The sequence below is a fragment of the Lates calcarifer genome, linkage group LG12 (assembly GCF_001640805.2).
Source record: "Lates calcarifer isolate ASB-BC8 linkage group LG12, TLL_Latcal_v3, whole genome shotgun sequence".
In the NCBI taxonomy this organism is placed as follows: domain Eukaryota; kingdom Metazoa; phylum Chordata; class Actinopteri; family Centropomidae; genus Lates; species Lates calcarifer.
This window is the reverse complement of record NC_066844.1, coordinates 9,920,936-10,195,537: the sequence shown is the minus strand read 5'-3', so window position 1 is coordinate 10,195,537 and position 274,602 is coordinate 9,920,936. Positions and strand designations below refer to the sequence as shown.

General features: G+C 39.9%; 10 protein-coding genes across 27 annotated transcripts in view; 6 read left to right on the top strand and 4 right to left on the bottom strand.

Annotated features, from left to right (window-relative positions):
* phactr3b (phosphatase and actin regulator 3b) overlaps positions 1-23,667 on the bottom strand; it is a 93,107-nt gene extending 69,440 nt beyond the window's left edge. For 3 of the 10 annotated variants that reach the window (XM_051074584.1, XM_051074583.1, XM_051074593.1), the window contains exon 1: positions 23,388-23,667. In XM_051074584.1, coding sequence (XP_050930541.1) covers positions 23,388-23,496 — 109 coding nt within the window. In that variant the 5' untranslated portion in view covers positions 23,497-23,667. Of the gene's footprint in view, positions 1-4,312; positions 4,454-4,589; positions 4,665-4,827; positions 4,987-9,985; positions 10,286-23,387 lie in introns of those variants that run through there. The other 7 variants (XM_051074582.1, XM_051074581.1, XM_051074580.1 and 4 more) reach the window with 5 other exon arrangements.
* A 1,848-nt stretch (positions 23,668-25,515) lies between these two features.
* LOC108877492 (pancreatic secretory granule membrane major glycoprotein GP2) lies at positions 25,516-29,526 on the bottom strand. Its single transcript, XM_018667562.2, has 6 exons — positions 29,334-29,526; positions 27,059-27,207; positions 26,701-26,943; positions 26,439-26,598; positions 26,252-26,339; positions 25,516-26,163 (listed from the first exon to the last, which is right to left on the bottom strand). The coding sequence occupies exons 2-6, from the start codon at positions 27,142-27,144 to the stop codon at positions 26,153-26,155; spliced, it is 588 nt and encodes a 195-aa protein (XP_018523078.1). The 5' UTR covers positions 27,145-27,207; positions 29,334-29,526; the 3' UTR covers positions 25,516-26,152.
* Positions 29,527-29,760: 234 nt separating this feature from the next.
* Positions 29,761-37,265, bottom strand: LOC108877461 (deleted in malignant brain tumors 1 protein). Its single transcript, XM_051074607.1, has 10 exons — positions 37,173-37,265; positions 36,823-37,054; positions 34,081-34,395; positions 33,505-33,819; positions 32,927-33,241; positions 32,302-32,661; positions 31,677-32,036; positions 31,054-31,413; positions 30,429-30,788; positions 29,761-30,163 (listed from the first exon to the last, which is right to left on the bottom strand). The coding sequence occupies exons 1-10, from the start codon at positions 37,263-37,265 to the stop codon at positions 29,781-29,783; spliced, it is 3,093 nt and encodes a 1,030-aa protein (XP_050930564.1). The 3' UTR covers positions 29,761-29,780.
* A 10,457-nt stretch (positions 37,266-47,722) lies between these two features.
* On the bottom strand, positions 47,723-51,066 carry LOC108877465 (transcriptional repressor scratch 2-like). The gene is made up of 2 exons (XM_018667508.2): positions 50,601-51,066; positions 47,723-48,948 (listed from the first exon to the last, which is right to left on the bottom strand). The coding sequence occupies exons 1-2, from the start codon at positions 50,761-50,763 to the stop codon at positions 48,140-48,142; spliced, it is 972 nt and encodes a 323-aa protein (XP_018523024.1). The 5' UTR covers positions 50,764-51,066; the 3' UTR covers positions 47,723-48,139.
* Positions 51,067-67,979: 16,913 nt separating this feature from the next.
* plxnb1b (plexin b1b) lies at positions 67,980-152,519 on the top strand. 4 transcript variants are annotated; one of them, XM_018667511.2, is made up of 39 exons: positions 67,980-68,495; positions 85,116-85,186; positions 107,633-107,719; positions 109,420-110,590; positions 111,800-111,982; positions 115,750-115,878; positions 116,197-116,297; positions 118,341-118,473; positions 120,468-120,624; positions 126,916-127,024; positions 129,304-129,412; positions 130,300-131,247; positions 133,440-133,574; positions 133,733-133,855; positions 133,969-134,062; positions 134,257-134,423; positions 134,601-134,752; positions 134,950-135,055; positions 136,941-137,077; positions 137,303-137,479; positions 137,557-137,794; positions 137,898-138,140; positions 138,439-138,618; positions 138,766-138,914; positions 140,585-140,685; positions 140,957-141,174; positions 141,276-141,454; positions 141,535-141,601; positions 141,884-142,030; positions 142,115-142,280; positions 142,725-142,828; positions 142,948-143,032; positions 143,379-143,545; positions 144,131-144,291; positions 145,367-145,514; positions 146,664-146,728; positions 146,953-147,028; positions 147,113-147,187; positions 148,711-152,519. In XM_018667511.2, the coding sequence occupies exons 4-39, from the start codon at positions 109,430-109,432 to the stop codon at positions 148,813-148,815; spliced, it is 6,795 nt and encodes a 2,264-aa protein (XP_018523027.1). In that variant the 5' UTR covers positions 67,980-68,495; positions 85,116-85,186; positions 107,633-107,719; positions 109,420-109,429; the 3' UTR covers positions 148,816-152,519. The 4 variants fall into 4 exon arrangements, with proteins under 4 accessions (XP_018523027.1, XP_018523028.1, XP_018523029.1 ...); XM_018667513.2 differs by lacking the exon at positions 67,980-68,495 and adding an exon at positions 75,378-75,550; XM_018667512.2 differs by lacking the exon at positions 107,633-107,719.
* A 1,861-nt stretch (positions 152,520-154,380) lies between these two features.
* On the top strand, positions 154,381-163,265 carry si:dkey-19e4.5 (UBA_like_SF and PTH2 domain-containing protein). Its single transcript, XM_018667519.2, has 7 exons — positions 154,381-154,627; positions 156,304-156,414; positions 158,973-159,044; positions 159,154-159,225; positions 159,693-159,790; positions 160,926-161,040; positions 161,855-163,265. Exons 2-7 carry the CDS (start codon positions 156,310-156,312, stop codon positions 161,939-161,941), a joined length of 549 nt encoding a protein of 182 aa, XP_018523035.1. The 5' UTR covers positions 154,381-154,627; positions 156,304-156,309; the 3' UTR covers positions 161,942-163,265.
* Positions 163,266-165,181: 1,916 nt separating this feature from the next.
* setd5 (SET domain containing 5) lies at positions 165,182-201,767 on the top strand. 5 transcript variants are annotated; one of them, XM_018667516.2, is made up of 26 exons: positions 165,183-165,615; positions 181,943-182,213; positions 183,777-183,879; positions 184,308-184,540; positions 184,801-184,859; positions 184,994-185,181; positions 185,413-185,451; positions 185,579-185,869; positions 186,176-186,324; positions 187,219-187,336; positions 187,460-187,569; positions 188,133-188,382; positions 188,584-188,667; positions 188,811-188,972; positions 189,079-189,456; positions 189,562-189,822; positions 190,355-190,472; positions 192,599-192,828; positions 193,183-193,239; positions 193,527-194,012; positions 194,416-194,508; positions 197,392-197,669; positions 197,823-197,944; positions 198,089-198,177; positions 199,051-199,593; positions 199,904-201,767. In XM_018667516.2, the coding sequence occupies exons 2-26, from the start codon at positions 182,143-182,145 to the stop codon at positions 199,940-199,942; spliced, it is 4,551 nt and encodes a 1,516-aa protein (XP_018523032.1). In that variant the 5' UTR covers positions 165,183-165,615; positions 181,943-182,142; the 3' UTR covers positions 199,943-201,767. The 5 variants fall into 5 exon arrangements, with proteins under 5 accessions (XP_050930601.1, XP_018523032.1, XP_018523031.1 ...); XM_018667515.2 differs by having other exon boundaries at positions 184,278-184,540; XM_051074644.1 differs by lacking the exons at positions 199,051-199,593; positions 199,904-201,767 and adding an exon at positions 198,893-199,037 and having other exon boundaries at positions 165,182-165,615; positions 184,278-184,540.
* A 1,448-nt stretch (positions 201,768-203,215) lies between these two features.
* Positions 203,216-229,441, top strand: mtmr14 (myotubularin related protein 14). Its single transcript, XM_018667549.2, has 19 exons — positions 203,216-204,035; positions 205,448-205,596; positions 206,612-206,720; positions 209,772-209,847; positions 212,498-212,558; positions 212,905-213,027; positions 217,345-217,418; positions 218,694-218,764; positions 220,864-220,938; positions 221,626-221,692; positions 222,220-222,305; positions 222,500-222,576; positions 223,637-223,673; positions 224,837-224,907; positions 225,065-225,123; positions 225,922-226,054; positions 226,669-226,845; positions 227,366-227,572; positions 228,941-229,441. The coding sequence occupies exons 1-19, from the start codon at positions 203,898-203,900 to the stop codon at positions 229,119-229,121; spliced, it is 1,971 nt and encodes a 656-aa protein (XP_018523065.1). The 5' UTR covers positions 203,216-203,897; the 3' UTR covers positions 229,122-229,441.
* Positions 229,442-234,077: 4,636 nt separating this feature from the next.
* LOC108877486 (zinc finger protein ZXDC) lies at positions 234,078-243,271 on the top strand. Its single transcript, XM_018667556.2, has 10 exons — positions 234,078-236,262; positions 236,626-236,778; positions 237,288-237,366; positions 238,322-238,452; positions 238,704-238,874; positions 239,474-240,258; positions 241,118-241,205; positions 241,329-241,501; positions 241,676-241,777; positions 242,520-243,271. The coding sequence occupies exons 1-10, from the start codon at positions 234,102-234,104 to the stop codon at positions 242,604-242,606; spliced, it is 3,930 nt and encodes a 1,309-aa protein (XP_018523072.1). The 5' UTR covers positions 234,078-234,101; the 3' UTR covers positions 242,607-243,271.
* Positions 243,272-252,034: 8,763 nt separating this feature from the next.
* Positions 252,035-264,559, top strand: klf15 (Kruppel-like factor 15). Of its 2 annotated transcripts, XM_018667526.2 has the most exons (4): positions 252,035-252,546; positions 253,167-253,350; positions 255,119-256,595; positions 264,103-264,559. In XM_018667526.2, the coding sequence occupies exons 3-4, from the start codon at positions 255,361-255,363 to the stop codon at positions 264,269-264,271; spliced, it is 1,404 nt and encodes a 467-aa protein (XP_018523042.1). In that variant the 5' UTR covers positions 252,035-252,546; positions 253,167-253,350; positions 255,119-255,360; the 3' UTR covers positions 264,272-264,559. The 2 variants fall into 2 exon arrangements, with proteins under 2 accessions (XP_018523042.1, XP_018523043.1); XM_018667527.2 differs by lacking the exon at positions 253,167-253,350.
* The last annotated feature ends 10,043 nt before the right edge of the window (positions 264,560-274,602 follow it).

Below are 274,602 nucleotides of genomic sequence, written 5' to 3'. Positions count from 1 at the left end.
TTTACTAGAGGCACATTTGTATCTATATGTCTGACCACTACACACACATTTCCCCATTCTTCTTAGCAAAACTCTTCAAGCTCTGTCAAGTTGCATGAGGACCATGAAGGAACAACTACTTACAAGTCAAGCCACAAATTTCGGATTGGACTGAGGCCGCTAGTCCTACAGGGTATTAACATTGCTGTAAAATACTGCAAGTCTTCACCTATACTGCAGATCTCTTGCAGCAAGTTCTAATCTAGGATGTCTTTGGAATTTTTTCTGCATTCATGTTACCCTCAACCTTCACCAGAGTTCAAGGGCCTGCTGTAAAGAAGCATCTTCACCGCATGATCGCTGCTGCCATCACCACCACACTTCCAAAAGCTCTGACTAAGCAGACCATAGTGTGTTCCTCCATTTAAGACTAGCCAATATTTCATGTGAGTTTTGAGATGTCAACATTTGTGTCTTCCATCTGAGCAATGAAACCATGTAGCTCATTTATAGAGTTGTGAAGTGGGGGGAGTATTTGTTCCACTAGTAAAATTCCTATTCAGTTTTCCCACAGACAATGTTACAATGTTGCAATGAGCTCCTCTACAGTTTGGATCAGTATAAAGCTCTCCTGATTCAATCATCAGTCAACGAGATCAACAACTGTGTTAGAAAATATCTGGTTCTTCAGAAAAAAAAAAAAAAAAAAAAAGTACAAGCTTGTGTACATTAACAAAAATCATGGGTTAACTTGGACTCCCATGGTACTTTTTGGCAGGACACAGCCAGTTACAGAGCTCTAAATTCTGATTCATGCCTCTGACTGGCTTCTTCTCCATAGCATTGGTGCCTGAGGCACATGAGTATTGTAGTATTTTGACTCATTTGCCATGCCAAAATGACCAACACTTAAGTACTAAATATGTTAGGATAATTACTGTTCCTAAAACATGTTTTTAATGTTAATGTGATGAAACAAACAGTGTGAGTGCATGATTTTTCTTATTATATAGGAGTTTCACATCAAGTTTACATTAAGTACTTGTCTCATAATGTATTGTTTTGTGTGCGTCCTCAAAGCCATACAAACATGTGAAATGCATTTCCTACTTCATACACTTGCAAAGGCATTTGAACCCGTCATTGATCACACTGGGTAACAATATGCTTCTTCTCTTCCTTTACTTGTGCACTAGTGCATTTTATGGCTCATTAATGCCACCAACTCCCAATATGGGGAGTATGCTTCAAACTGAGTGACATCCTACAGTTTGATTCATTTTATCAACATGATCAGACTTAAGAGGTAAAAAGCAAGGTCTGGTTACACATCACACGACGAATGATTTGTGTTGCAGGGCCTGGCCAGCAAATAATAAGAGATTTGAAAGTCTGAGTAAAATTAAATTAGCCTAATTAGCTTCATTTTTACATATTTTTGGTTCAAAGCAAGTAAATGTTTTTTTTTTCTGCTACACTGACATATAATAGAAACATTGTACAGATTCTAATTACATTGTAAATCTATTTTGTCATTCTGTTGCTACATCATCCCTTACATATTTTTATGACTGTCTCCTCAGTCAGCAGATATTTGTATTACGTCATTCTAGTGCTGATACCATGTGTGTCACGTTCCATCTTAGCCTTTTTTTTTTCACAGACATGTTGATGGCAGGCGGCTGTGCACCAATGACCCACATGAATGGCCAAGAATTAGGCCACCAGAGCAGATGTTGACGGGCCACTGAAATTTAACACCAGTAAGTCTGCTATTCGTCATTGCTGCAAATCTCCCTGTCATGGCGCTCACTGTAAACAAATATCAGCAGATTATGCTGCTTCATTATCCACTGACAGGTTGCCCAGATTTTGCTGGCTTTGTACATTAAGAGGCAGATAATAGTAAAGCAAATATTCCAGTACATGTCTGCTGTCAGCAGAGACCTACCAGAGATCACAGACTCGTTCCAGCTGTCCTGGTCGCTCAAGTACTCGTCCAGACGCCAGTTTCTCCTTGTTCTCATCAGACTCCTTCTTGCTCTCAGACTCCCCGGCAGGCTCCCTCTCTGTGCTAGACGTGCGGGAAAGACGGCCATCCAGCCGGCGTTTTGGAGATGAGCGTGCTTCCTTTGTCTGGAAACTGAGGTCACACATCACAAGACAAATCTGTCAATTACAACTTTAGCTTTGTGTGATGACTGGTTGACTACCACAACATTTTTTTACAAGCAGTTAAAAAGACTGAGTGATTAAATCCAGGGAAATGCTTGCTGACTTTAGAAGAGTCAGGCATCCCCACAAAGAATGATTAAAGGCCAACCAGTTTAGTTTATAATTAAAAGGAAGAAGAGGACAATACTGGTACTTTATGTGTTTTTAACACAGCTCGCAGTTCATTCAAGCAACAGTTTCTACTCTGTGACTCTGTCTTTAATGAACTTAGTAGAACATTATATATTGTGTCAACAACAAAAAATGGATCTCACTAGGTAGGAAATGCCAGAGAGGGCTGGCAGAAGGGCTGAAACAATGTATCAGTTAATCACTTAATCATTTAGTCAGTCAATCGAAATTAATCATTGGATTATTATTTTTCGTGAACAGGTTTTTTTAATAGTCTAACAGAACTGATACAATATCTTTCATTAACGGAAGCTCCATTTCATTTGTTTTTCATTTTGTAAAAAATAATAACTATATTCTGCATTTATCACTATATATATCATGTGGAAACATTTACAGAATAGAAAGTATACAAACAAAGGCAATATATGTTTAGAAATGCTGCACATGTTGCTCCAGAGTCTGACCTGTCCTGTCTATGTTTGGTGGCTAGGGCGCGGTGTAGTTTCCTCAATGATACAGCTGGGGGGCAGCTGTGGGTGTAGTGCCCCAAGGTGGGGGACCCAGTAGGTGTGGAGATCCTGCCTCTCAACAGTGAGCCATGAGGGTCTTTGGGAAGTGTGAAGTTCCTGGGTAAGGTGGCTGGGGACTTCTTCACTGGCACTGGAGGGGCAGCTGAGGAAGGTAATCATCAACATGAGACACCACTGCAAACCGGCAAGGCTTGACATCAGCGTTATCATGGTAAACTCACCATCGAGGCTTGCCCAGTCTGGTGAGCAGTTTCACTGGCATGTTGGGTGGAGGAGGGGTGCTGGCTCGTCTCTGAGGTTGGGTCACTGTCACCTCCTGTTTCCCTTCAACAGTCTCCACCTTCCCCATCGACTGCTCTTCACCAGGGTCGCTTAGTGACGTGCTTTCGTCTTCCCCATCCGTCACTCTGACTGGGGTCGCCCGCTGCCTTAAATCTTCAGTCACATCTTGAACTGGGATGGGAGCATCAGGCAACGATAATGTAAATGTCTGGTTTGTTTGGAAAGTCTCTGTCTCCACTTAGTGGACAGTCAGAGACATGGTACTCCAAACTGCAGCTGGTGCCAATAAAACCGCACCAGGAAAGATATAGCCATTTTAACCAACAAGAATCACCAATTTTATTACTAATTATTTATTATTACTAATAATAAATTATTTTGTCAGCTTAAATCACAAACAGGAACTATAGTAAAGACTGACACTAGATTTGGTCCTAGGTTTGAATCTACCACCTGCTTGTGTATCAAGTCTGCAAATCCCCTACCTCTGCTGGTGTTTCCTATCACTGTCCACAGACACACAGTTTAGGTTAATGTGTAACTCTAAATTATCCATGGGTGTGAAAGTGCCTTTAAATGGTGATACTTACTTTAGAAATTATGATAGAGATGTATCAGCCGATTACAACTTTTCATACAAAAAGCACATAACGGCAGGCCCACAATCTAAATTATTTTCGACCTGCATCATTGTTTGGCCACTAAAGGGCACTGCAGCAAGCTGTAAGCACAACACTGACACACAGTGTTATCACCGTTATAAATTTAGGATGACAATAGCAAAAAGGTTGCCTGTTTACATATCCAGCAGCATTAGCATTCTTTGGAGTTGTGTTTCTGGCCACCTGTAGAATGTAAGCCTAACATTTACCCTCTTTTAGCTCTGTTGTGGTCTCCACCAACTCCTGAGGGAAATATCTGACTCTTTAGCAGCTAAATCACCAGCTAGTTGCTAACTGTATGTGTCTGCTGTTTGATGCTAAGTAGTGTAGAGTGGACTTGGATTTTTTTTCCAATTATAAACAGCTGCTGCTGGAAAAATCACAATGAGGGTGGAGAGATGACCACAATGCTTGTGGGCCATAAAACCAAAACAATGAGCTATACAAAGTGCTTTGTATATCTCTTTATTTGTTGAATGTTTTCTATCAAGCCCCAGTATTGTACTCTACCTGTTGAGGCTTCTAAATCGCTGCCTAGATCTTCATTGGTGCTAGCCAGAGGTGCCACAGGCTCCTCATCTCTGTCCTCACCGTCAGAGTGAGTCGGGGTGTCTGGATCTTCACTGTTACCCCCACAAGCAAGATCTGACTCTGCAAACAGTGCACAGAGAACGAGTTGGGCATCATGTGGTTAAACAAATGAAGTGTGATGAGCCTGGAGTCACATGTGTTCATGTGTGTGTGTGTGTGTATGTGTTTGTGTATGTATTCATCTCTCATTTTGCACCTGTCTCCATCTCCCCAGGGTTCCTCTTGACGAGGTCATCTCTTTTCTGTCGTACAGCTGTCTTCTTCTCCACCGCTAAACAACACAAACATTTATAAAAACCAGTCCACTGACTGCATAGCAAATGAAAACATGTGGAACGCTTTGTAAATACAGCCGTCTTGTTCCTATTTCCTGAGCGATTCCCTAACCATCCAGTGCTTTTCCCAGCACTGATGGAAGCACGAGTCACACTCACTTGCCGAGGGCTTCAGCTTCTCATTTTTCTTTTTCCTCCATTTCCAGGGCTTGAAGATGCGTCCCAGGCTGGCCAGCTTGCTGTTGCGGCGGACGGGAGGCGTGCGAACCCCTGAGACCAGGCAACCTGAGTGCAGTGCCCTCTGCTGGTCCATTCCATCTACAACATAAAGCAAACAAAGCTGCTTCAAAATGGGCTGCAGACAAAAAAATCCATCCCTGAAAACAGAAAGGCAGCAGTGACATCAACTAAAGAAATTTCTTAAATCACTTCACACAATTGACTGGATACTACTGACATCCCATCATCATGTGAGAGTAGCAAATGTGGGTCACTGGCTGTCAATGCCTTATTGATTCCAGTCTAATTCTGAGGAGAAGTGAGCAGTGGAGAGAAGACAGAGAATCACATTGTTTGTGAGTGACTCACATGGTTTCAGGGCAGCCAGACCTCCCTGGCCCCAAAATACGCAGACAATGGAACGCTGTCTTGAAAGACACACAGAGGATAAATAAAATCAGCTTCAGCACAACTGCCTTTTCTAAGGTCAATGCAGACATCTGCAGCCTGCAATCCCCACTGATTTTACACTATTTCAGGCCATGTACTTATGTTCGTGAGCTACACAGGAATCTGCTGCACAATTTGACAGCACATGACAGAACTGTACAAATGTTACATGCTGCTCCTGACAGACGGGTAGTTTTTAGAGCATCCTGCTGCATCTCCATGTCCCAACTGTTTATTTTTGTGTTCTTTTTTGCTCTGTACTATTTTTAGGTACTGACAAAAAATTATTCCAGTGTTTTTATAAACCCATTTATGGGGGAAATGTGTCTTATAGTTAAGGGTTTAGTGTTTTCACATAATGTTTGACAACTGTCTTTTGTTTTGTAATTGTTATTTTGTAATTGTTTTAATTATTTAGACATACAAACAAGAGTTTTATACTATCTACACTGTGTCTGTGCAAGTTTAGAATAATCAAAATACCTTTTGTCTGACTAACTCATTAAACCTAAATATCTGCAATTTACTATCATAGAGGACTGACAAACCCAGTCAATATTCACATTGTACAAACAGGAACTAACACATTTTCTTATTTTTTTAATGTCAAATGTCAAATTTATCAACTAATCGTCTCAGCACTATATTAATTAATTAGTCAACTGACATACAATTAATCAGCATTCATTTTTAGAACCAATTAACTGTTAATAATGCAATAACTTATTTTAGCCACTTGGGGGCAACAGAACCAATAGAAGCTGTGAATACAAAATTGACGTAACACCAGTTGATAGCACTTACTTGAGAGCAAACAGTTGTTTATTTTACACATGCAGTTGACAATAGAGCAACATCATCCATTATTTGGAGTCATGTCTCTGGTCATCCAATGAATGTGAGTCCAATATTCACTTTCTTTTAGCTCTAATTTTGCTCTCTACCAATTTCTGAGGAAAACATATGGCTATTTAGCTGCTAAATGCTCCATTATGTTAAGAATTCTTTTCTCAAAAATAAATATCAGATTTATAAATATCAGGTCTATATGACCAAGAGCTTCAACAATAAATTACAGTAGGTGTTTGCAATTAGAGCTTTTACTGCTCTGCCAATCATTTTCTTAATTAAGCGATAAACCATTTTGTCAGTAAAATGTCAGAGAAGTGGCAAATGCCCAATGATACATGATTTTTAAGGCTGATGCACAATAGAATGGTGCAGGAATGAGTCCTAAAACCCAGAAATAAGTTAGCAGTTTAGTACTTCCAATCCCCCTCATCTCAAAGTCAATGGGTTTTTTGAATGGGGTTTTGGTTAAATGCCTGAAATAAGGTCTGTAGTTAATGTTCACTGTTCAAATTACATGTTAGAAGCTTTTCTTTCTGGCAATTGTATTTAGGCTTCAAAACAGTGGTGTTCATTTGTTAAGATTATTTTGCTAAACAAACGCTTAAGTATCATACACTTTTGTTGATCACAGAGCTCATGTTCTATAGCAAAGACCAATGGAAAAATGTCTATTGGCTTTTTGTCGAGGGAACCAAGGTAATACTAACTTCCGGGTTGGCCTACAAAATACGTCATCCCTATAGACTAATAAATGTAAAATTAAGCTTGTCAACAGGCTATAGTAAGGTTGCCTAAGGTTAAAGCACAAAATTTCAGAAAACATGACATTTCACAAAACATAACATTTCAGAAAACACTACAACATTTCACAAAACACAAAATTTCTGTCCAATCACAATCAAGAGCTGTTGTCCCTCCCTTTCTGTTTTGTGAAATGTCGCTGCGTTGTGTAAAATGTTGTTGTGCTTCGTGAAATGTTGTGTTTTGTGAAATGTTTGGTTTTCAGTAATGTTGTCTTTTCTGAAATGTTGTTGTGTTTTCTGAAATGTTGTCTTGTTTTGACCTTCAGGGCCACCATACTATAGCCTATACCACCCCAATTAACACAGGGCTGTAGTGGCTTACTGCAGCAAAACCAGGCATGACTCACATGACTGCTGTAGATCTGTACCTTATTTTGGTTACACAGAGGGAGAAATGAGGGGGCATAGAATATTATCATTCAAATAATGCATAACATGTAAAAATGAGCGCCTCACCATGAAGACACAGATTCATTAATGCCATCTCCATTCAGCTGTACTGTGATGCATTCAATGAACCAACAGGGATTAGTGTTTTGCCAATAGCAGAGTGGCAGCGTTCTGGTGGACAAACATCATAATAGCAACACTTGGCAAAAAATACCTTCAGCAACTATCGTTGGCTTCCCATTGCTTTAATTTCTTGTTACCTGTAATAAATACTGATACTGACTTATCTGCAATTAGTGTAAATCGGATGATAAAATCTACCTGCTGATTTATCAGTCGGGCTTTAACTCAAATTACTTATTTTGCCCAAAACTGAAAGACATTCAGCGTAGTAATGTACAAGACAAAGAAATGCAAAAAATGTTCACATTAGAGAAGCTGGAACCATTAAATATTTGACATTTTTTCAGTAGAAAATGACTCCAACAATTACTTGATGCTGATAAACTAATCAATTAATCATGAGCAGATGCTCTGATTTCTCTCCATAGGCAAAGATAGACAATCAATGGCTATTCCTCTTAGCTGCTACTCTGACTTCTTGAAGTCCTCTTAAGTCTGCAGGCTAAGCTGTAGAAGAGAGATCACAATGATAGACAGACAGGCACAGAACCAGAGGGTGACTGAGCTGACTTCAGTTATGCTGCAGCAAGTGGTGGAGGGAGGGAGGGAGGGAGAGAGAGAGAGAGAGAGGAAGAGAGAGAGAGAGAGAGGTTCCTTGGAGAAAGGACAGAAATAGGCACTCCTACACAGTCTGGCTCCGCCAACAAGCTGACACCTCGGGGAGCCTACAGCTGAGCTGTGGGCTGTGCAAGGATCGCTCCATGAACACTTTCATTTTCTGTCAGCAGCATCTAAATCCACAACATCTGCTCATTTCTCCCTTAAGAAATGAATTACATACACTTACATTACTGGCCCCAGTTGCATAATAGAAAGATAAATGGAAGGGTATTGTGAGTTATACTAAGATATTCCACAGGTGAGGATGGGTTCGATGGCAATGCTGTTGCCATGTGGCAACCAAGGCAGCAACCAAGCAAAAGTGCAACAGATTCACAATGTGAAAATCCTCCACCTTTACAAAATAGTGCAGTTAGCAGCCTGAAATGTCATCTAAACTTTCAAGTTGGTGTTATATTGTATTTACACAGATGTTCAGCACAGATATAAGGCATCGTGTCAGCAGCCATTCAATATTAAAATGTTCACTACGAGGATTTTCCTTAGGACTGCAGTGATTATTTTCATTATTAATTAATCTGCTTATCATTTCCTTGATTAAAGGTCTATGAAACGCCAGAAAATAGTCAAATCATTATTCCCTAAAGCCCAAAGTGATGTCTTCACATATCCTTTTTATCCAACCAATAGGCCAAAACCAAAAGATATTCAATTTACTAGCTCTATTATTTACTACAATTTACTACAATCTCTGCTTGAAAACCTAATTTTTTCACAGAAGTCACAGCTAGAGACTCCAGCTGATCCTCATACGTTAACATTTTCTTAAGAATGATAACATTACAGACTCTCCTTGCAACACAAAGCCAATCACAGCTGAGTTTATTGATCCATGAACACTGTTTTGGTGCCTCGGCTTTGACTGACAACCTCAGCTGCTTCACAACCAACAATGAGAAGCAGGTCAGCTGCCCAAGTCATGTATGCCTGCCTGGGATGCAGCAAGGAATTCAGGTCAAGCCTGTAGTAACAGCAGCAGCACACCCAGGGTCAGGCTGCCGTTGCCATGGTTACTACACTGGATGCTGCAGAAAAGGCCCTCGGAGGCAGAAAATCACCATGGCATGAGGAATAGGGAGTTGCTGGGCGGATGGGAAGGCTTGTTGCCACACAGAGAGACCGAGAGCTGCAGCCAATCGTGGCCCAGCATGCAACGATGCATAATGTAAGTCAGGGAGCAATTTGCAACTTATGTTGAAATATTAATCAAAGTGGTTAGGTGTTAGGGGTTTGAGTGAACATAAACATGTTTTTTCTGCAAAGGCAGGGGAAAGAATCATCTTTTCAAGCAGGAAAAAGAAAGTTAATTGTTCAAGTCAGATATTGTACAGTGTACTGTAGCCTAAAGCAAAGGGCTGCTTCTGCAGATAATGAGCCTGCTGAGAAAGACAACACAGAGCACTGGGAAATGTCACAACATCCTCCTCACTCACATTATGAACAACTTAATGTCATGAGTTTGAAGCTTATGAGTTTTTTTTATTTAAAAAGCATTCCTAGTATCAATAGGGAAAAGTGATTAAAGTCCTCTAAGGAATATTATAGATTTATCACAGTGCTATCACTACTAAAAAAGGAAATGTTATTCAAGTAGGCTATTCCTCACTACAAACTCGCAGCTGAAAGCCACAAGTCAGTATGGGAATAATGTGGAATCTGTGGAAATAGCACCACTAAGAACGATATGGCACTACTAGTCCCAGTAGACACATTACGTGAACAATATTATATTTAGATTAAATAATCTAACAAACAGTGTAACAATGAGTCAAGAGTAGATGTTTCCGAACAACACTTACATATTTTTTAAGATACTCAGTTATCCAGTCCTACTTCAGTGCTCGGTATTCACATCATATGTTCCCGAGGAGCCGACGAGCTCAAACTGACCGGAGACTGATGATTTCGCAGCCGCGGTGGATTTCAGGATGGAATGGAAACAGACGAATGAAAATGTAACATATGTAACAGTGCCTCGTTCGAAAATGCGTATGATAATAGTTTAACGACGACGGAAAAGTCCGGAGTGAACAGAAACTTAAGTGTGAGCGACCGGGTTACATCTGCAGCTAGCTGCTAGTGTTGATGTACCATGTGAACCCCGCCCCTCCGTACGGAAGGAGGAGGGCAAATAAACTGGCACACGCTCATCCTCTTCTGCAAAACATTCTGTAGTACAGTAGCCTACAGTGGGTTACAGTTCGTACACATACACACACACACACACACACACACACACACGGTTAACGACTGCAATAACACAGTTTCACTCAGACATCTTCTGCACAAAGCAATTCTACTTATGTCTACTTAGTTAAAATGAATGGATTCTGAGATAAATAAATAAATAAAAAATAAAAGTAAAAAACAGCCCTGTGTTATATAGTCTATCCTAAAAACTCTCTCTCAATTCAATACAGTTTAGGATTACAGCTAGTTTATTTGCATTATGCCCATTATTTTGTCATTTTTTCAATCAATTATTTGCTCTATAAAATGGTGAAAAATTATCATCATCATAATGGCAGCATATTTTGGTAGGCTGTTGTATTAGACTGCATTAATTTTAGCTACAATGTCCCTGTCAACGGGGTATACTTTTAAGAGTCTTAATAGGTTAAAGTTTTAGCAATAAATAAATAAATAATACAATTTAAACTCTCATATAGTATCAAGGTGGCTATGAGGAGCATTTCTGTAAATAAACCCACATTGTGTCTTGCCAATGTTAAAATTCACAAACATGCTAAAGGCTCTGTAAGGCTGTACATTGGGAAACATGCTGATGTTAAGAACATACAATGTTTAAACCAAGGTATCAATCATGTTAAAATGTTGACCTGATACTGGTGCTAGATGAAAAATAAGGCAATTAAGAAAGCTGTTAAGATTTGTCCCACGGGGGAGGTTAGTGGATGTATCAAATTCATACTCAGCTCACTGCAAACCACATATTCAGTAATACAAGCATTTACAGTACCACAAATCCCCTTGCAATAATACAGAAATATTGTTTCAGTTTTTTGTTAGGTACAGTGCTACTGTTTTTGTCTCTGTGTTTGTGTGTGTTGTTTGTTTTGTTTTGTTTTTTGACAAAAATACTGCTTTTTAAAACCTATTTTTAAATATACTTTTTTCATCTACTTGCATTCAGTTAATCAACACAGACGACTAATCATTGAGACAACATCACTTGGTGTGTAAGCAAAAGCTTTGTGGTTTCAGATCGATTTTCTAGACAGGCATTCATACATTAAAAGCAGGAAGGGCTGAGTTACCTCAGAGATGATAAAAGCCAATGGCTGGATTCCTCCTCGGGGACGCACAAGCAGTAAACAAGGAATAAAACCAGTGGTGTAGGCTACTCAGAGAACATGAATCTCATTCAATATTTACAGGACTTCATTTAATATGGCCAAGCATGGAAGGCACGCCAAAAGGTTGTGCTCACAAATTGTTATCAGTTAATAAAAAAGTGACACATGACCTCAAGTTTGCCAAATTGAAGATGAAGGAATCTCAGGTGACTGCAGTGATGCAGTAATGTAAGCATGTGGGAAATATTTGTCAAAAGCCAAGCTTTAAAGGGTGAAGCCAAAGGGCCATAGTTTTTTAGCATTCACATTAACTAGACAGACCATTTTCTTTGCAAACACGTCTTCTCACAGAAAGAAAAACACTGGAATAATTAATAACATTGAGAATGGCTGCCTACCTCTTAAATGTATTAGTCCCAGAGATAAGTTTTGTGCATACTGGCTCACAGGCATGGAATACTGGGGCACTAAATGAAACAGAGTCATTAATGTTCACACTGTACTACTGAGTCGGACACATCATCAATTTCGGACAGACTGAATCTATGAGATATCTTAAATATGAGGTCATTGAAGGTGTGACAGTGGGGAAACAGAGCACATGATGGGTGGTGGCTCCAAGTGTGTACGCGCATGTTGTGCGCGTGAGTTAAGTGGGGAGTGTATGTAAGTGTTGTGCAGTCACAAGGGGGACGGAGGAAAATGGAGAAATATGCTGTACATCAGCAGTGTAACTGCTCAAACCTGCAGTTATGGAGTGTCCATTTGTGGAGCAATTTGCACCAAAGCACTTTACAATTGATTACAAACCTCAACCACAAAGTAGTCACATTCTCAGTAATGGAAGAGCTTCTGTGTTTCACAGATTAACCAGTAACTGAATCAGAGGTTAGTTATTGATAGACTGATACAATGTCCAGGGTTGACAATAAAACTATCATTAATGATTAAACATTTAGTCTAGAATTCATTTGCAGATTGATTGTCAAGATCTGACTCCGTAGATCAGCATTGGCGGTCATGTACTCTCTTTTCTATGGCAAGAACCTATATGTCAGATACAGCAAATATTGTATCATGAAATACAGTATGTGCAAATAAGTTCAATGTGTTTCACATGTTGACATTTAACTCCTTAAGAGGTTTTGCACTCTGGCAGTGCTTCTAGTTTAAAAACATAAAACATAAATTTAATGTTCACCCCAGCACTGCTCCCCTTTAAATCTGCTGAATCATTCATCAGGTACAGCCACAGCCTGAGCAGCCTCCGAGCCAATGCAGTGTCACAGTGACAAATAGAAGACTGTAGCAGTGGGGAAGACACAGCCTCGACTTCGTGGTGTGTGTGAGCTGCAAACAAAATAGTCTCTGGGATTCCTCTAAAGGGGATGTTTCAAGGTTGAGAGGAGGCCAGGTTTCTGTTGATGCTGCCTGGGCTGAGCAGGAAGGTGCTTTGTTGATTTATCAATTCATCATTTAGGGCAGTACAGTGGCACAGTGGTTAGCACTGTCACCTCACAGTAAGAAGGTTCTGGGTTTGGGCCCCATTTTGCCCAGAGCTTCTCTGTGTGGCGTTTGCATGTTCTCCCTGTGCCTGCATGGGTTCTCTCCAGGTACTCCAGCTTTCCCGTAGGTGTGACTGTGAGTGTGATTGGTTGTTTGTCTATATATGTCGGCCCTCCAATGGACTGGTGATCCATAGAGGGTGTACCCCGCCTCTCACCCAATGTCCCCAACACCACCCCCTCCCAACCACCACCCCCCCGCCCACACACACACACACACACACACACACACACACACACACAACCCTTAACGGATAGTTGGTATAGATAATGAATTAATTAATTAATTTATCATTTTGTTCATAGAGGGTCAGATCAAATTATGAAGAACACCATCACAACATCCCTAAGGTGACACCTTCAGATTGTTGTTTGGTTTGTCCAACCAACAATCCAAAACCCAAAGACATTCAGTTTACAATCCAAAACATAGAAAGCCAGCTAAACCTGACATTTGAAAGGCTTGAACCAGTAAATGTATATTTTGCCTAATAAATGATTAATTGATTATCATAATCGTAAACAGTCCACAAGAATACTGCTGAATCTGTTGCTTCTCATTGCCTTCCAAAATGTTACATGATAGCGTTTTCTGATGTCGCGCTCCAGTAGAAAGCCATTGCTCATCATCATCTTTCAAAACTGTTACATGACTGCTAATCAAAACATGTAGCCACAAAGTCATGGCACTTTATGATGAAGACCGTTAGAAAAATTATTAATATAACCTTTTTTTCAGCCAATGCAATGTTTAAGATTTGGCAAAGTTTAGGAATTGGTAAGGTAGACCAAAGGTGGACCAAAGTGGTGGATTGAACATCCGACAGGCCAACAAAGCCAACCCCAACATCCTCTCTACCAAGCTCAACAATCATGATTCACACGGCAGCTAGAGATCCTGGTTGGAAGGAAGTCTATTTATAACAGATAAATGGCCCATGTCTGGTGTTCTAGCAGGGATTTTTGACTTCATCTAAACATGCTTTTTAATTACATGGATTTCATGGGGTTAGCTCAAGTCATATCAGAACAGCAGTTCGGTGTTTATTTGTAACTTTCATGTTTACTTGTTAGGGTTGAATTGTTCAGGGAGATGCACATATTCAAATCCAGCACCCAGTTTCAGCAGACTGATTTTTGCAGCTGTCCCCTGCCCCAAAATGCCCCTACCCCGCCCTCTTTAACACTGCTGACAGATTCACATCAGCCAGAGCGATCAGTCTCTCCATTCCTACTCTTTAGCATTTGTTTTAATTACATCTGCCACAGTGAGCAAAGTATCTCTTTTTGTAATAAAGCCTTCACTAGGCTGCTTCCATTCCCTGTCTCTGTGGGATGCAGTGTAGATTTTGTAAAAACAAATGGCTGAAAATAACTCTGCTGGGGTGGTCTAGATCCTCTGTTGTTGCCTTTCCAGGGCATCCAAGTGATCATATCACAGCTCGGTTTCCATTTGTCCGAACCCTTCCTATTCCCTTGTTGTGGGATGAGGATGTCAGAGGGATCAGCTGGATGCTGTGGTGTGTTCTCGTGTGCAACATATTGCTTTTACTCTGCTCTGAAAGGAATTAGGTCAGCACATGAAACATTCATAAAAGATACATTATGTGTAAATGGCTGACAGCTTAAGTCAAGTAGCTCCCCCCAACATGCCTGATCCAGTCACTGAGTAGATCTCAGCCTATATATCATATAGTAAATGGTCTTTCTTTCTTAAAATAAAGCCATCAAGCAATATCCATCCTCAGGAGCATGCACTGTGTTACAAAGATGTGAATGTAATTCCAGTATATTAAACTCTGTAGGAACACAAAACAACAGAGTACACATGCAGAAGAACATCCATTTAAATTCATAAAGGCAGGGTTGCTCAAGTACATATCATGGACATAGAGAGCACAATGGAGCATGAAAGCAAAGCTCTGCTGGAAGTATGCATGCAGAGCAGTAAACACAAGCCACAAGCTATTCATCTCTTTGGGCATGGCTTCACCACTATTCTGTCTGTATTTTGTCTGTACTGTTGAGAACTTCAATACAGAAAAGCACCAATTTTTAAGTCCTACTATATGTGTGATGTCCTTGTTTTTTAGAGATCCCAGATTGTTTAGTTGTTGGGGGAGGGTAGACAGTATGTGTGTGTGTGTGTGTGTGTGTGTGTGTGTGTGTGTGTGTGTGTGTGTGTGTGTGTGTTTGTGTGTTGCAGCAGTGGGGGTAGCATAGCCTCACCATTTCTGTTTGTGCTGTTCAATCAAGCCTGTACATGGAGGCAAAGAATATCTTTTTTTCTCTGCTCTCGTAAAGAGAAAATCAGCCTTGAAATAGAATTTGCGCATTAAATGCTTTTCCTTTGATGGTAATTACAACCTGTGATATCAGACAAAATGCTCTTGATTCATGCAGATGGTCAAATCATTCAAGCTCAAAAAATGCATAATTTTGAAGACACTTAGGCAGCAGCCCAGCAGCCAGCTGGCATCATCTGAAAATTTCCACTGTCTCTCAGATTTCAATTTCAAGCTCAAAATCATAACCATTCCTGTATTTCTGTTTTCAGCACTCTTTTCTTTAAAGCTGCTGACAACTCGGTTTGAAATCTTGAGAAGAAATACAAAGTTCTCTTAATGTAAAATATCTAAAAATCTTCTAACTATAGCAACTAACAGTGTTCTCGTTTGATCCCCCTGTTCATTTCAAGAAGCCAAATAAGAAGATACATTTTCTGGGCCTTTAAGCTCCAAAGGTTAAAAACTGAGACACATTTCAATAGTCCCCACTTTTAAGGAGCCATAACCAATATTTATACATCAACAATGGATCATGTGTAATATCAGTGTTCCTCAAAGTGACGACGCAAGAAAAAATTATCATCCCACTCTGCTGTCCCTCTCAGCTATTGTGGAGCATTTTAACATCTTTTAGCTTGTTTTTACAGCCTACTTCTTTAGCATTTCGGTTCATTCTCACCACTTAATATCAACCTGCCACCGAAGGAAGCTTAAAGATACACATGGTACACTACTTTCCTACCACCAAACATTAGACAAAGTTAGCAACTAGATAACAAATATTCAGCAACTACAGAGCCAGATATTGCCCTTAGTTGGTGGGGACCATAAACAGAGCTAAAAGGAGTTAATATTAAACTTATAATGATCAGGCTGTTTCTCTGTAACTGCTGGATGTCTAAATAAGCAACTGATTGCCAAAAATCAAATAATACACTTTACCTTTATTAAAATTCAGGAAATGTCTCTTCATGGTACACTAGCTGCCCCTTCTGTGTGTGCTGAAAAGAGATCTGGTGTTTCTGCACAGCCATGGCTTAGGAATTGGGATATAAATTATGTGGATTGGTGCAGTCCATTCCAGCCAATCATGGTGTTTGTGCTCATGCACAGGAGGCAGCATAAGAGGGTGTAAAGGGGACAGTGGGGGCAAGAAAGATGAGAATTCTGGTGCACAGTAACATTACAGAATGAAGATGAGGTAAGAAGAAAGACAGGAATATAATTTTTAAAGAAAAGCTATGACTGAGCCAGTAGGGCAGGATTGTTTTATCCTGTTTGTTCTTGGTATACTGTTAGTTAGACTTGGAGGAGAGAGGTCTGAGACACTGTCTCGTCCACTCTGCTTGTTAGCTTAGCTCCTTCTTTGTTGTTTGCTCTGTATTGGGAGATTTGTCCTTACAACAATTACAACGGTGGCTTTTATAAACACGTCACCTAAAAACAGGTTTGCAAGCAAGGTAGGATTGATGCATAATATGAAATGTTGACATTCCTAAAAACAATCAAAATCACTAACTCTTTCAAGTTTTTACTCTTTTACTTTACTTTATGCTGTGGAAGCTGTGTGTGTGTGTGTGCATGTTGTTTCTTTAGTAGTGTTTTATATTACATTTTTTGCTTCAGCCATGAAAAAACAGAAGCACTCAATTCCACTATAGTCTGGGGGGCGGGGCTTTAGAAGAAGCACTAAAGCAAGGGGTGTGTTTCTTTTGCTGCTAAGTTTGAATATCAGTATTTATCCAGGATGCCTTAAAGGACTAGCAACACTGAGCAACAGTCCACCGCCCTTCTTCTTGCCATCTTGTGTATACACTGGACCATGGTTACCTATGAACATTGATGTCATGTCCTGTGTATTATTTCTATTTAAGTATTATAAAGAGGAGTTATAAAGAGGAGTTTACCTCAAACTTGCAGTGTTCAGCCAAAACTGATGCTGACATTCCTTGAGGCAATTTGATGTGTAAAATCTGTGGTGTTCCCCTTTAAATGCATAAATAAGATGTAAAATTTTGTGACCTTGGTTGAGGGCTGTGCATCTACAGTGTAAGTGGTGTTTATGTCCTTCCAATACATTGGTGGAGGGTGACGTCATGTTTTGTCCTGCCTGCTGTGCTGCTCCCCAAGGCCCTCTAGTCAGAGGGACCCAGGGACGTCTCTGCATAGTGCATAATGGTATGAGATGAGTTGGCACAAAAAAGAGGTACTTCTGAATTAGCCACTGTACCACTGAGTCTTGGCCGGCTACTAAAAAAGAATCAATGCTGCACCAAGTAAAACTCAGTGATGGAACAACCTATTACCATGTCAGCAAAATCACATTTTCATTTATAGCCCTAGATTACAGTCACATCACTTCTGCAATGCTCGACATTAATCATGACCATGCTTCCCATACTAAATCCTTCATCACTGCTTTCAGATGCTCCACTTTTGAAATAGACATGAGATCCAAAAAACTCTGAGGAGTTGCATCAGCTCTAAAAATACCCACAGAGGGGCATGAAGTTACGCAAATTTGAGTTTTCTATGTGGGATTTTTTTAACCTCCTCTGATTAAATTTCAAAAGATTTCAAAGCTTATTCTAATGTTGTGTGCACAGTGTTCATTCCTGTCTCACAGTCTGAAGGGCGAACTGACATAAAGTGAATGTTCATTTAAAGTGCATCCCACTTAAAGTCAAATTCCATCTCATCTTTAACCTTGCAGTATAGTGCTGAGTAATCCTGAGAAAGTGTCCATTCTCACTCTATATGCAGTGCGACCTTGGACAAACCATTTGTCCCTATTCAGTCTTGTGAGAGGTCAGGTGACTGCAGTGCTGGACTCATCCTGACAGTGACTGCTTACCTCATTTATGCAACACCACGCCATCTGCCAAGTAGAGCCCTCTTGTGGCAGTTTCACCCACTGTTTGACCTTTCAACTGCTTTTGACCCCACTTAGCAGCATTTTTGGACCTCTACTAACACAAAGGTGTTTATGGTGCCTTTCAACATTTCACGGGTGACCACTGCTAACCCGACATGTGGGGATGCCAGGTCTGTGAACCAATGGGAAGAGAGCAGGATCCCCAGGTGTGAGGTGCGTCTTTGTCACATTAACTGTTTGATTTTAGTTATGTGTTCCCAATGCACATTACAATAAAGATAGATAGATATTTGACTTTGGTGATTGCCTGACTCAGTGCACACATTTGGTTTGATAGAGACGTTTCTTCAAAATAATTATAGTCCTGGCAACCTCAGCTGCACTTTATGTTTTGTACTGAGGGAATTATCCCTAAAAGTAGACCAATTTGCTTTCTTACTTTTGTGGCAGAAAAGGAGGTGACACATTTATAGGAAGTGACTCATTTCATGCCCAGAGACCCCACTCTCTTCACACTTGCTCACAAACCTGCGGTCTACAAATGTTAGGTCTGCAGTTGGACCTTTCTCTGTATTTAGGTGATATCTCGTATTTAAATTTCTAGACCCTAAGCCTCATGCCAATGCTGTCAGTGTTTTTAGAGAACACAAGAATACATCTTCAGTGAGCTCCCACACCATGCTGTAGATTTCAGAAGCAACACTGCAACTTTGTGATATGGCACATAGCCAAATACTTTACAGCTGACATTTCCATAGAGACAACTGTGTACAATGGAAAAGACAGTGCTTTATTGTTTTTCTATTACCAGCTATGCATACTTTTATGCCATCTCATCTTTTACTGCAGTTGCTGTGAAATGACTCGTGGCAGTGAAGAGATTTAGCATATGTCTCTTGCAGATCTGAGCATGCATGTACGAGTGAGCTGCCAGGTGCAGGTTTTCTGTTCTATCTGTTCAATAACAGCTCTGAATATGGAATGAGACACAATGTCTTATGTATAGGCCTCCTGGTTAATAAAACATGAGGCACCCTGATTCGAATAAAAGGAATCCTAATCTCCTCATCAGAGCCCCCCGCACCACCCCACCTCCTCTGATTGAATGTGAGGACTAAGCTGAGGCCTATCAGTCGCTGAGATGTGTGGGTGGGGCGGTGGGGCAGTGGTTGGAGGATGGCAGAGGAGTCTGGGGAGAAAGCCTTTGATGTTAGAGCAGCATGTCAGATTAGCACAACGGCACAAGCTCAAATAGGGAGATGAGGAGAGCAAGAGAAGAGACTCCTGCAGGCTAGAGGCAATGCCAAGGACTGACAGGGCACCACCATCGTTTCTATAAATGTACATTACAAAAAGATGCCTGCAGTTTGATGCTGAGGCTACAACACTACAACTTCATCACAACGTCGGTCAGATTCACTACTGTAGAAGCCTTCTTGTTGCTAAAGTACTTTTGATATGCTCATTGGGGGAAATAAAAACAAATCTATTTACTATGTACTATTAATATTTATGTTTTTTTGTGTTGTTGTTTTTTTTACAATGAACAAGTGTTGTTTGTATTGTTTTGGCCATCATTCCTACTGATTATGATAACATGGTACCAAGTTATTTGCGAAGATTCAGAACATGGTGACATGTTGAAAAAAAAAAACGGCAGTCAGATGATCAGGTTAAGAACCTGACAGCAAGTCACTATGGAAGTACTGTAGGTTTTAAGTTGAACCTGGACACCTGGCTAATCATTTCACTTTTCGCATTTGTCTTCTCTTCCAAAGAAGCTTGACTAACTTGGATGTTTAATTACAACCCGTCTGACTACCAGATCCTGTCCTATCCTTTACACCTCAATTACTTAAAGGACTATTGTGTAACATCTGCAGGGTTCTGCTGGCAGAAGTAGAATATAATATGCATAAGTATATTTTTATTAGTGTATAACCACCTAAAATTAATAATTGTTTAATATGTTTAATATATTTGTTTGTTCGCTCAGAATGAGCCATTTGGGTCTACACAGGGGAGCGGTCCTCTTCCATGGAGTCCCCCACGTTGCACTGCCATGTTTCTACAATAGCCCAGAACGGTCAAACTAAACTGAACTAAACAGTTGCTCTATATGGGGTGGGGGTGGGGTGGGGAGGTGCGTAGGGGTGATATTACTGATAGTAATGAATAATATTAGCAATATTTAGCTAACTGCTCTACCGTGTTCACCAGGTAATCACTTACGATGTCTGTTACCATGGTTGGTTTATAAGCTCTTTTTCACGCAAAATATCTGCTTGTTCTCACAAGTTGAAGGCACAAAAACCAAAGCAATGAGCTCAAAGAAGGCCTATAGAGCTGAGGGAAACTGCAGTTCATAACTTAAAGTGACTACTTTTGCAAGACATAATTTTATTCATTGTTAATATAAAAATATTGATTGGTGAGGATCAAAGTTCATTTCCAAGCAGATCCAAGATTGTATTTGTACAATACTTTATTGATTACTATCGGTGTGGTATGAGCAGAACATAATGTGGATACACCCATTTTGCTTCAATTTTCAAAATCACACTTGTCCTCTCTGCCAGCAGACTGTAAAAGTCAGAAAAAATTGGAGCCATTCTGCCAAGTTCTGTCTGCAGGCACGATAAGTGTTACATTGTACCCGCACAGTCTTTCTCCTGATGAAAGTAATGAATATCCGGTTTGCCGGCTACTGTATATGCCAAAATTTGAATGCAGCATGAATTCCGCCTTTGGGCTACAATATTTTGGCTGCACTTATTGTTCTGTATCATCTCTAACAGAGCTGGTGATGTAACGTGTACGTGCTTATCAAGGTGGCTGCTTGTCACTGGCTTAAAATAAAAAAAAACATCTACAAAACTCCATGTAAAGAGGTTCTAATCCATAGTGCAGTGTTTTGCTTTCAGTCTGCTGTCTCTAGCTGGTAGAGCAAAGGACTGTTAACCAGGCTGTCATGGGGTAAGTTATGTGAAACATGTATTCAGGTTAAATCCGACTCCCCAGTGCTCTGTGTGCTTTTTATGGCATCAAAATGAGCAGCATGAGAATCTGATTTGAGAGCATTAAGTGAGTGCTTATTCTCAGCACAAAATGACAAGTTATTTGTGTTTTGGTTGTGCCATGGAGAAAATGCTTAATTTTCTTCCTGCATCATTATCAAAGCATCACAGTGGAAGAAGAAGTAATTTATACATTAAGCACAGTTTGCTCTACAGCTGATTCACTGTGACATTGCCCAGCTGGGTGCTATGATAATGCCACCATCAGAGATCTGTTACTCCCCCTTTTCTCCCCTTTAGTGGAGATGGTTCTTCAAGTACCAGGATCAAAGCCGCAGTAGGGGTGCCAGGGCTAGGAAAGGGTTAGCATTGAGCAGAGGGGATGGAGAGATGGGGGAAGGCAGGCAGGGTTTTTTTCTGCTGCATTGCCCGAGCCATGTCTGCCTGACGCTGCTCGGGAAACATCAGTTTTGGATGAAATCTGCTACAGCACTTTTTAGGGGGATCTGGGTGAATTTGACGTTAAGTTTAAAATGGTAATGAACCATATACCACAGGACAATCCTGCCAGCGTTGTCTCCGAGTTGCACATACACCAACGCTGTTACGTAACCATAACAACCACGACAACGTGACACACACTGGAAACTGAGGGCATGAACACAACAATATCTGCCGTTGGCAAGAGAACTTGAAGATCCTTTCCGCAGTGTTGCTGTGGCCCTCATATCTAAAGATAGCTGGCCCTGTGAAACAGTCTGACATTCAGACTGTAACATACATACTCACACACACACACAAACATACACAAGTGAAAACAAAAGTATACAGTATGTATGTACTGTCTTATATATTATACTGCAACCCCAAACCCCCACCCACACGCACACACATCAGACTATTAGTCAGTAACTGAGCCTCTTATTTGTGCAGATAGAGCTGTGCTGTATCAACTTCTCTGTTCAACTCACTTTCTCTGCCGCCACTCTTAGTTAACAAGTTGAATCTGCAGTACGTGGGTGATGATGGATGTTAAACAGCGACATCACGGGCCTGCAAGTTAGAATGAGTGATTTATCATGTTTTCATATCGATCCACTGTTCAATACCTTTCTAAACAGTATATCCTATGACTGCTGCTTGGTAGCTACTGAGCAGCGGTGAACGCCAGCCCAGCAATTCCCAGTGGAAATGTGAATCCCATCTCACAAATAAACACGATTCACAGACTAAGTGGCATTTCACTTTGAATGGCTGGCTGCTGTACATCACCAAGTATAATGAAAAAAAAGAAAAAAAGAAAAAAGAAAACAACCAGTAAGTGCAGCAGACAAACACCATGTCGGCTCACAGTTGGAGAGCCAAGTGCTGCCTTCTGCCATTTGGATCACCATGGAAACAGCCAAATACACAACCAGGACTCTCATCAGCTTCAGCTCAACATACTGCAGTCTATGTGTGATGGCAAGTTGTATATTCTATCTTCACCATGCTACAAAACCCAATTTTACTGATGTAAGAAATTACAAAGAGGGCTATCAGTTTTTACGTACTGGTTTTCTTAATGGAATCATCTGCAAGAACTGGGAAACAATTTTGTTTGTTTAGGGCTATCAATCACAGCCTAATCATATGGAGAGGGACTGGGACAGCTTGGTGAGGAAAACAGTATAGCTTTTAAGCATATGGGTCTGCAAATAAGTAAAACAAATGCAAATCAACACCTGCTATTACTGAGATAAAAAAATGAATATACCGCTGAAAAGAACATACAGACTTAAGTGGTATGACACCAGTTGGTCAACATCACATTTTGTTGCATGACCCAATATTTCCCTGATTCGTTTTGTCATTGTAAGTGACACTGTTATTAAACACATACGGCCTAGAGCACAGCACAGCACAGCAATGAGCACATACAGGGGATAGTAAATGACGCACGTTTACAACACAACCTACGTTTATTGCATACAAATTCATTGGTATGACCGCGGATGTTATCGGTGTGACGGGCTGCAGGCGAGCCCCGACACTGCGATGTGTCTCGTATGCCAGCCACCTGCCAAAAGCGCAAAGTAATGAGCAGATGACAGATGTCCAACATGCGGTAAGGCCCCCCTTCTCCCCTTCTCCTCTTACCTGCTCTGTGTGCTTCACCCAAGCGGACCTCGGTGATGCTGCTCGGGTCACTCTGAGATCTTCCACGCTGCAGCATGCAATCCTCATCCAGCCCGTCCGATGATGCCATGGTGAAGAGAAAAACTCAGTGCAAGACTGAAAGGCGTAACCACCGTCAGCCAAGGTCACCAGCATCAAGTGGTGAAGCAGATTTAATGTGGTTGGACTGCTGCAGCTGCAGCTCCTGGTCCCCGATAAGCAGCAGTGCTGGGGAAATCCATTACGCGCGCAGCATCATGCCGCCTTCATGTACGGCTCGTAAATCCCTACTTTGAAGATCTAAATTCGACTTGGATTCCCTTTGGGTTTTAAAAGGTACAATTCCCCAAGCATTGCAAAGGCGCTTCACATTCATAACGCATACAATACAGAGCTACTTCAGACTAAATTACCATGAGTTACATATTGCACCAACTAATGAGATCAGTTTCATGTGATGCTACCATGGTAACAAACAGGCTAGTATCCGTACAGTGTGAGTCACTGAACGCTATGGATTTCTCAGGAAATTAGCTTAAATCAAAACTAACATTAAAACTGCTGGACAGCCTTAAAAATCTGTCCAAAGAAAAGGTGGACCCAACTGGTCCTTACACTATTTCCACATTGGCAAAAATCTACTGAATTTACAGCTTGCATTTCTCAATATAAACAAGACTTGCACTGCATGGTTGATTGTAACCACCAAGTACTGTGTGTGAGAACAAATTTGTGGTATTTGGACTTTGCTTGAGTAGTCCCATTTCATTATACTTCATCTCCTCTGAGGTACATTTCAGAGATGAGTATTGTACTTTACTGCACTACATTTACATGAGAGGTAGTTAGGCCCCCTAGATACTTTACAAATTAAGAATTTACATACAAAATATATGAAGACCTTTAAAATATGATGCATTATGAAAAATGAAATGTTTAGTCAATCAATCAGTTGGTTGATTTGTCTATTATCAAAGAAATAGTAATATGTTCTGATAACAGTTTACAAATTTTCCATACAAGAATGACAGTATTTCATGGTTTCAGCCCCTAAAATATGACACAAATATCCCACACTCCTTTCTGAGCGCTATTCTGCGTTTTAATGGCTCACATGCGAAGCCAACTTTGAAATGTAATATGTCCTACAACCCTTGAAAGCAGCCTTGGATTCGTGTCTGCCTAGGAATGGTAGAAAATGGGGACTCTGTTAAAGACATTTTCCCACTGGGCTGAGTCATCTACATTTATTGAATAAAGGACTGAATAAAGGATGAAGGCCTACAAGTAGATGTACTACAAATGGGTGACAAATTGTAGGGAAAACCACCATAGTGTCTTAGTAAGGTGTTGGGCCACCACAAGCCACGAGAACAGCTTCAATGTGTCATAACAATGATTCTACAAGTTTCTGCTGGGGGGATGAAACACCACTCTTCCAAAAGATATTCCCTCTGTTAATGTTTCAATGAGGGTGGTTCCGAGCACTGTCTCCCATAAATATTCAACTGGGTTGAGATGTGGTGACTGTGAAAGTCATAGCATATGATTTACTTTATTTTCATACTCATCAATTCATTCAGTCACTCCTTGTGGCCTTTGTTTGGGGACACTGTCATCCTGAAAAGACCATTCCCACCAGGATAGAAGTTTCATCAATGGATAAAGATGACACAAATGTAAGCATTCAGCTTTTTGCAGAAATTGCTTTGAAGATGTTCTGTTTTCATTCAATGTTTGTAAGGCCTCAACGATACACAAATTGTGTGAAAAAAAAACCAAAAGTGGTATAATAATGGGTATCAAAACCCTGTGTCAGCATGCAATACATCTGTCAGTCCACATGGGGGTAGGCTCTGCCAGTGTCATGCTTAGATGACGCTTTCGTGTGAGTAGGATATATCCATGATGGATGTATGGATGAATAACAGAATTATTATTCACATATTTAAATGAATATGTTAACAGTTTAATTTTGATACTATGCTTGCAACTACAAGCAAGTAACAAAACGTATACTTTTTATATACAGTCTATGATCATCAAAACCATAATCACCTTAATCACAGGTGTTTTTGTCACTGATTGATTATTTAGAAGAAGAGTCATATTTTTACATGCATTCTAATTCTTGTTTTTATTAATACATATTGAATACATATTTGAATACAGTTAGAATTTAGACATAAAAAAGTGTCCCTAGTAACAGGCTAAAACAGAGCCAGCACTAAGCATAGCCTACATACTATAGTGACAGGAATTATATCGTCACCCTCTTTTTTTTTTTACAAAAATTATTTTTTTGCCTAAATCATCTCCTCATGATGCTGGCCACCTCTGGTAAAATTGCCTACATCCTCAGTTAAACAGATCGTGCCATTCTACCCCTTTAGTATAATTGCCTATGTCAAGAGTGTGACTTTTTTAGTTTTAATTTGCCTAAGTCATTTAATTCTCTCATGTTCCATGTTTGCCTGACCTTGTTGTTTGTATGTCAATAGGCATCTGTTTTGATTAAAATTGTTAGTAAATATCATATATTCAACAAGTGGTTCAGTTTTTTGTGTTTCCCAAAAAATCTGAAAAAAATTACTTAGGTAATTATTTTAAGAGGGTGACGATATCAAAGGGTGACCATATGATATTATTGAATCACACAACACCTGAAATAAAAGTGTAATCAAAATTAGCTTCTTTTTTTCTTTTTTTTTTTCCCCCAATGTCAATCAGCTCACTCCATTAACATGTCACTTCTCCCCTAAGGATCAAGATGAAAGGAAAAGGACACATGGTTACAATTTCTAATCATCTCACACTGCTGATATCAAATTGTATTTAATACTCACAGGTGATTGGTCCAATGGTGAGGGGATCGAGCTGAGCAAAGTGGGGAACAAAGCGGGGAACAAAGCGACGTGCCCTCCCTCTGCAAAACTGTGAGGTGAGAGAGAGTAGAATGATTTGAGACCCTTATCCCAAAATATCGATTACTGATTGATTATTTCCAAGTCAGAGTATTAGTATATTACTCACTGGAACACAGTTGTTGCTCCTCTTGTTGCACAGGCTTAGTCTGCAGTGAAGGAAGCTGTATGGGTTGTCTCCCTGGAGAGGGTGGAGCATGGCAGAGAAAAGAGCACGGAGGGACAGGCCATTCTCAACCACTGACACACGTCGAGGGTCAATAGGACACCTAGCAAACATGTCAGACTGAGTCATTTGGACCATCACACATCACGTTAGAGTTATAATTTTCCATTCCAGTCTATCTATCTAAATTAGAAGAGACACATACCCGGAATGAATAAGAAGGTGTTGCATGGGGTCGTCAGGGTTTGAGGAGTGAGTGGTAAAGCAGTCTTCCAGAACAACTGCAAAGCTTTGATCACTCTCATCTACAAACACTCCCACATGCAGGGTAGAGCCCACAGGCAGGGTGACCTCACCTGCTGGGTAGATGCCTAGATAGCTAGAGTCACGGAACAGATACATGTGGGCTGTGGCTTTGTCACCTGACCCTGAAAGAGCATCTCTGTGGCTGTAAAGAAAGAGTGACAATTGGAGATGTATTTTATTCCTGCTATTCAATTTCCGTATAGTGATAATATCTTTAGGTGTTTTGTTATAGTCAAGGATGAAAATAGATGACTTACAACGGTGGTCTGATTACAGCATCCAGGCTGGTGTTAGTTTCCAAGGGATAGGCACAAGAGAATGTAATAACTTCAGGTACAACCATGGAATCATTGCTTAGAGGGTAGAAAATCAAAGAGTTGGAGTAGATGGCATGGGTATTGTTGGTCTGAAAGAAAAAGGACGAGTTAATATTCAATCAGCTGATTAATTAAGTCATCCTAAATTAAAATAAAAAGCAGCAGGTGAGTAAGAGATTAGAAAAAACGTCATTAATGCAGGTTTAACACCAGTCACAGCAATAATTCATTTGTATAGCTGAATTTAGTTTTTTACTTTATCCTTCACAAATTAAGGAATTGTCCCTGGTTAACTGAGATTTACAAGCAGGGACACTTCAATCACTCTTCTAATCTCATGTAGCCCTCCTATACCTGGTTCATCCATCCTCCCTATTTGTCATCCGTCATTTGACATCAGACCGTGCTTTGAAGTTTACTGCACTCTGGCATCAATAGACTAATGCTGTAGGTACAATTAAGTCTGATTTTTTTTTTCAACTTTATTCAAGTATCCACCAATACTCTAGCAGTAATGGTCACAATCTTTCCATGCCTCCAGCATCCTGCTAGGGCATACCACATCTAGGATCATCATAGATGATATCACTGTGCTTCTACCCACCCCAGGGGCCACGGCCAGTGTCTTCAACTGGCATCCTACTCACCCTAATGAAAGCCAAATCATATTTCTCTCTGTGCCTGCCCCCTCTATGTCTGATCTCTCAAATTTAAAGATTTCTTTCATTCTTTTGTTAACAGGTGTCACATAATCCTCATGCACACACATCCTTCTATTCCATCTGATCTTCCTTTATCATTCCTTCAGCTGTACAAAGCAATACAACTCTTCTTTCCTTTGATACTTTTCTAATAACCAACATCCCATTTGCATCAAATTAGTTTCCAGGATTCTCTGTATATACCTCCCATTCCCATGCTAATCAAAGGCTTGTGAAAACAGGAATTTGCTACTCACTTCAGACCTTTTCAGCCTTTGCATATAGTTTCTGGATTTCAGGATATTGTTGACTAATTGTAGAATCGATGTTCTTACTAGCTTTTGATAGCTATTTTGGGGGTCTTTCTGAGGTACTCCAAATTTGCCAGAACTTCAGCCACCTACAGTCTTGACATTACCATCCATACTTCTGACCTTCATACTCATGAGCAGTAAAACTAACCAGCTGGGAGATCCAAAATCCCATCTAGGTTCCTATCTGGGTCCATAAAGCCCTTGGCCTCATACATACATTCCAGGTATGCCAATAAGAGCTTACCTCATTACCTTTTTTTCCACACCAAAACAAGAGGAAAGGCTATTTCCACCAAGCTCTCTTCAGTCCCAGCATTTATTTGGAGAATGATACCAGCCATTCCTTATATAGCAGCATGGATTCCACAGCAGCCAGTCTTGGCATCTCAGATCAAGACATTCAAGTCTTTGGTCTTTGGTCATCTTAGTCATATTGCCCTTCTACAAAAAAAATCTTAATGATCTCTGCCAACCTCATGCTCACTTCAGCTCTATTTCAATCAGCTGACTCTTTTGGGGGCTCTTAGATTAGATGGCAACTGAGACACAGCTCACTGAAGACTGAATGTCCTCCTTTTTGGTCTCCATTATACTCTTTTTAGACCAGCCTAAACTGGTGACATTTGCCACTGATGTTTATCTCCTGCCCATTTCTTATATATATATATATAACTAGTTGACTCATGTTTAGGGGCAGGGTCATACATGAATCACAAACATATACACTGCTGAACAAAATCTAAAGACTGGGGAGGAAATTACAATTATTTGCATTTCACGCTGGTGGATCATAATCAGGTTATAAGTAGAGCTTCAAAATGCAAAAAGAAGAAACAGGAGCAAGAGACAAAAAACTCCCTTTTTTTGCATCCATCCATGCCCTCGCCCATCCCACATATAATGACTGATGATGATGATACTACTGATCATGACTGACACTTAGACATTTGTTGTTTACTTCACTCAGTAACCAAGTTACCATCATTATCCTATACCAGCTACTATCTCTACTATTAAATTCTTCCTGACTTTTCTGTTCAACATAGAATAGATAATTGATAGATTAATTAAGATTTAAAATCAGTTAGTTCCAGCCAGATGACATAGCAAACAGGAAGTCACAGTAGAGAAGGGAAAATTTCAGAATTAAACACAATACAATAGAATAAATAATCAGGTTGTATAAAAGCCAAATTTCACCTTCAGTACAGTTCCACAGATGTCAGCACGACGTGCTACTTGGTAATACACAATACTGCCATGCACTGTGTAGCTGGAACAGTAAGGGGCTGCCAGGTGACCAGAGAATGCATTCAAACCAGATGACAAAAGGCTGTCCAAATGCACACCAACTTCAAGCTGATTACGGGAGCAAACAAGCTGAGCAGTCTGGGGTACAGTGTTGTTGGTCTAAAAGGGTGGAATAGAAAAATGAATAAAATACAGCAGTTGAAGGACAAAGCTTTAAACCTTTAAATGTTGTTTTTGCTATATGTCAAGTACATAAATAGTGATTCATTTCCTGAACACTGTCAAACTAGACAGATCCATTTCCCAATCCAAAATGGACATGTTGTGGTTCTGTCTTTTTTAATTAAAGTGAAAGAAAAATATGTGTGAACCCACATGACAACTGCTTGAGTGAACTTAAAATAGAATAATACATTTACCTTCACAGATGACACCAGCATCCTCATTATGACCACAGTTGTGGGATCCAAGTCCTTGATGTACACAGTCTGTTATTGATGACTCATTTCCTAGACACTGAACATCGTCCAACCAGATTGGTCCACTGCCCTCTCCAAAATGTGCACTTAGTTTTGCTGACACAGCCCTGCCACAGCCCAGCTGTTGACAAACCACCTGAGCATCACTAAGTCCCCAGCTGTCATCACACACTGTCCCCCAATGGCCATATTGGAAGATTTCCACTCTGCCAGAGCAGTTGGAGTCAGAGTTGACCAACCTCACTGCAGAACTCAGAGGATTCTGACCAGGTGAAGTTGGAGAAACTGGGTTGTTAGCGCCTGGTTAAAATGACAGAAAAAAACAATGTGAACTCACATAGCAACTGAAGGAGGAGAGGTCCTATTTCAGCAGCACAGTCATACTTGATCACTTCATCCTCAGGCACCCTTTAAACTTGGTTTGAGGTAATGCTTTAATCGTAGGTGTGGCTTATTGTGGTGGAAGAGGATTTTCATTCTGTATAGTGTAAATTAAAGTCTGAGATAAATTATTTTTTCCATCTTTGAGCAAAAATAACTTTAGAAAATAGAATAACACATTTACCTTCACAGATGACACCAGCATCCTCATGATGACCACAGTTGTGGGATCCAAGTCCTTGATGTACACAGTCTGTTATTGATGACTCATTTCCTAGACACTGAACATCGTCCAACCAGATTGGTCCACTGCCCTCTCCAAAATGTGCACTTTGTGTTGCTGACACAGCCCTGCCACAGTCCAGCTGTTGACAAACCACCTGAGCATCACTAAGTCCCCACCTGTCATCACACACTGTCCCCCACTGGCCAGAGTGGAAGATCTCCACTCTGCCAGAGCAGTTGGAATCTGAGTTGACCAACCTCACTGCAGAACTCAGAGGATTCTGACCAGGTGAAGTTGGAGAAACGGAGTTGTTAGCACCTGGTTAAAATGACAGAAAAAATCTATCTGAACTCACATAGCAACTGAAGGAGGAGAAGTCCTATTTCACCAGCATAGCTGTACTTGATCATTTCATCCTCAGGCACCCTTTAAACTTGGTTTGAGGTAATGCTTTAATTGTAGGTGTGGCTTATTGTAGTGGGAGAGGATTCTCATTCTGTATGGTGTAAATTAAAGTTAGAGATAAATAAATTTCTCCATGTGTGAGCAATAATCATTTGGGGAAATAGAATAACATATATACCTTCACAGATGACACCAGCATCCTCATGATGACCACAGTTGTGGGATCCAAGTCCTTGATGTACACAGTCTGTTATTGATGACTCATTTCCTAGACACTGAACATTGTCCAACCAGATTGGTCCACTGCCCTCTCCAAAATGTGCACTTTGTGTTGCTGACACAGCCCTGCCACAGCCCAGCTGCTGACAAACCACCTGAGCATCATTAAGTCCCCACCTGTCATCACACACTGTCCCCCACTGGCCAGAGTGGAAGATCTCCACTCTGCCAGAGCAGTTGGAGTCAGAGTTGACCAACCTCACTGCAGAACTCAGAGGATTCTGACCAGGTGAAGTTGGAGAAACTGGGTTGTTAGCACCTGGTTAAAATGACAGAAAAAAACAATGTGAACTCACATAGCAACTGAAGGAGGAGAAGTCCTATTTCAGCAGCACAGTCATACTTGATCACTTCATCCTCAGGCACCCTTTAAACTTGGTTTGAGGTAATGCTTTAATCGTAGGTGTGGCTTATTGTGGTGGAAGAGGATTTCATTCTGTATAGTGTAAATTAAAGTCTGAGATAAATTATTTTTCCATCTTTGAGCAAAAATAACTTTAGAAAATAGAATAACACATTTACCTTCACAGATGACACCAGCATCCTCATGATGACCACAGTTGTGGGATCCAAGTCCTTGATGTACACAGTCTGTTATTGATGACTCATTTCCTAGACACTGAACATTGTCCAACCAGATTGGTCCACTGCCCTCTCCAAAATGTGCACTTTGTGTTGCTGACACAGCCCTGCCACAGCCCAGCTGCTGACAAACCACCTGAGCATCACTAAGTCCCCAGCTGTCATCACACACTGTCCCCCACTGGCCAGAGTGGAAGATCTCCACTCTGCCAGAGCAGTTGGAATCTGAGTTGACCAACCTCACTGCAGAACTCAGAGGATTCTGACCAGGTGAAGTTGGAGAAACTGAGTTGTTAGCACCTGGTTAAAATGACAGAAAAAATCTATCTGAACTCACATAGCAACTGAAGGAGGAGAAGTCCTATTTCACCAGCATAGCTGTACTTGATCATTTCATCCTCAGGCACCCTTTAAACTTGGTTTGAGGTAATGCTTTAATTGTAGGTGTGGCTTATTGTAGTGGGAGAGGATTCTCATTCTGTATGGTGTAAATTAAAGTTAGAGATAAATAAATTTCTCCATGTGTGAGCAATAATCATTTGGGGAAATAGAATAACATATATACCTTCACAGATGACACCAGCATCCTCATGATGACCACAGTTGTGGGATCCAAGTCCTTGATGTACACAGTCTGTTATTGATGACTCATTTCCTAGACACTGAACATCGTCCAACCAGATTGGTCCACTGCCCTCTCCAAAATGTGCACTTAGTTTTGCTGACACAGCCCTGCCACAGCCCAGCTGCTGACAAACCACCTGAGCATCACTAAAATCCCACCTGTCATCACACACTGTCCCCCACTGGCCAGAGTGGAAGATTTCCACTGTGCCAGAGCAGTTGGAATCTGAGTTGACCAGCCTCACTGCAGAACTCAGAGGATTCTGACCAGGTGAAGTTGGAGAAACGGAGTTGTTAGCACCTGGTTAAAATGACAGAAAAAATCTATCTGAACTCACATAGCAACTGAAGGAGGAAAAGTCCTATTTCACCAGCATAGCTGTACTTGATCATTTCATCTTTGGGTACTCTTTAAACTTGGTTTAAGGTAATACTTTAATTGTAGGTGTAACTTACAGTGGTGGAAGGGGATTCTCATTTTGTATGGTGTAAATTAAAGTCAGAGATAAATTAGTTTGTCAATGTGAGAGCAATAATAACCCGAGAAAATAGAATAACACATTTACCTTCACAGATGACACCAGCATCCTCATGATGACCACAGTTGTGGGATCCAAGTCCTTGATGTACACAGTCTATTATTGATGACTCATTTCCTAGACACTGAACATTGTCCAACCAGATTGGTCCACTGCCCTCTCCAAAATGTGCACTTTGTGTTGCTGACACAGCCCTGCCACAGCCCAGCTGCTGACAAACCACCTGAGCATCATTAAGTCCCCAGCTGTCATCACACACTGTCCCCCACTGGCCAGAGTGGAAGATCTCCACTCTGCCGGAGCAGTTGGAGTCAGAGTTGACCAACCTCAGGCTGTTAGTACCTGGTTAGAATTACATAAAACAATCTTTGTGAACCCACATAGCAACTTAAGAAGAAGTCCTATTTCACCAGCATAGCCATATTTGATAATTTAATCCTTGTGCACTCTTTAAACTCAGTTTAGGGTAATGCTTTAAATGTAGGTGTGTCTTATTGCAGTGGAAGAAGATTCTCATTCTGTATGGTGTAAATTAAAGTCAGAGATAAATTAATCTATACATGCGTGAGCAATAGTAATTTGAAAAAATAGAATAACACATTTACCTTCACAGATGACACCAGCATCCTCATGATGACCACAGTTGTGGGATCCAAGTCCTTGATGTACACAGTCTGTTATTGATGACTCATTTCCTAGACACTGAACATTGTCCAACCAGATTGGTCCACTGCCCTCTCCAAAATGTGCACTTTGTGTTGCTGACACAGCCCTGCCACAGCCCAGCTGCTGACAAACCACCTGAGCATCATTAAGTCCCCAGCTGTCATCACACACTGTCCCCCACTGGCCAGAGTGGAAGATCTCCACTCTGCCGGAGCAGTTGGAGTCAGAGTTGACCAACCTCAGGCTGTTAGTACCTGGTTAAAATTACAGAAAACAATCTCTGCAAATCCACATAGCAACTGAAAGAGGTTCTATTTGCCCAGTGTAGCTGCACATAACCATTTAATCCTTGCACACCCTTTAAACTTGGTTTAAGGTTATGTTTCAATTGTTAGTGTGGCTTATTGTGGTGGAAGAGGATTCTCATTCTGTATGGTGTAAATTAAAGTCAGAGATAAATTAATCTATACATGCGTGAGCAATAGTAACTTGAAAAAATAGAATAACACATTTACCTTCACAGATGACACCAGCATCCTCATGATGACCACAGTTGTGGGATCCAAGTCCTTGATGTACACAGTCTGTTATTGATGACTCATTTCCTTGACACTGAACATTGTCCAACCAGATTGGTCCACTGCCCTCTCCAAAATGTGCACTTAGTTTTGCTGACATAGCCCTGCCACAGCCCAGCTGCTGACAAACCACCTGAGCATCACTAAAATCCCAGTTGTCATCACACACTGTCCCCCACTGGCCAGAGTGGAAGATCTCCACTCTGCCGGAGCAGTTGGAGACAGAGTTGATCAGCCTCAGGTTGTTAGTACCTTAAAGAAAATACATAAAACAATCTGTGTGAACTCACATAGCAACTGAAGGAGAAGTCCTATTTCACCAGCATCTGTACTTGATCATGTCATCATTGAGCACCCTTTAAATTTGGTTTAAGATAATACTTTAATTGTAGGTGTGGCTAATTGGGGTGGAAGAGGATTCCCATTCTATATTGTGTTAATTAAAGAGATAAATTCAGAGATAAATTAATTTCTACATGTGTGAGCAATAATATGAGAAAATAGCTGGAGTCAGAGTTGACCAGTCTTATCGCAGAACAGAATTTTAGATTCTTCAAAGTAGCCACCTTTTGCTTTGATGACAGCTTTGCACACCTCTACAACTATCTCAATCAGATTCATGAGGTAGTCACCTGGAATGGTTTTCAAACAGTCTTAAAGGATTTCCCAGAGGTGCTCAGCACGTGTTGGCTGCTTTGCCTTCACTCTGTGGTCCAACTCATCCCAAACCTTTGGTGATTGTGGAGGCCAGGTCATCTGAAACAGCATTCCATCACCCTCTTGGTCAAATAGCCCTTACATAGCCTGGAGGTGTGTTTGGGGTCACTGGCCTGTTGAAAAACAAATGATGGTCCCACTAAGCGCAAACTAGATGGGATGGCATGTCGGTGCAAAATGCCGTGGTAGCCATGCTGGTTAGGTTTGCCTTGAATTTTGAATAAATCCAACACCAACAAAGTACCCCCACACCATTACACCTCCTCCTCCATGCTTCACAGAGGGAACCACACATGTAGAAACCATCCGCTCACCTTTTCTGCTTCTCACAAAGACATGGCAGATGGAACCAAAAATCTCAAATTTGCACTCATCAGAGCAAAGCACAGATTTCCACTAGTCTAATGCCCATTCCTTGTGTTTCTTGGTCTGAGTGATTCTCCTCTTCTTGTTCTTCCTCAGTAGTGGCTTTGTTGCAGCAATTCAACCACAAAGGCCTGATTCACTCAGTCTCCTCTGAACAGTTGATGTTGAGATGTGTATGCTACTTGAAATGTAAGAAGCATTTATGTGGGCACTAATCTGAGGTCCTGTTAATTTGCAGTTTCTGAGGCTGGTAACTCTAATGAACTTCTCCCCTGCAGAAGAGGTATCTCTTGGTCTTCATTTCCTGGGGCAGTCCTCATGAGAGCAAGTTAGCATTTGATGGTTTTTGTGACTGTACTTGAAGATAGATTCAAAATTCTTGAAAATGTATGGATTGACTGACCTTCATGTCTTAAATTAATGATGGACTGTTGTTTCTCTTTACTTAGTTGAGTGGTTCTTGCAATAATATGGATTAGAACAGTAGTCAAATAGAGCTATTCACTGTATAGAATGGTGTACCAATCATACCTCCACAATACACAACTGATAGTCTCAAACACATTAAGAAGGCAAAAAAATCCACAAATTAACTGAAAACCTTTCCAGGTGACTACCCTATGAATCTGACTGAGAGAATGCCAAAAGTGTGCAAAACAGAGATCTCTGTATTTTGCTCCGTTTAGCTTTACATCAACTGTGACCAGTCTCCTTAAGGTGTTTTGTTTTTTTTTTTTGCAAAAATGTGTCTTTTACTGAGGAGAGGCTTCGTCTGACCTCTCTGCCATAAAGCCCAGATCAGTCGAGTGTTGCAGTGCAGTGATGGTTGCCCTTCTGGAAGTTTCTCCCATCTACACACAGGATATCTGGAGCTCAGCCAGAACAACCAGTGAGTTCTTGGTTACCTCTCTTACCAAGGCACCTCTCCCTTCATTGATCAGTTTGGCTGGGTGGCCAGCTCTAGGAAGAGTCTTGGTTGTTCCAAACTTCTTACATGTAGGAATGTATCCTTCCCCAAATCTGTTTCTCAACACAATCCAGTCTCTGGGCTCTGCAGGCAGTTCCTTCAACCTTATGGCTTGGTTTTTGCTCTGATATGCATTGTCAGCTGGGAAACCTTACAGGTGTGTGACTTTCCAAATCATGTCCAATCAATTTAATTTTTGACAGGTAGACTCCAATCAAGGTGTAGAGACATCTAAAGACGATCCAGAGAAATGGGATTCTGAGCTATATGTCAAGTGTCATAGCCAGTCAATCGATTATTGGCCTGTACAATTATTGCACCCTATATTTAGCATTTCTATGATAATCAGTTAATGTTTTTTTTTAATCCAATAGCCAATAAAATAAATTAATTTAAAAATGTGCTACTTTGGCCCTGATACAGCCACCTCTGTCTATACTCAGAGTGCTCATGTCGCATGGGTAAAGTAAAATTTTATTGTGTGTCTTTTTAACTCCCAGTGTGTTTTTAATTTACATTTCTGATTTTAGTGTGTGGTTGTGTTTTATTGCATATATTGCACACTGTGAGTATATTGTGCTTTTATTCTGAAAAGCCCATGCGGATGTCACTCCCCACGGTGTAATCACATGCACCTGTGGAGCTTAAGATTGGCAGAGACATATTTGCAGAGGAAACAGGAAAAGAGGGCGCAGAGAGCACAGACGAGGCGGAGGAGTCACAGGGGACGGGCTGCAGGACCACGCTGGAGCTGCCGTTCACGGAGAAACCAGGGACGGGTTGTTTGCAGGCTCCATGAAGAAGCGGACAGAGTGATACTCTGCCCAGCGGTGTGAGTAGCGATCTGCGGCGAAGCGTAACCTATACCTGTGTATGTGTTTAAACGTACAGTGACTGCTGTCCCGCTTCCCTGTAATTCGAGGTCGGCGTTCCGAGGAGGACAAAGGCGCGGTGCAGCGGCGTGGTGAGACCACGGTGCCGAACGGGTCGACGCTTCTACGGCGACGGAGCCTCTTCCGCCAGCGTCCGAGTTTGTGCGACAGCCCCGGCCTCCACAGGTAAGACTCTGCATTGCTCCATTGGACTCTCCCACCATTCAGTTTTAGCCTCCCTCCTTTTTAATACCCTTTTACCAGCCCCGGTCTTATAGTCTTTTTAGTTTTTCCTGTGTTCTTATATTTTATCTTATTTTATGAATAAACATCCGTGTTCCTGTCAAGGATCTGTGGTTTTCTTGGTTTTAGCAACTGCTCTTTCGCCTGATTTTTTTTTTTTTTTAAATCACATTCATTTTTAATACATTTTGATCAAACATAGAAAGACATCTAGTGTAACTCATCTACACTCAGACTTGCTGATGTTGCAAAAACACCGCAATCTTATGACAAGCATTCCCAGTTTCCCAGTTACGCTGACAATGCCTGAATAATACACTTTGTTAAAGTGATATACAGTTAACTACTAAGCAATATCACAGTCTGCTTCGAGTGAACCTGTTTTCAGTGATGTCTCTTATACCCCCCCCTAGAAAATGTATGTAGTAGACATAAAGTTGGTCTCTAGTTCATAGCTCACTTATGAAGTGTGAGCTATGGTGTTGCTTCTCACTCAGTTTTCTTTAAGTCTCTACCTCCATCGCAGATAGTTATAGTGGTTTGGTCATTTTAAGACAAGATCTGGTTATAAAGTTTACAGCCTGTCGCACTGTTCTGCTCGTGCAGTGAGTTGAACTGGCGACTTCCCGACTCATCATGATTAATAGAGATATTTTATTTGTTTATTTATATTTTCAGTTAACTTTGTAAGAAATGCTGCTGCACTTTTTGTTTGAGGACAATGTTGAAAAGTTCTCTTTTAATTAAACATATGCTTTAAGGAATTTCAGTTTGGTGTTATTCAAGTGTTTGTGTTATTCTAATTTATTAATATTGTCTCTTGATTACTAATAATTAGTAATAATAAGGTTATCAGCCTTGAAAAAAACATATCAGCCATCCTCTTGTCTTAGCAAAGCATCTGAATACTTATGTCAATGTTAAGTTTCCCCTTTTAATAAATTTGCAAAAAAAAAAAAGTTCTGTTTTCACTTTGGGTATTGAGTGTAGATTGATGAGAGAAAAAAATATTTCATCATAATGCTGCAACATAACAAAATATGAAAAAAGTGAACAGGTCTGAAATACTTTCTGAATACACTTTGTTGTAAAAGGGTTTTTTCATATGTAATAGTCACACCAGAATGTGACAGAGGTTTTTCTAGAAACTGCCAGTGCCAGAGTTTTAAATGTGTTAATAACTGGGCTGGACTATATGAGAATTTATATGGCTTAATAGGATAAATATCTTAATTCGGTATGCACCACATTATCCCACCGACCAACCATAAAACACATTTTTTCACCACCACCATGAAAATCAAAACAAAATATACTGATTCTTTCAAAGAGTTACTAATGACACATGATTTGGATATTTTCATGTCTGGGAAAAATTGGGGATTAAATGGGTTAAGGCAGTTCTGAAGTCAAAAGGGGGTTCAACCTGATACTAGCCACTAGGTACACCACCTAATAAAGTGGCTGGTGAGTGAATATAAATGGCTTTGATCATCTATTTCTGTAGTCATTGTACTATTTAACTGTTAAACAAAAACAAACATTTGGTCCTATGTGTGGACATCTTACTACTTTGCACCATCCAGACTGATTCATGGGTGTGTGTCACCAGACTAAAAACTGTAACTTCACTCTCATACACTGTTTAGAGTCTATGATTACTCTGATCAGTGCTCATTTATGAATCACATCAGAAATGTGACATTACTAAACTGGAAGTAGACCAACACACCAACCCACTGATTCCCAAAATGACATGTCAGACACCTTACCTGTGCATCCTGAAAAAGCCTGCAAAAGCAGGAACAACAGCATGCCCAGGGACATCTTCTTTAGAGGCCGCAACCAGCAAATAAGACACAAACTTGCTGAAAAGGACAAAAGTGATATTAATTTAAACTTTGATTCACACAATTATCAAGTTCTATACCCAAGAACAGCAGCAGAAATAAGAACAGTGATTATAAAGATACACAACGAATTACAACTGGTCACAGCATAGTCTTATAGTCTTATACAGCATTAGAAACATTCAAAGACATTTCAAGTCCAAAATTAACCCTTTTATTCACAGTTGACAGCTATTAAAAAGTTGTTTTCTTGTATATGCATGGGTTTTGATGGTAGAATTGCACACAGTGGCCAATCAGTGTAAGTATAACAGAAATTTATCAAAACTAACATGTTACACATGTAATTTTATGTTATATAAATTGCAGTCTGTAGAAATTCTTAATTTATTTTTAGCTAGGAATATTTTAGAGACTGTTCCTTGTGCATTAAACTTGCTAAATTTGCACATGTAATTTAATTCTTATATAAATTTCTTTAAAAATTCTTTAATAATTTCTATCTAGGAGTATTTTAGAGTCTGCTCTGTCGTTTCTGCACCTTGCACTCAAGTTATTTTGGGTAATATACATGATAGAAAGGCCTACAGGATAGTGGAGCAAATATCACCTGAGTCAAATAAGGATGATACCAATGGCAGTGATGATAAATGGCTGAGGATGCTGAGAATCTGGAGTCAGGAGCAGGGTTCAATGTTTTGCATTGCACTGACCTGTATTATAATATGTGAATACATTAGTTTAACATCATTATAAATTCATATTGTTCTATTTTAACATAATAATTCTATTGATTTGTTTGTTAAATACATAGCTCTTGTGTTTAAAAAAAAAAAGAAGTTTAGAATTTTTTTCATGCCTAAAGAAGAATAAAAACAATAAAAAAAAAAAAAACCTGACTGAGGATTTCATAATTCATGCATGAAAGGGTTAAAAGCTTAAATTAATCTGTTGGGACGATATTTACCATATACTGTGGTACATTGATAATCAGTGAGAGTACAAGATACTTCTGTAGTCACACACAAACATGATAGAGATCACAATGGCTCTCCTGTCTATTAGAATATAAGAAACCCAGTTGTATCTTCAGATTCTATGTCAGTTGTTCTACATAATGTCTAAAATTAAAACTGCTATAAAACCAAATTCCCATTCATTATCTATACCGTTTATCCGTTAAGAGTCATGGGGGGGCTGGAGCCTATCGCAGCTGACACTGGGCGAGAGGCAGGGTACACCCTGTACGGATCGCCAGTCCATCACAGGGCCAACACATAAAAAAACCAATCACAGTCACATTCACACCTAAGGGGAATTTAGAGTCACCGAAGCGGAAGCCGGAGTACCTGGAGAGAACCCACGCAGGCACAGGGAGAACATTCAAACTCCAGTATGAGTGCTGTTGTATGCCTTAGTATATTGAGAAACTGTACCAAACTGAACTGTACTGACTGTGGAATAGCAAATGTAAATTCAAGGACAAATCAGCAAAATTCTACAATGCACCATATTAACATGATATCAACATTTTAAAGTGAGTAAATTTAGTTCTAACAATCAATCAGTGTTGATCATTAATACCACAGAATGTGCTGTGTGTGTATATTTATCACAACTGCTGCTTCCTTCAGACCATTAGTCATCATCACTTTCTTACCTTTTCTTGGTGAGACAGGCAGTTGTCCTTGAAGGCAGCACTTTGCTACAGCTGGAGAAGTAACCCTCTGCCAGCTACAGGACTGTGCTGGTGATCTGAGTCCATGGGGTGTTTTATAGACCATGACACTGATCTGCTTCTGCGAGATAATAGCTTGCTGTACAATGGTTGCCAAAGTCAGCCTGGGGAAGTTCTGCACATCAAAACTAGTCAGGTGATCTTAAGCCACAATAGATGCAGCATTAAATTAGGAGGTATACTTGTTACAGTTTTTGTTCCTTGTTCTTTGTTTGGATGTATTGTTAGAGAAGAGACTCAGCCTTTAGATAAGGATCGGCAGAACAATAAACAAACACTGTGTTCCAGTATGCAAAAAAGCAAATGCTCAAAAAAAAGTCTATTTGGAAATTTCCAAAAATATCAAATAAACAAAATAAAAAGATCTTTTTCAACATGGTTTGTCAAGTTAGAAATTATAAACCAAACAGATAATAAAATCAACACAATATTTTCAATAGGGAGGTAGGGAGCAGTTTGACCAACTTAAACTGTGCACTGAAAAATTGAGCTTTCTCATTCATTTGTCCAGCAGCACCACAGGGGTGCCAACTTAAAGGGCTCTGGCAAAAAAAATGCAGGCTGATCAGAGTCAGTGTCTCCAGTAACATTTGTATTACACAATTAGGTTCTTAAAACCAGTGTAAACATTTGACAAATTAATCATAAATCAAGGTCCTTGAACTAACTTTTTCTGGAGCCCTCAGTTGCATCTCACAGTCTTCATCAATGGATGGAGTTTGCTCAGTTATTATCATGGAAATGTATTAGCTGTCATCACATCATCTGGACTTGTAGTGGCATATGGGGGTGGAAAGCATGAACTTGACTTGACCACTGAATCCATGTCATTGCCTTTGACCTATACCCAGTTGATACTGTGGTTGGTTTTGGTCTGCTGTTCACAGACAGCTGCTGATGTTTCCATGTGCCCAGTGTTCATTCAGTCACTGTTCAGTGTTCTCTAGAACAGTTGCATGTGATGGTGTACACAACAAACAAGTTTTCTTCTCTGGGATAGTCCCATCTTTAGAGAACTTTGGGTTGAAAGGCTGAATGGTTTAAGGTAAGTGGGGACTTACAGTTACATGACAGATAGAAATTATGTTGGACACTGTTCACAAAGAGAGATGGGAACAGTGTTATAGCTGTACTCTTCAGTTTATTTACTATGTTGTGATTTGATCTTAATGTGGCATGGAATTCAATGAAATTCAAACAATTAATTCAATTATTAATGACAAAAGATTAAGGACTGTATTTTCCATTTAGTTAGAACAAGACAAGACATACATAACATGGAAACATTCTTGTCTCTATGTATATGGTCCTGTGTATATTGCTCCTTTGTTCATATTTTTATTACATTGTCCTGTTTATACTGTTCTTCATATTTTATGTTTTTTATAATATTATCTTGCTTATACCTTCTTTTACTTGTATTTATGCCTTTTTTTTTCAATCTTTTCAATCTCTGATACTGCTGCAACAATGTAAATTTCCCCATTGTGGGACTAATAAAGGATTATCTTATCTTATCTCAACAATGTGTATTTTATCACTTTGTATAATATAAAACTAGTATCATTTTTGAAAAAACTAAGTTAAATGTAGACCATTTGTATTGTCTGATCTGCTGACAAAATTAGTCCAAGCAGATATGTATCATGTAGCTGTGGTATAATGTAAGCTATTCAATTCAAGTCATGTGGATGAGCTGAAAGATAGGCTGAGAGTTGTCTCTGTCTCTGTCTCTGTCTTTGTCTCGGTGCCTGAATGATATCTTATTTGACCGTCTCAAAACATATCAAACTTCAGATTGGTTTTTAAAAGGAAATGAGTGTAGTAAAATATCCGATCTCCCTTCTAGCAGACTAGAAATGAGAAGTATATTATAGCATAAAATACCATAATTTACTACTTCTACTACAGCTCTGAATCAAACACAAGGTTTAATGTGGTATGCATGTTGCTGTGTGTGTGCTTGTTACACTTTAATATTTCCAATAATTTTCTACAGATTCTTACGGTTAATACTAGAACACCAACCATACCACTCCCAAAACCAAGCTGTGTAATGAGTGAGAGGTTTTAAGATGATGATACAATTAGATCCAGAATTATTAGATTCCCTGATAAAGAGGTGCAAAAAAGCGCATTGACATAACAATACAATACACACAATACACAATTGCTGTTTTATAAATAAATGCATGGATGTTTTAATTTCATTTCTATATATTGTCCATCAATACACACACATACACTGGCTCCCAAACACAATTTTTCAACAGAGCACTGTTCTTCCCCATGACCTACTAAGTAAATGAACTAAATGATGTTGTTAATGTTACTGAATGATGGTTAACAAAGTAATGTTGTTCAAAGACAGTATAGCATAAAGTATCAGAGCCACATTGAAAGATATCTGTATATATATTATAATTTTAGCTCATCAGGTAAAACTTAAGAGAGCTAAGTTGTTAGCCTCTTGTAAATGTATATTAATTGCCTTAGCCATTGTGAACTAATTAGCATTAGCCTGATGCTAATCATCATCACCTCTCATTACACTGTTGACCCATGGAGCCAGCCCATTATTAGCTTTTACTCTATTGCAGTTCTACTATTCTGCTAAAGTTCTTCTCTCCTCCCTTTCGTCATTCTCCTCACTGAGCCTGCCACCACTGACATAGGCCACAGGTGCTAAAGAAGTAAGTTTTCCACATTTGGAAGTATCTGCCTAAGGGGCTTGTTTTTTGGCCTCTAGTATCTTACCATTTCTTTTCTTGAGTTTTATGACACACCAATTAACACATATCAGGAAACGTTGTTTACAACATATATTACTTCATTTCCTAATTTGTATTAACTTAGTAAAGATTATTATTAATAATTATTTTAGAAAATAATGGATTCTGCAATGTTTTAAACAAAAGCAAAGATGCCTATATTGAGAACATCTATATCAGGCTCAAATCAGATTATTCTACAAAGCACCTCAAATAGTGACCTCATAAGAATGAAAGTAGAAGGTAATAACCTTTGGAAGAAGTTACACCTGACAGTACAAATGCAAACTTTTATAGACTACAAAAAGTACTTAAAACTGAGGTGCTACTGTCAGTTGCCCCTTAGACCTACTGCTGGCATCAGTTATTGTATTTGTACAAAAAAACAGGGTGTCTTTACACTGTATTTATTGTGAAAAAAAAACACTTGAGAACAAAGAAATGTATCAAGATATGTAACTGGAGAAACCTATTCAAGTAGGTCAGATGAGATGAAAGATAAACTGAGAGCTGTCTTTGTCTCTGCGCCTGAATGATTTCCTCTGTGACTGTCTCAAAACATATCAAATTCAGAGTTGTCCTTTAAAAGGAAACAAGTGTAGTAAAATATCAGATACACAAAGACTAGCAATATCATAGTATATAATTGCAAAAAATACCATAATTTGCTTTGCTTTGCTTCATAATCATTAACAAGATATGCAGCGTCCTGACTCATACCGCCTGCTTCAGCACGTACAGTGACGGGCAATGATAGGGTTAATGCACCCCTTTCACATTCACCCTGTCTCACCAGTGACAGGTATCTTTGGAGAATGCCAGCATATTTTTTAGCCTTCTGATACATGCAACACCTCGACCATAGCTTTGTCCAACTCATTCTGTGCAGCTTGTCTGATGGAGCGCATTACTTTACTCATTTCAGCAAAAAGGAACTCCTCTAGGTAACCCCCTAGAGGAGACTTGTCGAGGCCACACACCTGAATTCCTTCACAGGCCCCTGTGTGTCAGTGTAGGGCTCAACAAAATTTTATAATCAATTTAATACTCTTTGTTGACTGAAATTGATAGATGAGACTACATTTAACCTAAAGACCAGACCAAAATTTTCTAATCTTTACTATTATTATTTTTCATCTTCCATACTTTTTTGGTGTGCTGCTCCTCCTAAACACTTACAGCTAAGAACATGCTTCAAAAACTCAAATGTCAAGCATCTTTAGGACATTTAGGACATATTTTTTATCGATGAAAATATGAATGGGACCCTGTGGGTGCTGAGCTCAACTTTCTTCAAACCCACTTGACTTATCAAGCTTTCTAGTCTGGCTTACTTGCTGCCACACTCCATTTTTGTCTTAAAATGTTCCAAAGACTTTGATCTGTTGATGTTGTGCCTTTAAATCTGCTAAAAATGTTTATCTTAGGAGATTTGTGCTGTTTTAGTGAGGGCTGTTACAGCTGGTTGGAGGTTTTATCAGTGTTTCCAGCTAGAGTGGGGAGTAGTGGATGGAATCAGATCTCTCTACTGCTCCTACAAACACAGATTTGTGTCAATATGGACATAACATGCATCAAAATGAAGCTACAAGCCTCCTGCCTCTCACCGTGTAAACGTCTAAGTCCATTTGAGGCTTCATATTTGAGGTGTAAACCTTAATTGATTGGTAAGTCACAGTCCAGCTCTCATTAACTGCCATTCAAACTGCAGGCTCACTGTGTCCTTGGCTCCCCACAATACTAAAATCACAATTAAAAAGCATACCGGGGATAGGTATTCCTTTTCCATTTAATGCTCAATGTGGTTAGTGGTTAGAGCACTCGCTTCCTGGCTTTTCTACTGTGTAACATTACATGTTTACTGAATCCCATATTGTCCACAATGGCAAACTATTGGCATGTGAGCCTGAAGAAGTGCCACCACATTGTAAAAATACTGCAAAATGTTTTGGCTGACAGCATGCTGTCAATGAGGCTATGATTTTTGGTGCTGACATAACAGTTTTTATATATGTTTTATGAAATGAGTGCAACATGATGAAACCTATGCTGAATAGCTCAGAAACTATAAAAGCTACAAGACTGGTGGATTGGTGGACGGCTCCCCAACACATCAGTGCACATACTCAAAAGTGGTATCAGCATGCCACCATGTGGTGAGAGACAAGGTAACAATTGATTTTGGATGCTGTATATTCTCGTGCTCAGCTACTGAAGCGCTAACAGGAAATACTAAAATCACAACTAAAAAGCTTTATTCTAATGTCCGTGTACCAGAGAGAGTTACATGTACTCATTTTCCTCATACATCTGTCAGAAGTTACAGCTCACACCAAGGGGTTTTGGTTACCAACCCCAGGGTTGGTGGTTCAATCCCCAGTACATGCTCTCAAATGATACCTATTGTTGTGTGAATCTGAAGAAGTGCCACCACGTGGTAAAAACTGAGCAAACAAATATTGCAACATGTTTTGGCTGCCAGCTGTCAAGAGCTGACAGCATGCTGTCAATTAGGATATGACTTTTGGTGCTGACACATAATTTCATATGAAATGAGTGCAACATGCTGAAACATGATGAATAGCTCAGAAACTATAAAAGTTACAAGACTGGTGGATTGGTGAACAGCTCCCCCACACATCAGTTAGAAATACTCAGAAGTGATTCCAGCATGCCACCGTGTGGTGAGAGACAAGCTAACAAAAAGCTTCCCAGCTTTTAAATTTTCAGAATCTCCTATGTGTGGAGTGTGGACACATGCTGTATAATATCATGCTCAGCTAACCAAGCACTAATAGAAAATACTAGAATCACAGCTAAAAAGCTTTATTCTGAAGTCTGTGTATTGGAGATTGGTATATGTTCTCAGTTTCTTCAGTATACTTGTGTGGGCAGTTATAGCTTAATAGGTAAAGTGTTTGGTTAACAATCTGAAGGTTGGCAGTTTGAGCCCTGGTGTATATATATATATATATATATATATATATATATACATACATATATATAAAGCTGTAAAGCTTGTAAAGCTTGTTGAATGGACATGGTTCAGTTTCATTTTGTTAACTTGTCCTAACAAGTTAATATTGTTAATATAGAAATATTGATTAATACAGCTTTAAGGATGTTGGATATATCTCTATGAATGTATGCTCTGAATGGTCACTATTGTGTCTGAAAATAGCCATCTCCAGTCTGTGGTCTATTGGGACACATACTTGCATTTCCTGCGAGGGGTTAGTAGCCCCCAGGCTCTGCCTGGTCTGGACCAACAGTCCAGTTCTCCTGACCCACAGCATATCCTGTGGTCAGACTGCAGCATGAAGAACCAAGATCCGCTCACACAGAATGTCTAAATACAGCTGGGTGGCTGGAGGGCAGGCTTCAGTATGGGCCCTGCTGACACATAGGAGACGCACTGTATTTTGACAGAAACACTGAGACATTCCATTTTCACTCTTCTGCTGTGTCCCAATTCAGGGGCTGGATCTTCTAAAGGAAACAGCCCACAAAAGCCAGACTGAACCTGTGTCAACCTCTCGTATGAGATGTTCTGACCCAGAGATGCTCATCCTTTGAGTTGGGACAGCTCAGAGGAATTGCTGGGTAAATCTGAGGGGGACCTTAACTCTTTGGTTTTACTGCTTGCAACTCACAGACTTATGTAATATGACTACTTAAGTCTTTGTTGTTTCCCCCAAGTTTGAATAAAAGTTTGAATTTCAAGTAAAGAGTGACAGCCTTCGTATAAAATGTGACTGCTTTAAATTAACATTAGCTTGTCACTAATGAGGCAGACATGAATGAATGGAACTATATCTACAAAGGTTTAGAATATATGGGTTACATGTGTGTTTGAAATTGTTTCAGCTTGATTTTTTGATAAAGTGACCATGCTGTTATGTATGTAAAAAGGTAATAAGGTGTCCCTTTTTATAACTAGTTGAATTTAAAGTGTTCAAATATATTGATATATATTAAGTTTTGTATTTCATTCAGACATGAATAAAGGGGGAGTTATTGGTCATTTTCATAATTTTTATTCATCACCAGATTGATCAGACACAGAAATAAAGTATGTCAAAATATTTTTGGCATTTGTTCTCAATAAATCCTATGCATGGTTTCTAATAAATCCATGTTAAATTCACAAATACATCAACCAATGATTAATTATAAATAATTAAATAATTAAATACATTAATAAATATACAAATACATCATTTAACAAATACATTTTATAGATAAATTAAGAGCTAGCTGACAAGTAAAATAATACTCACATGTCCAGTATTGCAATTCAATTTACAATCAATATAAAATATGTTATATTTCTGATTAACACTGAGATTTTTATGAATTTCATACATAATTCCTGAATAAAATTAGGTTACAGCTTATATCAAAAGGCAGGATTATTATGCATGCATGTGACAAGCCTGAGAAGTGAATGAATAGAAATTAATATTTTTTAATCAGTCTTTAGAACTGCAGTCATCCTCAGGTTGATGCTCTTTGAAGCAAGCTGACTCATAGTGCTTGTTCAAGTAGGACTTCAGTGCAAAGCTTTTGTGGCAGCGTTTGCAGGAGTAGTGCTTGAAGGCTGAATGTGTCTGCATGTGGGCACGCAGGTTGGAACGATCAGCGAAAGCTTTGCCACAGTGGGCACAGGCAAATGGTTTCTCTCCAGTGTGGGACCTCATGTGACCTTGCAGGAGCCAGGGCCGACTGAAGGCTTTACCGCACACTGTGCACTCGTGCTTCAGGTCATGGGTCAGCATATGCATGGCCAGTGCTGGCATGGACACATACACCTTGTGGCAGGTTGGACACTTCCTGGCTTGTTGACTGTCTAGGCTGCGGTGAGTCTGCTTGTGTCTGCTTAAATTGGAGGACGTGGCATAAGACTTGCCACAGTCACAGCACATGTGGCGGCCTTTGGTATTCCCTTTGGCAGGGCTGCAGCCTGTCAAGCTGACACCCTTCCTGCTGTCTGATTGGTTGCCTCCTTTGTGTAAACATAGTCGTCTGGGTCTCCTGCAGGAGCGGCCATCAGAGATGAGGAATTCCTTTATGGTGCACACCTCCAACTCAGGGCTGCTACTGTCTGACTCAACTGTGGTGGTGAAAACAGGGCTGTCCGGATGCTCTATGTCATGGTCGGAGAACTCCTCCCCACTGCTGTCTGGGGAGTACCGGGGTCCTGAAGACAGCCCAGTCTGCTCACGACATGGTTCCTTTGTTCTTTGCAACACTGAGGGGATTATGTAATCATGGATGTATCCTGGGAAAGAGAAAAAAAATAGAGATAGAAAAGATGTTTTTCACTGGAATAAATTAATGTTACATCTTCGTGATTTTCAACCTCTGGTGTGTCCTCTTACCTAACCCTCTAATCACTGTGAAACCTATACAGGAGGCTGTTTGTATGTGCCAGATTGAGCAAGCTTTGGTAGGAAATAATGAGTCTTTGTTCTGCCTCAATCAGTAACTCCAACAAATGCTATCATAAAAAAGAATGTAAAAAAAAAAATGGATGGCCATGGTGACTTAATATAAATCAAACACAAAGTGCTGACATTGACAAAACAATCACAGAGCAATAGTCCAGCTTCCAGTTAGTCCACCTGTCGCTGGCCTGCAGCGACAGCTGAGTCTCTCAGCAGTGAAATCCCCTCAATCACTAAATTATTTTAATCAGATCATTCCCCATCTGTGGCAATTTTGAGAGCGTTCAGGAATATGGTAATGGGGAGGTTGAGTGACAGGTGCGGGGATGCGATTCAGCAAGGAGGGAGAGGAGGGCCAAGGAGGGTGTGGGGAGTGTGGCACCCTCCCACCACCCCATACACATATACACACACTAGAACACAAAGGGAAGTAGACAGCTGGCATCCTAAATCTGGGGAACAAATAATTCAGCTCAAGCAGAGGATCTAATTGTGGCGGGTGGGTGGTAGGGTGACTCCTCTCAACGCACACATTTCTTTGGTTATTTCTCAAAGCCAAACACACACCCACATATTGGTCTTTCAGTAGTTGTGAGGATACTTCTCATTCACATAACCTTAACCTTAACCATTATCTTAACCATCTGAACCTTAAAACCATATCTTAACCATCAGGTTATGAGGACTGGCTAAAATGTCCCCACAACAATATGGTGAGGTGATGGTTTCAAACCAAAATTTGTCCACACAGCCATAGTAAGACACGCACAGACACACACACACACACACACACACACACACACACACACACACACACACACACACACTATCAGTGTACTGCTCATGTTGCACTTTATTGAATTACCTGCAGCACTCTCTACTTTTTAGTCAATACCCATCCTGTAAAAACTGCAATTCTACTCCCAGTTGCTATCTAACATCCTGCAGAATCAGATGGAAAGAGATGGAGAGATGAAGGGGGGTGGTGTGGTGTGTGTGAGTGTGTCTGTGTGGGTGGGTGGGTGGGGGGTAGGTGGTTCATAATAGGAGAGACTCAAGGGCAACTGCACCATCTAAGGACAAAATAGTCACAGAGAAAGCTATCTGCTTTCTCCCGAGTTTTTTCCCCTTTCTTTCTGTCAAAAGGTTGCATCAGGTATTGTGCCAAACGCCCACATACATGTATATCTTATATATCTATTTATGATTAATACACATAATAGTATTAAAGCCAAAGGTTACTGTGTGATCTGGTTCGAGTATTTAGCTGATTGAGCTAGCATGACCTGAATACAATTTAGCATCCACCGAGTTAGAAAACAAAAGTCCTGAGACATATGGAACAGTAGGGTTTGGGTGGGAGGGGGGCTGGCTCAACAAAGACCATGTGGAGCATCTCCAAACAGAAACATCAATCTATACTACTGCACAAAAGCACAAAAACAGACAGCAAAATGGAAAACACAACTCAGAGATGTCAACTCACCATTTTCACTCAAACGCAATGCCAAGTTGGTGGCTGACTCAGTGATGGCATGTGTCACATGTGTGGAACAAGAGTTATCCAAGTGGTGCTGGTGTTGATAGTGGTAGTTGGAAGATGAGAAATCGTGAACCTTCAGCTGCTTCACCAAAAAGGAGCGTGGCATTTTTTTCAACTGATGAACAACTGATGGTAGAGCCTCATAGAAACAGACAGATGATTAATAAAAAGAGCAAAAATACACTGAACTTCCAGGAAGAACAGGCCAAACAAAGAAGGACTGGATAAAAGCCTTAAGTATCTGTTCTGAAAATGATTTAAAGTCAGGGGGAATGGGGAAATGAGAAATGTAGTGAAAGCAGAGAGAGACAGAGAGATATGTAGACAGGGAGGAAAGACAGGATAACAGAAAGTGAAATGAGAGAGGCAGAGAGAGAGAGAGAGAGAGAGAGAGAAAGAGAGAGATGGCTGGACTAGCTGAGCTCAGCAGTTACTGCAGCCTTTTATATGGAGGGCACGAGCCCCAAAGATCAGGTGGTGCTTTAGAAGAGGGAGCTGCTTAGCATTAATCCATCAAACATCCCCAGGGACACACATCAAATTACCATGAACCGTCTGTGCTTCTTGCTGCACACACACACACACACACACACACACACAGACACACACACACACACACACACACACACACACTAACATGCACACACAGCAGTCAACCAGCTCCTCCTCCTCCCATATCCTTTCCCTCCTTTCACTCCTCCATCTCACCTCTCACAGGGAAGAGAGAGGAGACAATAGTGGTGCAGAAGCATGTGGGTGACACTATACAGAACACTTTCTCTGCCTTTGTTTTTCAATTAAGTAGCTAACACAGTTTATGGTGCCCCAAACACACACACCCTTTCTCAAAACACCACCAACACCTCTGATATTTCATTATCATCAGCCACATATGCAGCCTAGCAATAAATTGTTGAACTGCAGGGACATGGCCCTGATATGTAATTCAGTTTTATGAATTTTCATCAAATTTAGATCAGACTCACTATGAACTTGCATCTGAGATATCTGATTTCTTCCTTCATGTGTTTTTGAGGGTTATGTGTAGAATCTCAGAACTACAGTAGTGTGTATGTGTAGGCTAGGTCAGGTACTGAGAGTTTCAACCACATGCAACAAGTTCAGATTCTTAGTCTTGTTTACTTCTTCAGCGACAGATATCCCTCAGGGAAGCAAAAAATGTAACACTGTATTTTAAATGTCCCACATTTTCATAACAGTTTAAAAGAAAGGAAATGATCTAACTGTCGGTTCTTGGGGATATTTGTGGAAATTAATTTGGTGTTAAGAGGGAACGAGTGTTCAGTTGGTACACTTAAAGAACTGCCTCCAAGCAAACATACAACAAATATGGAGAACAAAGTTTCCAATAATGAAATGGGTTTAAATGGGCCAGTATTACTTTTCTGCTCATTAAGGTTAGGGTAGCAGTTGTTCAGAGCATTATCTGCATTTCTCCTGTAATCAGTAACAAATTGCACACAGTATTCAAACCCCTTCACTTTTTTCACATTTTGTTATGTTACAGCCCTAAAGCCTAAAATTGAATTAAAATTGAATTCTTTTTTCCTCTCATCAGTCTACACTCAATACCCCAAAATAACAAAGCGAAAAATAGAATTTTACAAATGAAAAATGATTAAATGAAAAATTATTAGAAATGAAATATCACATTGGCATGTATTAGCAAGTATTCAGACCCTCTACTCAGGAAAATTTTGTCTCAGTCGAGGTCCTGAGCACTCTAGATCAGGTTTTCATTAAGGATGTATCTGTACTTTGCTCTGTTCAGCTTTCCCTCAACCCTGACTAATCAAAGTGCCTGAAAAACGCACCCACAGCATGATGCTGCCATTGCCATGCTTCACTGTTGGGGTTGCATTACGTAGACAATGATTGGTGCCTGGTTTCCTGCATACATGACACCTAGAAGTGAGGCCATACACTTCAGTCTTGGCTTTGTCAAAAGTGAGAATCTTGTTTCTTACAGTCTAATAGTGCTTTAGGCTCCTGCCATATAGCCCAGATTGATGGAGTGTTTTTCCTTTTGGAAATTTCACCCATCTCCACATAGGATCTCAGCGAGAGTGATCATTGGTTTCTTGGTTACCTCTGTTATATCTCTGATACACCCTGGACAGACTGCCAGTCTATCACAAGGCTAACACATAGAGACAAAGAACTATTCACACTCCCATTCACACATAAAGGCAATTTAGAATTGCCAGTGAACCTAACCTGCCTGTCTTTGGATGGTGGGAGGAAACCAGAGTACCAGGAGAGAACCCACACAGGCACAGGGAGAAAATGCAAACTCCACAAAGAATCTGGAATATTTTTGCTGTGAGGCAATAGTGCTAGCCACAGCACCACCATGCTGCTCATATCATATTCATGTCTGTGCTGTTTATTGACTGTCTGAAAATCTGATTATGCAAGTTGAATTCATGTTTTTTATAGAAAGATGATACACAACACACTGCAAGAGATGAAATATGGAAAACATAAAACATTAATTTAAAAGTTTTACTTTAATATTTATTAATTCTTATATTTATGTGACATCAGCCTGCAGGTTTACCATTTCTATTTTTTACTTCCATCCTCTGTATGGTCTCTGGCAGTTTTATGTCTCTCTGAAGACCCCAGCCCTCCAAATAACCATATAACCCTCATCTGGATAAAAACACACCCCCTAGTGACTTCCAGTCCATTGTCTGTGACAGACTAACCTCTGTGTCCATGCAGGGTCATGGGGTCAAACTCTGGTTGGCAGCTGCAGTTTCATACAGCCTAGACAGCTCATTCACAGATGGCTCTGCGAGACACAATTCAGTAAGACTGGATCCAAAAAATGTATCTCACAGACAGCTGTAATCTCCACTTTAAAGTATGTGGAAAAAATCACAGATCACACTGCACTGGGTGGCATGTTCCTTCCTAACCAGGAACACACAAACTGTATTTTATTTGGACTCAGTCCCACCTACACCATTCTGCAGGCCCAAACCCTCACCAGAATCCTAAAATTATATTAATCTGTAGCTAAAAATAGTTCCAAGCAAATGCACTATTTCCTCCTGTTGAGCAGGGTCAGCTTAAGGCATAGGCTACCCAGGCAGTTGCATAGGGCACCACCAGCTGGAGGGTATTCAAAGAGGAGGAGGAAATTTTTAGCAATTTGTTTCTGATGTACTTTAAAATTAAAGTTACAGACATGCAGTGTGCCCCTTGCATTGCTAAAATACTGCTCACACTGCACTTAACATCTGATACTGAGAGGAGACTACAGACAGTCTGTGGAAGAACATTCTGCATCTCTTGCATAACCTGCTTTTCCAGTCCTGCGGTTCACTTGTTCATAATGCTATATAAGACTCACACATGAGTAACCATGTTACTAGTTCCATGGAAACATTGCAATATGATCCAGACCCTGTACTGTATATACACAGGTATGTCATTAAATGTCATGTAGTAACTTATTCAGTAGGTTTAACAAAAGAAAGCCTTTAATGATAAATAATTACCCTACAATTAAGGTGATGTCATTGATGTCGCAAGGCAAGCAAATCCAGGCATTTTGATATAGGTAGCCTATCATGTGTAAATCCAGATGCTTGTTCTTGACATGGTTGAAATCACCCTATTGTGCTCCATTAAAAAACTGAAGACATGACATTGAGAGCAAGTAACCCGCTGAGCCACAAAATATATAAAAAATTGCTGAAAAAAAGAAAAATGGCAGGTTCAGTTGTATAACAGCAGCAATGAACAAAGCATCCAAGTGTTGATGTTAGATTGATATATTGCAAATGCCTTCTACAAAAGATGTACATTGACATCCTTTCTCTTGATGTAGGCTTAAAATGGGCACTGCAAGTTTTATAATTAAGGGGGGAAAAGAATTTGAACACATATTGAACTGTAAAACGTGGCTAGGATAGTTGTAAGTGAAAGTCTCATACCTGCTCCTCAGTACAAAAAATGTAATGTAATGTAGAGGCATCAAAAAGATGTTGAACAGGTCAACAGTAACCTGATAATGTTAGAATTATACAGATATGTGAATAATCAGGGTATGTTCTATACTGTTTCATATCATGAATATGGTTAAAACCAGGATAAATACAGATAATGGTGATGGTATGACACAGAATGAAGACCGAACAAAGTTACATTTCCAATACGAAAGTAGTCTAAAATTATTAGGACTGACTGAAAACTGACTGAAAAATATTCTAGTGGAATATTCTGAAAACAGAATCGTCATCTGGTAACAGCAGATGTCTCACATAGCACGAATCAGACAGTGTTTAGCAATGTTTAATACACTAAAGTGACCAGCTGTTTTAGGAAATTATTCAGATGGGTTTTGTTGTTTGTTGTTAGCTTGTTTGTTTGTTTTGGGGGGTTTTAGTGAAACAAAACTATAGCAAATTTACAAGTTACAAGTTTGCATGTTTGTTTTTATAGCATAAGCTGTGGCTTCTATTAGTTATGATAACACAAGTTAATTGCTATTATCTTGTGGGACAACATATCTAAAAATAGTTTTGAATGGAGTCAGAGACATGAGTAGCAGATGATCTCACAGTAAACAAACCAACAGTTAAGCAAGATTGTCTAAACCACTTGATTGGAGGTAAAACCAAAAGTGAGTGCACCATAACTACATAAAACCCATGAATATGAACAATTCAAATTCAAGTTGAATTTAACTCAAATTCAAGTTGAAGCAGGAAATCACTTTATAAACTCATTGTAAAAAAAAATTGTTAATAGTTTTACTGTTCACCTTCATTTTCTCTTCTCAATTAAGTTTGGTTAGCCTGATGTTTTTTAAATCTGTGCGATTGTCTTTGCTGTCCTGCTGAACATAATTTTAAGTCTATTACCACATTCTGAAATGTCATAACTTAAGCTATTGAGTACTGTGCTATTACCGTAGTACAAGCAAGTTGTACAAATATTGCTTAGAATTGTGTCATTCTGTCTACCACTGAAATCTGCCTTTGGGGTAAAGCTGTTTTATTCTGTCTCTAATGTGTTATATGTACATGTATATGTTTGGGTCCTTCAAGTAAGGATAGGCAAAAGCAAAGAATTCTTTACACAGCAGTGGTGCCATCAATTAACAATGAGAGATATGCCATAATTTTTTTTTTTTTTTTTTTTTTTTTTTTTTTTGCAATAATGTCTGTTTTAAAATCACAAAGAGAAATTTGCCAGAGAAAAATGGTCATTTCAGTTTTTGTGTATTCTGATGAAATCATATTAAGCAGCAGTGCTGAAAATGCAAGAGACTGTCTATCTAAGAATGTTGAGCTGTGATAGGTGAAATCGTTACTCATTAATCATTACCAGTCATTAGAGGATTCTCTGAAAAACAAACGCCAGTCCTTTTCAGCACCTCCACAAAAAACTCCACCATCTGACAAAGAGGCAGCTGCACACCAGTGACTGACAGTGATTGTCTCTTTTCTTTTTATCAGCATGAAGTGAGTGAGGAAAAGGAGAATTTCCCTTCTTCAATCTGCATGTTTTTTCAAGGGTGCAGTGTGGTTAGCTGCAGAGTATGACTTGTGATTTATGTTCAAACATAATTCATACTTTTTTTTTTTTAAACACATTAGCAAATAGTGTTAGGAATGCTCTCCTGAGATTTATCTCTTGCACCTCACTGCAGAAGCAAATAACAAAACACCTCAAGTCAATTTGAAAGTGACTGGTCAAAGTCTTTCACAATCAGCCACATTCACACCATGTCAGGTAAGGTGACTGACAGGGGATGGAGTGGGGATGCCAAGGGGGCCAATGGGGACGCCAAAAAGGGGAGAGGAGATGTTGTACAACTACATTTAATCTAGTCAGACCACAAACCTGATAAAAAGAATTTGTCCATCTCTCTTTTTTTCCACTGTGTGGGTCATCAATCACACAGATCACTAGCCTCTGTTTTGGTAAATGTCAGAGTCTTGGGGGAGCAGCATGGTGCAAGCTATAAATAGTCTCAAAAATGGAAAAAACAGGCCGATAAAGAGGAAGCACACTATGATGACATGTGGAATGGCAGATGAAGCTATGTGATAGTAAAACCACAATAGATTACACTTAATAAAGCCTTTTTTGAAATTATAAAAACAGTCAGAATGTACTTATCTGCTTAAAACTCATATACTCTGATTGCACCGAGATGAGAGTGAGATGAAAAGATTCTCATGTACATTAAGGAGCTCTAGCAAAACACTGAAAGCAGAGGGGATTAACTGACTGGTTCTGTCCAATGTTAAAAAATACACTTGTCCATGAAGACATCCTCGACCCAAATTAAGGGCCTTACTGATGCTGACTGTAGCCCAATAACCATAAGACAGCATCTGTGAGAGAAGGGACAAAAGGGTGAGAGAAGACAAAAAATGTCTTCAAAGGCCACGTCTCCTCCCACACCACTGTCTTCAGTTTGGACTTTGCAAAGGGAGCACCAAACATTGAAAGCTGGAAGAAAGTTTTATTCTCTGATGAGAAAAAGTAAGCGTAGTAAGGGACTTTTGAGTCACTTGTTTCACTTGTCACGCAGTTGTGGAACTGTGTCATACGACCTGCGGCATCCCCACTGCAAGTCCCCCAACGGGTGCGGAGTGCAATGGCCCGTTCAACGCTGCTTGCAGCTTTAATTTTTTGGTGATTTGTCATGTTGTTTTTAATTCTGTGCCCTTTCACAGTAAGAAGTCTGTACAAAGACATTGTCTTAGCATGTTGACAGTATTTCCATGTTAAATGTGTGTACTGCGCTGCAGCCTGTAAAAATGATCATACAGCACATATTTGAAATAAGCCAGTTTATCACCTCACAGTCTTTGGTGCCCTTAGCACCTGGTGTTGGCAGATAGCTCAGAGTGCGCTCCTGAATTCATTTTTCCATACTTGCCGTGGACTTTGCCCTGCCAATAATGCTGCATATTTCTGGCCTGGGGCCTACATTGCTCCTCCATTTCTGTTCAATACACAGTCAACTGATGGTGTCAGTGAGGGTGACATTGTCTCCAGAAGTGTCATTCGCCAGCCTTGAGAGCACTTACACTAAATAGCTCTTCGCCAAATAGCCCTTTAGTGCTGGCTTGTTCATCTGCGCTGTCAAAAGGAGAATTACCTGTGACGGGGCCCCAAATGGGAGCTCTTGCCTGATAAAGGACATAAGAAATCATTTAGGCTAATGTCTCTGTTAATGCAGGGACAGGAGCTTGTCCTGTTAGGAGTGAGAAACTGAGACTAAATCGCCACATCTGCATGAACAAGGGATGGAGTAAGCATTATCAATTTGTGAAGCATGCACATTTATTTATTTATTTATTTGGGTGGGGGGTTCAGGGAGGATCCAGCTGTAATTCTATGGACTATTGTGGGACACACTAGAAAAAATTAAAGGGTGTTGGGAGAGGTGGAGGTCTCTCTTCCTTATACGCGTTTTGTCTCCTGGCCATCTGCTAGGGTTTCATAAGGGTGGAGGGTGAGTGTGTGTGCGTGAGGAGGGGGTTGAGGGTTATAGGGCTGTATAATGGGGCGTGGGGGTGGGTGAGGATTGCATTCCATCACCTTGCAACCATCTACTCAGCAAAGCCATGCTAGTCCACAGGGGGCTGCAGAAACACACACTGAGAGAGAAATTTACAGCCCCTGTGACCCCACTCAGACAACTCTCCATTTCCCAAACACTCACTCTGTTTTATTGTTCATTTTGTTTAGCAGTGGAAGTCCATGAAAGGTTATTAATGATGACAACACTAAACACATTCAAAATCAACCTGTAAAAGTGAGGCAGAGTTTTTAGGAGTAACACAAAATTACTAAAAAGGTCCTGACTCGTTTACAAAGTGTGAAATGTGCTCTCCATATTTTCTCTAGCAGATTCTGAGGCATGCTAATAGTTTTTGGCAGGTGTCAAAGGGCAACCCTGTCTCCTAAAAATATTATATATTTTTATATTATATAATTATATATTACTAGATAGTCTATTCATATGCATTTTTGAGGAAGTATAATTGCTGGCTGAATTATGTTCACTGGCAGCATTTTCCTAGCCCAGGAACACAAAAGTTCCATGGATGTGATTGGGACAGATGGTACTGCAACAAAGTGGAGGCTTTGACACTATAAATCAGGGTTCCCATCCTCTGTCCTATGCATGGTTATGTAAAAACTATTATGACACATTGTTTTAATGTTTGTTGTAATGTAAACTGTGCTTTAGATTGAAATAAACATTTAATGTCTCACGCTTTAATGTCTGTGTAAAGCAAATTCAGAGATTTGTCTCTAAACATATTGTTTATGTTAGAAAATTGTTCCAGAAAACATGTGTAACTGCATTGTGGAGTTAGACCACTTCATCAGTTTCATTTTCAGGATTTTATCATGGATGTATTAGATTTTATGGGCGGGTCTGAAATGGTGGCTCGATGATGCACTGGAACAGTAAAATAAATAGCAGAGCTGCATTAGAATCAGTGCTTCTCCCACTTGACTGCAAGTTACCACTGGTTTTGCTAGCTAGCTACGCCGTCGTCCCACAATGCTTTTTCCCTGAAAGACATAGTTTGCAGAAAAGCTCCTCAACACCCATCTCTGCGATGACTGTTTCACTCCGGATAGTCTTATAAACTAGACAACAGGAATGCACCGATAATCCGCTGTCACTTCTGAACAACATCTCCTTCCATGGCCTTCACCCTCTCGTCTCACCGACATTGCTCACTGCCTATGTGTGTGTGGTGTGTGGTGTGTGTGTGTATCCCCTTGAAGATGAGGGATCAAACTGGTTAGAGTAAGGCTGTAATACACTTGTTGCCATATTTACACGCTTGCTATTACTACTGTAAAGTTAGTTCATTATAACATCATTATTCTTCTTCTCCCATATTAACAAACATCAACCAGTATGACATGTTTCTTGAGTTATTAATTAATGACTAATTGCAATAAAACTAGGCATAATAAATTTGTTTATGAATTAATTGATTAATCTATATGTTAGAAATACCTGCGGAAAGTGACAGGAGAAGAAAGAGAAGAAAAAGAACAAGACTACAGGAGAAACAGATGAAAAGAGGGGATGGGAAGAGAAAAAGAGAGAGAGGGACACCACCTGGACGCTCATGTCCTTGAGGGACATGAGAGTTTAACTGATTATTTGAGACTGAGATCAACCTGCTGGTGGTAGAATGGTAACAGGTAGAAGCTTGAAATAAGGTGCTAACTGAAACTTCAGGTGAAGAGTGAAAACTGAAGATTATGAAACAGCATGAAGTTATATCCAATGTTAGTTGCTAGTTGGACAGTGTGGTAGTGGGGTGTGTATTTTGGCTCAAGCCACAAGGGGGAGAGATGTGGCAGTTGGCTCAGGGAGCAGTGCCAGCTGTGTTGATTAGCACGGCTGGTTTTAAATGTCTAATCACCCTCCTCTGAATGACACAGAGACTTGGATGGAGACGGAAGACACAGAAACTCTTGGAAAAAGACAGGAAGAACGTGTGTGCACTCTACAGAGCCGGGCCGACAAACAGGGCACACAGTGTGAATTTCATTGACTGAGAATATTTTTTTAATGTAATCCTTTTGTCATGCTACGTACTTGCTGAGAGAATCCACCTCTACACTGCGCCAATTGACCTCAGCAGTGAAACAATGTGCCACATGTCAGATCAGCTGCTTTGGCACAGATGATTGCAGAGGTGGCAGTGATGCACAGAGAGCGGGAGGTGGTGAACCGTAGCAGCTGGACATGCTCCTGGCCGATGCACAGAGGAAGAGCTGGGTGCTGGAAAATCTGCTGGCACCATTGGGGCCTCCGCTGCACTCCAGCCTGGACGTGACGGTGCAAAAGACGTTGGACATGTTTGAGTTAAAGGCAGAAGTCTGCGGCTGGTCAGCAGTAGAATGGGCTGTGTGGCTGCTAATGGGAGAGATGCAGACCACAGTGCTTAACCTACCACAGGTGGTGGTGGAAGAGTTTGTTGAGAGCCTCTCAGGCAGAGCTTCAGAGTGGGTGAGGTGCCCAGTGTCTCTGCTCTCCCAGTCCCCCGATAAGGATCCAAGGGAGTACATGCTGGGCCGTGGTGGATTCGGATTATAGTGGCTTCCACTACATCATTGTAGCTGGGACACAGTAGAGGTTCCATTGCAATGCATTGGTATGGACCTCATTGGGCCATTTCACTGGAGCGCACAGGGATATCAGTAAAAACAAAATTCAGTACATCCTGGACCTGTGAACAAAACTCCATACACTGGGATGGTTATCACATGAGAATTTACGCCAGGCCCAGGAACATCAGTAGCGCCTGCACGATAGAGGGGCTGGCTCAGACAATTTTCACCAGGAGACAAGTGCTTGTCTTGCTCTCTATTTCCAGCTCTAAATTACTCACCAAGTGGCAGGGACCCTTTACGGTCACACGGTGAGTGGGTGACGTGGACTATGAGATTGTGCACTCTGACAGGGGCAGAGCAATGCAGATTTACTACCTCATCCTCCTCAAGCACGGCTGCTGTAAAACAGGGGTCAAGAAGCATGTTTCAGGAAGTGAGTAGGCTATATAACTATATAAATATATAGACAAACATTTCAACTTCCTGTCTCCCCTTTGATTTGTAAAGTGCTGCTTGGATTCATGGACAACAATATTAGATACACAGTGGAAATGATTTTCTTAAAATTATTTCAGTTTGTATTTCTTTAAGGTATTGTTCTATTTGGGTGGGATTTTTAACATTTTATAAATATGCCATTTCAAAACATCTGATGACACTTCACTTATTTACATTTTAAATCATATCTAAAAATAGTCAAATAGTTAAATCTTAACAAAACTGAAAGCAGTAAATGTTAGTCAAACTGAATTATCAAGCTGTCACTCCACTGATATTTACAAAAGTTGTACTTGTCGCTGTATTTGCTCTGCAGCTACTGATAAAGATGGACATAAGGACATAAAAGATGCTAAATTATTAAGTCTCTATGGAGTATGTGTTCAACATAAAAAAAATGCAAATCACCACAGAGCAAAAAAGCTGTCTCATTTAGCTAATAGGCACATGGGTGTGTGTGTGTGTGTTTATGTGTGTGAGGTGAAAGTGGTATTGACCCTACGAGCAGATGGGGTCCTCCATGCTGCTCTGCTCAGGCCTGAACACACACCATGTTGTGCAGGAGAATGGATGTGGGAGTAAGCACGTGTAAGAAACCATCTGACAGTTTCCTCAAGCAGTCTAAACTCCCCCCAATGCTTTGCATGTGAATGTAACAAATGGAGTGCAATCAGACCAATAGTGTTAATTACTGAGATGGTGTGTGAATGTGGATTTTCACTTGATAATCAGGGACTGGGTCTAACTGCGGGGATGAAATTCACAAAAGTTGATGGCAAAAGTTGGGCAAAGCAAAACACACAAGCACTGCCAATTAAGCTTTTTTTGGCATTCATCTGATGCTCTTACTGATGGTGCAGCATTTGCTTGTCCAATCATTAAAATTGCAAGTAACTAATACAAAGTGTAAAGGTCACAACCTAAAAGGAAAGTAGTCTTTTAAATCATTTTATACAGTTTTATTTAACTTCTGCTTCAGTTAGATGATTCCATTAATTAGACTCAAAGCCTCTGCAGTATTAAGTGATCTTGTTTTTCACAATCAAAGGTAGATATTATGACAAAAAAAATGAAATCTGTCTTGTGGATGAATTGTATTTTGATCTGGATAATCTGGAAAAACTGCGTCTTCATTATGAGCTCATGACACCTGACTGATCAGTTGAACACTAGTACAAAATGGTGGCCCAGAAAAACATGCCTTGTACATTATTAGTGGAAATAAGTAGAAAATATATAGCCAATACATAATAATGGTGCAGAAGTATAGTGTTATATAGTGTTTTTTGAGCAAGCTCCATGTGGCATCTTACTGCATCAGGACAGCGTGAATGCCTGAAAGAAAATGACATGAAAGCAAGATTTTTGTGCAGATTTTGACTTTTTAAGGCAATGGTCTTAAAATTTGATCAGCTGATTAAATGCAGTTTTCAATAAATTCCCTTCTCTTCTGATAATCCTAAATTGTAATGTGATTTTACTAAAAACAGATGGTTTATCCAAGAACAGAACACCTGTTTGCTTAGCTTTTGTAAATCTACTTGTTTGTTCATACAATTATGTTGATTGAGTGGGACACCATGCTGTCTCCTGTTTCACTCTTTGATACAGCTGGGCTGAAGGAGAACTTCTCCATCACAGCAGATGCAGTTACAGTGATTGAGGGCATATTAAATTGACATTAGGACTATTAGAGAGATTCGATGGAACTGTGACAGTGTTCACTCTTAAGATGGTCCCAGTCAGTGAACTCCTCTTACTAATTAATTAATCTGACAAAAAAGGTAATAACATAAAGGTAACAAAAATTGTAAAGGCGCATGTTCTATTTGTAGATATATCTTGCTGAATACAGAAGGAATTATGTGGGCTGAAAAGTTATTTTTTTCTGTTGTGAATCAACTTACTGGTGGAATCCAAAACTGATCATAGAGACCTTTTTATTTACACAACTCCTGCTTCTAACTGACACTTTTTAAGCCTTAAGAAGAGGGCTAAATGATGCTAAGAATATATATTTTTGATGGAAATAATGTAACATTTGCTTATGTCTGAACCACAGTCAACAAGGTATTCAAATGTTTTTATTTTGTAAATCTGTTATAAAAAGACAATAGTTAATCTATTGGCTATTGCTTTCCAGTGGAAGATGAATTACCATACCATACGGAATATACTGTACTGAATTTAGCAACACATGCAAAAAAAAGTAATAATGTTTAATTCAAATAAAACCATGCAACAACACACTGTTAGAAAGTAAACATCTAAAGCCATACATTGAGTTCAGTGTGCATTCACTCCAACCACCACCAGAGACTAAAAAAGACCCAAATCAACCAACCAAAATAATAATAATAATGATTTTTAAAAAAAAGAAAAAGAAAAAGAAAAAAGAATTGTAAGATGTACAGCATTTTTGATTCATAATGCTTGGTCTGCACTGTGAATCTTAAAGTAAGTTATTATTTTATAAATTATTTGAAGAGCTTTGTAAATTAAAATAGCCATGCAAAATTTACTTTTAACAGACACAATTAGCTCACGAAAAACTCTTCTGACTTCGAAGAGAGTAATTAAAAAATCTTTTTAAAAATCTCTCAACATGATCAGTCAAGTAGTGAACTAACCACACTCCAACTTGCTACTAAAATCATATCAGTCATAAATTGAACTGGCAGCAGTGGCTCCTACTGGAAGTAATTAGTTTTTGGTAATTCACATTTATATTGTATGTATGTAAGTCTTATTCAGTCCACAACATACCAATGAACAGTCAAAATGATATAACCTAGAAGTGCTTGATCAAACAGGCAAGAATGGTAGTGTGAGGACATCTGGATACTCACCACACCATTTGAATTGTGTACACTGCTCAGGTTGATCTTGTTCACAAAGCGGACAAGCGGGGGCTGCTCTAGGTATCTACCAACATCTATCAACAGTCATATGACATTTGGTGGTTGATAATAATACCACACTGAAATTTCAAATTCCAAGTTCAATACCACAACAAAAAAAATAAAAACAACTGAAGCTGGTACTTAATTCCCTTCTTGTACAGTGCTCACTTGACATCCTTAAACTCTGCACGTCTCCTCGACAGGTTGACACTGTAATCAGGGTACCTATATCCTTCTGGGAGAGTTAGGTCAGAGCTCCCTGTTCCTGCGTCTCACTCCCGCATGGCCAAACCAGAAGCCCCCCAGTTATACATTTTAACTTCCAACATTTGATTCTGTATTTATGTTTTTTGTTCTACTACTCTTCGATGCTTTATGCTACAGAAATCCATCGTTTATGGTATTTACACTACAATTTTGCTATTTTACCTTTCTGCTATTGAAATATTCAGAAATTTTGCTATTTTATTATTTTGCTTTTGATATACTCTGCAATTTTGCTATTCTGCTTTTGATATATTCTGCAATTTTGCTATTCCTATATTCTGCTATTTTAAGCATTGCTTCAGCAGTTACTTTTGGCTTCCAACTTGTAAGTTCTTCTGCATTTCAGCAATTTCTGCCATTTTTCAGCATTGCTTCAACAATCCATTCAGCTATTAGCATTCACACTGCATACAGGAAATGCATGATGAGTTTTTGAAGGCTTTTGTGTTATGTGCAGTTTTGGAATTGTGTTAAGAGTTTTGTGAACTGGAGGTATAATTTCAAGAAATGTGTTTTGGCAATGGAGAGAAACTAATGCATATTAGAGAAGAGACTAAGAATCTTTCACTGTGGGTATATGATAAAGAACATACTGGGAAAGTAGACTCACACCTCCCCCATCCACCCATTGCCTACCAGACAGCCTCCCACCCTCCATCCCCCACTCTAGCCAGCCCGCCCAGTTCCCCTCTAAAGACAAGTTGGTTCTCAGAGTAACCAAGCCCTATGTGTATGTATGAACTTTGGGAATGAATGGTGCAGTGTTTTTCACAGAGACATGAATGCAGTATGTTCCTGCTGACAGACAGGCATGCTCATTCACACTCTACTTTTCCAACTCACTTCTCTGTCACCCTGCTTTGAATGCAGGCCTGTGCTCTGAAACATACACACAAATCCACCCAAACAGCAACACAGACCAAAGGGTGCCCCTAGAATTCCGTGGTATGTTGGTACTATCAACTTTTCAATATTTTATGTGCATAGCATGTTAAAATTCTACATACAGTGGCTTCAAATGGAATATCTTTCAATTTGTCACCACTTGTATTAATATTACATTTCTGTGATATTTGCCTTTAAAGTTGCCAGTAATTAAACATCTACCTAAAAAGGCTATTCTTGATCCAGATGCTTTTAGCACTATACAGTCTATTTCCTTTTTATCTTTAAAATCCTTGAAAAAGTCATAAACCAATTTTGTGGTTATTTACAGGGGAATTCTAGAAGATTTTCTGTCTGGATTTAGAGTACATTAGAGCACAGAAACAGCACTGGTGAAAGTTACCAGTGATGGTAGCATGGTGTCAGACAATGTTTGTGTATTTGTCCTGGGGAACAAGGGAACAAGATCAATGGCTTGAGGCTACAATAACACTATTATTGTTATTATATTATTATTATCAAAATTATTAGCAATTGTTTATTGACCTAGTGGCAGGGGTATCATAAGTAGACACTTGCAAGCATGAATAATTTTTGACTTGATTTCATTTTAACATTGGAATCAATTAAATTGACATACTTAAGACACCATGTTGCCATGGAACAGGATCTTGTTCCCATGTATTATTAATGGGTGGCCATGGAATTTATATATTTTTGCCTTCAAAATGTCAACAGAGGGGCTCCGTACAAAAAAACTTTATATAGGCTTCTCATATCAAAATTTATTGATACATACCTGGTTAAGTTACAATTCATTAAGATCTCCAGGGCCCAAAGGCAGACCTCAGACAAAGACTTCTCAGTAGTTCATATAGGATAACCTGTACCACATTGATGAACAGAAGATCTGGCAAAGACTGGAGCCAGGGGTTTAATACTGCAGGTGCTTGCTGAGTTAATGAAGTGATGAGTTGCAGGCACACAGGTGAAATGGCAGGAGAAGGAACTAGATAGCAACGCTTAGACACACACATACACACACAGAAACAGAAAGAGAGTGGGACAAACCAGGGACAAACAAGAGACACAGGGAAGGGGTGCAAAATGCTAGGAGAGGAAAAGCTACTACCACAACAGGTTACTTTAATCTACTAACCTCTGAGCTCTGTCAATAAAGATTTTGTGAATCTATAGTATTGGTGCATGAAATACTAAATAATTCAGATCTGCAATGAAATAAAAATTATCTCATTATTTTCACTGGGCACTGGACTTTCACTATTTGATAGTCACACAAGTTTGTTGCAACAAATAGTTATTGGTAGGAAGGAAAGGAGGCTGAATGATCTGTGAGCAGTATTTTTAAGTTAGTATAGTTTATCTAGCTTCAGTCCCAATCACAAGAGAAATAGAGAGGGGGAGATAATATGTTTCTGGAATGATAGCCTCTGAGTTAGGCATAGAGAGAGAGAGAGAGAAAGCCTCTTTAAGGTGACAAGTGTGTGCAGCAGGTTTTATGATCTCTGTTTGGTCTCCATTAATATATAGCTGATGTCTCAAAGCATGACATATTCTCCGTAAACGGAAAAGTGCTTGAGGTCTGGGCCCTGAACAACATCATTAAGCATAGGAAGTATGGAGAACTTCAGTTCCAGTCATACCAGGTTAATACATTATAAATGTTTGTTTATACTTGTTTTAGAATATCAAATAAATCATGGTCCGTTATTTATGTATCACAGTATATAGTGTGTAGGGCTTGCTGACTTAAAACAAGTTGTCTTTAAAGTTTATAGGTTTGTAAGATGAGTTAAAACCTAAACACCCCAACCCAACCCACCCCCCGCCCCGCCATGGCGCGCGACCCTTAAAGGATAAGCGGTATAGATAATGGATGGATGGATGGAAATCTGTGAAGTGAAAAACTTTGGGTATCAAAACTCAACAGATTGCATGTCTCCTCTTGGCCAGAAGGGGTCTGCAATTCACCAGTTATTTCTTCAGAAGTAGTGCAGGTTTCATATACGGGACAATATTGGTCTTGGAGAACGTTGCAGCACAAATCAACAACGCAACAGCACAATGACAGCCTTAATCATATTTTAGTAATTGCTCATGTTAACCAAACTTAACAATCCGTGATCCTTTCTAATCAAGTATACACTATTAAAGTGACTAGGGAGCTAAAACATTGATGAGTTAAGCTCTCTCTGGATGGCATTGACTTGCTGCCGTTTAGGATAAAGATTGCTCTGTATTTTTGTCTCCGAGATGTGTAAAGTTTTGCAATGACCCTTGAGATAGACCATTAGAGGACTGGGACCTATATTTATAGATGTGCATACAGAACAGCATTGATTAATCCCAAATAAGCTGATAAATACGTTTTGCATCGGGATGTGAAATGCACCATTCTGTTTGTTAGATGTATATATTGCTATGTTTTGGTGGGAAGCTGGCAAAAAAAAAAACATGTTTGCGTAACTATGTATAACGTGTGACAGAATTTCCCTGCAGGTTTTGTTCTCTCTTAACTATTCAAGATGGTATCATCTTGGCCTGTTCAATTTATCTGATTTAATTTAAAACCAATCAGGGTGCCACAAATTATGTAAATATCGGATATCAATGCCTATTTTACTTTCAAGCGTGCTTTTGGAGAATACGTGGGGCACTTGAAAGCACCCCTACCCCCACCCACTCTTTTGTCAACCCCCTTACGTGACGTCTGTGAAGAGCTGAACGTTCAGCGCAGCAGTGAAGTAGTCCCACCACTACTTACCGGCTACATGTGAGGGGGGGGGGAGAAACCTCCAGAGTAAAACCAAGCTGAGGGAAGAAACAAAACTAAGCATTACATTTTTACTGCATAGTTTTTTCACCAAGACGTACGGTGTGTAAACAAGTGGAGCACTGATGCCTGAGTGGAAATTTGCACGATTGGACGGAACGATAATGGAATTTGTTATCTCCTAACCTCGACGAGTATCGTTATCTTCTCGGCTAAGTTGTCTGAGTATGCAAGAACCTGCAGACTAATTGTATACGCTGAACGAAACCTTGGTGAAAACTTGTTTACGATGAGTAAACCAACGATCTAAGCAATTGGCTGAAGAACTGAGCACCAGGCAAGGTGAGTGGCACAGCAGTCTGTGTAGTCCGTCTGTACTCTTGAGTATCTCAAGTTCCTATTCACAGTTAAAAGTACTGCCGTCCTAAGTTTCCCCACTTGTTTCCCTCTAAATTACCCTGTTTCTAACAGCAGAAGTCATAACGTTATTGGAGCAACTTTACACTGTACATATTTTTGTGTGCATATTTTAACTCCTGCCTACTTACATACTGTTTACTTTCAGGCCTCTGCTTTGTTAGGAAACTATTCAACCTTTGATCTGAAAGTTAATTTTAGCTGCATTACCTAACGCCAAGTTAAGCTTGGTTTATACTTCTGCATAGGATAGCCGCAGGGCCTACGGCGTAGCGTGACCGTATAAAGCATACTTGCTCCTGATGTGTCCTTGTTGCTCTGCAATTACACCGCCAAAACACTAGCCGGCGGTGGGGCCTCAGGACTACTGTGTTGGTGTTTTTATGTACGTCAAATTGTAGGTGATGTCAGAGGAGATGTCTACGGCCACTGTGTCGCTGCAAAGTGCGGTTACATTTCCAGGGAGGTGCACGTCGGACTAAGCTGTGGCATATCGGGTCCGCGGCTACGCTGTACTGACCCCAGTTTATAGCAGGATAAACTGGACATAGCCTATTATATTCCCTTGCGGACGCGCACAGGGATGCGTAGTTAATATAGGCGCTCGACTTTATGCGTCACTGCGCAGCGCAGACTTGAGGCATGTTGGTTGGTTGGAAATAGACTAGTGCAGGAATGATGTTGCGTTCCATTTACATCAGAGGTCAGAACACGGAATTGGGAGTGACGTCAACTCCAAATTAACGGCGTTCCAGTTGAGAAGTAGGAAAAAATGTGGATGCTCACAAAACCTTTATAGTATATAGAGAACTTCAAAACTAATCTGCACTCCACCTTAAGAACGCCTTAGTTGTCAACATTTGATTTCAATGCAAACACTTATTAAAGTGCCTCTCAAACTTAACTGTTTGAGAAGAAACGTTAAGCCATGAACACGAAACCGTTCCAAAGGTATCCCGGACTAACTCTTGTCATTGTTAACTACTGTTAGCAATACCAGTTGTACCAGTGTATCAATTTCCGACATAAAACTTTGAAATTCCAACTTCCGGGCACAAATGGAATGTAGCATGAGTCATAAAACCCGGAAATAAGTTAGCATTTTTACCACTTCCAGTTCCCTCATCCCAACGTCAGTGGGGTTTTTGAATGGGTTTTTTTTATTAAATGCCTGAAATAAGGTCTGTGGTTAACAGACATGTGAACCACTATGCAAGCATGCCAGCTAAATATGCAGTCAAACGTTTGCAAGCTTGTTAAATAATATGTTTTAATGCTAACTTCCTGTGCTGCACAGTCCATATGGTCTGTCCGAAAGTTGTTTTTCAATCAAGGCAAATTCTGGCAGGGAAAAAAACCAAAGAAGTTTTTCAAATGAATCGGGGAGGAGGAGCACATACACAGTTGTAACCCATGTAGCATAGTGGTCACCTGGACACACAGAGAGTACATGGACATCCATGCAGAGCCTCTGAGATAGTGTGTGGTATTGACATTTATAATGTATGCCCCAGTCATAGAAAACTCAGTTGCATACCAAATCAAGCACTTCCAAAACTAAAGGCTGTCATGCTGAAAGATGTCTGGAGCACAAGGCTAAGTGCTAGTTCCCGGAAACAGATCATCTGTTGTTTGAAAGGTATTTTGGATTTAGGGCATGTGATGTGAAGCAAGAACAAATCTCATTCAAAGAGTGCATGAGACTTTTGTCTGAGCCACATTAAAAGAATTCGCTTGTTTAACCACCTGTGGTACCACAAACTGCAGTAGGATAAAAGCATGAAACCGAAGTGGAATAATTCTACTAATGTTACCTCACTGAGCATCATCTCACCCATAACAGGCGGGTTTTACAGCATGTTACTGTATCCATCCAGCTCCCAAAGATGGGCTGAAATAGTTGATTACATTTCATTTGGCTGGAGGTACAGTGCTAGTCAAAGGTTTGGACACACCCTCTCATTCAATGGTTTTTCTTCTTATTTTCAACATTGTAGATTAATATTGAAGACATCAAAACTACGAGGGAACATGTAGAGGCCTATACTATGAGAAGAAATGTTAAGCCGAAGTGAGGTTACTGACTTATCAGGGTAACTTCAGGAGTAACTTTGTGACATTGGGTGTAACTTTCTGACTAACCCATACTACGAAAGGTGGATAGGTTTTACCTGGGGTTTGCTGCCATGGTAAATTACGCTGCATCTCTAAACTGCTCTGAGCAGGTTATGTTCATGGTTAACTTAGTGTTATTCTACCTATGTGCCGCCCAGCAGGTGGAAGAACCAATCCATATTGACGCAATGACTGAGAGAGGCTGACTCTGTAGGACAGGGATGTCTATAGACAAGAGAGACATAGAGATATGTGGACCAAAGGAGGGTGTTTTTATGTTCCGTTTTTCCATTTCCAAATTCAGTTATTTTAAATTTCATTTTTTTCTCACCAGCAAGTTGTAGAATTTAGCATCATTAGTGTTGCATATTATCGATATGAATAATCATTTGAATGGAGGTGGGGGGCATTATTGTCCTGAAAGACAATATAATGCAAGGGTAAAATATGCAGTATTAATGATGGGCAATATTAATGCATACCACTTAATAGAATGCTTATATTTAATCCAGGTTCAGATTTCCACTGAAATACTGGTAAGATGAAGTTCATACTTAACAGTATTACATTCATACATATACAACCTCAGTGTTCCAGGCAGAACATCATTAACAGTGAGTAACAGGTCATTTTCAGAAATGTGACCCACGTCTTGACTGTAATCCAAGTAGGCTATCCAAAAAAGTATCACATAAGCTTAGGGCCACTGCCAACTTTGTTGAAGTGATAATGTGAGATTAGTGGTATACCAATACCATAAAAGCAATGCAATATCCTGCTGTTAAAAACTGTACAATGACCTGTTCCATCAGTATCACTACTTTAATGAAGAATGACAGTGTGTTAATAAGTGCCCTATTTCCTATGAGTTGCGTCAATGTGCAACAATGGTGCTTATGTGTGTGTGCAGCACTCTGCTTCCACTCCCTGCAGGCATAGTGGGTGTGCCAATCGTTAGCTTTCATGATGTCAAAACCAGGAGCATGGCTGTTAATACAAGTGCTTTTGCCAGCCGCATTTGGCTTGTTGACAAAGTAGACGCACAAAGCAAAATATGGCATTATTTTGCTCACAAAGCCAACAGTCAGGCATAAAGCCCACCTGTAAAAGATGTTTGAGACCTACGAAAGGGGAACATTGATTGTAAACTGTTATCATTTGGCTGTATCTTTTTTTAGTTACCTTATCAATGTGGCAAACATCTCTCAAATTAGTGATGAATGGTCCTGTTTACATTACCAGCTGATAATGAAGTGCTAACTGAATGAGAGAGAAGTGTATATATTACATTTCATTTGAATAGAAACAAAATAATATGACAACGACTAATACAGTATGTCAAATGCAGAATTTACAAAAATCTTTTTTGCAAGGAAGTATAAGTGGAAAAACGTGAAATCAAAGTGAAAATTTTGTTAAAGTCATTTAGGAAATATAAGTGCTTGTGAAAATGGGAGTGCTTCTGGTGATTTTGTCTCTTTGAGACCAGTTATCCTGCTTTGGAAAAAAATCTTTCGCAAGGTACAGATGAGGTGGAAGTACATAAAAATTTTAAATCAAGTTTGTAGAGGTGTGGATTCAGCTTCAATATTGTTTGACCCATCACTATCTCAAACACAGCTTTCACACTGTTATTGTTAACTACCATTGACATTCACAAGTATACAGCTTAGCAACACAATTTAGAAATGTTCAATTTATACTCAGTCAGTACTGGTAATGATAATCATGGTATGCACATTTTTGCCAACAATTTTTTCTATTACTAGAAAAATATGCTCAGTAGAGCGTAGTTGGGAAGACCCTGATTTGACTCACAAAATGACACTTGACGACAGGAGCAACAGTGTGGCAGGCTGTAAACTTTACAACTGATTCTTTTCTTCAAATGATCGAACCACACACTGTGATGGAGGTAGACATGCTGGATATGGAGGGCTGACCAACCAACAAACCAACTTTATGCTGTGTTTTGGCTATATACTTCGGGGCAGTGGCCCTCCACAGGAAATTACTGCTGTCCTGCAGTGTCATGAAGTTGCGATTACATGACTCTGCAGAGGCCTTTTAATTTGAAACAATGGTTACAAGACATGGAGACAAGGACGACACTTGGTTGAGATGAGAGGGAGAGAGCGAGAAAAAAGAGACACTGTTTTATCTTTTATGGTGTCTATAAATGATAAAATAGAAAGTCAATATGCATCTGTCAGTTTTGGGTGGCTCACCATAAACAAAGCAATGTATTATGAATCACTGAATCTGTGCCAAGAATGGAAGTTTGCAAGTCGCACTAATTGTAAAATTTAGTTGCATAGTCTCCAAAAATGGTTACAAATAAGTGGTCACAGTCTGGAGCCCTGGAATGGCAGCTTAAATTTCCTTTCTTTGTGATAAACTGACTTCATTATTAATTTATCCGTACATGGATCCTTTGGAAGGGTTAGGGCATCAATATGCTTCAACTAAAATGCTCTGCTTACATACCTCTCTGACAGAATTTGGGTGCTGCATCCAACATTTTTTTGTAACTTCCTGTAACAGTCTGACAAGCATGTCTGGCTATAAACACATTCTCCTTTAGACAGTGTTGGATGACATACTACAAATAAGTTTAATTCTCTTGTCAAGCATACCACAGCCTTTAAATCTCATTATCTAGAATTTTGTAGTCTCCATGAATTATTATGAATATTCTGCACCAGAAACAAACAGGTAAAGTCAGCTAACAGGAAATGGACATTGTTTGGCACCAGTCTTTTATCTTGTCTGTTGTAGAGGACAATTACCCCAAAAGGGGATTAAAGTACACGTTATTTTGAAGGGCAGCAGAGGCAGCATAGATCTAGATCTATTCCACTACCATGGCCAGATTCATTCATTCATTATATATACCACTTATCCGTTAAGAGTCATGGGGGGGGCTGGAGCCTATCCCAGCTGACATTGGGTGAGAGGCGGGGTACACCTTGGACAGATCACCAGTCCATCGCAGGGCCATGGCCAGATTAAATACTTAGTTTAATTATGTCTCTTAGCATTAAGTCATTAACCTTATCAAATTGGTCTGGCTGTTTAATCGGGCCTCGTGAGCCAGCAGATGCACCAAGATTAGGGACAATCACAAAGTGCCTGGACACGCACAGTGACAGTTTGATGGGCAAATTATTTGAAGATATTGTAATGCATCAAATTGGTAGTTTCATGCTTTTTGCCTCGGCCTGAAATATTCTGTGATATATTTGTGCATTGATATTGCATATTTTCAAATACAGGATTTTTCATTGATAACAACAACAGTGATAACGACAGTGATTCTCTAAAGATTTCATTAGACAGGGCAGCCTGTTCATTATTCAGACATATAAATGGAAACCCATATAAAGCTGTATAATATAAAATAGATGTGAACCTGCAAGTATTCCATTGGAGTGTGAATTCTTAACTCACCATGATATGCGGCTGCATGCTTCCAAGACATGCTACCAATTGTATGTGTGATATACAATTCAACAATTCCCCTAGAATGACTGTGACGAGAGGGTGGCGTGACCGACCGGGGTTGGGGGGGTGACAGTTAAACAGTTATATAGGGATACCGGAGGTGAGAACTAGGGCTCATCCTAAAAGGATGATAATTTGAACTGACTTTAGGACGTTTAGGGTTGGCGTCTGTCCATCTATGATTTACAGAGACTTACAACACCGGTTGGAACTTTTCTTACTCTTAATGGCGGGTTGTAAACCCGTCTCCTCTGTGGCTCTTCCACTCCTGTGTGCAGACATATACGTGGAGACGCACATGAAACAGGAAACGGGGGAGAGAAACGCAAACAGAAATGAACTTTTAATTTTGAACATTTTTTCATTGCAGTTCTTGGGAGGGCGTGGGTCGCGTTGTCAGGGGCATGCCACCTTGCCACCTTGTGGTTGTTCCCTCGTGAATGAAGCATGTGTGTTTTGTTAAGATCAGTGATGAAGCAGGAGTACATGTGATGGTATGGACAGTCTGCTTTCCTTAGCTTGAGCTGGACTGACTGAGAATGACAAAAGAACTCTTTTATTTGCTGATATTATTGACATAAATGTTGTTAATCACATTAATCACTAACTCTAACATGAGTTAGAGTAAGTAACTCTATGTAGGATTACATATCAAAACTCAGATTGGTAAAGTATACTGGGCATTCCTTGGGCATAGTATTGCTGCATGTGTTAAGACATCGATCACTGATAAAACTGGCTCATTTCGTGTTATGGAAAAGGTTTTGTAGTAAGGAATTAGAGCCCTGAATTTTAGGTTTATATTGGCACAGATATTTTAAAATGTGTGAAAAATGTATACGTTTTGCACCCGAAGTGATTGAAACTTTGGAGAGGAAACATGAATCTAGTATTTAAAGTTCATGGTGTGGTGAAAGGAGAAACTGAGTTGAAGTGTAGCTTCAAGTGTGCAGGAAGTAAAAGACTTCTTTATTTTCTGCATCAAAAGTAAGAGACACTGTTTTGCACCAACCTGCGTGTGCTGGTCCAAACTGGTGCAGTTTCGTGCAGACTCTTGTGCAGTGCTGGGGATCTGCAATTTTCAATGGGGTGGTCTTCTGCCCCCCTTCTGCTTGTCTCTGCAGATGGGAAAAGAGGAAAAGTGGCCCTGCCTCCTTTGTTTCTTTTGTTGAAGAGGAGGATGAAAAAGCCAGCCAACCAGAGTGGGATTGTGAGGCAAAATGGGGAAGTTAGAGGCATGAAGGCGTACCTAGAGCAGAGGGAAGGGAGGTGAAGGTGGTGGGGAGTGGAGTTCTCTTCCCCTTTTTGTCCATTGGACAGCTGGTGTTGACTCCTCTTCTTTCTCCTCAGAGGAAGGACAGGTGAGTGGGTTTGGCTGAAGAGGGAGCCTCCATCTGGAAGATGAGCAGGCATCTTCCTTGTAAATAAACTTTGTGAAGTTACTCTGATAGTCAAGCAGCTGTGGGAACATTCATTTTCAAACTTGAAGATTTTTGGGCAGATTAAGGGACTGTTCATTAGTGAGAATCCTCTTGGTCTTGCTTAATTGTGGTTTGCTGTGCATGGCAGCAGTCAGGCAGGTGGTCATTAATTCTGGCTCATGACCTCATACAAATGGATTTACAAGTTCACTTGAAATTTAATATCATCTACATGGCGTCAGGCTGCTAGCTTTAGCTTTTGACTCAAGATGTAACAATACAAGAAGCAAAAATAATGGTCACACTAACTGGGCTTTTTCCCTTCATTTCATGCAAGTGTCTATGGCTTTTGTGAAAAGCAGTGTTCTGAAATACCGACGGCACACTGTTGCTAAGTGGCAACAAGAGAGCTCTTGGAGAACAGTCAGCACTCAGTTTCCCCAGAAATGCCCTTTTTCCAAGGACATCTCCCCCTAAATCGACTCACCCCCCCCTTAACTCCCCTTCAACCCCCTGGGGTGTGGGACCCTCTGTCCTGGGAAAGGGGGGCTGTGGCCTGTGGAGGAGGGGTGAGGTTGCTATGGAACGCTAAAGATGAATGTTAAATAGGCTTGTTAAAAGTTCAGGTCCTTGTCCAGCTGCTGGTGGATTTCACAAGTACAGAACAATGTTTCCTAGAAACTACCTTACCTAGCTGTAGGTATGCAAGGTGAGGATCACTGTTCCTATCTGAAAAGAAGCCATGCCCTTTGAAATGATGTGGCTGGCTTTAAAATGGTCTCATAAGCTATGGCCGTAAGTTTTTCCCAGCCCATTGTAGTTAAAGTAAAAGCAAAATTGACAAAATTGGTAGTTAAAAGTCATTCAGCCATACTCATAGCGCCACCTACTGGCAACAGGAAATGACATTTATTATACATGAGGTCAGAAATCGCCTATTAAAGTTACAACGAGCCGAGAGCATGTTTGTTAAGTCTGAGGGCAAGAGGAAAGAGCAAGGCTCAAGACTGCTACAATTTTTGGAGACAGTGCGACTAAATTTTATGAGTAGGAGCACCAGTGCGGCTTGCAAATATGCCCCCAACTATGTTCTGGGGTTGCGTCCATTGTTAAACATTGCTTTATTTGTAGCGGCCCGTTTATCATTTATGTTTGTGCTACTTCTCTGTGACTTCGTGCATGGTACAAATATCCGGCTGAGGGGCACAGTATGTGATTTTTAACTAATTTGTTCTGTTTCCAAGGGCAATTGTACAAATCGCAGTGACCCCACAGCTGGGTGCGTTCAACGCTGCTTGCAGCTTTAATTATTGCTGTTTTGTATGTCTGTAGGAGCTACAGGTAACCTTATGTTATCCTCATATGTGTCTTGCTTGGCATTTACAGACAGTAGACATGTTGCTTCAGCAGAGCAGTATTTTTACAAGTTGCCCCTAATGTGTTTCCCTACCATGACACTTTCTGTTGGTTCACACTCCCACGGGGGTCAGGGATGACAAGGGTCTGTTATCCTTGCATTGACATGATACTCCCTCAGCAGGATTTTTTTCTCCCCACTGAAGCTTTTAATAGTACATCGGCACTCAGACCCATGTTGGAATCCTTGAATGAATCTGTGACTGCATCTGTGTGTTTACATGTGTGTGAATGTGAACGCTCTTTGAGGCCACATTAGCCTCTTTCTGGTAAGCTGAGCTGCCATACAGTGTTGCAGAATGGCATGCACATTTGCCTTGGATTTGCAAGGCTTTGATTTAGACATTTCTTAATCTGATCTGAAATTTTGTTTCCATTCCTCACTTTCTGTACTATGATCCTGGTGAATAAAACCAAACCACCATCATAACACTCTCTTCATTGTTATTAATGATAATGGAGACCTTAAGGGTTTTTTTTGATTACCACCATTACCATAATCTTTTTCACCCACTACTGCAGTAGCTTTAATCTGACTGTAAATGAACCAGGCCTTTGTTTCTATGGTTATGGAGCATCTGGAGGGGTTTTGTGAGTGTGCTGGTGTGTTGTTTGCCCCACCCTCCAAGTTCATGTAACTCAAACAGCAGTTTATTGTTGACATTTGTGTGTCCAGATTGTGCACACTGAACTGCTGTAAACTTTGATCTTGCCGTTTCACTTTCATAAAATGTGATCACAGTTCTTTAAATCAAGCCCTGTCACACACCACACTGATAAAACTGTTGTTGGATGACACTAAGAACAATTGTTTTCTCTGTTCTTATGTTTGCCACATAGTCTGCCCTGTTTAGTAAGGTCTTCTACTGTATGTTCAGTTTGGGTCAGTCCTTGTGTCCTCCTCTGTGGGATACAAGTAGCATATTAGCATAGAATAACATAGACTGGGATAATGAAAGTTGTTGTCCTTGTATTTTCATCCATACTCTCTACTGTTGAAATAGTCTCTTTAATTCTTTCTGTTACTTTCTCATTAATGTATCCATTTACTGTATTTAGATTTGTTGCTGCTGCGCTTCAGTTTCCTCAAAGAGAGGTTTCAGGTAATGTCATATTAGAGTTGAGATTTATACATCAGTAAGACTCAGCATTGTGCATGGCATGGTCAGATTCATTTAGCTTTAGTGTGAATATTAGGTGAATCCAACTATGCAACCACCAGTCACTCATCCAAGCAGTTCTTTATGCTGTAGACAGTGTAATCAAATATATTAAATCAAGCCTGATAAAAATTTATATTAATACTTGCTTGTAAAGAAATTCTATAAAAAAATTATGTAAATACATTTGTTAAATAAGTAATGATGTAGAAATGGCTGTGAAACATCAGTCCATTTTGAAAGTTGCACAGTTTGTCACAAATGCATCATGTTCTCTCTCAGGCAAAACAAAAACCTACGCAACAAACTGTTGAACCACTTTGTGAGCATTTTGTTTCTTTTTATTTGATTCAAAAGTTTAATTTAGTTACCTTTTTTCATCTTTTTCCCTTTTCTTGATCATTGTTTCCACCTGTGCATTCTTTTTGGTCAGTAGGACAGTCTCAGGCTGTTAACCATTAACATTCGATCCTTTTAGATGCCAATACAACAACAACTCCTTCAATGTATAGGGATTGTGCTGATAAAACCAACCGAATTATAACTTAATTTATGAAATCACGTTTTGAGTCAAAATGGTTACATCTTGCATCAAATATTCACTGGACAAAGGAATTAAAATAAAGAATGAAAAAGCTCTGCCAAAACAATAACTATTTTGATACAGTTTGGTATTTATCTGCATATCCTATGGTATAGCGTAGTGTTTAGTGACACATAAATCTGCCACAAGTAATAAAGCTGTCTACCCGCCAGCAGGCAAACTCCAACAGTCGAAACCATGGTGCTGCTGCAATAAAATTGAAAATATCATTATTATATTATTGGCTGAAAGAAACAGCAAAAAACTGTTATACACCCTTCCCCCCCCTCTTAGTTTCTCTTTGTGCAGTTTACCTCATGTGTTACCCAGCAGGACAGATGACAGATAGCTCAAACTGCCCCTCTTGTTTTGACATGCTGTGTTTTACAGAAACACATTAGAAATTGTTTTCACTGGAGCAGTACAGAGTGACAGTTAATCATTATGTGCCTTAACTTTAACTTTTTTGAACTTCTGTTAGTCACTGGCACATTGTCCTCTATTGTTATCTTGGTCTTATAATGGTTGGTTTTGTTTTAGCTTGGAGGATTGGATAGTGTTAATTCTTTAGCTTTTTATTTTGAGCAATATAAAATTATTTTATGTTCAGTTTGTTGCTGGGCCTTGTAAAATTTAATACAGTTTGTCAAATGCAGGCCCTAAAAGTAATCATCAACTTTAAACAGAAATGATAACATTATTATTATTATAACACAATTTTTTTACCTAAACTTTCTGGCTCTTTTCTCTTCTTGCTTTGTGACTAAGAAATCATGACAGTACATGTATACAGTGCCGCTGATGTTATTTCATTTCCTATTTCATGTTATCTCTTGATATTTGATGAAATGAGGCAGTATGAAACCAGTGTGACTGGTTGAGGTGAAGCAATATATTTCCTTCCAAAATATTTGATTAATTAATTAGACTGTTCTGCCATGTAGTCATACCAATCAGCAATCACCCCTGCTGGCTGCTTGGCCTTTCTATACTATACATACTGAGCAAATCATCAGACCATACTGAGCCTGGTCTCCCCAGGCCCTTATTGATTACACATGTTCATTCTGCTGCCTATTGATCATAGACAACAAGCTGATAATATAAAACCCCATGATCCCATGTTCTTTATAGTAGAAGGCAAAAATTGGCAACTGCTTCATTAAAGCCCATATATATTCGTGTTAGCAGCAGAATTGTACAGAAAGTTATCTGTGGTGGATTTGTGAATGTTTGCTTTCAGCCCTATTAATGGATTTTGATATAGAAACCCAGAGCTTTAAGAAGTGGAATTCTTTAGGTTGGTCCATGAGCTAAGGCTTACATTAAGCCAGGAGTAGGTTTTAATGTTCACTAGAATGTGGCCTAAATTTGGCTTAGTAAATCAACAACTATAGAGTCCTGGAATAAGGTAAGTATGCCTAAATGAGAAAGGAAAGGAAAAGGTAAAGGAAAGTATGAGCACATGGTGGTTGTGTAGTGGTGCTCATTAAAACCTTGAATGGAACAGAAAACAAAAAGTTATGAAGGTAACTACTGTGCTGTGAATGATTTTCTGCACCACAAGCTATCTTACATGTGTTTTTTGTTAGTGGGCATATCCACAGTCGCTTCGACTTGGGCCAATTCTGATTGGTGAGCATGCCTGTCTGTCACACAGGGACAACGATACAATGTGATTGTGTCACAGTGAGCAATTGTAAAAATAATAGCAGCCTTTGCAGTTTGCTAATCGAATTAGTTCAAATCGCAGTTTCAGTTTCGATTTTTCAGTTCGATAAATCATTCGGCCCTACACACAAGACCATAGTATATATGTCATCTAGAGGGATTCTCTTCAGGGCCACCCATGATGTGGAGATATTCCAAGTTGAGTGGCACTTGACCCCATGTGGTGGAGGGATGATTACTTGCACTTTATGCATGGATAATGACATACAATCCAGTGGGACCGGCACTGTTTGGAAAGAATGCAACCTTGTTTAGGGCAATGATAAAAGACCCACACTGGGCATAACTGCCTTGACTTCTCCCCCCTTCTCAGTTGGAATTAAAACATGATAACTGAATAGGCTGGTTGCAGCGCTCCAGACTGCAACCATCATTTTGACTAGCAAATATGCCCCCTGTTCTTGGGTTAGGTCCATGGTTGGGTTAATTTGATTTGCGACAGCTTACCTCAATATCACCATTGACTGCCACAAATTTATTTTCTGTTTTATCATTTGTGGTTGCACTGCTTCTCTGTCCTCTCTGCCTGGGCTCCTCTGTGAAACAGCTCTGTAGAGACACACAGTTGGAGGAGAGAAGGAATGGGGATGCCAAATCTGACACCCTAGCCAGGACAGGAGATTCCTCTACTGTGGAGGCGCTGTGGCAAGCAGCTGCAGAGCATGTACAGCAGAGGAAACCACATTCCATGCTGGCCAGACAGGCCACCAGTTGAAGCCTGTAGCCCTGTTGAAGGACTCTGTGGAGCATAGGCAGTAGCGGTAGAAAAGAAATACAGTAAGCCCTCAGAGCAGGTATGCTCTAGTGCATCCTGACCCAGAGGGCTAATCTCATCTGTCAAAGAGTATCCAAAGGGGTAATGGGTTGATGTCCTCTGAGGTGAAGAGGTCCATCTTTGCCCTGCTGAAGAGGAGCCCCCTCTCCCGCATCATCAATATGACATCCTCCTATGGGAACTCAGGCATGCATGGAACTGGTACCTCCTCATCCTCTGCCTCGGAACCTAGACGAAAAGTTAGGAGAAGGGACTTCATCTGAGCAAGCTCAGCAGATAGGTGCTTCACCTGGGAAGACAGCATCTTTAGCCATCCTCCTAGGGGGGACAGCAGTAGGAGCAATGGGGTCGTAAAGGTAGGTCAGGTGATGTGCAGTGACCCATTCTGAGATTAATCTGTATCACTGTGTCTGTCTGAAAGGACTATCAGTGTTACTGGGTTACGAAACCTCTGGTTTTAGCTTCACTAGCAGTGCAGTTATGTGGATGGCAGTGTCAGTTGAGTCTGACCACCACCGTGATCCAGAGTGAAATATTTCAACAACTATTGGATGTTGTGTGTTTTTGGTCACTTTTTTTTATATCTATCATCAACTTAAATTAAAAATAATAAATATATTGCAGTTTTCCACACATAGACTTCACTTGGGCAGGCCACATAGTTATGTACTAAAGTGTATTTGATCACCCATTTTACATACAGTGTTTCCCCTGCCATTGTCTTGGCAGGGCAGCCCACATTTACGTTAATGTTTCTCTCTCTGCTTCATGTTTCACATGTGTCTCTACTTATGCGTCCGCACACAGAAGTGGAAGCAGAGGGGACAGGTTGACAGTTAAATGCAAGAAAAGCTCAGACAAGCATTTTAAGTCAAATCATAGATGGAAAGATGTTGACCCCAAACAACAATATCCGCATTCTTTTACGTTCACTAACTGCCAACGGTGGTTTTGCTGGCAGGGAGGCTAGCCCTAGTCCTGTCTTCTTCATTGTTATATAACTATAATAATAAACTATAATAATCAACAATTTCTGTTTCTGGTGGGATTTGTTGGTAAAACCTTTGTTCATTCTGAGGTAGAATGACCAGACGTGTGTGAAGGAGTGAAGCAGGATGGCATAAACCCTATGCCAGCGAGCCTGAGAGGGCAGGGCAGGAGTTGAATTTAGACCCTGTATATATTTTCCAAGGGTCAGAGAGGGAAAAAAGCTGAAATTTCTGGAACATAATTACAGAGTGGTCATGGCCAAAGGCACGGTGTCAGTGGTAGTTTTAAGACCGACAGCTTAACAACCTCAGGAATGGTGGCACTGCTGTTTTGGGTGATACTGTGTCATTTCCATCTGTGAAGAGCCAAGTTTTTTTGGTGTTTAAGACAAGCTTAAAGAAGCCAGAGAAAAAAAAAACATTTTGGTGTGTCTTTTGGTGTAACAGTGATGAACAGTGAACAACGTTTAGGAGTTTATAGTGGCTGGAAATGGCCTCTTTTAGAAGTCTGTTTGCTCATGAGAATCCTTTTTGTGACCATTTTAGTTGCTTTGAAGGACTCTGCACGCTGCACCAGTGATGTTTTTCCCAGGTTAATCTGACCTGATTTAAGTCGAGTCTCATTTAGCCCTGTCAAACGGTCCTTGTGTATTTGGAGTTCACTGGTTTTGGCAAGGGTGAGTGAACATGCCATGTTACCAGTTGAGTCACTACATTTTTTAACAATGAGAGGCCTGGCTGAAATTTGTGCAGTCCATTTTCATGGCCACAAAGGGAGCCATGAAGGCTTAAATGTGTCCGGATTCAAGTCACCCCCTTAATGTGAGAGAGTGTGCCTGGTTGTTGTTGTGTGAGAGCTCTTACATAAGGTTTCTTCATTTAGCCTTGTGTGGAGAGAGCTATTGGCTGAGGGCCATGGTTTCACTGCTTCTAGTCTCCAAAAGGTGAACTGAATTTTTACTTATTCTCAAAGTGAGGGTGCACAAGGCTCTCTGATAACTCATATGCAGCCTGTTTGCTCAACTTGATGAACCACTGTAAGATACAGTCAACTTAAATACTTGAATAGGAAACGTACTGTGGGAAACACATCAGAGCAAAGCTAGCAGTTCTTGCAATTCCACCAAACTGCTCTCTGCAACTTCAAACTTGTTTGCATGCAGCTCCGTTCCAGGCCTCACCCTCTCATTCCAGGTCAAAGACAAATAGGACAGTATATGAATGAGTTAGCGTCTTGCATCTGAGCCAGCCTTAGGAAGATTCCACACAAAACAAGGCCTAACACATTCTGGCCACGGGGCAAAGGTAGGAGCTGCTGGATCAGCTGGTAGAGGGATACAGAGCTTAAAACTACTCTCTTTTTTTAGAGCCTCGAGGTGGTGGAAGTTAAGGCAACATTCCTAGACAAGGATTGTCATTTCAGTCTCCTGTGGGAAAGGAGTCAGCCATCACAGCTTCAGGACCCCTGTGTGAAGATCTTAAAATTAGAAATTATTTGAGAATATAAGGATGTATAAGCCAAGAAGGATGCCCATGCAGCTTGGTTATTTGAGCACTGGAGTACTGGAGTAGAATTCAGTCTCACTGTTTTTTGCTGTATTGTGTTGTGCGTGTTGTCAAGATTATTTTTACTTCTGTAATTTGCACTGTTGTTTGAAAAAAGTTAAATATTCAACCTGTAATGATCCTTATCTGAACTCAGGGTGTAGACATCAAAATTCAAATGTTTAGGTTGCATCATCTACATCAATGCAAATTAGAAATCAATGTAAACAATATCTTTTTTGTTTGCCAAAAAATCTCTTAGTTGTTGTTGTGTACCAGAATCACCATATTATTAGGGTATGAGGACTCAAAGGGTGCAAGGACCCTATTGTAACCGCTATGTTTATTTTTAAAACATTTAATTGTGATTTTCAGATAGATATTGCGATTGCGATTTGATTTGCAATATAATTTTTAAAAGTCAAGCCTTACTTCAGTATTCACTATACAAATGTATAACATGATGGAGCATTACTTTAACTTACTGTAACCTCAACATTCATCATAATGCAGTGTTTCCCTTAGGATGACTGTTATGTGGTGGTGAATTTCAATGTTTTGCCCTTAAACAGGAAGTTGGTGTTACTCATTGTTCAATATGCTCCAGACTTCGCAAGTTTCACGAGACTCCTGGCCTAAAGACATCTACATGCCACTTTTCACTCATAGGCATAGCACCATCTGTTAGCAACAGGAATCCTTGTGTGATGAACATAATTTAATTTATGTTGGTTTTACAATAGACAAGTCGATTTATTTGTTCTGTTTATACAATACACCTCTTAATTACGACAGACATTCATTCACAAACTTAAAACCATCATGCAATCATAATCATGCATTTCTTCATTATTTAAAATTTGATGATCCCTTAACAATCCCCTGGCCTTAGCTTTGGAGTATGTGTTGTGAAAATGTTACACAGAGGTCATGTTTAATGTTGTGCCAGGCTCTCTTGTCTGTGGCAGCCATTGGTCTGGCTTTTAAAAGGTGACTTTTGTGGCCGCTGTTCCCTTGCCAGCAAGATCTTTGTTGTTATAGTGAACAGTACTTTCCTTGTATAGAGTGGAGGCCCTCACTTGCATAGCATTAATTAAAAAAAACATGACAGGCATTGCAAATGGCTTAAGCTCACTTCGTAGGGAATAATTTTTCAGCCACTGGCTTGTGCTGTCATCATCTGTTTCCTCCTTATGGCTCCTCAAAGACCATTTGTGTTGTACTTTCTGTCATTTTTTTCGCTTTTAAGAGAGAAACAGAGTAAAATATCGCTATGTGGAATTTCTAACTGCTTGTCTTCTTCCAGGGTTGGATAAATCATCATGGGAACCGTGAAAAGATTTGGAATTACAGGAGAAGAGCCGTAGACTTGCACAGGTAGGAAACGAAATTTCTTTCTGTTTGTACTAATGGTTCCTGGAAACATTAATACATGGCCATGCTAGTCCTAATTCTCATACAATCATTATAATTGTGAGTTTTATTTTTGGTCATTGCTAATGTTGCACACCAGAATAGCCAGATGTGTCTAGGGGGTGATCCCTCAAACTTCTAAAATTACTTCCTTCAGTTCATCTGAATTACACAATGGCTCATAGGAGTTTGGTTTCCTCCTCCTGCTGTGTCCATTTTTCCCAAACCACATCCCATCACACTCAGCAGCTATTTTAAGTGCCAGGGACAGCTCTCAATTACTCCTCCCCATGCCAAACCAAAGGCTCAGGCCATGCATGGCTCAGGCCTCCCCACTTTTATCTGTTTGTTTTTATATGTCCTCCTGCCTTCACCAAGGATTATTGTGTTTTTCCTTCAGCTGAACTTTGTTACATAAACAAACGCCTGATTCCTCCTTGTCCAAGTTGTCGTCTTCTTCCTCTACTCCTCCTGCCCCACTGCTTTGCCAGGCTATCTTCTGAGCACTCCCACAAATCCCAGTGTTTTGATTACATTGTGAAATTGGATCCGTGACTATTTATTCCCAGGCTGGGCTAGTGTGGAGGACCTGAATAGTGGATAAGTCAGAGAGGCTGAAGCCAGGAAGCTATTGTGGTTGAATCAGGCAAATGGTGTTGGTGGAAAAACTGTTTGTCTTCTCATAACCTCTCTCTGTGGGCTTTGCATCCAGCCAGCTGTTTAAAGTAAGCAGAATGCCTGGGGTTGCAGCCTACTATCAGCAGGTTCTGGACATAACCTAAACCCTGATCTTTCAGCTTTAGCTACTGCAGGGGGTGGCACTGACACCAGGTCCTCGCCTCTTTTCTGAACTTTACAGCAGGAATACTGTGCGGTGTGCAGATTCAATGACAACAGTGTCTGAATAATCATGTCCACAGACTAGAGATGTCCTAAGCCAATCCTAAGGATCAGTTCTGGGGCCAATCTAGGCATGCTTTAATGGAATGGTATTAGATAAATGAATGTCAATCAAAATCCAATCCATGCATTACAATACTCTACCATGTCTGCTATTGTTGCAGTTCCTATCCTTTAAGACAACTGGGCTCTACAAAGCAGCATCCTGCTGCATAAGTGAGTGACAATAAGTGAGTGTGTTGTGAATTATTTTTTGAGTGCAGCAGTGACTCTCCTAATAAATACTTTTAATGACTTCTTAATCTGCTCTTAACGTGCTGGGCCTAATTCCAGCAGTTTTACCTAATTATAAGTTTGTCATGGGAGATTGTGCCTGCTCACTAAAGTTGCGTTGCAAGGATGCTCAGATGTTTAAAATGATACTTGTTGCGTTTCCACCACAATAGAGGGTTTTCATCAGGGGAGATATGGGGCTCAGAGAAATAGCGATCAAATATTTGTTCATTGTAATGTGTGTTGTAGTCCTCTCCAAACAAAGTGCTGATTGCTGATGTGTTGACATCTTTCTCACCACCTGCAATTTCCTCACGCTCATCGTTGACTGTTTCACATAACACAGGCTCCAGATCTATGTTCTACAAAACAGACTCATTTTTTTCCAGTTGAAAAGATGGTTTTAGTTTATGGGGCAGCGACTTTCTGTGCCTCTACTGAGGTAAATAAGCATGGTGGAAGTTTCATTTTTTCCACCAGGATGACTGTTTTTTTTTTTTTTTTTTTTTTTTAAATTGACTCTTATTTGTCCTACTGTCCTTTTTGTTTGTTAAAATTATTTTAAGCAAAATTCTGCATTAAGCTGCATTAACCTTCTTAAATAACTTGACATAATAATTAAATTCACATATATGGTACAACACATCTTGGTCGTTTGTGTTGGTGTCTGCTATGTTGCTTGATGATGAATGCTGCTATTCAGACTTCTAGTGGAAATGTCAACATTTTCAGCTGTGTGCGAGGGTGTGGTACAACTGTGGCAGAGTAATCCACATGGCCACCACAAGTGGTGCCTCTGACCCAAACCAGCTCCCACTTAAAGCTACAGCATGCAAGCTCTAGAAATAATAATGGGTGATGATTGCTTGACTCTCTGTAATTGGTCAGAGTGTCTGAATCAATCAAAGAGGTGTTTTCACATTGCAAACAAATAGAACCATGTTTCAGTTTGATGCATACACAGAGACGCATGTGAAACAGGAAGTGGGGAGACAAACGCAAATGTAAATGATCTTTTTATTTTTTTATTTTTTCTCTGCTCTTGCTTGGGAGGGTGGGGGTTCCAGTTGGTGCGTGGGCTGCCCTGCCAAGACAATGGACAATGCTGCATCCCTTTTTTTAAAGGTTCCTTACAGCACATAGAGTAATGCAGGAGCAACAGCTTAAAATGATTGAACCACAAACCTAACTGTGATGGACGTAGAGGTGTAGAATGGAAACAAGGCAGCAAGATGGCGGACAATATGGGGAAGGGCAGCATGATTCGTTTCTGTTGGCTGCTCTGATGCTCTCAGCTCTGGCAGCACTTCCAGCAGCCCAGTGAGAGAGACACTCCATGATGCAGTAGGATTTCATGACTCAGAAATGACCATGATGCTATCCTTTATTTTCTCTGACTGCATGGAAATCTCATGTCTTCATAAGATAAGATTGACTTTATTTATCCCACTTGTGGGAAATTCACATGTTACAGCAGCAAGAAACAAGGGTGACCAAAATAGAAAAATAAAAATAAAAAATATAATATAAGAAAGGCACAGAAGTAACAAAGTTAAAGTGCAGCAATCAGCATTAGAAAAAGTCTCTGTAATAAATAGAAAATGTGCAGTTGTGAAATGTGCAATCATAATATAGGAGAAATGGTGATAATCATTGAGATAGATGAAATTATGTGCAAAATAAAGTGACCAGAAAAGTGGAGTCCAGAGTTTCAGGTTTATTCATATCGTAGATGATGATGAACACATCAGAATGTGAGGTAAAACTCAAAAGGCCCTTGTCACTCCACTGCTCATTGATGTACACTAGCTACCCATGGTCATCAGAATCAAATTCAAGTCACTGCTTACCTACAGAGGGATTTCTGGGTCTGCACACACCTATTTAAACTTCAATCATATGTACTTATGCTCCCTCTCAGCCACTGTGTTCCTCCAAAGGGGCATCCCTCTCTGTCTTCAGGATTTTGTTGAAGACTCATCTCTTTTGAGATCTCTCCTAATGCCTCTAACACCATAATATGCCTAAATACACTACACTTTAATTGATCTCCTTGCACTTTTCCTTAGTGAACCAGATTACATTTTTTGAATATACTTCAAGGTCTCATACTGTATTGTTTTAGTTGTTGTTTTAGTTGATGTCCTTCACTTGTAAGTCACTTTGGATGAAAGCATCTGCCAAATATGTAAATGTGAAATGTATATGCAGGAGTTTAGTGGATGAACTGACACTACATGTGTGGGGTAGTGAATGATATATTTCTCCTATTTATAGACCATGTGTAATGAGGACAATAATGTTGAGTGTTTGTAAAAATGAAAAGTGTAGATAAGAATAAACATCAAACAATGAGCTAAAAGCACATTTACTTGACTTAAGTGAGTTTAAGTCTGTCCAGATATTGCATCCATTATCACTTGTTGTTGCGTTAAAGTCAGAAGGATGTGATCATCTCAGTAAATCAGCAAGAGACTGCTAATCCAGTATCCATTCGCCAGAAGGCTGTAAATCACTGGTAGACCATTTGTTCCCTTGGAAGTAAATGTTGAAAAATGTCATTGGTAAGAGCGGTGTCGGGCTTGAGCCTTTCAGCCACACACTACAAGAGCAGATATCTAGTTTCAGAGTCCTTGCCTGAAGCCCTAGGTGAAATTTGAGGTAATGCCTCGCTTATTTCTGCACAAGACTTTCCTTGAGCAAAGAAGCTTAACCCCACAGTAAGCAGAATAATATCAAATCATGTTATTTATTTCAACTTTTGTCTTAAAAGTCATAGGAGCTACACCTGAACCTCTCATGACTTCAACCACTGAAACAGAGGAATGCAGAGGCCAGTCAGAATCTCATCACTGCTTGACCATTTACATGACATTTACTCACCAATTCTGACTTTTCAGGAGCCTGAAGCTTTTTTCCATTAAGTTTCATATCCCCTTCTCCAATGTCCTCCACATTCTTGAAGTTTCTCCAGATGATGAGTGTTTTAACTAGGTGGTGTTCTACTTTTGGCATTGGAGTCCTGTGGAGGAGTATAGTGAAAAAGATGAAAAAAAGGGTCATCCATGTGTTTCCCTTCCGAGTCGTGCCCAGCTTTGAAAGGAACATGCTGAAATAAAAGAAGTTTAATTTGGATGAGCTTTAACCTTACTTAATATCTTTAACATTACACTCCCAAATACAAAAAAACTTTACTCTTTGTGATACACTGTGCAAATTTGTAGATTTTTTTCAAAGCCCCTATGAAAAAAAAAAAACAACAATTAATTAATTAATTAATTAATTTGAGAGGATATTCCCACTGCTGTGATTTTGTTGTTTGGGTTTGATTATGTGCTTGTTTGTTGCTGAGGTTTGGGCTTTCCAATATGTTACAAGTTCATGGTCATGTTCATCCATCCATCCATCCATCCATCCATCCATTTATCCATTATCATACTTAAGGGTGGTAGGGGGCTGTAGCCAGTCCCAGCTAACGTTGGGTGAGGAGTGGGATACACCTTGCAGGGCTGACATATAGAGACAAACAACCATTCACACTCACATTCACACCTACGCAATTTCAAGTAACCAATTAACCTAACCTGCATGTCTCTAGACTGTGAGAGGAGCATAGGGAGAATGTGTCAACTACACAACCTGGTAGGTGACAGTTCTTCATGTTCATGTTATGAAAAACTTAAAACAGTATACAGCACCAGTCAAAAGTTCAGCACACCTTCTCATTCAATTGTTTTCCTTTGGTTTTAATACTTTTTTTTAAGTTATTTTTTTGGGCTTTTTCGCCTTTATTTGACAGGACAGTGGAGAGGAGACAGGAAACAGGGAGAGAGAGCAGGGGAATGACACGCAGTAAAGATCCGGCCAGACCGGGAGTCGATTCAGGGACCAGCTGCTCAGGGCATTTAGGCCCATGCAGCATGCGCCCCAACCACCCGGCTATGGGGGCACCCCGTTTTTATTACTTTTTACATTGTAGATTAATACTGAAGACATCAAAACTATGAAGGAACACATATGGATTTGTGTAGTAAACAGAAAAGAATATGATTTATATTTTAGATTCTTTCCTTATTGAGCATACTGTGTTTTGCTTTTGGAGTCATTTATAGACAGTTTGTCTTACTGTGGACTGATGAATATCTAAACTGTTAGAAATCACTGGTAATCCTTCCCAGCTTACTCAGATCTCTGTTTTGCGAGGCATGGTTCACATCAGTAGATGCTTCCTGTGAATAATTAATTCACTCACTGATTACGATTTTTATAGTATCTTTAAATGACACATACACATATAGATAAATATGTAACATTAAGAATAAACACAAAGGAAGACTTGGAGCTCTGCACTCTCTCTAAGAACTCTGCACTTATCAAACAAAGACTGAGAAATATTATGTCATCAAACAGATTCCATTGTTTAGAGCTATAGCTATATGTATATAGTTTAGAGCTTTATAGAGTTTTATGGATAGCTGAGATTAAGTTCAAAACTGTTTAGAATTCAAACATCTATATTAAACTGACTTCATGCTTCTTGCAGACTCCACAAACATCTACACATGGCTGCAAAATTCCGCAATTACGTAATTGTGGCTGGCATGCTCACCCAACATTAGCCTCTCAAAATTGGAAATGGCAATGTCTACAGCCATGCTAATTGTTCATAGCTTTTTGTTGATGATTAGCTCACTGATCTGTGAAAACCTGACCTAGTCACTTCCTTTTCCTCCTCCCCCCCAGAGCACATCGATACTCAGAAAGATTTATAAAGACCAGAAGAGTATAATAGTTGAGCCATTTATGAGCAGTTTTTGTCGTGTTGCGGAGCGTATTGTCTTTTTGGGGAGTGTGTTTGCCATGGGTTAAAAAGTACCTTCAACCTGTAATGAATAAACGAATCTAAAATAATTAAATGTGTCACAGAATAAGTTGTGAGTTTGCATTTGCATTTGAAAATTATTTTAACAAAGATGTTTGTATATGAGACTGGACTTCTGTCCTGTTGTGAATTGCAGCTGAAATTTCTAATATGGCCAAATTTTTATATTTTCACTTAGGCAGCATGCTCACCTTTGACTTAAGATTGAGCATCTTCTTGTTTTGCTTTCTTTTTCTTCTCTTCCTTGTGCCAAATTCAAACTGTCTCTGAGACAACATCTCTTCTCCTGCAGTAGCGCCCTGCTCTGATTAGTGATTGGTCAGATGTTGACTTGTGGGCATCGTGAGTGAAGGCATGGGTGGCCTCGCTGGTGACTTTATGGCATGCATAATTGTGTTGCATATGCGCATAAAATGAGGCCCCCGTGGCAACATAAAGCCCTATGCACAGCATGAGTGCTGCGTTTAGGGAGGGACCGCCCTGCTTGTCAGGAGTTTTAATGTTGTAATGGGTGTGGTATCCAGTGCAACAGATGAACAACTTTAACATGCAAATAAGTTCACAAGGAGCACTCCAGCATGACGCACTGCAATAACAGGAAAACAGCAGGAAAAAAGTTATGTCCACTCCTCTGGTTTCTGTTGTCACAAATGCCGTCCCTTCTTGGTATCATGATAATAATATAAATGTCCAGAGGAGTCCATTTTACTCCCTCAGTACACAGACTAATTCACAAGCTCCTTGTTAGCTTGTAGCGAGAGCAGTACACAGTGAGGAGAGACTGAGCCGTTGTAGCGCAGGCAGTGAGCTGGTTAACTCCTGCCCAAAAGTTAGCAGATTTTCAGTTTAACTTCAGATCATTATTTAGGTTGTAACTGCATAAGAGGTGCCATCAAAAAGCTCTGAGACTGTTCTTGTTGTGAACAAACAGAGCACTGCATGGTAATGTGCATGTAGCAAGTGCAAGCAATCAGTCTGGTGTCAGTATTCTTTGTTATGTTACACAGTCAACATCTTGACCTGTGTTGGATGTGTTTTTTTGACCACTTGCAGTAGTGCATTTACAGTTTCACCATGGAGTAGATGCAGAACCTTGTCGAAATCTGTGATCTGTGGTCACTGTCAACTCATCCAGGGTGATCCGACCTTCAAGTCGAGGGCCATTACCAGAGGTTAGAGATGGGTTTACAGCTACAACCTAGAGACCTAACAGTTGTCCTTGCAGTGAAAGAGCGAGTGAAGTGAAGAAGGTGCATCATGCTCATATTTTTCAACATTTGCATGATTCTACATGTGAATTTGTCCCCCAAGGGTCAGCCGGTCAAAATCAAGTTCTACTGCACTGTTCTCAGGCCATCTGAGAGAAGACATTTGGCAGTAACAACAACTGTAGCACAGTGCATGTTTGTGTGTGTGAGTGTCAGTCGGGGCTACCTGAAGATCCAACCTGCATTCTGATGGTATTCGACATGCAGTGGTCCAAGCACAGCAGGAGCACTGGGAGTGGTGAATATCTGCATAAAATGACTACTCAGAAGGGGAAGAAGGACAGATTTAAATCAGGTATGGTTTTTGCTTGCTCTAGATGCAATCTCTGAGGTTTTTTTATTGCACCTTATACACAGTGTTAAAAAAGAAATAAGCAAAGCAAACTTGGAGTGAACTTAAATTCAACTTTGATTTCACTTATTCTGGTTTCTGATGAGATCAGACAACACACTGTACAAACTACTTCTTTGTGGACACCCTTAGGGTTGGTTGGTTTGTTGGTTCAGTGGTCTATGGGTTTATAGTCTTTCAGGAGTAGTAAGAAGAAAGACTGACCATGTCAGAAATCAAATGAGTTTACAGTTCCAAACTGGCTGCACTTAAAGTGGAGTGAAAAGCTGGTCATCATAGAGAGGGGATTGATGTGATATGGTTTAAAAACAAGGATAAAGGTGCATATTTTCAGGCAGTGTTTTCTGGAAGGTATTTATGGTGTTGCACTTGTTGTTCACATTTAACGTGCCACAAATAGTAGTGTAACAAATGTAAAGAGAGTTTGAGAGAGAAGTACAATGCCTGGCTCATCTCTCATCTTTCAGAGCTTGTCAGTCATAGTGTGAAAACCCTGCATGCTACAAGACTTATGAAACTGTCAGACATATTCCATAACAGCTTGAATGCCCCAGACAAGACTGCATTGGGGTGGTGAGGCTCCATAATGACTTCGCCAATGTGCAGTTTCTTGAAACTCAGAACAGGATGGCCAGGTGGACTGCATGTGCAAATGACCATGAGAAAGCTGATTAGCACATCAGGTTGATTGTGGAGCAGCTTCAGTTGTAGAAGAGTTTCAATTGTACTGTCACAATTGCCCAACCAAAGAAGACTCGATGCTGCTGGGAATTGGAGCAGCACTGTAGTGTCTCAGTGTGTCTATGCTAACGTGGTGATTAGATGTTTGTGTGTGTGTGTGTGTGTGTGTGTGTGTGTGTGTGTGTGTGTTTGTTTGTGTGTTTGAGTAATTACTGGTCTTTGCTGCCAGCTTGTGCATCTGTTACCTGCCTCTTTGAAAGCCCACAGATCCAAAGGAATGGCAACCAGCAGCCTTTGAAATTGAGAACACTTTGTATCCTCATCTGCTGTTTACTAGCAGTGCAAACACATCTACAGCATGAGATGTTACATAAATATCTAAATAATATCAAACTTATTGACACTGAAGTTGCAGCCTAAAGTAGCTGTGACCTGCTGAATATAGCTACATTGTAAGGAAAATGTATTGGAGTTTAAACTCTCTATTAAATTACTGTGTAAATAATGTGGAATTACATGTGTAGTTGTATATCGGTGACAACATTTGTTTAGCATCAATCATGATGATACATATAGATAAAGCTGCTGTGAACTTTATCTGAGCCAGCCAGCAGATAGTACAGAGTAATGTAAGAGGATACACATTGAACTCTGTGTAATACAGTACACCAATTGTCTTTGTCAGCCTGTTTGGTTTTTTTTTTTGTGTGTGTGTGTGTGTGTGTGTGTGTGTGTGTGTGTGTGTGTTTTTGAGGGGCGGATATTGTTCCTCTGTCTGTTGTCCGCCTCAGTGTTTGTCTTTTTTCTATTCAAAACTATAAATAAAAATATTGAAAAAAAACAAACATTTAGGCTGTTGTCAACCCAATCTCCAGAGAGACTATGGAGACTAATTGTCCATCCTTCAATATGAATTTCAAAGTCACTGCAGCACCCCAAACACACATAAACTAGCTCAGTGTTTTTCAACCTTTTTTGAACCATGGCACATTTTTTACGTGAAAAAAAATCCGGCAGCACACCACCAACCAAAAATGTTACAAAATGACACTCTGTACCCTAATACAGTATATAAAATGACAATATAGTCTCCCAATTTATCAATACTCACTCAGTGTGAAACCTGGGCCTGTTTAGATGAATACAAAGCTGATATTCTGGCAGGAATTGAAGAAAGACACACACAAAGCTTTTCCTCAACAGCTCTCAGTCTCTCTCTGTTTTTAGTTTTTATTGCAGTCAGGCTTGAAAAGCTCAGCTCATAGATATGTTGTGGAAAATGGGAGCAATGTCGAAATAGCTCTGTTTGCCAGAGGTGTAACAACTCATCCACTGACATTTTGTGAGTTGAATCAGTGTCTTCCCAACTGATACTTCAAATAGTTGACATTTAGGGGACAGCCCTAAAATTGACCTTATGGTATTTCACTTCATACACTTCATGGAGTAAAAAGGAAGCTTTAAGTTCGACAGAAATGGTGGTTTGATTTATATCGAGATATATATCAATATCGACCAATATGAAAAATCATATGATGGTATGATTTTTTCCCATATCACCCAGTCCTAATTGCAGATGAACTTTACACCAAGGTTTGTCTGACAGTGCTGGCAGTTTCTAATTTAGCAGTTAGAGGAAAGTTAAGGAAAGAAATGAGCCACTTATGTTGTTTAAAACTCATTTTTAGATTTTTGAAACTTTTATTTCAGTGCATTTTCTCCATCCAGACAACAACAACCTGGTGATATATCTGAAACTGTGTTGCAATGACTCTTTAAACTCTCTCTGTTAGACCTGTCAAATCTGGACTAGATTAATTGTAGTCGTTTTTGTTCTAAACCTGGTCTGATGTGGTCTAGATGGGAAAATACCTTATTGTGTTTCCATGAATACAATATAGGTTTTATAAATCTGAAACTGTCCAGGTGAAACAGGTGTAAATATGGCAGCGTTTAAATATGGTGTACTGGGTATAAATAGTGAGTGATTTCAGACATAGTCAGAATATCTACTTCGGTTTAAAAAGTGATTGTTGAAGTTGCCTGACAGGTAACTCATTAATTGAACAGTTAGTGCATCCACGCAGAATAATCCAGATTACATGCATATGTGTTTCCATGGTTACTAAATGTTTTGTGCACAAATGTAAACATCACTTACAGGGGATTGCTTTTTCTTGAGAGTTCACCACCAGCAAATTGAGGAGTTGTTTATCTTTTCAATCCATGCAAAAATCACATACTGACCAATTGTAAGATCCTGTGCTTCGCTCTTACACCACAAATGGACCACACCAGATTCCACTTGGAGCTGGGACAAGACCAACTTTTTGAAGTGGTCATGATCTTGTTATCTACATTCAACTGACAACTAAACAAACAGAACCATATGGGCTAACACAGCAGTTTTTAAAAACTGCACCAAAAACGTACGGTGTGGGGGCACATGGCAAAGTGAGAGGGAAATAATCATAAACTGTAATTCAGAGACAGATTGGGAAGAATAAAATGGTGGAGAAATCAGCGACAACAGCTCAGCAAAATCAGAATATTAGGGAGATGTGGTTTGAGAGTGAGTGGTAAGAGGGATGTAGCTCCTCTCTGTTCTCTTTTTACCTGCAGTCCACTAACAAGACTGACAGTCATATCTCTCAGCACCTTATTGTAAACCTCTTGCCTGTAAAACAGGAAGGTGAGAGAAAGACAGCCAGTGTCTTTACCACAGACACACACTGTACTCTCAGGAAAGTAAACAACATTCCCAGTCTCAATCCAGGCAGGAATGTGTGGAGCTCTTATCTACTTTTCTTTCTTTTTTTAAAATTTACATTACTTTTGTAAGACAATCACCTGTGTGTCGGTTCGGTAAGACTAGCATGCTTTGCTTCAGGCAGCAGGCTCAAACTACAATGGCAAGTCCACCTGCAGGGTGGTTCATTGTGGCAGAGCAGGTTTGATGTTAGAGATTGCTCATGGCTTCAGACAGTATCACAGTTATTAGGTTTTATTACACTTGTGTGTTACATTATATCGTGGGAGATAAAGGCTAAAATGCACACACACTTCTGTACAACTATACTTCCCTTCAAAACATTTTATAAACTGATGATATAAACTTGCACATACGTAGAAATTAATACACAGAAACACAAATCATTTTCTTCCTCTTGCACAAACACATCCACACAGTCTACCATACCATACATATCCAGAAATACTTACCACATTTGCACATACATATCTTAAGTAGCACATACAACATCCCCCTCCTGAGCTCCATAAGAGGCTGTTGTGTTGTGGTTTCTTCTCCCAGCTTGGAGCATTAAAGTCGGTGTGAAGGAGCAGCAGCTGGTCCAGTAAGGCAGTGCTCACCTCCAAGAGAAATGCCAGGCATTTAACAGAGTCAACCACCTCTCTTCACCAGTCTCTGTTAAATGCCTTAAATGCAGGAATGTGTTTAGGTTTACCACCATGTGACCTGGGTGGATGTATCAGAAAATACACGAGTATTGCTCCAAGAACACAGAATTACTAAGTGTTCTAGAAAACAAACTTGGTGTTGTAGAGAGAATCAATAGCAACAGCTGGGTATTTTTTGCTGAACTGATTTAAATACAAATAATTATTAGATTTGGTTGAGCCAATGTGAGTGCTTGATTCTGTGTTTGTCATAGTTATCAACCTGTTTATCATCCCATTATCTGACTGTCAAAACTGTGTACTGGCTGGCAGCATTTCTACTTTCCAAATTCATTAGGATTAAATGTCCCTCAAACTGGCCTCATTATCACCTTTTTATATTGTGCAATACGCCTGGCTCCATTCACAACGCACACCCTGATGTTTTATTTAGAATCATAATCAGAATCCTTTATTAATCCCTTGTTGGAAATTGTTGTTGTCCATTTCAGTACAGAGTACTGTAAGTACAGATAAATAAAGAGGAATAAAATAACATAACGATAAGATACAAAGTCTTCATGATGTGCGACGTCAGTGCCACAGGTCTGTAGTCCTTGGAGCCAGCTTGGATGTGGCATCTTTGGCACAGGAAGGAGGCATGACGTCTTCCACAGCACAGGGACCCTCTGAAGACTCAGGCTGAAGACATGGTGAAGCACTCCACATAGCTTGGGGGCTTTGTGGACCCTGGGGATCACCCCATCTGGACCTGCAGACTTGCCTGAGTGGAGTCTCTTCAGTTGTCTCCTGACATGATCAGCAGTGATGTCCAGTATGGAGGTGACAAGTGGGGGAGGGGTAGAGGTGTTGAGTTGAAGAGTGTAGGGAGGAGGTGCGAGGGGGGTCATCACAGGAGGATGAGAGGCTGTAAGAAGGGGTTGGGGGGGTAGGTGCTAGTTGCAGGCCTGCAGCGGAGGATACTGGGGGGGTGAGCTGGGGTCACAGTATCAAATCTGTTAAAAAACACATTGAGTTAGTTCGCCCAGTCCCAACTGCCTTCAACTCCTCTACTGCTGGTTGGTCTGAAACCAGTGATGGTGCCACTCCAGACCTCTCTCATGCGGTTTTGCCAGAGTTTCTACTCCTGTACTTCTCCTTGGCATCCTTGCTCTTTGCTTCCAGCTTCCTCTCGATTGTTCGCACCTCCTCCCTGTTGCCAGCTCTTCTTCTCGTTGAAGATGGCTTTGATGTCCTTTGTTCCCCACAGCTTGTTGTTTGCGTAGCAAAGGACAGTCTCTGGTGGGACAATGGTGTCAACACAGAAGCTGATGTAGTCAGTGATACACTCTATGACCCCATCAATGTCCGCTCCATGCAGCTCACAGAGTGTCTGCTAGTCTGTCACCTTAAAGCAGCCCTGCAGTGTCTCATTAACCTCTTCTGACCATCTCCTTATGGTCCTTGTGGTTACAGGCTGCTTCTTCACCACAGGCACTTAGCAGGGGTTGAGGTGAATCAGGTTGTGATCTGACCTTCCGAATGGGGGGAGGGGAGGGGAGCTGTATGCATTTGCAACTTTTGCATACAGCAGGTCGATGGTTCTCTCCCCTCTAGTGGAACAGCTCACACACTATGGAAACTATGGAAAAGCAGAATTACTCGTATGGGACGACAAAGAGGCTCTTTGTGTGGGAGCAGACAACGCAGCAGTCATACTAACATTTACCCTTCACTCTCTGCACTGCCCTTTTCATTGCCCATACAGACATACAGTGGATTCAGAAAGTATTTTTGCACTCTTTATGCTGTAGATTTAACTTTATATTGATAAAATTCCCATTTTTGTCCATCAATCTGCACTCAAATTATTCATATGGTCAAAGTGAAAACATGTTTTTGGAAATATTTGCAAATTTCTGCAAATAATCCATAACTAAAATCTTTTACTTGCAACAGTATTCAGACCTTATGCTGTGGCATTCCAAATTGTGGTCAGGTACATCCTCTTTGCTTTAATTATCCTTGAAATGTGTCTAGAATTTGACTGGAGTCCACCTGGGGCTATTTGAATTGTTTTGACATAGTCCAAGGAACTCAAATGTAGACCTAAAGTTGTGGCAAGGAAGAGATCAGGGCAAGCAATTTCTAAAGTTTTGAGTGTTCTCAGAAGCACACCGGCCTCAATAATTGTGAAATTGAAGAGGTTTGGAACCACCAGGACTTTTTCTAGGGTTGGCTGTCCATTCAGCACGAGTAACCTGGCAAGAAAGGCTTTGATCAGGGAGGTGACCAATAACACAATGGTCACTCTCACAGAGAGGCCCTATATAGGAATGGGAGAACCTGCTAGAGTGATAGCTATCTCAGCAGCATTCCATCAGTCAGGTAGAATGGCTAGATGGAAGCCACTTTTAGTAAAAAGCATATCTCAGCCTGCTTGGAATTTACTTTTGCGCAGAACTCCAAACTCCAAGTGAGACAAACACCAGGCATTGCTCATTATCCGGTGAAGCATGATGGTGGCAACGTCACGTGGTGCTGTAAGCGCACGACTCCACTGTGTTGTACTGTCAACATACAGCTCAAAAGGCTGATACACACACACACAGATAGGTTATTCCCTCTGGTGAGAATCTATATCTCTTTCCTGTCAATACTTTTGACAGGGAAAGCCAAAAGTGTGGCCCATCTCTGAACATTTGCCCTCCTAAGAGACGCCCTCACAATCTGTGCACTGAGCTCCATGGGATCTTCTTGAAATGGTGATGCCATTTTTCAAGAGAACTGATTGGTCAGTAGAAGGTGCTTATATATGTGTTGATCTATTATCTTGAACATACAGTAACTTGGTCTGGAGCATGGCACAGTTTTGACAAAGAGACCCTGTGTGTGTCCATTGAGATGTAAGTCTCCCTTTCTGTTTTCAGATATGACTCTTAAGTTGCTATTTTGTTAGCTGGGTTAGCTCTGCATTTATTGGGGGTATAAGCTTAGGTGTGCTGATGAAAAAGCAAGCAGCAATAACTATATGTCGTGCGGTGTGTAGCAATGCTGTACTTCATATTATGATTGTTTCAAGACGTTTAAGGGTGCTTGTAACAAGGCTCTGCTTGTGTGTGCCATTCACTGTAAATGTAGACATAAATAGGTGGGTTTAGTATGAACCAAGATGTCGCTGCCCAGTAGAGCCATGTGTTCTGTACTTTCACAGAAATACATACACACTTTTAACCCTTTCATGCATGAAATGAGATTAAATGAAATCCTCAATCAGGATTTTTTCCTAAGTGTTTTTAGTCTTCTTTAGGCATGAAAAAAAAATTTTGAACTTCATTTTTTTAAAACATTATTCTTTCAAGGAGTTCCTCACGTCCACTCGGGTGGACTGGCATGCATTTGTGTTTCAATTAAAGAGCTATGTATTTAACAAACCAATCAATAAAATCATATACTGTATTATGTTAAAATTATATAATAATATGAATTATCAAATAAATGTTAATCAAATGTATTCACATATTTTATTACTGTTCAGCACAATGTAAACACAGTGAACCTTGCTCCTGACACCGTAGATTCTCAGCATCCTCAGTTCCCTCAGCACACTGTCACTACTACTAGCATTTGTCAATACGTCTTTTTCTGGCAGCCATTCATCATCACTGCCATTAGCAGCATCCTCATTTGACTCAGGTGGTATTTGCTCCATTATCCTGTAGGCCTTTCTATCATGTGCTGTACTTGAGCTCTACAAAATGTAAAAGACACTAACTGTTGCTTTCATAATGGACTTAATCTACATATAATTTTGTTTTGTTATTGTTCTTTTGTTTATATTTTATTGCATTGTCCTGTGTATACTGTGTTTTTGTTTAGATTTTTATAATATTGTCTTGTTTATATCTTGTTAGGTATTTTACTTGTATTTATGCCTTTTTCTATTTTTTACTATCCCTATTGCTGCTGGAACAGTGTGGATTAAAGTGTAGACATAGTTGTTCTTGAAAATATTTTTTACAATTTCTGCTGCCATTTTTTTTTACAATCCCCTGTATTTTATTGTTTACGTCTTTGAAATTTTATGAGTTAATATTGATGCTTCTGCTTGAGATGATGTATGTGTGGAAGACCAATTCAACTGTGTTCATTGGGTTTTTATAGCATTGCTTTGGTAATGGCATTTATTCTGGCTACATTATGTACCTGTGTGTGATGCAGAGCTCTGGTAAATTGCATTTCTGTATGTTGTTGATGGTTCAGAAAGCCGTGACATTAAGGTATTAAAGTAGCCTATTAAGAGGTGGGGTAGAGGTAGGACACCAGTGAAGGCCTAGGTGTGAAATGCACGGCCCACCACTGCTATTTAAGGATATCATGTAAACCTGAGTATTTTATCTTGAAGTGGCTTAAACACAGTATGCAAATTGTAAGCTGACCCATCCTTTCTCCAAAATCTATAATGTTTCCAGACCGCTGATTTACTGTTTGCTGCTTGCCATGGTGCCGCTCGTATAGTGTAGGTGCTCAGGCAGAGAGAGACGTGTGTGCGTCAAATGATTATATTGTGATGGACTGTGATAATATATGTTTAGCTGAAGTACTGTTATGCCAGGGTTAATGAATATGTTGCCAGCTCAGAAGCAGTGAGGCCTGTCTGTCATGTCAGCTGCCTGTAATCGGCTGGGAGCCGGGTACGGAGACGGGCTTTGGGTCTCTCCACAAAAAAAGGGGCTGAAAGTGAGTCCTTGTAGGTAGTTTGGGGTTTTTTTGCTATTTTTGTCAGCATTGGCTACTGAGGAGCCCACAGCAGCCTGTTATTGCACTACAAAACGTTGTGACGAAACTAGCTGACGTCTCCTTGGCAAGAGATGTATAATGAGTGATCGATGTTTTCATTTTGGATCGATACTAGTGGATTGTTGATCATTGAATCCATGTATCGTTACACCCCTACTTGTTACACACACAGGGACATGCAGCAGTGCACAAACATGCAAAACATGAAAAATAAAAAAAGGTATGTTGTCTGTTGCATAACATTGCTATGCATCATGGATGTCTCTTGGACACAGAGGAGGACACATTACAGGACATATGAGGACATGATGCTGGCCCGCATGTAATGATGCCAATGAACCCAAATATGCCAGCAGCAGCAGAGATGGCACTCTGATTTATTGGCATGTTGTGCCAAAAACACACCCATGATATAGTAAGAGATTAAGTACAACCTTTTGAACCATATCTGACCTGAGCAACACAGATTCATGATGAGGAAAGAGGACATGCATGCACAGTTTTGGTCAAAGCCATCATGTTCTGCCCAAATATAGATGTGATCCCTTAGATTTGAATATTCATCCTCCCTTGTGTCCAGGCTCATCCTCTCTCACCCCAGAGTGATTTCTTAGGGGCCATAAAGTTTAACAACCATGGGAACTTCCTTTATCCACACTGCAGCAGCAAGTGACTCTCTTCTGACCACTGAAACATGTCCAGAAAAACTCTCTGTCACGTCATTGAGGAATTTCATTCCTCATGGTCATGAAAACCATGGACTTTTATGTTTTACTTTCTGGAAGGACATTTTCCAGAAGAGAGTGCAGGGCAATGATTCTCCTACTCCTCATCCTTGTCCTCTCTCTTTTTATTGAGTTCATCAGCCGAGGAGGAATTTGTTCTTTCAGATGGACAGCAGTTGTTGCTGGGTTTCCCTGTAAATAACTTAGTGGCAGCCAGCCAGCTGGGCTGTTGAGCTCCAGTGCTAGCAGGCAGACTGAGAGGAAATGCACCAACTGGAAAGTTGTTTTGAAGCTGAGAAAGTGAGAAGGATTCAGTTGATGAACTCTTGTTAATAATCTGGCTTTATTTTCATACTTGCATTTACTTTCATTTTTTCATACTATATAAGAAATAGAAATCTCACTCTTTATAACATACAACTTTGCAGGTGGGAGAAGCCGATGACAATACAGTCAAACCAGTGTTACACTGATTTAATACTTTAAAGGAAGATTAATTGCTGTGGTTTTTAAGTGATGTGTTTCTTATCAGAAGAAAGCGGTTGCACTCAGTAGTGCAACCTTGGACGGAAATGTTGCAAGTTATGTTAATAAACAGAAGAGCCTGGTTATACTCTGGCAACATGTATGTTTGAATAAAACCAAATAATTTGAGCTTGTATCTGAACTATTTATATGAATATCCCGATTTTATCAGAAGTTGGTATTTACGTCATCGCAAAATTAATGCTTTTTTGGATGTCCAAAGTACCATAGATTTTCTGCATAGATAATGTTAAATGACTGACAGTTAGGGTGCTTCCAAGGCTTGCACAGACATGCTCTTTTGACTAATCATCAATCGGTGTGAAGTGACATCAGAAAATATCTATCTATTCTTTGATTTAAAAAAAAATATCAACTTTATAAGCCAGTGTATATAAAAACATTAGGAGAGAGTTAAACAACAACTTCCAAAGTGCAGTCATTGAGCCTAAATTTCTCTTGAATATTCTGAAAACAAGTTGAAGCTCATGGCCTAACCATACTATTCACCAGCTGAGTGGGAAAACTGTTCATGTCAGCCTGTTAATTGTGATTCCAACCTTGAAGATTTTGGAAGTTATGACATCTCCCACTGGACAAAAAGAATTACGGATTTGTCAACAAATCCGTGGCAAAGTATCTGCAAAGACACCAATTAACTGTACAGTTCATTCAGCTAATTAAAATGAGCCTGCATTGTACTTGAGTTTAGTTGTTTCTGATCTGCTAGAAATATGTGAACCAATAAAAATATGCTAATTTGGGATATTTATATACTGTGAGTAGGTTTTTTTTCCCATTCCATTTTGTAGTCTGATTTGTTCTGTCTCTGAATCAAGAGGGACACTACTGAACATTTACAGAGCCCTTTTGTCCCTCCTGCTAGCTGTTAAGAAGTGGACTGATTGGTTCACGTTATTGGTGTGTGTGTGTGTGTGTGTGTGTGTGTGTGTGTGTGTGTGCGTGTGCGTGCATGTGTTTGGTTGTTTATGTTCACAATCCTGGGTCTAATTAAAAACTTGCTTTACTTCCTTAATTGTGCAAATGACAGGGTGTTGGATGGGGCAATGTGGGTAGGCTCTGTAATTAATGGCTACCTCATCCTCCTCAGTCTTTGGTTCTCTCTCTCTCTCTTACTCTCATTGTAGATTATTATCAGTAGTCACATTCCATCAACTCTCAGCAAGCACTGAGGCTTGCATGTACTTGTTTGTAGCGATTTCCCTCATTGTTTCCACCCCCTCTCTGTCTCACCCCCATCTTCCCCTTTCACTATTGTCTCCCTGTAACCCTGTTTCTGTCTGCTTATGTCACTCTGCCAGCCTTTTCACTTGAAATATGGTCTGGCCTCTCCTCCAGAATGTAGGATAGCTGAATTGGAAATGAATGAAAGGCTGGACTTAATGCAATGGGTGATGACTCAATTGAATGTGCTTCTCAGGAATGCTGTGTTATATTGTGAAGTTTTGGCTGCAGCAAAGGCTTCAGCCTAGTCCATTTGTGGTGGATTGAGGCTGGTAGACTTTGGTTTGTCCTACAGGAATTCTACTTCGCTGGTTCTGTCTGTTTGAAGTGGACTGAACTGAACTGAGAAATAAGTGTGAGTGTGTGTGTGGAGTTGGAGAGATAGAAATTATATTGTACTGCAGATCACAATTTCTCTCTCTCTCTCTCTCTCTCTCTCTCTCTCTCTCTCTCTCTCTCTCTCTCTCTCTCTCTCTCTCACACACACACACATACACACACACACACTTACTTGCACGCACGGGCCTTCAGGCACAATAGAAAATAATATATTATGTAATTTTTAAATGCATACGCAAGGATTAAGGTCTGTACCAATATCAATATTTGAGAGTATGATCAAAATCTGATAATAACATAAAATTAAATATTTTCAAATCTTCAAGGAGATGCATTGATGCATTGATGCATTGATTGTCAATGTAGACGGAAATTGTTCCAGCCATTTGGTAATTTACTACGTATTTAGACAAAAAACAGCACTGTCTTTTAAAATGCATGGGCCAGTGTTGGAGGGCTGTGATGCCTGTATGAAACATTAGAAAATAAGATACAATCCAGGAAGGCCAGGCCAAAAACTGCATAACAGTATATAATACAGTGAAGAAGGAAGGGAAACAGTGTAGACAGTGCCAGAATGTGTTGGCACAGGGGGTAATTCTATTCCTAGAATTGTGCCAACACAGTGGTGTCATTGAAATGAAAGAGGTGGCTACGTTTTTTTATTATCGTTGTGAATATGGTCATATAACTTATTTGTGGCTAGCATGTCCCAAGTGATAACAATGTCACTGTACTAAAAATTGCATCACAATGTCTCTGAACTGTTTTGCAATTTGTTATGGGAAAAGTCACTATCAGAGCCAATTTGAAATTGTTCTTTGTGGGGTATATAGTATTCCATCACATGAACTGTGTTACTTTGTTTCTGTAGACAGGGCAAAGTGGAGTTCATTTCCTAAAAGTAAAGGAACATTTAGATCAAGCAGTTATAGACACGCATTTCCTCCTCTCACCTCACATCACTGTAATACCTTGTGGCTAGCTGAAGTCAGAAAGAGGACATCCACTCTGAGACTAAAGGTGATTCTATTTTATTATTATTTTTTTACACGAGAAAATTGCATCAGGAGTCCATTCTCTTGTTCTCATGTGTCTCAAACTCAGAAAAGTCTTGCCTAATTTGATTATTCACTGCAGAAAAAGGGAGACCAGTAGTAATGGCAGCTCAGTTTACTGTAGTTTTTAGCTTTTTGAGTTACAGCCTTCAGCAAATTGTGAATTTAGGTAAATGAGGGCCTGACTGGCCTGTTACTTTTAGATAAGTAGACTGGCAGCCTCCAGATTTACAGATGAGGACAACCCTGTGCTCAAATTGACAGTGTTACCCACGATGGAGTATTATCATACATCTCAGCTTGCAGAAACAGTCAGCTAAAGAAACAGGAGAAGCCCTGTATTTGTTGAATTAGCACTTCTGTAAATTAAATTCAGAACGTTCTAAACGGTTATTCACGTCTCTACTCCATCAGGCTCTGAATTGGTTTCTCAGGATTATCTGCACAGAGCTGTAAAGTGTCTTTCAGCCAGAGTCATGACATGTTGAGTACAGAGTTCAGGCTCTGTAGCGCCGGAGCTACAGCTTTAAGAGCACAGGCTGTTCAGAACCCCCCTCCACACACACACACCCTCCCCATGTTGGACAGGGGTGTCTGTGTCTACCATTTTCTATAACTTTCCAAAACTGATGATCAAACATTCACAATTACTTCATGCTGTGTTTAGCCAGCTTTACAGAAGCGACAGAGGAGCCAAGCCTTGTACTTCTCTCCTTAGCTCTTTTCTCCATTCTTTACACTATTTTTGACACTCTCCATATGAGCAAGTTTAAATGATGTTGTTTCTCCCCACTCTCTATCACAGCTAACCTTTTGCTCTTCTTCCCTCTATGTGGTTGTTTGGAACAACTACTAACATGGGGTTTCCAGCTTGGCTGGACAGAGACCATAAACCGGCCTTTTAATTTGATCATATCAGCCTTGGTCACTGGGGCATCAATCATTCTGCTTGACCTTTGTCTCTGCTTCTATTGTAACTGGAGGTAGTTATACCTGCCTTTTGCAAGAAAGTGCTCGCTGAGAACTTCTAGATTAATTCACATTGTCCTGTCAGGCCTTAATCCTCATTCTCACAGAAGATTTCCACCAACAAAGTAAGCTCTCTCAAGCTCCTTTGTGTGTGCGCGCATGTGTGTGTATACACGAGTGAGTGAGTGTGAGAGAGAGAGAGACAGTGTATGTGTGTGTGTGTGTCTGTGTGTGTGCACAACCTGGGTGAGATTCGGCCTGTTGAGTGGGTTGAATAGTGTCTTTTTCAGTCTCTGTCCTTTTCCCAACACTCCCTTTCTCTTTGGAGATCTGCCTGAACTCGAAATAATCCGGCCTCTGTGCCAGTGGTGGACTGTTGGGAGATGAAGGAGAGGTGGTTAGGAAGAAAAGGATGTGATGTATACATAAAAGGAGAATAATTAAATGTTTCCACTTATTATGATAAGTGGAAATATTAGAGCATTTCACAAAGTAATTATGAAACTACAGATTCAGGTGCCCAAACAAGTGAACTCTACCCTCTCGAGGTTGCCATTTCATCCTCGTTTTTTCTTACAGCAACTTGTTTCTCTGGCAGGAACACTGAAACCAAAGGCTTTTGTACCTTTTATCTTAGCAGTGCAGGAAGATTGTATACTGGAACAGATTTTGTATGGCACTGAAAGCCCTCTTGGACTGCCACTACTTGATTTGGCTTCCTCTGTGGGCTTTTCTACAAGCAAATTGAATGTAGCCAGTCTGACATAGGTCTGACAGGAATTTTAGTGGGAATGAGCTTCCCATGACTTTTGGTGAACTGCAGTGATGCAAAATGCTTGAATGTCAGTCTGTAGCAAACCCACATGCTTGTATTTGGTTCACAGTAATGTCTTTTAGGTCAAGGCTTGTCACCAGTGTCTTTTCTACCCTGATTCTCAATGGGTGTCTATGTATAGGGTATACTCATCTGTCTTCACTTACCTTTGTGTTACAGGTTGTCCCGAAGGATGTGTTTTTAAACCCATGCTGCTGGGAAGACAAGAGGTGACATGGCTATGTAAAATTCCACTAGAAATAAATGGTGAGAAACAAATGTCTCAAATAGTTTATGTGCAAGGATTCCTCCTTTGGCAATTTAAACAGTTGAATGCCACTTGATAAAGTCACAGATTTTAAAAAATATCAACCATTATTTTTTTCTTTTTTAACAATAGTTTGATTAGTCACAATCATGCACATTCAGGTCAGCAGCCTGAGTTAATGTACATATTTAACATTAAAATGAGGAAATATGATCTAAGTGAATTTGACCATGGAATGATTGTTAGAGCCAGACAGGCTGGATTGAGTATTTCTGAAACTGCTGATTTCCTGGGATTTTCATGCACAATAGTATCTAGAGTTTACTCAGAATGGTACAAAAAAAAACAAACAAACAACAAAATTCAGTGAGCTGCAGTGATGTGGATGGATGGAAATGATTTGATCTGTCCATAGGGTTAGGTCAGAGGAGAACAGCCAGGCTGGTGTGAACGGACAGAAAGGCTACATAACTTAGATAACCACTCTGTACAGCTGTGATTAGCAGAAAGGCATCTCAGTAACCTTGAGGCAGATGGGCAACAACAGCAGAAGACTACACTATCAGGTTTCATTCCTGCCAGCCAAGAATCAAAATCTAAGGATGCAGTGGGCACAGACTCATCAAAATGTATGGTAGGGTGAGAATTTGGTGTCAACAGCATCAATCCGTAGACCCCATCTGCCTTGTGTCAACAGTGTAAAGTGGTGATGGTCGTGTAGTGGTGTTGGGATTGTTTTCCTAGCACACTTTGGTCTCCTTAATACCAACAATAATTGTTTGAATGCCACAGCTTATCTGAGTTGCTGACCATGTTCATCCTTTTATGGCCACAATTTACACATTCTCTAGTGTCTCCTACCAACATTGCCTTTCAAACAGGTTTCAAAAATTTCAATCGCCACCCAGTGATGGCCTCCTAGATTTCATTTGTGATAAAACAGGGGATTCACAGCATGAATGTGCAAGTAACAAATCTGCAAAAATTCTGTGATGAAATCATGTCAACATTAACCAGAATCTCAAAAGAATGTTTCCACTATCTTGTGGAATGCCACATAGAATTTTGGCTGTTTCAAGAGCAAAAGGAGGCCCTACCCACTACTAGTGTAGTGTTCTAGAGTGCTCGCAAACTGTATACCCTATACAGTTCCCTTTGTGCTGTCCTTCTCCAGGGGGGCACCAGCAATGCTTCAGAAGATTCTTATGGGGGCTTTCTGATATGACATCCATTGTTTAGCTATAATAACTATTAGTTTAGGCCTCTAATCAACTCTTCCTCCAATGCTGAAGAGACTACACTATTTAACAACTAATTCTGTCCTTATCAACAAACACTTGATGTTGAATGTGACAAGTGTACACAAGTGTGTAAGGATTGGGTTATGCTCAGAAATAACAAGTTTGTATGACCTGTTGAAACAAACTGTATAAAACAGTTGTTCCAACCTGAACTCCAGACTCCAGTTGCAGTCCAGCATGAAGTCTACCATGTCTCTTTGTAGTGTAATGTCTCATATAGGCAAAAGGGCCTTACATACTTTAGTTCAAAAATGAATCCATAAGGGGTTCTGCAATAAAATGTGCAATCATATGGGTAACCATATAGTAATGTGTCTGTATGGAGTTTTGTGACATGACAACTCTTGCAGTGAATGGATAATTTGTTTCTAACAACCTGTCCTGTCTTCTTTCCCTAGCTCTGCTGCCATGCATCTGGGGACGGTGCATCACCATCCAGTGTCAGCTGTGTGGACACTGCTGTCTCTCCTGCTGCTAGCCATTGGCTGGCCATTAATCTCATTACCCAGTGGCATTGTCCAGGCCTCAGGCTCCTCCCCGGCTAATTTTCATCCCACCTTTGTCCGGAATGACACTCTGTTTGAGCACTTGGCCCTGCATCCTGACCCCACTGTGGGACGGGTATATATTGGTGCCCGAGATCACCTGTTTCAGTTGGATCGATTCCTCCAACCTGAACTCCAGGATGACACTGGACCCGTCACAGACAGTCGGGAGTGCTTACCTCCTGTTACTGAGAGTAACTGCCCTCAGGCTAGGATCACCAGTAACCACAACAAGCTCTTGCTGGTTGATCCATACTCCATGGAACTTATTACCTGTGGGAGCATCAACCAAGGAATCTGTCAGAAACGTAGTCTGGATTCTGTGAATATGGTGCTTTTCTCCACCACAAGGCCGGTGGATACCCAATATGTAGCAGCTAACCACCCCAATGTTAGTACTGTCGGGCTTGTGGTTCAGCCACATCCCGACAGACAGCCAGTGCTGTTTGTTGGTCGGGGTTACACCAGTAGCCATCCACCTATTTCCACAAGAAATCTTGCCCAGGAACCCATCTTTTCTTATGAGGAGACCGCCAAGTTGGCTGTGGCTGGCCGTCTCTCAGAATATGACCATCATTTTGTGGCCTCATTTGCCCACCATCAGCATGTGTACTTCCTTTTCTACAGACGGGACCTTAAGTCACAGTCACGAGAGTACCGAACGTACGTGTCTCGTGTATGTTTGGACGACCAGTCCTATTATTCCTATGTAGAAGTACCCTTGATATGCCATTCCAGGTCAGGAAAAATTTATAACCTGCTGCAAGCTGTCCAGCTTGGGCTTTCCAAGAATGGTGTGGTGAGTCAAGACTCAGAGATTCTTCTTGGTGTTTTCTCCACTCGTTTGGCTTCATCAACTCAGCCCAGTGAGGATTCAGCCCTCTGCATGTTTAATCTTGAAGATGTGGATCGCAGGATAAACTCCACCAGAGACCTGTGCTACACACAATTGGGTAAAGAAGCAGGAGTGGAGGCAGCCTACATTGAGTATGAAGTCAAATCCAACTGTGCCAACCTGCCAGAGGTGAGTTCATCAGAATGAATTTGTTTTTCTGGTAACTTGTTGTACTATGTTGTAGATTTTACATTGTTCCATGACAAGTAATGAGCTTACCGGAGAATGAAAATTTGTTGTTGTTGTAACTTAACTGTAAGACAGTTGCATTCAGCAATCATTCAACATTATCTATGTTGTGTTGTAGGTATTTCATCTCTTGAATGCTATTATGTTAGTGGAAGTGCTCTTTGTTTTAGGTTATGTTAAAAATATGTATCACATCCAGAATGATAACAGCTATGATCCCACCGATTTCACGAACATCCAAGCAACTTTGTCCCTATGGGATGCTGCATCTGGGGGCACTGTGGAGCCCACTGGTCACACCAAAACCCAATTATTATTCTAATTATTCCAATTATTCTGACATGTACAACAATTTTCATGAGTTTTTGAGCATCCCAAGCCCGTCCAAAAATGTGTTTCCACAGCAGAATAATAAAATAAAAACATTGCAATGAAATGCAACTTTAGCAGTCTTTTCTAGCTATCTTACTTCCTTGTCGTTATTACTGCCTCAAGTATTTATGGCTAAAAGTCCAGATGATTACAGTCTGCAAAGCAGTCTGTTATTACAGTGTAATCACAGGCTCCCATCATCCAGGCCAGTCAGTGGCATGCCAGCCTTAAAGCTTTCAATGACTTAATAATTATTTAAGTGCACCAAATGTAGTTTGGAGCTATTTTTAGCATGCATTCATCCCTGTTTGTTTTCCTTCAATGCTTTGGTTCTCATATGTACTAAACAGGTTGTCTAAACTCTTTCCCTCCACATGGCTTAATCAATGCTGACTTAAGACTATATATAGTGTGGACACCATTGAGCTATGTTATTACAACCAGTTTTAAAGTTTGAGAGTTATGTGCAGTGGTGTAATCATGACACATGAGGTACATGAGCAATCTCTGTTTCCTTTCCTGTGTAATGTTAGGCCTATGGATCTGTTTTTTGATGACAATGCACATGCACACGCACATGCCCTGGGATTATGTGATACACAGTCCCATCAGTGGTGTCCCACTGATCTACAGGTGATAGTAACACAAGAAATGCTGCAATGCACCAACAAAGGCAGTGAAGAGGCTAAGCTTATCTAATCTTCAACTTACTTGAACATGTTATGTTGCAGTCATCATGCACTGATTTTTTTTTTCCTCCCATATTCCCACTATAAGAACACCCTGGATGCGTATCCCTGCGGCTCTGACCACACTCCCAGCCCAATGGCCAGCAGAATTGCTGTAGAGGCAGAAACCATACTGGATAGCCCATCAGCCCGTCTCACTGCTGTGTCCGTCAGTGTAAGGGCAGGACACACTATTGCCTTCCTGGGAGACTCCAAAGGGAACCTGCACAAGGTAACATAGCATCACAGATAGGTTGTCAGTTTGCATCCTGTGTGCTTAGGAAGCACACAAACAGAAGATCACTGACAAGGTGCACTTTCTGTGTATGCTAACCGTGATGTTACACAGAGATTTTTCTGTCATTACTGAAATATTGCTGGAATAAGAAGTAGTTTGGTAGTAGTTTCTTATATAACTTGTAATACCTGTCCTTACTGAGATGTAGCAGTCAACCCTGCAGACATCCAATTCAGCTTGTTTATCTGTTCACCTCTAGATAGCAACCTGTCTAGTCTTAGTGTATAGAGGCAGGCAGGCTGAATTTGGCACTTAAGCAATAATCTCAAAAGTGCTGGTGCTTGTGAAGAAATGCATTCAGAATGCACCAAGATTTTATTTAGGTTGTCCCTTAGGTTGCTCCTTCTGTAGATGAAGTCCTGACCTGGCCAAGACATTATGCTGAGGCAGAATGAATGATATCGCTTGCTGCATATTGCTTTTTATTTTTGCTTTTTGCTGCATTTTTCTTGCTATGCCCAGAGTACAATGTTTTGCATTTGTTGTGTAGTGTGTTGTGTAGTGTGGAGTGATTGCTGAGTGATTGCTGAGTAGTGTGTATGCATTAGCTGGCTTTGTAGTGTTTGGTTTTGAATGAAGTTAAAACCGTTTTGAATCAATGTTTTGATTTTGCAAGACAAGTCAAAGGTTTTGAGAGTGTAGTTTGAATTTTGAAAAACTGGAGGGTTTTCTTTGGTTACTGAAAACTCTGTCATGTTATCCTCAGAAATAATAAACACGTCTTGAATAGAGTTGTGAGGTTCATCTGTAAAATTTACCTGATCATTTCTGTTCATTGCGAACTCCTGTGTTGACCTTTCATCTGCTGGCACTCAATCAGGCTCAGAGACCTAACCATCACAGCCAGGGTTATCATCAGGCTCCTCACTCAGCTCTGCTTTTGGTTGAGTTGCTATGTAGAAGTGCAAAATTGGGATATCTGTATATCTTTATATATAGCATTGTATATCTTTTCAATGGAAACATCGTTGTGGTGAGGAAGTCCCAAACATCAAATTAAAAATCTGATTCTTGACCTTTGCTCGATTCTCCTCCTGGATAGAACAGAGCCTTTCCTTGTTTTAGTATCTCATCAAAACCTGCTTGGATGTTAATCGTAACCTTCCTTGTTCCCCCACCTTGCTTTGCTCCAACCTATTTCAAAATTTCTTGTGGACTGTTTTGCTCTACTTGTTTTGTTGGATGTTTGTGTTCCTTGCTGTGGTTTTCCTTTCTAAGTTTAAGCTTCTCCCTTAGTTTATCAAAAAGACCCTGGTTTCGCTTGGATGAGTGTGTTTGACACTGAAGAGAGCAATCCTCTTCCCATATGATGGAAGATAATTTACCAGTTGAGCATCTTCTATTGGCTGGATGACCTCTCTGTCAATCTGTGCATAGGGAAGAGACATGTCTATTAACTTGAGATGTAAGAGGACAATAGAGTACCTCATATGTGTAAAATAAAAAACAGGATTACTGAAGTAAAAGTTATCTAAATAGGCTAGTTATTATCACTAGTACCTCTATGATCTACTCTCTATTCTGTTTTATAGGCAGATGGCTTTATCTGAAGTAACAAATGATTTGGTAAACAAGCTGAGATGATCAATCAATAATCACACATTTTCCAACACACCAACAATAAAGAATATTGTTGTTTAATTGTACTGCACTATCACACTGGAGAAGATGGAAGTAGTTCAAAGTGAGACTAAACTACTGTGAATAAGGGACATGCGTAAATTGTTGTAAAGATTTGCCTCAAAGTCAAGAACGACCGCCATGTACTGTACAGAAGCACCGTATCTTGATTACTAATTATGATCCCTCTCAGAGTTACACAAGGAAACTGGGTGACTGATTCATCTTATTGTATATTCAAAACAGTACTTTCTGCTCTTCAAATTGGTTGTCTCGTCTGAGATACCTTGACATCTCAAGAAAGTCATAAAATCTGACAGTTTCTCTTCCATCATGGACCTCTGTAGAGTAAGGTAAACAGGAGGGCAGTTTCAATTTAGTAGACCCAAGAGTCACAGATGAGAAGAACAAGCAGGGAAGAAATATGAAAACTGTAACTGTAAAAATGGTCTATATCAGAAAAACTCAAATTTTCAAAATGCAAGGTTCATTAAAATATGAAAAATTCAAGTATTTGGAGATGTGTTCTTATTACTGTTTACATCCACAAATATTTGGAAACAACACTGAACTTTTAAAAAATGTTTTATATTAAGTCTAGCTAAAGGCCCAATGTTGTTTACTGTTAGACTATATTAAAAGGTGAAATCCAGGGGGAAATTGTGCTTGCTTTTTAAGTCAGCCTGTACGTTTCATATGTGGCTTTTAGTGAAAAAACATATCTGGAAAAAATATAGGGATGCACTATATAAATGGGATCAGCACACACCGTTGAAATTGCTGTATCTGTGTATGTAAAGCACTGTAAATAACAATAACAGACACTAGAAACAGCTGTGCCATACCAAAACTTTTCCACAGATGGTATTGCATATTGGTTACATTGTTGCTGGAAAAAAAAAGAATTGTGCCAATTTGACTTTGTCTAATATACAGTAGAAAATACTGCAGATGCATGTGTGTCTTCAAACTGCTTAGATATTATCACAACTTGTCTCTGGCAATAGTCACATAGTCATGCACTTAAAACTACAAGAACCTGTAGAGTCTCTGCAACTCTAGCTTTGTGCACTAAGTGACAAAAGTGGTATCAGTACAGTGGTTTCAACCCATAGTCACTTGTTGTATTCAGTATCTGATATGATAGTTATTACAGTTTTTATGAAATCGCAGTTTAAGTTTTATGGGGGTTTTAGTTTGTTTTTTATCTTTTCAGATTTTATAATGGGTTTGTATTTATGGAGCTAGAACAGTGACATTAAAATGATACTGTAAATAAAATTTGGCATTGACAACAAAACCCAAACTGAAAAAGGAAACATTGACATTGAAATATTTGTATTGTAAAAAGTTGTATTGGCACTGAAACAAGTATTGGCATTGAAAAAAGTTTTATTGAAAAATAAATCTCACAATATTGTTACCTTACTTTAGCATAATATCTTTTGTATTAAGATGTGTTTTACAATGACGATCTGCAGATTTTTTTGTCATGTCTGTCTGCTTTCAGTGACTTTTTTTTTTTCCTGATGTCAGTATTTTTTCGCTGTCACTGGTTTTCAGTTTCAAATCTGTGTCATTGTTTTAGCATGGAGAGGCGGGGCTTTGTTTTCAGTACTAAATTTTATTTTCACTGTTCTTGCTCCATATGTCATATGTAAATCTGTGTTTGGTCAGCAGGCAAAACCGCATTTATCAAACAATTGATGATGTGATGGTTACCTGATGACTCAGGGGTCACGATGTCTGAGACACACGGCAGTTTGCCATTAATAGGCTCTGGCTGCACTGACTGTACTATAACCGCTTTTGTTAGTGTTGTTTTGTGGGACTTAGGCCTCCCTTCCCCTTAAAATTACAACTTTTTTCTTAAAATTCTGATTTTATTTTCATATTATAACTTTTATCTTGAAATTAAATTTTTTTAATCAATCAAATAATAACTATTTGTATGTTTGCGTTTCAAATAAAGCTTGACAGAAGGACATTTTAAAGTGAATCACATTTTCATTTGTAGGTCAGTGCATTTTCAATCTGTTAATTCATACATGATCATAACATTCATTTGTGTATTTCCACAGGTGTTCCTGGGTCCAAACGGCGAGGTGGAGGAGTACTCAGTCATCTCCATTCAGCAGAATTCAGCCATCAGCTCTGACCTCATTCTTGACCAGAAAGAGGAATATCTCTTCATCATGACCCGTAACATGGTATGTCTACATGAACAGAGATGCAACATACAGTAACTGGACTTTTGTAATCACATTTTATGTTTTTTTTTATTCCCCCCCTATTCCCCCTTCCTGCATTGTAGTAATAAAGAGAAATAATTTAGTTTCTCTTACTTCTGCCCCAATTCTTCTTCATCCACTGAGGCTGCCTGTAGTAGGGATTATTCTAATCATCATATTTTCATTTTGCATTGTTCCACTGACGAAACTAGGCCATTTATTCTTTATAATCAGATTTTTGGGAGCTTAGTGTAGATGGCTTGCACGACAAACATAATTGTGTTGTCCTGGTTTCAGCTGCAGAAGAGACCTGTGGCTGAATGCCAGCAGCACCCTGACTGCCACTCCTGCCTGCTGGCTCACGACCCCTACTGCGGCTGGTGTGTCTTGGAGGGAAGGTGAGACAAACATGAGCAGTTAACTCCAGCCCTGGATAGTACTAATATAGCAAACATTTAATTACCTGTAGTGAATTGAATCAAGTCAGCAAAGCAACAAAAACAGTGGAGAGAAAAAGTAAGTATCTGAAGTCATGTGTAAATTACTATAGGGTTCCCAGCACTGCTAATTGGTTGGATTGTAAATTTGTCAAATTTTTTACATTTTTGTCTTATTTATTTTTTCATTCAGCGGTCCAAGTATCAGAAGTGCTGGGAACCCTTTTGCAATTGATCAGATCTTTATTAGGGATCCAAGCCCGAGGGGACTGGGGTCTACGCATGCAAAGCAGGTGGCTCCCAGTACCAGGAGTGCTGGGAACCCTATTATAATTGGTTGGATTTTATTTTGTTTTATCTTTTACGTTGGTAAAAGTGGAACTGCAGGCCACATTCATTTATGTCTATGATTTTTTAAATATCTTTCAGTTTCTGTGCTGTTCTCAACCTGAGAAATGTGTCATGCAAGGGGACATGCAGGTCTGACTTGCTTTGTTTCGACGGGCTGCCAGGTGTGAATTGTACAGGGGCTTTAACCATTCTAATAAGGGCCTGCAGATTTAATAAATGTCATTTTTTGTAGGTAAAAGTGGTAGTGTAGCATATATCATAAAAGTTGAGTGAAATTTTTAGTGGAGGTGTAGAATCATGCACACATTTCAGAAACAAAAAATTATACACATATCCACCAGCACCGCCTTTTTTCTACTTTTTCGAACTGCTCCTAGGCCGAGGGTCTGATCAGCACAAAACTTGGCACAGAGTATGAATAGAGTCTCGTGATCGAAATTTATTACAAGAATTTTGATAATCCAAAAAATGTGTGAAATACAATGAAACAACTTCCTGTATGTTCCAAACAAAAAATTGCATATTTTGGCAGCAATCACCCACATTAGCATAAACTCGGTCCAATAGTTTCTCCTAGCCCACTAAGGCCATGTGCAAAATTTGGTGCCAATTGGCCACTAGGGGGCGCTTTTGTTGCAAAATATTGAAGTATGTTAAAATTATCTCTCCAAACTACTTCTTAAGTTGTAAGTTGTTGTAAGTACAAAGTATGATCTGCTTGAAACTTTGCACTGTCGCCCATGTCCTCTCAGGGTGACAATTTATTAAAAAAGAGTTACAGTACTCCAGTACTTGTCTTTGGCATCCAGGAAACACCAGTGTCATAGCAACATACAACCTCTCCACATATGCATGTACAGTCAAAACTACAGATAACATTCAACATCATTTACATTTCACATTCCCCCTGACAATTCCATATTGCCCTGGTTAAAGCCACAGTTTTAAATATTGCACAAGGCCCAACACCAGATTGTTGCAGCCTCTCGTAAAAGCCATAACATTTTCAATTTGTTAGTAGTTAATGTTACGGCTGTATGTATTATAGTGCTGTCTTTGTGCCTCTCCTCTCCTGTCTTCTTGGTAGCTCCAACCAGGTGCTACCTGATGAACCATCAATGACCTGCACCTATGGTTCGGCTTAGGTGTCAGTTGGCAACATTTGTGTGTAGTGGTTGGCTACACTGTGCCCATTTTGTGTCCTGGCTTTTGCAATCCACTTTTGGTTTGGTCACTTGTGCATTACTGTTTTTGTGTTTAATTGCAGCTTGAAGAACACTTGGTATCCATTTTGTGTTGTGGTACTGACACCCCACTTTTGTTGTGTATTGCTGTTGGTGTATGGCAGCAACTTTGTAGTTAGTCTACTTGTTGTGACCTTTTTGGTTTGTGGATGTAGCACTCCACTTTTGTGTGGGTCACCTGTGCGACTATTATTGTAGGTAGATGCAGTAACGTCTGTTTTTGTTCAGTTCTGTGGTATTTGTTCACCTCGAGGTGGTATCCATTGTAGATCAAAGGGGAGTGGCCAGTGTGTTGGCTGTTAAGTGGCAGCAAATTGGTTGGCTCTTTTGTGTGCCATCTTTGACCCTGTTCTTTGCTAGCAGGCCATAACAATTTACAGCTTTGATTTTTTTTTTTTTTTCCCTGCAGGTGTGTGTTGCAGTCAGAGTGTGCTCGTGGGAACCAGCTAGGTCAGTGGCTGTGGAGCTTTGACATGGAACAGCAGTGTCTGACCATCCAGGACCTCAACCCTTCCAACATCAGCAGAGAGGAGAGCAGGACAGTAAGTCCGCAATACATAAACTCCAGCAGCAAAGGAGCAAAACAAAACTGTTGAAGTACCTATCTATACACCGCCTTGCAGAGGATTTGAGGGAGAATGAAATTTTTTGTTTGCAGTTTCTATAACATAAACATACCTGTTATGGTTTCTGTTTCTGCAGATTAGGATAAAATTATCATTTTCAAGCACAGACAGGCTGCTCTTCCGAATATCTTGCAATATAGAATGCGCAGATTCATGCCTCGATGGTACTTTTTCCATCATATTCTGCCCGCGCATGCCGCATACCAAACCAGCATAAAGATCCGGCTGACATATCGCTTAACCATAGCGCTCTTTCTATCAGTCACCTCTGTGGACGATGGCGCTTATGGGTAGCAGCAGAGACACACACAATACAAACACAGTGTTTCATCGTAGGAGAGGACAATTCAAGACTCTTTGCGTATGTCCAAATAAATTCAGGGTGTAAAGTAGACCAGTTATGATCATACATGGGGGAACTTATTTGATAAGTATCTTATCAAATAAAATTTCCTGTATGAGCAAGTCAGGCTAAGTTGATCCATCCCCTGTATCGCAGCAACAGTACACATTTGTTGTCGTGACCATAAAAATAGTAAATGTGTTTTTCTTTCACAAAAAACATTTTTCTGCTTGTCAAAGTAAACTTTTTACATGTCAACTATTACAAATTTATCCTGGTCTACTAACATATCACATATGTTGATGATTTGCCACTGTATTAAACCATGGACTCATTAATCAAAAGATTACCCTGAAAGCTAGACTGTTTTTTCTAAAATGGCGGCTGTGGGGCAAAGTGAGCCAAATGCCTTGGGGTAAATTGAGCCAGTGGTTCAACCTATCCCACCATGAGGCACAATTTAAGTATGAAAAGTCTAAAATGGTATTTCAGTGTAGTATTACATAGCTGATTTTCTTTGGTTCATATTTTAAACATTGTAGAAAAGATAGCATGCCAAGAAAATACAGCAGAAAGACTGGGGCTCAACACCAGTAGCTGCTGTCAAGGGTGTAAAATCCATAAGAGAAGTGACAAAAGAGAGAAAGATTGACAGGTCAACCCTGCACTTATTCATGGAGAAGGAAGTGAAAACAGTGGGGTACGCTGGGGAGAATACATCTACTCGTGTGGTGTCAAATCCCAACCACCCCAAACTGGCACTTCAGTGTGATAACAATCACATCCCAGGTGCAATTATTCTGTGATTGTTTTTATTGTAGGCTACAGTCACAGTTGTATTGACCTCTGTTTTTTTTAGCATGGAATACTGAGCAGATGATGTGTGAGAATTGTCTCAGCTTTTGTATTAAAATATTCTGAATAATATACTTGTATTTAGGGCCCAAGCAACCGAGGTTGCGAGGCCCCGATTGGAATTGTAGTGTTTATTATTAGGGCCCAAACAAGGAAAGTTGCGAGGCAATCTGGTCAGACTACCCAGAAAACACCACTTAGAGAAACTCAAACTTTATTTACAGAAAATCTAAGAAAAGACAAAACTGTAGAAGTTGTACTATTTGGAAAGATGATACCTTAGAAGTGCAGTAGAGAAACAGCACGTGGATAAGCAACACATGTTTAGCCAAATTTGAAATAAGAGTATAATAACTTTTCCCATGTATGGAGCAGAGAAATCAAATTATTCTACACTGACATTTACAAAGTGAGCAGATAAGATTTATGTTTCAGAAGGTTTAAACACTTACTGTCATTATGACCTTCACTGTTATATACAACAGCACAGTTGTGGACTTACTAATGCTGCTCTGTCCTATAACTCTGGCTGCAGCAGTCTGGAACCTCACCCAGTTCTGTTCCTATTCATTGTCTTTCCATTCTCTTCAGCTTGCTACTGAATGTTGGCTGTTTTTTGCAAACATGTACCCCAAATCCAACCGTGAGGTAGCTCTGTCTGAAATGATCAACCAGCAGTTTCAATCAGTGTCACTATTTCATCTTTCCTCAGGTGTCGCTGACACTCCCAGGTCTTCCAGTGTTAGAGAAAGATGAGTCTTACTCCTGCTTCTTCGAGGACAGCCATAGTCCTGCCACTGTCACTAAAACTGGGGTTACCTGCCATTCACCTGACACCAGCAGAGTACCCATGGTGCCTCCAGGACAGGGTGAGTGTGCTCCAGGCTTTTTGGATGATTGTTGGATGATTTGGCAGCATTCTGTGACAGATGACATTTATCTATGTGTGTGTTTCTATATGTATGTGTGTTTCTGTATGTCCAGACATACCTTACATTAGCAGTTCAATCCCTCTGTCTAGAAATCAAGGCTAATCTTATCCACATTTCTAATCCAGTGTACACTGTAGGGAGCAACCTGTATTTTAAAGCATATGTTAATTAGCTTATCCTGTGAGGGTGGCAGGGGAGCTTTAGGTCAGAGGCTGGGTACACCCTTGACAGGTCAAAGGTTAAAACGTATAGCTCCCAATAAATCGGTTTAGTCCTGTGATTCTATACCTTGATATGTGCTTAGGTTTTCTTGGTTGGTTGATTACTTAACGTGCTGAGAGGAACGTCTTTGTTGTAGTGAGTCAGGGATAATGGTACAAGAAAATTAAACAGGCTTGTAAATGAAAATTAAAGCGACACCAAGGTCACTCACACACTCACTTTGGTTCCCAAGCCTGCATTCTTGAAACTTGCAGGGCTCAGAATAAATATTCACACTGTTCATCTTCATCTGCCAGGAAATGTTTATTGTAAGAAAAAAAAAATAGAGGTAAAGATATTAAATAGAATTAAAATCCCTTTTGTTTTTTAGCCTAAATCACAAATGGGATTACAGTGAAGGAGAGGATTTTATATGAATTTATATGAATGAACTAATTAACACCCAAAGACTGGGTACATGGGTATTTTTCCACCCGCAGGAAGCAATAACCTTAAAGCTGTACTCATCAATATTTTATATTAACAATGGATCAAATAGTTTAGAGTAATGTTAAAGTTGACACTTGACTATGCAATTCTCCTTACCTCAGCAGATGGTTTCACTGGTTTCACTCATCGCTCTCATCAACTTCATTTCCAGCAACAGGCAGCTGGTTTCAGTAAGAAAGCTCTGATAAAATCACTGTACATGACCAGAACTGCACCAAACAGCAGACAGACACAGTTAGTAACTAGCTGGTGAGAACTGTGGGGCATTTAGCAGCTGAGGAGACAATATGTCAGTGTTGTGTTTTCAGCTTGTCCACTGGCCCCAATTATACATTTGAAAAAGAACACTGGGCTCATATATATTTGATCTGTTGTCCTTCTAGCTTGTATATATCAAGGAAAACTCCAGCTTCATATAACTTTGTTTTGTAGTTTCGTCACATCGCACTTCCTGCTTCAACTGTGCTTGCCATAGTTGTGCACACTCTTTTCTTGTACAAGAATGGATTATTACAAACATTTCAGGTGTGCCCAATTCAGTGTAAACCTGAAATTAAGTCATTTAGATAATCTGGATAAACGGCTGACTTGTTTACATCCTCTGCCTGAATGTGTCTATGTCATTATGTTCCCAAATCTTAGCATTTATTTTGGTGAGTACACTGTTACCATAACTGATAGAAATGATGACCAAAATAAGATTTTCCTTATCAAGTAAAACTGAGCATAGGAGCCTTATGCAGTTTGAAAAATGTATTTTCCATGCCATACATGTGTTTGAGAGAGAAGGGAGAAAGGGAAACTAGGGAGGTAAGTCTCAGAGCCTTGAGGGTCCTGTGTTTTTGTCTGCACTCTCTTGGGCTGAGGATGGAGGGTGCAGATGAATTTTATTAGGCCTCTGTGTTTTGGCTGTCTGAATCAAACCTTCTCCCTAGTTCCCTCACTATGTTTTCAAAACACAGCTCAGTTCTTTACTCATGTAATCCTATGTTGTTGTTTTTTTAAAATTACATTAGGTCAAAGGATACATACCAATTCACCCACAGAAATAGAACACAAATACAAATAATCTTGTATTACAAGAGCTTCCTATTTTAAGTCTTAGGAGTACTAGAGGAGAGGATTTTTCCCAATTTGGTATGACAGAAGCAAATCCTAAATTTAGGGATCCTCTTTTCTCTTACTTAATCTCATTTTATAGGAAAACCTAAATACTCAAACGAACATCCATTGTCCTTTGGATACCTTAACTGGTAACTCTATTTGTTGAGATATTTTTGTAATTCATCAGAATTCTCATCAAAACATACAAAAATTGGCATTTAACTTAAAAATAGATTAGTTAAAAGTGTTGGTAACATCTGTGGATAAATCCAAAGATGTTCTTTTGAGAAATTTACAACAATGGTACCTTGGGAGATAAAAGAGAGAGAGTGGGCTAAGATACAGATAAGGTAAGACACAGTCTATGCTGTATCTGCCATTTAGAACACCAGGAGAGCCCCATGTCACCAGATCGGTTGCTTGGGTATACTGCAGGATCGTGGCCCAGAGTCATGAAATCATGACGCACTGTTAGGGTCTGCTGTAAGCGTCCTAGTGAATAAGTTACCTGCTGTCATTTTGTTGGTGTAAAACCAATAGATTAAATTAAAGCTGCAAGCAGCTTTGAACGGGCCCTTGCACCCCGCTGGCAAGCGCGGGGTTAACACAGGTTGTAGGGCATACGCTGGCGTAACAATTCCCACTTTCAAGATGTACTGAAGCGTCCCCACAGCATAATATTCACACCACTGCGTTTAACTATGGAGACGCTGTTCTTCGGGTGGTACGCCTCTCCCCTCTTCCTCCAAACACAAGCAGTGTCTCTATGGCCTAAACAAGTTTGCTAAGTGGTGGAAAAATGTTAAGGCAACTTATCAGTTATTTAACCCTCCCGCTGCCCTTCATATTGCCCTTCGTATTCCATATACTTTTTTCTTCTTACTGTTATTCAAAAACAAAAGATAACCACTTCAGAATCACGAATGTCATGCACAACAACAAATCCTACTACACACACACACGCACACACACAAAGACACATTGTCGGCCACCGGGTCACTTTGACCCAGAGGACAACATGAGGGTTAAGATTTAGTTTATTTGAGGGGATATCAGAAAACTTGTGTAATACACTTTTTACTATTTCAAGTTAGGGTAAGAACATTAACCTCTCATCTGTAGTGGCTTTTTTTCTAAATCAGGTCCTAATCCCAATCACCATGGTTATTAAACAGTTAAGATAGGATCTGCATGTTAGAAAGTTTCTGTAACATGGTTCCTTAACCCCAAATTGCCCCTGATGGCTGTGCTATTAATTAGGTATTAATGTCTGTGTAAATGGGTGAATGTGACATGCACTGTTAAGTGTTTTGAGTGTTTGATAAGAATAGAAAGTGATACATAATAGTGGCATTTACCATTTACACATATCCATATCTACACACATACACTACCAGTCAAAAGTTTGGACACACCTTCTCATTCAATGGATTCTATTTAGTTTTATTACTTTCTTCCTTGTAGATCAATATTGAAGACATCAAAACTAAGAAGAAATATGTATGGAATTATATAGTAAACAAAAAGTGTAAAACAAATCAGAATATGTTATATATTTTAGATTCTTCAAAGTTGGCACCTTTTGCTTTGATGACAGCTTTGCACACATTGACACATGGCATTCTCTTAGTCAGATTCATGAGACAGTCAGCTGGAATGGTATACAGTTAACAGGTGTGCCTTGTCAAGAGTTAATCTGTGGAATTTCTTGCCTTTGTGTTTGAGAACATCAGTTGTGTTGTGCAGAGGTAGGGTTGGTACACAGTGCTGTACAGTTGTCATGAACTGATTCAAATTCAGGACAAAAATGAGAGAGACCACACAAACAATCAAGGTTTATTATTAAATTAAATGTATTTAACTAATGACAAGTCAAAAGCAAAGTTTACTTAAAGTAGTAAAGTCAGTCAAATCAGTAATGTAGTGTGTTTGAATGAGTGGAAAGAATGTGTGGGTGTGAGCATAAAACTAAAGATAAGTCTAACAAAAATCCAAAGCAAAACCTCCAGCCCAAAGGTCCTGCCTGATGGTAGGAGAGAGAGAGCTGATAGCTCCAGTCTTCTTTTATAGCAATCAGGACCTGCGTGAACTCAGGTACTACTCCTAGTCACCTAGAAACCAAACAGAGAGGAAGGGGTCATGGGGTCGTCACACAGTTAATATAGTAGTCCATCATTACTTTAAAGGGATACCAAGAGTTACCTCTGCTGCAGAGGATGTTACGAGCCTCAGAAAATGCAAATTAGCAGCACCTCAGATTAGAGCCCACATAAATGTTTCAAAGAGTTCAAGTAGCAGACACATCAGATGTTCAGAGGAGACTGCGTGAATTTGCTTGGGACAAGAAATACAAGGAATAGACATTAGACCAGTGAAATCTGTTCTTTGGTCTGATGAGATTTTTTTGTCCCACCTGACATGTCTTGTGAGATGCACAAAAGGTGACCATGGGGCCTAGAGGAAGTGGTGTGATGGTGTGGGGGTGCTTTGCTGGTGACTGTTAGTGATTTATTCAAAATTACACTTGCACACTTAACCAGTATATATTAATAATATATAATAATATAATGTAGAAAATATAAAAAATGAAGAAAAACCACTGAATGAAAACATGTGTCCAAACCTTTGACTGGTATATATATAGCATACATACATGCAGATATACATAGATACAGATAAACATGTACATACACATATACGTTGCAAATACACATCTGCATAATTATAAATAGTTGAATAGTTAAATATGCATATGTAAATACATCCAATCTGGATGCTTCGCCATGAAACAGGAAGTTGTTGTAACTCCCATATGCCTGAACACATCTACATGACAATATTCAGCTGCAGTCACAGTGCCACCTAATGGAAACAGGAAATGACACATCAATGTACTCCTCCCATCAGCTTGATACAGATCTATTTCACATTTGGTGAGAAAGTGGCGAGAGTACTTATGAAGTTTGAGGGCAAAAGGAAAGAGGCTGGAGCCCCTCTTAGGGTCTGTCTGTGCAGGTGGCTGCCTTTGTCCATGATGGAAATGTGCGACTGATGGATGCAATAAGTGACTTTTGACTCATTAGTTCTGTGTCCTGCAGTCATCGCCATTGCAGAAGCGTGTTGTACGACCTGACCCGAAGGGTGCAGCGTGCGAGGGCCCGTGCAGCTTTAATCCATTTTTATTTTTTGAGCTTTTTATTGCTATAATAAGAAGATATGTAGAAAATAACCTTTGTTCGACTCTGTCTGAAATACTTATTGATAGATCTACTGTTGTAACGAGCCACACTCATCTGGATGAATTTTTTTTTAAGTCTCTTTGCAAGACATTCAGCAAAAGAGTCTTGATACCTTCATAAAAGGTTTGCTAAAAGTCTCTCTAATCAGTGTTATCTGCTCCAGGACTTTTACCTTTCTCATAAGATCTAATAGTTTGATATAACTCCTCCTTTGTAATAAGTCCCTCACAAGATTATTTTTTGTTCTCTCTTCACTTTGCAATGTTATTGTTGGAGCTAATATTTTAATGTGATAAATGCACTGCAGCATTCTGAAATTAATATGATTTTGGAAGGTATTTGTGTTGTTTCGCAAAACTTACAATAGTTTTTCAATAGTTGAATTTTCTGTTTTAATTTCCAAAACATTTTTCTTCACAGTATTTTTATGTGCCAAAAAAAAAGTATTTAGTCGCTTTCTCCCTCTTTTCTATCCATTCTATTCTACTTCTCTAATATGTTTGTTAGCTTTCTCAGCTGATTCTCTTTCCTTGCACTCCAAGTTTGTCCAATATAACTTTTTGTGTTAAACCGTCTGTCTCAGACATCAATGTTTTTTCTCTTTCCAAACGATGCTTAATTTAACTATACTGAATAGAGTGTCCCCTCAGGCTGCATTTGAAAGCTTCCCACATAGTTTTTGGATTACATTTTTTAACACCAAAAAAATCTTAAATTAATTTGTTTGTTATTTCTGTGAAATCACTATCTTCTAGTAATTCTTCATTTAGTTTCCAATATCCAGGGCCCCTATGAAACTTGGTCTTGACCTCATAAAACATGTTTTTGGCTGTGATATTAATGTGGTATCTCAAGCTTGGCGAATTTGGCACAAAACTTTGCCTTGACTCAAAGATTAACTGATCAGATTTTGGTGGTCAAGGTCACTGTAACTTCACAAAACATGTTTTTGGCCATAACTCACAAATTCACTACACTAATTAAGTGCAACTGGACTGAGTGACAAAAGCATTCAACTGCAGGGTTCCCACTTAATCTCACCCTGTTGAATAGATTGAGTCTCTTGAAAACATAATATGTCATAGTCTTTATGTGTAAGCCAAGTATAAATGTCTCCTACCCTACGTTTTAGCTCTTCCTCATGATATCTTTCTCTGTGTTTTGTTCTTCTCAGACTTTGTTACGGTCACATTGTCTCTTCGTTTCGGCGACATCACCGTCACAGCAAGGGATTTCATCTTCTATGACTGCATGGCTGTTAAGCAGCTGTCTGGCAGCATGCCGTGAGTTACCACTTATCATTTATTAGTTCTGTTCTATTCGTCTCTTCCTGACCCTCTCTGCTCATTACTAACTGCAGATCAGCCCCTCACCTGTCTGTCTTATGTATAAGCTTTAGCCTATAACTTACTGTGCCTGAATGCCAATAAAATTATAAAAGTCTTTTAAAACTCTCAGTAATTAGCAAGCCATGGTAATGATTGTATGGTGAGCTAAATATTATCTCACAACCGCATCATGCTTATTCATACCAAAGAGGAAATTCTATAAATAAGAAAATGTTTTAATGCTGCCAGTTTTCATAAATCACTTGTTTATGCCACTTAAAGCAAATCTTTGCATACAGTTGTTCTTCTGTGGGGCTCAATGATTATTTCATGAGTTACCTTTGTTTAAATAATTGTAATGATGGATAAAGTGAAAATAACACTGAGGAGCAACTTTCTGTGTGCTTAAAAGCAAATGATAATCCAAATATATCTGTTACAAGAAATTCATAAAGCTGTATTTAACGCTCTGTTATTAATCACAACTACATATTTGCAAATATTTTCTAAGAATCTTATATATCTCATTATACAAGAGAGCAACAAAATTATTTGTAGTCCCCTTCATTGCAAAAAAACTAAATTCTTATATACATATTTAAAAGAGTAAATAAAAACATAAAAAGTATCAAAAGATATGTGTATAAAGGAGTGTGTGCACGTGTAAAAAAAATAAATAGAACTTTTTAACTTTCAACTTCTGATGAAATATATCCATGTTAATTAACCCAAATTGACTGTAGTCATTCAGAATTTCTGTCTGCATGGTTTTGTAAAATAGGGGACGGCACGGTGGTACAGTGGTTAGCACTGTCGCCTCACAGCAAGAATGTTCCGCGTTCAAGCCTTGGGCTTTTCTGTGTGGAGTTTGCATGTTCTCCCTGTGCCTGCGTGGGTTTTCGCGGGGTAGCTTAGGTTAATTGGTGACTCTAAATTGCCCCTAGGTGTGAATGGTTCTTTGTCTATATATGTTGGCCCTGTGATGGACTGGCGATCTGTACAGGGTCCAATGACAGCTGGAATAGGCTCCAGCACCCCCTTAATGGATAAGCCTTTTTAGGGTAAATAGCTATCCTATCTTCTGCCTCAGCAAATGACAATGTGCCGTTACACTACGTGATTCAGACCAGCAGATACAGACATGAACCCAGTGAGAGCAAATGAATGACACTGGCTAATGACAGCGTCAGTCAGAAGTTGTGTTAGGATAAATAAAAATGGCAAAATGAATCCAAAATAAACCCCCGCTGATGGTGGTAAGAACCCACCCTACTGTGCTCATGCCGAAAAGTTAGTTTGGCAGTTAGTTCATTTTACCATTCTACCTTCTATCATTTCTTCTATCATTTTCTCTTTCACTCTTTTTCTCTTCTTTCTTTCTCTCTCTCCCTTTCAGCTCAACCAAGTATTTTACAACTTTATGATACTGCAGCAGCAATTTTTCACTGGAGCGGAGAGAATTCCGAGCAACTCTACCCTCTGTTTTCATCGAGTCTCTAACTAATATTGAGACAAGATCTGGTAGTAAAAGTTACAGCCTGTCACTGTTGCTCCTAAAGTACTCTATGTGTGAACTGCAAGGCAGCTGAAAAAAAGTGTAAAGAGTAGTCGACTGACAATCAGGGTCTTTGTCACTGATGCATCGAATAGTCAACCTTTATGGGGCAGCCTTAGAGCCTTACACTGTTTATACCCGTCAAGCTCCCATAGGCACAAGGAAATTGTAGGTACTATATTTTTTGTTCCATCTCTTCATATAGGCCTATCTGGGAAATGAGTGCAATAAACATATTGAAAAAAATTGTGACAGAGAATCACGATCTCAATTCTGAGCAAGAAAATCATGATTCAGCCCTACTTCCACTCAACTACAGCTAGAACTGTTTCCTGCTGCAGGTGTAGCAGCCTTCCTTTTTTCTTCCAACCATTCTGATAAGAAACTGAGGCCCAATTAATTTAGATTACTGATCTTTCTTACCGGTGGGGCACATTGGCAGCAATTGGATTCCTTTGTGTAGCACAGCCTACAGCAGTTGTATTCTCTATTTCTCTATTCTTATCTATCTTTTTCTCCTGTCCTGTCTCTTACTTTAGATAGGTCTATACCACTGCTATTAGACCACAACACTCTTCTTGTCAGAGTTTGTAACCCTGCCTCATTGTTTACCTCTCCTGTCCACAGAGGATATTATTTTATATCTCTAATCTGTACATTTTGTTATTTCTCTCTGCAGTTGCCGCGGTTGTGTTTTGAGCAAGTGGGGCTGTAACTGGTGTGTTCACCAACACTTGTGTACCCACAAGCCCACCTGTGAGGAGGGGGTGATCATCTACAACCAACACGTAAGTTACAGCCATGTAATTTTACAGCAGCAGAAAAATAGCACATAGATACTTGAACTCATGGGTTTCACACAACCACCAGTAATTTGTGGAAACATGAGAACTGACAGTAGACACTTGCGTCATAGATTGTTTACTTATATGGTCAGATTATTATAAATCAATTGTCGCTTACTACCAGTCACAATTGCAGATCTTCTGGTGCTCCTGATCATAAATATATATAAATATATATATTTTACAACCTACATTGTTTACACTAATGTTTTCTAGCTTGCTTTTCATTTTCTTTCCTTCCTTTTTGCTGTTGCATTGCTATGTTTCTTAGCATGATACTGAAATGGCACTAAACATTGATAGGAATGCATATTGTGTCACACACTGGTGTGTGTCCTTACACGCCTTCATGAGATACCATCCGAACGTGCACCCACCCTTAAAAACAGAGCTTCATTGTGCTGCTAGTGATCAAAACAGCAAACAACAAACTTCACAGGAAGTTAAGGAGGCGAGACAATGTAAATGAGTAGTGTATAAATTATACCTTTAATACACTCCTTTATGTTAAAGTAATAAAATAATAGAATAAAGATTTGATTTTTGAGAGTACTTAAGAGGAGTATTTTTGATTTTTAAGGACCTGATGATAAGTAGATAAATGTACATTCATTAATGTATGAAGCAAATGTTTGCTTGTGGCTCATTTGCCAATACAATACTACTATTATTGTGCTTATGTCATAAACAATAATAACAGCAGCTCATGTGTTCAGCATCATATTTAGTTGCAATTTTTGGTTCGTTACATTTTATTTTGTGTGTGTGTGTGTTTTTTTTTCTGTCTGTTTTATTTCTCTCCTCTTTTGTTTCCCATCCCCCTCCCCCAGTTTGAACTCCCCACCTCAGCTCCTCCCCCAACTAAACCTAATAAAGTCATCACAACACCCAGTACCACAACAACTGCTCCAACAACCACCACTATGTCAACCACCACAACTCCCTCTACGACAACAACAGCAACTCTTCCTACAACAACAACCACCATAGCCCCTGTCACTGTAGCCCCCACTCAGGAGCCAACCACCCCTCCTAAGCCTACTGCTCCACCCACAACCACCATCAGCCCTGAGCTGACCAACCCATCCACTATCTTATCCCCTCAGCCTGCCACTACCCTGTCACCCACCACAGCAGCCCTGACCACACCTCCACCTCCAGAGGGCATCACCAGGAAGGCAGAAGGGACTGAGGCAGGAGAGCTAGTCGTTGTCACCCAAAGTAACACCAAAGGTGCTGCAGTTACACCCAGTGTTGTCATGGTAGCTGCAGAGTTGGTGCCTGTCACTATGGCTGATGGTCTAAGTGGAGATCTGGAGCCTGCGATGCCTCTCATGATCCCAGACTTTTCTCTGGAGGTGGTAACGGACTCGCCTCACACGGACACCGATGAAGCTGAGGGAACGCTGAGCCCCACCGGGCATCCCACACTGGCTTCATCTGGCTTTCCCCCACTCACACTTATCCCTGTGGGCAAACCAGCCACCTCTGAGCCCTCCCTCTACCTAGACCTGACCCAGACACCTATCCCAATGCCCACACATGGCACAGATGCAGAAAGCCCAGGTACTGACCCTGAGGTGCTCCTCTGGTCAAAGGAAGAAGTGGATGACCATGCTAAGGTTGCTGTCCAGTCAGAAAATGACACAACCACATTTTCAGCTGCCACTGTGTTATCAGGTGATGGTGATGTTGACCACACCCCTCCATCCTATCACCTGTTGGACATTGACTCAGAACTGGACTATCAGTATGATCCAGCTGATGCTGTCCTCCCGGTGAGTTCAGCCACCTCCTTTGGCCTTCCTTTGGCCTCCTCCTTCTTCTTCTTCTACAACTTCTTCCTCTCAGAGCTTCAGCAGCCTCCCAACTTTCCCAACTCCTGACTGGGCTATTTATTCCTACTATGGGAACAAAGCTCAGACCAGCTTCACGGTTTTTCCTTTTTTCCCTGCTCCTCCCCTACCATCTGATACCTGTGTTCTTTTTGTTGTTTTGCTTTACAGACTGATCCCAAGAAAAACGATTGCTTCAGTGTGAGCTACAGTGGTTGTTTGCTGTGCAGATTAAATTGCAATTAAAGCATAAACAAGGCTCTCAATAAAAGAGACATTGCATCAAGCACAACAATTAAGTAACCTACAAAAAGCACAGGTTTTTAAAAGCTCTCATTAAAGGGACAGACCTAATACACTGCATACACAGTTATTAGGCAAGTGTATTTCTGAGGATTCATTTTATTGTTGAACAAATACAGTGCTCACAACTACAGCCAATCCAAAATGTTAATAAACCTCAAACCTGAAAATTTAACAAAGGAAAAGTGAATTTTGGCTTTCTCAGGAGAATATATACATGTGTGGACAATTAGTAGGCAACTACTAATGTGCAAAATGATTATGCAACTAAATGAAAAACTAAAATGTTCCCATCTCGCTTTCATTTATCAGAGTAAGAATAACAAATTAACAACTCAAATGTTATTTTCTTGAATCTGTTGACGATCAACTGTTCATGCAGCAGCAACCACAGCCCCCCAAATGCTGTTCAAATAGGTGTATTGTCTTTTCTCAACTGTAAATCTCACGTTTAAGAAGGGCCCACAAGTTCTCAATAGGGTTTAGGTCAGGTGAGGAAGGGGGCCATGTCATTATTCTGTCATCCTTAAGGACTTTGCTGGCTAGCCATGCAGTGGAGTTCTTGCACTGATGCATGTGATGGAGCAATGTCCTGCATAAAAATCATCTTGAATGATGCAGACTTTTACTGTACCACTGCTTGAAAGAAAGTATCTTCTAAAAACTGGCAGTAGGTTTGGGAGTTGATTTTAAGTCCATCTTCAACACAAAAAGGTCCTAACTAGCTCATTCTTAATAATATCAACCCATACCAGTACCCCACCTCCACCTTTCTGGTCGTGTTTCAGCCTTCCTTACAGTGGGACACTCCAGGTAGGTTGCATTTCTGGAAGCACTGGAGGATAATGGGTTCCTGGTAGTTTAACGTTTAATTCTTCTCAAGTCTTTAGCAGTTAATTTGTGTCTTTTTTCTCCAGACATTTCTTGCAACCCTGTTGCCTATTTGCAACAAAACGTTTGATTGTTTGGTGATCACACCTCAATAGCTTAGCTACTTCAAGAGTGCTGCGTCCCTCTGAAAGGCATTTTACAATTTTTGACTTTTCTAATTCTGTTAAATCTCTTTTTTGGCCCATTTTGTCTGAGGTAAAGAAAGCTGCCTCATAATTATGCACACCTTGATATAGAGCATTGATCACTTTAGGCCACACCCTCCCTCATTACACAAATACACACCTGATGCTTAAATCCAATAAGCATCAAAGTTTATATAGCTTGGAGTTGGGAAATATGCATAAAAATAATATGGTCAAAATATGCACTTGCCTAATAATTGTGCATGCAATGTATGTGTAGGCATTAGGTTCCACAGTTTGGAATTACAATGAAAAAATGCAATAAGTTTATCAAACAGCCTGTGTTATTGGCTGAACAGCAATTTAATCCTATACTTAGTTTCAAAATGACTAGATAGAGTGTTTAAAAAAGGCAAGTAACCCCCATTAACAAACAAGACATTTGATGGAAAACAGAATCTTAACAGGAATCTTAAGGCAACTATCCTCAGCTCAGCTTATAGGAATTAAATTTCCAAATTTGATGCCCTCCAAGCTGTAGTATAAAAAAAAAGTGGGATAATTTTTTATTTCCAAATAATTTTTATTATTTTTTATTTTTTATTTCCAAAAAAAATAATATAGTCACATAAAAAATACACATAGTGTCTTTAATAGTAACAGTAAATGGTTTGTTTAACTTGTATGTCAAAGTACCACCTCCCAGAATTATATGGAAATATTGTGTGTGTGTGTGTGCATGTGTGCATGCAAACATAGCCAGAGAGTGAAGAAGAGAGGACTTAATACCTTGTGTGTGTGTATGTTGATCAACAGGGGGATGAGGGCTCCTACATCAGCTGGGGTTCCTCAGCTTGTCCCTGTGTGGAGAAGGTCCAGGGTTCATCACTACTCCCTGTTAGAACAGAGAGGAAGATCACTTTAATGGCCCGCAACCTGCACCTCTATCAGGTACAAAGTACACTCAAACACACACATACACACACACACACACACACACACACACACACACACACACGCAGACTCTCAGCTGCAACACATGTCAGGAATGATTCTATTTGCCAGGTCAGTGATGTCTATACCAAACACAAGTTTTTTTGTGTATACAGGACACAGAGCTGGACTATGAGTGTGTGTTGGTCATTGAAGGGCAGACAGTGGTGGTGGATGCCTACGTGGAAACTGATGATATGAATCCATTCGACTTTGACATCACCTGTCAATTACACCAGGTCTGATAATGTTTCAGTCATTGTGTCTATTTTGATGTCTTACGTTGTGACTGTGTAAGAACTAAGTGAGTGTATTTCTTTTACTTCAAATGAAACCATTGCTGTTTGTCCAGTACACATATTCAGCTCCAGTAGAAGAATACAATGCCATGGTGTATGTGAAGAGGAGGGACACGTTCCATGTGGACAGCTCTACAGATCTTTATGGTGAGGTCAAAGTAATCAAGAGTTAAATTTGATTGTGCTATATTAGATTTTATTCTCTCTTTTAAAGCAAACCTGCTCCTTTGTTATCATATTGTGATTATTGTCATTGAGTATTGTTAGAGGTCTTTTATCCAATGACCCGGCAAAAGCTTTAAACATTGAGTGATGCCTCTCTCTGTCTGTTGTCCCATCAGTAACTCTATACAACTGCTCTGTTGGCCGATCTGACTGCAGCCGCTGCTATACAGCTGATGAGAAGTATGGTTGTGTGTGGTGTGGCACTGTTCAGGCCAGTTGCTTGTATTCAGACTCCTGCAGTGAACCTGTGCAGCACACGTGCCCTGCTCCTGTTATACATTCAGTGAGTACAGACCTCTCACTTGCCTCTTTAATTTCAGATCAGAGCTGTTTCTTTACCACCAATATTTGCATTGGAACTGAGATAAACTTGCACTTGAAAATAAGACATCAATAGAAAGGTTACAATAAACATCCCAAATGTTTCTTGTCACCTAAAGCATTTTTTGACTTGCCTCAGATTGAGCCTCTCTCCAGCCTGTTGGAAGGAGGCACCATGGTGACCATCTCAGGTTCTAACCTTGGCCAGAAGGCTGAAGATATCCTTGACTCTGTATCAGTAGCAGGGGTGGCCTGCACTGTCATCCCCCATCTCTATGAGGTCTCCTCTAGGTACAGACCGGCTGTTTCTGTCTTAATTTTTTTTTTTTTTTTTTTTAGGAATTTGATAGAATATGATGTAGATTGAGATGATTTCTTCAGTAAATAGGAGTGTGAAAAGGAAAGTGTTTCACCTGTTGTCCAGCTAAATTTTCAAGGTGTATGTACATTTTTAAACAACCATCCCAAGTGTGATGTATGTCTTCCAGGATTGTGTGCAGGACCCAAGCCAGTGGTGGAGAGAAGGTGGGCCCTGTCTCTGTTAAAGTGAGTGGAGGAGAGTTTGGCCTGTCCAGCCAGACATTCAGCTACCAGGTACATTAGATTAAATGTAATTACTGTGTATTAGATCAGGTTTTGTTCATCTGTGGAAATTAGGTTGTTGCAGCTGCAAATAGCTATTGCATAAGTTGGAAACAAAACAAAACAAAAAACATTAAAATGTCTGAGACATGTAGTTAATACAAATAAGAGAAACTAAACTTGTGCCTGGTGATTTCATAATATGATAAAATCAGCATTCATCAGCATGGAACTAGCCTGCAGCTAACAGTTATTTAAATTTTCAGTTAATCTCTGGATTTCTTTTTTAGTCAGTCATTTGGTGTATAAAATGTCAGAAAATAGTGAAAATAATCCATCACAATTTTTAAAATGGTGGTTTTGTCTGACCGAAAAGAGAGTATTTGACACATTTTCCCCATAGGTGACATTAACAAGATTATTGAAATTATTTGACCTGTTAATGATACATTTCATTGACTAACTGATTTCTGATCTGCATGGAATATAGTAACATCAGCAAATTGCACAACAAGCCTGTTCGTTCAAGGGACGTTAAATTTTACCCATTAAGGTGTGGAAACATAATGCGCACATTTTGCAGTTTTGTTATTAAAATTAAAGAGGGAATTGGCCATGGCCCATATCATGAGATTCAGTTAAAGTCAGGGATATAAGGCATGTAAGGTTTTTGAATATGTGATGTACAATGTGGGAGTTACCGGCCAAAACATCCTTACCTTTGTAAGTAAGTCAACGTGTCTGACATACAGTGCTTCATTCTATAAGTCCCCTAAAAATTTCCTTTACATAAAAAATAAAAATAAATGAAAAATCTGAGTGATTTATAGCAAGGTTCTCACTACCACTAGTACTGGGAGCCCAAAGGGATTCAGCTCCCTCTGTGTTATAACACTGATGAACACTTCCTCATGAAGTCACAGATCCACAAATGCCATCTCTGTTTAGCTGACCTGTAATGTGTAAGATGAACCCATGGTGATTAATGTGTCGCCAACAGTGGACTGGCAGTGCTCTCTGGTGGACAAACAATAGTGCAATAGTGATACTGGTAATTAAATTGCTCATGCACTTATCTTTTCTTATCTAGCTTTTCATTCCTCTAATTTTTTCTTACCTATTAACTTAAAATGGCAAATTTCCCACTGTATCAGTCAGGCTCAGATCCTCAGCCCAGGGCAATATAAATTGCAAAGAGAGCTATCCTTTCAGCTGGTTAAATTAGATTAGATTAGATTAGATTAGAGACTTTATTTGTCATTTGCACAGGTACATGTAAGTACAAGCACATTGGAATTATTGTGCGTTTGTCTGAGTTGCTGAAGATTTCTTGAAAAAGATACAATATAAAAAATATGATATAACACAATGTGAAACAATAAGAGAACATAACATAGACATAAAAGATCAAATAAAATATAAACAAACAAAATAAGTATATATGTACATACAATATGTGCAATATATGTACAATAGCAGCATGTCAGATTTTTATTGCACCAGTTTGGGTTGTAAACTCTATTATCTGTAGTGTTACGTGATTTGTGGAGTGAGCTAGTTCCATCCTTCTTTGATATCCTGTGCCACTCATTTTTGCCAGTGGTGGCTGAAAAGAAGCTGTGTTGGAGGCGAGCCCTGCGAGCGCAGATGCTCACTGGCCTGCGGTGTCTCAGGTTGTAGCCTGAATCCACCCACTGAAACAGAGCATGAGCTGGGTGATGTTTGTCCCTTAGGATACTTCTATTAGGTGCTTTCCTCTGGCAGTGCTGGGTGTATATAATGTCCATGGAGGGGAGACTGGAGTCAACAACCCTTTTTGCAGTTCCTCTGTGTGTTTGTGTGGCTAATGCAATTCTAACTTGCTTTTTCTTCCTTCTTCCTTCCTATCCCCTGTCAGGACCCATTTGTGATGGGGGTGTCACCTGAAAGGGGACCCAAGGCTGGAGGAACATCCCTGACAATCACTGGGCGAAACCTGCTGACGGGCCGCCCCTCTGACCTCACCATCGCTGTCGGAGGAGTGCCCTGTATCATGTGAGACACACACTTAAACACACACACACACACAGAGGTGGACATGTTTTATTGGTTGAAAGATGATGAGTCTGTTGTTGGTTCAAAGCCAGATTTAATGTAGATCCCGCTATCGCCTGCTTCCTCTCTCAGTTTGTCAGTCTGACCCTTCTTAAATCACAGCGTTGGCGTAAAAGTGTCTGTCTCTCTTATGTGCCTCCACCTCTTCCTCCTACGTCTCCACAGTGTATCAGAAGTGCAGAGGTCAAGTGTTCAGTGTGTGACAGGCAGCAGCAATAAGACAGGAGATCATCAGATCACCCTGCATTACGGCAGGAGCCAGCGTCACCTCCACACTTCACCCTACTGCTACACCCAAAACCCCAACATCACCCATGCCATGCCAGCCAAGAGCTTCATGAGGTAAGTCTAATGGTCTCATCATCAATTCCCCACCTTGCCCCTCCTGTTCCCTAAGTTGTTTGGTTTCTCTTTTTTAGTGGCGGTCGACTGATCTTTGTGTCAGGCCACAATCTGGACGTGGTACAGGAGCCCCGGATGGTAGTGACAGTCACTCCCTTCGAGTCCATCACCCAGAACAAAATGAGGAGGAGGAGGAGGAGGAGGAGGAGGTGGAGTACAGAGCAGAGGGAGGACACACAGAGGACACTGGAAAGGCCGGTCAGGATGGTTTCTGACCCTGTCTGTCCAGGAGACCCAGTCTGCTCTGTCAAACAGGTCTGTGTGTTTGGACATAATAACATCTTTTAAAAACGGATGAAAACCACATTACCACTCCCTTTTACTAACCATATTTTCTGTACACTCCTCATCTCATTAGTTCATGGAGCGCTGTGAGGTGAACTCCTCCTCCCTCATCCTGTGCCGCTCTCCAATGGTGGATTCCTCCATCTGGGGGTCAAAGGTCACAGTGGAATTTCTGTTGGATAACCTGCACTTTGACTTCAGCAGTGTGAACCCCCAGGCCTTCAGCTATGAGTCCAACCCTGTCCTACGCCGTCTGAACCAGCAGGAACCTTTGAAGGCCTACAGATACAACCCTGGCAGTTTCATCCAGCTGGAGGTAAGAGGAGAGACAGTGATAGACAGGCCATTCTGGACGTCTTAGTCCTACTCACTAAAAACCATAACCAGGTGTATCTGTTAATTCATGTCACTTTTGCCTCTTTGGGGTGCTGCATGTGTCCAAACAGGCCATTTGAACAGAAATCATCCACCAAAAACAGCACTGTTTGGTCTCAAACTATTTAACAAAGTGTTTAATATGTAATTTTTGTCATTACACATTAAGAACAGACAACAGGGACTGGAAGTTAAACTAGATAAAATCTAAACTCTTTTCGATGTCCATGTGTTTTCAGGGAGAAAACCTGGACTTGGCCATCACTAAGGAAGAGGTGGTTGTGTTGGTCGGGGAGGGTGTATGTGCTGTGAAGACTTTGACCAGAAACCATCTCTACTGTGAGCCCCCACCTCAGCAGCCCGCACCAGGACCCAGCAGCAAGAAACGAGAGGGCGCTGACAATCTTCCAGAGTTCACTGTGAGTGCACCTGCTTTTACTTTCTAGTCACAGAAAAGTCAGCAAAGGAGAGTTGTTACTGTGTAAGCACCTGACATTGATATTCACTGCTGTTGGAAGCCTCTTACTTTTTGATTAAGAGCCCTGTGTGGTATGTGTGTGTTGCAGGTCCAAATCGGCAACCTGAACTTTTCTCTTGGTAAAGTTCTGTATGACAACTTAAGCCTGTCTACCTTTCCCCTGGAGGCCCAGATTGGAGTCGGAGTTGGGGCATCCATAGTGGCCCTCATTGTCCTCATTATTGTGCTCATCTACAGGTCAGCTGACGGACTGTATGTTTTGTTTGAGTGTGCTTATTGTGCAGTTAAGTACAGAAAAGAAATATGAAAAATGGACTGTACTTATATAGCGCTCTTCTAGTTGTTTCAACCACTAAGAGCACTTCACACTACAGGTCACATTCACCCATTTACAGCTCTTGTTCTATATATATACAAAGTACCCTCTAACACATATACACACTTTCATACTCCGATGCCACATCAGAGGCAATGTGGGGTTCAGTATCTTGGATACTAGCCCAAGGATACTGGAGGAGTCAGGGATCAAACCACTGACCTTCCGGTTTGGTCCAGACATTAACATATGATATTGTCATTGTCTGTAAAATTCTGGACTACTATTAACACTATGGAGCAAAATTTCACTGGCACTGAGAACTAACTAGGGCCTGGTAACAAACTTTTAAAGACTAAATTTGAATAGAATGCCCCTTTCAAAAAATGCACATCATTTGGTAAGTCTGAAGGCAATTTTACACATCTGAATAGAATGCTGTCAGATTACCATAAAGGCTAAAGTGGCACAAGATAAAAAATGCAGCAAGATACTATATGTCTTCTTAAATTCTTGATTCTTAAAACTGAGTGGCTTTAGAGAACATTTAGACCCCTTCACTTTTTGCATACTTCAGTGTTTGGTATATTTAATTTTAAATGGGTGAATCAAAGCATTTTTCCCCTATAGGTCTACAGATCGGGAACGCCTAATGAAAACAAAAAGTGAAAACATGTTTTCAGACCTTTTGATTGATTGATTCAACATAGTTTAGAAAGGCACACACCTTTCTATATAAGGTCAGACAAGAGCAAGAGTAAAAAAGCATTGCTAAATCTTTGAATGGAATGGAAGAAGTTTGGAACTAGGACTTTTCCTGACTAATCAGATGAGAATGGCCTTGGTCAGGGAGGAAACCAAGAACCCAGTGGTCACTCTTAACTGCTTAAGAGGTCCTCTGTAGAGATGGGAGAGCCTGCCACAAGGATGACCATCTCAGCAGCATTCCATTCATCAGAACTGTATGGTAGAATGGCTAGACAGAAGCCCCTTTGTTAAAGGCATATGACAGTCCATTTGAAGGAAACTCTTTGTGAAAAAACTCCAAGCACTATGTCTGGCAAACACTAGGCACTGCTCATGATCTGGCTAATACCATCCCTACAGTGACGCATGATCGTGGCAGCGTCATGCTATCTGGGTGCTTATCAGTGGCAGGAACAGGGAGACTGATCAGAAAAGAAAGAAAACCTGTTCCAGAGTCCTGTCAGCACAACAATGACCCAATGCATAGTTTGTTTCTGAACAATGACTGCTCTTGATTGCCCCAGATAAAGCCCTAACTTAAACCCCATAGAGTGTCTGTGGAGACACCTGGAGATGGATACTTCCCATCCAATCTATGTGCATTAACAGGTTTCATTGCATTGACCACCCAGTTTTACTCATTTGAGTTCACAGTTACAGCTTAATGTGTTACGGAATTTCAGACAAACCAACATTTGTTGCTATCACGATGGAACTCTGATGAGTTTTTTTGTTCATTTTTACAATTCCACTGGATTCCCACTAATCCAGTGTGAAACTAGTATTACTTGTCCTCTGTTCCCTGTGTCTGTTAACTCTCTGCCTCTGTCTGTGTTGGTGTCAGGAGAAAAAGTAAGCAGGCCCTGAGGGACTACAAGAAGGTCCAGATCCAACTTGAGAATTTGGAGACCAGTGTGAGAGACCGCTGCAAGAAAGAGTTCACAGGTAAGTGTATAAGAGTAGTAAAGTTACATGACTAAGGAGCAAGGAGACTTTGAGAGAAGAGCCAGAAACAGAAGAGCAAGAAATTTTGTTTTACTTTGTGGAGGCTGACAAGTCAACTTTGTTATCGCAATATCCCTATGAAATGATCCTATTTCATCACTCCTTCTGGATGAAATGTTCCTTACATCCCACATGGCTGCTACAGAGGCTTGAGATCTCAGTAGAACAACACCCTCTGACCTTTCACCCCTTCTCATTCACCCTGTCACAGACTTGATGACCGAGATGATGGACATGTCCAGTGACCTTGTGGGATCAGGTATCCCTTTCCTTGACTACCGGATGTATGCCGAACGCATTTTCTTCCCAGGCCACCGAGAATCTCCACTGAGGCGAGACCTGGATGTTCAGGAGTGTCGAAGGCAGACAGTGGAGCAGGGGCTGGTGCAGCTCTCCAACTTACTCAACAGCAAACTCTTCCTCACCACGGTAGTCATTGTCACCATCAGTGTTATGGGTGAACTGAAACTTTGTAGAGAGTGCATACATTTTGAGAAGGGAGGATAACTTGCCTTGTCTCTTCCTTTTAGTTCATTCACACACTGGAGAGCCAGCGGACTTTCTCCCCCAGAGACCGAGCTTATGTGGCCTCCCTGCTGACAGTGGCACTTCATGGCAAATTAGAATATTTCACAGACATCCTCAAAACTCTCCTGAATGATCTGGTGGAGCAATACGTGGCCAAAAACCCCAAACTGATGCTGCGACGGTAAGAAGAAGATAGACCGGTAAAAGTGTGTTTTAAAAATGTTTTGCGGTGGTACAACTCTCTGTGTTTTTTCTCTGTAGAACAGAGACAGTGGTGGAGAAGCTGCTGACTAACTGGATGTCAATCTGCCTGTACGCTTTCCTCAGGGTCAGTCAACACATAAGACATTTTTCATAATTCTGATACAACTATAAACTAATAAAATAAGTGTGCTGTCTCCTGCAGTGTGTGTGTGTGTGTGTGTGTGTGTTTCTTAACTGGGGACCCTGACATGACATATCACTTGCCCAGTAGGGATGAAAATTGCAGTCACTTGAAAACAACCTTGTTATATCCCTGGCACAGTTTTCTTGAAGTTGGTTTTCATGACACTGTGTGTGTATGTGTGTGTGTGTGTCTGTCTGTGTGTATGTTTGTATGTTTGTGCAGGACTCAGCAGGAGAGCCTCTCTACATGTTGTTCAGGGCCATAAAGCATCAGGTAGATAAAGGACCAGTGGATGTTGTAACCGGCAAGGCCAAGTACACCCTCAATGACAACCGCCTGCTGCGAGAAGATGTGGAGTATAAAACCCTGGTGAGGAGAACTGTGACTTTAAATGAATTTTGACTTTCATTACTCCATCTACCATTCTCTCACCTCTCTTTTCACCTTTTGCAGACTCTGAATGTGTTAGTGCAGGGTGGAGGACTGAATGAGACCCAGCCACTGCCCTCGAAAGTGCTTGACTGTGACACCATCACACAGGTGAAAGAGAAGTTGCTGGATCAGGTGTTCAAGGGCACATTCTTCTCCCACCGACCCCATGCTGATTCACTAGACCTGGGTAAGAATTCTTTCACACCACATCGCACATCTAAGAGTCAGAACAGATCTCTTTTTAGATTAAATATATTCAAATGTTTTTGATGTTCATACTTTTATCAGTGAAAGCAAAGTGAAAAAAAATCAGCATTAGCACACATGGCTTCATGGCTCTTTTTTGGTATATTTGTTGAGCTTTGTCACCCCCTACAGCAGGACAAGAATAAATACAAGGAGTGCTCATAATCTGCTCTTCCACTCAAGTTGTCACTGCACTGGAATTAACACTGGAAAACATATGAAAGTGTGAATGCCCAAATTCATTTTTAAACAAGTCAAGTTTACCCAGTATTTCACTCTGATGCTGTGGAGTATAAAAACCTGGTGTGGAGTACTGTGACTATGGCACCAACGCCAACTGATTTACACACACTGTGCTGATGATCTGCTGTTGTGTCTTCTTCAGAGTGGAGGTCTGGTGTTGCTGGCCATCTCATTCTGTCAGACGAAGATTTAACATCTGTGGGTCAGGGCAACTGGAAGCGACTAAACACACTGCAGCACTACAAGGTCAGAGATCATACTTAACTAACATGCTTCCTCTTACAAGAAAACGCTTCTCTTGCTAGAAGTTAAGAGGTGGTTGGTAGTGATTTAATGCTAAGTGTGTGTTTCTCATTGTTCCTTAGGTCCCAGATGGTGCAACAGTAGCGCTGGTCCCTCGCCACAACAAACACATTCATCACGACAACCATGATTACGTAGCAGGAGAGAGTGAGTTAACATGAGAACAGTATTGTATAATAATTAATCTTGATCACTTTCTCCTTATTGCCATTGCCAAGAATCCTTTTAGCATCTACTAAACTCCAAATTTTAATTAACCACCTTTCTATGTGTACAACTGCAGTAGTAAAGTTTCTGTTTTTATCCTCCTGTTCTCCTAAAATTTTGAATCTAATTGATACTAGTAATCTAACTAAGTAAATCCATATAAGTTTCTCTAATTAATTAAAAATAAAATAAAGTAATGAACCTTCTCCATATCTAAAGGTGATGTAGGGCATGATGGGTCGATAAATTCTACCAAATAAATCTTTAAAAATATTGACCCGTGCAGAAACACCAATGCTGGAGGATGCAGATGAGGGTGGAGTGCGGCTGTGGCATCTGGTGAAAGCCAGCGAGGAGCCTGAGCTGCCCAAACACCGCAGAGGTAGCTTGAGGGAGAGAGAGAGAGCCAAGGCTATCCCTGAGATCTACTTGACCCGCCTACTGTCCATGAAGGTACACACACACACACACAGGTTTCCATGTACTGACAAGGCTAATTGTAGTTTTATGTCAGTTTTTGACAAGTTACAAAGTCTAAAAGTTGGATTGAGTTGAAAAGTGAGATTCAGGTTTCAATTAAACATATGATCATGATGTGTTATAATGATTGTAATGTTGACCAGGAACCATATTCACAAAGGATCTTATCTTAGCACTAACTCCTAAGCTAAGAGAAGGAGTGGGCTTGACCTGTTGCTATGTTCACTCATGACATCACAAGTGAACTTTCTCACAACACCCACAGTGACTGGTGTTTGACAGGTGACTGGTGTGTGTGTCCATCAATGTGAAAATCTTAATTTATTCTCAGAAGTGTGAGGAACAAACAGAACAACCCTTAATGGATGTTGATAGTGTGTTTTATAATATTCACAAGTTAGATAAGTATTTGCCATTTCCATTTAGTTGTTTGAATTTGATCATTCTAATGGAAATCCAGCCTATATACAGATAAACACACTCACATGCTGCACATACATATATGCCCAGTGTTAAAACACTGACAAACTTCACACTCTCCTCTTTGTCCTTCCTCAGGGCACCTTGCAGAAGTTTGTAGATGATCTATTCACAGTGATCCTTAGCACCAGCCGTCCTGTCCCACTGGCTGTCAAATATTTTTTTGACCTGCTGGATGACCAGGCAGGACAACATGGCATCTCTGACCCGGAGACAATCCACATTTGGAAGACTAACAGGTACAGTATCTGGGGTATGGCTATTAAATAATGAGACTCTGCTTATGAGGATAAAACCACGTGGTTCACAGTCACACCGAGTGTTATATATTAATGGTTTGATATTCACGCACAACTGCTGTAAGTTTCCAATAAGTGATGTCTTTAGTTCTCTGCTGGCAACTGATCGAGGTGCATGTGTTTTTGCTAAGGAGTCAGAAAATTATTAGCTTACAAGCTGAGCAGCGCATTAACTTGGAATTTGGGAGAACAGTGCATGTCACGTACATGTGTGTTTGAATGGCATGAAAGATTTTGTGAAGGTGGAGAGGATTTCCAACACGTTGAACGTTCTGGGCACCCATGCACATCAAAAACTTCTGAAAACATTCAACAAATTGAACAAATCGTTCAGATCAACGACTCAGGTATGAGATTGATAGCAGAAATGGTCTCCATTGATAAAAGACAGTTCAGCAATTTGGATGAAAACTTGAACATGACAAAAGTTATCCCAAAACTTCTGCACATCAGCTCACACTGCTCTCTGGGTAAAGCAGTTTCTGGCCCAAAAACAAATCACAGTGCTTGATCACCCTGCCTTTTCACCTGATCTAGCACCATGTGACTTTTTCTTGTTTCCTAAGATCAAATCTGTGCTCAAAGGAACACATTTTAAGTCTGTGTCAGAAGTTAAGGAAAGAACGACAGAGGTTCTGGGACAACTGTCCGAAGAAGACCTACTGCACTGCTTTGATCAGTGGAAGATCCGAATGCAGTAGTGTGTTGATGCAGAAGGGGATTATGTTGAAGGGAGAAAGACATTGAAAAAATGTTCATGTTCAATAAAATTCTATTACAGGATTAGTCTCGTTATTTAATAGCCATATCTCGTATACACACACAAACACAGGGAGCCTGGTGGTCAAATGGATAGTCAAGTAGAACAGTGAAAAAAGATTTATTTATATAGTGCCCAATAATAACGTACCCGTTACCTCAAGGCACTTTACAGAGTAAGGTCAACTATTTGAAACAACAAATTGGTGTGACCAGGGAAGTAGGTATGATATTAATGTCTCCTCTGTTTCTTCAGTCTGCCTCTGCGCTTCTGGATCAACATTTTGAAGAACCCCCAGTTTATATTTGATGTCCAGGCATCGGACCATGTGGACGCTGTGCTCTCTGTCATCGCCCAGACCTTCATGGACTCCTGCACCATTGCTGAGCACAAATTGGGACGGGTGAGGATGATTCTGGGGAGGGAGCATGAAGCAGCTTCTTGCTAATACTGATACTAATACTAACAGTTAGGTTACTTACTTACTATATTTTTTCAAGATTTTTTTAGGTGTACACAAATTTTGGAAGATGAAAAGATCCTCACAAAGGAGGAAAGGTCAAGGCTGTAAATTGTGTTCTAGTTAGGGATGCACTGATACCACATTTTTCCAATTCAATTACAAGTACACTTACATTTGAGTACTTGCCTTATTAATGCCGTTACACTTTTACTTGAAAACATTTTTTTTTTCATCAGATATTGTTTCATTCTCTGGCTGTAAGAAGTGACTGACATTTGAGCATTCCATTATATATGGCATTGCCACACATTTTACTCAAATAGAAGTACTGTTATTGACATTTTAACATTCAACTGCATCTTTTTTTTTTTAGCAAACAGCCTTGCCACATATTTCACTTAAATATAGCCCTGAAATATAACTGTACCAACATATAACAGTGGCAGAACAACAAAGGCATTATCATGTAATCAGCAACGTCTGTCTGTGAGAACTAAGTCTATTTTGAAAAAGTGAGGGGCAGGGTTTTTTTTTTTTTTAATGAAAAGCAGCTTCTCTGCATTATCAGCTGTTAGTCTGTTTCAGTTTTCATCTACAATGTAGGACACTGAGCTAAAAAGCCTTTCACTTTCCACAGTGCTGCTGTTTTTTTAGATGTTTCATCAGATTGCTTGTGTTGAAAGTATTCGCTTTCATCCCTCCTCTTGACAACTTTGCAGAGCATAATTTGCAGTCCGCTTTACTTTTGTCACCATCATCTACTTTGAAATACCTCCACACCGCCGACATTGCTCCTCCTTGCTCTCAATTAGCACCTGACCACCCCCTTCGAACGTCTCGCTGCCGTAAAGTGGTACCGGGTGCTGTGGTATCGGGACACTTTTATGAATACGAGTACAAGTACAGGAACAGGGTATCGGACAGATACCCAATGCTGGTATCGGTATCGGCACATCCCTAGTTTAGTTGCTCATGAACATTTATTTTTAAGATTCAGGTGGTACAGTGGCTTTACAGCTGTCACATCTGGCGTTGTCTTGAAGCAGCTTCCGGAATTTGGTTCTCATTCCTTTGTTTCAATTTAAACAGGACTCTCCCATCAACAAGCTGCTGTATGCCAGAGATATTCCCCGATACAAGCAGATGGTAGAAAGGTGGGTTCAGATTTAATTAAACCCTTATCTCTAACTGTTCCTTTGACAACACAAGATAAAACTCAAAATATGATATAATTTGGAATACTCTCTCTCCATGATTCCTGTCCCTTATCTTTACTGACTATCAAGTAAAAGAAAAAAACCAAGAATGTAATCTTTAAAACAAAAACATTTTTAAAGTGTCACATTTGTGAAAGTCACGATAATGCTCATTATTACAGGTACTATGCTGACATCAGGCAGACCATCTCAGCCAGTGACCAGGAGATGAACTCTGCACTGGCTGAACTGTCCAGGGTGAGAGCAGCCACACCTCAGAGCCAACAGTGTAAAGAAGTAAACACACAATGTGACGTCTAACCTGAATGGTTTGTGTTTCAGAACTACACTGGAGAGCTGAATTACCTGGTTGCACTGCATGAGCTCTACAAATACATCAACAAATACTATGATCAGGTGTGTTTATCACTCATTCTGGTTCTTCGGTAGGGGTGTAACAGATATCGTGGCACAATGCAAACACGTGTAAAAAAAAAAAAAAAACACAAAAAAAAAAGATCACAATATAATATCTTCGTGCTAATTTTTGTTTACACTAAGTTCTGGAGGTGAGTGTGAAATGTTAAAAGTCACATCTTCTGCCTGAAGTAGGAACAGGCATAGATGTTTATGAAGCTTATTTCTTTGGTTTGATTGTTTTGTTGTTGTGGAGATGTTTTACGCTCACAGAGGAAAAATTAAGGATGCTTCTGCAGTCACAGTTTGCTTTTTCTACTTTTGCGCCTGCCAGTGGTATCATATACAAAAGACATTGTGGTCTGCCGCGATACCCAAAAGGCAAAAATGAGTTGCAACAGATATTAATAGCATCTTGTGAAGTGCAGTTGACCGTGCTCTTTAATATAAGAGTTTGTTTTGATTATTTCTATTTGGGCTGCTGACAATGGGCCACTAGTAGTTTGACAAAATTTGTGACTCTCAGTTAGGGATATTCGAGTCTATCAGCCTCCTATTTGCCAATCTTTTTGTAGGTGGGGGTTCTGACGGCAACGATTAAATCTATGTTAAGTATTGTATTCCTGCTAGTTTGGACTCTTAGGGTGTGGTTTTTTTTATGCAAAAACACAGTCCAGAAACAGCATTTTCAATAAATTATTTATTGTGGAAAGTTACTTTAAAATAAACTATAAAAAAAAGATACATAGCTGTATTTACATTTTTCATTGTTTTTTTATTTAATCTAGAATCTTATGACCAGTAATGTGAATTGATGTGAACTAACAATGATATCAAAGATTATGCACACTGTCTAAAAGTACATCAATATCATACACCAGCACTGTTTCATAATGTGTACATTATTTTGTCTTGAACACTATCTGCAACCCTTCATTCCAGGAATGCGCACAATGTCACAAAATATTCCTGTGTCTCACTGCTGACAGTCAGGACAGGTGACAGTAGGACAGACTTGGTGTAGCTGTAGCTAGTATATGTATGTGTTCTATGACTGGAAAACAATATTAGATTTAACAACCTGGGAGGATGCTGGGAAGCTTTAGGAAGTCCAGTGAAGTATGCAAATCAGGCTGACACGAATGTTTAGTTTCACAATAATTTGATTACGTATGACATGAAGGGTAAATAAATGTATACACTGAAATTAAAGTAGGTCAGACAGGACATCCACTATTTTTCAGTTAAGATGCTGTATTGTTGAAATTCCCTTTGAAATTCATGATACAGAATTTCCCGTAAAGTTTTTCAATATGACTTTAATAGATTTTTTTACATCGGTCTTTAAATGTTGGCTAATGGAGTGTGTGTTTTTTTTGTTTTTCTTTTTTTCTCTATCCACTACTACATGTCAGCTTACAGAATCAAATCTTATTTTTGTGTTTATCATTCATATCTTATCAACCCTTTCTCCTCTTTACCTCTTTCTCCTTTTAACCACCCATTTGTCATCTAATCATCAGATCATCACGGCACTGGAGGAGGACACCACAGCCCAGAAGATGCAGCTCGGCTACAGGCTGCAGCAGATCGCTGCTGCAGTGGAGAATAAAGTCACTGACTTGTGACAGAGGAAACATCTGCCAGTGTCACAGCAAAAAGAGTGGGGTGGGAGTGTGGGAGGCAAATTAAACTTGCAGCCCGCAGGTTGAACTGAAAAGCAGGAGTGCAATGTATAGATAAATGGGAATATAGACAGACTTCCTTTTCAAGAGGAAAGGTGAGAGACGAGCTGCTGTGAGTTTTTTTTTTTTTTATTTTTTTTAACTTAATTCAGGTCAGAAGATTGAAGGTGGCATTAAAGGTCATATCCCAGCACCTCTTTTGGTGGATGCATTTATGCAGTTCAGAGGGATAGATGGACACCGAATAAACCTAGAAAAGGAGGGGGGGACATATAAAAGACACCACTCCAGCCCACTGCCATGCTGTTTATGAAGAGACCTTTGGAAACTGAGTGTTATGTCGGTACAAAACATGCTGGACTTGTTATCTTACACAGCAGCTCTCATGTATAAAGGTCCAGCTGGTTCTCAGTCAGCTGACTTGATCTGAAGACTTAACAAAGGGGGATTTTATAAGAGTATTTTCCCTCTGGAGTAAATTTTAAGATGAGGTACCTCTCATATCTTCTGTGTTTTTACGTTGCTGTATTCTCAGAAGTAATTTATATGTGTGTGTGTGCGTGCACACCCCATGTTGCCCTGGTTTTCAGTCTACATCTTAAATTTCTGGTTACTACAACAAAGTTTTGAAGTAACTGGTTTTTATATTTTGGATGTTACAGGGAGCAGTATTTTGAAAATACAGTGAACTGATCCTCAAGATAACGTTTTCACGTTTAAGAGGGAAACCATGACCACAATATTGTTGACTTCACTCAAAGCAAATTACTGGGTTTTATATGTCACTGCCATTCTCTACCTCACCCACTGTGCTGTATCAGTTTCTCTCTTTTTCTGTGACATTATTGACCCTAACAAAAACACTACTAGGTACCTTTCCATCAGGTGAAACTACCAGGTCAGCAGCACAGCTCAGATGATATAAAGTAACACCTGCTGGACATCTCATTTGGAGTGGTACACACACACACACACACACACACACACACACACACACACACCGATATTCCAGACATTTCTCGTTCATTATTTTCTTTCCTTTGTTAAAGACTGGGAGATAGAACCTGCTCGTTGCAGTGTTTTAAGGTAGTTCAATCCAGATTTAGTGAAAGCTTTCTCTGTTTTGCTTTCTGGCTTTTCTACTTGTTCGTGTGGATGTTTGTATAGTGTACAAGTCACTGGAAAGATGGTAGAGGAAAATCAAAAATCCTTCCATACAGAGATGAAGTGGAATGTTAGTGTGTCATAGTATTTCACTGTGCGATTCTATTTTGTATATTTTACAACATTCCTTTTAGGTTTTGAACAATGTATTAAATCATGGTTCACTTTGTTCTCCTTTGAACATTGGTATTGACATCATGCTTGGTATAGAGTTCTTGTATTAAACACAAGGTGGCACTTCTTTAAGTGCCAAAAGGTCTGTATGGCATTTAATGTCAAGTTGTTACAGTTACAAATTAATTATACTATTGCTGGTTCAGTAGGTATAGTTGACCTTGTCATGCTGTTCTGCTTCAGTTGGAGCACAGAGACTTTTCATACAAAAGCTAATGATTGCTAATATTTTTCTTATTTAAATGGAAAAGATTTAGATAAACTTTTAGGTAACACTTAATTTTAGGCTATACTTATTCACCATCAACTAGTTGCTCCTTACCATGCAGGCTCTTTATTAGTTATTATAAAGCACTTATTAATTCCTTATTCTGCATGATCATATTCTACAGTTACTACGCCATTAACTAAGAGCTTTTGCTTCAATAACCTGCTAATTACTGTTTATTGACAGTAAGTAAGAAAGTTGTAATATGCTTTGCTCAATATGGAGCTTGTAAAGTAGTATTAACATTGGAAAAGTATTCTCCCTTATTAACACTTGATAAATACGGTCTGTTTTTACATAACAAAACACAAAACTACAAGTGTTAATGGTATCCAAATAAGTCTAAATTAACTCTCTGTAACTCAGAATATTTTCCCTGTTCTAAAGTGAGGTCTTGATAATAAATCATTTGTTAGTAGTTTGACACCTATTAATCCACACAGGTTCTCTATTCTTAGGTTTCCTCTTCTTCACACTTAGTAAACCGTTTATAGCACATAACAACTGCAATCAGCAGACCGTATTCTTACATGATGGGTTACACCCTGAAAAAAATGGAGGTCTATTGAGATTCACAGGTTCTATTTCCATTTAATGATAGAAGAACAAAAGTCAGCACAGTAGAATTTTGTTTTTTATTAATGGATTACTTCCAACATTTTCAAACAGATATAAAATATTTTTTCCTCGAGGCTAAGAACAAATGTACTGCCTAAATATATGTATACATATGTATGATTTTCAACTGACTGGGCTTTTTGGTGTGTAAAATATCAAACAGATTTTCAACCATATCTCTATGTATGATGCTATACAATAAACACAACTGAAAATTGCCAATCGTACTTACAACTTGTAAGTATGACTTACTTGCTGACTCAGCATTTGCACTAATAACTGAACAAAGATTAAAAAAAAAACCTTCACAGGCCATTATGAACTTGCACTTAAGTTATGATCAAGACCTCATTTTAAAATAGGGAACATATTCTGAGTTAATTTAGACTTATTTGGACACCATTAACACTTGTAGTTTTGTGTTTTGTTGTTTTGTTTTGTGTTTACCTTACCTACTATCAATAAACAGTAATTAGGAGGTTATCAAGGGAAAACGCTTAGTTAATGGCCTAGTTGCTGTAGAATATGATCGTGCAGAATAAGGGATTAATAAGTGCTATATAATGACTAATAAGCAGCCAATATGCATGCTAATAAGCAACAAGTTAATGGTGAATAAGTGTAGCCTAATATAAAGCGTTACTACTTTTAGAGTATGGTTGGGGGTCACAGAGATTTCTGAATGGGTTCAGGGGAATGCAAAAGGAAATCCATGTCGACTGGGAAATGGACTTTGACATAGGACAGGTACGACCAGGTACGACTCAAGCGCCCAAGGCATTGACCTGGTTGGCAAATGCACCAGATCTCCAATCCAATCAATCAGATTGAAATCTGGTGAGTTTTGGAGGCCAGATCAGTGCCTTGGGCTCTTTGTCATGTTCCTCAAACCATTTCTGAGTAGTGTGTTGGGCACATTGTCCTGCTGGGAAACCCCTACCGTTGGGAAGCATTGATGCCATGGGCTGTGCTTGGTCTTTAACAATGTTTTGGTGAGTGGTGTCAAGTCACATCCAGATGAATGTCAGGGCCCAAGGTTTCCTAGCATCGTTGTAATGAGTAATGAATGCTATTCACTTAATCTGTCAGTGGTTTTAATGTTGTGACTGATCACCAATGGTTTATCACTACACAAGCAGCTAATGACGCAAATGCATAGATGGTTTGCTCTGTCATACAGTATCAATTCAGATGGGAGTAAAAGCTCAGTGATGATATAGACAAGCCACCCCGAGGGGCAACTATTATTGGGCTGTATAAATTTGGCAGTAGAAGAGGCTTGCAAGAAGCAATTTTAAGGATGTTTCATATTTTGTGTGTTAATATCATACTGATTTCAAATTTAACTGTAGTGACTTAACTTTTTTAATAAGAAAGGATGTGAATTCTCACATACTGAGGTAATAAAGTATTCTTAAAATGATGGATTGTGTTCTTCTGTCAAAAATCTAACATTAATATTGAATCCTCCAAGATGTTCATATGTAGGCCTGTAACCTAACATCTGTAGTCCCAGCTGTAATATAGGACACGATGCACTGAGGCACTGGTCTAGGTTGTCCGGGCCAGATTATTTGGTGTTGTGTGTGTTCATGATCCTGAAGTGGAAATCATGGAAGTCAAAACATAAGATGTTGTCTACTGAGTACCTGGGGTGGTATTCACAAAAGATCTTATCTTACCATTGAATAGCATTACAAGTTCTGAATAAAGATATAAAACAAGATATAAACATAACTTGCTTAATGAGGAGTTCTCTGGACTGTATCTTAACTTCATTCAGACTCATAGGCTGTTTTTAGTGCTAATGCTCTTATACCAATAATAGCAAAATAACAAAATTGCTAGTGTAAATAGCATAACTGTCCAGGAAAAGCTAAACATTTTGATAGTTGGATGGTTTCTGAAGCATAAAGCATGGAAGAGTAGTAGAAAAGAAAAACAGTTAAATGCAGAATTAAATATTGCAAGTTGGACTAAATAAGCCAGGGATCAAGCCACCAACCTTCTGAATGGCAAACACCTGCTCTACTGGGTGCGTCACTGAAGCCACACTGTAGAGTGCTTGAAAACAAGCATACACATAAATGTTTCCATACATGGACTTGAAAATATTTGTGAGATGTTAATATTTTCTGTTAGCATTTGTATAGGTGAGCATGACAATATGGTTTGCAATTGGGGTAATCAGTAAAACTGCATTTTGTTTCAGTGACTGGAGGAGCCTGGAATTAAACCACCAACCTTCTGAAATGGCAAATACCTGCACTACTAGGTACACAGATTTAAAGATCTTGGCAACATTTTAAGCCAAAAATGGAGTCTGTGCATGCACGTATGCCAGACTAGTAAACTTGCAAAGTTGAGTGTTTTTAAAGAGCAGCAGCAAAGTTGTATACAAGCACACATGTCCTGAACATTTTGATACCTCAACTGTTTCTGTAGCACAAAGCGTGCAGGACTAATTAGATGCCGAAGATTAAATCTGCAGCAGGACAATGAGTCCAAACACACAGTCAACATTATAAAGAACTATCCTCTGTCCTCAGAGACAAGAAGAACAAGAAGTCCTGCAGTAGATGGTCTGATCCCCACAGAGCCCTGATGTCAACATCACAGAGTCAGTCTGGAATTACATGAAAAAACCGAGGACACTGAGACAGCCTGAATCCACAGAGGAACTGAGGCAACTTCTCCAAGATGCTGGAATAAAGTACCTAAGTACAGGTGTACTGAGGAGAACTAGAGCTGTTTTAAAGGAAAAGGGGGGATGAGGAGGGGGATCTGATTTAGGTTTCTTCTGTTTGCTGCACTGTCCATGAGGTCAATTGATCAATAAAAATTAATCATGGGATTATTTTTGCCTGCATCCTGTGTGACTGGGACATAACTGAGATTGGGCAAGTTATTGATTCTTATTCAGGAATAAAAGTGTTTTGACTGTGTTTCGGGCTCAGGTGATTCATTTTCTTTGATATAACTTCCCCAGCCCAGCCTTTATCTTATTGGGAGATATCATGTCAAAATCCTCCCAAACTGCTGATGTCCTTCGCCTTTTTGGCGGCTCCATTTTCTGCTGTCAATCAATCTCCTGCACGTAACGATCCTCAGAATCGCCTCAGATCATGCAGAAAACTTCCTGTATTTCCCGCGCCGTTTTCAGCAACTCGAATCACATAACGAGACAGTCACGTGAATTCAGAGAAACAGGGCCTCGTTTGTCTTTGTCCATGTGATATTCTGAAAAATGATACGGGCCTCGACACAGGCTTCATTTAGACACGCCCCCTTTGCGCGACGCAGGCCTCGGGGCTTCAGTGTCAGACGTAACATCACTAGTAGCACCCTATTCTAGCAAACTAACGGGTTCAAATGGCGTAGCTCTCATAACAGTACGAGACGGGAATCCCACTGAATGCAATTACACATTCAATCAGAAACTACCCCTTCACGGGTGAAAATTACGATTTAGAGAAACCGCAAGGAAATCACCGCCGTTGTTTACTCTGTCGGGCTAGCTGAACAGAACAGGTAAGCTAACCACAAGCTAACTTGCAGGACTGAAGCTTGTTCAGTTAACGGTAGCGGTTAAGGCTAATGTTAGCTAGTTTTATAACCACAGCTGTAGATCAAAAATGGCTGAATTAATTGTCACGTAAGCATAAACGCAAAGCATCTTAATGCAATTTGTAATTTGTATCCTTACTGAAATAGCCTAGCAGTAGAAACGGAAGCTAACTTTGTTAGCCTTAGCTGCATTGTTTTTGATGGTAACTTTAATGGAGTGTTAAGTAGCTGGTGAGCTAACAGCCGTCACTTGGGCAGGACTAGTCAGCTTTATGAGTCTTTAGACAGGTTACGTTGATATCTAAGTTCGTGGTTGTTTGTAATTGTGTTGTTATGTTTAGTTATGCTCATATACCCTCGGCGCACACGAAGATAACGTCGAGTCACACTTCATAAAATTTTTATAAACGGTCTTGCTGTGAAATGTACAGTGCTTAGCAAATTTATTAGACCACCATCATAAAACGAGAAAAGATTAATATTTTAAAAATCTTTCAAAAACTTGTTTAAAACTAAAAATGTTATTGTTGTTTATTTGGCGAATAACAAACTGAAACAATAGTCCTTTTTCACACATAATAACCAAAAAACTTTATATTTTGTATGGCCTACTTTGGCCTTGCATTCTTGCTGGCATTGTTTTTATGTAATTTTTGACAGTCTCTCTTGTTATTGAGCTCCACATAGTTTCTAGCTGTTCCCACAGATCTGCTTTAGATGAAGCTAAATCCCAGATTTGTTCAATAGGATTCAAATCAGGACTTTGACTTGGCCAGTCCATCAGTTCCAGTAAACCAGATTCCTTTTTGTTGGTCAAATAGTCTCTGCACATCTTTGAAGTATGCTTGGGGTCATTGTCTTGTTGGTATATGAACCCACAACAAATCAGATTCAGTCCAGAAGGGATTCCATGATGTTCTGGTAGACGTCCTTGTTTGTGATACTGTCAATTTCCTCATTGCCCACACCGTTTCCACAAATGGGACCCAATACCATAATGGAATCTCGACCATGTTTAACTGTGGGTGCAATGCATCTGGCATGAAAACGTTCTCCAGCTCTTCTGTGGACATAAATATGACGATGCTGACCGAAGAGTTGAAACTTGGATTCTTTCAGTCATCAACAGTCCAGTCAGTGTTTGTGCTCCCTGGCAAATCTGAGACATATCTGGATGTATGCAGGCTTCAATAATGGCTTCTTAGCAGCTATTCTTCCCTTTAAGCCTTGTTCCCTCAGTTATCTGCTTATGGTCATTCTAGAGACTTTCCCAGACTCTGATCTAGAAGCATTCATGTCTGTCTGAAGATCAGCAGTGGTCAGCAGTAGTACTTAAAATCCTGAGGTGTCAGACATCTGCTTCAGTTAACTTTAATTTCCTGCCTCTTCCTTGGAGCATTAATTTAATTTAAACCCTCATGTGTATCTCAGTTTTTCCATTAGCTTGTAATGTTTGTGCTAATATGCCATTCACTGATTGGTAACTCGCATGCATTCAGGAGCATGCCTAACATTGAGATCTGTTTTATGTGAGTCTGGTGAAGGCATACAAATGCATATTACTACCACCTACTATCATATGGGTTCATGTGGGTTTGTGCTGCATGGGGTGTTCATTGTTACTATTTTTCTTTTTGCAGTCAAGAATGGAGCCAGAGCAGTCAGGCTCAGATGCAGACTCTCAGGATGTCAACCCTGTGTTTCTGCAGCAGCTCAGAGAGCTGGACATCCCAGAGGAGGCAGCCAAACAGGTGGGACAGTACACTCAGAGTGGGCAGCTTGTTTCAGTGTTTAGGCTACATTTACATCAGAGTCCAATAATATTTATGACTGGAAATGTTCTTCCCAGTATCTTTCTGAAAGCTGTGGTATAGTAGACATGATGGCAAATGCTACAAAATAATATAAATATGGTTACCTCATCAGCCAGATTTTATAATTTTAACCAGTTACACACTAGTTTAATGATATCTTGACTAGAGCTGCCCCCCAAAAGTCCACTATTCAATGTAGAGACCCTGGTTCGACTCACAAAATTACAGTTAACAAGTCGTTACACTTTTTTTTAGCTTCCTCACAGTTCACACACACGACAACAGTCTGACAGGTTTTAAACTCTACAACCAAATCCTAAAAATCCTTGTCCTAAAATGGCCTAACCACAACTCAGAGGTATTTTTGACATGGGTCCAGCATACAGCATCAGGATGTAGCTTTTCATAGTCAGAGTAATATTAAAATCAAATAAGTCAAGATAAGGACTTATTTGATACAACCAACACCTCAAAACCACCATCTAATTGAATATCCCAAACAATAATTGTCTATTAAAGACAGACTAAGGCATCCTGGAGAAATTTCAAATTGATATTTGAACTCAGCAGCTTAACAAATGCACCTGTCCTGTCAGAGCTCCTTCAGAAGCTCCACCCCCTACATTCACAAATTTGTATCGCCGTGAAAACCAGCACTAACAACTGACCGAAGAAGGAAGTGGTGAGATCCAGAGTGTCTGCAGCCCACGGGTAAGTTAGCGACAATAAGGGGAAAGAGTTTCTAATTCTACAGAAATGCAGGTAGCATATGATAGTACTGTGCCAGTGACAATACATGTTGAAGCTAAGGTCTAAACCCAGGGTTAGTTTAGCCTATGTATCCGTAACATTATTGCTTCAACCTCAACTATAACAGTAATTTAATCTACTGTCAGTGATACATGGCGCTACTTTGTTTGTTGATAATTATAGAAGAACAAGGAAGAAAAAAACATGGCATCATTTAGATTTGTCTCTTACTATGGTGTAATTGCACAGTTCAGCACATCGCAGAGTAATGTTACACCGGCAAAGACATGGAATTCCAAGGGAAAGAATGTAACCATGTAAAATCTTTTTATAGCGAGTTTGGATGGTAATTATCTTTAATTTTATTTCCATTTAAATATTCTCTTGGTCTAGCTCTGTTCTTAAAGAGCTAGGCTATGGAAGAGGGAGAGTAGCCGGCAGAGGCAGTCTAAAACCTGCCAACCTATAGCTACATCTCCTATGAACTAAGGCCCATATTACATCAGTATACATACAATATTGTTCAATATACAGTATCTAGATTAACACTGGGTCCACACGTAATGTGACAGCAACTTAAGATTGTCATAATAAAGTTTAATGTTGGACCACTAATGAAATGTTATGTTCACCATTTCCTCTTTTCGGGAGGGAATTCAGGACCTGAACCTTGATGAATCTCAACTGAAGCATCACTGTCTGATAAGGGACCCAATCATGTCATTTAACCCACAATCCTCATCACCTGGAGACCATACAGCCACACCACACATTGTCCTGGGTCAGCCAACCTGATGTGTCTGCCAGAGATTCAGGGAAATGCTCTCTGACATTGAGCTGAGGCCAGGCCCCCAACACCTGTATTTTTTTTTTTTTTTTAATTGTATGATTAGGTTTGTGGAAAAATGTATAATAAATACATGATATGACAAATGGTTGGTTGTGATCTTGATATGTTTCTACTTCTTCACTCTACAGGCTCAACAGAACATGACATGAATATTTGTGTTTATTGCGTTCAGAAGTTAAATACAACAAATATGATAGCGATAACAGAACAAAAACACAAACATTTTACAATTTGTGTCCAGTTTAACATAATCCCAATATGGAGAATCAGTCCTCAGTCCTACATAATTCCAATTTTTGGGCTTCTCAGTTTTTTGCCTGCAAGTGCCCTTCAAAAAGTTTAAAAACAGACCCACTGTTACTTTTATGCACTCGTAACTGGCCAACAGAACACCATGACAATAACACCTAATGTAATATGTGAATGAAAATATTGTGAGGAAAGAAGAATTTTTGCCATTTTCATTTAAAAACTCAATTCAAATCTCACTTACTCCTTTGCTGACCTGTGTTCTCAAAAGCTCGTCAATACCAGGAACTAGTGAGAATGAGTTTAGATTATTTCCACAAAACTACAGTGAGTGAAGACAGGCCTTTAGATTTGTAACTAAGCTAATAAAGAAGGTAACTTTACCTGGCATAGCATTTCACATTATGCATCAGTCCCACTGTGCTCACAAACTTTGTCATCAGGTCTTCCTGTCTTTAAAAACCTGTGTAAATGTTGTAAGGACAAATATTAAATACAGAGCGAACCTGTCAGAGCATCTAGGTTGTGTGTTAGCAAACTGTTGTTACTGTAGCTACAGAAATTCAATACAATTATGGCGGGTGTGATCACTCTATAATTCACTGCTTTGTTCTCTTTCCTTTTTTGTTGTTTCTCACAACTTCAGGCACTTCTGCACACTCGGAATGTGTCTGCTGAGGAGGCGGCCATGTACTACTTCAACAAGCTGGAGAATGAGGTGCCCATAAGCTAGCCTTAGTCCCCACAGGTACACCTTGGTACATTAGACCTTGTGAAGTTTGTCCAAAACCAAATCTCAGTGTCTCTTTTTTTCCACTCTCCTCCAGGAGGGAGACGATGACCTCATGTTCAAGATGGTGTTTGTGGTGAACATGGACCTTGCCATGGGTGTTGGAAAGGTAAGTCCTGTGGTGTCATTGTGGAAAGTGTGGGATACATACTGTGTTCGAATACAGGATCCATCCAGAAGCAACTGTTTATGTATTTTACAATTGCTCAGTCGTGATTTGCAGCTCAACTCACAAAAAATAAGAGAAAGAACTTTGTAGCTCTGCTTCTTTTTCAGCTCAGTGGCGTGAAGCTACTTTATGCTCACCTATTTCACTAAGCTTCTCTTAAATTTGCATTAGTGTTTAGTTTTGTAGGTTCTTGCAATAATTAATGCCTACCAGATTCTGTGGTCTGAGTAGGAAGGGGTTTCATTTATTTTTGGGTTGATATTGCATTCTAAACAAAAAACTGTTATGTTTTCAAACTCAGTGTGTAACTTAATTTGAACTTGGTCACAAACAAAACATAGAGGCTATTTTCAGCACAGATTGACATATTGCTGTTAAAATGTGAATTTTGCTGTGTGTCTCTGCAGGTGGCAGCCCAGGTTGGCCATGCTGCTGTAGGATTGTACCAGACCCTACAGGAGAAGAACAGCTGGAGAGAGATGGCCTGGAAGTGGGACCACAGTGGGTAAGTTTGAAGAAGATGCTCTGAGAATTCATGCATTTGATATATATCTTGTTTAAAAAACACCTACTTTTGACATCAATAAATTGGCTAAATTAGTTTACTTTATATGGTCAGATTTTCATTTGTAATTTCATTTGTAAATCTTTCTGATGTCAGTCTTAGTGATCACACATTTAGCAACAAATAATTCAAGGAAAGAATAAGAGTTATGAGGAATGGACTTTACAATTTAGTAATTTGAAAATTATAAACAGTAATAATCTTAAAAAGTCTTAACATTGCAGTGTCCATATCTAAAGCGTCTTTTCCAATTGTTGCTCCACCATGTGTGTCCGTCATTGCTCTGGGCTCTCTAACTTGATTCTTTAAGTTTGGTTTCTAGAATTGCTCAGTTCACAGTGTTTGATTTCAGTGTTGACTACAGAAATAATGTCAGATATACACTCACCAAGCACTTTATTAGGAACGCTATACTGGGTGCCTCAATTCCCCTCTGCCATCTGAGTTCTTTGGCAGAAATTTGGGCTCATCAGAACAGGCTATGTTTTTCCAGTCTTCAGTTGCCCTGTTTTGGTTCTGACAGGAGCATCAGGGTTCAATGTGCTCTGCGATGCTTTTCTGCTCTCCATAGTTGTAAGGAGTCATTATGAGTTATCATAACCTTTCTGTCAGTTTGAACCAGTCTGGTTATTCTCCTCTGAATCCACTTATTAACGAGGAGTTTCTGTCTGCAGAGCCACCATTCACTGGATGTTTTTTGATTGTCACACCATTCTGAGTTAACTTTAGAGACTATTGTGAGCAAAAATCCCAGGAGATCACCAGTTTCCCAAAATACTCAAATCAGCTCATTTTGCACAATCATGTGAAAAGGCACATTTTTTTTCTCCCATTCAAAATTTTGACATGGACATTAACAGAACCTCCTGACCTGTATCTGCATGATTTATGTATTGTGCTGCTGCCACATGATTTGCTGATTGGATAATTAAATGAAAATGCAGGTCTGTGAGAGTTCCTAATAGTGTTTGGTGATTGTTTATTTTTTGCCAGCATTTATAATATTGCCTAATAATGAATTCAGTCTTACTTTACATTAATGATAAAAAAGTAAATGCGCATGGTGTTGACACAGAGCCAAGAAGGTGGTAGTCCAGGGCACCAATGTGGCTCATCTACTGGAACTGCAGGCCCTGGCCATGAGTCTCAGCCTGCCTGCTTACCTGGTCCAAGATGCAGGCCTTACCCAGGTGAGGGAAACATGCCATTTTCAAAGTCGTCCTGTGTATAACTGTCTTTGGAGGCACCAGTACTTGCGGCTGCATGATTATGGCCAGAATGATAAACAGAATTATTTTGATCAATATTGTGATCATGATTGTTTTTCACATGTCATTCATTGATTTTGGGGACAAAATATTTGTATTATATTTTATATTGTACCAAAAGTTTTTACCCAGAAATATAACAGAGCTGCTTTCACTCAGTGTTTATTGGACACCTACCTCTGGCCAAAGGAAATGTGATTGCATTGATTATTTCAGTTTCAGTCTTTGGGACTACTACAGCAGTTTACAACAACAACAAGTTAGCTGTGTTGCTTTGCAGCACAGACACGTCTCATGCTCTCTGCATATGATTTGTTCTTGCTTAACATCACTTACGCTAAATCCAAAATACCTCCAAATAATGGATGTTGATCTGTTTCCAGGGACTAGCTCTTCAGCTCCAAACATTTGATTCTTGTTCTGTCCGTTGATTTATGTTGTTGAGCTGCAGGTCGTGCACACAGCTGTGGTAGCTGACAATTAGTTTAAGGGGGTACTTGATTTGATAAGCAGCTGAGTTTTTTGAGTGGAGCACGCATAATGTAGACGATAATCTTCATTTAATTGTAGAAAGCCAAAATTTTGGTCATGATTGATTTTTGATGAATTGTGCAGCAGTACTCATTTCCAAAATATTGTTGCATTGTTAGTATTTATATATTTGGTGAAAAATAAACTTGATTTTTCACAGTTAAATTACTTGAGACACTGAACAAACCCCTCTTGTTTTTGGCAGGTTGAGGCTGGGTCCCGCACTGTCCTGGCCATCATGGGCGAGGAAGAGATGGTGAATAATGTCACTGGGAGTCTGAAACTGCTCTGAGGGGCTCAACCCCTTAACAGGGAGGCATGGCTTTATAGTGCCACAGTGCAACCAGCAGAGGGCAGAATATCCCAGCAACAGGGAGAGTCTTGGCATGCAAGAGTGTAACAACCTTAAAAAAAAAAAAAGACCTAAAGAACAAGGGAAAACAAGTCATGTCCCAAAACCAGAAAACAAACACTCTCAGCCATTTTTTTCCCTTTCATTCTTTGTCTGAGCTGCTTAGTCAGCCATTGAGAGAAAGAGACTGGTTCTTCACAAAGGAATGAGAGGAAGGCAGTTGAAATTTCTTTTTCTGGTGATCTTTCTTCAGTAACAGGCCACATACTTAAGTCTTAATAAAATCGTAATCATTTTTTTAGACACATCTAGTTTGTGGTCCACTTTCAGACATAGCAAAGTCAAATCAAGTAGTATTGGTAGTTGACCAATGTTTTAGTTCTGCTTATTCAATGGGCCATGTACTTAAGACTAATAATAATAATAATAATGATAATGTATTTAGAATTACACCCAAAGCAGATGTAGTATTTGCCTATTATTCACTACTCCTGAGTGAAGGTTAACGTATTAACAGATAATGTGAACACTCATTTTTGACATTTAAATGATTTTGTGTCTGTATGCAACTATTCTCCCAAAGATCCCTATCCTATAGACTCAGTAACATTACTTATTATTGATGGCTATATTTTCTATACATATGCCTGGTAGAGCCATATACTGTATAATGTGTGGTGTGCCATCCTAAAAAGTATGCACAACTGCTGGACTTTGTTGTATTTTTTTTCTTTATGTAAAAGGTAAAAAAAAAACTCTAATTATAATTTTTGTATTTATCAGTAGAATTTGATGGTGGGCGAGAGATTCTGTGGAATAAAAATGTCATGTAGTAAAGGTCTATGTTGGCCCCAACTTTGCACTCTGACTGCCTGGGGTGGATAGGTTACAATAATTCTTTTCATCAACTTACAGAGAATGCAAATTGTGTGTATGCCCATTGTTATGGACTTGGTGAATAGCCTTGCACACTAATAATCTAATACACAAAGAATGTGTGAGCTGTTTGTCTTCTCACTAACAAATATTTGTGGGCCTGAGCTGTCTCACAGAATCCTTAGCTTATATGTCAAGGATTTTATTTTTATCAGAAATCTTGGCTGTGTCATGCATGCAATGTGAAATGTATATTTGAAGAGACCACTGGAATCCCAAAGTTAAGTCAATTTTAGTAACGTCCACACTTTGATACCTCTCGAGTCAATTAGCCATTTGTGTGAGTGCTTCAGACTATGGAGACAATTAAAACATTAAGTAACAAGCAGTTTGAGTCGTGTTTTCACTATGCTCGAGCAGTGGCAGTGAAAGCATTATGGAGGAGTGTCAAACACGGCCATGTAGCAGAGCTTGGTTCAGACTGGCTATGACACTGCAGTTTCACCACAGTAAGAGGCAGTATTGTGAGTTTATGGCTACTGCCTGCCATGACAGTCTTGTAACCTGTTCTTCAGTTTTTAACCTCATGAGGTTTTCTGGGAAATTATTCTGGTGGTCGATTTTACTAATAGATACAACCACAGAAGATAACAGAAAAGAAGCGCATACTTAACGTTATTTTAAGAAAAAAATCTCAATGATATGTATACAGTGGTGGAGTTAGTACAGGAGGTACTAACTAACGTCAAGCACAAAAATATTCAATTCAAGTCACTGTGACGTTATCAGTTGCTGTGGGGCGAAGTGTTAGCTTTTATACTTTTTCGTTCATGATTAATTACATTGTGTTGACACCTACGGATGCATGACAAAATGTAACTCCGTGGTCTTGCAGTATATTGAATTGTAATCGTAGCAATGACATCGATTGCTAAATTACTACCGTTCTATCGGCACGTAAAATATTTGTCAAGGGATAGCCTACAGCTGTTCGCAATAATCGAAAATAAGTGACATCAGGAAGTCTAATATACCACATTCGTATCACTGCATTATTGGGTCTGTACATTTATTCCATATGCATCCAATAAGTAAATGTGTAAGATACTTTGGAATCACCACTATACTTGCTGAACGTGTCGTTTGAAGCTCAAAGCCTCGATTTTATTTAATAAACCCCACAGCCGCAATGTAATAATTTAATTTTTCTGGTGTCGAATCCTATTGCTCGTCAGACCTCTGCAACAAATGACGTTGACATTTGTCACCACAGCCAATCCGAAGTCCCCTCCCTAGTCTCATGACATGACAAGAGACCAATGGCGGCATTGTGGGTATTAGTTTATAAATATCACAGTCCACAAGTCAAAATGATTATTTACATGTATGTATTGAAAATAACGTCTCGGTTTGAAAATTCAGTGTGTATGTTTGGCTATGGCAATAACGCTGTTTCCTTCAAGAAACAAGGACAAACATCACAGCTAAGTGGTGCTCATTATTTCGACAATCCTCCTAGTACAACTCCAAGGAAATGTTGGTTTTACTGAGCAACTACTGACAGAGGTATTTTCGTTGTGTCGGTCTCTATTTCCGTGGGGGTAATTGTGGAAGAGAGTGACTCGGCACCAGGAACAGAAGTAGGAGGGACCAGAAATAAGACGAGTAAGAGCCCTGGTCAATATCCCTGTCCAACCCTTACAAAATGCTACCAGAGCAACACCTCGTTCTCCCTCAATCTGACGTACCGGTAGGTGGGGCTGACCCAGCGGGCTAACCCTGCCTTTGGTGTCCCTGGAACTGGGCCCGAGAGACCCCATGTAGCTAACGCTTCCTAATATGTATTGGTATTAAAGCTCCTTCCACAGTAGAAAAATGAGTGTAACCCTCAAATAAAAAACAATAATTCCACTAACGACTTTAAGTTAATTCCGTGGCACTTGAATTTCATAACGACCATTTCCCGAAATTTTGACGGTACAGATCCTCTGTTGGGTGTCAAATTATCTCCCAAGTCCATCCATTCTCTTATGCTCCTCTCTTGGTCTGCCACCAGCGCACGCTCATCATAAAGGAACTGAGTTTTCGCACCCCTCCTCATAGTAGTGACCGCCCCGTGTTACGTAGTTGACAGCAAAAATAATCGACCCTGTAATTCACCAATGACTAACATGAATAACTCATGTATAACAAGACTGACGTATTGTTGTCGAATCGTTGGCGAGAGGCGGGACTTCGCAGCAAGGGCCGCCCAAGGAGAGAGCCCCTGCACGGTCACCAGGGAAACCCCGTGGCGTGGTTGTGTGTCAGTTTCACTAGAACCCGCGGTTGGTGCCGGTGAGGAGGGGGATGGGCGCTGCGAATGTAGGGATCCAGGAGAGAATCAGAATCCTGAATCACACAGAGCAGCACATACCCTATTATAAATAGCGACTGTAAATAGACAATACACTAAAATAAATAGATTTATCCATCGGGGATCTATTATAGACACTCAATGGATGCGCTGCACCTGAACAGGACAGGAAATTTTACTTTCCGCCTATGCGTGGGAGACACTAAGAAGTTTGTTTCCTACACCTGGAGAAGGAGCTACTTTTAAGGGCAACGGATAAAGGAGACTCCGAGGCTGACATACAGGCCTACTGGTCTGGTTGGATTTGATGTTGGGATACTCTGATGACTTCCTACTCTACATGACTTTGGCTCGTTTGTACGACTTTGAAATGCCTCTTTAGGTGAGTACTTTAACTGTTTGATGATTATTAACACAACCCTCGGTAAACTGAGGCAGCAACATAAATGTAGATACTAACTAGCCATGTTTTCAGTCAACCAAGCATAGCAATGAAGCTAACCAAGTTAGCTAGCTAACTACCTAGCGTCTTCTAAAGTTTATTGGAACAAGTTGATTGCTCTCGCAATCTTTCCACTTAAAAGTGAATTACTTGGCTGGCTAAAAAGGTATCCATATTGATGGTCTGCCTTGCAGGGTTGTTCTTAACTGTGTCTGGACTGATCTTCCGTGGTCTTTGGCCAGCTCCTCGTGTTGTTTTCGATAGCTAGCTTGTTAGTCTGGGAATCCACCACAGAACTGGTTTTACAGTAGCCAACGTTTTAACAGTATATCAAGCAACAATGCTCCTAAAGCGCTTAACACATTCGCCAAGTTTTCAGGAGGTTTGACTCGTGTAACGTTTAGCCTATTAGAGGTGCCTCCAGTTCAGTTTTTTCTCAGTTTTCATACCAGGGATAAACCAGTCACACTTAGCTATCGCTATAACGTTACATTAAGAACTACAGGAATTATGTTTTGCCTCAAACCAAGTTGGCTACAAATCTGCGTCATTTTGAAGCATTGATAAATCAATCTTAATTTGTTGAGCAAGTTTCGTTTATGTGTTTCCGTAGAGGCTTAACATACCCTGACGTGACATAGCCAAAACAAAATCAGCAGCACATTATACTGACTATGGTCGTGTATGTCGCATAGTTATTAGTAGATAATATTGAAAGTATGATAGAACTCAATCCCATATAATAGTCCCAGAGGTTTAAAATCAGACCACGTAAGGTAATATGCAAAGTTGTTTTGTTAGAACCACAAACAATTTGTTGCATTGTGGCACTGACAGTATTATTTCAGATGTTGCTTTCGTTCCGCGAAACTGTCAAATCTTTGAAAGTTATCCATGATACAATATTTAGTTTGATCACTATTGGCGATTCATGTTAGCTAAGCAACCAGGTGCCCTCTTGGTAAATGTTGGCAGTCAAGCCACAGGCAGCAAATGCTAAACTAGCCCTTTAGCTAACTTTTTGGATGTTTTCCAGCTGATTGTGTCCTTATTCCGAACAAGTATTTTACCACATACACACCGTGAACCTTTCTCTCTGTATACACTTATACACACACTTATTTGCGAACTGATCTCAGTATTTCTGTAGATTTCTGAACAAGTGCGTTTAGTTTTATTAAAACATATGGTGTCTGCTTCATGGTGGTGTTTGACTACATCGTGTCAAAGCAGTTATTTTTGGCAAGATTCCTAACTTCGCTCATACGTGTGAGTCGAGCTGAAAACTCGGTTATGTTTTCTCCATTTGTGCCTCTTAATCTTTACTGTACGGGATCGAGCAATCAGAAAACGCGATCTGTTTGGTGGTGACTTGCTGCTCTTCACCTCCCCCACCTACCAACCCCCAGCCTCGGTGGCGGTTAAGAGAAATGGGTGGTATTTTGAAGGGGAGCTCTTGTTTCCTTTTTTAGCCTCCATTTTTATTTCAACGCGTGAGCGAGTGCGAGAAACATTGTTGATCCGAAATGAAGCTATCACAAGTTTCTACCAAGTCATAGACGCCGTTGCTATTATGTTTTTAAATACTTATTTGTAACGTTAGTAATAATTTCTTAATCATGAGAAAATGCTGCATTTTCACCAGCACCTCTGTTGGACTTATTTTGAGGGATCGAAATCTGATCTCAAGATTTGGCCATAACTTGTCGTTACAACTTATGTGGTTGATCATAATGTTTAGGTAAAATGAAACACCACACACGGACACACATATGTTTTTGTGAGGGTTTGTTTCCGAGCACAATGGTAGTCCTAACCCAAATAGCTGTGTTCCATACTGCTGCACGACGGTGACTGAGACTGTGCTTGCTGGTGTCCAGTGCTCCGGACACCAGACAAGCACAGAGAGAGGAGACGCTATTTTCATCTGTTGGACTTAGTTATTTTACCTGCTTTTGGTTATGTGAATACTCGCTGCAGTTGTATTTATGTTTGAGATATATATATTTCAAATAACTGCATTTTTTTTCCTGAACTGTAGTTGACCTTGCTATAAAAATACAGACATTACAGGTGTTTAATCAGTGCCATGTATTCGGATTGATCTTGAAGCCTAATGGAAGCCAGATTGCAGTGTGCTGAACCTTGTTTTCACTGGTTGTGACTGACATTCTCTGAATGTTTCACATCTTTTAATAGACTGTGTGGGCTGCAACTTGCAAACCTGGCCACTCAGAACCCCTGGAAACATGAGCCCCTCCAGCACTCCCCTTGACCTGACCCCTCTTGTTATCTTGAATAAACACTGTGATCACTAACAGAAAAAGATATGCTCACTGCCAAGTAAGAACTGCAAGGAATCTTTTGAGCACAGGCAAGCACACAGTGGTATACCTTTTCAACTCATCCTGCCACCCTGGGAAAGCTAAGAATGTACTGTGTCGCTGCTTGTTTCTACTCTGTTGTGAACTGACTCATAATTTTGGTTTTGTAGGCCTAATGTAGTAGTTAAAACAGTTGATGAAAGAGAACTATCAAGAGTAAGACTGTATTTAAGTGTGTGTATGGATCTGTCTGCAAGATGTGGACCCTTCTTTCCCATTATGGGCCTCTGAAACTTTGGAAATCTGAGGAATGTGCAGACATGCAAGGTTAGCCTGGTCCAGTATTCTGTTTAATAAGGAAATAAAGTCTCTCACATTAGCTGAGTGATTACAAACCCAAAAACATGAACTGAAAAGGATGATATGCCCTTGAAAACATGATTCAAATGGGTGAGTACTGTGTTTTGATGAGTCTCGATCACACTGTACAGAATTTTATCCTAGGTTTTTGTGTGTGCATGTACAACAGGGAGTGAAGTTGGATATTGGCCCATTTCCAAAAGAATAAGGCAGGTTTCTGTTTGGGTGCTGATGCTTGGAGAAGAGAAAGGGGCACAGGGAGTGTTGCTGTGAGTAACAGGAATAGTAGGGAGAAAACCCTGTCCTTTTAGCTTGTCATTTGTATGCTGATGACACTCTGTCATTACACAGAGGGCAGGTGTAGCTATTGATATGTTAATATGATTCACATGTGTTGTGCCAAGCCAGTGTAATGGATCTACACCTGTATGAAAGTAGAAAGATTAAATTCACACAAATAAGAGGCAGTCATGTTAATTTTGTTTCTGAATTGTAGTTTGACTGCATTATTCCTTATTTCAGCATGACAATTAACATATTCAGTCGCACCATTACAAATGTATATATCTCTTTTAGTATCACTGTTTTTTTTTCCTGTACATTTTAACATGTAGTTTGTTTTCTGAATTTCCTCTGTTGTGTGGTAGACTGACTTTGAGATACCCTCTAACTTTCCTTTTAATTTCCAGGAACAATTATAGCACTAGTCTATCTACCTTTCCCTCTCTTTAGCGTCTCATCTGCAGATTCTGTGTGTTGTGTGCCTCCAGTCTTGCACAATGGGGTTAAAAACAAGTCGCTCTGACGCCTGCCTCATTGGTGTATTCCTATTGGTGTAGGAGCTCTGGAGCTGCTCCAATGGGGTGCAGCATTTTCTTGGCACTGGGGGAGCGGTGTTGCAGAGGGCTATGCTGGGTAATTCTGTTTTGTGTTGAGAAGCAATGCTTCTTGGGAGAGTAATGGAGGAGGAGGAGGAGGCTGGGTAAAAAAACAAGGCCAAAAGGGGGGTGAGGCAGGCAATCTACGTAATCATCTCTCTCTCTCTCTCTCTCTCGCTCTCTCTCGCGCTCTCTCTCTCTCTCTCTCTCTCTCTCTCTCTCTCTCTCTCTCTCTCTCTCTCTCTCTCTCTGTCTCTCTCTCCCTCTCATGCTCACTCTCCTTCTCTCTCCTATTCTTGTTTTATTGCACCCTTATGTTTTGTACTTCATTTCCCTTTCTTTCTCTCGCTATCATGCTGCCTGTTCTGCTTTTTTGAGATACTTGGATGAATGAATAGCAAAACAAAATCTCACCAATATTGAGAGTTTCTGTCTCTGCACCCTTTGAACTGCAGGTAGCCATTTTAGGCTTCACCACATTAACCCTCCTCACCTTTTCTTTTCCTGTCTTTTCCTTTGGCTCTGTCTCTCTCTCTTTCATGAGACTAAGCAAGACAATAAAGGAAACCAAATAATGGTTAATTTTGAAAATACCCAGATGCTTTGTATGAGGTGAAACCAAAATTGTAAAATGTACAAGCATATTTCCAGATATGTTTGATCTCAGGGTGTTGTCAAGTATGGATAGAGAGCAAATAAGGAGCAGGACAGACGAACCAACCAAGAAAGCTTTTGCACCAGAGTCAAGCCACTTGACACCAACCAACAGCTGCCTTGTTTTGTAATGCATAGCAGCAGTGCTAAAAACAAAAGGGGAAATGCAGGGCTGTCGCCAGGTTTTTCCTGTTCATAAGCACCTTGCTCTGTCACCTTGAGCAAATGGTTCCTGTTAGAAAGAGTGAGGTGGGTGTTCTCTTTTTTTTTAAATGTAATTTGTGTCCATGGCCATTCACTCATGTTTTTAAAACAGATCTGGGTCTTAAAACAGTGTTGCCTCTGAACATTTTGAACCTAGATTTGTCCCTACCTAGGGATTGGCCGTTCCCCTCCCCCACTACCACCCCCTGGCCTCACACACATACCTTTCCCATAATTTTGGTCTTTCCTCAAGACATTTTAAGCTTGTTGCATTGACTTCAAAGAGTCAGGGAGGGACAGTTATAGCCATACAGCAGTTCAAAATGGCTGCCAAGTGTCAGTGCTTTTCTTTTTTTTTTTTTTTTTTTGAGTGACACCTTGCAATCATGTGTTGGTTAGTCTTATATATGTGCTGTGCTGCAAATGTTAGGAGGTGGAGCCAGGGCAAGCCCTCATGTCGCTCTGGATAAGACCGTCGGCAAAAAGAGGAAATGGAAATGTCATGTAAATGAGTTTGTTATGCAGTGTGATCACGTGGTGTCAGACAGAGGGTGTCTCTGGTTTACATTTATGCCAGAGCATGAGCTTATCTAACAACAAGATGGCTTTTTGGGCTTCATGCCTCTGCTAGACTACTACTTGGAAATCATCCCTTCCCACATTTGGTAATAGACATGATTAACGGGGAATGCTGCTATTGTGAGGACAAAGTGTCCTTCTTCTCTTTAAAGCTCTTTATATACAAGATGTTAATCACTATCAGCTGTACAGCACTGGAGATTTGGGTTAGCTTTTGACTTTATCTGTTGTGTAATTTACAGTTAAAGTTTAAAGTTGCTGTTGTCTTGTTTAGGTATTTATGGGAAGCAATTAATTCACGTCATAGAGGCAACATCCTTTCAGATTGATTTCAGAAGTAAAAAAGGAAACAGAAGAGATAGTCAACCCCAAAACAGACATCAGTGTTTTTGCATAGACCTCTCTGTTTTTTTTCACTTCTAGGTTACTGATGCCCCTTCAAGGCAGGAATATTTAGCCATAATTCTACTTTGCTGTTCTGTATAAAAGATATGAAGGAATTGGGGGGTGGGTGGGTATCGCCCCCGTTTTAAGCGACGTGGGTGTTAGTCACAGAGGTGAATTGACGTCTGTATACAAAGGGGAGCCTGCATGGCGGAACAGACGCTGACCGGCAATGAGGTTGTTGTGTTACATGTCATGGCTCTGATTCCGCAATGCTGGCATGCTGTATAAAATTGCACAGTAGGGCGGTATTAAGTCGTCCTCATGTGGGTCTGTGTAAACAACCAAAGGTGGCATATTCGAGGGAATTCTTGATGCTAATATTACACAATCTCTGTGTAAAAGGGGCTTGAGTCTCAAACAGACAGTGGCTGGCTTGTTTGCCCTGAAACAGATGATTGATTTTGTGTCATGCTGGCCCTGCTGTCAACTGCACTCTCCCCCACTCCTCTTATAGTACCCACTTGGCCATTGTTCTCCATTGTGTGTCTCTCATCCGTGGTCTGGTCGGGGTCCATTCAGGCAGCTGGACATTGTTGTGTTAATGGTAGGCCATGCTGGGCTCCCAGAACGCTCAACCACTCAGCATGACAACAGCCACTGTTAGAATTGAAGCTTCATTCAGTGACGATATTTCTCAGTCACAGCCCCTTTGAAATATATTATACCTTTATTACTGTGATACCAGATGTTTGCATGATTTCTTCACATTGTTTGTTTACCCCCACATTCCCAGTCTGTTTAGACTATGCTTTATTGTTTATAATTGTGTGCAGTTGCCTGAGCAGTTGGCTGGTGCCTCAGTCTGGTCACAGCTTGTTCCAGGAGTGTTTTCAGCTGGCTGTGCAGCAGCCATATCTGTTCGGATCTTGTGCTCTGTAACTGTGGCTGAGAAATGGTTCATCCCAAGTACCTTAATGTTGCTTTATGTAATTGTTTTATTTAGTCTGGTTCTGAGAGATTTGGGAAGATATGGATTCAATTTCGATTAGATAGTGATGGAAGCACTGTCATAACAGCACTGCCTGTTTATGTGAGGATGCCTGCACTTCTTGTTAATCATGCCTGTTATTTTTTCTCTCCTTGTTTGTGCTCAAACTGTTATGTCACCATGATGCGGGAAGCCATTGTTAATCATATTATAAAGTACAAATTACACAGATATTCAAATAGCAGTGCTAAAGGCTGCCTTTTTGACAAACACAGTATCACAATGCAAACATGTTCCTGCTCTCATGTTTTCCATTTGCTTTTTTGTGTTTTCATACATTGTCCTTTTGACAATTAATTAGTACATGTATAACTTTAATAATTTGATTATTGTAAATAATAAGAATAAGGTGTTATTAAAGCTTTTACATGGTATGCAGTAATCTGATGTCTTCTGTTGTTGAGTCTATATTTGTGACCAGATATCACTAATTAAACAGCGTTTAATAAGATTCAGTACACACTTGGCAGAGGTTTTGCACTCTGAGTGCACTTTCTGGTAATAGATATACAAGGTATGGCTATTAAATAATGACACTGCGCTTATGAGAATAAAACCACATGGTTCATAGTCACACCGAGTGTTATATATCAATGGTGGTGTATTCACACACAACTGCTGTAAGTTTCCAATAAGTGACATCTTTAGTTCACTGCTAGCTACTGATTGAAGTTCACGTTTTTGCTAAGGTGTTGGAAAATTATTAGCTGAGGACATGGGAAACACTGCATGATACTTGCATGTGTGTTTGAATGGCACAAAAGATTTTGTGAAGGCGGAGAGGATGTCCAAGACGATGAACATTCTGGGCGCCCATGCACATCAAAAACTTCTGAAAACATTCAAGAAATTGAACAAATCATCTGAAATGATCGACGACTCAGTATAAGATTTGAAAGCAGAAATGGTCTCCATTGATAAAGAAAAAAAACTGCATTAAGAGACTATAATTGTGGAACAATGGTTTCATTCTTCATCGAGACAATGCCTAATTATTAATGATTAATTATAATTTCTAATTACTGGTAAAAATGTACATGCCAGGATTACCATTACCAGTACTGAGTGAGTATAAACTGACCATTTTATAAGCTAGTGTTCATCTGCATGCATATGAATGCCTGATTTTTAGAAGCTTGCAAGTTATGGTAAAGCTAATGTTACCAGTGTGAACATTCCATTTGGATAAAGCCGAATTTAGCTGTCACAATTGGCCCTAATTGCCTTGTCAGACTCTAGTGGAGAAATAGCTCCCATGTCACAAAATACATTACACTCTTGACTTTGGCATCATGAAATTATATTATCTATCATATTGGCTAACCTGTTGCTCCTTGAATTCTTTGAGCAGGTTGCCATATCAGTCGGTGAGATGCTTTGCCAAGTTGGGCATGTTGGCTATAGAGCTAGAATAGTGACATTAAAATTTGGCATTGAAACCAATCCCCAACTGAAAAAGGAAACTCTGGAATTGAAATATTTGTATTGTAAAAAGTTGTATTAGTACTGAATTGGCATCGAAAAACATTTACCTGAAAAATAAAATTAGAAAAAGGTCGCAAAATTAAGAACTAATTGTTCGCAGTCTGGATCCCTGCTGTTGTAGAGTAGAGAGGTGGGGCCAGAGGGGAGGAGCAAGTGGCACTGGCGGAGTAAAGCACTCTCTACATCTAGGCTAGAGACATACACAGAGATGGGAAGAGAAAGTGAGACACACAAATGGGAGAGCCAGAACTGTAGCCAGGCTTGAGCCGGCGTGTGGCTCGGCTGTGGCTTTAACCTGATAAAATGGGTGCTGAAATGAAAACCAAGTTGTTGCCATAGACTCTATACTATATAAATATAAAGTCTATGGGAACATCTATACATAATATACAATCTATATGGTCATTCCATGACCTCCATGCACATACAATGCAACTCCAGCAGTGTGTCCCAGACAGTAGTATGCAAATGATATGCAGGTTATTTGTATATCTTTCACTCCTTGCCCCACCTCTCCATGCTAAAACAGTGACACAAAGTTCAAACTGAAAACCAGTGACACTGAAAAAATACTGACAAAGCAAAAAAAAAAAAAAAAAAAAAAAAAACTGAAAGCAGACAGACATGACCAAAAAATCATCAGATCGTCATTGAAAAACACATCAAAATGCAAAAGATGTTATGATAAAATAAGATAACATTATTGTGAGATTGTAATTTTTTGATGCTTTATTTATCAGTCAACATTTTTTCAACGCCAATACTTGTTTCAGTTCTAGTACAACTTTTTACTATACAGATATTTCAGTGTTTTTTTTTTTCAGTTTGGGTTTTGTTTTCAATGCCACATTTTATTTTCAGTGTCAGCATTTTAATGTCACTGTTCTAGCTCCATATTTGGCTCCCTTGGTACACATACATTTAAAACTTATTTTATAGACAGACTTTGTGGTGTCCATGGGCTTGTTTTGAGTGTTGGCTATTGAGGCCCAATGAATTTCCAAAATATTTCTGTATGTGCTAGGGTTGTCAAAAAATAGATTCTCAGATACTAATAGATACTAAAAATATCGGATTAGATATTAATTTGCATCAGTATCGATACCAACAATGCTGTCTACTTGACACACAACATAGCACCGCTGCAGACAGGCAGGCATTCATGTGGAATTTCGAGAGGTCAGTAAAGCCCCTGTTTCAACAACTCTTAATTATTATTATCATATGTTCATATGTTAACATTAGCCATTTAACAATGAGCAATTAGCCGATAGCCACATTAGCTGTCCGTTAAGTTAACAAGGTAGCGGCCAGCAGCTATAGCTAATAATGAAAGAGACAGACACAGCCAATTAAAACTCAACAGGATTTGTCCCGGTACAAATTACAACATACAAATACAAACCTAATTTAATGTTATGTCGTTCATTCTACTATTTTCTCTCTTTTTCTCTACTTTCTCTCTCTACAAAATATGTATATGTAAAATATGTCAGTTATCTGTCTGACACATCAGTCAGTTTTAACTCATCATATCACCGGTAGTTTCCGCTTTAGCTCCGTTCTCAGGATGGACATGCAGGTAGACAAGATTTGGTTGTAAAGTTTACAGCTTGTTGCTCTGTTGCTCCTGCAGTGCTCTGTGTGTGAACTGTGAGGCAGTTAAAAAAAAAAGTATAACAACACATCTTCTGACTCTCTGGTGTAAAAAATAATCGCAGTCTTTGCAATTTGCAAATCACATTAGTTAAAATCGCGATTGAAGGTCAATTTCAATAAATCGTTCAACCCTACTATGTGCGTATGCTTTGTCAACAAGCCATATATAGCTGGCAAGAGCACTTGTATTTGCAGCCATACCTCTCGTTTTGTCACCACAAAAGCTGCTGTGTGCATATGAGGGGAAAAAAAGACTGACAAGCCCACTATGCCTGCAGGGACTGGAAGCAGATCACTGCACACATACTGTCGCACATTGACACAATTCATAGGAAATGCACCTTTTATTAAAACACTGTCATTCTTAAAGTGCATATACTAATAAAATGGGTTGTACCATTTTTAATGGAAGGATATTGCAATGCCTTTCTACTATCAGTATACTGAGCAACAATAAAGCAAGCTGTATGGAGTGGCCAAGTGTTAAGTATAAAATACAGGTTAGAGTCCTTGACATGTATTTTGCATTCATATGTGTCTTATCTTTGTGGTGTTGTAAATGTGTTTGGGTGACTGTGAAATAAGACATACAGTGAGCTTTACTTTCTGCCTGGCCACACATCCCATTAAGGCCAGGGCCTATTGATTTTCCTGCTCTTCATCTTCAGTTTCCTCCTGCTGTAGCGCACAGAGTGCAGCTCGACCTGCGTAGTGCTGGGGAACGGCAGATATATTCATATCCTGCCTTGTACAACAAGCATGTGTGCGGGGGCAGACTGAGGGGGCTGGTGTAATCTCACTGGACTGGATGTGTTGTGGAGGTTTGGCGAGGCACAGGTGGACACTGTATGAGCACGGACATGCTGTTCAAACCCAAATTGTGTACTTATGTTCATGTGCTCCTTGAGGCTTTATATGTAAAAGACATCTTGAATAGACCTATTTGCCATGTTAGGTATTGATTGGCATCTTTCATTCAACCAGTCAGATACTAACTGTATTCAGTGGGTTGGTAACAGTTGTCATGGTGTGATTAAAGCCTGCATGAACAATGCACACATTTAGGTGAATATTTCTTCATGAAAATAGCTTTTATCTTGTGTATTCTCTTTATTTCTTAGTGTGTGAAATACAGTTTCAAATAACCCTTTTTAAATTAGTAAAACTAATAAACCAAGGGCAGGTACTGTCATGACTGATAAGACCCAATCAAGATGCAAATGCTGGACGCTGTGTCATTGTTTCAAAAGTTTTAATTTCTGCCCACTTAGACTAAAATAAAACCCTAAAATGAGTTTTCAAACTGAAACGGGACAAGCAGCTTTTCCAAATATCTCAGTTTAGGGCCTTGACATAGTGTGGACACCAACTTTTAAAACTAAAACTTATTAGTTTAGATGTAGCGTCAGTGTATCACCAGAATGATGAAGCTCTCACAGTAAAATATGCGGTTAATGATGATTTAAAGTGAATGAGTGTGGGTGACGACATTGCATTTGTTATTTCAGTCTTTCATAGGAGTGTGTGGCAGTTCAGCCAGGGTTTGACGCTTACTTTTTTCCCCACGGAGCACATAAAGAACTTTAGGGGTTCAATGAAAATTGATCAAATAATAGTTTGAGGATACATTTACAAACAAAATGAAATTTATTTGAATACAAAAGGTACACTTTCTGATTCAACGGTATTAATTAATAATTATCTAATATATAATTATCCAATTTTATATATATATATATACACGCACACACACACACACACACACACATATATATACACACATATGTATGCAGTTGATGGGGCAGGCTGAATTTTATAATACTTTTTATTCGCACACATGCTCCTTTTTTAGTCACAAATGCGAGTGAAAAGCTTGCACTGTCAAGCCCCGTCAGCTGAATTGCTTTACAGCTTTGAATTGGATTGAGATCTTGGTTATTTTGTACACTGAAGCAGGTTTTCTCCACCAAACCTGGATTTGTTAAAAATACTACTGGGGCTGCACCCGACTCTTTAGTTAGTCAAATCTGATTTGGCTGTTCAATACTAAGATTTTACCATTTGTTCTTGTTTTTCATACAGATAAAAAGTTGGCATGTTTGTCATAGCTCAGGTCTAAAATCATACTACACCACGGAGTGTCTGCCTGGCTGCTGATAGTGTGGTCAGCCAGTTTTAACTAGCCATAAATCTAGTAGTTTCCACTATAGTTGCCGCTCTTGTCCTGCATTGTTCTGTGTGTATGAGAGAGGCAGCTAATAGAAATATCTAACAAGTCATTGAATTGCATTTTGAGTTGAATCAGAATCTTCTAAACAGATGCATCAAATCATTTAAGGGACAGCTCTAAACATTACACATGTCCTACTCAGTATTTGTTTTTAAGTAATCACAGTGTCATGGCATTGTCTTTATTGCTTATTGTGTTTTTTAGGTTTAGTTAGTTATTTAGTTTGATGTTGTAAAAGATAGTGTAATAATATATGACTGATGACTGAACTGGACAAAATACCTCACAGCCCCAAATCTCAGGTCATTGTTGAGGGGTTTTTTTTTAGCTTAAAACAAAGATATCATGTTTCAAGGTTTGACTCTGAGATTCTGACTGATCTCTGATCTTTCTCAACGTAGCCTGCCCGTGAAACTGGAGCAATGTGACCCAGAGAAAGAGTTACCACATTGAAGGTCTTCTTAAGCAACAAAACAGACTCTATTTCTCTATTGATATCTCCATCCTCACCATCCCAAAGCTTTATTAGTATGTTCACCTGAGAGTAGCTTTTAGTAGACTTTAATCCACTGACAATACAGCTGCTTACCAGTCACTCATTCTGTGCAATATTATTTCAAACTGTGCAATATCTGTTAAATCTGTTTCTATGTATATAGTCCTGTGTATACGTTTTTTGTTTATATTTTTATAATATTGTCTTGTTTATATCTTGTTTGGTATTTTACTCGTATTTATGCCTTTTTCTGTTTTTTACATTCTCTGCTGCTGCTGAAACAATGTAAATTTCCTTGCTGTAGGACTATTAAAGAATTATCTTATCTTGTCACAGTAATAGTATGAAATGTAGTTGAAATATAGCCAGCAATGCATAATGTCCATCTAGTGTAGGATGATTATCGTATTTTCTTCTAATGTAGATCAGTACTTGCAATTTTAATAATAGTATTACTCTTAATGTTACTTGACGTTACATTTTTACCTGCAGGGGTTGGGGACTTACACTTGACTGGCCAATGGGTGACAGTGTATGGATAGTGTCCAATGTGGTGGCTGATGTGCAGTTTTACCATCAAAACATATGCATACACAAGAAAACAACTTTTTAATAGCTGTCCACTGTAGTGACCACTATGCATGAAAGGGTTAAATATTTGAACACTCTAACTAATTGTTATCATAATTTTGTACCATCATGGGCAGTGTTGCATGACTATAATTTTCACATCTGTCATCTCATGAGCAAAAGTAAAATGTACTGTGGGATTTATACCAAAGCAGTGTACATACTATAGACACAGTACTTTTTTGTTCTGTTCTAGGATTTTTTTTTAGGGCTATGGCACTGTATAGTTGAAATCTTTACACTTGGATGCTTAAATGAAATTTTGTAAAGTTATTTACTTTGCAAAATTTCAGTTAGATGTCCAAGTCCAGTAAGTAACATAGGGAGTGATTCAGACACAGCCTAGATGTTTGCTTTTTTTAAAAAAATAGCATTTCTGTGCTGCGACAGTACAGTGAAATAATAATTTAGTGTTAAATTTTGTTTATAAATTATATTAATACTATGTTGTAATACATATTGATCTAATTACATTCACTATGATTCAGCGTTGTAAATCAATGTAACATTTGAGTTTATATGGTAGGCTATACTTTCTGTAGGAATTTTATCTGCATGCGCATGACGCATCTATTTTTGTTCCTTACAAAACCTTGCTGTGCTGAGCTCTGTTCAGACAAGGTGTGGCTTTTTGAGCGTTAATGCTTTTGAACTGCTAAGCATATGCTCTCATGGTTGGACTTGTTTGTCCTTCCTTATATGAGACATGGTTGCTATATTACCCCAAAGACATATTCAGATATTTAAGGAGAATCAAATAGCTTATTTTAGAATAGTAAAATACATGTCTACTGGTACTTAACAATGTCAGAATATTGACTGTGTTTTAAAGAAGAGGAAAAATAAGAGAAGGGAGAGAGAGTTATGCCAGAGCTGATGAGAGAGAGAGGGGGTCTCTTTTGCTGTTCATTTTGTGTGCATGTCCCTCCCCCTTGGACTTGTCCCCAAAATGGCCTCTGTTCTAGTGGAAGTGAAAAGACTTTGTTGAGTCTGCTGGTAATTTGAGACTGTATTCATGGCCAGAGGAACGAACAAGGAAGGGTGGGATGTGGTGGGGGAGGAGGAGGTAAAGAAAGGCTTTCCTTCTTTGTATGGAATTTACCTACCTAGCTCACAGTCTGGTTCTTTTGGAAGAGGCCCAGATAGTGACTCCCTTTGTATGAAAGAGTGTGGTGTCTGTTTTTGATAGGGAGTGATCATCTGCAGGGAAAATAAATAGCTAGAACTTTTTGAAAAGGTTATGGATGGGGCATCATGGGTCATCTTCATGTCTAAATATGTTACCAACTTGTTAACCTTAAAGTCTTAATTCTTTCTTATAACCCATATCTACCATCTAATATCTGTGTCTGTGCATGTCTTTTGTATGCTCCTGTTCTTATTGAGGCCATTTGAGTTGTAGCAGAATGTTCTGCTTTTGACATTTCTTTTTACTGCCTATCAGTGTGTATCATTCTCTGCTCGATACTGAGCTGCCGTTGAACTGACCTTGACATTACATGTTTGCCTTAGTGTTGGCGAGCCAGGGCACCAGTTGCTATAACCCGGGGGAACACAACAGAAATGTGATGTGTTCTTTTGCTGTTGATTTTGATGGATCCATATTAATAAACTAGCCTATGTGGTGTAATAGAGGCTTTACTTCTATGCATTTGTTTTATGTTGAATTTAATCAGACTGGTGTTTATAAAGTGGCTTATTTGTATGAGCTTGTGGGATGACCTTGCTGTAAGCCAAATCCTCTCCTCCATGTGTGAACGGAGCTAAGGAAGGCCTGTTCCTCTTTCTGCAGCCGTGGCTTTAGCTCTGCATCTGCCTGGGTGGTTGAGTGAACACAGAACAGTGTGGGTCAGTGTTTCAGCAGAGTATGGTCACATGACAAGAGGGCTGGGCCTCATCTTGGATGACTCACCCCTCCAGGCGTCTGGGAGGAAAACGCCTCCTGCTGGTTCTATTTATTTGTGCATCCTAATGGGAGGCTGAGTGCAAGCAAAGCGGTAAGGCCCCTGGTTATTTTTCTGCTCTTTGAATAGCCTCCCCTCCCTTCCCTTCATTCTGGAAGCCTCTGTATGGATGGGAGACAGGCCCATTGCGCCATGTCCATATTGAGTTATCACTTTAGATGCAGGCAGATGAAAGCTCACTGCTGCTTCTCACATAAAAACCTTTATTGTCAACATGAGTCAGCAAATTTGGTTCATCATTTGATATGTAAGGATATATTCCTTGCGTAGTGTGGAGGTCTTCACAACCCTCTGTCAATATCAGTGACCTCTACTAAAGGAGCCCTGTTCATATGTAATAGAGCTTCCATTTTTGATCAGGTGATCATTTTCTGTTTCGATACAGTTCATGTCTGTTATCAGATAGTAACTGCATTGTTTCTGAGTAATGACAATCTGATGGGTAATTTTGACTTAAGATAATGCATCTTATGGACTTTAAATAACAGGCACTAATTTGGTGATTAATCTTAACCTTTTGGAAGCTGTTAAATCAGATGGCCTACTGTTTCATTCTGCAAGCATATCTGTCCCCAGAGTGGCCTCCTGTTGTTGAATTGGCTTAGTGATGATGATGCTCTGTTCCTCATTTATTTGCACGCCATTTTTTTATTGTAAGACACTGTGCTGCATATCCTCTAAACCAAGTAATTTTAAATTAAGAAAGCAGGATTAGAGTGGGTTTATATAGTGGGTTTATAGTCATCTTTGATTATATTCCATGTAGATTCCTTTGATGTTCCCATGCTGACGCATTTGAATTGTTTACTGGTAAAATGTTATTAGTTATACATACAGTGCATTTTCTGCTATGTAAAGTTAAACTCCCTGTCATGAAAATGGCCTGTGTTGTAAGTGGTGAACATTTTCCCATGCTGCAGATACATGGCAAAATATAAAACATACTATTAAATCTAGGGCTGCCCCCTAAAAGTCAGCTATCTGATGCATCAGTCGAGAAGACCCTGATTTGACTCATAGAATGTCAGTCGACGACTCGTTACACTTTTTTTTGTCTTACAGTTCACACACAGAGCGCTGCAGGAGCAACAGTGTGAAAGGCTTTAAACCCTCCCTTGTAGAAACAGGCAGGGTTAAAGTGGAAACTACCGGTGTAATAGCAAGTTAAAACTGGCTAACAGTCAGCAGCATGGCTAGAGAGGAGCGGTTGAGACAAGAGGGAGAGAGAAGAGATCCCAAATCCCGTGAAATTTTTACAGTCTCTCTGTATCCAACATATCACATGACATGCTGAGTCATGTAGCAGGATGTTTGTCTGTATCCAGGCTGTGTATGTTTGTAGAACTTATCAGTTGCCCTTTCTCCTCAGGTCCCCCATGACTGTGAGCCGTGGGCTGCGGCTCAGTGGCGCCCCACCTCTGGAGTGGTCTGTTGCTGTAATTAGGACCGTGTGATTCCTCTCCTCACCTCTCCTTCTCCCCCTCTCCCACCCCTCCCACCCCCCCCACCCCAAACCCCCTCACCCACCCATCCCCCACCCCACCCACCCGCACCGCTGTGCTGGACGTCATGAGCATAGTAATTGCGCTGGGAGTCACTACACCTGAAACGTCTTACTCAGATATGGCTGCTGGATCAGAGTAAGTACTCACCACTAGCTATATAGGGCTCACAGATGGTACTCACATCTTGAAGAAAATTCTGTTTTACAACCTGGGACTTTTTTGTTTTTGTGTTGCCCTTCACTTCCACCAGTTGCAGCATTTTACTCTTGAGCTTTACTTGCCAACATCTGTGGATGCAGTAACATTGCTGAAACAGAAAACATGTCATAGGGTGTAAGCAGACTGCTTTTGTTATACCTGATCATTACCTGAATAGCTGCTGTAATTTGGCTGTGATAAATATCCTTTCTTCCAATATCTTGTCCAGTTTCTGTTCTCCACAAAGTCTTTTGGAGAGATCAGAAGAGACAGGAAGTGCAGTGCACCAAAGACCAAATGTTACCAGAAAGAAATAGAGGAAATACAGTATGTGATGCTTCAGGCAGGATGGCTACACTTGAATTCAAAACTGTAACCCTGACCTCTGTATAGGGCAGAATGATAAATAAAGATACCACTACTATCACTTTGTCTTTCCCATTAAAGCCACTTTGACAATTCAGAAATTTTAAAGTGGTGGTGGTGGTGTGGTTCTCCCAACATGGAGAGTAGAATGTCCTCACTTATTTTAGTTTTGTTTATTGGGTAATTTGCAAGGCTGTTGTAACTTGACTTGAAACTATCACTACCTCTTATAATAGTTTTAAAAGTTGCATTGGCTACACTGAATAACTGGCCTGTGCGAGTCTAAATTGTGCCAAATTCAATGAAACTGCATTTTTTGTTTTACAATGCAAGTAAAGATTCCAGTTACCTTGTAATCCCTTGCGCATTAGGGAACATTATATATATATGGGCTCCTGGGGGTAGGGTACCACCTACCCCCAGTACCCCTGTAATGTTTTTGTTTGTTTGTTTGCTTTTTAGTTGTCATCACTGTTATATATATTCTGTATCATCCAGCCCCTTCCCTGTTTAGGGGAGGTAGACTGGTTCCCTCATCAGGCCCTGGCGGTTTTTGAGTAGTGTCTGAGAAAATGTCCAAAGACCGCCTTTTTGCCCCTTCTCTGAAGTTATGTGGAGTCCAGTTGGCTTCTCTCCTATCCATCCCTCTTCATGGCCCCCTTTAGTTTCCTCCACACCTCAGCTAGGAAGACTGATTCTCACACAAGGGAAAATATGTTGTGCCTGCTGAGCAATACAAAATCCTGTAACATTTTGTCAGTTTGATTCTTTTGACATGTATGTTTTTATCTATCCATGTTTATTCTATCTTTGTAAGACTAGTGAGAAAAGGCAAGGTTATTCACTGTCTAGCCAGACCTCAGCTAAAGGGCAGAAGGAGTTGCATAACATAATGGCGGCCCACATTCCATTTCCTAAATTGCAGTTCTCCCAAGCTGGAGTGCAACTTCAGCATCTTGGTGCCATCTAGTGACTGATTTTCTCTTATTACAACAACAATAATAATATTACTGTTAATAATACAGTATAACAGGTCATGAAACCTGTAGTGGGAAATATCTGTCTGTTGTTTCCTGCATAAAATTGCTGTTAAATAAAATCTTTATTAATTGAAGTATTAATTTTTTTTTCCAGCCCTGAGTCAGTTGAAGCAAGCCCTGCTGTGAATGAGAAAAACTACAACAACCACAGCTGCGGGAGCGCACAGAGTCATGGGTATCGGGGACTACCATATGCTGTGAGTTCATATCGCTCTTTTCAAATCATCAATTCTAATCATAGTAGGCCTTATTGTGAGAAATAAATATTACTCTCTATTAATCAAAAATAAGTTGGCTACAGTTATGAAAATTTTGAAAGCTTAAATAATAACTGATTCTAATTTTTCCAATCATTTCTTTTTTTCAAATCTTTTCAAGTTCTTAGTTCTATTAAGAGAGCAGAAAAAGTAAAACTAAAAATTGGTTCTAGTTCAGTTAAAATCCATGAATGTCTATCCTACTATTAGTCTTCTATAACCACAGACTACTTCTATTATTAACAGCTGTACTGTTTCACATACCTGTTTTTTTGCCCCCATTTTCATTCGTCTCCATTTTCCGTTTCCCTTTTTGCCTGAACACCCGTTGTTTGAAGATGCAACAGTCTTCCGTTGTGTGTTGTCAGGATCACAACTATGGCGCACCCCCACCCCCCACCCCACCTGCCTCCCCGCTCTCCCAAACCATCATCCCCCGTATGGATCTCAACGGCATGGTACTCGGCTCCCGCTATCACGAAACTACTGAGGACAACTCCGCAGACAGCGACAGTTCCTCAGAGGAGGACGGGGCCGTGGCCAGCTGGTGTCACTGCAGCCTGATGCCCGATGGCTTGCTCATCAAATGTGACAACTGCAGGTAAGAGATGGAATATCTGACCAGTCTGGATCCTGGAGCACTTCACTTGACTATCCAAACTTTCCTTGCTGTGGGATTACTTATAGTACTTATAGAAAAAGATATTATAAAGAATATAAAGATATTCATAATGACCTATATTTGGAAGTGCAAACATCCATGATATAATTTTTTATACCATGAAATTTGTTTTTACTGCTTTTTTTATATCATAAATTTGTTTTAAATGCTGATTTGTTTCATCATCATTTTTGATGCAGGGGGCTCGACAGGAGGAAAGGAGCAGAAGGCCAACACAGGAAGACAGAAAATGTCTCAGGTACATGTTTTTCTTCACTCAGGCCCTCATAGAGAAGTTTGTAACTGTGCTTTATAAAGCACATTAAAACACATTACTGATAGATGTTCTTTCCCCATGATATATGATTAATATACCTGTGTTTTCCCTGACAGCTGGAGAAAGCAGCGCAACAGAGAGTGGTGATGAAGAGGTGTCGCCCTCCACCATCTCCTACACCGCCACCCAGCATACACCCACCAGCATCAAACTCACTGTCAACCGGGTCAAAAGAAGCAAATCCAAAAAGAGGAAAAAGAGCACAGAGAAGGCTCGTGGAACACCGAAAGGCAAGAAAGTCAAGGTACGCAAACTGTTAGAAGCAGAGTGGATTAGTATGACTTGCTCTAGCAAAATATCCATTGACAGATCAAAGAAAATGATAAACATTGAGATTAAAGCCCAGTATAGAGCGTTTATGTTTTTTCATACAAGCTTGCCTCATTGAGGACATCTTAGTTTTGTTTTTAATTGTAGAATAGTATCTGCTTAATATGTCATTGCATTGATATGAATAAAATTTTTCTTCTTTCAGGCTTTCAGAGAGGGTTCTAGGAAGTCCATGAGGATGAAGGTAAGATAAGAGTTAACCTCTCCTCTATGTAAAGTTGTGCATTATATTAACCTCATGCTTCCCCTTTTCTCTAAAGAAAAGCTTTCATACCCTGCTCCTTTTTTTTTTTTTTTTTACTTCTGTCTAGAACTCAACAACGGAGGCCAGTGTACTGGATGAGAACACAGCAGAGGGGTGGGAAAGCAGGATTCGCCAGTGGACAGACCAGTATGAGGAAGCTCTGGTGAATCAGTACAGCGCTGATGTCCAGACACTGTTGCAGCTTCACCGTGCTGCCAGCAGCACAGCCTCAAAGACTGAGAGCAGCACCATGATGCTCCCCTCCACCACACAGATCCAGACCTCAGTTGATGCCATGGACACCATCAACCGCACTGAGCTGGCCTGTAACAACACAGTACTGGGCTCCCAGATGCAGGTTAGCCTGAGTACTCATCCAAACTCGCAATACCTTTGGACCAGATATTGATTGAATTTATGTCAAAGTGCATGCATATTAAACAGCAGCATTGCAAAAGATGCTATGTGATTAGTCAAATTAAGCCCATATTAACACATTACATAAAATATTTTACTGAAATCAAAGAGCACTTTTCCTGACTTATTACAGTCTAGTTCATCAGGTAAAGAGCTTCATGTAGCTACTGCATTTCAGTTTCTTCATGATATTTTCAGTTTTTTCCTGCAGTTGCAAATAAATAACTTGGTGTTTGGCTTTTTGTAGCTCCAGCTGGGGCGTGTAACACGGGTGCAGAAACACCGGAAGATCCTCCGAGCAGCCAAGAACCTGGAACCAGACATGCTCATCATTGAATATCGGGGAAAGGTCATGCTCAAGCAGCAGTTTGAAGTCAATGGGCACTTCTTTAAAAAGTAAGGGTCACAGGGTTATGGGCTGTAATAAGCATAATATTTGTGTCCAAAGACAGCTGGATACATCGTCAAGGTCCATTGTTCTCTAATCCATTTTTTGGCCAGACTGCAGGGAGGGCAATTTTACAAACCGGTTACAATCCTTACAGTCTGTGACTGACTGATGAAGTAACACCATTGGTCAGCCAAATGTTGCATGACTCAGTGATGTAGTTACTCCATTTGTCAGCCAGCTCAGTGTGTTAGCTACTCTCCATAGAAGAGAATTGGCAGTATTACCTAGCACATGCAAGGTCAGGCTGTCCCTCCACAGGCACACCTATAGCCAAAATCACGGCACAGCTTTTGTCCTAAACACTCAATGTTACAGTTATTAAAATCAGGATTTTAGCAGACCAGAGCAGCAGCTTGGAAATGGCTTTGAAGTGACTGCTATTTGCAGTGACTGCTAACATGCAGTCTTAGTTGGCTGCTTGTCAGTCACTTAAGCCACTTTGAAGTACTTCGTACTTGTTCTGTTGTCTAACAACTGAAACACAAAACCATGTAAATCAGAACCACTTTATTGGGACTTTGACTGTAATAAAATACTGTATATTGTGAGCACACAGAGTAGGAGACAAGCAAATGGAAAAAATGCTGAAACTGACTGATGCTAGGCAGAATGTAAATACAATGCAGTAATGTAATGAGTATACTAATTAGTTAATTGCATTATCTAGTGACATTTACTGACTTTTCAAGCAGGTTTTAGCTACACCATTGAAGTAGTTGTTAACAACTGCTCCATAATAGTTTTCAACTATATCTTCTATTTCACACATTGACAATACCATGTCCATGTTGACTAGTAGTAACAATTCCTGCTTTTGACAGTATTGTCTATTTTTCCAGACCATACCCATTTGTGCTGTTTTACTCAAAATTTAATGACGTAGAGATGTGTGTTGATGCACGGACCTTTGGAAATGATGCACGCTTCATTAGGAGGTCCTGTACACCCAACGCTGAGGTCAGCCATCAAGCTTTTCTTAAATTTTAATACAATGGATAAAATGGTTTTATTTAAGTATAATATGGAGTTTTAAGAAGTGTTCTTTTAAGAAGTAAATTTTCTATATGTTCCCCTCCGCAGGTCCGACATATGATTGCTGAGGGTATGATCCATCTGTGTATCTATGCTGTCAGTCAAATCACAAAGGACGCTGAGGTCACCATTGGATTTGATTATGAGTTCAATAGCTGGTCAGTAATCCCACACCTCTTACTTTTCACCCTTTTTGAACTAGCCTGTAAAAAACAACACATCCTTAAAAAGTAACACTGGCTAATCCACACACAGGTCCACCCAGCTATGATATCAAATACAAGTGGTGATGGTCCTGACCTGTCTAGAAACATGCAATAGTCATGAATGCAACACATGTTGGTATCAGGTGTGAAGCAGCTGGTAGTTTTCTTTTGTTTGAAGTTGGGATCAGACTACACAGTTCTTTTAACTTTCAAAAGAATTGTCACAGTAGGCAAGAAAATATAACAAAATTTGACATATTAGACTTGTTGCAATCATGTGGCATCCCAGAGATTACATGTTCTTCAATTACATCACACTACAAGGCCTTTTCATTTTTCCTGAAGTTCATATGCGAGCCTGACACTGGAAATTTCCTGCCACAATCACATAATGTCAGTTGGGCTGAATTTGTGTAGTTTGAACTGGGCATTACTTGAAAACTGGCTTGTTGCTGTTCCACCCTCTGGTATTTTCTCCAGTGTAATCTTCTTCTCTCTCTGTAACAAACCACCAGTAATTACAAAGTGGACTGTGCCTGCCATAAAGGCAACCAGAACTGCCCTGTGCAGAGGCACAACCTGAGCCCCAGAGAGAGCTTTCTGAGTCCCCCCTGCCTGCTGCCTCCCTCTCCTCTGGTTGGTGCTGAGACCCGGCGAAGAAAAGCTCGGAGGAGGGAAATTGAGGGCTGCCTAGCAAGTGACAACAGTCAGTCCCTTGATGAGCACCAGGAGGCCAAAGAACTGCAGGGGACCAGTGACGCAGAGGTATGTGTCTAGCAAAATGAAGAGATCTTCCACATAAGTTGGGTAACAACTAAGTAAGCAAGTATAAATGTGGCAACAAAGGGACAATTAAGTGCCCTAGAATGTTTTTTTTTTTTTTAAATACCAAGTTGCCAAATATTGTTTGTACTTACTGCTGGGCAAGATGTTTTCCTTATGTGCTGCCTGTGCATGTGCAATTAGGAGAAACCGCTGGAGGAGGTGAAGGTGGAAGAAGGGGAGGATGGAGATGTGGATGAAAATGGGGTCGCCATCTCCAGTAAAAGAGTATGCCACTATTATATATACCTGTTATACACATCTCACATACCTTTTGTAAATGTTCGTGTTTTGTGTGACAGATGGATTCTAGTACATCAGTCATTCAGACACTGCCTGTGTAATTCTTGTGATTCTGCTGATTCATGTAGACGTTTCACAGCCTGGAAAGGAGGCGGAGGAGAGTGGGTGTAACAGAAATAAAAGATGAGGGTGTGGAAGCTGAGGATGGAGCAGGAAACCCCACAGGCAGCACCCCTTTACCCCACAATACTGGGGTTGGGGTCAGCACACGACGCACCACCTATGTCATGGTTAGTGAGAGAAAACAAGCCTTTTGATTTGAATCTATTAATCTGTCGTTGTGTTTTTTTAGTGTTACATCTATTTAATTTATTCTTCTCATACATTCTATTACAGGAAGCGCCATCTGTTGAAGAAAAGACCTCATTACCCTACCTGCCTACCCCAGTTGCTCCCCCTAAACCTGCACGACCTACCAAGCCTCGGCCCAAAAGTCGGATCTCTCGCTACCGGTCAAGCTCATCGCAGCGGGCCCGGCGGCAACGTCAAGCCCTTGCCCAGCAGGCGGCGGCAGCTGCCACGGCTGCAGCATTGGCTGCAGTGCCATCATCAGCTGAACAGGGGGCTAATCTGGAGGAAGAAGGATCTCAGGGTCCATATGGTGCCGAACATGGCCACGGAGAGAGTGGTCTGGGCGGTCATCTCCTAGATGGAGACGGCCAGGGGCTAAACTGCATTAATAGAGGCAACTTGCGCTACCCTAAGACCAAGAAGGTTAGAGGACATTAGAAGTTTTTTGTAGAATTTTGGCTATTCTATGATCAAGTCGAGCTTTCCTAATCATATTTGTTATTTTGTATATTCTATGCAATGCCTCAGTACCTTGTGACAGAGTGGCTAAATGACAAGATCCCTGGAGGGGAGAGGGTCCATCAAGAGGTACCTGTTGAGCGCCCCCTGCGGATAACAACTGACCCCACAGTGCTTGCCACCACCCTAAACATGCTGCCAGGCCTCTCCCACTCCACACTCATTTGCACCACACCCAGACACTACGTTCGCTTCGGCTCTCCCTTCAACCCTGAGAGACGCAGGCCCCGCCCACTCCAAATGGATGGCACTTATGGCTGCTACAAAAAGGTGCGTGATGTGGCAAGGCATTGTAAAAAGATGGAGTATAAAATACATACAAACACTGCATGGTCATAGTCTTAGTGCATTGAGTGCTAATACAGTTACAAGCCCATTTTCGCATTAAACAATAAATTAAGATAAAGGTCCTTTTTTTAAAAATATAGTATTTGTACTTGTGAATCATTTAATTCTTAAAGCCTTCAAATCTTGCATTTCCATTTGATTATATTAAGAATGCTTTTTGGAAAAGAAAGGGCCAGTTAAAAAAAATAAAAGTAAAATAAAAATAAGAATAAAAGAATAAAATTAATTCTACCTGCCCACAAAGATGCAAACTTGAACACACCTTCAGGCCCCCGTATCATAAAATATGTTGAATTCTGTCACTCTAGCTTTACTTCTTTGGAATTGGGTTAAGTTAAATTATTTATTTTTTTAAAGTGAAACCTAAATAAGCTTATCAAGTCTAAGTCTAAGAAGTCTAAAAAGATATGTTAGTTGTTGTTTTTAACAAGACATTATTGTTATTTTGACGCAGAGATGGATAAAGCAAGTTGAGGATGAGAGCTGTTCAGCCAGTATGGAGGATGGCACAGAGTCCACGTCCTCCCAGCAAAGTACAAGTAGCAGATCCACGCCCAACCCCCTGTCCAGTGGTATGTACATATCTACCTCCAACTGGAAGATTCAGTTGTTGCTGCATTTTCTGAAATCTCCAAAACTGGAAGAAAATTGATGGACCTTATACAGTGATAAGACTTGGTTACTTGGTTTTCTGCATTAATTCAACATAAAATCCGATTCGACTGTCATCCTCATCAAGTTATACTCAGTAAACATTGACAGTGTTGGTGGGAAAACTAAGTGAAACATTGTGCTGCAATAACTGGCAGCAATAACCTCAGCTGCAGACTGTAAGAATTTTGGAACCTTCTTCCTCACAGAATTGCTTCAGCTTGGCCATATGCTTAGAATGTCTGGTGTGAATAGCTGTTCACTTCTTGGTCTTTTCACGACATCTTCGTTGCGTTAAAGTCTTGGCTCTGAATGTGCCACAGGTGGCTTTTTTTTGGTTGGTTTGGTATTCTGCAGTAGATTTACTTAGAGTTGTATTCAAAATAATAGCAGTCCAACATCACTAACCAGATCAATCACTGATTTTGGTGGAAATTATATTTCTATCTGGCAAATAATTTAGTACAGTACAGTAATAGAAAACCAACAGACCCAACAGTCATGACATGCGTGCTGCTGATTCTGTGTAATTGAATCATTAATTGAAAGGGGCGTGTTCAAAAATAATAGCAGTGTGGAGATCAATTAGTGAGGTCATTCATTCTGTGAAAAAACAGGTGTCAAACTGGTGGCCCCTATATAAGGACGAAGGCAGCAAATGTTGCACATGCTGGTTATAGTGCATTTCTCTCTGAAAATCTGAGTAAAATGGGTTGTTACAGACATTGTTCAGAAGAACAGCGTACTTTGATTAAAAAGTTGATTGGAGAGGCAAAAACATATAAAGAAGTGCAGTGATAGGCTGCTTAGCTAAAATGATCTCAAATGCTTTAAAATGGCAACCGAAATCAGAAAGGTGTGGAAGAAAATGTTAAACTACCATTCGAATGGATTGATGAATAGCCTAAATGGCGAAGACTCAGCCAATGATCAGCTCCAGGGTGATCAAAGAAAGTCTAAAGTTGCCTGTGAGTGCTGTAACAATTAGAAGAAAGCAAGCTTGTTCTTTTTGGGTCTAGGAGCCGCAGACAGTTTGTTAGACGACCCCCAAACACCGATTTCAAGCCACAGTACACTGTAAAGACAGTGAAGGATTGTGGTGTGCAAGCATCATGATATGGGGATGTTTCTTATACTATGGTGTCGGGCCTAGTTATTGCATACCAGGGATTATGGATCAGTTTGAATATATAAAAATACTTGAAGAGGTCATGTTGCCTTATACCAAAGAGGCGATGCCCTTGAAATTGGTGTCGCAACAAGATAACAACCCCAAACACACCAGTAAGCGAGCAGCACTCCAGACCAACAAGATTAATTTTATGGAGTCGCCAACTCAATCCCCGGACCTTAATCCAATAGAAAACTTGTGGGGTGACATCAAAAATGAGGCAAAACTAAGAAATGCAGAGAAATTGTGGAATGTTGTCCAATCGTCCTGGGCTGGAATACCTGCCAGAAGTTGGTCAACTCCATGCAATACCGATGTAAAGAGCTAAATTTTCAAGCATTTTTCAGTTTATACAGTAAATGCAGTAAAATCTCTTTTTTGCAAGACATGGTTCACATTAGTAGATGCTTCTTGTAAATAGCAAACTCAAAATGTTTTTTTTTTTTTTTTTTTTTTTAAAGAGCTCAAAATACCCACACCATTACCCTTGTTTCACTCATTGTAGTTCAGTTTGCTATATCCTGATTGCAATTGCTTTTTGTTGATTAGGTGCTCAGATACTTTTCCCAACAATCACTGTAAATGTTTGAATAATGTAATGTAATGTAGTATGGAAAAAAGAGCAGTTCATGTTATTAGTTTTCAACAGATTGCGTTAGTTCATTTTTGCAATTTAGTCAGTATTTTATGACACATTCATACATTTATACATACATGCAGAGGGTTCACTTACTTTTTCTCGCCACAGTGGATTAGAACTTAACAACTGGGTAGTATTAACTAAATGTAACTGCTGCTGTCTAGCATTTTATTTTTTTACTCTTGTATCTGCTTACAACCGTATTTTTTCCACATTTTTTGTTTTTAAATTTGCAGAACTCAATGCCCCATTTAAAAAGCGCCGCTCCAAGTATATGGCTGAGACAACACCAGCACCACCAGACCACCTGCTTTGTCCGCTGTCACCCATTACACCGCCACTCCCAGAAGACTCCCTCCACCCGCTGCTCCACACCCGCTGTGGTTCCCTGCTGCCCAATGGTGTGGTCTACTCACCCATGCCCTCCCTTCCTGCCAGCCGCTGCAACACACCATTGCAGTTTGAAGTAAGGGCATAACCGCAATATCTTGTACCATCTTTACCAGCCAGATATGGCACGTATCTCCCACATGAACACAGCCTAGGAGAGCGTTGATCTTAAACTAATAACTACATTGTTATTACATGAAACCTGTTCTAAACGATTTATTTTTCTTGTCATCAGCTGTATTGTAGACTCTTGTCTATCATCCTCACTTGTTTGGGGTTGTGACTGAACATTCAGAACTGCTAAACCTCAACACTAACACACCAATAAACCTTTTCATTTGCTGCCAGTGTCCCAAATAGAATTAATATTTGGGACACATCACTTGTTTTACACTTTGAAGTTTCTAATGACCTTTGCTTTCCTCTCTAGAACATATCATCCCCTGAGGCATCTCCTGTTCACAGGCCAGAGTCCATCTCACCTGAGGTACGTTCCCATCTCTCGACCACTAACTGCTAATTGATAATGCAAACAGTTGAATGAGATTTTCAGAGATTTTCACGGTCTGATCTTAGAAAATGTAATGGTTTCACAGTATCACGTATACAGTATTTCATGTAAATATCTCTTCTAGTTAAACTCTAATGAAATAACAAAATTATAATACGCAGCATTATAAACATGACAAAATATTGTTTGTAACTCTGACATCTTTTTGTAACTAAAGCAAATTAAACTAAAGTTCTATTTGTCTGTCCTATCCTTCTCTTCAGCCATGTCTTCAGACAGACTTTGAAGTCCCTCGGCCTCAGTTCCCCGACCTGTCACTCCCCTCGAGCCTGGAGAGCCCTATGGCCATGACCTCAGATGACTTTTCCCTTCCTGGATGTCCTTCAGGCCCAGATTCCCTAGGTCCATCATCTGTGGGAACCAGTTCTCTAAATCCAGTGTCCTGTCCTTCATCAGACCTGAACCCCCCAAACAGGGAGCAGGCCTTCAGGACAGAGTTCAACCTCATATACACCTGCTCACCCCTCAATGCAAACTTGGGGAACCCTGTGGCCACTGACTGCCGCCAATCCCAGTCAGAAGGAGGCTTCTCCCCTGCAGAGTCCTTCCACAGTTCCATAAGTGGCCAGGGGCTAATGGGAGATATTGGTCCGGGTTCCATGTCACCCTATGGGGAGCCTCATTATGGGGAAGGCTATCCAGACAGTGGCACACCTCCTCACACCAGCAACCCACCACAAAAGAGGAAGGCAAGTTCTCAGCATCCTAATGATAAGAATGTGAAAACAATTTTTTTTATTGGATAATTTATCAGGTAAATCTTAAGAAATTCTGTCTGTTATTTTCAAGCACAAGTGACTTTGAGTTTGATATGAGCAAACTGAAAAGCCAAACATCATGGTGTGCTTTTTCCGTTGCTCTGTGTCTGCCCATTGAAATTGGCTTAAATTGGTCCCTTGTGTCAGAAGGACAAATCCAAAAGCAACAGGCAGTTAACAGACACATATATAACCATTTTATGTGTATATCTGAAATGATTTCAACTCTGTAGCTTTGACCTTCCCCCTTCCCTCTTCCTCAGTCCCCTTCCTCTGCCTTGCTGTTAGTTGACACTCTCTGCCAAGTCTCTCTTCCACTTTTCTTCCAAGGCAGAGGGCCAACCAGCATACCATTAGTCTGCTGACAGGGAAGCCAGATTACCAGGCTATAGCTGTAAGAAGCGAATACAAGCCAGTACAAAATATGGTGAATATTCTCCCTACAACTACATCTTTAGAAGTGTGCATGTAAATATTGTTTCTTTGCATCTGCATACAACACCCACCCCATGCTCTGACAGCTCCGTCCCCACCCTTCCACCAAATCTACATTGAATTTTGACTCTACAGTTTCGAGCAGGAATTTTGGTTTATTATGCCATTTCTGTCAAATTCACTGTGTAAAGGTTCATCCATTGCTTTCAACACAAAAGGCTGTTGGTTCATGAATTGTCATGGTGGTGTTAGATGAAGCCAACGTGTCTTTGCTCCATCTCATTCATGGCTCTTGCCAAAGAGTGATCAACAGTCTGTTCTGCTCTACTGTAAGCAAGGCTAAATTTATCAGTGTTGTTTACAGCAAAAACAGGCAATATCACAAGGCACCATGGGAGCGATTTTTATTTTTAAGGGTTTTGTTTCCCTAGAAACATAACAAGATTTTTATGCAGGCAGTCACAACACTTACAACCAGTAATGGACTGGCTGGGATAAGGGATTGTACTTGAATGTCTTTGTGATAATGATGTTGGTCCAGGAAAAACTTTGGCTGGAGAGGAAACATTTAAAACACAAAAAATGACTGAAAATCAAGTCCCTCAGATCCTGCATTCTCACAGGTGCCTTCTGGAGTTTTCAAAGGTATCAATCATGTTCAGTATTAAGATTATCACATGCAAAGACCTAAAAATAAATTACTGGTTCTAAATTAATGATCACCAGCCAAAATAATTAAGATATATTTTTCAATGAGATGTCTCTTGTCCGTTTTTGATGTTACTCTGTGCATAGAATCACATGACCATTGACATTCAGATGAAAGTCAGGTAAAGTCAGATTTAGTCATAATGTTCACTCTTTTATTCATTGAATTTTGAATACAATTTGAATTTTAAATAAAATTCAATATGAAGTGACACATGACTTAAGGTCAGCCAAGATTTGGTCAGTTGACTCATCTAGTCAGATGAACAAAAGTTAATACGATAAAGGGAAAACAAGATGTTATTAGAATTTGTTTTTATAGTTCCATTGATTCCATCAGTTTTAACACTATACTCACCATAGTAATTGCTGGGATCTTTAGTTATGGCTATATCACTGAAGATAGGTCTTATGAGAACTGGAAACACAAGCAGTCATATGATCAGACAGGTTGCACATAAACTAATACATAAGCCCTTAATCAAAACTTCTTTAAATTGGAATAAGTTCTTTAAGTTGGTCTGTAAACTGTGATGGACGTTTACAGGGACTAATTTCACAATGTAAATTAACTGTAGTTTGTATACTGTATTTACACCCATCAGCCACAACATTAAAGTCACTGACAGGTGAAGTGAATAACATTGATCGTTTCGTTACAGTACAATGTTCTGCAGGGAAACCTTGGCCCTGAACATTCATCTGGATGTTACTTTGACATGCACCACCCACCTAAACAATCTGTTGTAGACCAAGCACACATACTACCCAGATCCCAATCCAGTACATGTGGGATCCACCAGAACAAGCCAGATCCACAGAGGCCCACCCCACAACCCACAGGACCCAAAGGATCCACTGCCCATGTCCCAGTGCCTGACATCACAATATACCACCAGAGGTCCCATGTCATTGCCCTGACGGGTCAGAGCTGTTTGGCTGCACGTGGAGGACCTGCACAATATTAGGCATCTCCCACAGATGCTGGATCAGATTCGGACCTGGGGATCTGGGGAGTTGGTGGCCAGGTCAACAATTTGGGCTCTTTATATTCCTCAAGATATTTCTTAGCAGTTTTGTGGTGTGGTGGGAGCACTGTCCTGGTGGAGGAGGCCCCTGCCATTGGAGAGTGCTGTTGCCATTGGGGGGGCGTGCTTTGTCTGCAACAATGTTTAGGTGGGTGGTACATGTTAGTAACATCCCGATGATTCCCAGGACCCAAGGTTTCCCAGCAGAACATTGTATCGTAACAAAGTTATCAGTATTACTCGCTTCACCTCAGTCATTGGTTTTAATGTTGTGGCTGATCGATGCATACTTTATATGTAAGTCATGTAAAAGGTACCCAAAAACACTGTCCAGTTCATAAGAGCAGTCTTATTAATGTGTCCACTGAAGCTGTGATATTTGGTGCTTGTTGAAAATTTCAAACTCTGGCTTGCTGTACTTCTCACTATACTCCGTATATAATCTTACAAAGATTCAGGCAAGAGCCATCTGTCACCTGTCAGTATTCGACCCTGTGGTCATCATCCCGCTTCCCTGCCTCCTTCATATACCCTCCTCTATGCCCACAAGCCTTTTGTGTCATGATAACATTAAGCTGGGACGAGTACTCTCATTCTCATTGTTTGAGAGCCGAGGTGTGTTTATATGTTGTGTGTGTGCTCAAACTTTCCATGGACGTTGATATGAGTGTTTGTATTGTTGTTTCGGTGTGGTTGCATCATGGTGTGGTGCATTTAAAGTTGCCTGCTCTTTTGTCAAAGCCTTAGATGCTGTATGTTACTAACCGTGTATTCAGAACACATAGTTATCTACATTATGCTGTATTTGAGTTCTTCTCATAACCAGAGGTATGTTAATAGAATGGAAGAAAAACAAAATGCATACAGTATCATTTTCATGTCGGAGGTAATTTCCATGGTGACAAAGATGTGTTTCTTCTTGTGGTATTGAAATACTGTTCCCAGGTGAGTCCTCTCTGGTGTGGTGCATGCGGTCTGCCCATCACTCAGTGCAGTTTTTGTGAATGATGTGATTCAGTCAGCGGCCCAGCATCAGTGTGAATGACATGAGGTTGTATGTTAAACTTGCACATCAGACTGTGCATTTGTCCTTCAGAAGTAGGTATTTAATAGCACTTCTCCTCCCTCTGCGACTTCAGGTGTCTTTGCTGGAGTACCGTAAAAGGAAGCAGAGCAGTGGTCGTGACTCTGAGCCAACCGGCAGCAGCTCCTCTCTGGGCAGCAACCCTACCCGTGTCTCCCACTACAGCCAGGACTCCCATCATCCCCATTCCCATCAGCAGATGCAACCCCTGGCCTCCTCACACAGCTCCTTCTCTTCCTCAGCACACACCAACCCTGTCCCACAGATAGAGGAGGTCAGTCCTCCAGACCAGCAGGGCTTGCAGTCAAGATGCCAGGACAACAACAACCAGTGGTGAGAGGCCAAGTGTGATGGATCACTAATTTTAAGATGCTTCAGTACATGTTACATCACCTGGAAGATCTCAAGCTGTCTAATATTGCTCATCATTTGTTCCTGATCAGAGCTGACTGGCAGATAACCTTTTGGATTTGTATTTTTTCCAAGGATGGTTCCCACTACTGTTGAACGTCTAAGGGAAGGCCAGGGTGTTTTGGAGCGAGTGCTAAGAAGCATCAAGATGGAGCGTCTTTACAAGAGGAGTGATGGCTCTACAGAGAAGGAATTTGGTATGACATAAGAAATTCACAGTGACCCCTGCAGAGAAATTAGGTTGACAAAGCCATAAAACTAATTCTAGATATAAGTAGACATACAGTAATATACCTTGTACTTATACTTGCTGAAGTTGATCCACCTTTCTTTGTTTCCAGATGCGGATCGATATGAGATGCAGGCAACATCCGTGCCGTCTCCCATTAAGAGTCCACACAGATACAGTCCTTCTGTGTACTCAAACCAGGTAGCCTGAGAAAACTGTTTATCGAACTTGTTTGTCAACTTTCAGTATCCGCACAATTTGTTTGTGGCAATGATATTAATATACAAGCTACCTGATGGCTGTTTACCTTGTTTAGTATCTCTTTATGTGTTTCTATTTGTGTTTAAGACACACTTGATTAAAAGTTATTATTAATTAGGCCAGTGTGTCTCTGCTAACATTCCTGTTGGTTTGAATGGTCATATCTTGAATGCATTTTGGCAGCATTTACATTTGGAATCGATACATTACCCTCGACCACCTTGGCCAATGGTGCATTTAAATCATATATAAGTAATTACCATTTCAGACCTATAACAATTATATAAACATTCAAATGCTAATTCTGAGTTAGAGTCCTGAATTTTCTGAAAATCCAATATATTCACTTTGTTCATAGATAATGCAGAAGTCCATGATAAACTTAGCACTATTTTGAATATTCACTTTGTTTTAGCCCAACACTCACAAACACAAAATAGATGTTATCTAAATTACTGTTAGTCTGTGTAGATGTCCTCTTGATATGAGCATTTTGTAATCAGGGGAATCTTTCACACTACTACCTTCTTTTCCACATGACATGCCAAATGAACTCAGTTTTATTTATATAGCACCTGTTCACAACAGAAGTTATCTCAGGGAACTTGTCATATAGAGCAGGTCTAGACCATACTCTTTATGATATTATTTACAGACCCAACAATTCCCACCATGAGCAAGCGCTAAGCAGAAACCTTGAGCAGAACCAGGCACAGGGTGGGTGGCCATCTTCCTCAACCAGTTGGGTTGAGAGACATGAAAGCAACCTTAAAAATTTGTCATCGTCACAGAGTGGTGTCTTTGTCTGTTCAGTCATCAGAAAGCCACCGGCAGACCAACAGCCCATCGTTCCGCCAACAACCCTCCAACTCTCCATTCCGGGGTTCCTATAGTCCCTCTTCAGGCCAGAGCCTCTACACACGCCACTCCTCCCACCCTGGACTACCCCAGGACCACCCTCCATCCTCCTACTCCAGTCACTCCCCCACCACCGCCTCATCCTCAGACTCCAGGCCACCAGCAGGGTCTCTACACCAGCAGAGTGGCAGCAGTAACGTGGACAGAGGCCACAGCTACAGCAGCAGCCACTTAAAAGCGAACCTTTTGAATAGTAGTGGCCTGGCAGGGGCTCCAACCCCGGTATCCAGGGCCCATGGGCAGACTAAAATAGACTCGGGTGCCCTGGCATCCAGAGGAAGTCAGCAACAAGTATCTCACAGCCTGAAGTCGGCCAGCCCAGGCCAGGCAACGCTGCAGGCCAGCTCCAGGCTGCTGTCGGCCTCTGGACCGACACACTACCCACAGCGAGGGACAAGCATCAGCCAGTTCCAGCACTCCCCCTTACAGGGACCCGGAGTAAGGACACAGTCAGGAAGCTTTTAGGACCCCGTTTCTGTGTGTGTGTGTGTGTGTGTGTGAGTGTGTGTGTGTGTGTGTGCATGTGTGTGAGTGCGTGCGTGTGTGTGTGCGTGTGCATGCATGCATGCATGCGTGTGCACGCACGCAGACACACAAAGCTACGTTACCCCCTCAACCTCCAAAGCTGTGGTAAAATGGGGCTCAGGGAGTTTGGGGAGGGTGTAAATGTACAGACCTAAGAGGAGCAAGGACTTCTTTACAGATTTCTCTTTTTCTTATTTTCTGTCTTTTCTTTCTTTATTTTCAGGAAAAAAATGACTACATTCTGCACAAAGCTAATCACTGACTTTGAACATCATTATGGAATCAGTGGAAAAAGATTATTTGGAAGACACATTCACAAAAAAACAAGAAATCATATGTAACTTGAAATTGTCCCCAGTGTTTCCTGATGTGCTGGACTGTGCAAACAGGCTCTATAACGTCAGAAAGTAAAAACTTCCACATGTCTGTACAAAGTTATAAAAAGCTGTACCTGTCATCATGGTTTCCAGGTTGGGATTTATATTTACACACACACACACACACACACACACACACATATATATATATATATATATATATATATATATATATATATATGTGTGTGCCTGTGTGTGTGTATATATGTGTGTATATATATATATATACACACACACACATATGAGTCTGTGCTGCAGTGAATAAGTATTTGAATGGAAATGATCCCAGCAAAGGTGTGACATATTAATCATCCGTTCTAAAGATGTAATACACAGATGGGGCGCAGGGGCTTTTCCTTTTATAGGGTCATTCCATGATTGCCAGCCTCTGTGTTCTCTCACTAAACATGAAAACAGCCTTTTTTTTTTCCCCTCAAGGTTCTCTGTCTGTTCTGTTTTTGGTTCTCTTCTGTTCTCTCATCCCCACTGGACTGTTTTGATTTTACTTTAGGACTACTTCATCGTAGACTGTACTTGTACTTGAGACATACAGGTCTTATGGTTCATGGTGCTGCATTCTTGTTTTCTTTTTTTTTTTTCTCCAATAAATTTGAAATCCAGTTATGTTCCCCACATATGACTGCATTCATCTTGTCATTATATCAGTTCAAATCAGTTTTATTTTTCCTCCAAATTCATACTGATCATATATTATATTGATGGAATGCAGGAACAAAATTAAGGGGTGAATAATCCAACTTTATTCTAAAATGTTAGGGTTGACTGTTTTTATCCTGCAGGATCTCTTTAAATATATAGATATGTTTTTTTTTCTGACCAATCCATTACATTCCGCGTGACACCAAGGAAAACTGGGCAAAGAATTCTCTGAGGGAATGTTTGGATTGTTTATAAAAACCTAGGTAAAAAAGCTGCTATGTTCTCCTGTGAGAGCTGCTTCCCTTTCCACAGATTGCTGTATTTTTATTATTCCTTGTAACTCTGATCCTTACAAACTGACTTGTAAGAAAAAGATGGTACTCCTGGCCCCTGCAGTGGGACTTCAAACCGACATTAAACTGACAGCTGGGCAGCAGTAGGAGTTGCTCTCCCTCCTCCAAAACTTTTTTTGGACCGGATGTGGAAAATCACTGCGCTTATGTGGAAGACTTCAAAGGACCAAGGGCCCAGTCATATGACTGGACCCCACCTGCCACTACACCAACCACCCCTTCCCCCTCAAGTCCACCAATACACAGAAGGGTACTCATGTTACATGAATGTTTGACAGATTAAAAAAACAAGTTGTGACCCAAAATTAACCAGCACCTTAAAATGAAAGAGATACACCCTAAGACACAATAGGACAATATGTATGATTGTGTTAACTTGTATAGAAAGAAATGTGATATAGACTTGTATGGAGAAAATGTAGTACACTGATTTTATCGCATGATATTTGTTTTTAGGGTCTGAGTGACCAACTTTGTCAATGGTTGGAAGCCAATCGTTGGGTCTTTTCCTGAGTTCCTCCAAAAACCAGACACTGCATTCTCTTTTTGTTTTGTTTTGTAAAGATCATTCTGTTGGTTGTGTTTTATTTTTACACAGATCATAGTAGTAACTATTTCAATTGTTCCCCTTCAAAATGATTTAAGAAGCAGGAGATGTAATGCCTTTTGATAATAAAATAATCATGATGGTAATGTATTTTGAAAACTACCATTTTGCTGTGTCGTTTGAGGCAGTCCCTTGTATGTATTACATACAATTCAAGTGTTAAGATGATAGTGTTTAATCTAGTTAGTTGAATTCAAAAACACATTCAACAATGTATGAATGTCTCCTACTGTTTAATGACCTAGCTCTGATTTATTACTTCTATATTGGTCCATTGCAAAGCCTGGTTTCATTTATCAGATAAAAACTGAAATTTATTTATTTATAATTTATTTGTCACATAAAACTTATAAAATACAGGTGGAATGACATGTTTCTCTAAGGACCCATACAAACCAACAAAACATCTCAGGTGTATGGGTGCTTCAGAGCCATTAGTGCAGTTGAGAAAAGAAGACACTGGTGAGGATCCACATCTGGGATTTTTAAATAGAACTAAGCAATTATTTTAATGGAAAACAAATCTGGTATTTGTGTTCCCACCACTATTTTGCTTTCTAAAAAGACTAAAAGTTTTTTTTTTTTAATTAAATGATAAGTGAATGATAAATGATTCGTGAGAGTACAAAAGGCACAGTGGGTTTCTTCATAAGGTGTTTATCAGCAGTAACACAAATCAAGACAGTATTCTTTCACTCATCCTGTATTGTGTATACAGGATAATTCCTTTTCTCAGGACAAGTACAGGGATATACTGCTGTGTGCTCACATTTTTATTCTGTTACACTAACATAGGAAGTGTAAGACTAGGTTTTGTTGGTCGTTTTCCACATAAAGATCACTAGATGTCATATTTTACCTTTTTTCTACCGATTTTTGTTCATTTATCCAGACTCATTTGTCTGCCCTTAGAATCAGTAAAGACAAGATTCTTCTTCCTGTCAGTGCCCCGAGAAGCATTTCCAAGGCATTCTTTGTTCACCCAAGCAATCATCTGTATTGACTGTTAAACAACTCTATGTCAGTATCTCTATGGTCTTAACAGCTGCCTCCACAAAGCACGTGGAAAACCAGATTTCTGATGTGAAGTCTTCCGTCTCTGCTTATTTCTGCAGGCAGACAGAAACTAATTGAAGCAAGTGTGTGAGCAGGTATGTTGGTGGGGAGGAGCGCCAGAGGCCATGGCAATGACAGGTTGTCTTACTTGATGAAAAATTAGATGGTCTAAGGCCTGTCAGCATGTGGAAGTCTTCATTCACACGGCTTCAGACGACCCTCATACACTATCTACCAAGCATGGCTCTGACAGAGCCAGAAACCCACAAAGATGAACAGTCTAGTAAGGAGACCAGTGATCACCACCTGACATGTCAAGGCATGGACTCTACTGCTACTGCTCTACTGATCCATGTATTCCCAAAGCTCTCAGTAATAACTTTATGAGCTTCTTTAATAATAAAATTATACACACACACAGGCTTCAGATCTCAGACCTCGTTCTGATATTAACAACAAACGTCATTTAAAGGGGGAGATGGCTGTCACGTGGTCCAGTTAGCTTCCTGTTTACCGCCTGTCGTACTTTGAGACTTGTACACACATTGCAACACAAGTCTTCACTACAGCTCGACAACAACATAAGTATTATTAAGATCCTGCATGCACGGCATTTACTTCTGTTTAACTGTAATCTGTTTCCTGTCATGATAGTGGTTACCAGGGAGATATGAAGACGTGACATTTAAGGGAACGTGAGCAGGCCGGGAAGGATCCTGGAGATTTCCTGACTGTAGCTGGCTGGAGTTTGGTTACCTGGTGCGGAGAGCCGGCTGCTACTTCACCTCATGTCAGAACGGCAAACAAAACAGTGGTAATGTGGTGGAGGACTACAAAGGCCTGAAACTGTGTCAGATTAGTTTTCGAGGGTTTGGGGTTAGTGGAAACGTTCAGCCTACGCCTGGGAAGCTAAACTAATACACTTGCAGCAGCAGCCGTGCTGTGTGTGGCTGGCTGAAGGCTTCTGTTTTGAGAGTGGAGCAGCTTGCCGGTGCCCTGAATTCAGGAAGACTCCCCGGCTCGGGCCCCCTCAAGCGGGCAGTCAGGAAGAAGCTGGCTGGGAAGGGATGGCCTGGTCGGTCTTCCCGATCCAAAGGACAAGGCTCTGCGGTGTTTGAAGGAGGTCGAGTTCGGCTAGAGGCCACCGCCGCGGGTCGACGCGCCATGATGGCCGCCTCTTCCTCCTCCGCGGCCGGCGGCTTCACGGCGTCCGGGCTGTCGGTCAGAAAGAGCGAGGAAATAGCGGATTTGATAGATTTGTTCTCTAAAACACAGTACAGAGCAAAGGAAATCACTCCTCGGGTAAGACTGTGGGTCATCATTCGGTGTGCTTTAGTTTTTTTGACAACCCGTCATTGTCTGTTGTGTGTACGGTACGGCGGACTGCCTTACAGAATCAAGGCATTTTAAGTGACCTTAATAAAATACGTTATAGGTTCCGATTGTGACCTTTTAGAAACTACAAGGAGTCGCAGCTGACTTCGTATGAATGTGTTCGTTAAGCAGCACTTAATTCCCATAAATTTCCATGTTTTTTATGTATTGACTCCACCAGAAATGTTGACAACACCAAAAGTTTGGACACACCTTCATTACTTTCTATTTCTTTATAATACAGTAATATTGAAGACATCAAAACTATGAAGGAACACATATGGGATTATGTTGTAAACAAAAAAGTTCTTAAACTAACCAGAATCAAAATATGTTTTGTATTTTTACATTATTCAAAGTAGCCACCTTTTGCTTTGATGACAGCTTTGCACACTCTTAGCATTCTCTCTATCAGATTCATGATGTAGTCACTTGGAATAGTTTTCCAACAGTCTTTAAGGAGTTCCTAAAGGTGCTAAGCACTTGTTGGTGGCTTTGCCATTACTCTGCAATCCGACTCATCCCAATCTAAATTGGGTTAAGGTTTGGTGATTCTCATCAGAGCAAGGAACAGATTTCCACTGGTCTAATATCTATTCCTTTTGTTTCTTGGCCCAAGCAATTTTCTTCTTGTTTTTCCTCAGAAGTGACTTCTCTGCAGCAATTTGACCATCAATGCCTGATTCATGCAGTCTCCTCTGAACAGTTGATGTTGTGATGTTCCTGCTACTTGAACTCTGTGAAGCATTTATGTAATCTATCTGTCTAATCTGGGGTGCTGTTAATTTGCAGTTTCTGAGGCTGGTAACTAATAAACGTATCCTCTGCAGCAGGGGTAACTCCTGGTCTTCCTTTCCTGGGATGGTCCTCATGATAATGTTTGATGGCTTTTACGGCTGCCCTTGAGGATACATTCAAAGTTCTTGAAATTTTCTGAATTGACTGACCTTCATGTCTTAAAGCAACAATGGACTGTTGTTTCTCTGTACTTAGTTGAGTGTTTCTTGCTATAATATGGATTAGAGTAGTAGTCAAATAGGACTATTCACTGTATAATGTGTACCAACCCTACCTCTACACAACACAACCGATGCAAAGACATTGGAAGGTGTGTTCAAACTTTTGACTGGTAGTGTGTGTGTGTGTGTGTGTGTGTGTGTGTGTGTGTGTGTGTAAATATCATATATAAGTATCATTAAAGATATGGATACACACCGTGGGTACAGGAAAAGGAAGCAACACTACACATACATACTTGTACATACATCAGTCTTCTAATGAACAATTCTGGTTCTTTTTAACCACTAACATAATGTTTGTTTTGTTTTTGTTTTTTTCAGGTGGAGGCGATAGAGAAGCGTTGTCTGGAGTTATTTGCCAGAGATTACAAGTACAGTGTCATCCACAACTCCAATGGAGAAGTGTGTGGCCATTACCCTCGGCAGATAGTTTTCCTGGAGTATGAATGTACAGATGGCGAGACTGACAGGTACTTCTCCACTACTCAGACAGTTCATCAGTTTCCATATCCAGACACAAAGTCCAGCCCACTCGGTTACCAATTACTTCTTGTTTGTTTGTGTTACTCCTCTAATCATGCACACCTTCCTATGGTGCAGGGAGCAAAGGTCAGCTTACATCTCCAGCCCCTGTGATCACATCAAGATGGCACAGGGGTGAAGTGATTGTCCTGTCACATAAGGTCACGTTGTTGCTGGAAATAGGAAGCAATTTGCAATGACTCAGTAATTCCTGCTGATTTATGCAGTTGAACTATTTTCCAATGTACTGCTGGAAATAAAGATGTGCTTTATCATAGGGCCAAAACTATTTTTCACAACAAAGCCTTCAAATACTGTATTGGCTGAAGTTTTTCAGCACCAGAGTTTGGGTCAACTAAAAAAATGTGACATATTTTTGAAAGGGTTTGTAAGCATTATTATTTGTGATGAAACGTACTAAGTTGTAGGATTGAAACAATTTGTCAGTCTATAAATTGATGGACAAAAATGTAATCAACAAGTCAACATTTTATCAAGTATCACATACCAAATATGCATTGGTCTATAAGGCTAAAACCCTCTATTGTATGTTACTGTACAAAATGTGGTAAGGTAAATTTTCTGAAAGATAAATTAAGAAACTATGGATAAAATATCCAGAGAGGAATGTCTGTTTTTGACTAATCTAGTGAATTAGATAAGTTCTTAATGTTTTTTGGCAACTATTTTGATAGTTGAACTCACACATTCACTCACACTCTCATATATATATATATATACACACACATATATATATATATATATCTCACTTCAGTATAACCTGGATTGAATGATAAGAACAATTGATTATTTTGGGACGATGTTATTTCAGTTTTTGCAACAGGGTGTAGGTAACATTAATTATTGATATGAAATGTTTTGCAGTTACTTTGTCTAAATAACATGCTAAATTAAATTTAAGTTGGCTGTCTGATGGATAATGCAATTTTTTTTTGTGTACAGGTTTGAGAGCACAGTACAGATCAGTAAGCTGCAAGACCTAGTGAACCGTAGTAAGTTGGCCCGCTGCAGAGGGAGGTTCGTCTGTCCCGTCATCCTCTACAATGGCAAGGTATCGCTACACAACTTCAAACTCTACACTCTCTTCTTAGGTTTTTGATATCTGATATATTCAACTGTCTCCTTTAACAAGCTTACAAATTTCAAAACATTATCTTTGACCTGGCTTGCTAGTTTCAGATCAGTGCAGTTGTCATTTTCCCTTCCAGCACCCACATTGTTTAAATAGCAAATAAACTTTTGCCCATCTTAGTGCTCATGTGCGGGTTGATCTTGAATAGAGGTCTTGTCAGGGGCATTGTTGATGCATTGCCATCTTGAGGCAGTGGAAAGCGATTGTGCAACTGACCAACAAATACATGGTCTGAAGTCAATGGTGCAGTATTTCACAGCTATTTTAAGGGTGCATTATCAAGATAGTTACATGTGCCTAAATAGGTGGACAATATGTAAAGATTAAGAATAACAAATTGCATGTTGTGTGTTGCAAAACATTGCCATCCATCATGGATGTCTCTTGGACATAAATCAGGACACATTAGAGGACTTTAGAAGGCATGATGCTGGAGTGCATGTGCCAATGTCAGTGAACCCAAATATGCCAGCAACAGCAGGCAAGGAGATGTCAGCTGGCAGAAGAAGCTGGCAAGTCCACCACTGTAGTAGCACTCTGTCCACCAGGCTTGTAAGGGGAATGGGAGCTCACACTCTGATTTGGTTTATTGCATGTTACACCAAAAACATACCCGTGATTAATAGGAGACCAAGCACAACCCATTTGAACAATGGGCCTAGCGTTGCAACCTTTTTTCCTACCATTAGACCAGCAAAACTGGATTTGGACATGCCCTAAACGCTCTGACTCCATGTGCTTTAAACCATGTGCTTAGACTGTTGAAATAGAGCTCTTTGTGTTAAAGTCTCTAAACTACAAAGACTGCAAAATACCAAGGGTGTAAGAATTCTGCAACCCGAGACCAAAGCCGTGATACAAATGTCCACAATCTCATATTGTATTACAGGAAGAAAGAACTGTAAAACTCAAAAACAAAACAAAAGAAAACAAAAAAAGCATGCAGAAAAAAACAATCAAACTAAAAAAAAGAGAGAGGAATGAACCTGAAATGTGGCTCAAAAATAGAGACCTGAACCGAACTATGGATTTGGGGAATTGTTACATCCCTACTAAATAGTATATGTAATCTTGCTGCATACAACCCTAATTCCAAAAAAGTTGGGACACGGTGTAAAATGTAATTAAAAACAGAATGCAATGATTTGCAAATCTCATAAACCCATATTTTATTTGCAATAAAACATAAACAACATATCAGATGTTGAAACTGAGACATTTTGCCATTTCATGGAAAATATTAGCTCATTTTGAATTTGATGGAGGCTACACATCTCAAAAAAGTTGGGACGGGGCAACAAAAGGCTGGAAAAGTAATTGGCACAAATCTAAAACAAATGGAGGAGCATTTGACAACTAATTAGGTTAATTGGCAACAGGTCAGTAACATGACTAGGTATAAAAGGACTCTCTCAGATGTAAAGATGGGCAGAGGTTCACCAATCTGTGACAAACTGCATCTAAAAATTGTGGAAAAAACACTTTCAGAAAAATGTTCCCCAACGTAAAATTTTGCGAAGACTTTGAAGATCCCACCATCTACAGTGTATAATATCATCAAAAGATTCTGGGAATCAGGAGGAATCTCTGTGTGCAAGGGACAAGGTCGAAGGTCAAAACTGGATGTGATCTTCGGGCCTTCAGGCAGCACTGCATTAAAAACAGGCACGATTCTCTACTCGAAATAACTGCATGGGCTCAGTAACACTTCCAGAAGTCACTGTCTGTGAACACAGTTTGCTGTGCAATCCACAAATGCAGTTTATGGCTCTATCATGCAAAGAAGAAGCCATATGTGAACACGATCCAGAAATGCCACCATCTTGTCTGGGCCAAAGCTCACTTAAAATGGTCTGAGGTAAAACGGAAAACTTTTGCGGTCAGATTAATCAAAATTTGAAATTCTTTTTGGAAAAAAATGCTGTGCTGTGATGCTGTGCCCTGCGCACTAAAGAGGAGAGGGGCCATCCAGCTTGTTATCAGCACTTAGTTCAAAAGCCTGCATCTCTGATGGCATGGGGTTGCATTAGTGCCTATGGTGTGGGCAGCTCACACATCTGGAAAGGCACCATCAATGCTGAAAAGGACATAGAGGTTTTAGAGCAACATATGCTCCTATCCAGACAAAGTCTCTTTCAGGGAAGGCCTTGCATATTTCAGCAAGACAATGCTAAACCATATACTGCATCCATCGCAACAGCATGGCTTCGCAGGAGAAGAGTCCGGGTGCTGAAATGGCCTGCCTGCAGTCCAGACCTTTCACCAACAGAAAACATTTGGCCCATCATGAAGCGAAAAGTCCGGCAACGAAGGCCCAGGAATGTTGAGCAGCTTGAATCCTGCGTCAGACAATGGGACAACATTCCTCTCGTAAAACTGGTCTCCTCTCTTCCCAGGCGTTTACAGACAGTTGTTAAAAGAAGGGGATATTACACATTGGTAAACAATGGTAAACGCCCTGTTCCACCTTTTTTGAGGTGTGTTGCCTCCATCAAATTCAAAATGAGCTAATATTTTCCACGAAATGGCAAAATGTTTCAGTTTCAACAACTGATATGATGTTTATGTTCTACTGGGAATGAAATATGGGTTTATGAGATTTGCAAATCATTGCATTCTGTTTTTATTTACATTTTACACAGCGTCCCAACTTTTTGGGAATTGGGGATGTAAGACAAAAAACACAGCCTAGTTCAGATATAAAGAGGAGTGTGTTTGTTATGAAACTTTATTCAATGTACTGCAAGTTCCATTAAAACATGTTGTAACAGGGACTGAACTAGGGCTGGTTATGGAGCTAAAATAAGAAATATTTCCAAGAGCCACCTTGTCTTAGAATGACATTTTCTGATTTTCTGTGGTTGCCACTTCCTACTTTCATGTTGTGGCTGGACAGGTGACAAGATATTGTTTTATGCTGGTGTTAGCAGTAAAACAACATTGTATGATCTAGTTTCTTACTCATTGCAGCATATTTGCCGGTCGTCCACTCTAGCAGGCTGGGGGGAGCTGTATGGACGCACAGGCTACAACTACATCTTCTCAGGTACAGCACACAAGCACACACACCCACACCCACCTGCAGTCCAGACCCACCTACCCACCCATACCCATATATGCGCATACACAGAAACTTAAATTTAGCACAAAAAAAGAAGAAGAACTTGTTTCAACTTATTTTCCATGTGAGGTTTCAGTTGTGTGTGTGCTTTTTGACCTATGAATAGTTGTAGCAGCTGTCAGACAGCTGTCAAACTTTTCCTATAGGAGCTTAATGTTCCTCTAAATAGATGAGGGATGGCTTAATTCAAGTTACCAAGTGCAAAAATACAAAAACTTTTCTAGCACATAATGTAACATAAAAAAAAAAAAATGTCCATTCAAATGTAGCAAAATTTTAGCAGAATTTCCTGAAAATCTAAAAAAGAAAATGGAAATCTACATGCATTTCCATTCACTGCAGTTAAGATAATTTTAATTCTAGGGCTAAATCCTCAGGCAGGTGCTATTAAAGCATTGCAGAAGAGGGCTTGCAGCAAGAAAATGGAATTTAAATAACAGCCATGAAACCCCAAACAGAAACAAAAACATGTTGGAAATACTACATTTCTAATTGTTTCATGTATCAATCTGAGGAACCTTAGAGCTGATGTTTTCATCTGCTGCATTTTTTTGTCCAGAGGGAGTGTCACTGTCAATTTAAGCCACATAAGTCTGTTTCCATTGCGCATGCATAAAATGGTAGATAGAAATGCTCATAGATATTCTATCTGAAGTAACTCTTGGCAAATTTGTTTTCAATATTTACTAAAGGCAACTGAAACCAACTTCATTGAAGTTAAGGAACATAAAACTCTACAGTATGCCTTGGCTAAATGTTGGCTGTAGTTTTAAAATGGCGTGATTTGTGGTAAATTACCTAGGTTCCTTTTTAAGGATCCTTTTTTGATCAGACACATGAACAAACAGGCTAGCCAAACACTGTTGGAAAATGAAGGTGAAAGGAAAAAATATTACCTGTTAGAAACGTTCATTGTAATCCTACTTAACTTTGAAGGTGTTATACATGTTGTATTTGCACACACACAGTTTATCTGTGTATTGAGGAATTATTACCAGTGTTTCCCCTACCATAAGGGACCCCACCTGCCCTCCCAAGAAAAGCAAAGACAAAAATGTTAAAATCAAAAATCATCTACATTCATGTTTTTATCTCCCCGCTTCCTGTTTCACGTGCGTCTCTACATATGCGCCTGCACCCAAAAGCGAAAGAGAGTCAGGTTGACAACTTGCCATGTTAAGTTCAAGAAAAAGTCCCAACAAGAATTGTAAGTCTCAATCTAAAATTATAGATGGACAGACGTCAACCCCAAACGTCAGAAACATATTTTTTTTTTACGCGTCCTTTGCTGACAGGTGAGCTAGTCCTAGTCCATACAACTACAATTACATAACTCCCCACCCCCCACCCATGACAGTTATTCTAGGGGAAACACTGATTACAAACATTTCAGTTTCATCTCTGAATGAAGTGGTTTAGATAAGAATTGCAAGTAATAATTATCTGTACTTAAATCTGCAAATTATTTTGTCTGGAAAACTTAGGTGACATCATTAAACGTGTTGCCTGACCAACACTATTCCCAAAAAATATTCAATTTCTGTAACTTGTTTTTATGTAATTACAAAAATGTATGTAAGACCTAGAAAAGCAGGGAATTGTCACATTTGAGAATCTGAAACTATCAAAAGTTTTGATTTTGCTTGAAAAAAATCAATTAACAGAATAGTAGTCAGATAATTGATGACACTAAACTTCTCTTTTAGGCTGTGTGACTGCTTGTTACAGTGTCACTGTGTTCCCAGATCTCAGCGATTATTTTGGTGACCACAGAAATTTTTATTGTTTGATTTGACATCATTTGGAATTATCCCTATAACTTCCATCAATCCATCCATTATCTATACTACTTAACTGTTAAGGGCTGCGGGGGGGGGCTATTCCAGCTGTCATTGGGCGAGAGGCGGGGTACACCCTGTACGGAATCCTGTAACTAATGGATGCATATATGTATCTCATCCACGTTTATGGCGTTAGAGTTAAAGAACCCCTAGAACTGCTGAAACATTTACAATCTATTTGGATGGTTGACTAAAGGTGTGTCTTTACCAAACAGTTTTTGAAGCTGGCAGTCACTCTATGATTTCTGCAGGAATTGGCCAGTGTTTCAAAGCTAACGGTGGCATGTTGTAACGTGTACCAAAGTTACTTTAGAAAAACATATGGCAATGAGCATCCATTTTTACTTGTTTGTTTCTAATTCTGACCCTGTTGGGGTTTAAGCCAAATTATCTGCTAGGTGTGATTCTTTTTGCTCCCTGAATTTACTCTGTACCTGATGTCTAGCTCCTTGTGTTCAGGTTGCACATACCCAAAGCATGGGTGATCTGTTCCTGTCAAGCAGAGCAGTGGTCAGAAGGATAAAAACCCTCTCTCATGTTCTTCGTCTCTAAAATACTGGTTACATGCACTAAAACAGGTTCTGTTTATTATTGTATATATTGTGTTTATAACATGTTTCTAACTTGTTTTCATGTAAAAAAAACTAACATGATAGGCTGATGATTTATGGACTTTGAGTCCTTTGTGGAGGTTTTACCTCATGGTCATCTTTGTATGTTTGTGTCTTTTGTAGGAGGCAGTGATGACACATGGACAGAGTCAGAGGAGGTTCCAGAGGATGACAGTGCAGTCAGGTAATCAAATTACTTTAACTAGATTAGTGTACAATGTACATCAGACACTAGTTTATGAGCCAAATCAGTATGTGACATCAGTCACGTGTGATGGCAATAAAACAAAACAATGAATGACCTCGGTGGAGGTGTTAAGAAGTGATATATTACTATTTCCCTATCCCTTTTAAAAGTGGCATCATGACAGAAAGACAACTTACAACACTTTCAACATCTCTCTTAAAGGTGACTTGTGCCAGACAACATACTTTTTTCTATCAAGTGTTTTGATCTTAATTTTCTTCCACTTTTGTTTTTGTCTTTCACACGCACTCTCGTCATCCCTCTGCTGTCTGCTCGCTCTCAGGAATGGTGACTCCCAGCTCTTTGATAAGGTTCGAGGCCATGACATTAAGCTGCTACGTTACCTCTCGGTTCGCTACATCTGTGACCTGATGGTGGAGAACAAGAAGGTTAAGTTTGGCCTAAAGTAAGGAACAGCCTTCACACACTGTTATTGAGCTCACTGTTTGTAATAGACTTTGTAGGAAGAACACATATGGCTACAGACCCAGAGTATGTGTGTTTTGCTTCAGATTCTGCCATTAACTGAGGAGAGTTGATGTGGGCAGTGTGCCGGTGACTTGTCTGATTTGGAGAGGTTTAATTTTGAGGCTTAGCGTTCATATCATTCTGCGTATTTTAGGGGCTAATCCACTGTAGTAGTTGATAGCAGTGTTAGAATACATATGGAACAGATGGTATTTGTGCTATCTTGGGGTATACTTACTACATGTACACATTTTTTGATTGAAAATGCACAATGAATAATCAAAGACAACAAACTTAAGAACGACAGAAGGAATGGCACAGAATATGATGTTAAAAGGGCAGGAAATGGGCTTTGAGCAATTATACTGAAAAGTGAAAGCACTGGTTTTACCTGCATTAAATGTATAAGTTTGTTTTAAGATATGGTCAGATGTTCAACTGAGTTACAGTTATAACCAAACACAATTTATAGTTTTTATATTTATTCTTCCTGCCACTGACCTGCTTGATAGGAACAGAAACTAATAAAAAAAATATGACCTCTGCTACAAAAGGTCAAGGTAATAGGAGAAATAAGCGTTAATTATTAAATATTGGATAGCCCTCAGTTAAAGCTGTATTTATTACATATGTAATTTCAATTTCTCATGTTGTTTTATTTTGTCTTTTTGAAACCTGTCTATGTCATGATGAATATATTGGATTCCATGAATCCACTCACCCCAGTCACCCCACATTCTTCAAGACAGTGGTGGAGGTGCAGCCATTTTTGACTGAGGCCTATTAATCAACCCAAAACTTTAAGTTAATTATAACTAATTCAAAATCCATGTTCTTATTCTTACTCTCACAGCCAACCTGGAAAACATTACAGCCAATTCTGTTATAGTGTACCAAGCTCCTGACGTTTTATATCCGTTTTTATCAAGTTTAGTCCTTAGTGCAGATAAAGTAATTATTGTAGGTGATTTTAATATTCACGTTGACATTGAAAATCATAGTCTTATTGCGTTTATCTCACTATTAGCTTCTCTCAGTATGTAAATAAACCCACTGACTATTGTGCCTCTAATAAAAAGAAGATAAAAAACAAAACAAAAGAGAAACAAAAGAGATTGGCTCCATGGCTTAACTTGTAAACCCACATATTAAAACAAACCTCATGAAACCTTGAAAGTATGAAATATGGTGTTCCACCAAAGTGGAAAAATCCCGCTTAGCATGACAAGGACTGAAGCCAGGCTTACAGACAGTCATAGCTCTATCAATCCATTTATTCCTTCAGCTCTCAGTATTGATGACTTCATGATAAAGATCAAATTTTAATCATGAGAGACAAAGTTTTCCTCCTGCCCTCAACTGGCACGGATTTATCCTCGAACACAGGATCCATAGAAACAGCTGTAAAACCTGATATACTGTGGCAGTCAAACGTTCGGACACACCTTCTCATTCAATGGTTTTTCTTTATTTTTATTACTTTCTACATTGGAGATTAATATTATTTTTGTCTACTATTTTAGATTATTCAAAGTAGCCACCTTTTGCTTTGATGATAACTTTGCACACTCATTTCTCAGTCAGATTCATGAGGTAGTCACCTGGAATAGTTTTCCAACAGTCTTGAAGGTGTTCCCAGAGGTGCTGAGCATTTGTTGGCTGCTTTGCTTTCACTCTGCAGTCCAACTCATCCCCAGCCATCTCAATTTGGTTTAGGTCGGGTGATTGTGGAGGCCAGGTCATCTGATGCAGCACTCCATCACTCTCCTTCTTGGTCAGATAGCCCTTACATAGCCTGGAGGTGTGTTTGGGGTCTTTGTCCTGTTGAAAAACAAGTGATGGGACAAACCAGATGGGATGGCATGTTGCTGCAGAAGCTGGTAGCCACACTGGTTAATTGTGCCTTGAATTTTGAATCAATCGCCGACAGTGTCACCAGCAAAGCACACCCACACTATCAAACTTCCTCCTCTATGGTTCATGATGGGAACCACACACATAGAAACCCTCCACTCACCTTATGTGTGTCTCACAAAGACATGGCATATGGAACCACAAATCTCAAATTTGGACTCATCAGAGCAAAATACAGATTTCCACTGGTCTAATGTCCATCCCTTGTGTTTCTTTGCCCAAGCAATTCTCTTATACTTCTTCTGCCTCAGTAGTGGCTTCTTTGCAGCAATTTGACCATCAAGGCCTGATTCACGCAGTCTCCTCGGAACAGTTGATGTTTTGATATGTCTGCTACTTGATCTCTGTCAAGCATTTATGTGCGCTTTAATTGGAGGTGCTTTAATTTGCAGTTTCTGAGTCTGTTAACTCTAATGAACTTATCCCTTGCAGGAGAGATAACTCTTGGTCTTCCTTTCCTGGGGCAGTTCTCATGAGAGGCAGTTTCATCATAGCATTTATAGCTTAGTTATCACTTACTAGTAGATATAGTCTATCTGTCTTTATTAACATGTTATGAACCACAGTCCTTTAAAGTAACTGTAATTAAAACTCTCCTTAAAAGATCTGGTCTTGAGCCAGCCTTCTATAGACCCATATCTCTCTGTTCCTTTCTCTCTAAGATTCTTTAAAAAAAAAAAAAGCAGTTTCCAATTAGCTGTTTGACTTTCTACAGAACAATAGATTATACAAGGATTTTCAGTCAGGATTTAGAGTGACTCACAGCACAGAGACCGCACTGGTGAAAGTTGATGACCCTCTAATTGCATCAGACAAAGGATTTAAGCAGGCTTAAAGGTACTGTGTGGAAGGATGCTCTCGCTTGCACTCTGTAAGTAGTAGGGCATAGACTGCAGTTCACTAACACTAACAAGGGTTTTCAGATTTCTCCATATAGAACCTTTAAGTCCTGTTTATAAGACAGAATTCAGTTAGTAAACATTAACAATGAATAATCCATGTAAGCAAAGTTAGACACAAGGTTCTGTGCTTGGACCAGTTATGTTCACCTTATACAGAATATGGTTCTTTCAGTCAATGTTATTAGGAATTAGGAAAAAATTCCATTGTCATGCAGATGAAACTAATCAGCTAGGTTCAAACATACTTAAGGACCTAGATGACCAGCAATTCCTGCTATTAAATTCAGACAAAATTGGAGTTATTGTACTTGGGCCCCAAACACCTCAGAAATGCATTAATCTCAAAAACATGCTGAAAATTAGTCAATGCTTTTGTTACTTCTTGGCTGGATTATTGCAATTCCTTATTATTAGAATGTCTCCAAAGACTCTCCAGTTGATCCAAAATGCTGCAGCACGATTACTGACAGGGACTAGGAAAAGAGATCATATTTCTCCCATGTTAGCTTTTCTGCACGGCTCCTAGTAAAATCCAAAATAGAATTTATAATCCTTATCTAGAAATCCCTTAATGCTCAGGCACCAACATATCTTAAAGAGCTCATAGTGTCCTACTATCTCACTAGAACACTGCACTCCCAAATTCATACTTTCTTGTGGTTTCAGAGTCTTCAGCTGTTTGGCTTCTTTCAGTTTGGGTTTGGGAGACACCCTCTCCACATTGAAGACTAGTCTTACAACTTTCCTCTTTGAAAAAGCGTATAGTTAGCGCTGGCTCAGACTTACCTTAATCCATCCCCTAGTTATGCTTCTACAGGCGTAGACTTCCAGGGGACTTCCCATGCTGTGTCATGTTTAGAGGAAACCAGTGGTGATGCATGTTGGTGACAATGTCATCCTGGTGTGAATAGGACAAAGAACAGGGTTTGAGAGCATCTGCAGAGAGAAATGGCAGAAAATCCTTAAATCAGTGTGTGCTAAGCTTGTTGTGTCACACCCAGGAAGACTCAAAGCTGTAATTGCTGCTGTAGGTGCTTCAACTAAGGGTCTGAGGTTTTCCTTTAAATAATTTTTTTCTAAAAAAAAAAAAAAAAATTAATACATTTCTAGGATTCTAAAATAATGTCTCCGATTTGTCATTACTAGTGCAGTGCCAGTCAGCTCCGTTTTACTTCTAATTTTGAGTTATAACAATTGAGATTCACAAAATGTTTAATAAAGCCCCAATGCCATTGAAACATAGCTGCAACTCATTGCACTGCAGTGTCTTTTTGCATATATGCCAAAATATATACTATACTGATATATGTGTCTTAGGCAGTTTTGGCCAATGAAATGGCCGTGTATTGTGTAAATGTGTTATGTATTAAAATACCACATACCTGTGAAAGCTCACAATTTATCTCCTCTTGTTTTTTGGTGTCTTTTTGTCTGTTCAGTGTGACATCCTCTGAAAAGGCGGACAAGGCCCAACGCTACGCAGACTTCACTTTGCTTTCTGTGCCTTATCCAGGTAAACAAGCACAATTGACTTAACTCTACTAGAGCTAGACAGATAAATTGTTCCGGGTGGATGCCATTTATCTGCAGCATATTGCATATCGGTGTATTTATTTGCTGATAAATAACAAGAAACTACAGTACAGCACTGCCAAATATTTGAAATAATTTTGAAACACTGTCTCCATTACATAGAGACCACTGACAAGTAAATTTTTAGACTGTAAAATTTCTCACTATTTTTTTACTTTATCTTTGTCATAATAGCATAAAAATACAAATAAATCCTCATCATAAAACATCTCAACTGTTTTTATTATTATCAGGTGATTTAATATCTATACTGGTACTGGCCTCGAACATTCAGTATCAGGAAGAGAGTCAGCATCAATCTAAATTAAAGCTGCAAGCAGTGTTGAACCGGCCCTTGTACCCCACGCCCGTCAGGGGACTGGCAGCCACGGGGTCATAGCAATTCATGTAATTGCATGACCATTGGACACAGAACGAATGAGGTCACATACTGTGCCCCCCTAGTGTCTTTGCACCTTCGGTACTCGGGCCATAATAATAACCTCTACAAAAACAATAGGTTCCTCACAACTTCACAATGGTCCCAGGCAACTTTGTTGCTCAGGCCCTAATAATAATAAACACTACAATTCTACAAATACAACACTACAAATGATAAACAGAGTGATTACAATAGCATCCTGGCACCTAAGTTGCTTGGGCCCTAACAAGCTTGTAGGAAGAGAATTGTACTGTGCAGTGATTTTGGCATAGTGACATTGCAGATACATGACACCTCTGGGACTCAGGAAATCTGTAAAATCTGGTGCTATTTTTTTTAACAATAATAATAATAATAATGATAGCAACAATAAGAATAACTTGTTATTGACAAATTTCATGGAAGCCCATTACAAAAACATTAGTGGCTATGATTATTTGGTATCAAAGATGTCAAAAACAATAAAAAAAATAAATAATTAAAAAATACCTTGTTCATTACCACCTAGAAGAAAATTGTTGAAATTATAATTTAAAAATAGAATTTAAATAATTTTTTAACAACATAAAACAGGATTAGAAAAAAATAATAAAACAGTTTTTCCACCTAATAAAGTATGTTAATATTCTCCATAAAAGCTTGCAAAAAAAAGTTCTACAGAGATGCTCTCAGAGTTCTTAAACACTTCTTATCGTTGTTTGTCATTTGGAAGAATGAATTTGGAGTTTAATGTTAGATCATATGATAACAAATAATTTTCTTGTCTTTATTTAGGGTGTGAATTTTTTAAGGACTACAAAGACAGAGACTACACAGCCGAAGGTCTGGTGTTCAATTGGAATCAGGTACAGAGTGTATTCAGTCTGTGATTATATGGGAGTATGGATGCAAATGTTGCAGTTTCCTTAATTGTTAATCTACAGTTTGTATTAGTCACTTTAACAATAAATAGTCAGTTATCACCAATAATTTATGAGATACAGAGGGCTTCCATGTTTAATTGGAGAACAGAGATCAGTCGAAATCGAATAAACATGAAACAGATTACTGCAATCTCCCCACAACTGGTTTCATAAAACGTACTTCTACAGGATAGAGTTGACATGTATTTCATACATTTCTGTCTGAATTTAAGTTACTCTGGACCCGTCACACAATTCCTTTTTGTCGTTATTTTAATGGCTCAACTTTCTCAACTTATATATTCATTTCAGTGTTATTGCATTCTTAGTGTTGGACAGGAAACGTTATTGAATTGTAGCGTACAGCACTGAATTTGTCACTGTACATGTCTTCCACATAAAGTTGATCGCGGTTCTCTTTTCCTAATTCCTTGTCAGCTGTCCTTTGCATCTTCCCTTGACCTCATGACGTTGTCCATCGAGGTCAAGGAAAAGTGGTTAGGAAAAAAGATTATTGAGACTATTGGACCACAGCCCAGGACTTTCAATAGCTGGCCACCTGTCCAAACTGAGCAATTTTTGGCCTCAATTTTAAAGTCCCTGTAAAGCAGTAATCCTAATGCATTCTGGGTTAGTCTCACCATAGAGAAATGTGCTATTAACCACTCAGCTAAATTTAAATGGTTAAAAAAAATAAATATATATAATGTTAGGTTTCAAAATTATGTTAAAATAAGTGGCTCTCTCTGCTCTGAGACGCTGGGGGTGTGTCCGTTGCAGGCACTGAAACCACGCCCACTCTAACTCTGCAGCACAGTGACCGTTATCACCCTGTTAGCATCATGCTAGCACCCATGTTAGCAACACGACCCATAAAACAGATACTAGCAGCCTTGGAGTTGTGCAGATGTTCATGTTTGAATCACCAGGGAATATACACATTAAACACACACAAGGTTGGTTCGACCTCATCCAAAAGTGACAGTGGATTACCGATAGATTCCTGTTGTCACCAATGAAACCTTGAAAAACTAACCGGAGTGAAAAGGTCACTTAATCCACCACCCCCTCCACCAGGACGACAATATAGCTAACTAGCAAAACTTGCAAAAGCTTAAAGTTGAGCAGAAGGAGCGCTGATGCTAATGCAGCACTGCTCTTTATAATCGTTACAGTCTTAGGGGCGGGGTTATGCTGAGTGGTGGGTCCAGTACGTGATCGAGCCACCATTTCAGACCCCTCCCATAAAATCCTGAGAATTAAACTGATGGAGAATGGTCTAACTCCACAATGAAGTAACACATAGTTTAGAGACTTAACACATGTTTTCAGGAAATATTTTGACACCTGACATTTAGACACAAATCTCTTAATTTGCTTTACACAGACTTTAAGTTTCATGTTTGGGGGAAACCAGACATCAGGCTTAGAATTGGTCATCCTTCTGCAAATTTCTCCAGTCTCCAGGAACTCAGCCAGGGTGACCAATGGATTCTTGGGTCACCTCTTTTACCAAGGCTCTTCTCCCCTAGTTGCTCAGTTTGGCCCATCAAGGTGTAGAAACATCTCAAAGATGATCCAGAGAAACCAAAGTTAAATTTCAAGTATAATAACAATGGGTCTGAATACTTAGTTAAATTTGAAATTAATTTTTTTTAATGAATTAAAATTCAGTTTTGGCTTTGACATGGGGTCATGAGAGTTTAGATTGATGAGGAATTTTTTTAAAATTTTATTTTGGCATATAGCTACAACATTACACAATGTGAAAAAAGGGAAGGGGTCTGAATACTCTCTGCACTGAATGCACTGTATGTCTCACTTGGATGGCAAGGATGCGTTTCTCTTTCATTTGTGCCAGCACACGTTTACCTTCATCTTGTTAAACTGTGAGAGGTGCCACCCAGTGGTGCAGCTGGGTCCTACAGTATCAAATTGTTTAAATTACCCCAAGTAATTGGTAATTGATTAATCATTAACCTCTGTATAAGGCAGCTTGGTTCTGTTGAATTAAACATATGTCACTTTGTCTCCTTTGACAGGACTATGTGGATGCTCCTTTGACAATCCCTGTGTGCTTTACTCATAACTTGAATATTGACTGGACTCAATACCAGGTTAGCTCCTTTCTTCTCTTCTCCTCTGCTACATACTTTGAACTTCTTTTATTAGTGCTCAGTGCACAGTCTGCTACTATGTTTTTGTCTGTAGTATTTGTGCACAGACACAACCTGCACAGTGCTTTGGTCAAAATTCATAACCACGTGCATTGCATACATACAGGAATAGTTATAGTGTATCTATTGATTCATGCTGCTAAGTCTAACACTGTTCGAATCGAAACATTCCACATATGCAAGGCTTCAGTGACCGCTAGGTTCTTGGGTTACCTCTGTTACTAGGCCCTTCTCCTCTGATTGCTTGATTTGACCAGGCAACCAACTCTAGAAAGAGTCCTGGTTGGTCCAGACCTCCTCCATTTGAGGACTGATTGTAGATTGATGAAAAAATATATATTTTAACATACTGCTAAAACATAACAAAATGTGAAAGAAGTGAAGAGGTCTGAATACTTTCAGAATGCACTATAGATATTGAATAGTTAATTTTGTTAAAGAAAGAGCTGCAATGTGCTGATACACAAGACAGATACTGCCAGACAATGTGGCATAAAATGATTTTTTCAACTTAAAGGATAGATATATACATTGTCTGGTAAGGAGTTAAAACTTCACTTTTTAATGCTGTCATTTCTCAGCTGTACTAACAGCGCATTAACTCATATATTTGTGTGTGTTGATCAGTCATGGGACCTGGTGGAGCAGACCCAGAACTACCTGAAGCTGCTGCTTCACATCATCAACAATGATGGTAGGTGGTGGTTATGTTTGTGGTAGGATCCCAGCCCTTTAGTTGACCTGTTTAGTGTATGTATAGTCTGTACACTCACAATGATTTTGGGCTTGAGCAGATGGCAAAATTAATATCATACATTTATGTCATCAACTGAGAGAATCCATGGACCCATGCCTTGTTCAACAGTCTAGACTAGTGGGAGTGATGTAAGGGTATGGGGAATATTTTGTTGGCATAGTCATTGCTAAAATGGCAGAATCAAGCTCTGAAATTATGTGATACTGTCATGTCAACATGGAGCAGCATTGCAAAAGTTATGAGGGCAAATGGAGGCCCGACCCATTAGGGCCTAATAATGGGTATAACCCAAATTACATAGTACAAGAACAGGCATTCAGGGTGCAGAGTGGGAGGAATTAGGTGCCACTGTTACAAGTGGGTATACCTTCAAAATGAAGCTGTTATTTTAAGGTAAAATTGTTGCAGTGTTGCTTTTAAAGTGTTGCTGTTAGTCTCTAAGATGATTTTGTGTGTTGTTTCAGATGAGAGTGGCCTCCTGGTGCACTGCATATCAGGCTGGGACAGGACACCTCTGTTTGTGTCCCTCCTCAGGCTTTCCCTGTGGGCAGTAAGTTCTTACTTCCTCCTCTGCTTTTGCTTTTTTTTTTTTTTTTTTGATTACCTTTATTCTCTCCAGGTGGTCTCACCGTGTGGCACCCAATCACCAGCTGCATGACGTACTGTGGATGATGGTCTGTGTGATGTTTTTTAAACATGGGATGTTTGAGATGTTTGACTTACTTCTGTCATGTTGTGTAACAGGATGGCGCAGTGCACGCCAGCCTGGAGCCAGCCGAGATCCTTTATCTGACCATCAGTTATGACTGGTTCCTCTTTGGGTAAGAATAATCATTAACATCATCAATATCATAATTTCATGACTTCACTGTGAGCCAGAACTCACAGGGTGTGAGCTTGCATAAATATTTTAGAGATGCATTTGCAGTCTCTTGGTGCCATCTCATGTTAGATGCACTGTTTGCATGTGATTAATATTTGAAAAGTGACTGGCTATAACGAGGCACTGGCAGCAGCAGGAGAGGAAGGCCAGGACAACATGAGATGAGAGAAATAATAAGATTGTGGCTTTGCTCTGAGTTTCTCCTTTCATAATTACTAGCGCGGTCTCTCCAGTTCACTGCTGGGCTTGACTTATGCATTGATTGGCTGAGTTAAAGAGCCAGTTAGTCCTGATTACAAAAAAAACCCACTTGTCATGTAATGGTATACATAATCATATCTATCCAGATATTTTGGATTTTATGTCCAAGAGACCATTTTATGAAAATTCTGCTGTCCCAAGACAATTGCAGAATTTGTTAATACTCCTCAATAATGTGAACAAGACTGGATAGAAATCTAATATAAGGTTGGACCGTGCATCGGTGTGCTAAATTGTGGTGAGTTTATTACAGGGATATTCTGTTCAGGATGTGATAAATTTGCAATGACCTGCACTATTTGCACAAATTCATTTTGAAAGAGCAACAGCAAAAGGGGAAACTCTATTCAGCCAAGCAATGGTGTAACTTCATTATTCAGAGTCAGTCAGTGACAGTCATGTTACAGGTCTGGCCCTGCTGTTGAAATCCAGCCATTTCTACTGCTGGGGCAATGGCTTGTTTAACCTGGCTACTGTACTGTCAGCTATTTCAGTGAGCAGTTTTTTAAAATTCTGTTTGGATCTCTATCAAAATTTTAATTTTTACAATATGTGTACTTAATGCATTCAAAATGAATATTAAAAATGTATATTAATCCCAGTTGTAGCATTTGATTCAAAGTTTTTGTAACTTTTGTCTTTGCATGAACAACATGGCACTTTGTAGAGTATTTTCTTGACATAAATAAGTGGTAGCTGTAATGTAATGCAGTACATATTTCTGCATGTATTTCCAGTCACATGCTGCCAGATCGACTCTCCAAAGGGGAGGAGGTAAGTTCATCTCCAACTGAAGATTATTTTTTCTATAATGCTGATAATATAGCTTCTATTCAATAATAGGCAACTGACAGGAACATAGTGTTATGTGTGTCGAGTCATAATCAATGTGATAAAGCAGCTGAAAATATAATATCTTTTGGACTGTTTGTTGAAAGGCATTTGTAGCTGCAATGAGTTTTTGAAATGAAGGCAGCAGAAATGAGACACTGATTTATTTTGAAAGGCTATAATGAAAAGACCTTGACAACTGCACCTGATAAATCACATGAAATAGATGGGCAAAAACTATTAGGTCTCTCAGTTTGAAAATTTGAACTAAATAAGGTCACAATTGTGTCTGAATACATAAATGTGTCAAAAGAAGTGATGGTTATCATTTGTAAACATTGTAAGTCACAAACCGGTTTTACAAGAAATTGTAGCTTCACCTTCAAGTTTTTGTTTTAAGAGAGGCAAGATTGATATTGGTTGGATGTTTGACCAAGACTTTTCTATTATTCCTTATGTGTAAGATTATTGTAAATCAGGCCTGATAAAGCCTGTGGAAAAATACATTTTGCAATTGTGAATACATATATAGTATATAATATAGATTTGTTTGTCTCTTTTGTTCCTGTGTTCATCATGTTCTGTTGGGATATTTTCAGCAAAAGTCAAGTCTAACTGAGTCTAACATCAGCTGATCATAGCTTTTTACAGATACTGTATATCAGTCTTGGCATACATGTAGTCCCATTTGCAACAAGGAAGCTCAGTACAGAAATCCCAAATAACATGCCACTTGTAGTTTATCAACTACAGAGTATGTACACATTTATTTTTAATCTGTAGCATGTCCTGGCCATACATTTCTTGAGTACAGTCCTTAAAACAAATATAGGGTGGTTCTTTAAAGATAATTGTGTAATGTATAATTAAAACCCATTATGTCTTTGTCTTAAGTACGGGTAATAGCCCCAGAGTAGTCTTAGTAAAACAGAATAAAATGTGGTCACAAGACATGTTGCATTAGAGACATGTAATCTAATTTTGTCTAAGGTGGCAGTAACAGGCAGCTGTAGTGTGTTTCTCTCTTCACCTGCCTTCACTACCGAGTGATATTTAAAGAATGATGCTATGTTTCCTTTTCTGATCAGAAATTGTTCTTCCCACAGATTTTCTTTTTTTGCTTCAATTTTTTGAAGCACATTGTCTCAGAGAAGTTCTCTGCTATTAAGAAACAGAGGTGTGTTCCTCAATTTATGTTATTATGTCTGTTTCCTTTCTTTCTTTCTTTCTTTCTTTCACCAGTTTCCATTTTCAAATTTCAACTTTGTGAATCCAGTATTTTTTCTCTTTTGATCTATTAGATGTTATTTCATCAAATTTTCTATTTCTTTCAGAAGGAAGAACTCCCACTTCAAAGACAGTGATTTCACTGTCGAGGACCTCTGCCAGTTAAGTAAGTCAGTGTGTCTTATACATGCCTCCCTCCACACATGCCTGTATGGTGTACCTCTGACAGACCTTTGATGGATGTAGCTGATTTAATACTCATACAGTTTATTCAATTTGTTAATGCCATGTGTATGTTACAAACAAAAAAAAATATTACAATTTAATGTATGAATAGAACAAAGTGGAATGGATAAAGAAAAAAAAATAACTTTCCTAAAGTTTGTTTCAGTCAGAAAAACTAATTTAATGTCCACGTCCACAGTCTGTGCTCATCCCATGGCAAGAAGAAACCATGAATTATGAGTTATGTTTATTCATTTTTTTTTTGGTGACATACTTGTGACACACACTTGGGAGCTCCTGTCTCTGAGTGCTGTGAGTTTACAGTGTTAGGGCAGAGACCAGGCATTGACACTTATTTAATCTGATTTAATCTATTTAGACAATTGCATGGATCAAAAACATCTTGTGTCACAAATCCTATTTCTTTAGGTTTTTAACCTTTAGTAGAGTCTTAAGCATAGCCATTAGTATGCTACTCTGTCACACTTAATCAGTTTCACAGGTATAAATAGCTTCCTATGAATTCTGTTTATGCTGTGAAGACTGAGGACCATTCAGTATTCATGACCTGAGTGCATCATTGCCTGAAAATAAGTTTTATTGTGAGAGCCATTTAAAAATATATATACATCTGCATAAAACAGGGTAACCTCAATGCAGATTAAGTACAGTGTTACTCAGTTCAGCAGTTAAACCTGGAACCTGAACTAACAGGACTCGGCTGTCTGATTGGATACAGAGTCAAGGGATCGTGGCAGTGTGACCAGTTTGAGCAGCGAGTTCTCCCTTATTACTGAGGAGGTGGGCCCAACCTACAGTCTCACTAATGATACTGTGGACCTGTTCTCCAGCCAACCCCAGGCCTCCACCTGGTCAGTATCACTTTCACATACATACACAAAATTCAGAGATTAATATATGTTTGAGGAAAGTTGATGGTAATTGTTTAATCATTGGTATTTTGTCAGTATATTTACATGATTTATTCCTTGATTTATTTTTGTTTTCATGTAACTTAACCCATTTTTACATCAAAACTCATAAAATGAAGTTGAACTAACTACTTAACTTAGTTCATAACTTAAATTAGAGTTCAGTTTCTAAGTTGGCTAAACTTAAAATGATTTACAGTGAGGGATGTTCCTGTTGGTCCCCGCTGAGTTAGCAGTGTCCACTTTGGGCCTGAGTTGACATTGCTTACAATTTTCAAGTATTTGAGTAGCTAACTCAGTGTTTTGCTGGATGTCAGCTCTTTGAAACTGGGTCGGGTTCAGCTTTTTTGCTGGACCACCCTGTATTTTTCCTTCCCCTCTGTGTCTGCACCCCTGGTGTGTCTGCACAGTGGCTATTTTAGTGATGTGATCATCCAAGTCAGTCAAAAAGAATTTCAGTCAGTATAGTCATCCATTTTTCTTTTCTTATATTACAGCAGCAGTCATTTGATAATCACAAATTCTGGTGATGATGTGATCTCCTTTCTCCTCAGGAAAAGAGGCACCACCTCCTCCCCTCAGATGGTTGTTTGGAATAAGCAGAACCCTATGGACGAGCACCTCTCCCATCCCCTTAATGAGGCCAGGTCTTCCAGCTCCTCCTCTTCCAACCAATCAGAACACGCTGTTACACGCACTGGCAGCAGCCCATTGGCTGTCCCCGGGAGAAGGTGAGTGAGCTGATGTAACTTCATCAGGCAGTCCAAGTTTGCGTGACATCATTTTTATATACACACTCTTGTGTTGTGTAAATTTTGAATGATCACCAGAGGTGCACTGCTTTAACTCTGGAGATTCTTCATTTTATTCATAAGCAGGTCTAAACAGTGGCTCACATACATACTGAGAGAATATCCTCCTCTGCTGTTCAGTACTGGCACTGAATATGAAAATGCAATTATTATAATACAATTATTTTGCCATATTCACATTATATACATGCAGTATATACATTACAGCTGCCTATAACAATCACCTACAGCAAGCTAGAACTAACGTAGAAAGCATCTGTAGTGAGCTCTACTAGTACTGATTACCTTCTTAAAGCAAAAAGTAAGAAATATAATCCTAGTTAGGAAGGCTGCCGAAAAGTAGCCCACCCACCTCAAGAGGATCCCGCAACTGAGATAATGATAATGACGGATTCTTTTTCTTTCTTTTTCTTCCTTCCTTCCTTCCTTAATTCTTCAGGTTGGCAGCAGAGTACAGTCGATCAGGTTCCTCCCTCTCTACAGAGTATGGGAGTTGGCAGATAGTTTCTGGTTGTGGTAGTATCCATGACCATGCACCCTTCCCCCTACCCGTGGCCTCAGCCTCCTCCACCTCTTCTGCTGTTGCTGCTGCCTATGATTCGCACCTGCCCTTCAGTTTTAAGGATGATGGGCCAAGTGGACGAATGTAAGTAACACTGTAAAACAGTGGACAGGTGTCTGAGCTCTAGATGTCAGTTGTGAAACTAGTCATAGCAATGTTTTCCAAGCTTTTTGAAATTAATTTGCACAACTGTTTGTGCTTATTTGGGATAGCCATTTTTGAGATGAAATGTTGGTTTGGCAACATATAGCGAGACACGAAAGTTAAGGGGGTTTCTCACCTTTAAACTGGCAGTATAGGTAGTCACAGAGCCAAATTAATGTCTATGTAAAAGGTAGAGTCAGCATGGCGGAACAAACACCGACCCACACTGACGCTGCTGTGTTACACATCTTGCCTCTTGACTCCACAATACATGCCATATAAACCACACACCGAGGCAGCATTACAACGGCTTTGTGATTTCTGTTTTAAAGGGGCTACTGATACCGATGCTGAGTATCTCATTGATACTTTCCTTTGTTTTTATATATATTGTTCAGTTGTCTGATAACAGAAACAAACAGGAGGAGGAAAGGAAAGGAAGGAAGGAGGAAGGAAAACCCAACATTAAGTGTCTTAGCAAGGTGTTGGGCCACAGCTTCAGTGCACCTTGACATTGATTCTACAAGTCTCTATTACTCTACTGGAAGGATGGAATATCATTCTCCTAAAAGATATTCCCTCATCTGGTATTTTGACAATGGTGGTGGATGGTGCTATCTAACATGTTGTGTACTGTGTTCAACTGGTTTGAGATCTGGTGACTGTGAAAGCCATAGTATGTGATTCACATAATTTTAATACCCATCAAACCGCTCGGTGACCATTCAAGCGCTATGATGAGATGGCATACTGGAAAAGACCACTCCTTGACATAGGAAAGAAATGATCACTCAGAACAACTTTGTGTTGTTCCGTCTAAGGGGACAAGTGGACCCAAACCATGCCAGCCAATGCTCCTCACAGCATAACAAAGCCACCAGATTACCTCAGTGTAGGTGTCAAGCATTCAGGCCTGTACCATTCTCTTGGTGTAAACCGCACATGTACTCGCCCATTTATTGAGAATACGGCGAGGGTTGACTTATTATTTTTTTCCACATCTCTGTAGACTAGTGCCTGTGGTGTGCTGTGAAAAAGAATGAAGCAGAGAGTTAATGGTGATGAAGACTGTGTAAGCTCTGTGGTGTTTAATTCTGGAATACACTGGGGTCAATCCAAACTGCCTCTGCCTGCATCGCTCTGTTCTTCTTTTCTGATTTCTCAGACTGACTTCATCTTTTTTTTCTCTGTTTCTTTATATTATTTTACAGCACTTTTAAATCAGAATTTTGGTCCCTAGATTTTCTTTTCTGTCTTCTCATCTTGCATCCTCTTGTTTCTTCTCCCTCCTTTCTCTCTACTCTCCAGGTGTCCCTTACCCTCTGAGCGTCAGGTCCGTCTGGAGGCAGTGCGGGAAGTCTTCCTGGCAGCCTACAGCTCCACTGTGGGCCTTAAGTCTTCAGCGCCCAGCCCCTCTGGCGCTATCTCTGGGCTTCTGGAACAGTTTGCCCGTGGGGTCGGCCTTCGAGGCACCAATGCCATTATTTGAGCCCTCTCAATGTGACCTTGGACCCTCCCTCTGCTTCCATCCATCCACAGTTGATTCAACATGGACTAAGTACAAGTGCCAAATATCTCTGCTCATTTCAGGGATGAAGCATTCTTTTTTTTGTTGTTGTTGTTGCTGAATTTTATGAACTTTTAATCTTTCATGTTGAGTTGATCTGTCACGTTTGGGAAGGGAAATGTTTTCAGCCACTGTATCAAAAAGGGATAGTTAGAGGTCTTTCTAGCTGCTTACATGTAAATGGCTGAGAGTATGGGGTCTGTACCTGTCACTGGCAGAATATAAAGAATTCTTCCTTCCTCTGTTGTTTCTTTATCTGTTCACACATTTTTTTTGAATCTCTAACAAGTCCTTGCAGTGACCGTTCCTGCCCCTCTTGTTTTGTGCTGCTATTCCCCAGTGATCCAAGCACAGGATTCTTTAGTTTCGGTGGTTGCTGATGGTGAGATATACACAGCACTTAATGTGTTCCGAAATGGCACCAAGCCTCTTTTAGTTTGTAAATTTGGCACAGTCAATTAAAATTTGATTATTTAATCACATTTAGAGCTTACAGCTTTGCGTATGAGGCAGGCGAGACACAAGTTCGATTTTTTTTTTAGAATTCAGTCAATCGTTAATACAGTATTCAAACACCAAATGAACACTGCAAGAGTTGTTGCTCACTCTATTACTTCTAATTATAACTCCTGTCCATGAAGAGATTCTTTTGTAGTGTGACTACACTGACGGAAGTTAGCTTTGGAAAGTTGTAAAATTTATCTGACAGTGTACAAGTTGTGCTACAAAGTTCTCTCTTCACAGCTAGTGCAGATTGGAGGAATGATTTCAGTAACTGACCAGCAACTCATGAAACCTACACTGTAGCTTGATGTACACCTCCCTAGAAATGTAACGACATGTCACAGCAACGCAGACCGCGACAGTCGTGATTGGTCTGCTTTGTCGGCTCACCTGTGTCTCTCAGTGGCCATACAAGCACAGAAGACTAACTGCCTAAATCAGTTGGATATTCTTGTCCCCTGCCTACAGCAACTTATAGTACATGTGGAATGTGAGTAAAATAGTCCTGAAAAAAATCTGATCCTATCTTTTAACTAGACATCTTCCAAGTTTTGTGATTTCTAACTTTAGTTTTGATTGTCAAACGTGTACAGGGAAAACTGATCCAAATAGCCTAATTTCTGAAAATCATAACCAAGGAAGTGAAGTACTGAACATATCCAAGCTATCTTTTCACCTTGCCAGTTTATTATCTCCATATCTACTAATTTCACGTTGCTCTTCAGTAGCACTGACATGGTAGCTTAAGAGGCACTGAACATTGTGGAAGAAAATCAGCAGTGAACAGCAGCAAGGTCCAATTGATTCTTGTCAGTGCTGAGATTTCTGCCCAGCCATTATCACACATGTATGATATCCAAACACCTTGTGTGCCTCCTTTCAGGTCACACTTGGACAGAAATTTCTAACTGGGCAACTCCATGGTACATCCACTTTTTAAAATAATTTTCTTGTCAGAATTCTGTTGATTTTATTTAAAACTATGGTTTTGGTTGTTGCTGTACCTCAGGACTGTTGTGCCTTTGTCTTCAGTAACACTAAATCAGATCTCTTCTTTATCTGGTCCAGTTTCCGGTGTATTTCTGTTTCTTAAATGGTTTAAGAGCTTGGGTTTGCTGCTAATTGTTAATGAATGTTTTGACTGTAGAGATTCAGCAGCACTAGCTTTGCAATTAAGCTTTTTGGGGTTTCCCTTTTATCAGCCTCTTGGTTGCAGGATTAGTAAAGCATTATTGTGCAGTAACATTAAGCCGCTGAGTCTTATGGATGCTCATTATAAAGTTGATGAGGTGGAATTTCAGGAAAATGACACATTTGTCATTCACTCCCCAGAGGACTGAGACAATGAATACATTTTCCTGTCTGCCTTTGAAATTGACAGTAGCTGAAGATTATTATTTTTTAATTTGTGGTATAATTCTACCTGGAATTTTGAGAAATATGTTTTTGTTACTTTCTTTCTGAGCATAAGATGAGAAGATTGACACTAATACTATGTGTGTGCGCTTGGGACAGAGCAAAAGCCAGGCTGTGTTTAGCCTTCAGCATAATGATTTTTTTTTTAAAACTGCTAAGCTTAGCTCATTTTTAAGTTCAAAAATATGCATACCAACACAACAAAAGTTCATTAATTAATGAATGTAGTTTGTTGAAGCCATACAACAGCAGTGTAAACAGAGCTATTTAAAATTTTAAGGGACAGTCTTTGGTGTAGCTATTTCTTAATTAACTGACATTTATCTGTTAGCCCAATAGTTTTAAACAGTGCCTCTGACTTTTTGTTTAATTATGGTTCAAACAAACGAAACACATAGTCAAATCAGCTTTTGAGATGTTGGTAGATGTATTTTTTAACTTTAGACAGAGCCAGGTTAGCTGGTTCCCTTGTATCCAGTGTTTACCATGTCCCGATGCCAACTCAGGACTTAACGTATAGACACAAATGTCAATCTTTGCATCTCACTTTCAGAAAGAAAGCTAATTAGCATATTTCCCAAAATGTAAATTAATATAACTTGTAGAATTTGGTGTTCTGCTAGACTCTATAGGCAAAAGTCTGCTTTCTTAATACCACAAAACACATTTGTTAAAACAGATTTTTGATTTATATGACTACATGTATAAGTTCTTCGCATGGACTGTCAAAATGATTTAATTTTGTAGCTCTAAACAAACTTTCAGTAGAACAATCTGTTTTTAGCTTTCTTGCCCTCTTGCCTCAGACTTGCTCAGGACTTCAGATTCATTCAAGGTTTTGTATCATGTTGTTTTTATTTTGGCATAATTTCCACTGTATGTCTCTAGCTGATAAGCAACCAGTCACAAGACATCTGCATAAAAGCCTTGTCATTTTCAAAATGCTGAAAATGACCATCATAAGACAAAATTCTCATCCTGAATTACTTCTACTCCCATAAATTTCCCACTCAGTTTGTACTTTTTACACACTGGATTTGCATGACATGCTCAAAGTTTATCTCACTTGTGAAATATAATGATTTTATTTGTTTTACAAAGGACTTTTTAATTTCAGAATCTCTTTTATTGAAATGCTTTATTGCACACATCCTGAAGTTCTCCTGTGTAAATGTTCTAAAATGTTCTAAATGTAAATGTTTTCTTTGTATTGTTGATGCATTTTTAAGCAATTCTACCCTTCTTCTCATCATAAATTGTGCTTAACTGTTGGCAAACTACAAGACATAATGAAAGTTGAACTGAGAGCAGGTGACAAATGTGAATAAAGAACACATTTGTGAATTGCTTATTTATTTCTTGTTTAAATTAATGTGTTTTAGCAGATGATCTCATAAACTTTGTACTTGTGCTTCAGATTTATTCATTATCATCATCCATGGTGAAGTGTGTTAACTATTTACACCACATTTTCCTTAGACACAGAGCTGACATCATACTGAAGTGTTTTCAGTGTCAAACAGCTAGAGTGGGACTCATTTTCAGCCCGAAAGTTTCATGGCTCAGACCATGGTAAGTCATAGTTATCAGATAGTCATAATCATGAGCTAGTTATAGTGAGATGGTAAGTCATAATATTGAGATTAAAAGTCATTTCTCTCCAAGTGCATGGAAAAGTAAAAGCTGCTGGCTTTTACCTACGCAGTCTAATTTCGCTATTCACTTAACTAGCATGCTGTGGTTCCTGTGTTCCTTGTTACTAAGAAGCTAAAATGACATCTGTTTGTAGGTAGTCTAACTAGTTAGTTTGCCACTAATCTTCTGCCACAAATTCCTGTAAACTTTACTCTCTAAGACATTTTAGATTTCTGTCCAGTGAGTTTACTGTGATTTTACTGTTGCTGTTCTAGAAACAATATTTAGTTTTATTTAATATATAACTGAATTCTTCTCATGTCATGAATTTATTCTTTTAGAAATGACGAATAAAAAATCAAGTTATTTAGCAATGAAAAAGAACCAGTAACAGTCTGAGCCAGACTGATGGTGGTCTGGATGGATAAAGATAAAATTCTAATGATACCCATCCCTACAGCTGGTTAGAGGCTTCGCCCTGATTTAAGGCTGATGAGCAAATCACTGTTCAAATTACTTCACTATAAGTCTGATTTAACCAGTTATTTTTTGTGATCATTATTTTTTATGGTGCACAGTATGATCAATCTCAAAACTGTGGATTACTTTATTTTCTCCCACAATAAAGGGCAATCTAAATCATTCATGTAGATTTTAATAATACTTTTTACCTTTGAAATAAAACAACACATCATTGTATCTGTAAATTGTCTAATTATTGCCAAAGCATGTATCAGTAATATAGTTTTTTTTTAAATGAATATGTTGCATTGAATGTCGATTTAAACAAGCTTCTAGCACCGGTGCTAGTAGAGGAAAAAGCTAAGTCTGGAGCCCTGAAGAGGAGTAAGCCCCTCTAAGGGTCTGTCTGTGCACTGCCTTCATGAATGATACAAATATGCAACTGATGGACACAGTAAGAGACACTTAAATCATTTGTTCTGTGTCCAACAATCATGCAATTTCAGAACTATGACTTGCCCCTTTTTGCTGTTAATGGCGATCTTTAATTACAGAACTAATATTCCACAGTGCTTCTGCGGAGGACATTTTGGTATTTTGAAGTACCATGCTGCCACTCAGTGGAGCTAGAATGAACACATACTGACTGGGACTGGAAATGTAGACTTAAAGAGTTTTGGCTCCCATTGCACTTGCAAATTAGTCCATTATTAGCAGAATGATTCTTTCAAATGTAACGATAAAAGTTTAGTGGTAAAAATTAATCCCACGGGGATCTAGTGCAAGAAAATATTCTACGCTTTCATTAAATGATAACGTTTCTGCCTGTGTGTACGTCAGGCAGGCAGACCCACACTTTACACGCAATAGGCAAGCACGATTATTATGGGACAAACGTGTTGCTCGCCATGTCGGAAATTACACGTAGCCCCTGAAAGCACCACTCGGCCTGCTGTAAACTGCATAGTGATTCTGTGGATTATCCCTATCTACTGGGGCGGGCCTTTTCCGTGTTGCTGCTACAGGGATACCAAGATGGAAATTCAGGGGCTATCTGAAGCCCAAAACATTCACTCTCAACATGGCGCCCTACATAGAACCACTTCGTCTCCACTTCGTTCGTCTACAGGATCGAGACCTCGTTTTATTTGCGCTGAAAATGAAACGGACGGACAACTGCCGATGTCTGAACCACAAAGAGACAACAACAACAACACCAGGCCGAGGACATCGCCGTTTCGCCTACTGGCGGAAAATGGCAGCGGGACAGCTTGTTTGCCTATTAGCAAACAGCAACCAACCGATAAAACTAATCTTCCGAAACCGGCTCTTGGACTTAATAACGTGAACACTGAGAAAGAAAATGAGCTCAGCGCACTACTCGATTGTCCTGAGTCCGTTAAACCTGCGTGGAGATACGGGATTGAAAGTGTGGATACTGTAATGCAAATGGCGCTGCCTCTGTTTGAAGGGGAAGAGGAACCGATACCGCAGCGGCAACTAACGTTACCATTTCCAGGTTTACGGCAGCAGCGTGAGGACGGCGCCTTTAAGCAGACTTCACTTGCCACCCGAAGCGCTGCTGCGCCGGAGAGCTTCTGCGCGGCGAACAGGGCAGATAGAACCACCCAGGAATTATTTGTTGTTTTTAATCTCGTTGAAGAGGATGGCAACGGTGAGGAAAGCAAATACCGAGTGGATGTATCATCTGAGGACCGCGATAAAATAAAAGCTAAAAAGCAAGAGTGCTCTAAAGCAAGTCCCTGTGGCTTCATGGAGGTTGGAAACAGCAGTAACGTTCTTCTCTGTGAATCTAATGACAACTTGAACTGTCTTGATACCCAGGCCTTGAAAAAAACTGAGTACGTTTCCAATCTTCTGAGAGGTAATTCTACCGTGGTAAGTGCTAAACAGACTGGTGTCTGTCACCACACTATCAAAGACGTAGTTTTGACAAACAAATATGGCGATAAGATTTGTGGTCAGATTTGTACCGAAAACGACGAGAGTAAACTGGCCAGGGCGCTTTCGCCACAGTCCCGTATTGACGAAAGCAGTGCCTTGGTTTCGGGGAACTCTGGCATTTCGGAAGCCATGGACACCTCGGACTTTATTTCAGACTCAACTGGGCTGCAGGGCAGTGTAAACCCAGTCATGGCCTCCATAAGTCCGCCTGCCAGTGAAACCTTTTCCGGAACTATCACGATAAACAATCAAAGCATCATAGTGACCATAGAAAACGGGATACTGACTCTCGCTGCCCCACCAGAGGGACATGTACACAAAGAGGATGACATGGTCAGCTTGAAGGAGCATCTAGGCATGAAAGACCATGAGGATATTGTTCTTCTTAACTATGACAGTGGCACTAAATCCATCGGGAAGATCAGCACTCTTGCAGTATCCAGCACCAGCCAGCAGGAAGAACCCAAACCTGGTTTGTCTGTGAGTGACTCAGAGCTGGCTCTGGTGGATGACTGCTCATTATCAGAGCTTGGAACTTCTCTGGACTCCTGTTCCATTGTCAAGCAGGAAGCAGGGGTACTGTGTGCTGTAACAGAGGCTGATCTGGTCACCCCATCCCCCAAAGCCACTGTGGCAAGCTGTGACAATGAGGACTTCCAGTCTGTGCCACCAATTAAGTCTAAGAAAGAGACTGTGGCCTCTTTTGGATGCCCAGAACCTGGCTGCTCCAGCTCATTTGATACACGTCAGAAACTCAAGGTTCACCTCCTGCACCACGCAGAAGATCCACGTCCCTACCAGTGCACTGTAGAGGGCTGCGGCTGGGCTTTTGCCACTTCTTACAAGCTAAAGCGGCACCTTCAGTCCCATGACAAGCAGCGGCCACATACCTGCAATTTTGAAGGCTGCGGGCGGCGTTTTACTACAGTGTACAACCTTAAGGCTCATGTAAAAGTACATGAACATGACAATTCCTTCATTTGTGAGATATGCAGTGAGAGATTTCGCAGTGCTGCACGACTTGCCAATCACCAGAGGGTCCACTTTGAGCCGCAGAGGCCCCACAAGTGTGAATTTCCAGGTAATAAAAGTTAATTTTTCAATTTCCACCTTTTCTGTGTACTCTTACTCAACCTGCTGTTGGCCAACAATAGTTGCATTGGACAAGGTAAATTACCCAAAAGGATAGTCGCACAAGGGTTGCACAAAGGTTTTAGAGCTACTAATGAGTAAGGCGATGCTAGAACTACTCACGTCACAGTCATGTGTACTCAGTTTGATTAGTAATTCCAAAGAAATGAGCAAGGCAAAAGCGTTTATGTTGTTGTTAGGGAACCCTGTTTAATTTTAACTTTAAACCTTTTCCAGAAATGAATACAGTAATGTTAACATTTAAACTCATATTGTTGCAATCAGTTTACAGTCTACTGTTGTCTTTCTATAGGCTGTGAGAAAACCTTCATCACCTTCAGTGCCCTGTTCTCCCATAATCGCACTCACTTTAGAGAAACTGGCCACTTCACCTGCACCTACCCAGGCTGTGATAAGACTTATGACAAAGCCTGTCGCCTCAAGATCCATATGAGGAGTCACACTGGTAAGCAGATGCTAGATCTGAGTGTCACTAAAGCTGCTTTTACATGTGCATGCAACCCTGAATTTTTCTAGATATTACACAGAGGATCTGTATTTATGAATGCACATGTCGTAATTAGTTGAACTGGACATTAAACAGACTTTACCCTGCTAATACGCTACTGTAAAGTCCATGCTTCTTGTTTGTACAAAAGTCCACTTTCTTTTTAAGAATAAGTCATTTCTCAATCACATGATGCTGTTAATATGATGCTCTTTGTTTACTAATTTCAAATGAGAGTAGCTGCTAATGCTGCATATTTCCAATACATTACATTACAAAGTGACATTACATTACAAAAATAATATGTCTGAACTGAACTGTCTGAACTGGTTAAAAGGGGGCCAGTTTTGTGATACCAGAAGGACTGGGTTAAGCCCAAACTTATATAGCATATTATCAACTAATTGTCTTGGTGATACAAGCCTCAGATCATGAACACTGATAAATGATCAAATTCCTGTTTCCAGGTGAGAGGCCGTTTGTCTGTGACTCAGAGGGCTGTGCCTGGTCCTTCACCAGTATGTCAAAGTTACTCCGACACAAACGGTAAGTCGTCAGATAACTAATAAACTAGTTGTGTGTGTGTGTGTGTGTGTGTGTTTGTATTTGTGTCATGCTTTTGTGGTTTAGGTTTTGATGAATTTGCAGGTTTTGATTCCCAGTGCCTTATGTTGTGTAGTTTCAGTTTTGATATAGGTTCACCAAAATTGAAGGTGTTTCTTTTTCCACATAATCTCTCTGTTTGTTAAAACATGATAAAATGAAAAAGTTATTTTGCGCTCAATTGCGACTTGATCCAATATCAATTCCTAAAATCCTGAGATTGATCTTTGCATATCTGCACAAATGTTAAAATGTTGTACTGTTGTTTTACAGTGTGATACCTTGCATTGCGAAAGTCTTTTAAACTGTGATGTGAGCAAATACTAAACCGTAAACTGTTTTATTAGACTTTAGTGACTCAGTCTGTACCCTGCAGATAGATAACACTAGGAAGTCAGCAGATCCCAGACTGATCTCTTGTCCACATGAACATTGCAGATGATGTATTAAGCAGAGTTTCAGTTTCTACTGTGTCCTCCCTCTCAGTGGTAATTGTGTGCTTTACTTAGTTGAAGCATTTGCTACTGATGGTTGTTGTCATCATGCATATTTTTTAAATATGCACAATACATATGTTTGCCATGCTTAACTGTTTTGCACATGCCCATAATGTGCATTATACAAAATGTTATTTTCAAGGAAATGTTCACTGTTGAATGAAGAAGTTACCAGATTAAATTCTGTGAAGCATTTTATGCAGCTTTATTTATCCAATGTAACGAACTCATCAAGAATCAAATGTAATCAAATCATATTGAAATGATGTGATTCTGGATTTTCTGGGTCGAAATCCACTCTGTGATTTCATATCCAGCCCTACAATTTATCCGCCCATTACACCAATAATGATGTATGAGAATGTCTCGCTGACCACAATCTCCTTCTCTACATTTATCAGGAAACATGACGATGACCGTCGATTTGTCTGCACAGAGGAGGGCTGTGGAAAGTCTTTCACCCGTGCAGAGCATCTCAAGGGTCACAGTATCACTCATCTGGGCACTAAGCCCTTCCAGTGCCATGCAGAAGGTAGGTAAAGATACCAGAACCAAAATGTGAGTAGCATGTTTTGCTAAGAGGAAGTCAGTTGTTGTAGATTACGTGTTTTTCAAAAATCAAATAGATAAGACTATTTGCAGTTGCAGTATTTGCAGCAAATGAATAGAAAGAAGGTTTTTCTTTGACTCAGTAGAGTACTGTGCAGGTAAATAAATCATAAAATTTTTTTAGTTTCACCTTCCGAGCAAGTAATTGTGACATATATGTATGTTTTTCTTGAGGCTGTAATGCCAAGTTCTCAGCACGCAGTAGCCTGTACATCCACTCCAAGAAGCATAAGCAGGACACCAGCACCCTGAGGACCCGCTGTCCTGTGTCCAACTGCTCCAAGCACTTTTCCTCCCGCAGCAGCCTTAAGAGCCACATGCTCAAACACCACCACCTCAGTCCTGGTTAGTAATGATAGATGTTCCAGTGTTTGTTTGGGGGCCACAGCACACAAGTATGACAGAAAAATACACATGCATATTTTCAAAAAATGAATTCCAACTAGATTGTGTTTGATAACATTTTTGTATGTAGTATTGACAGAGTTAATGTAGAACTTTCCACATTATGATTATGAAACCCATAAACATTCAGCAATGGTACTAAGCCCAGCTAAGCTCACAGTTCAGCATATCTTCAGGCTACACACAGAGAGACATACACACGCATGCATACACACACACTGGCTAGAATTAAGCAGTAGCAGCAGGTGTACAGAAAATGGGTTCTATCAGACAGCACAGGCAGATGGAAAAGGGATCAGAAACAGATTGCTTTAAATTGAGAGTTGAAGTCACTTCTGCTGATTAACAGGAATCTTAGAATCAGCAGGAAAACAACTATCTAGGTCTGTGTCTTCACTTGTCAACAACTGATCTTATAACCATTTGGCTCAAGCTTACTTGATATATAACAGTTGTGTTTAACTCAAATGATTTATTCCACTAGAGGCTGTGGGATAAATGTTGATTATCCTATAACTTTTGCATATCCTCTATCCCAGATGTTTTGAACCAGATGGACACCACACCCACCTTGACCCCCAGTAGCGAGCTTATCAGCTCCAACTCAACAACAGTTGCTGGGTCTGGTATTACTGGGGGCGACCAGCTGAACAATTTGGACCTCAGCTCTCTTTTCTCTGCTGTGCCCGGAGGCACTGCACCTACTGCTGGTATTGGAGTGGGAATTCCTGTTGGCGGTAGCAGCTCTAATGGCACCTTCACCATGGACCTTTCCCTGGTCAGCTCAGGCATCCTCACTATCGACCCCTCCTCAGTTGGAACTACACTTGGTACTAGCACTAGCACCACGTTGGCCAAGACTGTGGACCCTCTTATCCTAGCAGCCAGTGCTGACATGGGCCCTCCCCATGGTCTGGAGGGAACAGTGGGTGATGTCCTGCCCCCACAGGGAACCCTAAACCTAGATGATGTGCAGACGGTTACCCCGGAAGCCCTTGGAACCCTCACTGCTCTCACCGTGCAGGGTGCTGGTGCCTCTGTTGACCCCACTTTACAACACCCACTCAGCTCCTCCAGCACCCTAAGTGTAGAGGCCACAACCACCCTGGCTGTGGCTCCTGTGGCCGAGCTGCTGGCCTCACCCTCTACGGTGGTGGAGGTTGGTGGGCAGAGGGGAGCGGGGCCTCTGCTGGGCTGTGTAGAGGTGCTGGGGTCTCCAGAAGGAGGAAAAGTCCTCACCCAGTTTGTTTTCCCCACTCACAGCAGCAGCTTCAGCTCTCAGAAAGACCCAGAACTCAACTCTGTGTCAGCAAGCAGCTTCCTAGTGAGTAGCCACGCAGTTTTTTAGACTAGCGCATTGGTTGTCTGCAGAAGTTATGAATATTTACATTTTCATTTACAAAGTGTACAATTCTGAAAGGAGAAGAAGATGGATTTTGGGGAATTGCAGAAATATCTGCTATTATCAGCCTCACTGTGGTTGGTACTCAAGTCTATGGGTGGTTTTGAGAATGAGATGTAGGCCTTAAATGTACTACAGCTCAAACAGTTACTCACAATTAGTCTAACAAATTACCTAAACCTAAAATTATCAAAAGCCAAAGCTACGGTGCTCGTCATAAACGCAACTGAGTCTTTTAGACACAGTACAAAAAAACATAATAACATAATATAACATAATATAACATAATAAAAATACGCTGTAAAAGAAATATACATAAGAATTAGATGAGGAGGGTGGAGTAACCAGGGTTAGGTGTACATTGTTCAAGTGTTTGTTGAGCTTTTGTTATTTCTTAGCTTGAAGTGGTCCCACGCCAAAACTTTGCCTTGCTCTCTTCATGTTTACCTTTTGATTTCTATGACAGCTCAAAAGCAGCTTGGGTTTCTCTGTTGAATTTTAATTGTGCCTCCTGTTGCTGCCACATAGTGAAAATCATTTTATTGCTTCAAGACACACTACACAACTTCATTGATACAAAACGTGTCAATTAAATTCCATGTGATTGACTAAATTCTAAGCGATCAGCAATTGATCATCGTTTAATTTTGCCCATCCTCACCACTCAGTCACCTTTTAAGAAAAAATTCCAGAAATGTACTGTGTCCAGCACCACTGCTGCATTGTAATAATAATTATAATAATAATTGCAGTCCTAATGAATACCTATTTTGTGTACAAGGAGAGTGGAGGCTCAGCCAGGACTGACTACAGAGCCATCCAGCTGGCCAAGAAGAAGAAGAAGCAAAGAGGCCCATTAGCTTCTCCTGGTAACACACACTGATCAATTTCAGGCTTTTATTCAATGGCCCTCATTCAGATTGGACAGAGACTAGAGACTAAAGTGACTATACAACAGGGAATGATTTTGATGTTGTCTTTGCCCAATCCAGGGAGTTCAGGATCAGGCCAGAGAAAAACAAAAGGAGCAAAGGCAGCCATTGCACCAGCGCTGCTGGCTCCCTCTGGTGCTCGCTATGGTGAAGGAACTGCAGCCATCAATGGGGGCCTGACTTTGCGCGACCCCGTCACTGGGGCCCAGTATGTCCAGATCCAGCTGCTACAGGTGAGATGCCCAGGTGTCTGATTACACTACAGTTTGTTTTTTCTGACTAGTCTGTGTGTAGATGTGTACTGAGAGAAGCATTTTCTAAATTGGATAGCACAGACTGCACTGAATAGCCACATAAAGCATAGCTGTTGTTGGAAGCCATGCTGACCAATGTATGCATACCTGCAGGACGACCCAGCCAGTGATGGCGATCTGGCCTTTCAGCTGAGCTCTCAGCCCTCCAGCTCCCACTCTCAGCTCACTGTTGACCTGCCTGTCAACATTTTACAGGTGAGACTGTTTTCAGCTACATTTTCTGTTGTCTTTTATTATGCCTCCACACTGGTGTCAGAAGTGATCAAAGCAATTTAAAGAATTTCTTCAAAATTTGGCGCAAATGTTCACTTGGACTCAAAGATGAACTGATTTGATTTTAGTGGGCAAAGTTCAAAGTTACTGTGACCACACAAAACACATTTCACATCCCAAGAATTAATTTGCTAATTATGACAAAATTTCACACAATTAGCCATTACTCAACGCCGTTACTCAGGAACAAAAGGAGAAATTGTGTCCATATTTCCTGCAATATTATAATAATAATAATGGTTGGTGAAGGCATACACCTGTGAGCTGGTAATATTAGTATATATCATATCTCTTTTAGAAACTGTAATGAAAAGCAAGTTAGTGATACAGAGAGGTTATATTTTACAGCAAATCAAACTTTACCCCAAACAAAAATCATGGCACGGTAAGTTTTGTGAAAATACTTTTTATTTCAGTTTTTTTTTTCTTTCATTACTTGCATAAATATTAATGACAGTGAACACAATGATAAAGTAATAAATGTAGATGTGAAGAAAAAAGCAAGTAAAAATTAAAGCTGCAAGCACAGTATATGTGTCGTTACTGTAGTATGGAAGCTTAAGTTTTCCACATGTAGTGAATGCCAGATGGGGAACTGATGACTTCTGCAGTATTCTTTTTGGTTGTGATGTAAGACAGTAGAGCTCTGTTATTGTGTTCACAGGAACCTTCAGTGATGGCTGAGGATGACAACGGCTCTGACAACTCCCAGTTTACAGGAAGCACAATTAACCTTCAGGACTTAGAGTGATCACCAGAGAGCTGCAGGCCAGAGGTGTGCTGCAATGATTGATCTCTCTGGCACCTTATCACTGTCCACAATTTACATCAACAAACATACCTTGAGATGTTTGACTCCATCAAACAGTTGACCTGTTGTTTCCCAAGACTTTGAAAGCATTTTTGGACGTGCTGTCAATATAGTTGAGGAAGGAGGTGGACATGATTTCACATAATGCACCTTGAGAAGAGGATATAAGAGTTCTTTGTTCAGAAGTCCAATTTGTACCAAAATCAAACCTGTGAGCACTCTCATGTCAAAGAGACATCAGAGGCTCCGTAATTCCTCTGCATCCTGTGGGTATTAACAGTAACGGTGTCTATTCCATGGTGCCACATTGCCACTCATGCACACTTGGTGTGCTATCTACGCTCCAGTTGCCTTACAGACACCTCATGCTGTGCACAATTCCACCAGGTTATCTACTTTGTTGTCATTTTGATTTGACAGGTTTTGTTAGATTTATTTTTCATGTTCATGTTGAAAACATGCCTGTTCATGTGTTTATATACAGTATGTAATGAGTTAATACTTAATTGTGAAATTTCATTTGTTTATTTATTGTTTAGCTGTGGGTTTACAGAATGGCAGAGCCAAACACAAAGATGAATTAAAGAATTAAAGCACAATCAGAACAGTTTGTGGAGAGGCCCTCATTTCACCTTTTCACCAATCATGATATGTGTTTAAATCTTAAGCAAATAAAAGATATATTGACCCCAGAAAATATTCAGACCCCTTCACTTTTTGCACACTTTGTGTTGTAGATTTAATCATAAAAGGATAAAATAGACCATTTTGCTTGTCACTCTGTGGCCCTGAGTGTAGACTGGCAAAGTGAAGAATGTTTGAAACTTTTCAAAAGTATTCAGACCCTTATTTTAGTGCTTTGTAGAAACTTACAGCTTTTAGTCTTCTTCAAGTTTATCCCATTCTTCAAGAAGATACTAAAAAATTATGGTGTCACCACCATGCTTCGCCATAAGGGTGGTACTATCCAGGTGACTAACAGTGCCTGGTGTTTGCCAAATGTAGTGTTTGAGGCCCCCAATTTTAGACCACTTGTCCCATAAATCCTTGGATATACTGTCTGTTCTCCATACTCTTTAAGGGGACAAATATGTTGCAAATCATTTTAAATTGAATTTCTTTCCTACCCCTGTCTGCCACTCAAAGCTTTATCTCAGATTGTAATGTGGTGCCCTCTCCCTGTGTTAAAGAGACCGTTCACCCAAATCCATCCATCCATCCATCCATGCATTAACTATACTGCTTCTCCTCAAGGGTACTGGAGCCAATCCCAACTGACACTGAGCAGTCTATCGCATAGCTGACATATAGAGACAACCATTCACACTCATATTCACATCTATGGCCAGTTTAGAGTCACCAATTAAACTAACCTGCATGTCTTTGGAGTGCAGGAGGAAGCCAGAGAACCCAGAGAGAGCCCACAGAGAAAACATGCGAACCTAAATGCTGTGAGGTGACAGAACTAACCACTGCACCATCATGCCACCCTCACCCAAATTCCAACAGAAAAAAAATTAAGCCACTGCTGTACAGTGACATTTCTGAACCAAGAGATGGCGCTCTAGTCATAGAGAGCATTCCACAGGGCTTCCACACAGAGGGCACCACCTGGCTATTGCAAAGTTTAATATGTGGGCATGTATTGGCACTTGCACTCCTTATGTGGATATAAATCCTCATAAAGATATCATTGGATTATTATAGTGACAGCAATTAATTGCCAGTAAGTAATTAGAACCCTCGTGATTTTAAACTGAAATGAAACATACATAAAATTAGGAATATTATATTATTATTACTTATTAATATTATTATAATCACTTGTGTTAGATGTTGCTTGTTGAGTCTCAACCTGCCACTTGCCTTTTGTTGCTCCGAATACATGGAGCTTGCTAACAGCCAGAGTTGGAAAAGCTTTTGACTTGGATTTCCATAGAGAAGCGCAAAATCGCAGGTCTATTTCTACCACACATTCTACACATTCACAGTTTCTATTGAACAACACTGTCATCTATTCAAATCTATTATCAAACACGTGGTCTTTTACAAGCACTCAAATGTTCAGACATAGAGTACATCTGTAGGACTGATATCCAGGCAAAGTTTGTGGTCATATAAATGACAGTAAATCTAACTTTTACAGGTGAGGGACAGCATTAGCAGAGAGAGAAATAACAGAGTGTTGCCGCGAGCCTTATCGCGACAGGTGACTCGCGTGCTCCAGGCCCACCTCTACATAACATGTGGCAACAGGCTTTCAAATGAGGCAATGGAGTCTTCGAAACAGCTTCGACACGTAGAGCCAAAGCACCCTGCATTAAAAGACAAGACAGGGTTCTTTGAGTTCAAAAACGTGAACAAGGACAGAGGCAAGTCTTCAGGGTCACCACAACAACAGGTGTTGCAGCACCGAGAACACTGTGGCTAGCCGTATTGCTAAGGCTAAGAAGCCTTTCACTGTTGGTGAAGAGCTGATGCTGCCTGCTGCTGCGTCATGGTGAGTTGTATTTATAATGCTCTTTACGCGTGTTTGTTTTTATGCCGAATCTATTATTCTGGTAATTAAACAAGGGGTCACTGGAGTCCTAGTCCTCCTCATGTCCACCAACACTTTCTTTTTCTTTGACATATTGAACTGCAGATGGTTCTCCTTACACCAAGTGAGAAAGATGTCCTGTTCTCAGTCTCCTCACACTTACTGATACATCCAACTACTGCAGAGTCATTAGAAAACTTATGAACATGGCAGGTCTCTGTGCAGTAATTTAAGTCTGTGGTGTAGAGGGTGAAGAGGGAAGAAGGGAGGACAATCCCCTGTGGAGCCCCAGTGCTTCTTTATCACTCTGTCTGACATACAGTGGTCAGGTAATCAACAATTCAGGACACAAGGGAGGTATCCACCTGCATCGCTGTGAGTTTCTGACCCAGTAGAGCTGGCCTGATGGCACTAAAGAAGTAAAAAAAAAAAAAAAACACGACCCTCATACTGTTTGCTGGCTCGTCCAGGTGGGTGTGCAGATAGATGATGGCGCCCTCAACTCCTAGTCTGGTCTGATAGGCGAACTGCAACTGGGGGTCCAATAGTGGTTTAAGCATGGGCTGGAGCTGGTCCAGGATGAGTCTCCCCAGGGTCTTTGCGATGTGTGATGTCAGTACCATAGGTACTGTAGTGTAGTCCTTGGAGCCACTGAGACATGACGTCTATGGCACAGGAACGAGACATGACTTTTTAGACAGCACAGGGAAAATTAATGTTGTTAAACCTTTACTTAAAAAGACACACCTTAATCCTGGGTCTCTAAGTAATATAAAAACTAATAGTGATCTTCTTGAACCTTTTCAGTCTGCCTTCAGGGCCTGTCACTCTACTGAGTGGCACTTGTTAAAGAGGTAAATGATCTTCTGTTCTGTGAGTGATTTCACAGTGTGACCGTCAAGAATCCTGCTCTCTCCTTCGATCAGCATGTTAAAGATGTCTCCAAGACCACCTTTGTTCACCTACAGAACATAGCTGAGGTTCTGTCTTTTCTTTCCATGGCAGATGCTGAAATCTTAATTCATGCCTTTGTCTTATCCATGTTGCCAACGAGATTACTGCAAACTGTCTTAGAATCACTTCATCACTCTCACTGCTATTATTATTATAATAATTGTTTAATTCATTGTTATTATAGCTATCATCATTATTAATAATATTACTTTACATGTCTATATGGAATCTGCATTATGTTATGTTCTCTTTCCCTTTGAAGTCACATCACATTGAGACATGTTGGGTGGTGTCAATGAAGGGTCACCATGACCAGTCTAGCCAAAGCTTACACTATAAATTAATACGGCAATGATGAGAGATATTTTGAGATGTCCTTAATAATAGAAAGAAAATATGTAATTGAGGGTCAAAAAGGTCATGTCTAGTGTGTGTGTCTATATTATTCTATATTTGTCATCACTGAGTAATTCTATGAAAGGGTGTCTCATTTTCTGTAATGACATCTCACATACTGCATCCATTTAGAATAAATTGTAATTAAAATAAATTGTAACATTCAGTGCTGCTGTCTCCTCCTCAGGCTTGTAGCATCTCTGGAGGGAAACTGTAACTAGATTCCAACATCTGAAATCACAAGCTTGTATACAGTCATGTGAAAAAGAAAGCATACCCTCTTTGAATTCTATCATTTTATGTATCAGGACATAATAAAAAATAAAAAAAAATCACCTGGTCCTTATCATGTTCTAAAATTATTTAAATCTAACCTCAGATGAGCAACAACACATGACATATTACACAGTGTTATTATTTATTTAACAAAAACTAGGCCTACACCCTTCCATAGCAATTAAGAAATAGCAGCCCAGTGCTGCTAATCAAATGCTTTTGAGTGACTGAATTTCCAGCAATTGTTGCTGTCCATCAATCTGGGAAGGGTTATTTCCAAACAATTTAAAGTACATAATTCTACGGTGAGAAATATTATTCACAAGAAGAAAACATTTAAGATTTAAGACCAATCTCTCCAGGAATGGATGTCCCAGCAAATTCTCCCCAAGGTCAGACCCTGCAATGCTCAGAGAAATTGCAAAAAAAAAACCAAGAGCTATATCTCAGACTCTAAGTTGCATCTGAACAAACCACAAGACTTATGGAACAATATCCTTTGGACAGAGGAGACCAAAGTGGAGTGGGCATAATGCACAGAGCCACGTTTGGCAAAAAACAAACACAGCATATCAGCACAAACACCTCATACCAACTATCAAGCACAGTGGTGGAGGGGTGATAATTTGGGGTTGTTTTACAGCCACACAACCTGGGCACCTTGTAGTTATTGAGTTGACCATGAACTCCTCTGTATACCAAAATATTCTACAGTCAAATGTGAGGCCCTCTGTCCAACAGCTAAAGCTCATGAATCATGGGGTGTACTTAGTTATTCACACGTGGCTTCTCCATTTTGGCTTCATTTCTGTAAATAAGGATCTGTTGTGTGTTATTTTACACCAGAGGTTAGATTTCTTTAATTTTAGGACCTGGTAAGGACCAGATGATTTTTTTTATTATGTCCTGATTCGTAAAACCATAGAATTAAAGGATGGTGTGCTTTTCTTTTTCACATGATTGTACATCCCTGGGGGGACAGAGACACAGAAGAAGAAGCAGGGCAGAGTGACTAATCCTTGAATCGGCAATTTCCAATCCCTCCGAAACAAGCCTATAATCTGTGGGCCAGGGAAAGCCCCCCTGCAGGGACAGTCTCATGGCTTTTGGCCCCAGCTGCTTGATGGCTGGATTAAGAGGTCAAGTGGGATCAGGCAGACATGCTGCTCTGCCTGTTGCACAACATGGCAGGCCAACTAGCTTCCAGTTTCTGGAGCATTTTCTGTTTAGGCCCCCCTACAGAACCTGGTCAAGCCCTTTACTTTATACTTCACTAAAGATAATGTGTGATGGTATGTGATGATCTATGTACATCTACACATCTATAAACTTGTACATGTTGATTCACAATTTGTTTTTTGGAGTCCCCCCCCTCCCCCTAAGAATATCTAGTGATATATCATATTGTTCTTATTCTCAACTAATCCCATGAAAGACCAAAACCAACAATGAATAGATCCTACTAACAAGTACAGTCTATGTATTATTATTTCTCTGTGCCACAGGGATTGTGCCATAGACACTGTTGTCCAAAAACTATTAAAAAAAACACATCAGTGAGCCATGCTGTTACACTAAGTGACATGTTCCTTTATTACCATAAACACACACACATTATAGTTTGTTTTAATTCACTCCCTCATTCACCATCCTGCTGCTGGACAAACTTAGTAGGAGCACAAAATATTTATTTATCACAGCTGAAAACAGTCCTCAGCAAATATGCAGTTTCCTATTGTCTGAGTCATGTTTGTTGAAAACTGCAGTGCCCTGCTATTTTATGGAATCAATGGGGCTCAGTGGCACAGATCAACACATTCGTTGGTCTTAGTCTTATTGTGAGATTTGCTGACCAAAATACAGATTAACACTGGGTTTATTTTTTTAAGGAATAGCATTTGTCATTGCCCAGTTGAGAATTTTTTTAATAATCACATCAGTTATTAAGGTCGGAAAAAGTGGAATCTGGTTGAAAACGTTTCATATCTTCATGTATCTCAGGCTAATGTCAAAGGACTTGTCAAAAGAGGGCAGAACATAGTGTAAATCTGAAATATCTCAGTTTAACACTTAAAAAAGACATATCAGACTGCTCAGACCAGCTGAGGTAATTCAGCACCCTCTCTATATGCAAGTTTAGTTTTTGGTACTCAATAGGATGTTCTCACATGTATGGACAGATGCTGTGGCCCATGAAGAACACATTTTACATACACCGATCAGCCATAACATTAAAACCACTGACAGGTGAAATAAGTAACATTAATTTAACATTGTTGTAGAACCCCCTTGAAATTGAAATTTTCCATAATCACCCTTTAAGATACAACATGAATCTGATCTTACTGTGTTTTGGATAATAAATGAGGCATTAAACTGTATTTCTGCTAATGAAAACATCACTCCATTGCATCCCGCAATCCAAATGACCAACTTCAGTAGTGGTTGTTATTTACCATGTCGAACGCACTCTCCCCCAGCAGGACGGTGCTCTCACCAAACCACAGAAACTGCTCAGAAATGGTTCAAGGAACACGACAAAGAGCCCAGGGTACTGACCTGGCCTCCAAATTCCCCAGATCCAAATCTTATTGAACATCTGTGGGATGCACCAGAACAAGCCAGATGTTGGTGGCCCCACCCTGCAGCCCACAGGACCAAACGGATTCACTGCCAATATCCAATGCCTGACACCACAGGACACCATCAGAGGTCCCGTTTCCATGCCCTGATGGGACAGAACTTTTTTAGCGACACAAGGGGAACCTACGCAATATTATGCAAGTGCTTTTAATGTTGTGGCTGATCGGTGTATGCCCTTCACATAAATATTTCTGTTTAAGGCATCATCCAAAGTCTCCTGAAACCTCTTTGATTATGAGATGACCAGCTCAGAGATTTCCATCACATGTACCACTACTTACTTTCACTTAAAGTATTAAAATGGCTGTTGTTACTGTGTTTATTTAATCCTGTCAACAGTCAGTGGTGTCCTTACCAGAACAGACATTCAGTGTTTTCACTTATATAATGAATACAAAGAGAAAAAAATTAAAAGCAAAATTCTGCCTAAAATTCCATTTTCAGCCCCATGCTCCAGGCGCTAAAATGTGAAAGGTGAGGTAGAAAAAGTCACCACCTCGTAGCCAATTATATTGATACACATAATTACAGCTACCATTCCCAGAATATGGCACACTCTCTCTCCTCATAATCACAAATCTTTCAAAATGTTGGAGTGACTCCTTAAACAAGTTAGCAAGTTAAAGAAGAACCCAGTGCTTTTGAAACACTTCCTGACAAGCCTGACCAGTTCACTCACATTTCTCTGATGAAGTACAAGTTCCTCTGTGTTTGAGGAAGTGTTGATGCTGCTGTTGGGCCAGTTACTGATAGGCTATGAGTGTGTGTGACCCACAGTGACCTTCACTTACCTTCAACAGGCCTCTGATAAGCTTGCTGATGACTAGTGCTCTAATGCAGTAATGCTGGGACAGTTGTGTAATACTAGAGTTTCAGTGGATAAATGCAAAATATACACAACTTAGTGTGCAGTCTCACTGTTCTAACAGCATACAGTACTAATCCCTGCACTAGAGTCTTGTCATAATAATATATCAGGCGGTGTAGTAACACAGTTTGTTCCAACGCTGCCTTTGTACAGAGAGAGGGTTTGTAAATTATCAACAGAAGTTGGGGTACCTGTGGGAATTGTTTACGTTAATTTTCAAGGCTTCATTTACTTCCATTGCTGCACTAAAATTGTAAGTTAACCAATTCCTTAATCCCTGAAAAAGGTTTGTTTTCTGTGAAATTTAGCCTTTCTTTGTCTTGACGTGTTTTACTATAAATATTATAAGGATTCAGAGGTGTTTCAGGCTGTAAACGTTATTTATCTAAGACCAACATAATGCCACTGAATGACACTGAGGGAAGAAGGTTCTCTCTAGGCTTAGAATTAAAATAAATCTACATAAAGTAATGTATTTAGGGCTGCAGATACCAGATAATATGGAAATATGTTTTAGTCGTAATTATACGTTGATGATTAAAAAAAGCAGAAGACTTAAAGAGGTAGGAAAGTCTTCCTTTGGGTTGTGTCAGCAGTTCTGGTGGAGTGGCAAAGAATCACACTTGAAATCCATCAGGGACTACAAAAACACGGCTTTGCCCTGTATTGGGCAGCACAAACTGGAACAGTTTGAATGTAGAGAAAGGCACCATCATACTTATCTACATAGAAACATATACAGGAGTACTACTGTGCAGATATGCTTTGCCACTGTTCTTCTTATTTCCTCATATAATAACTATTTGATAACTTCTAATTCACTGATTAGACAAACCTGTAAGATTTGGATGTCTATTAGTTAGTTATTTTAGTCTTTCCATGTTCAGGCTCCCTTGTGTAAAAATAGACAATTGCCCTGTTTTATGAATCATGTTATTACTCCGTCCTGGTGTACTAATGACCTTAAATTTATTGGGACCTGTATAAAGAGGTTGAGCTATTAATATTTGAACATTTAGCCTCTATATATTATCTGTTACTGTCACATTTTTTAAGTTTCTTCATATTACAGTTTGACCAATTACCCAATTACCATCTCATGATTTGGTAGTTGAAATCAGAGTTAAAGGGGCTGATCTATAGTATTTATTCTAATCTGATCAGTCTAATTGGCCATGACAAAGTTAAGGCACATAGAAACTGGGAAGATGATCTTAACTTAAAAAAAAATGATAATGGCTGCTGGGAAATATTACATGTTAGCAGTCAAAGGTTTTCAAAGTTCTTCCTGCTATGTCAAAAATGCCAATTAGAGGTGGGGGATTTTATGCATATGTTCTCTAACTGTATTTGTTTTCTTTGTGGAAAAATGCAGTGGAAATCTCATCTACAATTATTGGACAGAATATACTTTTGTAATCTTCTTTGTTTCTTTTAGGGGGCTATTTCATAGCTTACAGCCCTTATCAGCATTATCAAGGTGAGGTGATGCAGCTCCTGCATTAGGTGCGTTACACAGGGTTTTCCCCAAGGATATGGAGTAACCAGCCAGAGAGGAAAAAGTTGCAAGCTGGAAGGGTTTACAGATATGTTCCCCCAGAAAACAAGTTTGGCTGTAAAAGTGCAGGCAACATTAGGGGAAAGAGAGATTTAAAAAAAAAAAAAAAAAAAAAACCAGTTCATTTAGATATACTTCCGATATTGTAATAATACAACCTATTTAAAATGTTCCATATCACCCTTGAATATATTGTTGGGTTAAAAACAAGGTGTTAAACTGTATTTCTGCTAATGAAAACATCACTCCATTGCATCCCGCAATCCTAATGACCAACTTCAGTTAGTGCTTGTTATTTACCATGATAACAGGTTCCTCGTCCCACATGGTGTTTCACACAGCAGCAATTCTGACTGATAGACCGGACGACCCACCTCCATCCCACCACAACCGTCCAATGAGGCTGCAGAGCGGGGACGAGCCTTCAGCAGCAGCCTCTTATTTCGCACTACAGTAACCCTGTAACACACTGGTAGTCATGTGACGGTCATATAGTACAACTCAGCGAGCGCCCAGTCCAGTCGAATTCTGCTGCCTGTGGATGGCGTGTCTCAAGGGCAAATCTTTCTCTGGTAATAGACAAACCCGTCGGATGAAACAATCGTCCCAAGCGCCGCTTGCACTGGGAATGTACTGAGTGAACAAGGTAAGTCTGTGGGTTTATTTTCTCTGTTAAAGGGTTCGGGAGTCTAAGCTGCGCGTGTGTCTGCTCGGTGCTATATGCTGCAGCAGGTTTGACGAAAACATGTTTACGTTACGAGCGGAGACGCGCGCCAACTCATGCGTTATGCACCGCGGAGGGGACGGGCAGGAAAACATAGCACACAGTCTAACCTATTACCATGAGGTTTGGATTTAGCTCTACCGCAGTTTAACAAATGAGTGACTTTTGAGTTTTGATCTCCTGTTTGCGGCTGCGTATGTGATGGGATTTTTAAGTTCTCAGATCCATGCTGTCTGCAAAATCGACAGCATGCGTCGAGCAGATCGCGGTTATGTAATTATTGTGCTAATGAGAAGATAACATTTTGTTGAGTAATAATTTAGATGAGTTATAATCCATAATCTAAAACTATTAGTACAAGTCTTAGACCTAGGTCTTTTAATAATGTCCTCAGTCAGTATGAGATGATATCCAAGCTTACCATGAACTTGTGCAAAATAACTCACCAACCTACTTCCTACATCTAATGACTGATATGTAAAATATTCTCCCGATGCAGTGATGTGACTGACCTGCTCTTTAATTGTCCCGTAAACAAGCAGGATAGGTGATGAATGCACGCTGCGGAGGAGCGCATAATGCTGCCGACTGCCCCATGTGGTGTTTTCTGATAATACTGTTGACAGTTTTTTTTCTCTCTGGCTGAGTTTACTCTCCGTCACTGAGACCATGCAGGGGCCCCTGGAAAGGGAGGAAGAGATAGAGGTGGAAGGGGGAATGAGGAGTGTGAGTATGACCTATACTCCCTAATCAAGGAAAACAACCAGTTTATGAAGGTTATAAATCACATACTCATACTTTTATACATGAAACAACTATAACCTAGTAATCTACAAGTCACAAAGTTATAGCCAAGTAAACTGTCCACCAGAAAAAGAGACAAGGTTGTTGAAAAACAATCTCATTACAATAACGAGATAAAAGGGATTGAAGAGCATTAAGTTAAAGAATAAATAGTGATGAAATACTACTATTATTACTACTATTACTACGTTACTCTTTAAAAAAATGGCATAAAGTAGGCTACCATGATGTCAGTATGTGAAAACCCCTAGAATGATATATGAATTGAAATGAATGTGCATATAAGAAAATTATTAAATTAAAGCCACTACATTGTGTGAAATCACAATAATAGGGAAGGATTAAAATAATCCATATATTATTTATATGTGTTATATGAGATGTACAAATGTTATTTCGTAAGGCGATAAAAGGATACATGTATTTTGATATGTCCTCTTCATAGTAATGGTTGTGGTAATATTACACAGCAAAGTAGTCTACAGTAGTCTACAAGCTTTACAAAATATTCTTAACTTATGATCTACTTGTGAGGTTTATTTTAGGGCTCTAGCTGCATCTCAGGGGCCTTTATCAGCAGATTGATAACATTTTTGTCAAACTAGTGTGTTCTAGGTGTCTTTTTATCTTTTGAAGTACAGGGAAGTTTTCAGGTCTCCAAAAACTATTAAAAGGAAGCATTTTGAGAGAGAAACATCACTATTTGGTTGAACTGTTCATAGGTTGTAGACATCTGTGATAAGCTGTCACATGTAGAGATTACTCAGTTGTCAAGGGGTCATGAAAAAAGGTTGGGAACCAGTCCAGGAGAAATACGCTTTAAGTGGTACTTGAAAAATAAACAAGGCAGCTCTGTAAAAAACAACCCCAGACATTGTCTGTGGAAGCAACTTCTTATGACCTATAGCTATATTTTAATGGTAGGTGACTTCTGACAGTCATAGTAATATATGACAGGCATAAAGGAGGAAGTTAGCAGACATAAGAGGGAGAGAAGGAGGATGGGTGGGTCAACAAAACCCAGGACTTTCACACAACAGGTCACTGTTCTTTTCCTATGTGAATCCATCAGTGTTTCTTTTATCCATGACCATTCCACAACCTAAACCTAACCAAGTAGTTTTTGTGCCTAAATCTGAACAAACCATGACAAACCATGAATAACCTTTACCATGTGTTTATTATTGTTATCATAGTGACAAATGCCTGCTACACCCACCACTGGTATGCTCCTATGGGTCATATCCAGATGACTTATAGGAACATTTGGGTGTGAGGACTTGCTGAAATAAACATATTGGCAGAATAACTCCTTTGTAATATGTAGTTATGTAGTTATTTTTTCACTGTGCTGCAAGTGTAAATTTCACATTGTAAGTGACAAAGCACAGTGAAAAAAAACATGTTACATTAAGTAGCTGTTAAATGACTACAACAATTAACGATCAATTAACTTGCAAATCTATAATGCCACTGAAGCATTAGATTTTTCATTTACAGACTGTGACTAGCATTCACACAGCTGTCAGAAGGGTTAGAGGACATGCCACCTTGTTATAGATTTTCCAGATGTGTATAATCTAAAGCTCTTTCTTTGAATATCAGGCCATATTGTTTTGAATTTGAGCAGTAGGCACATGTGGGATTAAGATTAACAGACTTCTCTCCATCTGATTTTTTTTCTGTTTAGACACACTGTATCCTGGCTGGAGACCTTGGATTGCAAGAGTGTTTCCCTGACGCTTATTTTTTTCCAGTCTGAGAGAAAACACCAGGTGTTTTGCTATCTCACCCGAGCAGGAATTGTAGCCTCAGTGACTTAGGTTTGTTCAGCCTGACTTTTCCAGCCTCACAGGGAATAATTTTCTTACAAATCATTCTAAACACAGACTCTGAGTCCAACAAGAAACAGTGGTTTGGCACTAGCCAGGGATGGTAGATAACCTCTCAGTGAACGAGGAGACTTTTCTTAAGTACAGTGGCTCTCCACTGGCCTGTCGTGTGTCTGACATGGTGACAGACCTGGGCTCCTACCAGGTGATGCCGTCACCACTTTCGGAGGATGACTTGAGTGAATCATCCAGCCCTCGTTCCTGCTCCAGCCCGGACTCCCAGGTGCTCAGCTCCAGCTATGGCAGCAACTCCAGTGCTGAGAGTCAGGATAGTATCCTGGACCACCTGCTGTCTCAGGCCTCTTTAGGAGGTGCCAACAGTGTCTCGGCAGGGTCTGTGGCACCTATACCATTATCCAGTTTCCTCTTGGACTCACAGAGAGATGAGCCATCCAAACATGAGTCAGTAAAGGAGGAAAATTTTGATTTCCTCAACTGGACCAGTGTGGAGACAGAGGAACAACAAGGAGCGTCCTTTCAACCCACTTTGGAAGAGATTGAAGAATTCCTTGAAGAGAATATGGAAGTGGTGACAATGAAGCAAGAGATCCGAGAGGGTCGCCCAGCATTGGGAGTTGGTCTAAAGGAAGCTCTTGATCTAGAAATTGGTCTTGAGTGTTGCTGGGAGGCATGCTCTGAGCTTAAGGTAAAGCCAGAAGCCAAGTATTCAGACCAAACTGTCCCAACTGCCATCACTGCTGACCTAGCCACTGGTGCCTCCAGTAAGACCAAAGGTACACATCAATCCAGCACAGGGGCCAAGAATACACCAGTCAGCAAACCTTTGTCAGCAGACAGTGGTACTAGCAGTAGTGGGATGCCAGTCATCCTACAGATTCAGCCCATGCAGATAAAGCAAGAGGCCACAGTGGCACCTCTTAACCCAGTAGCCCAGCCCCCACAGCCTCCTCCAGCTTCAGACATCAAAATTGCGCAGCTACTGGTCAATATCCAAGGTCAGACCTTTGCCCTGGTGCCCCACATCCTGCCCTCGGCTAACCTTAACATCTCCTCTAAGTTTGTACGCATTGCTCCTGTCCCCATTGCAGCCAAGCCTCTTGGAGTTGGGGAGAGCTCAGTAAGCCAGGGATCAGGGATTCTTGCTGGGGGTCAAAAGTTCCAGAAGAATCCAGTGGCAGATCTAATCAAAATGCACAAATGCACTTTTCCTGGCTGCACCAAGATGTACACCAAGAGCAGCCACCTGAAGGCCCACCTGAGAAGACACACAGGAGAAAAGCCTTTCGCCTGCAACTGGCAGGGCTGTGGATGGAGGTGGGTACTGGGGAGGGAAGTGTGAACTGAGTGAATGGATGTATTTCTTTATACATTTAACATTTATACATATACATTTCATTCCTCACAGACAGAATGATCTGTTGCAAAATTATGATTTTTAGCTTTTATCTCTTTATGTGTTTATTATCTTTGAAGAGATTGATTTATATTTATGACTGATTATATAAAACCTGTTTATTGTTTTGTTTTAGCAATAACAGCACATTCTAGCACGCATCTAAGATGTTTCAAAAGGGCTTAACAACCATTTGTGAGTGCGTCCTATCTGTAATACATGTCAGTGCTACATGTCTGTGTGCTGTGCATAGTGTTCTCAGTGGAACCATGTGTGGTGCAGTTTTTAACTTGAACTGACCTGTTGCTTTGAGGGTCATCTATTAGTATTGGTGAGGGGACCTAGACAGTCTTGAGAGCCAGAACCCCCTCCCACCCTCCCAAAGCTCCAAGCAACCAAAGATGAGAGAAGCAGCTTGTCAGTAAGATTGTCATTATACGTTATACAAACTTACAGTGGAAGCAAGACTTAATTGTGTTTCTGTTTGTGGAATGGCAGCAATATGCTTCGGCAGTGAGACAGGAAGCACACAGAAATTAAAGGATCTGTAATAGAGAAGCCTCAACACTCATCTTATTTTCTTTTCACTAAGTCCTGGAGCTGATGAGCTCTTAATGACTGTCATGCAGCCCTCCAAGTGTTAATTGCAGTGACATGAAGCAGAGGGTGTGCTTGCACAGTCACACATTTTATCATGCAGTCAGATATCTGGGGTGTGCAAGAATAGCAGGGGTGTTTTTTTATGGATGCATACTAAATCTGGGACAGAGCATGTGGGCTGGAATCACATGGGCACAACATGGGTACCTCCTGTTGAGACTCAACAGCTGTGCAGTTGCTGGAGCAGTGTGAGTGCATGTGTGTATGTGTATTTGTGTATGCTAACTATAAAGCAGCAAGATCTAATTTGGAACCTGCTGTGTGTAAAGGAGAAAGGCAGAGAGAGAACTTGAATATCTTCATTAGTAAGACTGTTTCTTTTTTCATCAGGTCAGCCAGTGAGACTGACTCAAGTGCGACATGAGAGCAAATACAAAATTTATGTTACTAATGTTAGAATAAATGTGAATACAACCAATACCAACACATCATAAGCTATGTGTATATATAATTATAGTATACTATATATACTATATAGTTGTAGGTATGTTCATTCATGGTACGTAAAAGTGACTTCATATTTTTTGTTGTTACGTATTGCTCTGTCTCAGTGGTCACATGACATTCTATTCTGATACCAGTCACCAGTCAACCTAACCTGCATTAACAATATCCACTTGCACACGCATTTATGTACATGCTAACCTCAGCAATCTAGCCGTATTCTAATATAAATGTATAGCTATCCTTACTAGCTAGGTTCCTTACATGCTTACTAACAACTTAATGGAGGAGTTTGGTCTCTGAGATTGACAGCGTTGTGTTGAGAACATAGCTAGACTAACTTTGTTAACTTGAATGGATTAGGACAAATTCTTGCAGAGGTGTTCATGATATTAGCCATCAGTGAACTCTAGATTGATTGGGAAAAGCCAACAACAATCCTTCCTCCTGCACCACATCATGTGTGCACAGAGAGGAAAGGCTATTTACGCATGGGTCTGTTATGTTTGTGAGAGAGAGCTGGGCAAAGAGGGGCCACACAAATTAATGTAGTGTGCTGTTTTACAATGAAATAAGATTTTACCTATGAAATACAGTGCATTCAGACCCCCATTCTTTCACATTTTGTTATGCTGCAGCCGTAACCTAAAATCTTGTTTTTTTAATGAAAATGAATGAATAAAATATCACATTGACACAGGTATTTAGATCCTTTGCAATAACACTTGAAATTTAGCTCAGGTCCCTCCTTTTCTCTGGATCATCTTTGAGATGTTTTTATACTTTTTACACCTCCACCTGTAGCAGGTTCTACTGATTGAACATGATTTGGACATGTCTATATGAGGTCTCACAGCTGACAATGAATGCACATCAGAGAAAAATCCAAGTTATGAGGTCAAGGGGACTGTCTGCAGAGCTCAGAGACAGGACTGTGTAGACGCACAGATCTGGGGAAGGCCACAAAAAATTCTGCTACATTGAAGGTTACCAAGAGCACAGTGGCCCTCATAATTCTTGAACGGAAGAAGTTTGGAACAACTAGGACTCTCCCTAGAGCTGGTGGTCAAACTGAGCAATTGGGCCTTGGTAAGAGATGTGACCAGAAACTGGATGGTCATTCTGGCTGAGCTCCAGAGATCCTGTGATCTGTGATCCTGTGAGATGGGAGAAACTTCCAGAGGGACAGCCATCACTGCAACATTCCACTGATCTGAGCCTTATGGCAGAGTGGTCAGGCATAAGCCTCTCCTCAGTGAAACTGAATGAAACCAAGGTTGAACTGTTTGGCTTCCATTCCAAGCATTGTGCTTAGAAAAAACCAGGGACCGTTCATCCCCTGCCCAGTACCATCCCAGAGGTGAAATATCGTGTTGGCAACATCATGCTGTGGTAGTATTTTTCAGAGAGACCAGTCAGGCTTGAGAGAAAGTTGAACATAGCAAAGTACAGAGATATCCTTAATAAAAAACCCAGAGTGCTCAGCACCCTCAGACTGGGCCTAAGGTTCAGCTTCCAACAGGACAATGACCCTAAGCACACAGCCAAGACAATGCAAGAACAGCTTAGGGACAAAGCAGTGAATCTCCTTGAGTGGTCTGGCCAGAGTCCTGACTTGAAACCAATCCAACATCTCTGGAGAGACCTGAAAATGGCTGTCTACCAATGGTCCTCATCCAACCTAACAGACCTTGAGGGGATCTGCAGGGAAGAATGGCTGAAAATCCCCAAATCCAGGTGTGCAAAGCCAATCACCGCTACTGAGTAAAGTCTGAATACCTATGTCAATGTGGTATTTAATTTTTTCCTATTGATTTTGTAAAATTTTCAAAAATCCTTGCCATTATGGGGTATTATGTGAAGGTTGGTGAGGGAAAATGAATTTAAACAATGATAGCATAAAATGTGTAAATAGTACTTTATGAATGCGCCATAAAAAAAAAAAATGTGGTGGTCATTGTTGATACTGTAGTGGGCTGCCTCAAATGTATCAATTTATAAGCAATACTGTGTTGGTCCATTTGAGTATAGAACCACCCTGGCAACCTGCCACTTGTTCTTGTAAAGCTGCACAAGTTCACCCAAATACATGAGGAGAGACATTTGTGCGGTAGTAATCCAGGCTGTGTGTTCTGCCTAACAAAGGGCTCTTGTCTGTTCACAAAATGCAGGATCGAGTTTGGATGGGAGTGTGTGTGTGTGTGAGAACTTGTGTGTGTAACCCACTGTATGTGATGGGGTAAATGAGGGGGCCGACAAAAGGGGGAAAAATGTTGGGAAAAGTCTGCAGGCTGCAAGATGCAAGCGAATAGAGTGAGCAGGAGAAAGTGAGATTTTCGAATTTTGCACACAATCACTTGAAGGGAACAGCAGTGAGGAAGTGGAGCGAACAAACACAAAGTGTTGAATAGTTACCATGACTGTGGGCTAGGAACGTCCAGGCTGCCATGCTGCATAAAAGGGAAGCAAGGGATCAGTCAAGGTTCCTCACATAGACTGGGAGGAACAGGGAGTGATTGTGTTACTGTATATTCAGATGTATTAGAATGTCATCCCAGACCAAACTAAATATACTGTGGAAGGAGACTCTTCCAAGAGAATCGACCTCCAAAACTGTTTAGTTTCAAGTTTTGTTTTGCTGGTCAGCTTAGCTCTGAATATGTTATGTGTGTGAACATAGACTTAACTACCACACTAAATAGGAAAGACTTTGATGAATGTTATCAAGATTTGGGACCTTAACAATTGGTAATTATCTCTGTTTTTGTAATATGACAACAAGATTCATAAACTTTGAAGATGAATTACATGGTATTTACAAAACAGCTGTGGCTGGATTTAACTGGGAGAAACAATTGCATTTGAGCCTATGCTGTCCCAGTTCCCCATTGAATTTATTAAGGAATGTGCACCATGTGTGTCACACACATAACTTAACCTCTTCATCATGAGAGCCTCCTACAGGGGGCTGCGTGAGATGTCTGTGGTACAAACAATCTATGTGCACGCTAGGAAGCACCAATCCTAACATGTAGCACACCAAAATGATGGGGAGAAACTCAGCTTAACATGAAAACAGCCTATGTTTACATTGGTGCTTCTGCTAATTTCACCAATTCAAGCAAACCACACAAACAAGTTCATGTGAAAGCAGAGACTGCTGATTGCAAAGATGTTTGTCTCATCACGGTGTGACGAAAACTGTTATCATCAAATCACAAAATCATAAAGTATGTCTTACCTTTGCTGTTTTGTGGTCAAAAGTTATACTCCAGCTCAAAAAACACTGCTAATGTCTACTCTTGTGACTCTGCGCTAGTTTGAAATGAATCACGAAGGTCCTGGTTGTTTACATAAAGAAAAAGGGGTTTTTAGAGTGAAGTATGCACTCTTCCTACAATATACTATCTTTGGGTTTACTTTGTTCTGGATTGTCATTAGTATTTCTAATGTGAATTTGGTTGCCATCCCTCGATTCTCCTGACTTTGATTGTTGATCATCAAAATCGACCAATGGGTTGCTGAGATATTTACCTGCATTACTCCTCAGTGTGATTCTCACTTTTACGCATGAGGTCTTAAAGCTAAATTTTGATACAGGCCCCCTCTACAAACTACCAAAACTCAAATGAAACCTGCAGCTTGAGCTGGGGCCATTTTTTGTTTGTTTGTTTGTTTGTTTGTTTGTTTTTTTTGTTTTGTTTTTTTTGCATTTGGTTATTGTTATTCTATAAATCCTGTCACTGTTTCTCTGATAGTTTTTGTTCTCTGTCATAGCAACAGATCCAAACCAGATGTTAGAATGTCAGACTTAAGAGTGGCAATGATAGTGTTAATCTTTACAGAATGAGACCATCTACACAAACTAGACTTGGCTGTAAGACAGTGCATGATTTAAAACATTTGGTTTCCAATAATTTCATACTTTTTCACGTATGAAATTTCATACCACATTCTTCATGTGATGATTCTGACTTCCTGTGGTATTTTTGTGGGTTCCCATCAGATCCCAATCCCGTACAATCCTCCAGCAAGCATGGGGCAGGTTGTGTCTCTTTGCTGTCTGACACTGCTTGTATCTAAATCATGTCTATTACTACAGTAGCTTTACTCTAGCTCTGAGCTGTGAGCTTGTTGTATCTACATATGACAGAGAGTGCAGCAAGTTTTTACCACAGCTCATCATGTGTTGTTGCTTAATTACAGTGTGCAATTCTATCAATTCATCATCTTGTCAGGTCAGCAGAGCAACATCTGGGATGCAGAACGGGGCTGGGGACTATCATTTTCAGAGAACTAGGTTGCTGGGAAGAAGCCCTAGAGCTGTCATCCTTGTGGCTCCAGCCAAGTAGCATTTGTCTTGCATGCCAACTCTGCTGCGATGTTTTGCTTGTCCAAATGAGTTACAGGCAAGTTGTAGCATCATCTTGTGAAGCTTGCTCATGACAGATAATTATGCGGTTAAATTGGCTTTTGTGAGAAAGGGCCACCACAGCCATTCTCTACATGTTGGGAAAAACAGGGAAGTTGCCAGAAATGAATACAAAATAACAGTGTGAGGGCAATGGAAAGATCAAGTTTTTCATCCCTTATTGCATCGTACATTTTAGTTAATTGTTGTATACTTACTGCACACACATGGCAGTGTTTAAAACACTTTTTTAACATCTGTTGTCAGTTATTTGTACAAAGGAGCCTAGATCGGGTCTAAGTCCTGTTCCGACTGGGTGGATGTTTGTTGTGCAGTACCTTGGCAAATTTCCAGGTGTCTCTCCATTTCATTTTTTTCTAATGACAGTTTTGTCACAGAAAGGGCAATGATAATGGTCCCCATTCCGGCAGTTTAATTTGCATCTGCAGATCTTCTTATCTGAGAGCAAGTCAAGAGAAAAAGTTCAAAATTATCACAGGCACATACTTTTAAAATATGCAGTTATATTTACACACAACATATATTACCTTTAAATGCAATGACCTGTTTTATGTGGATATCCAGGTGCAGCTGAAGCCTGGATGGTTTGGATGGTTTGTATTTGGGGCAAAAGGCGCAGTGATAAAGCTTGCAACACACTGTACAGTGTTCAACAGCAAGCTTTCCACTGATTGGAATTATCGAGTGATGCATCTACGACAGACAGAAATAAATTTTATAATGCATAAATGTCAGCATGATGTTGAAGTGTGAAAAACGTTTACTTCAGTATATATTTTTGTCTACACCAAACGGTCTGAATAATAGAAAAACTTTAAATCTTTACATTCTCTCGTATTGCTGATAACAAACATGGGCATTCATGTAAGGCAAATGCACACCTTTGCCCTTCTTAAACTCCTTACATAAACATTCAGCACAATGTTACACACGAACAGTTAGCTTACGTTACCCACAGAAAGAGTGAACCCTGCGAACTAGCACAAAACGAGTTGACGCTAGCCACCGTTGGCCTAACTAACTTAAAGACGACAAACAGCCCATCTACAAGTATAACATTCTGTAATATTTGTGAGATTAACATTTACACATTTTAACAACTGCAGTTATTTCAGTGGTGAACGTAAACATTTAGACCTTTTCACTGTTTTGGATAGGTGTATGGTACAGCAAAAAGGGACCATAGAAAAAGAAAAACAAATGTGCTTCATTTCTGTGCCTGACAGTGGAGGGGACCTGAGGGAGGAGTCTACGGGCTTCACAGTGGAGGCCCTGCAGGCAGACTGCTGTTGGACTGCAGGTTCAGGCTCATTTAAGAAAGAGACTGCATATGTTTTAATTTTATTTTCCAGTGTTATTTTTATACAGAAAAGAATTCAAGTATTCATGTTCTGAGCTTGTTGAGCTGTGGGTTTAGACTCACTTAAAAAAATATTTTTAAAAAATGGCATACATGTTTAAATATTCTGTGTTGCTTAAAATTTAAATAGATTGTGTTCAATGGAGAAAAAAGTTGACTTTCTTACCAGGCATTTCAAAATAACTCATTTTAGAGCTGTAATCACAATACAGCAAAACCGTGATATTTTTGTTATTTTTTTGTTGTCATACCATCAGAATCTCATACCGGCCCATGCCTAGTGACATATTCTAGGTTTCATGTTTGAATATCTAAACATGATAAAGTACTGGTGAATGCTGCAAATGCACACATGTTGCTTGTGCAGCATATTTGGCTGCTGTCAGATTGATTAAAAGTATATCCAATGCCAGGAAAAATATACATTGATTTGCTGCACACTTTCTTCATCAGATTCCTGACTCAAGTCCACACCTCTGACATTTCAATTTGTATTAATGCAATATAATACATCCCCTCTTCTTTCACCCAGGTTTTCACGGTCGGATGAGCTGTCTCGACACCGGCGGTCCCACTCAGGGGTCAAGCCCTACCAATGTCCTGTATGTGAGAAGAAGTTTGCCCGCAGTGACCATCTGTCAAAACACATTAAAGTCCACCGTTTTCCACGCAGCAGCCGGACAGTTCGCTCAGCAAACTGATGCCCTGCTTGCATCACTGGGATTGCTGGAAATGCTGGGATTACTCTCAAACAGACATAAGCCACAGGAGCAAGTTGTGAGTGTGAACTTCATCAAGTAAAATGAACATGGGATTGGAAGAACATCTAGCTTCTTATTTCGGTCTGTGATTGTTCTAATTCATTGTACAAAAGTAAGCCAGCTGAAGGTTGTTGTTGCTGTTGGCGCTTTTTTATGTTGTACCACTTACGTTTGTTCTGTCCTTATCTCCTGCCTCGGCAGAAGATAAGATAAACTTATTTTCATTCAGTCTGGATTATGTGATAGATTTGGTAATAGCCTTGTGTGTCAATTCTACCTGGATAAAAACAGCTGCCTTTTATTGTCCTGAAAGCTGAAAGCTGCCAATGTCTTGCACATTCCTCATCTTATGCAATGTTTAGGAAGTTCACCCATTAGCCACTATCAGAGTAATGATTACTCCTTGAGAGAGTTCTCTGATAGTTTTGTGACATTTTTTGCTGCGTTTCACCACAGTTCATTGACAGAAAAGGTGGATAATATATCTGTCTTTCAAATTAGTGTTAATGGACAGGGAGAGAACTGTAGGACTACATAGACATGAACTACTGATTGGATGTCAAAGTAAGAGAAATTTAACAATAAGCTTCCAGGGCTGCACTCATATTTTTACAGCAACTTTGTAAACCTGCTGAGACTCAAGATGGAGAGTGACAGACCAACACAAAGTGAAACACAAGTAGCGCACAGTAATTGTTAAATCAGCCTTCTGGTCAGTATTATGTGATTTTTGATGTCATTTTATTAAGCTACCATATATGCCTACTTACTGGTCTTCTATTTTTTGCATTTTTGTGGCCTTATTGTACCATGGACCCAAATGGTTTGGGAAATCAGCCTTTTCAGCGATCCGTATATTAGTCAAGTGTTAAGTGGCTGTTCAGAAGGTGTCATAATGTGGCCCATGTCACTCTGTGCATACCCATGGAAATGAATGACTCAGTGTGCTATTATTATTTTAAGTTAGGGCTCAGCGATAAAACGATATTGATATATATTGTGATAGAACTTGATAGACATATAAGACATGGTCGATTACAATGTCAATTGAATTCATTCCACTTATGTTCTGACAGACAATATGAAAAGCCAATAATAATGAGAATATTGCCGCGCTGAACTAATCATGTGGCTGGAAGAGTTAGAGACACGTCAGGTTAGGTTGATGCACACAGCACAGAGTGCAAAGAGTAGCACAGGAGTAGCACATGTGCTAATGTTTTGGGTACTGCAGCCGTGTGCAGCAGTACATCAGGAATAGGAAAAAGATAAATTGAAGCTGCAAGCAGTGTTGATTGGGCCCTCACAACCCTGCGCCCGATGGGAGTACTGTCAGGACTCCGGTCTACGTGGCCGTACACTTTTGCTGTCACTGGACACTGCATTAACATGTAAATATCAATTGACCCTGTGTGTAATTTCTTAATCAACCCTGACGAAACTGTAAAGACAGCATCAATCCACGCTCAGGTTTGGTACAGAGAAGACATATGGGAGAAGTTGAGTAGAGAAACAGAAAAAGAAACAGAGAGATGACAGAGGAAGAGCAGTTATTGCTGTGTCCTGAATACACAAACAGAACAGACCTGGTCACTAACAACATAGGCCTAATTACCACAGAAATATATGTTCTTTTCATAATCACAAAGGAGCCTGTAGATTCAATTTAACAACACCACAAACCTGGTTATTTATTATGGTGTGATAAACTATATCAAGATTATTGTATAAAATAGGGCTGTCACTTTAAAAAAAAAAAAAAATCAAGATCAAACAAACCTGTAATTCCTTCGATTAATTTGAAGCCAGTTTGAATTTCGAACGTGTTTCTACGTGTTTCTGGCGAGGGGCCTGAACAGGCTCAGTGTGTCTAATAATATGCTATTTCATATCAGAACAATACTGCATTACCATTACCGTAGTTGACTGACAGGTCATAAGGTCAAGCTGATAGAGCTCTCTCTGCTGGATCACAAGCAAACTACTTCAAATGGTCTGATGCACTTGTAGAGTCTACATTTCAAACAGGTCATTGCAGTTCAAATATGAACTTTTCATCCACGTTTGAACAAAAGTGACAGCCCTAGTATAAAACACACTAGATAAAGTTTTGTTTGAGGCACATTTCTATAATTCAAATTGCAACTTCATTACTCAGTCCCTAATAATAATCTCTATAAAAAGAATAGGTTCCTTGCAACTTTTTTGCCAGGGACCGTTGGGCCCTTGGCACCTTTGGTGCTTGGGCCCTAACTACCAAAAACACTGTAGAAACACTGTACCATGGTGACCATACAATACTACTGACATGTGCCAAGAATCAGCTCAAGTATCAGTTTAACTTAAACTTATGTTTACAACCACATTGTCTCAAAGCATGCTGGGAGGTTCTGCCCACCCTCTCCCCATCATGCTGCAATATCATTGCGGATATACACAAGATGGGGTGACTTGGTGGTGGAGTGGTAAACACCACGGCAAGAAAATTCAGGGTTCAAACCCTGGTTCACCTAAAGCTTTTCTCTGTGGAGTTTGCTTGTTCTCCGTGTGCCTGCGTGGACTCTGCTGGCTTCCTCCCACAGTAAATTGGTCACTCTGTATTGCCTGTAGGTGTGAATGTGATTTATTGTCTCTTTATTTCAGTCCAATAGACTGGTGATCTCTCACCCAATGTCAACTGGGATTGGCTTCAGCTCACCCACAATCCTTAATGGATAAGTGCTATAGATTATGAAGGAATGTCCACAAGATAAAAATCAGCCCGATCAGTTTGCAACACAGGACTTAGATTTCACTACAATCATTTAACTTTCTACACATTATTAAAAAGTGATCTCTATATTCTGTAGTTGCCCTCAGAGTCAGCGCATAGCAGGCAGCAGGCTGTGAGCTTGTTCCCAGATCACTCCCGAGGAGGCTAGTGAGACTAAAGCCTTGTGCGGGTTCTCTCCGGGTACTCCGACTTCCTCACACAGTCCAGAGACATGCAAGTTAGATTAATTGGTGACTCTAAATTGCCCATAGTGTTATGGCCCCGCCAGTTATCCCCAATGTCCCCTGTGTTTTCCCTCTTCTGTCTTCCCTGTGTGTCTCCCCCTCTGTGTTGTCTGTCAGTGGTGGGCGGTGCCTTCTCATTTCAGAGGCAGAGGCTGCAGGGACTCCAGGCACACCTGTTTCCAATCTCCTCTTCCTCTGTAAGAAGCCAGGCTTGATCTTCCAATAGTCACCAGATTGTTCCACACCATCATGTGGTAAGGCTCTTCCAGAGACTCTTGTGCAACTATTTCACATGTGTTCCTTTCAGCAAACTAACTAGTGTTTTCTTCTTGTCCAGTTCCCTGCCTGGAGCCCTGTGCCTCTGCCTTCCCCGCCACCTCGAGTGAAAGATGGAGGATTATCTTCCACCATCTCCATCTGCACCTCTCTCCTCCCTCCACTCCTCTCCAACCCCTAATAAACTACCTCTAACCTACCTCTGGGGTCTCGAGTCTGTGTCTGCCTTGGGGCCCAAAGTAGAATCCTTTGACCAGAGCAAATCACATAGGTGTGAATGTGAGTGTGAATGGTTGTTTATCTATATATGTTGGCTATGGACTGGTGATCTGTCCAGGGTGTACCCGGCATCTCTCCCAGTGTCAGCTGGGTGTGGCTCCAGTCCCCCCACAACCTTATAGCCTTATAAAACATTTTCTTTCAGTTTCTGATCTTTCTCCTACTTAATGGTGACTTACTTAGAAAATGTTGTGTTCTATATAGAAGGGTCCTCAAAAGTGATCATTTATCTTCTAAGTAGTTGTTGAATTAAAATTGAGATGTTGATTTTTAATTTTCTTTGAAAGCCAATATAAACAAGCCATGTGTGAGAAGTGCCTTAATGTTGAAGAAAGCTAATTTATTCATAGGTGCTTAGATCAGATAGTATGAGAACTATAAAATAAAAAGAAAAATAAAATCCTCATTGCCTTTGGTGAGTAGATTTCAATGTATTATCTATTATGGAAAATTCATATAGACATAAAAACTATTTTACTATTGATTGATATTTTGTTATAGAAGACAAGGATTCAAGAAAGCTGTACAAAATATACACAATATGGTGTTAACATATACATTAACGTTATTCGTGTATTACAGCTAACATGCTCAAATATCACTATGGATAGTGAAGTTCATGCCACCTTCTAGGCCTCTCTCTCTCTCACACCAAATTATTGTTCTAATTCTGTAATAATAATAATAATAATAACACTTGAAGAGGTACACTCTTTCTGTCATTGTGTAACATCTCCTTTTTGCAAGATATTTTGCATGCAGGTGATGTTCTTGTAAATTTTTCCACATCAGACTCATAGACTAATGGTTTTCCTTGGCTCAGTATTCTAGCAATAAGTGAAATGTCTTTGGCAAGCAGCCAGTGAAAGAAGTTTCTGATTTACAGTGCACTCTAAAATAAGTACCGCACTCCAGTGACTTTGGGTAAATTTGCTCTCTCTGACTGTCACTCAAACGACTCTCTAGATTATGTAACTGCTTCTTTTCTCTAAGGTAAGTATGCAGGTAAGACCCACTCTTGATAACATCTGAATATAACACGTGTCTAATGCATTTCTTTAGTTCACCATCTGCATGGTATTACAGAGGGGATTTAGAGTGTGTAAGAGACTAACATGACAGCTGGGAAGGTTTTTCACTATGACACAGTGGGACCACTAGGAAGGGAAACACCTGTTTGGTAATGGAGGGGAAACTTTGGATCAGTGGTCCAAATCCAGGCTGCCGTACATGTACGATATGTCTGAATGTAGTTATATTATTATAAGCAATATTATTATAAGTAATATAATAAAAGCAGGAAACTATGCATTGAGAAGAAATGGAGTAAAAACGCTTGTCATAGAGAGTTCAGAGTCAAGCAGAGAGGAGGTGTCATTACTTAAAAAAAACAAAAGTTAATGAAAATGGAGATTATGTGAATTTTAAAATACACCAGCCCTAAGAATACACTGTAGTCTCATTTTTTTACTCTCACGTCAACCCTTTCTCACACAAATTACACTGATTCGCGACTAATTTGCATTCTCAAATTATGTTCACTGGCAACACTCAGTATCACTGCAGAAAGCAGTATAACTTTACACTCATTATCCAGCCAGAAACATGACTTGCAAGATATGTGAGCCACTGTTTGCTGATATGTTCATCATAAGAACTTGGGTGATAACAAGTTGTGCGTACAGGTTGTTTTGATATTGATATTAAAAATCTGCACCCCATCCTCAACATCAGTATACCACTGTATACATTTAATTACTGGGATTCACAGTATGCCAACACAGCCACTGTGAATAACCTGTAATTTATTTGCATCCAGATAGGGTGGGACCAGTCTGAGGACTGTGGCACATCTTAATCACTTACATCTTAAATCTTATTATCTAATTTTCAGAGTTATATCTTTACAATCCTGCATCCTCTTCTTCATTCAGTGCTTACAGTTCTGTCTGCTATCACAAGAGCTTTGCAAGACCTACAGTACAGAACGAGAGAAATCTCAATGGCAGAAAGCAGTAACGGACATACTGAACAGGGTCTTTAAGAATCTTTTAAAAGGTAGAATGCACACATTGGGCTAAAAAAAACAAAAAACAAACCTTGATTATTGACAATATTTAAACTAATCAGTAATCAATATTGTCACATCATTATACTGCACACAGCTCACTCAGTTGTTTGCCAACCACGTTTTATGTGGATAATATGTGATGTTTTATAGTACACTGAAGAAAATCAAAGGAACACAGGAAGCATAATCTCCAATCTTGATGAATCCATCATCTGGACAGAGCAATTGCCTCCTTGGATTTCGCTTTTAAAGTGAGTTTCCTACATTTTTTGTGAATGAAAAACACTGTTGCCACAAGAGGTAATTACAGGGAATTGTTAAATGTATTGTAATAGTGCCACAAGAAAAGCTGTTAATAAATTTTCTTGACATTAGTTATTGGTCACCGTACACACTCATACCAGACCAAGTGAGGCTGTAGCAGCAAAATCCCTCATTTTATTAGGGATGTGTTTGTTAATACTTACTCTCTCTATATATGTGTATATAATATAACTTTGTTTGAGATACAATATGTAATTTGATCTTTCAAAAGCCATGCTTTAAAGGAATAGGTTTACATTTTGAGGAAATATTCGTATTAGCCTTTTTGCAGAGTTGATTGTTGCTGAGAAAATCTAAAGCTAAGAGAATAGCAAAAAAGAGTGGTAGCAAGGGAAAACAGGGAAAGCAGCACCCCAAATGCTAACTAGGATGTTGTATCTTGTTTGTTTAATACGCACATAAAGCAAAATGTCAAAATGACAACTTATGGTTTTACAAGGAGATACATGATTGAACATTCCTTGGCTGGGTGTGTGACCTCGTGGAGTCTCTTTAGGCAGATTTTTTTCATCCAGTCTGAGGACAGAGCCAGGCTAGGTGTTTCCCCCTGCTTCCAGTTTTTATGATAAGCTAAGGCAAATACCAGCTGGAAATATTTTCACATTTAGCTTACAGTAACAGGAGGGTTATCAGTCTCTGAGCCAGAAAGTAAAATATCATTCCTAAAATGTCAAGTTTTATTACTTACTGAGTGGAGAGGAAATTACAGTATAACAATTTTTTGTCACAGCTCCCTCTGTAAGTATAAGAACCCAGGGTCTCCAATCATTCATCGATAGATTGTTCTGCATACTCTGTGGTATCATACTTTGGCTATTCAGATTTAGTAGTGTTTTGAGACTGAGTTTTATTCCTAGGCTGCAGTTGAATAGTCAAAAAAATCTCTGACCCTAACCACCTTTCCTTGACCTTGATGGAAAACATCACGAGATCAAGGAAAGATTCCAAGGAGAGTTGATAAGGACTTCAGAAAAGAGAACCGCTGTAATTAGAGAATCTGACTGCACTTACACTTTTTTTTAAAAAACCAACTGTATTTATATCACATAGAAAGACATGCACAGTGACAAACTTATGCATTCTAGGATAGTAATAAATCACCACCACTACAGCAAACTGTGAATTAAGGACTTGAGAGTTTTCTTCAACAGTAGGCAGGCAGGTGTTTTAGTTTATTCCAGGAAAGTTGATGGAGGACCTGCTCTGCACAGCATGTATTTATAGCCAGTAAATGTCAGTGTAGATTAGTTGGCTGAGTTTGGTGTGAAAATATACTCAGTCTGTGTGATACACAACAGTGATTCTACCAGAGAGCTCTCAGCCAATCAGGACAGGCACACATAGACGGAAGTTATCATTTTAATCGTCATGATGGACCTGTGGAGCTCCAGGCCACATTGCAGGGTACAAAGCATCCTTTTCACTGCCAACATGTTGTTTACACAGCAAACACATAGAGAGATGGTGAGGGAACACAAGTAATAGTCTAGTTTTTGGCATTCCAAGAGATGTTTCTACAGTTTAAGTTGAACATTTATTCAAGTTGGGAAATGCTGAAGAATTTTTTACCAAGATCCTCTGAAGATCTGTAGACCTTTTATGTAGTTAAATATTTACTGTGAAACACACATTATGACTAAATCAAGCCCCAATTTGTTCCTCTCACGGCTCAGTAAGTTAGAATCAATACAATGCTGTATACTATTTTGTGTATAGTTTCTTTTCCCTTCTTCATGTAAAACTTTATCTAGTTGTGGTGTACCTGACAAACTGACAACTGGAATATATGTACAATAGCTCTCTTTGATACAGGATACAGAGCCAGAGTGGCATCTGTTTTATGGTAGTGTGCAGCCCCTTGTGGATAAAAGAAAGAATGACAAAAACATGACTTCTACAATGAAGCACAGATTGACAGAATTCATCCATTTGATAATGGTATTAACGACAACAAAATACAATAAAATAAATAAATGAGTATATTTGTCAGCTTTATGTTTTAATTATTGACAGTGTGCACGGGGCCCAGAAATAAATATAGCTTACACACACACACACAACATCCAATCACAGTGCCTGCAGTGCTGGTCTGATAGTCAGGTTACTGTATGCTGAGTGGATTATTAACTTGAGTGATTACTGTGCACCAGAATCAACCAGTTCAGATTAAGCTATGGTGCACACATACACGTGCATGTATGCACACAAGTGACACAAGCACTCAGGAAACAGCAGTTAAAGTTAAAATTGTTCAGTTGGGGAAAGTGTAGGAATCTTTCTAGTTTTTCCTAATTTGATTAAGTTTTATATTCAGCCACAACTACTTGCAGGTTAGAATCAGAGTGTACCACTGACTTATGCATATCTGCACCATCTGAGTATAGTGGGTCAGTCTAACACTCTTGCAGTTGTGCTCTTGCAGTACACTATTATTGTACATGCAATTTTGTCTTTTCTCCATAACTAGCTCCATAACTTATCATGACTAGATATGCATATATCATTTGTCAGTTGGGTATTGTGTATATCCATATGGTGTGTGACAGTTGTCTTTGTATATTGTTTATATTTGCTGTTATAATCGTGATTAATGCATCGTTCTTGCCCAGGTCTCTCTTGAGAAGCAGATTTTATTCCCAGTAAGACATTTGCCTTGTTAAGTAAAATAAAACAAAATAAGTTGAACTTCTGACCCTTCATATCTTAGAATCAGAATCAGAATATCTTTATTGTCATTGTCACATGTACAAAGAAATTAAAAATTCCATCCAGCTGATGCATCATTTCTTTTTCCTTAGGCTGAAAAAGAGTCCACTGTATACATACTAAGAGTCTAAAAATTGCATTTGGTCTAAAGCAAGCAAGACTACCTCATTAACCACTCTTAGCAGACAACAATGCCTCAGTTGGTGTAATCAGTGCCGTCATAATGCTTAAAAATTCTCTGAACCATATGTTCCATCATATCACCAGAAGAGGATATATAACCTCTGAGATAAAAATGATGTAAATACAGTAATATGAGTGTTACTGTAGAGAAGGCAGAGCTCTGTGACTGAAAGAGCTTATGTATTCTCCTGGTCACAGATTTCTCATTGCATGTGTGTGATTTGACTTGGTGTGTGATGCAAGGCCTTTTCGACAAACATGTTGTGCAACAGTGGATCAGGTTTTGACAGAGTTTAATCTTTGGATATCAAATAACCTGACTAGAGTTTATGGCTGTTAAATGACCTAATGTAACCGTCTACTGCTGTGTCTCACTGCAAAATTTACTTCACTGTGCTGATGAGAAACGATGTAAATGCAATACAGACACAAACCAGCAAACCAGCATGAAGACACGGTTATTATTGCATATAATTATATAAAAGTAGCTTTGCTTTAGTAATGCTACATACAGTAAGTTTCAGGTTTTATCAGCCTACTATATTTCATAGGTCTGTAAATTCTGAATCATTTTCTCAAATGTTTCCTTGAAAGAACAATTTAATTTAGCATTATGATAACTATAGAGAAAGCTTCTATCTCTAACATTAGCCTCCAAAGGCTACTCTTCATACCAGAGAAGCAGCAAAACTCAGGAGTGTGTTGGATCTAAGAAGGGTGCAGTTAATTGGTTAGAAATTAAACTTTATTTATTTGAGGAAGAATAGTATTTTTTCTTTCAATAGTTACATTTTCCCAATGTAAATTGTTAAAGTATTGTTTTCCTTCTTGGCACAGTGGTCCAGTGGTTAGCACTAATGCTTCACAACAAGAAGGTTCTGGGATCAAACCCTGATTCACCCAGGGCCTTTCTGTGTGCAGTTTACATGTTTACATGTTCTCCCTGTACCTGTGTGGGTTCTCTCCAGGTAACCCAGCTTCCTCCCAGAGTCCAGAGACATGCAGGTTAATTGGTGACTCTAAATTGCTTACAGGTGTGAATGTGAGTGTGAATGGTTGTTTGCTGACATATAGAGACAGTCTGTCCAGGGTGTAGTCTGCCTCTCGCCAGAAGGAGCAGCAGTATAAAAAATGGATTGATGAATGTTTTCCTTCTTTGCTTTGCTTTCCTTATTTGGTGTCATTGGTATTGGGTGTTTGTCAGGTGTAGCCTATGACTGATTGTTTTGTATGTATGCATGTGTGTATTTACATTTTTTTTGTGAATGTTCAATTGCTCAATTATGCCAGTCTCCCTCTAGGTATGCAGTCAGTCAGTCAGGTTCCCTGTAAGTCATCTTGCTCTTTTCTTACTTCATCTTAAATTCAAAGTACTTTAAGCTTAATTCTTGTTTTTCTTGATTGACTGATTGACAAACTGATTAAAAATTAATAG

What these genes read in the sequence shown, in the direction of transcription:
- LOC108877492 (XM_018667562.2), bottom strand. Translation starts at nt 27,144, where the DNA reads ATGGTTGTACCTGAAGTTATTACATTCTCTTGTGCCTATCCCTTGGAA. An exon ending in GCTGTAATCAGACCACCGTT is followed by an intron (nt 26,944 to 27,058) that starts GTAAGTCATCTA and finishes CTTTCTTTACAG; the next exon opens with CCACAGAGATGCTCTTTCAG. An exon ending in GGAGCAACAACTGTGTTCCA is followed by an intron (nt 26,340 to 26,438) that starts GTGAGTAATATA and finishes CTCACCTCACAG; the next exon opens with TTTTGCAGAGGGAGGGCACG.
- LOC108877461 (XM_051074607.1), bottom strand. Translation starts at nt 37,265, where the DNA reads ATGCAGAGTCTTACCTGTGGAGGCCGGGGCTGTCGCACAAACTCGGAC. An exon ending in TAGAAGCGTCGACCCGTTCG is followed by an intron (nt 37,055 to 37,172) that starts GCACCGTGGTCT and finishes ACACAGGTATAG; the next exon opens with GTTACGCTTCGCCGCAGATC. An exon ending in TGCTGGTGTCATCTGTGAAG is followed by an intron (nt 33,820 to 34,080) that starts GTAAATGTGTTA and finishes AATTTTAACCAG; the next exon opens with GTACTAACAGCCTGAGGTTG.
- LOC108877465 (XM_018667508.2), bottom strand. Translation starts at nt 50,763, where the DNA reads ATGCCACGCTCCTTTTTGGTGAAGCAGCTGAAGGTTCACGATTTCTCA. An exon ending in ATTGCGTTTGAGTGAAAATG is followed by an intron (nt 48,949 to 50,600) that starts GTGAGTTGACAT and finishes TCTCTTTCCCAG; the next exon opens with GATACATCCATGATTACATA.
- plxnb1b (XM_018667512.2), top strand. Translation starts at nt 109,430, where the DNA reads ATGCATCTGGGGACGGTGCATCACCATCCAGTGTCAGCTGTGTGGACA. An exon ending in ACTGTGCCAACCTGCCAGAG is followed by an intron (nt 110,591 to 111,799) that starts GTGAGTTCATCA and finishes TCCCACTATAAG; the next exon opens with AACACCCTGGATGCGTATCC. An exon ending in CCCGCCTACTGTCCATGAAG is followed by an intron (nt 143,546 to 144,130) that starts GTACACACACAC and finishes GTCCTTCCTCAG; the next exon opens with GGCACCTTGCAGAAGTTTGT.
- si:dkey-19e4.5 (XM_018667519.2), top strand. Translation starts at nt 156,310, where the DNA reads ATGGAGCCAGAGCAGTCAGGCTCAGATGCAGACTCTCAGGATGTCAAC. An exon ending in CAGAGGAGGCAGCCAAACAG is followed by an intron (nt 156,415 to 158,972) that starts GTGGGACAGTAC and finishes TCACAACTTCAG; the next exon opens with GCACTTCTGCACACTCGGAA. An exon ending in AAGATGCAGGCCTTACCCAG is followed by an intron (nt 161,041 to 161,854) that starts GTGAGGGAAACA and finishes TGTTTTTGGCAG; the next exon opens with GTTGAGGCTGGGTCCCGCAC.
- setd5 (XM_018667515.2), top strand. Translation starts at nt 182,143, where the DNA reads ATGAGCATAGTAATTGCGCTGGGAGTCACTACACCTGAAACGTCTTAC. An exon ending in ATCAAATGTGACAACTGCAG is followed by an intron (nt 184,541 to 184,800) that starts GTAAGAGATGGA and finishes TTTTTGATGCAG; the next exon opens with GGGGCTCGACAGGAGGAAAG. An exon ending in ACCCACCACAAAAGAGGAAG is followed by an intron (nt 194,013 to 194,415) that starts GCAAGTTCTCAG and finishes CTTCCAAGGCAG; the next exon opens with AGGGCCAACCAGCATACCAT.
- mtmr14 (XM_018667549.2), top strand. Translation starts at nt 203,898, where the DNA reads ATGATGGCCGCCTCTTCCTCCTCCGCGGCCGGCGGCTTCACGGCGTCC. An exon ending in TCATCCTCTACAATGGCAAG is followed by an intron (nt 206,721 to 209,771) that starts GTATCGCTACAC and finishes TACTCATTGCAG; the next exon opens with CATATTTGCCGGTCGTCCAC. An exon ending in TATGACTGGTTCCTCTTTGG is followed by an intron (nt 222,577 to 223,636) that starts GTAAGAATAATC and finishes ATGTATTTCCAG; the next exon opens with TCACATGCTGCCAGATCGAC.
- LOC108877486 (XM_018667556.2), top strand. Translation starts at nt 234,102, where the DNA reads ATGGGACAAACGTGTTGCTCGCCATGTCGGAAATTACACGTAGCCCCT. An exon ending in TGTCAGCAAGCAGCTTCCTA is followed by an intron (nt 240,259 to 241,117) that starts GTGAGTAGCCAC and finishes TTTGTGTACAAG; the next exon opens with GAGAGTGGAGGCTCAGCCAG. An exon ending in TCCAGATCCAGCTGCTACAG is followed by an intron (nt 241,502 to 241,675) that starts GTGAGATGCCCA and finishes GCATACCTGCAG; the next exon opens with GACGACCCAGCCAGTGATGG.
- klf15 (XM_018667527.2), top strand. Translation starts at nt 255,361, where the DNA reads ATGGTAGATAACCTCTCAGTGAACGAGGAGACTTTTCTTAAGTACAGT. An exon ending in TGGCAGGGCTGTGGATGGAG is followed by an intron (nt 256,596 to 264,102) that starts GTGGGTACTGGG and finishes TCTTTCACCCAG; the next exon opens with GTTTTCACGGTCGGATGAGC.